Source organism: Podarcis gaigeae (assembly GCF_964106915.1).
Source record: "Podarcis gaigeae genome assembly, chromosome: 1".
NCBI lineage: Eukaryota > Metazoa > Chordata > Lepidosauria > Squamata > Lacertidae > Podarcis > Podarcis gaigeae.
Genome location: NC_139678.1, coordinates 78,887,713 through 79,113,430, shown reverse-complemented (window position 1 = coordinate 79,113,430; position 225,718 = coordinate 78,887,713). Strand labels below are relative to the sequence as shown.

The 225,718-nt window shown below is 42.7% G+C and overlaps 4 protein-coding genes and 2 long non-coding RNA genes across 11 annotated transcripts; 3 read left to right on the top strand and 3 right to left on the bottom strand.

Annotated features, from left to right (window-relative positions):
- Positions 1–8,234: 8,234 nt before the first annotated feature.
- On the top strand, positions 8,235–62,327 carry SYT12 (synaptotagmin 12). Of its 3 annotated transcripts, XM_083698300.1 has the most exons (10): positions 8,235–8,591; positions 9,090–9,208; positions 14,062–14,181; positions 32,543–32,604; positions 34,174–34,367; positions 34,612–35,001; positions 57,376–57,591; positions 57,868–57,988; positions 59,446–59,579; positions 61,817–62,327. In XM_083698300.1, the coding sequence occupies exons 4-10, from the start codon at positions 32,571–32,573 to the stop codon at positions 61,988–61,990; spliced, it is 1,263 nt and encodes a 420-aa protein (XP_083554426.1). In that variant the 5' UTR covers positions 8,235–8,591; positions 9,090–9,208; positions 14,062–14,181; positions 32,543–32,570; the 3' UTR covers positions 61,991–62,327. The 3 variants fall into 3 exon arrangements, with proteins under 3 accessions (XP_083554426.1, XP_083554427.1, XP_083554425.1); XM_083698301.1 differs by having other exon boundaries at positions 8,235–9,208; XM_083698299.1 differs by lacking the exons at positions 8,235–8,591; positions 9,090–9,208 and having other exon boundaries at positions 13,304–14,181.
- Positions 62,328–62,844: 517 nt separating this feature from the next.
- LOC310825387 lies at positions 62,845–73,963 on the bottom strand. Its single transcript, XR_014555251.1, has 4 exons — positions 71,515–73,963; positions 70,205–71,261; positions 69,700–69,869; positions 62,845–63,309 (listed from the first exon to the last, which is right to left on the bottom strand). It is a non-coding gene; the product is annotated as an uncharacterized lncRNA (long non-coding RNA).
- Positions 73,964–84,067: 10,104 nt separating this feature from the next.
- On the bottom strand, positions 84,068–152,857 carry IGHMBP2 (immunoglobulin mu DNA binding protein 2). The gene is made up of 15 exons (XM_083756142.1): positions 152,723–152,857; positions 149,064–149,233; positions 145,636–145,828; positions 145,026–145,123; positions 140,716–140,879; positions 139,736–139,936; positions 133,551–133,698; positions 131,729–131,903; positions 109,708–109,890; positions 103,296–103,414; positions 99,339–99,433; positions 99,082–99,205; positions 94,255–95,145; positions 92,550–92,734; positions 84,068–87,865 (listed from the first exon to the last, which is right to left on the bottom strand). The coding sequence occupies exons 1-15, from the start codon at positions 152,806–152,808 to the stop codon at positions 87,674–87,676; spliced, it is 3,024 nt and encodes a 1,007-aa protein (XP_083612268.1). The 5' UTR covers positions 152,809–152,857; the 3' UTR covers positions 84,068–87,673.
- A 105-nt stretch (positions 152,858–152,962) lies between these two features.
- MRPL21 (mitochondrial ribosomal protein L21) lies at positions 152,963–176,871 on the top strand. Of its 3 annotated transcripts, none has more exons than XM_083698486.1 (7): positions 152,963–153,075; positions 157,696–157,756; positions 171,921–172,006; positions 173,242–173,405; positions 175,537–175,589; positions 176,134–176,237; positions 176,706–176,871. In XM_083698486.1, exons 1-7 carry the CDS (start codon positions 153,015–153,017, stop codon positions 176,768–176,770), a joined length of 594 nt encoding a protein of 197 aa, XP_083554612.1. In that variant the 5' UTR covers positions 152,963–153,014; the 3' UTR covers positions 176,771–176,871. The 3 variants fall into 3 exon arrangements, with proteins under 3 accessions (XP_083554612.1, XP_083554613.1, XP_083554611.1); XM_083698487.1 differs by having other exon boundaries at positions 153,002–153,135; XM_083698485.1 differs by lacking the exons at positions 152,963–153,075; positions 171,921–172,006; positions 173,242–173,405; ... (1 more) ...; positions 176,134–176,237; positions 176,706–176,871 and adding exons at positions 155,077–155,767; positions 159,134–160,822.
- Positions 176,872–179,000: 2,129 nt separating this feature from the next.
- On the bottom strand, positions 179,001–187,579 carry LOC310825394. Of its 2 annotated transcripts, none has more exons than XR_014555265.1 (3): positions 187,494–187,579; positions 180,779–186,442; positions 179,001–179,064 (listed from the first exon to the last, which is right to left on the bottom strand). It is a non-coding gene; the product is annotated as an uncharacterized lncRNA (long non-coding RNA). The 2 variants fall into 2 exon arrangements; XR_014555266.1 differs by lacking the exon at positions 179,001–179,064 and having other exon boundaries at positions 179,551–182,464; positions 186,338–186,442.
- A 91-nt stretch (positions 187,580–187,670) lies between these two features.
- LOC310825285 (ras-related and estrogen-regulated growth inhibitor-like) lies at positions 187,671–214,899 on the top strand. Its single transcript, XM_083698616.1, has 4 exons — positions 187,671–188,133; positions 205,071–205,127; positions 207,919–207,992; positions 210,302–214,899. Exons 1-4 carry the CDS (start codon positions 188,037–188,039, stop codon positions 210,785–210,787), a joined length of 714 nt encoding a protein of 237 aa, XP_083554742.1. The 5' UTR covers positions 187,671–188,036; the 3' UTR covers positions 210,788–214,899.
- Positions 214,900–225,718: the final 10,819 nt, after the last annotated feature.

The following is a 225,718-nucleotide window of genomic DNA, read 5'->3' as shown; positions in this document are numbered from 1 at the left end:
CAGTGCTAAAACCATTTTGCCTCAGTGAGCAACCTGGCCGCCAAATTCTGTACCAGCTGAACTTTCTGAATTATCTTCAGAGGCAGGCAGAGGGGAGACAGGCAGTAGTTTAATGGTAACAAGCAGCTTGAACTGGGCAAATGCTCTCATAAGAGCCAGGTTTTAGTTGCTCCCAAAAAGCAAGGAGCAAGAGAGACAAATAAACCCACTTGGGGAGCTCTTTCCACAGTCTAGTTGGAAAAGTCATGTCATGGGACCCACCCATGAAATGTCAGGCATTAGGAGGACCATTAAGCAGCTTTGGCTGTTGAGTACCTGGGCAGACTCACATGGAAGGAGTGGATATTTCCCCCTAGATACTGAGGTGTTAACAGTATTTTAGACTCACAGAACTGTCAGGTTCATAGTTCAGTCTGTCAACCGCTATGTGTCACCAGTAAGCCACTTAAATAAATGTTAATTCTGCAAAATGTCTTTTGATTGCGGTGTCCTGCTCCCATGCCCCCAGTCCTTTTTAACTGAAGAATACAAGTCTTGGTCATGTTGCATTTAGAGGCAAAACTAATTCAGACTACTACACTGGAGACGGGGAAATCTGTGCAACTAATTTTCCTACAGTTCACTAAGCAGCAGTTGGACAGCAAGTTGCATCAACTGACAGTTTGTTTTCCGGATGACCTAGAAACACAGCTGCAATTCTGTTTCCAACTGATTTGGGATTTTTTTTCTTTGTAACTAACAGTCTGAAGATGAGCATAGTTAATGTTTTGTTTGAACAAAATGCCAGTTGCAAAAGCAACAGCATGCGCCAAAATCTGCTCTGCTCTCTGGCCGCAATGTAATTTATCCCAAAGGGAAAACAAATATTGTAGACCCTTTTTGAGCTTATGAGTTGTATTTTATTTATTGGATTTATATACCGCCCTATACCTGGAGGTCTCAGGGCAGTTCACAGAACAAAATCAAAATATAAAACCACAATATATATAATAATAATAATAAACCTAATGACACCCCTCCCCCAAAAAGAAACATATTTTGAAAGGGCCTAGGATGTCAATTAAATCAACTCAACCAAAGGCCTAGTTAAAAAGGAACATTTTTGCCTAGCGCCTAATGGCGTATAATGAAGGAGCCAGGTGAACTTCCCTGGGAAGAGCGTTCCACAGATGGGGAGCCACTGCAGAGAAGGCCTGTTCTCGTGTTGCTACCCTCTGGACCTCTTGAGGAGGAGGCAAACGAAGGAGGGCCTCAGAAGATGATCTCTGGGTCCAGGTAGGCTCATATGGAAAGAGGCGGTCCTTGAGGTATTGCGGGGAGTTTTGGACAAGGGTTAAGGTTCTGTTTTCAAAATGTTCGGATTTGAAAGGTCAACAAGTAATCCATTTTGCTAAAGCACACTTGGCATAGTCTAGGCTCAACAGTCACCAGCTTTCAAGAACTGGCTTCTAAATCCAGATTTCAGATCTGAACGTTTATATTGTATCTGAAAGGTGCCTTTTTATCTGTTTTGCCTTGTTCATCTTAACATTTATAGCCTGCCTTTCCATGATGCATACAGTCCAATTATATGTGTGTAAGAGAAAAAGTTTTCTTCTGGCTGTTTTTAAATTTTACAGGGTCAACAAGTAAAATCAACTCTGTTCCGAAGTATTCTTTGATAGCCACGTTTTAAGCTGCTTGTCAAAAGGTAGCCGTGTTGGCCTTCCTTCGAGTTGATAAGATCCATCTTCTGTTACTACCCACTTAATTTAAGAAGAGGACCTTGGTTCCTCTAAGTAGGATTGTGTAGAAGGAGACAGTCCTTAAAATACAAAGGTGGTCTCAGTCCCAAGTCCAGGCCAGAAACCAAACTGATAAGAATCCAGTCCAAATAATCTATATTGTCCAGGAAGATCAGGGGTGCAGCATGACGAAGCTGCCCTTCAAATTAGTTAATTGTTAGCAAACTGACCAGAATTAGTCCTAGCTTTGAGGTAGGGTGAAGGTCTCTTTGCCGTCCTACCCTTGTGCTAAGCAACTGAACCATCAACCCTGCACTGTGCTACAGCTGCTGATGAAACACATTGTCTCTTGGGGGAAAGGTGTACTGTATTTGACCAGTAGGTGCAGCACTAGTGGGAGGAGCTTTGTATTGGTCAGGCTGAAAAAAGATCGCAAATCCCCAGTGTGTGTGATTTTGATACTTTATTATGTCCACAAATGTCAAAAAAAGGAAAGAATTAGTTGCTGGAAGAGCAACGCTTTTTTTGGTGTGTGTGTGTGTGTGTGTGTTTTAAAAAACTTTTGCTCTCCATATGCAGTAGGGAAGGAAGAGGGCATTTTGAAATCTCATGATAGATGAAGAATATTAAAGTTCGTACAAAAGCAAATGTATCTATCTTCCACAAGGTGGCACTAGTGTACAAGGATTCAAGAAGCATGAAATAACTTGAGACATCAGAACCTGATCCTACTGGCCAAATTTAGCATCAGCCATGGCAGCCAATGCACAATTCTAGTAAAGGATCCAGTTCTTCCTTGCTTTTCAGGCAGCCCTGTACCCCACTGTGCTTGGCTTACCACTCCCCTGTCCTCAAAGACCAATAAGGTGGCACTGAATAGTGCCTGGGTAGAGATGTACCATCCCTGCAGCAGGATCCTGCTGCACATGGGAGCCAAATTCAGAGCTTGATCCGACCCAGAATTTTTCATAGCACCTGCTCTCTGGAATGTATGATGCCATAGCATCTTTGACCATATGTGAAGCATGTGCACGGCACCTCTAATCTCACCTTTGCATCTCTGGGGTGTACTTACTTACTTGCCAGTGTGGTGTAGTGGTTAAGAGTGGTGGACTCGTAATCTGGGGAACCAGGTTCGCGTCTTCGCTCCTCCACATGCAGCTGCTGGGTGACTTTGGGCCAGTCACACTTCTTTGAAGTCTCTCAGCCCCACTCACCTCACAGAGTGTTTGTTGTGGGGGAGGAAGGGAAAGGAGAATGTTAGCCGCTTTGAGACTCCTTCGGGTAGTGATAAAGCGGAATATCAAATCCAGACTCTTCTTCTTCTTCTTCTTCAGGGAAGGGACATAGCTCAGTGGCAGAGCCTTTGCATGTGGAAGGTCCCAGATTCCCTCCCCAGCATCTCCAGGTAGGGCTAGGAGAGAAGCCAAGGAATGCAGGGCAGCATATCACTGGTGAGCAGGGATGGAGAAATTCAACTCAGTTCATATTTAAAATCAAATTTGCACTTTCCAAAACAACACATGAACCGGAACGCGAGAACCAGACATCAATTGAAATTCACAATAGTCTGATTTTTTGCAATGTACCGAACCCGTGCTTACAAAATATGCAAATATCAGGGTAAAGTATACATTAAAATGCATGTATTTGTGGACATAAACATACAGAAATGCAACGTACTGGAGAAAATTGCTTGCAAAAATGTGTATACTAGTCAAAGTATGTGTATACAAAAATGTGTTTATTCCTAGAAAGTCGCACTAAAATGCTGCTGGATTATTTTTTTTAAGTAAATTGCTGCAGAAATCTGGAGAACCGAATTTAAGATTGCAATAATGAGAATCTGAGAGAACTGAAAGTGGCAGATCCTTCCATCCCTACTTGTGAAGCAGCTTAGGTATAGAGAGTGACTTGTTTAAGAACCACCCACCTCACACACAAACACAGATCTCTGCCCAACCTAGAGAGTATTAAGCAGGCATAAGCTTCATGTCCCCACCCCCCTTTCAGTAACTAAACAAGGGTTATATGTGGTTCATGGTTTCTGCAGTAGTAGGCTGTTCAGATCTCAGTGTTTGCACCAAGGCATCAGGTGTGCTCTTGTATATAAACAGGGCTTGCATGTTGTGGTATTTTTACCCTCCTAACAGAAGTGTTTTTGCTTGGCGTTCCAGCCAAACATTCCCTCCATAGTTTGGAGTCCCCTCACCCCACTTGTTTTGTTTTCCTTTTCCTTATGACACTCAGTCCACAGTGGGCTTGTTCTGGAATTTTTAGAACAGGAGTGATCTGCTGCTTCAATACAGCAGCTCATAGACTCTCCTACTAAATACTAGTTTATTATGACAAGCTTCTGCAGACATCAGGCTACAGATGCACTGAAGGAAGTGATAAGAGGGTTTATGTTTTTTCTATTTCAGAAACTAGATTTAAAATGCAGGCTAGATGTAATGTTTCGGATATTATAACCTAGCAAACTGAATCATTATTTTATTACAGGTAGACCGAATGATGTAATGAAAGTGCAGGTTCTGCCAAGAAAAATATGAAATAGGCAGGCACTAATATGAAGTGCTAGACGTCTCCTGTAACCTAGGAATGTAACGCATTATTGCAGTTTATGCATTCTGATTATAAACTCTGGAATCCCTTCCTATACTTTTTAAATAAAAGTAATTTCTAATTCACATGCTGGGGAAAAAACCAAACTTCCATTTAGCCCAGCATTCCATTTCCAACATAAGTCAACCAGAATATTTCCTTATTACTTGCCCCCTGCATTTAGTATGTAGAAATATATTACTGCCTATGTACATGGAGGTTCTATTTGACAAATCTAAAAATATGGCTTTAAACCGTGGAATGGTCAGGCGGCTTTGAAAACCTTGTAGCTCATGACTCTTGCCCACTGCAGATCACACTGCTGCCCAGATCCTCTTCAATCTTTTTAGATAGGTGATGATGATTCACTGGCTCTGTTGCTACTCTTATACACATGTTCCAGCCTTGCAGGAAAAGTGAGAGCAGGAGGTCCGTCTCTGCACAGCAGGTGCACTGTTAGGTACTTGAGAACATAGGTTGACTCTATGCCACAAATTTGCCTATTCTAATTAATGTTTATGGGCAAATTAAGATGGCAGATGCCTGGGGACTCACCAGTGGTGTGCTTTGCAACATGCCCACTTAGCCTGCAAAGAAAGTTTAGGAAGTTTTTTAAGAGGAGGAGAAAAACAGGCAGGGCACCCAGAGCCCAGCACAAAAGACCCAAGGCTCTGGCCTCTTGGCTATCCAGTGTTGTTGTGCTGTTGGCCCCAAATAGGAGAGCAAGATGTCTCTCTCACCCTCACCCCCGCTCCATATTGTGAATTTATACTTGTATTTCTGGCTTCACTCAACTCAGCCTGCAGTTTCATCTGCCAAAGGCGCAATCTCTCTGTAGGGATTTTGTCTCTACTTCGCCTAACACTTGTGTGGCTTGCATAGGCCTTTGTGGGATGCAGAACTGTTCGGAACAAATAACAGCCAAGCAGCATTTCTGCAAGAAATGGGCAGAAAACGATCCTTTCCTCCTGACCACATCAATCAATAATCTTTATTTTGAAAAACCTAAACAGACATTTCTGTTTAATGGCTTTCCATTTTCTATTAAAACTTGCATTAGTCACATTTTCCATTACAATGTTTTGATTGAATATCACCGTATTTCATTGTAATTCTGTAGGAAAGCTCCTCTAGGCAACCTGATCATTCACCAATCACCCTGATCCGCTTGCACAAAACTTATACAGTGCTCCCATTAAGCATTTGTTTTGGTTTGTTTATGGGGTGTTAACACACTTTAGCATTGATCATCCGCTCACCCCACACTTCTCAGTGCATTTCTCCATCACTTTTCTAATCACTAAAAGTCATTTGGGGGGGGGAGTTTTTGTTGTACTGGGGTGATAAGGCACCTTGATTTGTTTGAGTTGAGCAAACCTAAATTCCCAGTATGTGCCTCAATCCCTCCTGCAAAATAGTGACTGTATGGAGGCACCTAAAGTTGCTCAGTGTTGGGTGTGCAGCAGTCCTTCAGATAACTGGATTTAGGTGAATGGCTTTCAGATAAAAGATTTGGGGTGTGGCATCAGGTGTGCTGAGTCAGTGAATCTCATGCCCACAAACTGGCAGGGGGGTTGTGTAAGCACCCACTGGCCTGAAACAAAGATTAACAGAATCAGCACAGGTAGCAGCACACCCCAAAGAGAGAGATTGCTTGGGTACTGTTGTACAAAACACTACAGAACTTTTAAGGGAGAAATCCTATATACATTTACATGGGAATATGCCCCATTTAACTCAAGGGCACTTACTTCTGAGTAGAGACATGTAAGATTGTGCAGTTAGTCATCCTCGAGAGGGGAACAGCTTTCCAGACTCCCTGAATTACTTAGCCAGTAATATCCTGCTAAATTTCCTATCTTCCCTCACTGGCTCAGACAGGGCTCTTCCACATACAACTCCATATTATTAGAGATCAGGAAGGACTTTGCCTAGTCAGTGTGAGATGATGAAGATGATAATGCCCCCTGCCATGAACAGCACTCAAATATTCTCATGGCTAAAACATGGCATTTTACAGGGCTGGTCTTGGAATGTTGCCATTTACAAATATGAAGTGAAAGCACATGAAAATAAGGCGACATTGACTCCGGTACTCTCTTTCAGAACTTTTACTATTAGCGACTTATTGAACTTTCTCCTTGTAAGAGCTTTATTGGCCGAGAAGAGTCTTTGCAACTTTCAGCAGTGTTGCTGTACCATGGTGCTCAGGAACACACTTCCCATGGCAGGGGACTATATTCCTCTGTGACCAATATAGGCCTGATTTTGTGCTGGAATGACCCTGCCTCTACTGCAGACCAGCTCAAGGACTAAACAAAAAATTTTTTTTTTTTTTTTACTATGGCAGACCAACACAGCTACCTATCTATAACTGGAACTATGGAAGGCACCACATTGAGCCGCATGAAATGGAAGTCCATCAACCTCACCAAGATATCTGAAGAAGTGTGCATGCACACGAAAGCTCATACCAAGAACTGACTTAGTTGGTCTTTAAGGTGCTACTGGAAGGAATTTTTTTTGTTTTGACTATGGCAGACCAACACGGCTACCTATCTATATCAAGGACTAAAGTTAACCATTTCTGAATTATGCTGCTCCTGCAGCTATCCCTTTAAAAGCAGTTTGATCTGCAGCAATTAGCAGATGGTTGTGTTCAGTTCCACACCATGAAAAGCTTCACCTGCTGATTCTGGTATATTTCAGATAGTTCCTGTTCCTTAGCAAGCTAAGAGACTTTTTTCTGGTCAGTTGGCATCACCATCTGCCCCACTGCATCCTCCCAAACTGGACTCTGCTCCCAGGCATCTCACAACTACCAGCAATTTTTATTTCAAGACTGGGCAACCCGAGGCAAGAAAGTTACGGTAGTTTCCTTTAGCGTCAGACCCTGTGGGAGCCATTACTTTAAAGAATGCTTACAGACAGAAAAATCAGTGCTCAGGGTTAAGCTTTCAGTCAAGCTGAGCTCTCTCTTTTTAAAAGAAGTCAGATTTCGAATGTGTGGAACGGTACCGAATAAGTGCCTTCACGGTGAATATAGTCAGATGATCAGAACTGTTTGCTAAGTGACAGCTACAGTTTCTCAAAAATCAAATGCCAAGTGCCATGGAAATCTAATTTAGAGAAACGGCTTGGCAAACCAACCTTTCATTTAAACAATTGTGACCATTCAAGCAGCTTTACGTTCTTGAATTTAATAAGTTAGCAACATTAGATTTTTTTTTATGGAGCTAATTGAAACCGCTAATTTATTGACGTCCAGATGGTGAGGAAAGATGATGACTGTGTTATAAAGACAGAGGCAAGATAATAGGAGAAAGTGGGAAGCATTAACTGCCCAATCCTGTTCAAGATTAGTCAGAGGTAATTCGAATTTTATACAATGGGGTTTCCTTCCAAGTAAGGGTACACAAGGGTAGTCTAAGATCCTTGGCAAATTTTATTACCTCTTTATAAAAGATAGTCCTTCTATTAAGCCTAGATCCAAAGTTCATTATATTTAATTCCTATTCCTTTCAGTGTGAACTAAAATAAGTCATGACCAATTTGTTCTATTTATTTCAATGGGACCTCAGCTCAGCTAACAGTCTGGATCCAACCCGTTTTCTTTTTTACCCTCCTCATACCTTGGAGGCGGCCAGAATATCATTGTTCCTAAACTGAGCTCCATAGTTTATGGTAGACTATTATTATTATTTGATATAGATATTGTTTAAAACAAAGCAGATGGATCTGAAGTATATCAGAAATAGCTGGTTCTTCAGTACAAAAACTTCCTTTAAGGAAACTAGCCAACACAAATATGCTCTGGCCTGCACCACAACTGTAAACAACTGCTGGTAAGAAACACAGAACAGCTGCACCATATTAGTAGAAGAAAGATCAGGAACAGTAAACTAGCAATTCAAAGCCCTCACATTTTATTGCTGGACAAAAGTTTAAAGATGTCACAAATCAGACTAGCCTAGAGGTTCTGGGCCAATGTATCGGCCTGCTGTTTGCTGAGTTATTATGACATCAAGTGTCCTGCTTTACCGGAAAAAAGGCAATGGCAGTCTTTACTGCTAAGTAGTGCTTATAGATGGTTAGTTCTTTTCCCTTCTCTTGCTTTGGGTGCATGAAGTTCTGTGGCTCAGAAAGAGCAGGGATCTAAAGAGGGAGGACGGACCTATTGAGGAAGGTAAAGAAGCAGCAGGGAACAAGAGATCTCGTGGTAGGAGGTGGACAAGGAATCCACTTTCCCCTTCAGGTTCCCAGGTGAGTGCTGCAGTAGTTCATCACAGCCCGGAGCTGGCATCAGAGGTTGGTTGTGGATGGGCCTCACACCTGCACCAAGAACCCACAGCCCATGCAGGTTCATCACAATTGTCACTTGCTCACACCCACCCCTACTATTTCCTTCTACCCGCACCCCCAAAAGGCGAGCAAGTAAATGATGACAGTGAGGAGGAGGAACAGCTTCCCAATCCAGTTCTTCCCAGCAACATTTCTAAAGGGGAGATGTCCGGCAGCATTGGTAATAACAAGAAGCCCCTGATTCACTGTTGCCACCACACAGAGTGTGTCTTCTTGCCCAAGGGCTTTTCAAGCCCATGAGCTGGCACTGCAGGAGAGGATGCCAAGGCTGTGGGTGTGACAAGTCAGCTGGTCTTGTGGCTAAGGGAAGAGAGCCTATCAGTCCTTGAACTCCTGGGTCAGGTACATGGTGAAGTTCACTGTTTTACCTAGAGCAATCTTTCTTTTTTCCTGTTGAAGGTCACATTCTCTCAGGTGTTATCTGTTGGAGGGGCCCTTTCACCAGTGGTGGGCCAAGCCAGAGCTGATGATGAGCAAAACTAGAGGTGCCGTATGGGGTTTGATGGGCTTACTCACAAGTAAGTATACAGAGCACTTTTTGGGCTACCAATACAGCCACTGTTCTTGAAAGCAAGTGATTGTCATTCCTTCTGACTGATGTCCTCTCTATCTTATTTTAGAGAGAGATATAGATATTGATGCACACATCTGACAAGAGCCTACCAATTTCTCTCAGCATGGGCTGCGAGGGGGAATTTATTTTCCCTAAGCCATACAATCAAGAAACAATTAAGACCAAAAAAAACCAACCACAAACCCTTCCATTAAATTATTTTTACCAGATAAATACTACCCCTTTGAAATGTCCCAAAAATACATATAAAAAGGGTGGGACTAAAATTCCTGGAAAAATAAGGAGATAGAAGAATGGAGCAGCTGTGACCAGTGGTGTCAAAAGTGCCTGGATACAATTCAGGTCAGGATTAAAAATGATTCATCCACACTCAGTTTGAAGGGTACAATGGACTAGGATCAATGATGGAGTTACTATAGTCACCAAATAGCTAAGCTGTAAACAAAAACTGGACTGTGGGGCTTATAGGCAAGAGAATGCCAACACTTGTTGGGAGGCCTCTCTTCCAGTCCAAGTGCTTCCCCTAAAGTTACCTTGCTCAGAAGCAATTGGAAGGGACAGTTTAAAGTCATAACAACTAACTTCACATTTCCTTTTATCAAAAAGAAAGGAAAGAGCCAGTAAATAACAATACAGTGGTACCTCAGGTTAAACACGCTTCAGGTTACATATGCTTCAGGTTACAGACTCCGCTAACCCAGAAATAGTACCTCGGGTGAAGAACTTTGCTTCAGGATGAGAACAGAAATTGTGCAGCGGCAGGAAACCCCATTAGCTAAAGTGGTACCTCAGGTTAAGAACAGTTTCAGGTTAAGAACGGACCTCCAGAACGAATTAAGTACATAATCAGAGGTACCATTGTATATATGCTTGTGGGGACAAAGTGGAAAAAGTTATTTAAGTCAGGCATTGATGGCCTCTCAGTAGCAGGCTTTATGTGTTAGAATGTTGGACATTCACACTCGGTCTCCCTTGGACTGCAAAAAAAAAAAATCCATTACAGAATGTCTGAGTGAAACCTCCTCACAACCCACCTTTTCCATCAAGCCTTTGGTTGGTTCCTGTGCCCAACTGTAACCTACCCTGTAACTAAACCTAAGCACCCTCCCTCCTCTTCTCCAGTGCTGGATTTTAGATTTGTAAGGTCCTCAGAGAAGGCACTGTCCTCTTATACTATAAGCTTCACAGAAATCTCACACTCTCTCACAGAAATCTTAAGATAAATATATGCCAACAACTGAAGTACAGTACTAAGATGCATGACATAACAATGGGGTCATCCTTATTGGGGAATGATAGCTATGTTGCCACAGAAACAATGCCACATACCATACCCAGACTTGGCCTTTGTTGAGAAGACACTAGTTTCTAACAGTATGTTAGAAACCACCACAACTACAAGCAACACCATATGACTGTGCTGCTGTTAGTTACCCAGTTAAACTGGGGGAGGGGTGTCCCCCAACTTGCTTTTCCCAGACCTGCCTTCATGGATGAGTGAGTCACACCGAGTTTTCCTCCATGCTCAAAGGCATGGCTCACATCCACCAGGAGTTGTGCAGTCTGTATTGTAGGACAGATTCTGTGGAACTCCCTCCCTGCTTGGTGCAGCCCCCTTCCCTGTTGAACCTCTTGCTGCTTGGTGAATACTTTTTATTTCAGCAGACATTTTAATTGTGTTTTTCTTATCTTATGGTTAAGTATGCTGTATCCCTATTTTACACCACTTAGAAACTCAATATTAAGTAGCATTTTTAAACAAACAAACAAACAAATAAATAAATGCATAAATCTGCCTCATGCAATGGCAATGTCCATATGGACAAAAGAGATGGAAGAATGAGAGAAAGAGGATGGTTTTTCTAGATGCAGTATTCAACACACCTCCTAAGGAGCAGAGTCTTCTGCATTAAAGTCATATTCCCCTCCTATGCTTAGGCATTCCTCTACTTCTCTGCATTTAGGTGTAGTTATTTCTCCCTCTAGAGATTAACGTCCTATTCAGGCACTAGGCTAAGTAGAACATGTGACAGGGAAGAGATCAGCAAACCAGCTCTGCTCCATGTTGCTCTTGAGTTGGAATATGGCATTCTGCACCAGGGAGCTTCCTGTACTGATGTAAAAGCTCTCTGTGCAATGTAAAACCTTGATTTTCATGTGGAGTATCTACACAAGCAAAGCAGGCTTCTTGCCACAGATGAAGGATGATGGGGATGGAGACAGCACACTCATTTCCACTCTCCCCACTTGTGTGTTATACTTACTTGTAAATATAATGCCTAAAGAGGGCTGGAGTAGTTTATCTATTGCAATGAACTTGTAATAGATTACAATAGGAGGAAAAAATAAAAAACCTGCAGCTGTATTCTGCGAATAAGAGATGAGAAGACGAATGCTAGTAGACTCCACTACCACAGTGAATGCTTCCCCATGCGGAGGAAACTACTGCACACAGAAAAACAGCAGGTCATGATAAAGGCTAGGCTGAACTATGCTACTTTTTCCCCTACATACATGAAACTTCTACATACAAGGGAGAACATTCAAGCTCCTCACCTCTCCCTGCAATCTGAAGTAGTATAGGACCCCTTTAGACTGTCTACTGTTTTTTGGTGTGCTTTTTTGCAGTTGTATTCTATAACATGTCATTGACACGATAATAGTGTGTCAGTGGTGGATTTCCACTAAGCCTGTCCACACATCATTCCTCTTTATTGGCTTTTTTGCAATGTTTCCCTCAGTATTACACATTATTGCCACCTGAAACAGCACTCTTGCCCTACGGCACAACAAAAGCAAAAGGCGGCTACAGGACACGCAACAACTGGAAATGAAGCAGTATGCCCACCCCAACAACTTATGCAATCGCAAACAGTATTGAAAATAGGATTGTGTATAACCACCCCAATTCCATCGTGAGCACAAATCATTATGAATGCACAATAAAAAGGACACCTGGAGGGGCTGCAAGTCATGCAGTAAAACGATTATGGTAATTGCATAAACTGGCATTAAGTGAATCCCAGAAGAGGAAAGGACAAGCAGGAAAGCACCTTCATATCTCTCCTGTTTGTCCTGTAGAGCATCCCTCAAATGTAGGGAAGGGCTTAGAAATATTTCTCTTTAGTGCCTCCCTTGCCCCACACTTGCAGTGTTCTAGTGTCACTCAGAGCCTTCCCTGCAATCAACAGGGGAGCCATTATTTGCTGCACATATGAACTGGGAAGTAGGGTGTTCCTCACAGCACAAGGCCTGTTGTCAGATGTGGGCCTCAGTACAGAAGCACCATTTGCTTGCAGGTAGGAAATACATTACAGATAAGGTGTCTCTTGAGGTATGTTGGGGTAAATGCTTAGGGTGGGTCTCAATCCTGGCCCCACACTGACTAGCCAAGAGTGCCTCAAATTGGTCTGTTAGTATTATGTAGCAAGAGCAAGCAACAAACCTTTTCCCTAAAAGCTCAATATCCAAGCCCAGAATCTTGTTCTCACCTTCAGACAAGGGATTCCTTTCCCTGTAATTGTGTGCTAGAATCAGAGCAGCTGTGGGTCGTTTGGGGAGGCTTTCAGCCATATGAGAAGTTGCCATTAGGAAGCAGCCTTATTGTTGCATTTATAGTGAGGTTGGTATTGCTTCATGTACATCACCTCAGTCATCCTTACCACAACCTTTTAAGAAAGGTTAGTGTCATCGATTCCAATATTGCATAAGAGGTTTTGTATGAGGTTGGACTTAATGAGACCAGGGGTCTGCCAACATTTGAACTGGGGACCTCCCAGCTTACAAACCATAAATTGTTTGGAAAGTCTGAAATTTGGTCCAGTCAGTATAGAAAAAAAATGTGTTCTGGGTCTGGGTCTCCAACCACAGGTGTGAGAAAAAATGGGAATGGACTGGGCAGGCACATCTCTTTGGCAGATAGTTTCCTCAGCCAACCTCGCCTCTTTTGAAGTAAAGGAAACACAGCCCTACTTCAGTGGTGCAATTTGGTAACGGGCTTAGGAGGGCCTCCTGGGCTTTGCGAGTTCCTGCCTCTTTTTAGGCGGGAAAGTGGTAAGGCGGGCCTGCTGCTGCTGCTGCTACTGCATTTTGGGGCCGCCCTGCTCATTCTGCTGCGTGAGGCCCAGCCCAGGACTTCGGGCCCCCGAGACCTGCCCCTCTTCGCCCGCCTTCCAGAAGTGACCTTGGAACTGAGCACTCCCCGGCTGGGGCAAGGGGCAAGAAAGGCCCTCCCCGTCGCCCACTTCGCAGCCTCTGCAGCTAAGCCTCGGAGGAGGCACATGTGCTTTGGCGCGGCGCCAGCCAGAGCATCCCCGGCGTGCCCTTGCTGGGGGCCGCCTCCGCCTGGGCCAAGCCCTTCTCTACCGGGGCTGGGGTGGGGCTCTTTGCTGCGGGAGGGCCAGCCAACGCCGGCGTTTCCTTGGGTTGCTCGTCCCCGTTCTCTTCCCTTCCCTCTCTGACCCCGTGGATCTGCCTCCCGAAGGAGAGGGCGCGAGAGGGGTGTGTGCGCGCGCGCTGAGCGACCTCTCCAGGCATTGCAGGGGTGCTTGGCGCTCCTGCAGTCAGGCGGTGAATCCTGCCGCCGCTCGCTTAGCTCCCGCCTTGCGGGAGGGAGCTCTCCCGCCCAAATTCCAACCCTCGGCTCAATCTCTTTTGGAAAGAAGCCACAGGCTTCTTTTTTTTCCAGCTGGAGAAGGAGAGGGGAGGGCGGGGGTGACTCAGGCTGCTGGCGCCGCCGCCGCTCCTCCATGAAAGAAGCTCAGCAAGAAGAATTGATTCCTTTGCCTCTCATCTCAGGCCGCCGGGGCAGAAAGAGAGAAAGGAGCGAGAGCATGCTGATGATGCGCTGCTGCTGAGGAGCCCGAGCCGAGCTGCAGAGTTTGCAGGTCATTAGTGCTGCACCAAACTCCGGGCGAGGTAAGTGGCGCCGCCGCTGCTGCTGCTGCACACAAAGCGCTCGGTAGCGTTTGGGAAGTAAGCCCGGGCGGGAACTGTGGTTTGTCAGGAGAGAATGGCAAACGCAGCAGGCAGTTTTATCGGCAGGAGGCTCAGTTTTGTGTCTCTGTGCGGGCACAATGCAACGTGGCATGCTGTTTTTCTGCACCGAACGGAGCACTTTAGTTTGATCCCTAGCAAAGCTCGCTCGCTCAGTGCGATCAGCGGGGCTGTGCTGCAGACTGGCATCGTGGCGGCCTTGATCCGTGGTCCGATCCCGGAGAACGAGAGGGACGAAAGTCACCAGGCATCTTTGCAAAGTTTGCGCCTCGGTTGCCTTTGCGTAGCCCCGGGGCTGCTTGGTTGAGCGTGCCTTCATGCGGCGTGAAGACGTCCTGGTTTTCAAGAAGGGAGAACTGTCCGGGAAACTCCAGTTTACTGTATCCTAGGAAGATGCTTTTCGGCCGTCCATTAAGTCTAGGGTTACGGGGAGCTGCTGGATGGAAAGGGATGGGATTGGGAAATCGAAATAATGGCAGTGGAAACAATGAGCGCAAAAACTGAGGCTGGGCTGCCAAAGTGTATTCAGGAGGAGCAGAGCTGCCTAGAAAGAGTCTAGGCGTGGGAGGGAAATGCATCAAGGGTAAGACGAGACCTAGTCTAAAAAAGAACACGCACATCTCTATTAAAAGAATGGCTGGGGGCAGGAGGGGAGACCCCCACAAAACCAGATCTCAATATTGTGACCTGAATTAGTTGCGTTCCTTACAAATGAATCTCCAGTTCAGTTTCTAAGTGGGTGGCTTTGTGTTTCACATCCGATGCTTCAGTCTATTCAAGCACTCTGAACCCAGGAAAGCTTTCTGTTATTGCATTTCATTTATTTGTGTGTGTGTAGATGTTCCTGGAAGTTTTCACCTCCTGGCTGCGACCACTGTTGAGAGCTTGCAAAGCTTTGTGATCTAGTTCAGGGTGACCTGCCAGTGATTCTCTCTTAATGTATGTTCGTTTCTTTCTTCACATGGTCGGTGGCAAGAGCAAAAAATGTAGTGCTCACTTGCAAGCCTCCACGGATTCCTTTGACATGGGGATGATTGAAGAGAGGATGACTGACAGGCTGTGATGACTGTAACCAAACTATCTTGCCTCCACTTGGCCTTTGAAGAACGGAGCTACAAGATTGCTTTATTAAGAGAGTTAGGGTTTAGATGCTTTCACCACTGTTGTCCCTATTTTCTGATTAAAGCTGTCATTTCATACATCTGTCTCTCATTTGTGTGTGCATGCACGTGCACACACACCGTAGGGACATCTGGAGTGCTTTAGTTTTATTTCTTACCTTCCCAAGAAAAGTGCATGTGTCATAGAAGATAGGCTGTGTGATATGGCATGAATAATGGATTGCTTTGTACGAGGAATGCTTTCTCACGTGTAAATAAAGAGCCTTCGGTGATGACAATTTCAGAAAAGCTGTTGGGTAGAAGGTGACACAGTCACTTAAAAAAAGAAATTCTACAAAATATGTTTAAACAGGAGAAAGGGGATTCCCTTCCATAAGCCCCGTTACAATTTTATGTTGGGATAGGATTTATTTTAGAGCCCTCCTTTTTGGCAAGCCTTCAGTGTAGCTTGCAATTTATCCATAACAGTGCAATATTTAATTCCCGCCCCCCAACTGGTATTCCATACTTCTTGCTAGGTTATTAGGGCAAGTAGCAGGCACAAAGTTTTCTCTTCTCACCCTGCTAATAAGCCTGTGGAAGTGAGAAATACCGCTTAGCCCAAACAAAAAAATTTTTTTCCAGTAGCACCTTAAAGACCAACTAAGTCAGTTCTTGGTATGAGCTTTCGTGTGCATGCACACTTCTTCAGATACACTGAAACAGAAGTTTCCAGACCCTTCTATATAGTGAGAAGGTGGGGAGGGGTATTACTCAGAAGGGTGGTGGGAATGGGTGATTGGCAGATAGCTGTGATGAGCCTGTTGACGACTCTTAACGACTGCAATAGGTCTTACAGGAGGAAGCGAGGGGTGAAAAGGTGAAAAATGGCTTTGTCATGTATAATATAACCAATCACCTTTTCACCCTTGCATGCACACGAAAGCTCATACCAAGAACTGACTTAGTTGGTCTTTAAGGTGCTACTGGAAAAAAAATAAAATGTTTTGACTATGACAGACCAACACGGCTACCTATCTGTAACTGGAACACTTAGCCCAAGGTCACCAGAGAACTGCATTGCTGAACAGTGGTTTCTTAACTAGGTTCTTCCTGGTCCAAGTAAAAAACTTTGTCCATTGCTGTAATATTGGCTTTATAATAATTCATGCACTAGTGTTAAATAATACATCACACAGTCAGAATCGGGTACGGTCACCAAGGTAGCGTCATGCTAATTTTCCCGCTTCACTGAAAGATGCCAGAAATTAAAATTTATTGCAGTGTAACATACCTTTGATGAGAATGGTAATGACACACTCAACCTTTCCATAGAAAACCAACCTTCTCAGACAAATGTTGGACAACATACTACCCCAGTGCAGAATTCACACAACAGTAGTCCTTGTTACACATAGTCCTTTAGGTCCACTATTGTTGACCAGCAAACTGTGGTGCTCCATATTGTTGTTGAACTCCACTCGTGTCATCCCCAGCCAACATAGCTAATAGTCAGGGATGGTGGGAGATGTTGTTACCCCATCTACATCCCATGACTTGCCACACCCACAGTAGTTAATAATGGCCCCAAATGCTAGTAGCTGCTGGAAATTTAGCATTTGCACTTGTCATTCTGTAATCAAAATGCTCCTGGGACATAAGTCCCCCCCAAAAAAAACCCTCAAAAGTTGCAGTGGGGGTGCCCATCTAATGTAGAGAATTAGAGCTAAAAAAAATTCAAATAAAAACAAATGTCTGGAATAAGGAACGGTATTGAGTTTTCTTTCTGAAAACAAGTCAACCCAGGGCATTAAATATCCTAAAGAAAGCAATTGTTTAGTCGTTTAGTTGTGTCCGAATTTTCATGACCCCATGGACCAGAGCATGCCAGGCACTCCTGTCTTCCACTGCCTCCCGCAGTTTGGTCAAACTCATGTTTGTAGCTTCGAGAACACTGTCCAACCATCTCATCCTCTGTCGTCCCCTTCTCTTTGTGCCCTCCATCTTTCCCAACATCAGCGACTTTTCCAGGGAGTCTTCTCTTCTCATGAGGTGGTCAAAGTATTGGAGCCTCAGCTTCAGGATCTGCCCTTCCCGTGAGCACTCGGGGCTGATTCCCTTAAGAATGGATAGGTCTGATCTTCTTGCAGTCCATGGGACTCTCAAGAGTCTCCTCCAGCATCATAATTCAGAAGCATCAATTCTTCAGTGATCAGCCTTCTTTACAGTCCAGCTCTCACTTCCATACATCACTACTGGGAAAACCATCACTGTAACTATACGGACCTTTGTCGGCAAGGTGATGTCTCTGTTTTTTAAGATGCTGTCTTGGTTTGTCATCAATTTTCTCCCAAGAAGCAGGTGCCTTTTAATTTCGTGACTGCTGTCACCATCTGCAGTGATCATGGAGCCCAAGAAAGTAAAATCTCTCACTGCCTCCATTTCTTCCCCTTCTATTTGCCAGGAGGTGATGGGACCAGTGGCCATGATCTTAGTTTTTTTGAAGTTGAGCAATTACATTTTGCATTTAGGGGTGCTGTTTTATCCCAGTAAAGGGAAAATGGGGTAAAAATGTATTAAATGGTTTATTCAAACCAAAAAGGATCTAGGAATGCAGATTTAAGTGCCCTTTTAAAAATCACACACATTGATTTTGCGTTGGGACATTTTACTACCCCGAGGCACCCCAACAATGGAATTTGATTTGGGTTAGTAAAATGCCTTTGTTCCTGTTTAGGAGTTTCAATCCAGTGCAAACTTGCCTGGGTGTATTTTATTTATTTATTAAATTTCTTTACCACCCTTCATCCAAGGATCATAGGGCAGTTTACAATAGAAAAACACAAAAATACATACCATAATAACAAACACAACACTCCCCAGTTATTTATTTATTTATTTAATAAATACTGTAAAAAATGTAAACCCCATTGAACACTGTGGGGCTTATTTTGAGTAAACATAAGATCGTACTTCATACAAGCGAAAAACATTTAAGAACTGACTTCCTAAGAAATACATTGCAATGCTTAACACCCTATTTGATGCTATATAGCATCCAAAAAAATATCCTCAAAAGCTACTAGACCACGCTCCTGCTTAAAGTCATTTTTCCCCAGTTCAGTTTTTCTGAAAGAAAAAACTACCAACTATTTTCCAGTTTCTCAACTATACCTTACTTGCCATCAGCAGCAAGTGATAATCTGCTATATAGATTATAACTACAACAATGGTAATAATCGCAATTGTCCTTAGCTGCGGAAGAGAGGACATGCTTCTAGTGAGTATCTGCATTTCTCAGGGAAGCCCCCTTTGGGGTTGCATTCAGTTGTTCCCTCCCACCTACAGAGCCTCACATGGAATCTACATTTCACCTCACTTGCCATAAATAAGACTGCAACTTCCATAGCCAACTATTTTCTATAGCTTTCACTGTCAGTTGATCATATTGGATTAAAACACACCAATATTTCAAGTTATCAAAGGGTAAAGGAAAGACGGTACTGATTGCATTTGGGTCTGAAATCTCATGCCGTCCTGTATAATTGAGAATCCATTTTTGCAAAGACAACTTCTGTTCGGGACATTAGTTCAGAAAATGTCTTTTTGTTCAGATTCCTGCCACTGGAAGAGGTTGTATGTGAGTATATTATAAGTGGACGTATATGCATGCAAGGGTATGCGAGAGAAAGATTTCCACCATTGGAACTCAGTTGGATTTTCGTACACTAATGCATGAAGGTCATCTCCTTTTAGATTTGTTGCTTTATAAAGCAGTAGGAGCTGGGAACTAAGTTGTTGTGTGTTTTTTTTTAAAAAAACTTTAATCAGAGAGACTAGCCTTCAGTATATTAGGCCAATAATTCTTCTGTGTTGCTGATTTAAGATGTGGGTTTCCACTAGGTTTGGCTTTTCTTAGCCATGTAGGAAAACTTACCTTGAAGTGGCTTTTGAGGAATTGCAGCTTTCTCCGCCACAATTTTGCTGCTTGTTACATAGCAGGTTTGTGTTCTCTGCACCAGTGGTAGGATGAAAGTATGCTGCCATATCTGGAAGCTCTCCTCCCCAAAACCCAATGTCTGTGACAGGAACTTGTGGCCCTCCAGATGTTGGATTCCATTTCCCATAATCCCTAGCCAGCATGGCAAATAGTTTCAGATGCTGGTCGTTGTAGCCCACCAAAATCTGGAAGGCTATAGATTCCCTGCAATGAGTTAGCGTGGTTTCCCTCATGGTGAGAGAACTTTCCATTGTACATGCTTCAGAGAACGCTTTCATTTTCACAATGTGTTAAAGTTGAATTTTGACATTCAAAACAGGTTGCTCAAAGCACCTTGGGCTAAACAGGAGTGGGGAACTTCAGAGTGGGGAACTTAATGCGGCCCTTCATGCCTCTTCTCCTGGCCCTTGGAACCTTCCAGAGGCTGCACCCTCCACTGGCTATTGCTTCACATCACCTATGTTTTTGCCTAGCTGGCATGTGCCTTTGAACTCTTATGTTTCTTGCTCTTCTGAGTGGAGGAGAGAAGGGTGTGTGATTGTGTGTAGAAACTAGCCCACTGTATAAAGGTAAGGATTATGTTTGTTGCTCTTCTCACCTTTGCCTTTGGCCGGCAGGCATGTGGCCCTCAGAAGGTTGCCCAGAAGAGAAAGCGACCCTCAAGCTGAAATAGTTTCCCCGTCCCATGACTGATATGAAACCCCTGAGGGGTCAACTAGTCTAGCTCTTCACATTGAGTAGAATACCCCTGTTCTATAAAATACTCAATTGCCTCCAAATCATGGGTGGCTAACGTCAGGTGGCACCAAGCACATGGACATGATTTGATCCACATCCATTTTCCTTGCAACATACTTGTGCAATGTTTGTTTGTTTTTTGATGGGTTAGGTGAGCATGTTTGAGGGAAATGGCCTCATGGGTCATATTGCACCCCTGCCTTTCCGGCCACGATTGGGCTGGATGTCTCACCCCCTTGATTTAGAATGTGCATAAGAGGCTCTGAGCAGAGGGGAGGATGTCAGAGAAGCACATCTGCCCTCACTTGAGCTGGTCAGAAGCTGAGGTACTTCCACCCACATATTCCTCCTTCTCTCTGCTCAAAGTATTGCACAAACTCTGCAGTAGTTCCAGCTTTGGGGCAGCAGCCAGGTGAAGGACTTGCTTTTACTGGCTAAGGAGGATGCCTGTCATTAAGTCAGACTGTCCACTGCTACAAGGAAAGAGGAAGGAATAAGAAGATGGCCATGCCGGAGGGCAAAGGAAACCCTTAGCATCTTCCTTTAGTAAAACAACAATTTCCAGTCCTCTTTCACTGTAGATCATGAGTTAACAGTTGCAAAGTCAATGAAGCTACAGGCCAATATAAGTGAGTAAAGAGTCTCCCTCTAACAAGTTTATAGCCACTGTAAAATGTTTTCCTGGATGACTCTAAAAAGATAAACCTATATTACAGCTGGGTTTCAACATCCAGTAAGAGGCAGAGCACTCAATCCTGCTGCGTGTTGCTTCACCAGCATGTTCCCTGCAGAGAACACGTTGGCAAAGCAAATCCTAGCAGAGAGCTGATTGAAACCTCTGCTCAGCTGAGGGTTTAGTGGTATCACACATGCCCAGTCACCAAGCCTTAGTTGGCAGCAGGGCATGGAAAAAAACTTTCAGTATTGGGAGTAGGAGGTATATTAGTCCATAAGGTGCCATGGTGTTAGGCCTTTTTTCTATTTAAAATGTGGAAGATTCCTTCCATAGATCAGTCCTCAGTACAGGGATTTTCTTTTTTAGGGGGGAGGATATTGAATAATATGTCTTGAATTAAGTTAACAATTTAATTAACCAAAGTGAACAGATATTGCTAGAAGGAAATGCTGTTCAGTTTTCTTTTCATTTCTTGTTATAACAACATAGCACAGTCAGAACACCTTAAAAATATGATCCAGCACTGGCCTTCCATCTCAGCCCGCCAATTAAGATTTACCTCCATTGATTTGTTCCTGTTGAGAAGTTGATTAATCTGCTGATTAATGTATGTTTTGATCAAGGCTGTCCTTCTCATTTCCTCAGCTGCTCCTTTGTTCCAGGAAGTCTTTGTTCTTCCTATGATTGTTTATTCTTGCCATCCCATTTTGCAATATTATTTCTTTTGTGCAAACGGAATGTGATTTCCTTGGCTTCGTTTAGCCCTGCCTGTCACCACTCTCCCGTCTGTAGCAGCTCATAAAGAAAACTAATGAGAATCTGTCTCCAATCACCTTTGTCTTCATTAGATTTTCATCAGCCTTCTGTGACTCCACCGGTGCCTTGGTGAAACTACTGGTGACACACATTGGAAGTATTAAATAATCTTGCTCCAGGTTATGTACTTCTGTGGCAACTCCATGATCTCCTCAGGGGAGCTAGGAGTGAAAGTCCTCTGGCAGGAATAATAATAATAATAATAATAATAATAACAACAACAATTTATTATTTATACCCTGCCCATCTGGCTGGGTTTCCCCAGCCACTCTGGGCGGCTCCAACAAAATATTAAAATACAGTAAACTGTCAAACATTAAAAGCTTCCCTAAATAGGGCTGCCTTCAGGTGTCTTCTAAAAGTCTGGTAGTTGTTGTTCTCTTTGACATCTGGTGGGATGGCGTTCCACAGGGCAGGTGCTACTACCAAGGAGGCCCTCTTAATGGTTCCCTGTCACTTCGCTTCTCGCAGTGAGGGAGGCACAAGAAGGCCCTCGGAGCTGAACCTCAGTGTCAGGGCAGAACGATGGGGGTGGAGATGCTCCTTCAGGTATACTGGACCAAGGCTGTTTAGGGGTTTAAAGATCAGCACTAACACTTTGACTTGTGCTCTGAAATCTACTGGGAACCAATGTAGGTCTCTCAGGACCGATGTTATATGGTCTTGGCGGCTGCTCCCAGTCACCAGTCTAGCTTCCGCATTCTCGATTAGTTGTAGTTTCCAGGTCACCTTCAAAGGTAGCCCCACATAGAGCGCATTGCAGTAGTCCAAGCAAGAGATAACCAGAGCATGCATCACTCTTGCAAGACAGTCTGCGGGCAGATAGGGTCTCAGCCTACGTACCAGATGAAGCTGGTAAACAGCTGTCCTGGACACAGAATTGACCTGCGCCTCCATGGACAGCTGTGAGTCCAAAATGACTCCCAGGCTGCACACCTGGTCCTTCAGGGGCACAGTTACCCCATTCATGACCAGGGAGTCCTCCACACCTGCCTGCCTCCTGTCCCCCAAAAACAGTACTTCTGTCTCGTCAGGATTCAACCTCAATCTGTTAGCTGCCATCCATCCTCCAACCGCCTCCAGACACTCACAGAGGACCTTCACGGCCTTCACTGGTTATGATTTGAAAGAGAGGTAGAGCTGGGTATCATCCGCATATCGATTAACTGGGAAACATGTCTTCTTTGATACACAAGCATATGAATCATCCTTACAATGATTCAGATCACTGGCCAGTCTAACTCAGGACTGTCAGCTCTGGCTGACCCATCTCCTGCTCAGAGTAGAACCTAAGTTAGTTGTCCCATTAATTTCAGTGGGTCTACTCTGAGTAAGATTTAGTTGGATACAGTGCTAAACCTTGTTCACAGCAAAGGGCTGTGAACAACCTTGAGATCTTGAAGATCCCTTTAACTTGAAATGCTTGGCGTTGAAACTAGAGTGTCCAGCATGCAACGCCTGTGCTCTCCTTCTTAACTGTTGAGTGGGATGGGCTGCTCATGGCCCCAAACATAATTATGTGCAGCCATTGGCCTAATTTTAAAAGCTCTCCACGTAAGTGATCACGTCATACCTCTGGCAAGAGGGATCTGTCCTCCCCCAGAGAAGTAGAGAGGGGTTGTAGAAAGAGAGAGAGAGGGACGGCTGTGCCTATTTTTGACTCTGATCCCACCCACACTCAGCATTCCCACCCTCCCAGAGATTACCCCCAAGTGAATGCAGAAAAAAGTTAGCTTAGCCGACGTAGCCCACTAGAAATGTGGATTTGAGGTATGCAGCAGAGATGTAGACAACCTTTAAAATGTTCAAGGAGCTATGCTAGCCTTTTCCTCACTCAATGAAAATCTGTCCTCCAAACTTTAGTCCTTTTGAAAAGTCAGACCCCCTTTGCATCTGTTTCAAAGAATAGGGCTGCAAAGGTAAACTTGGAAATGCAAGCAGCTGTTCAGTGGAAACGAAAGCATAGAAGGTTGAAATTTCCTCCAGGTCCCTCTCTGTCCTTTCCACATCGTAATGTGAATTTATGCTAATCTTTTTCAGTTTTGTTTTCATCCCGGGTACTCTGAATAGAGACTTGAAGGCTTTTGTCCTCATAGCAGGCTAGTAGCACTAGAATGGGAATAATTTTCCTAAGCATTTTGGGCATGTTGCATAGATCTGAATTACTGCACTGACACCTTAAGGGTCATTGCACCACACACACACAGTAAATCCCATCAACACAGGGACTTCAAGAGTTGCATAGCTTGGCTGCCCTGTGTCTTCTGTCAATGTTGTGACCAGAGAAAAGGTTTTTTGACAGTCCTTGGATACACCCACCTTGTCTTGCTTTCTTACTAGACCTCTGTATGTCTCAAATGATGGGGCTGTTGGATTTGGGAAATCTGCATTTCTTCTCAGCCTCATTTGAGGAAATTTCTTTAGGAATGTTTCCTATCTGTTTTCCAGAAGTATGGTTGTGACCTTATGCATTTTTTGGCTTTTTTTTTAGGATGAAAGAGAACAAAAGCACTTATCTTTTGAGCCTGGCCAGGCTATAAATCTAATTAAGTGCAACATTTTTTAAATTGCCTGTTGTCTTGCATTGAAGTGTAGCTGAAAACCCTCCCAGATGCCAACCCTACTCAGGTTACAAATGACAAGAATGTGTTTGGGTCATTCTCTTGCTGGTGTTTACTCACTGCCTTTATTTATTTTGCTGAATTAATCATGTCTCAGGCTCATCTTGTAACCATTCTGTGGCAGTGCAGAGTTGTCAGGCCATTTGGGACTGGAATCTCAAAGTACACAATCTTGCGGTTGGGGGAATAGTTTGCATAATTACATTTATAAACTCGATTCTTGCCTTTTGCTTACCATTGTGGTTGAAGCGCAATGTTGCATTTTGCTAAGTAAAATTAGCAAAAGACAGATCCCTGTCTCAAGGAGCTTCCGATACTAGAAAAGAGAAAAGTATGGATGACAAGCCAATAGAGAAAGGGGAGGAATGGGTCAGAGTAACCAAAGATGAATGTAAGCAGATGGCTGTTACATCCAGCCAGGCATGCAGTGCAATCGTATGCATATTTACCTGGAACATATGGGACTTACTCCCAGGAAAGCCTGTACAACATTTCAGGCTTTGTATAATAGAGCTTCAGGCTTAGTTTCAGTTTGGGGTGATAAATAATGGATTGGCCTAAAGACTTCTTGGAAAGGCCAGTACCTAATTATTTCATCAAGTAAGTGGATCAGAATAAGTCAAATTCTTCATTATCCCTCTTTAGTATTTTTGGACAGCTCAAGCTCAGGCTGGAACACTGTTCAGTACCAAGGACAGTTCTAGTGATTGCTCATGATTTGCCTGGAAGGCTGGCACTAGTCTGCATATTATACCTACTGTGTTACGTATAACAAATGTATTAAATTAAGCTTACCCCCAGAACATGTCAAAGAATGCCTCCATCCCCCCCCCATGTTACTCTTATGCATCAAAATTAAATATCCACCATATGTTTGGGGAGTGTTTAGTGCCCAGTGATTAAAAGGTTTGTTTCTGAATCTACAAACGACTCCAAAATCAAAAAAGCATCCTAAAGAAGATACAGAATAAGTCAGAATACCAAATACAATAAATGGCCCAGGTATTGTCCTCCCTTGAAAGCCCTCATCTCTGAAGATTATGGACTCCCGTACAGTTAGATTTTTGTGCAGGGTGCTGAGATTACACAAAGTGAACTTTTCAGCTAGTTGGGCTCACAAAGAGCACTCTCTAAAATTGTGAATGGTAAATCTCATGGCAGGTGAGTAGTTTTCCCTGCTGCTGAGAGTGACAAAGGCTTTCAACGGAAGATATCACCCAGTGCCTTGGACTCTCAAAATCTTTGTTACTTGACTTCTTATGTACCGTAGTTTCTTTAGGATTATGTCTCTTACCTTCAGGTTTTGCCTTTATTAAGAATGTCCCACTTCCTGGGTAGGTTTTTTTTTTTTAAGGTTTCAAATCAGTGCAGATATATATCAGTTGATGCCTTGCGTGTGTGAATGCATTATCACAAATCAAAGAGCTGAGACGCAACTTCCATGTCACTTCACCTCACTTCAGACACAATTGGTTGCAGTCCTAACGCCATTTACCTGAAAGTAAGCGCCAATGAATTCAATAGGACTTACTTTTGAATAGGCATGGTTAGGATTGCATTATAAGTTAGTTGCATATAGGCCCCATTAAAATCAATGGGACAAGTTAGTCATGACTGAAGTCTCATTGATTTCATTGGTAACTAAGTGCAAAATTGATTTCATTGGTAACTAAGTGCAACTAGTGTGGTATAGATCTAGCCCAATGCTTTTCAGTTGAATAAAGTTACAATATATGTATGCATGTGTGAACCAGTCCATAAATGACACTTTTCTATGAAAAACGAAGTCTGGGTTTGATGAAAATAGTATTGTTTAATATTTCATTTAGGCAACAGGAATGGCAATGGTTATTCTGGTTTTGTTTTCTGTTTACTCTTCAAAATATATGGGTGCCTTACTGTTCACAAGCAAAATGAACTGTGAACTGCTTGACTGATCTTTGGGTTGCTTTGTTTTTTGCTTTTATATGATTAGGAATTCTGTTCCATCGATTTTGCTTCTCCACCTCAGTCTGCTAGTTTCGACATCTCACTGCATGCTTGCGACCAGGCAAGTTCTGTGGTCCCTGCTGTGTGAAGATGGCTTTGCAGAGGATTCTGGGATATGGGTATTTTTATTAGACAGGAAGATGCTGGTTCAAATGCTCTTTATTTTACCTACTGTCTCTAGCCTTTTTTAAAAAACAAAACAAAACAAAAAGCAGTACAGTGGCATGAGCAACACACACAGAACCTGCTCCAGTTGCTGACCCTTCCAACATTCAACAGTTGATTTAAAAATGTGTCTTTCCAGTTAGCTCATTAACTGTATTGTAAGCCACCTTGGACATGAAAATCATGACTGAGAGTCAGGGGTGCAAATATTCTAAATATTCATTAGGCCACCTGTGGGGTGCATTGAGTGGAAGAGTCTTTTCAAAGCCTTACAATAAACAAACAAACAGGAGGAGCAACATTATTCCCCACCCCACCCCCAAATGCTTATGGAGGTGGGTAAGAGAGGGTCTTTTTAAATGACCAGGAAAATACTTGAGGGGTTGAAATTCCCCTTGTGTCTCCCTCTACCCCCTCCCTCCCCCAAAAAACTAACCAACCACCTTTGCCACCACTTTTCTGTTTGCCCCTGGTGAATAACCTTGACAGAAGAGAGTAGTGCCCAAGATCTTCTGAGTAGGAATGGAGACTGAATAGTGTTGACTGAGGGAAGTGAGGTGCTCAGTCAACAGACATGGGCTGCAGTCACTTTCCCTGCATAGGTTGATTCACTGAAGGTGCCTGAGCCTTCCTTTCTCCAGTGTATTATTTCTTATTTCACCTTTGATCCCAAAGGGTGAAATTGGGCTCAGAGAGTCCCCTTTGGCATGCACTCTCTGGGCTTCAGTACTTTCCTTTTGTAAGCAAAGTGTGGCTGGGGGTGTTTGTCTCTCTTCTCCCCTGAAAGTGGACACTGAGAAGAGGGATTTCCCGCACAGTTCATCTTTACCCTTTGCAAATTTCATGGGGCGCCAATTTTTTTTTATTGTTATTTATTGCATGGAAATGAATTCCTGGCTAAACATAGCAATACAATGCCCATGTACCTTGGGAGACTGTTCCTGTAGGCTCTGAGCAGTAGCGATAATAAACAGTTGGATGAGTCCTTTTCTCAGCTCTGGCATCATCTATTTATTTTGCAGTGACCTCTCAATAAGGCCAGCTCCATATTAAATTATTTGCCCATGTATTATCCAACACAGGATCATTTGTACACAGAAAATGAGGGGAGTGATGGGGAAATTACAAGTACAAACTGAACAGCAAGACTGTTAGTAAGATTGTTGTTGAATTTGAACAAGGCAGGGAAGGGAGAAATGGCTAAACTGAACTTAAAATCCTAATTGGGGGTGGGGAGGGGCCAGAGAGCTGATCTGCCAGAACTGTAGAAGGATAACTCTGAAATAATAAAAATGCTGGTATTTATTTGTATTTTTTATTTCAAAGGTTCCAATTATTGCTTATTAAAGCTAGGAGCATAAAAACAAAGTCTAAACATGTTTGAAACTTAGAAAACATAGGCTTATATCACCAGTGCAAATTAGATTATCCAGTTCCCCAATAGGTTGTAACCAGTTGACAGGCAAATGTCCTGGTGATAAGATGTTAGCATGGCAGAAGTCCTGCAGAAGCCAAAGGCTCCATTGAATGAGCTATAAGACCACATTGCTAAGGGCCAAAATAGATGGGACAGAGATACAGTGATCATATATTTTATCCCTTAATTAAGGGAGGAGAGCTGTGGGCAGGAACCCAAGTCAGGTTGGGACTGAAAGAATGGAGGAGGGTTTTTAAAAAATCCATCCCATTTCCCTACAGTACATTGCTGCTTGCTCCATTAAGAAAAATGTAGTTACTGTCCTAAAAATGTACAACCTAAGCAGCCAGGGAGTCTTAAAAACAGAATATACCCTCTCTCTTTAACTGTGTGAAAGGAGAAGTACCTGCTTTCTCGCTGTGTTGTGAAGGTTGCTGTTGTGTGCTTAATCTGGCTTTTGCTTGTTAGCCCATTGTAATCCATTTGACTAGTACAGTACTTCTATATTATTCTGTAGCAGAATCAATGTAATGTACCATATTTTTCCGTCTATAAGACACCCTCATGTATAAGATGCCCCCTACTTTGGGGGACACAGGTTTAAGGAAATGGGGGGAGGTGTATCCGTGTATAAAACGCCCCCTAATTTTAGACATTATTTTTTAGGGGGAAAACTTAATCTTATACACAGAAAAATACGTTAATTTGAATTATGACAACTCTGAGGATGAAAAGTTTTGTGGCAAAAAATGTAGGTGATTATGGCTTCTAAATGTGGCCCAATGCTTTTTGGGTTGTAAGCACATGCACATTTTGAGTTTGATTACTTTTTTAAAAAATTGAGTGAGGACTAACATAAACTGCCCCAAAGTATCTTCACTTCCTTCCTTTCTTACTATATAACTCCACTGTTCTGTGTTAAACCATTGTGCCTTTTTCCTTTTGGTACGGGTTTTGTACATTAAGTATCCTTTATTCAACCTGCTGTCAATTTTCTTAGCTCTACAACTTGATATCATGATCCAAACCTCAAGCAAAATGACCAAATCACAGACCAATCAGTGACAAATATGATAAATAGGTGATAAAACAAAAATACAACAGTGGGCTCTAACCTGTGATATGATATGATATGATATCATATCATATCATATCATATCATATCATATCATACAATATGATATGAGTTACAGCCAATAAGCCACAAAAGACCCATGCATTAATGAAAATACAACACATCACAAAACTAAGCCTCAACAAATTTAAACAACCAACATGAAGCTTGTCTATAACAGAAATAATAAACAATCCATGAAAACGGTATGTGACGGAAATAATAAATAGTCCAATATAATGTAAATGAGTTCCATCTGTGAATGGAATGCATCAAATAAAACTGATGTACAAATTGCATGCAATGTAAAGTTAATATGATGAAAACTTTGGAATATATTTTTGCTTAAGTACGTCCTCAGAATCTACTGTGATGGATTGCATCCAAGCCTGATTCTTCCCAAGATATCATTGGGCACATAGCAATTCAGTAAATCCATAAGTAACAAAAAGCAGAGAGCTACAGACAGACGGTAGACAATGTTGTAAACTTTTTCAATAGCCTTCCAAATCTCAAACAACCACCAGGACTCTAACCCAAAGACAGAGGAGCCAGCCAGTTCAAGAGGCCTAATGGAGCAAGCCATGGAAGTACTGGACCCCCATACCCAAGGCCTGACATGAAGCCAGGAACCCCTGAACTGAGACCCCTCACACAGTACCCCTTGAGCCAGATTGCCCTTGTAGGACTCCCTTCTCCCATACGAGGGGCTTCATATTCCACAGTGCCCTTTCACCACTGCAGTGCAGCAGGCAGGCAAGAAGAGAGAGGAAGTTGCCAGAGCGCTGTGCTCTAAGCCAGAAAGTTGCCTCTTTAATAATACTGTCTGCTCTTCAGGAAGCGTGAAGAGCCTGGAAGAGATAATATGGCCCATGCAGAATATAAGTGAAACAGAAGCACTGCAGCCTAGGGGTCCCAGCAACCTTTCTCTGCAGGTCTTGCCCTGATGAGGCAGGTGTGAGGACTAAAGGTCCCCACCTTCCCAGTGCCCACTAAGGCTACTTCTCTGCTGGGTCTTTCCCAAGCAGTCTCAAACTCTGCCTGCACAAAACTGATTTCTGTTCAACCTGCTTAATTTCCCTGCATGCCCTAGGAGACCAAGGAGGAGGAGAGCTGGGTGTTGGGATGCAGCCAAGGAATTGGGGCAATTGGCAGGCCCCCAGCTGGCCCCAGCCCACCGGCCGGTGTGCCGAGCGATCTCCAGTCCTTGGATCAGCATGAAACTGCGACCCGAGCTTCAGAAGCCTTCAGAAGCTGGAGCATGCAACTCAGCAGAGTAAATAACCCTTCGCAACAGAAGTGGTAGGGAGACGGCTATGTGAGCATATTTACAAGCAGTTTATTCAGCATACATCAGGACAAAAGGAAAACATGTCTTCTCTCCTTCGTGTCCAAGCAAACAGCACATAAGCAAAAGCTATACACAAACGGAAGTTCCCAGCAAGCTGTGCTGGAGTTTAAACAGGCATGTGACACACAACAGTCATGCCTGTTCCTTAAGGTGGAACGGAATATCCTAACACTGGGTGCAGCTGGAGGGGGAGACTACCCAGCTTCATCATCCTGCCTCTCTTGTCTCCTGGCTCCACACCTCTCCAGCCTCCTCTTCTGCCTCAGAGTCTGAAACAGACTCTTCCTGCTCACTAAACCCTGTTACCTCCCCTGCATATTACCCATCCTCCTCCCTGTCTGTTCTTCCTCACTCTTGTCCCTCCGACCACTCACTGTCATCCCACCACCAATCCCCTGGCTCTTAGCAGTCTTCCTTTGGGGGCTTACCCAGCTGGTGCCTCCCACCAATCCTGTGCATCCAGCCACTCCATGACATAGGCTTTAAAATTAAGGTATTCATCAGTATCTGGGGATTCGCAATACAACTAAACATGAATCCACCTTTTCTGCATTGCGAGGTCTTTTTCAAAAGACCATGAGATGCTGAGTTAGGGGAGACTTTGTAGGGAAACCTGCTCCTCATACATCTGAATATTCAGCTTACCCACTAAGAGTTGTAATGAAAAATATTGATGGAGGTTCTCGATGAAAACATGGGGTCACTCCCTGCTCAGATGGATAGAGGGTAAGCAGGAAATTCTCAAGCAAACCCTTACAGAGCCATTCATCAGCTGGACACGGAATGGAACAATGCAGTAATTCCTCCCCGGCAAGCAAAGAAAGAGCCTTCAGGAATGAAAGATAAATCAGACCTCCTCCACTGGCAGGTTGTAGTGTAGTAATTTTGCAAGGTTCCAGCAATCAGTGACCTCTAATCCGGGGTGATGTACTTGAGAAGCAGGTTTTAATAACACATTTCCACAAAACACCATGCACTGGTGACTCATGCAGTGCCAAAAGACAGAGAAGAATCTCTTCTTGCATAAGTGTACACTGAGCACACTGGCTGAGACTGTAAACTTGTTTTCTCTTGCAGACCGTTGGGACACTGCTGGTTATTGGAAGAGTTTACAATGCAAACTCCAAGGCCTAATTCATATGCCATTGGGAACTCAGCCGGATGGATGCTGCCTTGGTGTTATTGGCTGCCTGTGGCAGCTAGTCTCTCTCCCCCCCCCCCCCAATTAAAATCTGGGTGGGTGATCAAAACTATGTCCCTGCTTCATCCACCAAAGTAACCTGGTATCTGTATAAAAAAAAAATAAACTAAAACAACATACATGGTGGTTTTTCTCTTCTTATTAGGTTGTTGGCTGCTAATTTTGCTTACAGCAGCCCAGCAGAAAGAGACTGTATTGTTATCCCCATATTTTAGATAAAATTCTACCCATGCTAATATATGATTTGGTTACCATCAGCCTTAGCTGCATGGAGCTGGTTAACATGAGGCTACCTGTGTAAAGGGAGGCCTTTGGGGAAGAGAAGCTCTCAGGAACAACTGTGCCACAATGGTGATATATTGCAGCAGGCCTAAACGGAGGATTTCTCCCTCCCCATCGTCCAGCCAAGACACTGAGCTCCTCTTCCGAGGGTCTTCTGCTGGTTCCCTCATTGCAAGAAACGAAGTTACAGGGAAGCAGGCAGAAGGCCTTCTCAGTAGTAGCGCCCTCCCTGTGGAATGCCCTCCCTTCAAATGTCAAAGAGATAGAGAATTACACAAATTTTAGAAGACATCTGAAGGCAGCCCTGTATCAGGAGGTTTTTAATGCTTGATATTTTTATTTTGTTTTTAAATATGCTGTAAGCCACCCAGAGTGGCTGGGGAAACCCACCCAAATGGGTGGGGAATAAATAATATTTTTTTTATTATTTCAAGATGCAGATTAACCAAAAAGAAAATTAACCAACAGGGTTCTCTGCTTTTTGCTTTCCATATGCATATAACAACTGCAGGACAGATTATTAGATGCTGTACACCAAAGTTTCTAGACTGCATACAATAAAAGTAATTAAAGCACCCAATACAACCCAGTAAAACTAAAATAAATGCAAGAGGGCAGACTAAAGAACAAAAAATGACTAAAAACAGCAGGATCCCTTCCCAATTGTTGTGCCAGTCATTGTGGAAACAGAAGAAAGAGGTTGTATTAGCTCTTCATTAATTAGTTATAGAATAAATCTGGTCTTGAGGTACTCTCAGTGTCATACAGCATTGTCTTGATTTCCTCACTGTTTTTGTTTGTGTTTTCTTCTAGGTAACTGCCCTTACTCAGGATAGTCACCATGGATAATAACGTTGTTGAGCACCAACTCAGTGGTGAGTATCTTGAATGCTGAACAAACTGTGCTAGGGTTTTGTTTGGAGATATCAGTCTTGGTAAAAGTCTCCCTGCTCAAACAATAATAATGTGATCTCCCTCCCATTTAGACATTTTCTGGACAGAACATCCAGAAAACTCTTACAGCCCCAGAGACAGGAGGGTATCCAGACAAATACTGAGGGCTGCATCTCACATATATCTTTTGATGAAGCCCTTACCTTCAATCCAGTAGCTTTCTAACGTAAGAACTTATTCTAAGGGCCAAGCTAGGTGAGATGGTGAGAGATTTATGAGAAGCTCAATACTACCAGGTGCACACAGAGTAAGTTCTCTAGTTAAGGTCTGTGGAAAGAAGATGCTTGAAGAGAATATTTGGTGGCCTACCCCCAGTCTAATGTCCTACAGATGTTTTGGACTACAACAGCCCCATCCAGCATAGTCAAGGATGATGGGTGTTGTAGTTGAAATTTGGAAGGCACCAGGCTAGGGAATGTAGACGTGTTGTTGCTCAGTATTAACGTCTGACCATTGATTCATCTGTTTCCAAGCAAAGATCCATATATTATTGTCTCAGCTGGTTACTAGAGGTTTTTCAAATGAATTTCTCTGTTGGGAAGTAGCTGGTGAAAATATATGGGCCTTCAGGTCTCTTGGAAGCAGTTGTGTGAATCTAGAAACACAACAATACTTGGTATGTGAAGAAGTTGTGCATTAAGTTGGTTCAAGTGTGTATCTTATTGCCACTTCTTGTAGATCACTGCAAACTGTAGAATGTGTGTTTGCTTGAAAGCTGTTCCCATTTATCATAATCAGGTGGGAGCAATTTTCTGTGCCAGTATGAAATTCATAGCATGGTTGAACAGTGGGCCATCTATCTACATTGAAAAGATTATTGCAGTCCAAGTCTGGTGAGGAGACTGTTTGGATACATATAGAAACAGAATATTTGAAAGCTAAAAGTCAAAATGTAGGGGGAAAATGTTTTCCGAAACCATGAAGAAATAAACACATTTTTATTCTCACTGGTAAGAGGAAAAATAGATCAATTTTGAAAAGCTGAAAGAAAGAAAATGCTTCTTTATAAACTAGTAATGGGTAGTATTCACAGATAAGCCATCAAAAATATTGAACAAGAACTGAATAATATGAAATCATTTAATGAAAGATTTTTCTTATGAATAGAAACATAGTGATGATAAAAACAAAGTGTTGTAATTTTCCTAAATTTGGGAAGTTACTTCAATGGCTGTAAACAAAAAATCCTGTTATGTTAAGCAATCACATATTTTCTTAGATAGTTCACTGTACAGAGAGACTATAGTTTAGATTTGAAAAGAAAGATGTGTTCCGTTGTGTCAAGCCATTGTGGTGCAGTTTTGTGTGAAATGTTGTGTACTGTTGGTGTGGGGTTGGTGGTGGTTATGAATTAAGAACGGTTAGAACCTTAATTTGCACCTTCATCCTAGCATCACAGAAGATACCACACAGAAGGCCACTTACTTAATATTCCTATAATGCTTCTGTAAGATTTCAATGTGCCATGATAACTCTCTCTCTTCTTCCAGTCATAAAAAGTCCACCTGGATGGGAAATAGGTATCTATATTACTGGAGCACTTGTTTTGCTGGGAATAGCTGGAGTAAACCTGTGGAAGCTATGGAGGTCTGGCAGCTATCCTGCACCATCTCCATTTCCAAACTACGACTACAGATACCTAGAACAAAAATATGGGACCACATATTCTCAGATCAAGCAAAAGGTAAAGGGCATTGAGAAATCCATCAGTTACCACAATCATCCATTCCCCCCTGTGCACCATCATAATAGCAGATTTGATTAAGAGCTCCCACTTGAGTCCAGAATTTTATTCAGTGGTGGGACTACGAGGGCATGCGGGGAAATTAAACTCTGGGGCCTGCAAAAGGTTGATGTTTTACAGTAGTAAATAGTTTGAAGTTAATCTTGAGCTCTGACTAGCTTTCTGTTCTGCTTACTGTCTGTAGAGAGCTGCGAGCAACTTCCGAAAGGCAGGAGAAAGGACCTCTCCTGTTCGCAAGCCCAGCCTGAAAATGGATGACACCTTCGAAAACATTAATGAGTTGGGCACTTTGGAGCTGATGCACAAAGACCTTGAGTTGGCTCCCTATGGGCCACTGAAAAAGTCCATCTCCACCGATTCTCTCAGTTCCATCTCCTCAATTGGAAATAACTTTGGCCATGAGTTCACAGTGGGACAGGTGGAAGTCAATATGGAATACAATGTGAACTCCAACACCTTGCATGTTACACTGCTACAGGGCAAAGATCTCATGGAGAAGGAGGATGTCAACTTTGAATCATGCTTTGTGCGCATCAGTTTGCTTCCGGATGAGCAAATAGTTGGCATTTCAAGGGTAAGTTTCCCCACCATTTTTACTTGTATACAGTGGTGCATGACATAATAGCAGATGCTCAGAATGTTTTTCACCATGTCTTCCAATCAAATGAACATGTGTTTCTTTTTGGAGTTTTTATGCTGGATTGATGTTAGCTTAGTTGTTCAAGTGGTGAGATCTAGGCACTTTTTGGGTCTTCACTTATAGTTGATTTCAGATTCCTGAGGGAATGTTGAAGTTTCTCAATCATGCAAAAATGTGTTGTGTGTGATCTACATCTGCATTCTAGGAACTGTGTAATGAATTAACTGGCCATGAGCATGAGTATGGCATACTGTGAGTATCAAACAATCTTGTTCTTCCTGTTCTTCAGTTCAATAGCACAGTGTTGACTTCCTTAGAATAGGGGTGAAAGAATGTTTGCTGTAATTAAGTGCCCATCCACACTTACTCCATCGGATTGTTTTCTCAGACACAGGTTTTTAGACAATTCTTTAAGCAGAGTAAACCAATACCTTTCCACACCATTTTATGTGGAATGTTTGGGGTTTGGAATCTAGTTAAAGTATAAATGGCCTCTCAAGGGACTGTCCTGATTTGATTGTGCTTTTACTGGTGTAGACTGTTTGAGCTTTTTAGAATTGGATTTGCTAGAGTTATGTGTTATCTGTCTTTAAGAGAGCTATTGTTAGAATGTATGGATTTTTAAAAATAGTACATTGCTTTATTTGTTCTTTAATTACAAACATAATGTTTTATAAATAAAAATAAATATTTAAAGCCAATAAGATCAGCTGTTTCAGCCCTCCAGGTTTAATCTTTGTTAGAAATTACCTGACTTGAGATGAATTTAGCTGCCTTGATGTTGCAATCTCTGATGGCCCATAGAGTCATGTGTCACACCTTTGCCTGCTTTGATGCAATGAGACAACCTGCATTTCTAGGGTCTATGAGCAGCTATTGCTGAATGAAGCAGCAGCAATTATATAATTAAACCCATGGTTTATGAAAGTATATTGTGGGTGTAGGTTGACTGGGTGCTCTGGTAGCTTTTGCCAAAAAGGGAAACATCTTCCCTAGCTATTTATGAGTTAAGGGAAGGAAAGCAACACTGCACCACTGATTTATCCTTTTCAAGACTCCAGAGATTTCCCATAGTTCAAGAGAGGGATAATGCAAGGCCTCTTCATACAGCATGATTATCTTGCTGAATAGGAATCGGTTGTCAGAAGCAGTGTGATCACAGGGTCGCTGAACTGTAAAACTGGCAGTGACTTGAGGCCTCTTTAGTCAATGTTCCCCTCACCCATTTCCTAGGCAGAATACATCACACTGTGTGGCCACATATTTATCCACCCTGTTGCTTACAGTTACATTCAAACACTATGTAAAAGCGGTACTTATGGTGAAGCTAAATTGTTATAACAATTTGTAGAAAGGGGCCCTCTTGAGTCTGTTTCAGCAAAAACAACTAAGGCATTTATTATGACATAAGCTTTCATGGACTTGAGTCTACCTTATCACGAGAGAGATCTGGAAGAAACAATATGCATCATGTCAACTGAAGATGAACAACTGAAGCAGCAGGAAATTTATCAAGAGATGATAGATTGGAGAAAGTGTGGAGGGATAACATTCTTAGGAGGAGGACTGATTTCTTTCTGATATTTTAGTTTTGATGCCTGCCTTGGAAATTACTGTTGTAGTTTAGTTGGTGTTATGGTTTGGGCTAGGAATGGGTGCTGAGATGTATTTTAATACTGAGTGATGTTTGAATTTGTTAGCTGCCTTGAATTTCTTTTGAAAATTAGGCAGGATTATGTTGAGCAATTAGTAAGCGGTTTTCTTTAAGGCATTAACATTTAAATCAATTACTTAATTCAAGGTGCTTTCTTTTCTTGGTGATTTAAATTGTCTTTACTTAAATTACTTCACATAGCATAGTATTGAGGACTTTGAAGTCTCTTTTTTTACAAAGATGGATGCAGCAACTCAGGATTCAGTAGCTTGCCAGCCCCTGTTTTGTTTTCTGTGAATTAGTCTAATCTAAATCTCAACTCTCAGGTGTGAATTCCTGCCATTTGAAAACAAAGTTTTCTTAAAGCCTCCATCTCTGATGTCTTATTCATCTTACAGAATAGATTTACTTGCTACTGTAAAAGTTAGAAAATTGACAGATGGTTTTCCAAACAACCTCCACAGAGGAAACTTTGACTGTATCGCAAGGCTTATACCCCAAAATTGTTAATCCTTCAGGAAAGGCTCCTGTTGTGAATAAGATTTCCAGAACAGGAAGGCAACCACATATATTGATTTTGCAGGTTCATCTAGGCTGAGGGCCTTGAAGAACTTGTACAAAAACAATCAATATAGTTGTCTTTCTTCTCTTGGGGTACAGATTCATTTAACAGACAGTGTCGGTGCTTTTTCACCTTGCTCTTCGTCTACATTGCAGTCACTAGGCGACAATGTAATGCTAGCAGCACCGCTAACTGCATTCTCTTAGGCTTGGGGTCCACCTTTAGCCCAAACCTGCATTTGGGAACCCACTTTTTCATTCTTTTTACCTTATGTTTGTGTGATGGTACTGCTCCTCTTGGAAGACTAATGCTTAAAGAAAGGCAAAGTAACTCCCAAAAAGTCATCAGTAGAATTGTCACCTTCTGAACCAGCCATTTGATGATATGCTGATGCCATCATATGAGAAGATTCTTCTTTTAATTCCTGCATTTGAGGTTGCTATTAAAGAAACAAGAGCAGACCTGACTGTCTTTCCACCCAGGTAATTTGGCAACCCTACATCGACCATGTTTTCCAAACAGATGCCTCAATATAATTTCCATTCAAGGACTGATTCAATTCCACCTTCTCCACCCCCGGCAGTCTTGCTTAAGAGAATGGTTGTGGAATGTTGTGGCAGAAGTTCAACATAATTGCTGTGGGTTGGCATCACATTCTTCTTCATGAAAATCATATGGTAATTATTTTAGCTACAGGTCTGCAGATTAGTTTCCAGCAAGAGTTCCATGAGACATTAAATTGCTCCTGTGGGTAGATTGCTTGCAACACAGACTTTTACACACACGAGCAGGCAAAAAAGGGCTAATCTGAAGAGGCTGAGCAGTTGGAGGCCATTGGGCCAAATCGGATAGATGTGACAGAAGCATCCCACAAGTTGCCAGCTCAGAGGTAAAAAGAGGCCTGTGGAAGGGACAACATATGTGGCAAGAAGCCTAGTCAGTAGGCCACTTGTGGCTTTGGCCCAACATCTCTTACTCCCTTTTCACAATGGCCTCTCTGGCAAAACAAATGACTGATCTGGGGCCTTGGTGGTTTATAGACTGCTTACTCAGCTTTTGTATGTGTGGGTTTGTAGAATTTATTTGCTAATAGTTAGGTCACCGTGGCAAATCTGGAAAACGTCCCATTTCCCTACAAACCATTGCTTCCTCGTGGCCTTCAATATCTGTAAGCTCCATGATGTTGTAGCTCATTGAGGGAAGAAAGACTCGTATTGGTGCTGACCACAATCTGCTCTGTTCTTTTACTACTGCTTTGTCTCCCGGATGAAATCAGCAGTTAACTTCAACTGCAAGTAGACTGGAGAATTACAGGCAGGGCAATTTGTATAAATGGCATTTCTGGACAAGCTGATATAAGCTTAGCAAAAGAGGAGAGCAGTTGGGAGCTTGGATGTGGAAAACATAAGGACAATTACTAGGCTTGGAAAATGTGTGTGTGATTGTTTTTAAAAGGATTGTTTCCCCTGCTTCTCATCCTACCAGGGCCGCAGGAGGCCACTTGCTTCTCTCTGCAAAGCCATTTTGCAAAATCAAGGCCATGAGCCTTAATACATATTGCTATTTCTTTGGCTGTGGCAACAAACTGGTTTGCCTCTCAATCAATGAGCAAGTGATAGAAAACAACTTTTCTAGTTGGATTAAAATGGCTATTTCCAGGCTGCAATCCTAAATAAGTGTATTAGGAAATAACCCCCACCCACCCCCACCCACAGTAGCATTTACTTCCAAGTAAACATGCATGTTGAATCATTGACGGCATTTGGCTATAACACTGACCATTAACCACGGTATTCAAATCAGCGCTCGTGGCTTGTTTCTCCCAAACATATCATAGGGTTGCCATACATCTGGAATTTCCCAGACATATATGGAATACTGCAGCCACAAGTAGTGTCCGGGTGGAAATCAGCAAAGTGTCTGCGAAATTTGGCAAAACCCTTACATATCACCATTGGGAAGCAAGCTTTGGGTTCCTTGCAATAACTTCGTCTGATACATACATACAGTTCCTCCTGGGATTTGTTTATTCAGTAGTTGTGTGTGTGTGTGTGTGTGTGTGTGTGTGTGAGAGAGAGAGAGAGAGAGAGAGAGAGAGAGAGAGAGAAACAAAAATAGAGAGACAAGCTGCTCACTACCCAATTGGATTTTCCAAGAGTACAAAATATTGTCTGACAAATACCTTGGCACTGGCTTTGGTTAAAAGAAAATCTCATCAAATAAAGACCATTCTCTCTATATTTATGCTTTAGTGATATTTATTATTTATCACCTCTTATCTATAATTCACTGACCTTATTGTCTCCTCAGTGTCCTGTGACAAGTAATAAAGACACATTAGTTCCCCCCCTTTTAATGCTCTCCAGTATTTTAAGAAAATAAGTAACATTGGTAGATCACCTTTCATCTAATGACTATTCAAATTTGCGCAGAGATCAGTCCTTCCCCACTGTTGCTAAAAGCCACAAGAAGAGATGCTTAGTAGTGAGAGCATCACATTCTCTCCTGCATTAAGAACAGCGCATGTAAAGCAGTGATGGGAATCAGATAATTTTTCTGCTTTGTACCTAACCCAAGGCATGCCTGACCCTTAACCTACTCAATCATTTCCTGGCTGAGCCAAACTCTTCCGTTTTAAATCACTCTCCCACACAGTAGCTAGCAAGCATCTTTTCAGTGTCACGTTACACCTGTGTCAATCAGCGTTGCCCACATTTCATCTCTTGCATTCCTGCCAAGAGTGGGATATTTGTTCAGCATTACAAGTGCCATCAGAGTGTTTTCCATCACATACTCAAAATATACCTGTGCAGGCATGCTGTCCAGAAGGCTACATTTGTGAAAATGAAGATTGAGATTGCCTGGATTTTAATAAATGCACAAGCTGCAGTGGCACATAGGAGGCTAGTGGCTGCATGTTGCCTTTCTCTTGAATGCAGTGCAGTGCACTCAGTTATGAAAGTCTGCCCATCTTTGAGTCTCTGTCCACCTTCTTTTCCTGAGCTCTTTTACTGGTGTGTGTGGGAGAGGTACAGTCAGAAAGTTGAAAATATGAGAAAGATAATGGAGGAAGGTGTTTGGGCAACCTGGTGGGAGGAAGCCCTTGCTATGCCTCTTCCTTCTCGTAGTGGGTGGTGATTTGTAGACATTTTGCTAGGTTTTCTTCAGCTACTTCCCCATGACTTGTTTACACTTCTTCATCTGCGTTCTGCAGATGTAATGAAAACCTGCTATACTACTTTTAAAATCATTTCCCATGAGCAAAACACACCCAGTCCCTTACATACTTTTTCTTCATCTGAGCTACCTTTTGAGACATTTTATCTACCCCATACCATTCCCACTAAATCTCTCCAGTTTGTTAGCATCTTCTTTAATGTTGGCACCTTGAAGTGAATGCAGTATTCTAGATGAAGTCTCAGAATGGTGGAGCAGAATAGCCCCTTTCAGATTTGGGATCTTATGCTTATGTTGAAACCGAAACTTCTCAAGGTCATGGTTCCTTATGAGCAGTTTGCTTTCAGGAAGCTCCCTTGTGCAGAACAATTCACCCATCTGCCTCAGTATTGTCTGCATTGACTGGCAGCAGCTCTCCATGCTTTCAGTCACAAGTCTCTTCCGGACCAACCTAGAGATGTCAGGAATTGACCCTGGGATCTTCATGCAAGGCAGATGCTCTGCCAGTGAGCTACAGCCCTCCCCTCTCTGTTCCTCCAAAACCTTGCTTAACCTCGTCATATCTTTAATCAGTTACTCTCCAAGTTGTACTTTTTAATGGCAGAAGGTTTGGTTCAGGGATGGGAAACATGTGGTCTCTCAGACGTTGCTGGGCTATAGCTCCAGTCATCCATGAAGATTGGCCATATTGACTGGGACTGATGGGATTTGGAGTCCCTACAACATCTTTGGTGTCCACAGGTTCCCTATCCCTAGTTCAGCATGTTGTTTTTCATAACTAGGCTTCAGCTGAACCACTTCCATCAATGAGCTCTCAGGTAACAGAGCACACAGAGCCTAATGGGAGCTTCACCCTCAAAGTGCAAGGTTGGCACACTGGCTTCTTTGATTGTGTCAATACGCAACAAACGACAAATCACAATAAGGTTTGAAGAGCATACTATAGACATGAATAATGACATATTTGCCTTTCACCTAGAAGATTGTAGGCTCTGAAGAATTATTCGACCTTAGAGTAGAATTTAATCCAGTTCCATTGAGTAGATACATGCCATGGCATTTCACTGGCACCCAGCACTCCTAATGCCACGCCACATTGTTTCCGTCATCTTGCATGCCTTTGGTAGCACGTCCAGGTCCCCTGCTGCAATGCAGCCTGTTTCTTTGGCAGCCTACAGAATATGTGATATCTTGGGAAACCTATCAGAGATTTCAGAAGGGACAAAAGTTGTGTGACTTACAACACATTTGTGTTATCACCGCAGCTGAGAAATGCTGACGTTAATCTACAGGCAAAACAGTCGATCCCAGCTCTGTATCATATATCAAGCAGAAATATGTTTTATTTACACACATTCCAGTTTCTTGAATACTAGAGGTTTTAAATTCCTGAACTATATGCATGCAAGGATTGATGTGTAATCTTGGTCTTGTAACCCCAAGGCATTAGTTATATTAATAAAGTTAGTGCATCTTGTTTATTAATCTATCAAGATTCAATCCCTTTGGGAGTCTAACAATGACATTGTAAGGGAGGCAAGGGAGAGAAGGTGCCTGTAGGAAGATAGTGGAAGGCACATTTTTCTCTTTACAATTCGCCAGAAAGTAACTGCACATTATGATGTACAATCGCTTCCTGGGAGCATTTCAAAACATTAAAAAAACAAACCTGTGCAGCCATTGTGGAGGTATTAGCTGGCCTGAGCAGTTGTACAATGTTAAAGGAAAGAAGACAGACCTTGAACCACCTCGTATATATACTACATGCCTTTGTGTATATTATTTGTTTGTTGATTATAAGGCTTAATCCACAGATCTATGTTCCGATCTCTGCGTAGGTGCGAAAAGCATTTTTAGTTTCTTCTAATTTCTTTCTCTCTCTTTTAAAAATTATGTTGTCAGCCAGTTTGGGTATTTTACCTTAAATGAAAATATGTGATGAAATAAACATTTTAATAAATCACAATTTTTTCCTTACATGCAAAGTGAAATTTATATAAAAAGGGGGGATGAGATGAATATTGTGCCCACACCTCTGCAGTTCTAAAAATGAATCTTCCTTTCATCACCTTAAATCTCCTTTTCCTGCCTAGCGTGTCACAACATGGTTCAGGTGGGGCGTTCCCTGTATAGTTCCAATTTTAGTAAATGTGCTGCAGAAGCCAGTACTCTGCTGGGGTCTTCCACTAGGCTAAGAAATATTTTGCTAATGCATCCACTTCATGTTTTAATCATGTCAGAAGCTTTCTAATATGTATGTGGCAGAAGCAACTGGATTTACCTAGAATCCCTAAGAAATCTAAGCAGTGTGTTTAGCCAGCTGGAGAGACTTCTCCTCCACTCCAAAGAAAAGAGATGGAAAGCGAACAAGATTAGAACAATGTTAAGCCAACTATAACCCAGGCTTCGTTCAGAATGCTGCAAGAGCATTTTAAAAGTTCACTTGTTTACTACAACTGTAACCTGTCCTACTCATAACATGTCCAGAGCGGCATTTTAGGCTTACAGCAGCCCTGCAGATAAATCAGGCTGAGAACAAGTGTCTGCTAGCCCACCATTTTTGTGTAATGTTGGATGCAAAGGTTCTGTGCAAATCCATTTTCAGTATTCATATACTTTGTATATAAGACATATAAAGCCACATATGTGAAACTTGAATACAGTGGAACCTCAGGTTACGTACCATCCTCCTTACGAACACTTCGGGTAATGAGCTCCGCTAACCCGGAAGTAGATGCTCCTGGTTGCAAACTTTGCCCTGGGATGCAAGTGGAAGTCGCATGGCAGCAGTGGAAGGCCCCATTAGTGAAAGCGAGCCTCATGTTAAGTACGGTTTCCAGTTAATAATGGACCTCCACAACGAATTAAGTTCATAACCGGAGGTACCACTGTAAAAGTTAATTTGTAGAAAGCCTGTTCTGGACTGCATTTGTCCAGCAGTGAAAATTCAGATGAAGGAGCTATCAGTTTTCCGACATTTGTACACACTGCCATGCAACAGATTGTTGCTAGGAGCAAAGTGATATATAGTTTAGTTATTAACTTCACTGTTGAAAAATGAGGGGACTTCAGTTCCCTCTCCCGCAACTCTCCAGCTTCTTTTATTAAGATGCTGAAATACTTTCTCTGCCCCAAAGCTATTAGAAAAGGATGCTTGGGCTTAACTATTTAAGTGAGGCATTGTTGATTACAGGACAAATCCTTGTGAGCTGCTATGGGAGCTTCTTCTGCATGGCCAGGTCCCATGAAACACCAGTGATACCTGTACAGGAAGCAAGAGGTCAGGAGGCTCCCAGGAAAGGGCAGCAGGGGCTTGGCATGGAAAACAGCCACGGCACCTATGCACCCCACATGGTTCTTGCATACAAACATTGCTTCTGCAACAGAAGACCTTTAACCACTTGGAAGCATCCCCCATGCAAGAACAGAAACATGAACTAGCCTCAAGATATTTAAAATGCCAGGAGACCGTATCCTGTTTGTTGATTGTGAAACCTCTGAACTCTCGCTGCGCTTCATATGTTTGCAAACATTCATCTCAAATGGCCTTTAAAAATGAGTGAAAATGAGTTATATCCCCAGAGCACAGACTTGGCAGACAAACTATAAACACTGCTGCTGGGCTGGCTATGAATTGAGCTCATAAGTAGTCTGTGCTAAAGCTGTCTCTTTGCTTTTATACCCTCATCCTTCCTTTTTCTTTTTGCCCCTTTGTTTGTGTCATTCGTAGCTGAGGATTCTCTACTCATCCGCATATGCAGGCTTTACTGCAAGGAGATGCTTGTATACTGGGGATAAAAATCCTATTGGCCATTTCCCTTGAGTCCTAGTCACTGAAGCAGCAGTGTACATGGGAGACAGCTCAGTGGTAGAACACACATGTGATTTGTGCGCAGAAGATGCTGGGTTCAATGCCTGACTTCTCCAGGTAGGGCCGAGAAACATGCCTATCTAAAATCCCAGTGAGCGCCTACTAGGCTAGACAATGCTGACCTAGATGGAAAATGGTCTGAGCCTGTGGAAGGCAGCTTTGTGTGTTTGGTATTAAGCCTCTGAGCCAAATTTTGCACCTTCGTGGGCTGTAGAAGAGGAGCGCTCACAAGCATGCTATCAGGTGGATTAATGGATTGATCAACCCTTAAAACCTTTTCAGGAGTTCTTGAGTGTCAAGGATAAGGAACTTATGGCTCTCCAGATGTTTCTGGAATACAACATTGCTATCCCCTGTCTGTTGGTCATGCTTACTGAGTAGATCAGTAATATACGAGGAGGCTACTTAAAAGGTGGCTTGCTGACCACTGTAATAATCCTTTGTTAATATGCTGCTGCAGGAATGTGTTGGGTATATTTTAGGACATGCTCCCACTTTATGTTGAGTGATGGCAAGGCTCAAGATGCCTGACCCTGGTCCCATCAATTCCAGGGCAAGGACACATCTGTGAGCTGTTTCCAGGCAAGAGCATGGGCTACATGGAGCTATAGTCTGACTCCTTGTAAGGCAGTTGCATCTGCTTCCTGTGAGTGAACCTAAAGTATGGAGCCTAGCGTTGCCCCCAGAAGCCTTTGCAAAGTTCAAGCATTCATCATTGGATGCCCGTATGCAAAATCTTCCCTTCAAGTAGAAAGGTTGAAAGCGATCAAGGTAGATAATTATTTTATTTATTAAATTTTTATGTTGTAAATTTTTATGTTGTGTTGCACAAAATACAAAATACATAATAAAACAAAAACCCTCCTCCCAACAAACACAAAGGCCATAGAATGTTAATCAGCCAGATGCGGTATGAATCCATGGGTTGGTGGCTTAGGAAAATAAAAAATGTTTTGAGACTATGAATCAGTTTGAACACCCACCACTTTGCACAATTCATTTTATCTTATAATGATTAGGACTTGAATCTATCAAATAACAAGTCTTTGTGGAGGACATTTGCACAGTCTTAAAGCATAGATGGGAAAATCATCCAGATGTTGCTGGACTACAACTCTAATTATGCCTGACCTTGCTGGCTGGAACTGAAGTAAGTTGGAATCCAGCACATCTGGATTCACTGTGATGTCCACGGGTTCCTCACCCCTGGCAGAAATGGTCACCCAGATGATGAAATATTGCAAGTACGCATTACGGTTACCATTTTCAACAGCAGCATCTGTCATATGAAGCCATAGTTCACTCCAGGAGGTATATTGATTGTGCAGTGGAGATGATCAGATCCTGGTGTTTCTAATGCCATGGTTTTTCTTCTCTGTATCCACATAGCTAGTAAATGGGAACATTTCGTTCACAAACCACACTATAGATGCCTTAGAAATGTAGCTAGATATCTACCTGTGGGAGCAATGATTCCTAAATTGTGCCAAGACACACTACCTTGATTGAAAAGTTAACCCAGAGCTTTCCAAACTGTGTATTGCGCGACATGTTAGTGGGTCGGCTGCAGTGTGTAGTTGTGTCACACAAACACAATCTGCTCCCAGGGGGTTAGTTTAACCTCCGGTTTGCTAGTAAAACTGAATTACTGTGTCACAAAATGAAGCACGTCACCAACATGTAAAGTTTGGAAAACTCTGAGTTAACCCATCGTGGTGGAGGTACCCATTACTCTGTGTCCGTTGCATTGGGGAAGCTCTGTGCAGCATTGATCTCCTACCTCCTTACAATATATGGGTGGCAATATCCTTCCAAGGAAGAAGAGAAGACTCCCTGGAAAAGATTCCCTGGAAAAGACCCTGATGTTGGGAAAGATGGAGGGCACAAGGAGAAGGGGACGACAGAGGACGAGATGGTTGGACAGTGTTCTCGAAGCTACAAACATGAGTCTGACCGAACTGTGGGAGGCAGTGGAAGACAGAAGTGCCTGGCGTGCTCTGGTCCATGGGGTGACGAAGAGTCGGAAACGACTAAACAAATCCTTCCAAGGAAAGGAGTAAATGCACCCCTGGATTCCTTGATATGATCCATTCTATAACTGAAAGGCCTGAGGGAATCCTAGAAGGATCATTGTTGACCAGAAAGCACAGTCCCACCCTGAGCCTTGATTGACTGGGCAAAGGGTGCCATTGGTGTGAGAGCTGATTAAGATATGTTAGAGAGCGGTACAACCCCAGATTTAATCTGTGTGTTGAAGGTGGTAGTGATTTCCTAACAACTGTTTGGGAAACACCAAGTTGTACTAGCTACGTGCCAGTTTCCAGTTGCCTGCTTGAGAGTGCCTTCTTCACAGAAGTTATGTTACATTATTCAGGTAATTAACTGCCCAGGGCTGCTTGAGACTCTGCCAAAAAGCTCCAACATTAAGATGCTGCTGAGAGAGTTTCTTGAGTATAAAGTGCCCTAATGGAGGAAACAAAACAATGTTATAGAGAAGAAGGGTGCTTAATTTATTAGGAATTGGAGAAGGGGGGATGTGTATTAGAATGAAGGAGGGAATAAAACAAGACCAGAAGGCGTTACCATTGAGAACATCAAAAGTATGATTGAAGAGCATTTATTTTAGAAATATTCACATAAAGTGATAGGTGTGAAAAGGGTCGAGACATTTCTTAGGAATGAATTGGCACTTTCAGGTTCCAGAAGCCTACAAAGATAGATGAGAGAAGGTAGGCTGTATGCACACTAACCCATTTGTAACACAAAATATGTAGTTTTTCTCAACTCTGAATCATTCATACTTGTCTTCAGCCTGCTGTTTTCAATTTAGATTGATTCTAGATCATGCTGCCCACAAGGGTAGTGTGGTTACTTGATACATCTTTGAAAACCATGCATATACCTCAATGAATGAAGAAGGGTGATGCAATCTTAGTATACACTCAACCAAGTGGGACATTGTGGAGGCTTGGTGGACACACTACCCTTTGAAGTTAGGGTCTTCTTGAACAACCCATTTGGAGCTGTTAGGGTTGGGTTACAGATGCTTCAGGTTACAGACGCTTCAGGTTACAGACTCCGCTAACCCAGAAATAAGTACCTTGAGTTAAGAACTTTGCTTCAGGATGAGAACAGAAATCGTGCTCCAGCGGTGTGGCGGCAGCAGCAGCAGGCCCCCATTAGTTAAAGTGGTGCTTCAGGTTAAGAACAGTTTCAGGTTAAGAACAGACCTCCGGAACTAATTAAGTACTTAACCCGAGGTACCACTGTATGTTGGTTCCATTTGGAGGCTGCCATTTCTGATTAGGGCGGTAGAAAAGGAGGCTTCTCTTCCTTTTATAGTTGTATAGAAGAGGGAAAGTCTGCAAGGGTAACCTGCCAGGCAAGCTTTTTCTTATGTAAAGAAAAACAAGTCTGCTCATCCCCTACCAGAACTGAAGGGATTATTAATTTATTGTGTCATCTTCCAGGGGCTAATTTGCGAGGGATTCTGGGCATGTTTATAGCACTGCACTGTCTCGTTGCAGATGGATGGTGCAGACATGCAGTTATACGAGTCTGTAGCTAGTGACCCAGCTCTAAACATATTTACTTTGAAGCAAGTGCCATTGATTTTCAATAGAATTTGCTCTCAGATGAGGTGTTGTTTTTCCCATGAGGAGCAGAACCTGTGTAGTTATTTTGTTCTTGCCCTTTGCAAAGCTTCTGGCTCAGTTTGGGGAGCCGAGAGCGAGTTTGCTCTTCCTGCCCTGGTGCCTTGTGACAGCTAAGCTGGGCACACACAGCAAACATCCTCCCTCCTCAACCTGCCCTACTACTGAGAAACGATGAAAATTTAATGCTTGCTTCGCTTGCTGTGTTCTCTGGGCTAATTCTGTCTTTTCCAAGCACCAGAGGGGCTTGTGCCAGGCAGCCAGAGATGCTGGAGGGAGGAGGATGGAAGAAACTCAGCAGCGTATCAGGCAGAGCAGCTCAAGCCCCAAAGGCTTCATTAGGGAGGTGCTCCTTGGCAGAAAGGGGCCTGGGAAACAGCAAGAAGACAATTTATCGATCACACAGTGTCCAAGCAAAAATTAGGTGGGAGAGAGAATGCCAAAGTGGTCAGGAGCTGTTCCCAGACAGAGTGGCAGACAGTCTGCCCTCACTCAGCCAGCAAATGTCAGAAGTGTGTGAAGAAGTACTATCAAGAGGCAGGAGAGTGGCAAACTTGAAACAAGCCCACAAACGCCTGTCTGCTTACATGTAGTTTTAGAGAAAAGTACCACGTTTTGTCAAGCTTTCCTGCTTGGTTTCCTGGAGGACATTCGTGCTTGCCACAGGAGACCAGGTATGTGGCTGTTTACAAGCCTGAAGACTGGTTTCCCTTTATCCGGCGGCACCAGTACATTCATTTATCTTGCATTCTTGAGTTCTTGGCATAAGCCAGCCTTGTAAATCTGTGAACTGAAGTTACCAGCCTGCAGAACTGTTTACTAGTCATCGGGGGCTAGCAGAAGAGGGATAGAGAGTTCCAGCCCTCTTTCAATAGCCTTCTCCGTTTGTATGCTGGGCACACTTTGTCCCCTGTCTCCCCCCCCCCCCCATTCTGCTTACTCATCTGTATACCATTGTCTCTTATGAGTACCAGGTGAGTGCTTAAATACAGGGCTGTCATAAACCTCTCACTGTTTCTTTGTGGGCAACATGGTGGCTGTGCTTAACTTCACAAGAGTCTGCAAATGACAGATTCTGCACATTCATTGTGATAGTTGTCAATGTCTCTGAGCGTTGGGATCCTTAGAAAATATCAGGCACTGAGGATTTGATGAATGTCTGTCTAGTCCTCTACATGCAGCCAATCTTCCTTGTTGTGCAGAGATGCAAGAAGAAGGGTTTTCCCTGAGTTCAGTCCAGGAGAGAAGACCGCATGTCTGTCTAAAACATGGTGGGGATGCTTCTACAGTAGGTTCACTCTTAACGTTATGTAGATCTGGATTGCACCCTTAGGCTTCTCTGGAATCCTAGCCACGATCAGTGAATTACTCCATGATAAGCAGTGTACCAGCCTTATATAAATCAGGATCTTCTTGACGATTGCATTATTAACACTTATGCAAAGATGCAACATCTTGAGATATCCAATAAGAAAACTAGCATGTATGATGAGATATTGACAGAAAGTGTCCTTTGTTGTGACTGGTGGAACTGGGTGGAACATTTCTTATTGTGCTCCCCCTATTTCAGCCAACAAACAGGTTCAGTTTCTTTGAAGTCAAGCTGCAGACCCCCATGCAACATGGTAATTAAGAGGATATAGGTTATATTATATTATCCCACACATGGAAACCTGTCTCTTGCCTTTTCATGTTGCTGAGCTTGTTCATCTATTTGCTGCTGACCAGAGCAGACTCAGCAGTGAAGTGATATAAGGACAACACCGCTGATGAAAAACTCTTCCATTTGCCTAATTAGCTGAGAAAATTAGAAACCAGCCAGGGAAATCTGATGTAACTGCAGGGAGTGACAGTGCTAGGCCCAGACAGGGAGCTGAGAATGCCATTTTCTGGTGCTGCTGCACTTGGCAATGCTTTTAGAGAGCATCATGCTCCACAGACCCAGGAAGGTATAACATAAAGAATGGTGTTCCAGTGCGACATAACACCAGTCACTAAAACCCATAGAGATTTCAGGATGGGAACTGTCAGTACTTTGTCTGCAGTGATTTTAAAACTCTTACACCAGGCTGCGCAAGTAGAAAGATTTTCTAATGATTTTCAGCCTTAGAAGGGATCGCTCATATGCCATATCACAGGGGTGGCCAACTTCCAAGAGATTGTGATCTACTCAGAGTTAAAAACTGACAGTGATCTACCCCTTTTGGGGGTTTCAGGTCAAAGGGTCAGAGTTGTTGGGCTTTTTTTTTAGGAAGGAAAGCCCTGTTGGACATGCCTGCCATATCAGAACTCTTGGCTGGTAAAGTAAATGTCCTCCTATCCATGTCCTTTCTTCTACAGAAGACACACAAGCTGCATTCATGCGTAAGGCTGGCTTGCTGTGATTTATTGTGAACAAGCAGTGATGTCTGACCACTCCCAATTTGGTCCTCGGTTGGATCGAGCAGGATAAACAAACCTGGAAGCCACAATGAAGCTTGGCTTCCCATTACAATCCCAACCAGGGTTTGTGGTTTCTTGCTCCCTGATGAGCCGTGAGCACAAGCCAACAACCAAAGTCATGGCTTGTTGCTGGCTTACTGAGGAACAACAAACCACTAATCCCTGGTTTAATATAATGGGAAGCCAGCCTTAGTTGCAGCTCCTTTCTACCAGTTATACCAGGGGAGGAATGATTGGGCAATGTGCATGAACTCGTTCACAGCAAACAACACTAAGCCAGAAATCTGGCTTATTACATCGAGTCCTGATTCCACATATTTTGTAAGTGGTTCAAACTTGTTTTTTTCTTGTCCAGCTTGGTCCGGGGGTATAATGCAATTTCTGTGCTTCTCTGTAATCCAGTTGGAATAATCCACCTTCCCCAACCCAAAGTTCCTTTTTCAACGGACCATTTTCACTTTTCAAAAACTGCTCGCTCTCTCTATTTAAAAGACATTTTGTGGGTATTGAGTTCTACTGCAGTGTCACTGGACCACTCATTTATTCTTTCTGGACCACCTCAACCAGTCCTCATATGATCTCAGTTCTTCTGCCTGGTTGGCTTTTTCAATACTTCATTTTCTTCTCATTTCCACATTGTTACACACCCTCCAGGACTCCTGTTTGCTTGCCAGATCTGCTTTTACTTCTTTTTGTTCAAGGGACTCTTTGTTCTTCTGCCTTATCCTTCTCTTCTTCTTTACTTGTATTCTTGTCGTCTTAATTGTGCCCATCAGTCTATGGATTGGATTAATTATTTTGTTTTCCACCTCCTTCCTTCCCTTCTCTCTTGCTGTCCCCTTTCCCTGGAACTCATTGCACCAGGCTATCTGTACCTCTCCCTCTGTTTTAGCATTTGGAAAGCCATGAAAACTTATCCTGAGCTGATATCATCAGAACTCTGCATACTTTTTCACTTTCTTGAAAAGTTTCTCTATTCCTAATTGACTGGGGGGAGTTTCCGTGTTGTAAGGGTGTTTTGTTTTGTTTTGTTATCTGTGGGATTTTGTTTCTTGTTTTTTAGCAGGTGGGAGGAGAATTGGTTAGATTTTAAGCCTGCGGCAAAATTTGTGCTTTTTAATACAAATATGATGGCAATATTGATGACTGAAAGACCCGTAAGTGAAGTGACTCTGCTTCTAAAAGCTAACAGCAGCTAGCTTCTCTGTGGCAATAGCTGACTCCACAAATGTGTTGCAATGCTTTCCCAAGCAGCAGGTTTGCCCAGAAAGGTGACTAGTAATGTACTACTGAGCAAGGTGAAGAATCGAATAAGATCTAGAAAGGATGGAGAATGAGGGCAACCTGATGTGCAAATCCTGGTCCTTCGGGTGTTCTTAAGGATGAGAAAAAGCACCAGGGAGGGCAAAATGTCACGAGTGTGCAGGAACAATGGCATCTGAGGAGAATTGAAGGCAAAGACAGGAAATTGGTGACTGCTTTGCCATTCCCAAGGTTTGAAGAGGCTGTAGGTGAGCACCTATTTTGCATGGAGGGGCACATGCTTCATGTAGGAAGCTTTGAAGGTTCTTCGTCGAATCACGACACCTTTTTCCTGCTTCTGACATTCATGATTGTGCACTAAATGTAGGGTGAAAGTAGAGCATGGAAAGTAGGGTGACCCAAGAAGTAGAAGAAGAAGACAGCACACCCATATCTTTCTTAGTTATCAAAGAGAGTTTGAGCAGCATATTTAAGAGCAGCGTGGAATATTCTTATTTTGCAGTACATAAGGATGAAATGCAGGGACTTCCAAGGAACAGGATGGTAGAGTGTGGTCACAATAGCCTGAGGACAGGGTTCAGCCAGCTGGCCCTACTCGTGGAAGCCCATGCAATGACTTCTACTAGTGCAACAGGGCCTTTCCCCTCTCTTCTCCATGCCCACCCCCAAATTAGCTCTGGTGGCGGGTCAAGTGAACCCTCAGAACAGACCCTGGAAGGGAGGAAAGTGGTGTAGGTTCCATATCTTGCACTGGTGGAGCAATGGCCACATATTTGTAGACCAGACTTCCTGAGCTTGGTGCCCTCCAATTTTTTTGAACTGCAGTCCCCATCATCTTTGACCGTTGGCCATGCTGGCTGGGTCTGATGAGGGGCCATAGTCCAACAACACCTGGAGGGAGGTGAACTTGGGGAGGAAGATTTTGTTCATGATTTCTTCCAAATCACAAAGCTTGGAGCATGGCAGTACAAAAGGGGGCGCTGTTTCTAGTATGCATTCTTGTCACGCTGGTGGCCCTACTGTAGAAAATAGCTACAGAAAATGTCTTTCCCCCCTGTAGATTTTTGACTGAAATTGCAGCTCTTGCTTCAGTGAGGTGGAAGCTGATGCAATGAGCATCCCAGCATTGATAAGTTCATCAGTGGGGGGTGGGAGAAAATGGGGGAAGGGGTAGGTGGGTGGTTGGGAAGGAAGATTCTCTTATGAATGGACATTGTTTACAGTATTTCCTTTCAAATACCAAAGCGTCTGCCTCTTTGACTTTGTGCTGCATGGTTGATCATTTATTTAGCAAACCTCCCACGCACCCTCAGAATGGGAGACAGAAGCGGGTGAGGAGGAGGAGGTGGTTCACTTTGTAAATTTACATTCTCAGAGGCAGGCCAAGGGGGGGGGGGGTCTTCTAATTTGTATCTGAAATCTTCCCTCAGTATGATGTGTCTCCTTTGTTAATTGCAGTGTGAAGTGAGGATTAGGAGTTAAATGTTCTATTCTTACTGGTGATCAAAATATAAGCCTGAGGGGGCGGGTGGGTGGGTGTGATTTGCTCAGCGTCCAGTGCTTGGTCCTGATTCAGATTAAAGCGCTTACTTTGCAACATTTAATTCCCATCTTCCCTCCCATGAGCTGATCTTCACAACTCCTCTCTGAGACAGTAATTGGCCCTAGATCACCCAGCAGACTTCATGCCTGAGCACAGATTTGAATCCACAGCCTTAGTCTTGACACTCTGAGCTCTATTCCATGCTGGCTCTGAGCCAGGGTTAAGCACCAGAACAGAAAAACTAATAACAAAGGGTGCCTTTAGGCATGTGCATAGTCCCTTACCAAATTATGTGAGGGGGTGGTGGTATCCCGGATGAAAAATGGGCTCGGCTGTCAAGTGACCTTGAGCTATGTTCCCCAGGCCTTTTAATATATGCAGTGGTTAAGTCTTAACACTAGTGGAATGCAAATAGGCATCATTCGCTTGTTAGGTTTAATCTGTCACATTTATGTCCCTGTCTTTCCCTTCTCCGCAGCAGCTGGAAAGGGGTGATTCAAATAGGGGAAATGGTGCAGGGGGGAAGGGATTACCCCCTTCCCTAGAGCTGTGGACGCAATCCAAGTCAGCATCTTCCCATAGCTTTTTCTTTAAGCAAAGGAAAAGAAGTGAGGGATCTGATCACAGATCTCTCTCTCTCTCTCTCTCACACACACACACACAGATTTTTCTTACTTTATTTTAAAATGCGTATATCCTGTCTTTCCTTTTTGGAAGCAAAATGATATTCAAGGCAGCTGACAGTATTTAAACACAAAATACCTATTAATACAAACTGAAGCACAAGGAGCAGCCAACCAGCAACTAATTAATCAATTAGGCAGTGGCAGTAAACAAAAACCAAAAGCCATAAGAAAGAAAAGAGAGCAGTTAGGAAGGGGGATCCCTTTAAACTCAAGAGGATTTTGAATGCCCGTGGGAACAGCACAGCCTTTTTCCTGGAAGGCTGACAGATGGGGTGGAATAGCTTTCCCCTGGGAGGGAGTTCCAACCCTCAGTGCAAATATGGAGGAGGCACCGTTCTGAATGTGTGAAGCAGTGGGGATGTCTGTGTTCCTGCCCTTTGTCCTGCATCCATATAGCTACTAATCAGTTCATCTGGCACAGCTCTTCTCACACTTGCCAAGCTCCCAGAGATTGTAAGTGGCGCCCACAGAAACTCCCCTTCGGCAGAAATATTTAAGATGGAAGGTAGCTCTTGTTCCTGGCCAGCCTAGAGAGGGGCTTCTGCTTCTCCTTGCACCTTCCTTCCTCTGTCCTAAGACACATGAAAACATGATGTAGTCATTTCCCAGGGGAAAAAATGTGCTTATAGGGCAAGCCCCCCCCCCACACCCTTAAGCCAGCTCAAAGCTTCCATGTCTTCTCCCAGGCATGCAGATTATCCTTTCATTGCTCGTTTCCTGTTCTCTGCCCATGTGCACTAAAAAGTCATTTGGGATGCAGCCTGGAAAATGAAAGTCCAAGAGCCCAAATAAATCCCTGGGCAAGATGAAATCCAGAGATCCTGCCTTTATGTATCTTTAACAGCTGGCTCACACAAGCAAGTGCTGCCTGCCTTTTTATGCCAATGCTATTCTCTTTGGGGGCATGACTGTGTGGAGAAACTTACATGAGCTGGCTGCTTGGGATGGTGGTGGGGAGAGGGCAACAGCCATTTTCATTCCCCCAAGACCACAAAATGTGCCGCCTCTTTGTCTGTGTAAGCAGCAAATGCCTTCTTACTGCTTTGTCTCTGAGTCTGAAGTCTGAAGGGCTATCGGTTACTACAAACGGGGTGCAAGATTTCTTTATAGGAAGGTTTTCTATAGGGTCCTCCTCTCCCTGTACATACCATGCCTTTAAAGGGTTGCTGGGAATTGTAATTTTGTGGGGGGGGGCAAATTGCCCATAATTCTTTGAGGGAAATATTGTGCTTCAAATGTACTTTAAAGGTCTTTAAAGCAGTATCGTTTTTGTTTGGCTTGTTCTGTTTCCAACTAATCATAACTCTTTTGGTGGCAATTCATACCAGGAAAATCTGGCACTGCCGACAGAGAACTCTCCCTTTCTGTATAGGGTCCTTCAACCTCAAATGGCAGATTTCAAGTGGAAACAGGAAGTGAGGGTTGTGTTACTTTTACCCACTATCTAAGGCATCCCTCCCTGCCGTCCACCATTTTGGGGACAGTATAACTAGCATCTTGTGAGGGGGAGAGGGTCAGATCATGGAGAAGCACTCTGAACATGAGAAAGCCTGACCCATTCCTATTTTGCATTGGACGTCTTCAAGTTGCAAGGCCCCCGTGAGAAAGGGGGCAAGGCTCCTGCACTCTTAACCGTTGTGTTGAAGAGGGGATTTCTGCATGAAGAAGGTGTCATCTTACCATCTCCTGACTTTGCCACATCCAGGAACAACAACAGGGTTTAGCTGGGGAGGCCCAGCCGGATGGGCGGGGTACAAATAATAAAATATTATTATAAATTATTAGCTTTTCATGGGCTCTGAACAGGTTTGTGGTTTGTTTGAGGAGAAACAAAATGTGTGCCTCAGTTCAGACAGTACAGCCAAACCTTGCTGTTTGTTGCTCCCAGGGTGGCAGCTAAGAGCGAAGTGGGGACTTTAAAGCAGCAGGGACCAGCTGTCTGTTTATTCACATTTAAACCACGCAAACATGGCCAATGTGGCTGAGAGGTTTGAGGCCATCCCTCAGAAGTAAGTTAACCCAGCCAGCATCTCCTGGCCAGTGTCTACGTTATGACAATGTGTGTCCGCCTGCATGTAATGATTGGCTGTGCCTTAGGGAACCATTCTGGGCACAAGATTCCGTATTTCAGAAACTGTATTATTGCTTAAGCAGCTAAATCATGAATCGTTCAGTGCAAATACTCTGGAAAGTGGGCACAGGGAAAATGCTCTCATCAGCAAAGTGCATGAAACACATTATTCAGAGAGGAATCACCGACAGAAGCCAATGTTACGGATTTTGCACATAGAATGAGCCGGTTGCTTGGGAGTTCCCTTCTACCTGAGAGTGTGGAAGGTGTCCCTGAGAGAACAGGACAGCAGCGGTGCTGCTGGCAGCAGCAGGTGATATGTATAAAAGGAGACCTGACAGCATGCAACCTGAAGAAGATCAATATGTAGTTGGAAAGTCATCAGTGCAGATCAAGAGCACGTGGGGCATCCCAAGAAGCAGAAGCAGAGGAAGTGTATCCTAGGCAAATAGTTGAAGGGCACAGGTTCTTAGGTAGCAGAGATTGACACTGGCACCCAAATAACTGCTTGTTTGTCTTCTCGTATAAGATACATTAATGCCTGTATTTCTAGAACAGAGCTGGGGGAAGATCAAAATCTTGCAACTAGAATAAATTAAGCACATTTGCACATAGAGATCATGTGGTCTAGTGGTTAGAGGAGACCCAAGGGAAACCTGAGTTTAAATATTTGCTAAACCATAAATCTCACTGCATTTGCCAAGTCCAAGGTCCAAGTCGTGAGGTTATTGTGAGGATAAAATGAGGACGGAAGTGGAAGAAAAAGAAAACAGTTGCTTTTATTTTGTACATTCATTCTGCTTCACCTAGATGTGGAGTGGAGTGGAAATCCTACTCAGCTACCCTCTCGCTTTAGAAATTTCACTGCCATAAAGGTGAAAAATGAGGGGGAAGGGAAAAGAAAACTGAAAAACTTGATTGTTGATTCTGCACCAGTTACCAAATCTGTCCATTTGTGATATGATATATGTGTGGTGTTTGAATGTGTCGTTCCAGTGTTCCTTTCCATTTGCTGGGCTTTGAAACGGTAATCTTCAGAGATACTGATCTGTTGAAAGTGTGTTAGGCTATGTACACACTACACCTTTAAAGCACGTTCTTTCCCTCAAAGAATTCTAGTCACTCTAGTTTACCCCCCACAGAGTTACAATTCCCAGTAGTTCTTAATAGAATTGTTGGAGGGAAAGAATGTGCTTTGAATATCCTTTGAAGGTATAGTGTGTTTCCAGGAGCCGAAGTTTTCTCAAGAATGTATTTTGCTGACCTTCTGTCAACTGATATCCCTGTGCCATTCACGTCTGCACATATAGCAGCTTCCTATGTTCCTGTGTTTTTTCCTCACCTGGCATTTCAACCCTCTCCTGTGCTTCCTTTTTATCTGTGCAGATCCAAAGGACTGCCTACTCAGTCTTCTTCGATGAGAGGTTTTCAATCCCCTTGGATCCTTCTGCACTGGAAGAAAACAGCTTGAGGTTTTCCATCTTTGGCATAGATGAAGACGAAAGGAACATCAGCACTGGAGTCGCTGAGCTGAAGTTGTCAGACTTGGATCTCTCCATCAGGCCCTTCAATGCATGGCTGTATCTACAGGACATGAACAAGGTAGCTTATTGTAACACAGGGCAGAGGGCAATAGGGGTCTGGAGAATGGGTGGGGCAAGGATATGGGGCAAGGGAGAATCTTCAGCCCCTTAAGATAGCAGGGCCCTTGGCACCCGCCGAAGTTGACTGAATTGGCCCTCAAATGCTACCTTTTTATATAGCTCAGTTGCTTTCTAATGTTCCTCACTGCCTTGAGCTAGAGTAGTAATCTCTACCATTCATTTTGTTACAAGGCCATTTAATGAGCAGTCACCTGTCTCCTTCTTATCCCTGCAGGCAACTGATTCAGTGGGTGAAATTCTGCTTTCTCTTAGCTATCTCCCAACGGCAGAGCGGTTGACAGTAGTTGTGGTTAAGGCCAAGAATCTTGTGTGGACCAATGGGAAAATGACTGCAGGTAAGTAAACAGTCTTGCAAAATTCCTCCGCCCTGCCCTGCAGCTGTGACTTGATAGAGTGTGAAGATGTTGCCTTACTCCACAGTGGGTAAATTAGTCGTGCCCGTGATCACAATTTTTATTGTGAAAATAGTGGGGGGATAAATGGTTAGCCCACCCTGTGGTCACAGTCCCAATTGTTCCTTACAGTTGGGCCAATTGAAAGAAACGTAGAGAGACATAAATGCATTCATTATGCATTGTCTCCCCCATGGCATTTAGTTTGGACCTCAGTGTCTTCTTTAGTGCTCTTTTAGAGACTGCTGTCAAGCTCTGGGCATTCCTTGTTCTTAGTGGTTAGCTGTTAGGAGGAGACGAGCTGGGAATCAAATCTGTCTTGGTGCCAATCTGCGATTCTAGGGGGCCTGCCGTATAGTTTCAGCTGCATGTGGTGAGGTTATGCCACTCAGGGGAAAGTAAGGCACCTTAAGGTGCAGAGACTCAGACATACTCACCTTTAAGCTGGCTTCATCATAGCATCCAGGGCACACCCGCAGAAAATGAATTTCATCTAATATTTTAAAACTTCTGAGTTGCCACAGCAGGGCAGTAATCAACTGTTCCACAATGTCTCCTTCTTAGGCATCCTGTTTGGGCTTCTTCAATAACCATCAGCAGAAGCTGAATATCTGTAGGGGGTGATTCTCTTTGAAGAGCCTCAGAAGTGATCAATTAGCTTCCAGTTTTAATTAAGTGGATTTCTCTTGGTTATCAAAAGTGAAGAGCACATGGCCAGTCCTTCTAACTTGTATGTTTTTTCCTGTGGGTGTTATCTCGCTCTCCAAAATGTTGTGAGTGGATTATAGCCCTTTAAAACTAAACTAAGCTAAGTCTCTGGGTGGTGCTGTGGGTTAAACCACGGAGCCTAGGACTTGCCGATCAGAAGGTCGGCAGTTCGAATCCCCGCGACAGGGTGAGCTCCCGTTGCTCGGTCCTTGCTCCTGCCAACCTAGCAGTTTGAAAGCTCATCAAAGTGCAAGTAGATAAATAGGTACCACTCCGGCGAGAAGGTAAACGGCGTTTCGTTGCGCTGCTCTGGTTCGCCAGAAGTGGCTTAGTCATCCTGGCCACATGACCCGGAAGCTGTACGCCGGCTCCCTCAGCCAATAAAGCGAGATAAGCGCCGCAACCCCAGAGTCGGTCACAACTGGACCGAATGGTCAGGGGCCCCTTTACCTTTACCTTAAGTTAAAAAAAAGTTAAGTCTCATATATGAAGGTCTTGCCTGTACACACACCTGCTTATATGTTCCAGTTTGACAAGGTCTAGCCCCGCTAGTTAAATAATATAGTGGTGCATTTTACTGAAAGTAGCACCAGCTTCAGATACTACATCTTTTCAGAGGTTAAGTCTGCATACAAGAAACAATTTCCCCCAGGGACCCAGTAAAAACCATCCTCTTCTTACCATCCTATCAGATCCTTTTGTCAAAGTGTACTTGCTGCAAGACGGGAGAAAGATCAGTAAGAAAAAGACTGCGACAAAGAGAGATGACACAAACCCAGTGTTTAATGAAGCCATGATTTTCTCAGTGCCAGCAATTGTTCTACAGGTAAGAGCCTCCAGGTTCACAGGGACGATTACAGCACCATCCATTGAGCTACTGCATTGCTAAGAGCACAGTTTATAGCATCAGGCATACAGTTCACACCAAGACCACGCAGGGGAAACTTACCCTCTCCTACCAGTTCATAGGATCAGACTACCCGGCTATGAAATGCACCAAAAAATGTTAAAGGGCTCATAAAATTCAGTCCAATTATTCCTTGGTTAATCATAGAATCTTACTGTGAAGGTCTGCCTACTGGAAAAGGCTAGAAGCAATTTCATCTCAAGCCCAGTTCACACAGTCATTTTGGTGTGTGACAGCTGTGCCTGTAATGACTCCATCTGCTTTGTCTCATGCCGGTCCACTTGTGTGCACACATGTCACTGGTCGAATCCAGATTTTTTGCCAGCCATTAAAAGTGGACAGACAAAGAAGGTGCTTCTTCACACAACACGTAGTTACACTGTGGAATTCCTTCCCACAATAGGCAAACATGGCCACCCACTCCAATGACTTGCTTCCACTACGCTCCACTTATAAATAAAGCAAACTTTTGAAGTCTCCAGGGTGCTCTCATCCAAAAGAATCTAAACCTGGCAGTTTTGCTCCTGGAACCTCTCACTGCTCACAGTCATAGGAATCCTCTGTGAATAGCAGGCATGGTGGGGGAGAGGGCAATTCCAACTGGGCCCATGGCTGGGGCAAAGTGTTAAAGCTCCTTCCCTTCACAAGCCATGCTCCTGAAAATACAAACCTGCTTCAAATGGTACAATTCACAAATGTTAATGACAAAGCCTTAGGTGATGCAGATACTTCTTTTCGGAATGAAGTTCTAGGAAAACAGTACAGAGAGAGATTCTCTTCATTGTCAATTTATGTTAGCTCTGTTCATCTTAGAAACTCACCTAAGTGATGGAGGGCTGGCTGTGGCTGAGGACATCCTAATGAGCATGAAATTAAATGGGATATAAACTGGCATGCCCAGGGCAAGAGGCTTCTTCGAGGGTTAGACATTGCCCTTTTGCCAACACTGGTGATCTAAATGGTGAGAGTTAATTTGTTTGTTTAGTCCAGAGGAAACAAACCAAACATGTATTGGTGATGGGGAAATCTCTGAACTAACCATGTCATGTATCGTCCTGCATTTTCTTTGTTCTTGTTAACATGCTATGTTGTCTTTTACTGAGCAGCGAAGGTGGCCTTCAGATTAACCCAGACAAAATCATTAGTAGACAACAGCGTCCAGCTAAGTCATAATAAGAACATAGCACTCATTTCTTCCTTACTGCTGCTGACAGCTATAATTTTAATGAATCTTTCTCCATTCAGAAGCTTTTCTTGATTGGTGATAGATTTCCGCCCACAAGGTTTTTGGCATTCAAGGCAGAGACTTTCAAATTAAACCCAGGGAAAGAAAAACCAGTACGGGAGATGTAAACACAATCATTGCATCACCTGCAAGGCCGAATATATAATTTCATTTGCTTTTCAGTCATTCAGAAGCTTCGGTGCTGGGAGCTAATATAACATATCTAACAAAATCATCTTCAAAGGAGAGATAACAAGGAGGAAGCTTTCTTCAGCAATGGCATGGAGACAAGAAAAAGGATGGGTTACCATAACGACCAAGCAAAGGCCAACTGCTGTGGCTTCTCCTGTCCCTTCTTGAGGATGATGCAAATTCATGGGGGTTAGGGCAAAGGTTCTCAAAAGTTGTACTAATATGTAAGGGAAAGAGAAGTAATGTTTCATTGCACACAAATTTTACAGGCGCCTGAAAGGCCCTTGGGGCTTACTTGTCAAGCAGGAAAGAAACTAGCTGTTGCTGATGGCTAGTGAAATGTTGCATTCCTTAATAACTCATAGTGGAGGGCTACGAGGCTAAGCATTCCCATATGGTGGTTCTCATATTGAAAGGAGCATTTTGGAGTCCTCCTAAGTGACGCTGCACCAGAAATCAAGGTGTTGTCTTTCCCCCTCAAGTTTTTCAGGCCCAGCATACTTCCAGCCCCTGGGCTGATTTTGAGATCAAGTTGGGCAAGTCTGCATTGTTGCCAGATTTCATTGTGCTGCATTGTTACTTTTCTGAATGGAATGAGAACATGAATTCTATATATAATCAGTAGTGGAAAATTAAGAGTGCTTTTCAAGGGTACCTACAGCCACTTCTCAAACTACATCTCATGGTGGTAAAAATTGGGTCAATGGAATTTTGCTAATATCAGCTTGTGTCCTTGCAGGAACTGTCTCTTCGGGTGACTGTCGCAGAGTGTTGTGAAGACGGGAGAGCTGAAAACATTGGCCATGTTGTCATAGGCCCAGCTGCAGGTGGGATGGGCATCACACATTGGAACCAGATGTTGGCCACCTTGAGGAAGCCTGTGTCCATGTGGCACCCACTTCGGCGAAGCTAAGGCATGCTTGCACCTTGCTGTGAATAATCCAACTTGGTGCCTAAACTCTTATCAGTAGGCAGATACTGTTGGCAAATGGAGTTCATTATAGCTAGGAACGAAAACTTATTTTTGCTCCAAATATTCTTCACAAAATGGAGTTGCAGCAACAGGAAAGGGGGGAAAATGTTCAGTTGCCAAATGGGACCACACAAGCCTTGGAAAAGCTTCAAACAACTGAAACCTGTAAGAGAGGAAGCCATTCAAGTACAAAGGACTGCCCTGAAGTAGCTTGCTGACAAATAGGGTGGCCTTCTGCCTCCATCACTCTAAAATCACCAGCTTGGAGAACCAGTCATTTAGTAAATTTGTGTTTTTTTACCAGGAATTAAGAGTCCCATGTGGTTTTCCTCCAGCCCCGAGGGTCAAGGGGGAAAGCTTTGTGTACATATATGTGTGTGTGTGTGTGTGTGTGTGTGTGTGTGTGTGTGTGTGTGTGTATCCATTTGACTCCACTTAGATCTTAAATGCATCTACTTGGAGGTTAGAGCCACTGAATTTAATAGATCTTGCTTTGAAATAGGCATGATTGAGATCACAGTTTTATACTTGTCACATTTTTTTGGCAGGAAAATCCCATTTGATTCAGAGAAACAACTGAATTTCTGGAAAATTACTTCCAGGGTAAATGAGCTTAAGATCATAACCTTATGGAACCATCGTCAAATGCATCTCCATCCATGGTTCCAATTCTAGAAGAGTAGTCATGTTTGCCTATTGCCACAAAGAGCAGCAGGAGACCAACTATTGTAGCCTATTACAGGAATAGGGAAGCTGTGGCCCTCCAGACGTCACTGGGACTCCAACTCCCAGCAGCATTTGGAGGGCACCAGGTTCCCTGTGCCTGGCCTCTTTTGTCAGGTGCCTAAAGCAAACCTACTTCTTGCACCTCGTGCTATCATAACTTAGACCTTAGAGTAACATAGGCTACCCTGGTTGGTTTGTTTTTTGCCCTGGTGGCGTCATTTATTTATTTAAACTTGTCTGTTGCTTGTTACAGAAAAGATCTCCAAGCAACTTACAATAGGCTTGATAGCATTAACCACAAAGTGTCCAGCACAATCAGAGACTGCACATGACCATCAAAGCATGATCTAGACTACCATGTAATGCTGTTTAATCCTGATGCCCCCCCCTCAGTGATAGCAGCAGCATCACTTAGATGCTTTCTCACCAGAGCAGCTGTTCCATTGCCGTTTTGAGCACATGGATCACGTGTCAATCCAAGCGGTCCATAGATAGCAGGCCCTTTAATTGGCATTCAGGGGGATGCAGGGTCGCTGGGAAAGGGAAAAATCAAGAAAAAGAACAAAACCGTTTTGTTTTTAATGACAAAGTATCATGAAAATTGGTCATTGAGCTGGCTTAAAGTAAGCGAATATGTGATTTCAGTAAAATTTTGAGGAAAGGAATATTAGTAAAATGGGTACCCTAACACTACCCCATTCTCCCAAGCCATTCTGCCACCCAATTTAAAGGCATGTGGCTTTGTATCTAGAGCTCTTTCGCTGTTGAAGAACTTGCTGCTTGGCTTAGCTATACACACTTCATAAAGCAAAATGGAAAACACAAGCCCTAATGATCTGAAAAGCATTAGAGGTCACTCAAGCTTTAACTCTTTTTCTTTCTTTTTTTAAGCAATTCTCTGAGGGTGTCAGGCCTGCTCAACTTTAACCATGAAAGAGCAGAAATGCTGATATTAAAAGGGTAACTTTATGTTGAACATAAGCCCATTTGACATTTGGAGTTTATCAAGAAAGCACTTTCCTTTTCTGCCTCCTGAACCTTGGCAAACTCCATCAAGAGTGAGCATTTATCGCTTTGTTAAGGCCTGAGCAATTCTGTTGTTAATAGGTTTTACATAGATTGGAAGGGAGATTATTCTCCACCCCATTTGATAAAGCTAGACAGCTGCTTAATTTGCCTTCTGTGCAACCAAATACCACAGTAGGGCTGGCTTTAGCAACTGGACAGAACCATCAAAAAGAGACATCTGGATTCATTGAGCTCAGGGGTCCCAAGGACTCTTTTAAGAAAAGTGTGACAAGTTCCTTTCAAGTGGAAGCTCTGCTATGTGCAAAGGAGAACTGTGATGGTAGGAAGGTAATCCTATGTCCATATGAATCCCATGATGCTTTGCTTATTAAAATGATATTGTCAGAATGAAACAATCAGAAATCAATTAAGAAAGCTGCAGAAATGATCCAGCATGAGCATCACAACAGTTGAAAGCAATAGCAGATTAAAACCAAATGCAACTGATGTCTGAAAGAATCTTAAGAAAATAAATAGGCCATCCCAGAATTTAAAAATGCCCTTGCCTCTTTAATCCTAACTTAAAAGCCAGTCCACATATTATGTCTATCCCTGAAAAATATTCAAGCTTGGAATTGCTAGGAAAAGAGAAGAGAGAATTTTAAGGTGACCCTCCATAATTACCTCTCTTAATGCTCTTATTGCATAAACTTTGCTACGGAAATTATAACCAGCTGATCTCAAAGATTAGGGTGGCATTTAAAATATGATATCAAGGTACATGGGAAGGATAAACAGGAAGGCACCAATTTCAAGGAGGAAGGGAGGGAATCTCTGGTTGCCCCAGGGGGGAAAAGGTTTTTTTAAAAAATGGGGTCAAATGATTTGAACAGGGTTCTTTCTCAGGGACACTCTTCAACAAATTTTCAAACTGGAATTCAGATTAGGTGCCAGGGGATGTACATATGGTCTAATTCATGTGGGGGCAGGGAGTAGGTCAAAACCAGCATGTTGAAATGCATTTATTCATCTTTAACATTTTTCTCCTCCCATCCTGGCCCTGGGCCTCCATGGCAGCTTACAATAGTTGTGCTTGTGAAACACAGAGATGCTGTGTGGATGGTAAAGACCTGGTGTAATGTGCTCCTGGCAACCCCTGACTCTCAGAAAGTAGACTGCAAAGCTTGAGCAGTCACTAAAGGTGTCCCCCTTTGCATCTTCCATTTCCAATAACCAACCCTTGAGATGACAAAGGGAAACCTGAACAGGACAAAAATGAAGACATCCTTCTTGCAAGGAGAAGCAGTGGCAAAGCACTCCTGACCATCTCCATAGAATCATAGAGTTGGAAGAGACCACAAGGGCCATCGAGTCCAACCCCCTGCCAAGCAGGAAACACCATCAGAGCACTCCTGACATATGGTTGTCAAGCCTCTGCTTAAAGACCTCCAAAGAAGGAGACTCCACCACACTCCTTGGCAGCAAATTCCACTGTCGAACAGCTCTTACTGTCAGGAAGTTCTTCCTAATGCTTAGGTGGAATCTTCTTTCTTGTAGTTTGGATCCATTGCTCCGTGTCCGCTTCTCTGGAGCAGCAGAAAACAACCTTTCTCCCTCCTCTATGTGACATCCTTTTATATATTTGAACATGGCTATCATATCACCCCTTAACCTCCTCTTCTCCAGGCTAAACATGCCCAGCTCCCTTAGCCGTTCCTCATAAGGCAGGCCTTTGACCATTTTGGTTGCCCTCCTCTGGACACGTTCCAGTTTGTCAGTGTCCTTCTTGAACTGTGGTGCCCAGAACTGGACACAGTACTCCAGGTGAGGTCTGACCACAGCAGAATACAGTGGCACTATTACTTCCCTTCCAACCATTAAGCAATTGGCTGAAGAGCACCCCAAGGTGTCAGCAGTGAAGAACAGGTGTTCCTGCTCATTCTAGCTCCAGGCCACACTACCTGCACTGTCCATTACCATCTTGATCTTGTATAGGTTTGGCCTGCCTCACCCAGCCGCTCTACCATGGCCAGACGTGATGTATTTCAAGACTTGGATAGGATGAAATTCCAATTTATCTGCCATCAGCATACTACGATCATGCTGGCCATAAAACAAACTTGTCTTTCCTGTGACTTTTCTCTGAGGATACACTTCTTGTTGTAGGATACATTCACTTTTGGGATAAATAAAGACTGGTCTTTAAAAGCTGCTCACACTGAAGGACTGAGAGAGATACTGCTATGATGATTGTAATTACATTTGTACCTCGAATGTTTGATATTCTCACCTGTTCCCTCCTACCCATCCTTCAATTCTAGAAGAGTGGCAGACTTTTGGGAAGGGCTGGGGATTGTCGGTGATTTTGTAATGTAAAGTGTATCATCACACCATTCCTGTATTATGTGCATCATTTCTGCTGTGTCAAAGCAGCAGCTGTGCTTGTGTAATGTATTTTCGTAAGCTTTGTACATAATCTTTTCCCCACTGCACATGCACATTGTTGACAGCACCTTATATATTTGACTCCTCCTGCCCCATTGCAGTTACCTAGGCTCTAGCTTTCATGTGAGGGAGGAATTCTTTTCTTGTTCTTAAAGCCCAGATAGTGCACACAGCTGATTCAGATTCTCTTGCCAAGGTGTACAGAATCTAACCAGACACTTTGGTAGTCATGGATGGGGTTAATCTTGAAAACATTTCTGAATTGGCTGTCTAACATAGGCAGCCATGTTCAAAGCCAGCGTAGGGCACTGCCAAGATACAGTTCCGTAATGTTAAACTTTGGATTTAATGGTCTTCTGGAGGTGGGTATTTCCTCCCCCCTTCACTTGATGGTAATGTGTGCAATGTGTATGTACCTCGGGTTACATACGCTTCAGGTTACAGACTCTGCTAACCCAGAAATAGTACCTCGGGTTAAGAACTTTGCTTCAGGATGAGAACAGAAATTGTGCTCTGGCGGCGTGGCGGCAGCAGGAGGCCCCATTAGCTAAAGTGGTACTTCAGGTTAAGAACCTCCAGGACGAATTAAGTTATTAACCCGAGGTACCACTGTATGTGCTAAGTCAACACTACAGCTATTGAGGGTTGAGTAGAGATTCTGGATGTCTGCCTCATAGTCCTGCTCTGACAGCACTGCTACTCAGATATTCTTCTGGACAGACACCCTATGATAAGAAGTCCATGTATGTTTTTGACTGTAAAAATGGCTACATGGGAAATTTCTTACGTTCAATAACCTCTCATTTTCTTTGGCAATTTTAAATGATACACACACATGAGAAAAGATGCCAAAGTTACAAAAGGAGCTTTAGCATCTTTTTCAGGTGTATTTTCAAGGCAACTCCCCTCCCATTTTTGTATCTTTGATCTTTTGCAAAGAGCTGTGATCAGGCGGGTTCCTGTCCTCAGGTCAACAACAACAAATTACCGTATTTTTTGCTCTATAAGGCTCACTTTTCCCCTCCTAAAAAGTAAGGGGAAATGTGTGCGCGTCTTATGAAGCGAATGCAGGCTGCGCAGCTATCCCAGAAGCCAGAACAGCAAGAGGGATTGCTGCTTTCATTGCGTGGCGATCCCTCTTGCTGTTCTGGCATCTGAGATTCAGAATATTTTTTTCCTTGTTTTCCTCCTCCAAAAACTAGGTGTGTCTTGTGGTCTGATGCATCTTATGGAGCGAAAAATACGGTAAATCCTGAGAATGGTGTGCCGGGGGAGGGGGAGGGGGAGAATGTCCCATTAAAGTAATACGTATTTCCGTTGATCCAAAGATGTGCTTTACACACAATTTAAGCTACATATTGTTGTAGCAATAGGATCTCACAAAGACAATATTAGTGTAGCGCTACAGTAACATGCACTGAATAGCACCAAATATCTACTACACACCTAACACTATCTCCATTTCAACACACGAGAAAGGATGCTGTGCAGCTGAAGCTGTCTCCCCTGCCTGTTTATTCTGCATATCCCACTTCCAAAGAGCCAAGCCTTCCCATAACAGCAGCTAGTCTCGGGCTGTGGGCACTGCTGTAAAAAAAAAAAAAAAACCAGAACAAATGCGCCAGGTGCATAATCACTCCAACTGACTTATTGGGATCACAAACAAAAATAGTGCTTCTAATATCACACATAGCACCGAAACCAGACTGGAACGTTAGGTGTGCATCGCAGAATCTTTTAGTTTTGCTGGATCATAGTGTGGAAAAAGGAGCTGCTGTGGACATACACTTGAAGCATTCTGTTGTCACTTTCAAGGCTATCATTTGCTGTACATTGCGTCAGAGCAAAAACCCAGTTGTTCATACTGGGACATATTTGAAAAGCTAATAAATAATTTGAGGTAATTGGGCAGCTTGACTTTTTTTTTCCACCTCCCTCCAAAGGAATGGATCCAAATCGGTGTCTATGAGTGCATACTTGTAATGTCTGAACCCATGGCACACTGCTTCAGTATATCTAGATATCTTGCTGCTGCTGGGATTTAGTCATGGTTGCTTAGTTCTCAATTGTATCTGATATTTTTGTCACACAAATGGCCTCACTACAAAATTATCGCGCCATTTCTAGAAGACTAACATTGTTCAATCACTTGACAAAACAAGCAGAATTATGGTATCTAAAGACTAACCAATATCTCCTCAAATGAGTCTCTTGGCAACAGCATATTTTTTTCCATTGCAGGTGATAAGGCAGTCTGCTTATACCAAAAACTCATACTGTAGTAATTGTGTGTTAGTCCTTAAGATGTCACAGAGCTCTTTGCTGCAATTGCAAAACAAACACACTAACATTTGAACATGGTCTAATGTGAGCTGGTGGGACATCACCATGGAAACATGGGAAATTGAAAAGGTAATTGAACCGACTTGTGCAAAGTGCCCAGGGAATGGCTCCTATCAGTGCTGTGCCTCAAATGTGAGAAGGTACTGACAGCTCAAAGATTATCTCAAGGATTAGCTTTGGCAATGTGGATAATGAATCTCTTGGGTTATGGATGTTAAGCATCGCCTGATTCGTTTTCTGATTCAAGATACAATCAGTCTCTCATTAAAACAGAAAACACCAATATTTCACTACTAAGGGCCTTGGTCCCATGAAAGAGATCACTGCTGTAAGCAGCAACCTGCAACATCACTCTATGGACATCACTGAGAGAGTCTAGCCTGAGTCTGCTCTGTGCTGGGGAGTTTTGATATTGGGGGGGGGGCGTTCAGTCATGCAGCCTTATCACCTGTGCTCTGAATAGGTCATGTTCTAACAGGGTTGTGTCATTCTTACTCTCATTGTGCAAAATGGCTCTAAACCTGTGCATGAAGTGCATATGATTCCATTGACTCAACGCAGACAAATGAAATTCAACCAGTAGCTCAGGTTAATACTTAGGAAGAAAATATGAGCTGGATTCCACTACTGAAGTTTTAAAAGTATACTTGCGTATACATTTCGTTCACTGCATTTTAGTGTATCACAGCCTTTCCCAAAATTGGGTTCCCAAATGTTTGACTACATTCCCATCAGCCTCAGCCAACATGGCCTGGTGATAATGATGGATTTAAATTTCTATACCACCCTTCATCCAAAGGTCATGGGGTGGTTCACAACATAAAAATACAAAATGAGAACACAAAATACATAATAAAAAACCAAACAAACCAATAACTTCCCTCTCACATGTAACACATTGCAGTAATCCAACCAAGAGATTACCAGAGCATAGATGACAGACGTTAGGCTATCCCTTGCCTGTATAGGAGCACAGCTGGGCCACTGCCACTGAGGCCATGTGAGCCTCAAGTGACAGCAAAAGATCTAAGAGTATGTCCAAGCTATGTACTTGCTCCTTTAAAGTGTAAACCACCTCAAGAGCAGGCCACCTAGAGAACGGCCCACTAACAGTGCTTCAGTCTTACCTGGATTGAGCTTCAGTTTGTTGGCTGTCGTCATCTACAATGAGATCATGGATGAGGGACATCTTGCATCCACCTGGCATTCAGCAACAGCAGCCGCAGACCTAAGGGCTGGCTGATAGGACAACCACAATTCCCCGGGTTGGAGTAGGCGCTGGGACATGGCACAGTCACTAACTTTATTTGAAAACCAAAAAAAAGTTAAAAGCATACAAGTTAGAAAGCAGTTTAAACAACATAAAACTTTTTAAACAATTAGGACAAGGTCATCCCCAGAGCAAATGTCATGGGGGTGGCCCCTGTCCTTGCCTCTCTCGAAGCTGCTCTTTCCAAAGGGGCAACCCACACCCCCGGTCGGCGTGATGTAGCCTCCACTCCCCTGGTAGATTGACTCTCAATCTGCCAGTCGGTGGGGTGGGGCAGGCTTCACTCTGCCAGCCACAGGTACAGAAAGACCAACTTCCTCAAGAGGAGGAGGCATTCCAGTAGCTGTGGAAGTTCAGCTTACCTTCACTGATGGTCTCCAGCTGCTGCTCCCACCTCTGAGAGCAAAGCATCAGTTCTCCAGTGGTCAGGGATGATGGGGATTGTAGTACACCACTACCTGGGGGCTCACAGTTAGGAAAGGCTGGTCTCCCAGAAAACCCTAGAATGGGTAGGAACAGAAACAGGATACTGCCTTACAAGGTCTGTCCATTTCTCCATCTAATCCAGTATTGTCTATTCGGACCAGTAGGGGCTCACCAGGATCTCAGGCAGATATATTTCACATCACTTGCTGCCTGGTTCTCATTTAATTTGTCAGGGACTGGGATCTTCTGTATGCAAATAAAAGTGCACTATCACTGACCTATGATCCCGCTCCAATATTAGTAGCAGTTCTCCACTCCAATATTTTCCTCTCTATTACATCCTCATAAATCATACAAAGGGCTTGGAGGGAGGAAACAAAGTATGCTGAACAAAATATATATTATTAGATGAGCAGTGATCCAATCCTACGCATGTTTACTTAACAGTTGGTCCCTCCACACCCATTACATGCATAGGATTGCACCAGTAGCCCAATTCATTTCCACCTCCCTCACATACTGCCACACAGAGGCTCTTACCTTGCTACTCATTCTTTTTGCCTTCTCTCATCTTATTAAAAAGTTGTACCAGGCCAAGGCACATCTAGTTCAGTATCCTGTTCTCACAGTGGCTAAGCCTGATTATGAATTAGCAACATCTGTGGATATCATTTGCACCATTTAGTTAAGGCAGGAATTGCCTTTCCTTGGCGCTGTTAGTCATCGTGACATCCCTGCAGCTGGTGTTGTCATAACTTGCTTTCTGAGCCACCCACTTGTCACTTTGAAGAGCTCCCTCTGGTGACCACCACCCACCCACATCCGATTCTGAGCTGCCATGGCGTGGTATTTCAGGGTCCATCCCACTCAGTCACTCCATGAATGTAACATGACATTTCCTCTGTTTCATTCGCTCTCTTTGCACAGATGGCCATGAATAATAAGGGATGTTTTCTGAGAGCTGTTGTCAGTTGTGGATGGGGGCTCCCTTGCCTTTGTATGGAAAAAATAAGAATGCCTTTGTTGAGTCAGCTGTTCTTATTTCAATCTGGAAGGTAATGGTCTCCAAAAGAACAAAACAAAACTCAATGCATCCTTCAGTTGCCAGGGTGCAACTAGCCTCGAGGTAGGGGAGAAAATTGGTTCCGCTTACATGCTAATGTGAGACTACCTAATCTCCCCACCTCACCCCACCAAAAAACCAAACATGAACCAACATTTTATTTATTATTAATTTATATCCCACCTTTGCTTCAAGGAGCTCAAGGTCACGCACACTGTTCTTCCCCTTCCTCATCTCATCCAACAGCCTTGTGAGGTAGGTTAGGCTGAGAGACTGCGACTGGCCCAAGGTCACCTGAGGGGTTACAGCAATCCTTCAAAATGTGCACTTCTCTGAATCTTGCAGTGGAAGTCTCCAACCAAAAACTATATATTAGGGGAATGTTTGCATTGAATATATAGATGAGTGAAAATAAGATACAAAAGTGCATTATATTTGGTAATGTTGCTTGCAAAACATGTTTTAGGAGAATGCAGACAGATTCTCATGGCGATTATTATTATTATTATTATTATTATTATTATTATTATTATTGCATTGCAAACCGATTCAGAAATGTGGCAAATTGAATTTGAGGTTAGAAAAACAATAAACATTTAGTCCCACATTCAGACAGGAGTTCTCCGATGGCATGGAGTCTGGAAGGAAACATGGTCTTACCAATGTCAGTTTTGCACTGTAGTCCGCAGAATGGTTCCTCCAAAGCAATCACATCTGCCCCAGTAAGTGACTCAAGGGTTGCCATCTTCATTATCATCAGGGCAGATAGTATCACAGGTCATAAAAATTGTGCTTATGCCACAACTTGCATGTTAAACAAGATGAATTTGTGCCCATCTTTTTCACTGTAAACATTTTGAACACAAATTGGTTTTTCAAAACATGAGGAGAATCTGTTGGCCGTGTCTTATTGTGATTAAACATAACAAGCTGCACTTTAATGGACTGTGTATCTTAATGCAGATTTAGATTATTATTTACAAGAGGAGCCACAGAACATAACAGTTTGCCACGGTCAACATCATGGAGCCCACAGGAATTAGTGTGCCCAAGAGAGTAACCCCCATCGTGAAAGTTCTTCGTAATTCACAATGTGTGAGATACTTTGCACTGGCTCAGCCTCTCCTACACTGAACATGCCCCTTAAACCTGCCCACATTTTATTGAAAGCCATTGATTGGACATCCTCCTTCCCTGACATTCTGAACAGAGGAGAGGTACAAAGAGCTTATCTCTATGCTACCATGACAATGGTTGATGTAGTTGCCCTTTCCCATTGATGGAGGGCATGCCCACATGTTTTTGTGGTCCTCTCTCTCTTTTTTAGCTCTTTTAGATTTGGCAGCCATTTTGTGTTAGGACATACCCCCCATAGTAGCCATTTTGTGCCTAGCACCCACAACACTGCCTCAAAATTCCGCTCGTGCTCACGAGCCAAAAAAAGGTTGCAACCTCTAGTTTGCATTTCTCCCTTTTGGGTAAAAATTCTAGAAGAACATACATTTAGGAAATAGAACTCCAATGACACAACTTTTGAAATTGGACAACTTGCCGTTGTTGTACTCTGCCCCGAGGAATAGGTTTTGTCAAAATGTGTGAGGCGGGCTTCTTGATCCAGGAAATTCTACTTCGGGCAGCCATCTGATATTTGCCTCTCTTTTTGATTCTTAATAAATTCTGTACTAAGGAGACCCAAATTCTCCAACAAGCAAACAGTTTTTATGCCCAGAAGGAATTATGCAAATTGATTCAATATACGCCAAAGTGCTTATTTTGCATAAATGTTCTGCATGCTTTACAGCTCAGTCCTAAACATATTAACTCAGAAATAAGTCCCACTGGTTTCATTTGGACTTCTTTGATAATAAGAATGTTTAGGATTGCAAATTTTGATACATATTTTTAAAATATACAGATTTATTTTACAAAGAGTGATGCGGATTGCAACCTTCATTATAATCAGGATTTATAAGTATTATTCACCATATTCTGTACCAAACAAATTGTCCTGGCAGGAGGAGGGGTACATAAAAGTAATGAACAATGGGAAGGTGTATAGTTAGGGGAAAGGAGCCAGAGAATAAAGGGCATGTAACCATGTAGGGTAGAGAGACATAATCTCTTGAATGCTTCCATAGAACTGCATCGTTTCAATAGGAAACTTGGTGAACCAGTCAGACCAGTTCCTTTGTTAAGGTAATGGCCTTGGGCAGCCTCATCCACATCTTAAACAATTAGCTCCATCCTATGTTCTGGTTGTATATATGTGTAAATAAAAACATATCACCTAAAGACATGTTTTGTCACATCATAAAACTTTAAATAGGCCACTACTATGTGCATTTGCTTGGGAGTAAGTCTGTTCCATTTAATGGACTTTCCAAGTAAACATGGCTGGCACCAGTCTGTACACCATGAAACTAAAACATGACCAGTTCCGGCCCAGGTTCTACTCATTTGGTCAAATCTTTTACCTAGGTTAGATACAAAGCCTCATGTCAGCAATGATGCAGGCAGGCAAGCACAGTATCTGTCCCCCGAGTGCAAAAGCTGCTCAGCCATTATCAATTACTCATTTGAGGATTGTTGACTTGCAGGAAATTTCCAGGGACGGCATGTTTCTAGTATTAGCTGCTATTGAAGGAAGGTGAGGACAGGTGACCTCACCTAGGCCTGAAGTCACCCCCCACCAAAGCAGGCTCAAAGCTTCTCAAAATCATTTTCTCAGCAGCTAAGCATCAGAAACATTACGCTTGCTGTAACTAAAAAGATTGTAACAGTCCATTGTTTCTCAGGCCTTTCTCATGCCCTCTGGCCTTGCTAAAGAACCACATTGCAACTTACTTTCTGTCCGGGAACCCTGCCAGAACAAGAGATTGAAACATATCTGAACACTCTGAAACCCCTTTCCTGGGAAGAGTGCCAAGAGTCCCAATAGTCCCAAGACAGCTTTCTGTTCATGCTCAGAGGACTCCTGAGGGAGGAGAAAGGAGGAGGGAACTGGAAAGGGGTATATATGCTTGTGCACATGATTGTGAACTCGTGCATGCTTTTGTGGACTATCACATGTGCTCCTTCTACCAGCTCATGGATGGTAGAAATAAAAGCCTTTTCTCCGAAACTATTCCTTGAGTGTCTGTTGACTCCCACTTCCCTTTCCCAGGCGCAATATTTTTCCCACCCGAGGGCAAAGCCTCAGAAGGCTACATTTCTTGGTGCATTGGCCGGGAAAAACAGATTCCCTGAGGATAAGGGATGTGGGTTCAAGGCGTCCCTGCGGTGAACAGCTCGGTTCGTGTCAGCAGTTCCAGTAAACATCCTGCCAAGTTTGTGGGAGGAATTGCCACCCATTCCTGAGTGGACACACTGCAAGGACCGGAGAAAAAGCAACAGCCGTGAAGGAAGGTACCTCAAGGAACAAGGTAGGCTCCACAGGGTATAGGTGGGAGCAAGCTCCACAGGGTTAGGTGGGAGCAAAGAGAGTTTGATCAGCTCCGCCAGGAGGGTAGAAGAAGTGCCACTGGTTTTGGTTTTGCCCAGAAGAAGCAGTAAAAGGTGCTGCTGGCGGACTATATGGAATTGGCTGAGATGACTGGCAGAATTCGGGACCAAGGAGAAGAGTCAGTGGAAGAAGATTGGAAAAAATTTAAAGTATATCTTCAAAAATATTGTAAAATTAAGGACTGTTAGAAAGATGTTGGAAAAAGAAAATTAGGTGGTTTTGGCAGAAATGATATAAAGGATTAAGTAAAAATGAGTTGATGAAATTGACGAAAGAGAGGATGTTAAATTATAATATATTAAATTAAATTACTTAAATGAAAATAAGGTTGGAAGGATTTGCTGAAAAAACGATTTGAACTAGAATACAAAATTGCGAGGTGTGAGGAGGTCAAGGAAACAAGTAAAGGAAGAAAGTTATGTAAAGGTTTAATCTGTTCTTTTTCTTTTTTAAGCGAATGTATTTTTATACCTTTTTTCTTTTTCTGTTGCTGTTGTATTCTTTTTTTGTATTTTGTATTGTTCTTTTTTCTTTTTGTAACTTTAAACTCTGAATAAATATTATTTTTTTAAAAAAGTAAAAGGTGCTGCTGGGCCCTGGTCAAAGTCTAAGCGCTGCCGGTTGGTTGTTGGTTTTGCGCCCAGAAAAAGCAGCAAAAAGTGCGCTGCTGGGCCCTGGTTGAAGTCTAAGCACTGCCGGTTGTGGTTGGTTGTTGGTTTTGCCCAGAAAAGCAGCAAAAAGGGTCTCTTGGGCCCCGGTCAAAGTCTAAGCGCTACCGGTTGTGGTTTTGGTAAAAAAGGGGATTGGAGGAGGTGCATGGGTTTGTGCGTGTGGGGACACTCCAGTTAATGTTTTGAGTGTGTTTTGAGTGTGTGAGACGTTGAAAGCAACGTCTGGTCTGTGACTGAGTGAGAGAAATGATGTTAGGAGGACGGGGTGTCCCAGTGTTCCAGGGTCCCAGGGTCATGGAGAAAAAGCAGTAAAACAACTCCCACAACCCCCCTGCGATGTTTCCTGAACAAACTGGAAAGATGCCACAAAGGGAGAAGATTGGGGATTTTAAAAACCTGATGAAAAAATAGACTCCAACACTTATGTGAAGTTCCTGACCGTCCCCCATGGCTTAGGAAAAATAGAACTGTGATTAGCCCAAGCCAAAACTGTGCCCAGTATGGCAGCAAGTACAAGTTAAAAAACAACAACAACCCAGCAGTCTTACCAGACCCAGAAGAGGGAGGAGGAATACCGGTAATTAGCCCCCCTCCACCCTATGCAGCAACTGCACCAGGGCTAAATGAGGTTCCCCCTACCCAACCCCCAAGAAAAGAGACTGAGGAAGAAAGACAAGAGGAAGTTCAGAATGGTGAGATTCAGGAGGAATCAGGTGAAATGGACAGACAGTCCAAAAGAGTATTTCAGTATGTGAATTGGCAGAAAGAAAAGAACAGAAGATTTTAAAGAGCCGTGTGAGATAGAGCCAGTAAGCAATCCAAAAGAGTGAGCTGTATCTCCCTAAGTGCCAGCAAGTAAGATGTGAATGGGTTATTTTGTTTGTTTGTTTGTTTGTTTGTTTGTTTGTTTGTTTGTTTGCTTGCTTGCTTGCTTGCTTGCTTGCTTGGTGGTGTTTTCTCTGCTCAAAGATTCTGGGGAGAACGTCAGGCAATTGTGTGGGTGGATTTAGTACATTTACTTGGAAGCAGGCGACGCTTTGGAAGTTGGATGATTTATTTAATGGCTTTAGCATTGAAAGCTTGGGATAAATTGAAACAAAGGGAGCACAAATGATCAATTTGTCATCAATTAGTGATAATGTCCAAGCAATACTTGGCAAAGAGTACGTAGAGGCTGTCTTTTTCCATTCCGGTTCAGCCTGCTTCCTTCGAATGCACTTCTTCACTAAAGATTCAAAAATTATTTTAATATTTAAACTTTTTCTACCCATGAAGAAGCCTATATTATTAGAGGCTTTATCATTAATATACCCAGAAAGGGGAAAATAGTAAATATTTTTGGAGGCTTGATGCTTGCAGCTCCTTTTCAATTAAATCATGGAGGTGGCTTCATGGAGGTGACTTCCAGCCACATTTTCACCTCATTTTGAGGAACTGGAGTGCAAGGTTCAGACTACATGTGACATACAGTGCTTATGCATTGAAGGGTTCTGCAGTCCCTAGTCTGGTTTTATAGAGCTATAAGAAGGAAGAGTGCAGCATGGGGTTCAAATTGCCCAGGAACTGTACAGACACACATAGGTGACCTGGTCACAGTTGTCCTCATTATGGAGAAATGTATTGACTCTCTATTTAAATTATAGTAATTATTCCTAAATTTACATATTTCCATACAAATTCACACAGAGGAGTTTCATACATATCTGTGCCTCCTTTTTAGGGATTAGGTATTTCTTCTCCTTTTTAAGCAATGCATAAGTGGCCACTCTGCCCAACCACTCCACGCCTGGTATGGCAGGCTAATAAGCAAAAATCTGTTCTCATTTATCGGTCTCACTTGCTAAACTAGGAGCACCGATGAATTGGCTTATATATGCATATTCACATTAATTGGTGACTCACCTCTTTGAATGAGTCATCACAGATCAAGAGATCACCGAGATCACCATGGAAATAATTATGATGTGCCCTTATGCCCATTCAGAGGCAAAACTTTGTGGTTCAGACCAGTTGCGCTTATTTGTCTGCAACACCTAGATGTGGCAGCGAGTTCACAGTCTCTACTTATGGACTGACTCTTAGTTCAAAGTTTAAGCATTTTATATATTAGCTGTGCATGCTAAAGGCAGAAATCCTTTTGCCAAAGCAATAAAGACTATTAGCCATGTGGTTACATTGCAACAGAGCATTAACGCTACAGAATTTGGGATGGATTCATTTTGCAAGGCTACTCTTGTGACTGTTATTTAGCTCTGAAATAGTGGCTTGCTGTCAATGGTTTCCACAGCAGCAGCTGCTAAACAGCTCCTGTAGTTTGTATGAACATGGCGAGAACTGTTGCTATAATGCAAGGCTGATAGTACAGCTTGGTGACTGGTGCTTTCCCTGTGTGGTTTCAAGAAGGTGGTTAGGATGCAAAGTCACAACTGATGGGAAAGCTGGCAGAGGCTAGAGGCTGTACTAACCTGTTACCAGTGCAAATAGAGGGAAAACTGCAGCCATTTTAGGTGGCCTTTGGTACTAGACAGCCCAATGGTTGTATGTATCTTGTGGAGATCTAATGGTTAAACCTTTTGTTTATACTGCCCATATCTACTTTCTGTCCTTGTAAAGTGCTTTGAATTAAAAAAGTTGTTGCATAAATCACTGCTCAGCTTAATGTGTAGTCGAATTTAGGTTTAACATTATTTGTACCTGTTAATTCTATTTCTTTCTATCTCAATGGCTGTGGCTATCTGTTGAGCATTGATCATGGTGAATTGTGGGACAGAAGTACAACACTTTTCTTGCTAGACCTAAATCTTGATAGCACTCTCCAAATCACACAGTGTTACAGGGTGAAACTATTCTGACCAGTCTCTACTACTAATAAGCATACCATCACATCAATTGATATATTTCCAGTTATTCAAAGACTGGTAGACTTCTCCCCCTTGTTGTTGTTTAGTCGTTTAGTCGTGTCCGACTCTTCGTGACCCCATGGACCAGAGCACGCCAGGCACTTCTGTCTTCCACTGTCTCCCGCAGTTTGGTCAGACTCATGTTTGTAGCTTCGAGAACACTGTCCAACTATCTCATCCTTTGTCGTCCCCTTCTTCTTGTGTCCTCAATCTTTCCCAACATCAGGGTCTTTTCCAGGGAGTCTTCTCTTCTCATGAGGTGGCCTAAGTATTGGAGCCTCAGCTTCACGATCTGTCCTTCCAGTGAGCACTCAGGGCTAATTTCCTTAAGAATGGATGCGTTTGATCTTCTTGCAGTCCATGGGACTCTCAAGAGTCTCCTCCAGCACCATAATTCAAAAGCATCAATTCTTCGGCGATCAGCCTTCTTGATGGTCCAGCTCTCACTTCCATTCTCCCCCTTATTCAATCACTATTGCCTTATAGCCAGCTGAGACTAATCTTTCCATGCCAGCATGAGGATTCTTAGTCCAGCCAGGAAGAAGGACACTGAAAAATTCATATGGGCAATTGCCAGGCTGCCATCCACATCATGGGTAAGCAAACTAAGGCCTGGGGGCTGGATCCAACCCAATCGCCTTCTAAATCCGGCCCACGGACGGTCTGGGAATCAGTGTGTTTTTACATGAGTAGAATGTGCGCTTTACAGTAATTTAAAATGCATCTCTGGGCTATTTGTGGGGGATAGGAATTCGTTCATTTTTCCCCCTTCAAAATATAGTCCGCCCCCCACAAGGTCTGAGGGACAGCGGACAGGACCGCTGCTGAAAAAGTTTGCAGGCCCCTGATCCACATGGTTTCTCCACTAGCTCTAATGCCAGCTATTCATCCATTAGCAACTTCAAAGTGGTGAAAAGATGGGATTAGAGGCCAGACTGAGTGTAGGAAAAAAGAGCAATTTAGCTTAACATTTTCCACAGTCATATCTTGTAACCATGTGTGCTCGAAAACTCGGCTGTTTTGACAAGCACTTCCCGGATCTGCTGACTGAACCTCCTGCTTTAACTCTTTAACAGTTATACTGTATTGCAGGCCTTATTTATTGTACATTTTAATTACAGACATTTATTTTAATATTTTGATGTTTTGAACTTGTCTTATTGTGTATTTTAACTAAGTGTGGCCATATTTTCCTTAGTTTGTGTTCAATGGGGCTTACTCCTAACTAAGTGGCATCAGGCTTAGTAAATGGATTAGAGAGCTGTCCACTTCGTGACTACTGAGTGTGCCCTGCAAACATCACATTCTTGATGTGGGGCAGGGGAAACAGTCTTGACCTATATATCTTCTGTGCTTTGACGACAAGCACTCTGGAGCGTGAGAAAATCACCTTTAATGAACTTACCTCTTTCTTTACCCAGCAGAACTCAGTTATTTTTCAGCTGATCTGAAGTGTAACTCTGGTTTGCATTTTAATGCAACTCCAGCTCTTCTTTTTCTGGCCAAAGCACTGATTCTATTCCATGGACTCCAAATAGCTCACTTGAGCAATGTGGCTTTGCCCTGGAGCTGACATAGCTTAATGAAACAGATTTATCACTGGGGCACAAATTAAGATCTTCTTTTGCGATCACTCATAGCCGAGTAAGATTGTCTTCCATGAACACGGTATTAACAGTGAGTCTGTAAGTGACTGCGGAGGCCAATTCTGGATGCACATGTGCTTCCACAGTGGGGACATAGATTTCCGGGCGGGAGTTGATCGTGGTGAGGGTTTGTCAAGGGTGCCTTCCTCTTAGCACATTTCTCCCTTTTGTCCTGAGTTTGAGCGTCTCCTAAGTCCATGACACCTTTGGTAAAGGCTGTTCTCCAATTGGAGCGCTCACAGGCCAGTGTTTCCCAGTTGTCGGTGTTTATACTATATTTTTTTAGATTTGCCTTGAGAGCATCTTTAAATCTCTTTTGTTGACCACCAGCATTACACTTTCCATTTTAAAGTTCAGAATAGAGTAGTTGCTTTGGAAGACGATAATCAGGCATCTGAAGAACATGACCATTCCAATGAAGATGATGTTGAAGAATCATTTCTTTGACACGGGTGATCTTTGCTTCTTCCAGTACACTGACATTAGTTTGCCGGTCTTCCCAAGTGACATGTAAAAATTTTTGGAGACTCCACTGATGGAATCTTTCAAGGAGTTGGAGATGGTGTTTATAAGTGGTCCATGTTTCACAAGCCTACAGTAAAGTTGGTAGTACAATAGCTTTGTAAACAAGCATTTGGTTGGCCTGCAAATGTCCCAGTTCTCAAACACGCTGCTTTAATTGGGAGAAAGCCGCACTTCCTAGAGCTCAGGCGATGCTGGATTTCAGCATCAATTGTGGAAATATAACTGCCTAGGTAGGAGAAGGGATTGACACTTTCCAACATTACACCATTGAGTTTGATTTGTAGCCCTGCAGAGGGGCTACTTTGTGCTTGTTGGCGCAACACTTTGGTTTTTTGGTTGTTGAGTGATAGGCCAAGCTTTTTGTAAGCTTATGTGAAGCTATTTAGGATGGTTTCGAGGTCATCCTCTGAGTGTGCACACACAACGCTATCATCAGTATACTGAAGCTCTATGACAGAAGTTTGGGTAACCTTACTCTTTGCTTTCAGCCTATTCAGATTAAATAGCTTTCCATATGTTTGATATATGATTTCTAGGATCACAGCAATGAAACAATAAATAGTGTTGGGGCAGTAACACAACCCTGTTTTACACCTGATACCACTGTAAGTGGTTCACTTTGATAATCTGCCACTGATGGGGCAGAGTGAGGCCTGTAATAAACCACCCTTTAAAGATGCTTAGGAAAACAGAAGCCCAAAATGCTCAGTCATGTATTGCCCTTTGGACTTTGTCCAATCAGTAAAATAAAAAGTAAGTGGCTTGTGTTGTTTTTGATCTTGTGACTGAACAAAGGAGATAATGTCTAGAAAAGCATTTCGGGTTGTTATTATTAGTCATGAAAACATTTTTAAATTGCCTTAACCATCCAGCTTCAAGGTAGCATACAATAAAATGACATTTCTAAACATAAAACATTATGGCACAGATAAAATGCAGCTAACAACCCGGGGCAGGGTTAAATCACAACCAACCCACTGGAATTAAACACCCACAAAAGCCTGGGCACATTTATAGCACAAAGTGGTGCATTTAGAGTGGCTTTAGAATACAGTGCCAATATAAAGCATTTATAGTGTCTGCTTTACAGTACAAACTGTGAATGTTTATTTTAAAATTTAGTTCTTGGGGAGGGAAGGGGATGGGGAATCCTCATGGTTGTATAAAGAGCAATGCAAGCACAAAAGCCTGAAAAGATGCAAGTGCCACTCAATGAATATGTTCAAAAAACATCTTAAGTTAGTGATCCCCAGTCTAACCTGTCCTGAATCTACTATGCACCAATTCCATAGGTTGGCTCCATGTTCTAGCTTTATTTATTTAGAACACTTGTAGCTTGCCCAACGAAGTTCTCTGGGCAGTTCATTGGAGTGTAGTTAGGGGCCTCATCCCTGTAGGAGTTACCACCCTTTTGTGTGTGTGTGGTGCTACTTTGGATCCTTATAGAATGACTCTCACAGTGGAATTTTCAGTGTTCCAACCAATGTGAAGTAGTTTTTCCAGGACAAACCACTCCATTTCCCCTCCTGCCCAGTTTTCTATACTTCCTCCAACAGTTAGCATCACACAAGGCATGCTCCATTTACATTGGGCTGTTTTTTTGTGATGGGGGTCCTCACTGGGTCTTTGGGGGGGGGGATGCTTCGTACCGCTGTAATTCCAAGCCTCCAAGCCTCCAGATATCCCATCTTGTGCTTGGATGGTGCTGTTTTGGTTACCTAAGGACTGGTACTCAGAGAAGTGAGACTGCAATTAGTATATACAGGCTTATCAGTGACTCAGACAACTCCTTCTGAGGCTGATGGATTCTGCACAGCTGACGCCTCTCAGAAAACACTATTGTCTTAAAGATGCCTGTGAATGGGCTGAAATGAAAGGCAGCAAGTCCCTGTCTTTTTATACAACACATGGAATTGTTTGTTTCTAAACACAAATGCAGAACTGTTCCTTGGATCTAAGACGCAGTGAGGCAACAAACCCTTCCTGCTAAGCAACAAAATGAAATTATTGCTACCTCTAGTCCTGACAGCATAACAGAGCTATCACAGATAAAGAGGCTGCAGATTTGGATTCTACAGCCACATAGATCCAGGAAGGAAGGAACAGAATCACAGAAGTGTAGTGGGCTGTGTAATCCATTCAGTCTAACCCTTTTTGATGTAGGGAATTTAGAGCATCTAGCTTCTGCTTGAAGACATCCAGTGAGGAAGAGCCAACCACTGACAAATCACATTCACTGTTGAGAACCTTTCCGTAATTCTCAACTGAAATATACTCTTCCAAAACTTAAACCCATCCAATGTAGTCCTGCCCCTTGGGACAGGATACTAAGTCCTTAGGGACAGCCTATTCCACAAAGCAAAAACGTGTCAGTCCTGGATAGCACAACTATGCTGTGGTGTTTCTATCTCTAGAATCTATAAAACTCTGAAAGCCCTCTCCCACCTTTGCTGAATGACGATTGATCTTCCCCTCACACTTGCAGTGCATGAGCCTCTGTCATCACCACAAACTTTACTGCACTAACCAAAGGCCATGGCATCTTCCAGCAACATCAACAATCACTACATATACAATATAACCACCATCAAATCCACTAAATCTATTAAAATGAGCCTCTGTCAATAGCCAGATTCTCTAGCAAACCATCTCTAACAACTCTTTACCACAATATTTCTTCTCTTAGATTAACATGGTCTGAAGGACCCTCGTGACATCATTCGGATTTTTATGAGTGACTGGGTATTTGAGTAACTGACTATGGGGGTTCCATTCTACAGCTACATTTTGAAACACATTAACACTGATTACATTTACTCCACTGTTTTCAGGGCTTTGTTACAACAGGATATGATTAATTTCTCAGCTAGAATAAATTACAGGCCTGCTTTCGACAAGAGCTGAGGTTTTTCAGTACCCTGGACAGCTCAGTTTGCAAGCTGTTCCTATTCTTCTCTGCAGGGAATATATATATAATGTCATGCTCTTGCAGGGTCATCTGCATTCCTGGAGCACAAAGCATCTAAACTTTAAAGCCATCCAACCTTCCTTCAGCCAGTAATAGCCACCCTGAGATATGCTAACTTTTGCACAAGGAACGTGCACATTGACAATCAATATACAGAGTGAAACATAGAGGGTTTCTTCTTAAGCCAGGTGCTCATACACACCACTATGATATAACATCACTAGCGGCATCTGACCACATTCTCATGTTTATTATAGTGATTATTTATGTTGACATAGAATGAAGCAATGAAAGTGAACTGGAACTAGTTAAGATACAGTAACTTTCAGTCCATTGACTAATTGCTGGTGTCTTTCCAGCTCCCAAACATACACCAGTGGTTAATTTCAAAAAAAATCTTGTGGAATTGGAGCTCAACTCTGCTTGGATATATGTGGGAACAGACTATAGATACTCAGTGGTGAGAAGGTTCTATGAACATGCTCATTATTGCCCAGGTGATTAGGGGATTAAGCTCTGATATCAAAAGCAATGAGCTAAGCTTATTTCATTTTTATGCCACTTTCCCAAGGTCAAAAGTAGCTCATAACAGCAATTTTTAAAATAAATATACAAACATAAAATGTTACAAAACATACCACTAAATTCAAACAAAGAAAAACCAAAAGGATAAATGCAATAAATTACAATGAAATCATCTAGATGATGCATAACAAGTACAGAGCAAAATAAATATTAAGAGGCCAATAAATAAATTAGAAAGCTTATCAATGCTACAAGTTCAAACCTTGCTGCACTCCAGGGAGCCACAGCAGTCCAGCTTAAATACAGTTCAGGGGTGAGATGTCTTCTCCACAGCCTAAATGGATCACAACTCCCTTCCTCAATCTCTCCTCCAAAAGTGCCAGCAAAGGCAATGATGGTAAGACACAGGAGAAGGTGCTAGGTTCAAATTAAGCCCTGATAAACAATTATGGAAATCGGTAACGGCAGAAGCAGATGTGAAGATAGAGGTACAAGCAGAACAGATGAGATTTATACTCTGTTCCATTCTGCGGTGATTTTAAATAATTCAGCCTTGACTTGCCAGCTGGTGACTTTCCTTGTGCTGGTTTCATTGTACATTTTTAAGGAAAATTTAAATGACAGAACTAATATCAACTGGTTTCTGGGCAAGAAGCCCAAGGGAAATTTTAACTGCTTGGCAGCAAGTCTGTCCATTTTTTACTTTTTTAATGTTAGCTCAGAAATATTTTATCAGCATGGAATAACTAACTATTGAGGGAATTGTCCTCCTCAGATTTATTATAATTACACTGTAACCTTGTGTCACACTTCTGTTCTTTTACATTTCAGAGAACGGACTCTGTTAATAAGGCATTATTCGTCATCTTTGAAGTATTCCAGAAGGTGATACTAAAGGAAGGAGTTGCTCATTAAGCCAGCAGCACTCCAAACTAGAAGGTGCTAAGCAACCCAAACACAGTCAAGTGTAAAGAGACCTTAATAATGGAGCTACTGCTCACCCCACACTTCTTTTTAAAAATTATAATAACAAAAATATTATTATGTCACCATATTGTTATTGTTATGTCTTCAAATAGCTAATATTATACATTACAAACACAGACACAAAACCCAAGGGACAATTGCCGGTGTCTGCATTTAGGGGAGGAAATACACTTCTAAAACTTCCCAGATTCCTTGCCTCTGCCCACAGACACCCACACTAATGAGTGTAATAATATGCACTGGAGTCCTACCTCAATCAATCTATCACAATTAGGACCAACGTACCTCCAAATCCTCTTCTGGATCTTGCATACTGATCTGCATTTAGCATTCTGCTCTGGTAAAATTTCATCTGGTCACACTGAGCTTTCCTAAACAGAGTACATTAATTTTATGCAGAATATAATGATTGTGGGTTTTTAAAAAATGAATTCAATTTCATTTTATTATTGCCGGCTCACATTATAAGTTATGGGTTCAGAATCCAAGAGCAATCAAGGTTGTAGCTGCATCATTATTAGAATCTCAGAGATGATGTGACACCAATTGTTAGGATCAGATGATAAAACACAAACACCTCTTGTGTTTTCAAGGCTGACAGGAGAAAGTGAACACATTAATTTAAAGTAAAGGAGAAGAGAGACTGGAAGGGTAACAAACCCAAGGTTAATACTGGCAGATGGTAGAACTGCAGGGCATTTGTAGACCCTTAGAGACACCATGCATGGCAAGAGAATGACGTCCCATTGCTTTTGAGCCCAAGGCTGAACAATTCCTGCCAAGAACATCTAGGACATTTGCGGCTAAAGGAACTTGGGACTTGTAATCATTCTAGATCAGTGGTTCCCAAACTACCCCCCCCCCCACAGACCACTTGAAAATTGCTGATGGCCTTGGCAAACCACTTAATGGTTTTTCTGCCTGTTGTAGAATGCATTGTGCTAGATACTGTACAATTTGCATTCCACAGAATTCAAATTGTAATGCAATAAAATATCACTGTGAGAATAGTAGGCTGGACTAGATGGGCCACTGGCTTGATCCAGCAGGCTCTTGTTCTGTTCTTAATATAAGAAATAAAAGAACCAACAAAAATACAATTAACTTGTATTTACAAGTATGTACAATTAACCCATTTTGCGTAGTTCATAGGATGAGGTGAAAAGGACACTGCCTGAAAAGAACAGGAGAGGAATGTACTCTTTTTCTTTCTTAAAATACTTGAACCTCTGAACAAAATCATGAGGCCACATCCATAGTAACATGACACTGAGAGCCCTCCCCTGAAAATGGGACCATTATTTCCCTGCTTCTTGGTTGCATATAGTTCTGCACAATGAAAACTCTACTGGGTAATTATTTGTGGGACTACACTGTTTTGTAAACAGCTCCACACACTCCCCAAAAAAGAAATGTGTCTATTTTTATTGGAACTTGAATGAATTTGAGAAAAAAATTATACCTTACAAATTCTGTGATTCTAAGACAAAGGATGGCAAATGCTTTTCAGCTGCAGGGACACATTCCCTCATGGACAACCTTCAAAGAGCTGCATGTCGGTGGCTGGAAGGGTCAGAGGAAAACAAACAAGTGGAGCAACAGATCGGGCCCAACCTTAGCACAGTAGACCACACTGCAGCCATGTGCAAGTCAGAGGATCCCCTGACAGGAACCCCTCAGCACCACGGTTCAGATACACATTCAAGAGAGGCTAAAGCACTTGATGTGGGCCTAGTGCAGGATGTGGCACTGGGAAAAGTCTCAGGGATGAAACAGAGAGACTTGCAAGGACTTCATTTGGACCCTGGCCCTGAGGTTTCCCTACTGTAAGTTAAGGTCCATAGCACACAGTGGTGGCATAGGGGTAGAACACATCTTTGTATGCAGAAGACCTGCGCGCAATCCCAGCATATTCCAGTAAAAGTGTATGTGCTGGGCCAGTGAACCCAGGTTATTTTTCTAGATTTTTCTTCACTTTGTCCCCTCACAATTTTAACACATCTTTTTTAGAATCTTTTCTTTCAACATACAAGTTTCTGAGCTTGAGAAATGGAAAAAGCTATTTGTATTTCCTTAATTTTGTGGACCACCTGGAGAGGTTTTTATTGCTCCCACACATTGGGGGGGGGGGGACAGGAGTCCCACGGGCAACGATTATTACATTACCATGCAATGTCAAACGGACAGTTCATTGCTCAAGGCATACGCTATCACTGTTTTATTGTAAAACCTGCTCTGCGCCCACTCAGAGTACATTTATTACCTCGCCAATAAAGATAATTACTACAAACAAAAGCTGCCCACCTTTCTCCTTAACCAGTGGGGCTTTATAGTTCTGACATGACTGAGGAAAAACACATTTTACAGTGCAAGACGCAACTTGAGAATTGTTTGAAACCTGCAGACAGTGGGAACCTTTCTTCAGTCAGTCTCTGGCTCTCTGAGGACCATGAAGCTGAAGGACATATTCTTGATTTTGGAGGTGTGGGGTGGGGGAAAGAAGCCAAAAGGTTTAAGAGAGTGATGAGCTTTTTTCCTCTGGAGCCTGAGCATGCTGCTTTACGAAGGTGCCTCAAGGACAGGCGGGCGAGCATCTTGCCTTGACATAGCTAATCCTCTCATTTCTCTTTCTTTTTGCTCTTTCTTTGGCTTGTGAGCTCACTGAGTTTTTTGTCCAGGCGCCTCTGGAGATGAGCTCTCTTGGCAGGATCCAAGGGCTTGTCCTTTAACCCACTCCCGGCACATAGAGAAGCTTCTTTGCTGATTCTCTGCCGGGCATATGCTTTGGCTTTCTCCCCACAGCCATGAATCTGTGGGAGATAAAGCCATAATATCAGCCTCAAGATGTTCCAGCACAAAATTACGACCTTAGTGAAAACTGCTTATCATAAACTTGATCATTCTTCACAGTCCATAAAAATAAACTACTTCACTTACCGGTGGGTCTTTTAACAACAAAACAAAACAATTTAAAAAATGTGAAGGTCATTTTTCCCCAAGGAGCAATTAAATAATCATTTTGGACAGATTAAGTATTTCTTCTCAAACTCTAAAAATGTAAGGAAAAACTCTACTCCATCATCCAGTCACCTTTGTCACCCTTGTTGATAAATACTAACATTTATCTCTTATCTCCAGTCTGGAAAGAATCAGATGAAAGGAGGGAAACCAAGAACAATCAAGCCCTTGAATCATAACAACATCATATCTATTGCTAATAAACTGGCAATACCACCACCTCACCTAAGCAGCTTGAATGTCCACAGTGCTGGGTGCAAACGGTGCCTGACTGGGAAAGAAACTGCATGGAAATAGCCATATAAGCTGAAGAACAGAGTATTAGAAATAAGTAAAACAACGCATCACATTTCCTTGTTTCTTTTGTGTTGTTGGGCCCCCTGCAGACTGGCTGTCACAAGTAATGTTTGTAAAGTTCGTAATTACCTAGCCCAGAATAGGAATTTGCCCAGTATAGCTGTGTTATGAAACTGAGTGAAACTTCTCCAATAATTTATTCTCTGGCTTTGAATGGAAAATAAAATTATTCTAAGGAATATGATCAGTTATGTCAGCTGCCCCTCCAAATTTCACTCAAGCCAAGCTACGGGAAAGCCTCCCAAGGCTGGTTTGTTTGTTTTTCAACAGTTTCTACAGAACTTTGTAGTCTTTGCATTCTAACTCACAATATTTTAGATTCATGACAAAACTATTTATTAATAAACCTGTTGGATTCTTGTAGGTAGTGATTTTCACTCATCTCCAGGCCACCAATATCCCCCCCCCCCCACTCTTAGGAAGCAGGTTATACTGACTGGTGAATAATCTCCCAACCTTGAGTCATCAGCAAGGCCTGCTTCTTGGCCTAACTGCTGGAGCTAAATACACATTGTATAAAAGAAGGCGCCAGAAAGCAAATTGAGGATGACAAGTGGCAGTAGGCAACATGCAAGTCATCCATGAGATAAATTCTACAAGGCACAAAGATATAAAGGGGCATTGTGGAAGAAAATTAAGTGCAAGGAGGATTAAGAAAGTATTATGGACTTACAAAGGGCTGCCAAAATACCAGATTTAAAAGAACACATACTACATGTATGAAAGAGAAGGGAATAGAGACATGCAATATCTCTGCATTTTAGGATTTCTAGAGACAAAGCTACCACAAGTTGAATGACTTGTAAGCACATCAGGAGAAAAGATAACTAGAGAGACAAGTATGCACATTAATGATATAAACAGGAAGGATAAACTAATGGCTGAAAAACAGCTCTGAAGGAAACTCGTTTTATTGCAGATGAGTGACAAAGTGCAAGCCTGCTGGGTTGCTGGAAAGCAAGATTTATTAAGGTGGGAAAGCACTGAAGCTATTGCTTAGAAGAATTCATTTTAACAAGGAGCTAAAACAGCTGGATTTAGTCCAAAGCTGAAAGAAAATGACAAAACACTCTCAAGCAGTATAAAATGGCAAGCAATTTTCAGTCAGTAAAAAGGTAGGGACTTGATGCGACTATATGGGATCAAACCCTGCAGTCCCTCTAAAATGAGTTCTATCTCATTAACTGGTCCAAAATTCAGGCTAGGATAGATTAAACCTTCAACTCTACATGAATTATACTATGACAGCTGGATAACAGTTGAACTGATTTAACCATTTTTTTTTAAATGAAAAATCTCACTTTTAAGTTGACCTAACAAAATACTTTTGTGATTGCATACCAAAGGGGAATACATTCTTCTGCAATACCTTACTGATAGCTGCTCAGTCAGCAGAACATGAGATTCTTAATCTCAGGGTTGTGGGTTTGAGCCCCACATTGGGCAAAAAGATTCCTGCATTGCAGGGGGTTGGACTGGATGACCCTTGTGGTCCCTTCCAGCTCTACGATTCTATGAATTTATTAATCCAGCCCCGCAGGGGCCTGTTCACACAATCAGATTTCCTTTTATGCATGCAGCTGCTCCACAGTGACTAAGAGGGAAAAGAAACTGGCAATCATTTCTGCATTTGCAAGTTGTGCCCTTTCTATGCATTGGAACCAAAGGAACAGATGTGACTGTGTTCCTGTATAGCAAGGGTGGGGAATCTGTTGCCCTCCAGATGCTGCTGGGCTACAACTCCCATCATTGGCTGGTGTCTCACAGCATCCAGACGGCCACAGCTTAGCCACCTCTGCTTCACACTCTTGTTCAGAACCCTGTTCTCTTAATGGGACCACCAGCATGGCAGTGGGGAGGGGGATCCTCCTGCACAGAGGGCGCTGAAATCTGCCTTTGGTTTTTCAGGATCACATCTCCTTTGTGTAGCTCTCTACCAATACAACTCTGAAATCAGCAAACCCTGAAATCAAAACTACAGAATACCAGAACATTTGGAGTATTTTCCTACATGTTTTTTGTACTCTTATTTCCTTCATTCACAAATCCTTCGAATAAGATTTTTCTTGATTCAAGCTTGCCTTGAAACACCAGCAAGTGTCACATGATAATTATATCTATTTAAGACCACCACTGTTTTGCTGATTTTTTCCTTGCTGCAGCATGTGCCACAGAAAATATTGCCATATATACTTTTATTTTACGGTTAGAAAGAAACCCAACTCAAACTGTGGAGCAGAATGCCAGTAAATCCATAATCCAGTAAATCTATTTCAGGCACTATAGATCAACATGTCTTCAGCTAGCTACAACACTTTCTCCATGGGATTAAAACCACGTATGATCTACTGCTTCAAATAAATCAGAGGGGCATAAAGAGGACATCTGAAAGCTCGTTGGAAGTCAGTATTATTTTTCCTGGCACACAGGTCTTTTTTTGTGCTACATAGAGACAGCCATTGGGCAGCTCTAACAGAATTGCAGAGTGAGACATTCCCACCTTTTGTGAGTCCTGGACTGCAATTCGAGTGCAACTCACTCCAATCTTTGCTACAGCTGCAGTGATGGGCAAAGGATGGCGTTTTGCTTTGACCAACACCTAGAAGGAAAGAGGCTTCTGAGGATAAAGCCTGCTGCACCCAGGTGGGCTGCTGTGCTTTCGGTATCTCTTGTACCAGTGTGACAACAGCAGCTAGGGCAAGAGAGTGAGAAAGGGCTTTGCACAACTTCTCTTACTTAAAGCTGCTCTTGGTGCATGGTATCCAATCAATCTACAGTGTGATGAAGGAGAGAGGGAGAGAAGAGAGATAAAAGGCTTATAGTTGAGCAGAACACATGGCGTGGCTGGTGTCATATGAAGATGCCTTTTAAAATCATTTGCAAGTCACTTTGAGCATCTCCTTTTTTGGAGGGAAAAGCAGAGCACAAGTCTACCTAGTTCAGTATGGACTGACTCTCCATGGAGCAGGCTTAAGGCCTGGGCACTGCCTAGCAAGGCTACCCAAGACCTTTTAGCTGGAGATGCCAGAGATTGAACCTGGGACCTTATGCATGCAAGGGTATGTGCTGTATGCCACAGAACAGTGGCCCTCTCTAGGCTAGCACCATCAGCACCTCAGATACACACATTTTCTAGAGCATCATCCTCCCACAAGCATCTGAACAGGGGGTGAATGTTAAAAGAAGAGAGGTGAATTGAGGTACATTGTGCCAAGAGGAAATGACTCAGACACTCCGGGGGAAGAAAAAAGACTCTGAAGAATCACATTATTTCAGCAGTGACACATTGTTAAACACAGGTCCTCTGCCCTGCAGTGCTAAGTGCCTGCGTTAAAAGCCTCGCCTTGTTATTCCAATCAAGGAGATCCATCCTTTCTATCCTCCACACCACGAAGAACAGAGACAGGGAAGAAATGGGGGGCGTATTTTTGTTTGTCTTGAGTGGGTGGGTGAGTGAGGGGAAATACAAGTACACTGTGAACCACACAGGAAAGAAAGTCATTCTCATATTAGAGCTTGGTGAAAGATTGGAGTGAGACTTCACAGACACACAGAGGCTCATAATAACTAAATCCATACAAAGTACCAAAGGAAGAAGAAAATGCTTCATATTCCCCCTACAACTGTAGGCCAAAAAAAAGCAACTCTGAATGAGTTTCTTTTTTCACTTATAGCCCAGCAGGAGAGAACTTCCCCATTATTAGGATATATTAAGCTGGAGGCAACTCCCCCCTCCCCCCCACTCATGGTTCCCTTGTGAACTGAACTGCATGTGCACATTATGCTATATGGCTTTCATAAACCTTGCTCCCCCTCATACCCTAAAAGCAGATTTTCATGTTATCTTTTTAAATTAAAAAATAAAGTAAAGAGGAATGGGAGCAATCCACCCACCAGCGGATTTGCACATGTTCAACTGGCCTTGCGAATGGTTCAAAAGCTCACCTTCCTGTGCCTGGAAGCCTCCTGGAAAAATGGGAGTCTGTGAAATACTTTAAAAAACACACACAGCCATTTCACACTGAATGAAATTCAAGTCCTGAAGGACTGGGGGTCAAGAAACTGAGCAGATGGTGGCAACGTTTAGCTTACCTGAACCAGGCAAGGACAAAAACATACCTCTGGGATGTGGTGGCTGAGACAGTAGCGTTTATTGCAATGCAGGCAGAGCTGCCCCAGGGTTGTCACACTTGCTTTGCATTTGGGGAAACCACACGTGTTGTCAGCTTTGATTGCAGCAGAAATCAGAGCATCAAAATCTTCCCCTGCTGAACCTTCCACTTTGGTTTTAACAGAAGCCTTCCCTAAAAGCACATGGGTGGGGAGGAGAATCATCAGCATGCAATAAAAGGAGCTTACAGATGAGCTGAGAGTTAAGATGAGCTGAGAGTTAAGGGCTGTTCAGCAGTGGAACAGACTCCTACGAGGGGTGGTGGATTCGCCTTCCTTGGGGGTTTTTAAACAGAGGTTGGATGTCCAACTGTCATGGATGCTTTAGCTTAGATTCCTGCATTGCAGGGAGTTGGACTAGATGACCCTGGGGTACCTTCCAACTTTTAAGATTCTATGATTTCAACACAGTGTTTTTTCATGGGAATAAAAGGGGCGCAGGTGTGTTCATCCAGTCCCCTAGTAAAGCCTGCAAAACAAGTTGATCAGCAAAAACAGAAACCCAGGGAGCAATCGCAACCTCAGATGTATGGAATGGCAGAAGGCTGTCTTCATATGCACACACATGAGAACAGATGGCTTTGTAAACCATGCAGAAGCAAGTAGTATCACTTGGCAAGATGAAATCCCTACCCAGAATGTTCAAGCAAGATAAACTGGGCAAAGAAGAAAATATGCTGTGTTACACAGCACTGAGATTGATACACTAGGTGCTGATTTGCTGCTTCTAAACAGATCCAAGAGCAAGTGAATTCTCTCTGTGTGTGGAGGTTTCCACTTCTCTTCAAAGTTAGCCGTAAGAGAAAAGGAGTGTGTGCACATGTATGCATATGAAGCATACACGAACGAACGCACGAACCCACACACCCCATTCTCCTAAACTGGCAGATGGAGATTCTCCCTTCTACGGATCTATTTTTGAGCTGAGAAGTTCTTCCTCCTCACTGACATACTGCCTCTACAAACATGCAGATCCAGGCAATATTATCATTTCACAGTTGATTATACAGCATGGGCCAGATAAAACCCTGCCTTGGGGGAGGGGGTGGAATGGCTGCCAGCTTCACATCTTTTCTTCCTACCTGCACAACACTCAAAGCAACTGTTCCACGGAGCAAGCTAATCTGAGCCCTGGGTCATTTTTGTCTGCAAATCTCAGTTATTGCTTTCAAGGGTTGGGGTGGGCAGAGGCACATGTCATATTTCCAAAACCAAAGCCTGGCATTCTTCTGATCCCTTCAAAGGAAACCTATTGGATGAATAATCTCTGTGTCTCAGAACAACTAACTTCAACTGCATTCCTGGTTGTTGTCAAAAGTAGTTGCTTTCAGAAGAAAAGCCTGTCACAGGCAGAGCAGAAGGGGAGAAATGGATTGTAGGCACAACATAGCAGCGGCAATCAATTTTTAAAGCCATTCTGGGAGCAGAGGACTCCCATCGCCTGCTGCTCTGGCCTGGAATTTCCCAAAGGATGCCCGAGGGATACATACCCTGGAATGCCTCTGCAAAGGAATTTCAATTAAATATGGGACAAAAGAAAGGGCAGCAGTGAAGTATCATCACTTTTTCCTTTTAAAAATGCAAATAGAAAAGCTCTGCAGAGGAAGGGAATTTGCTACAGAATGGCAAATCCCAAGATGGTATAATAATGTACCTTTGGCTTCACTTCCATGTTTATTCCCAGTGATTTCCTGAAGGTTTACATTTGGCTCACTTCTTTGTTTGGCCCTCTCCTCTCTCTTGGCCTTCTCCCTTTGCATCCGCTCCATGTGCAGGGTTTTCAGATCCACCTTCTTCTTGCTAATATGGCTTCCACTCTCCTCACAGGAGGCATGGGTGTCTTTCGAGGGGCTTGGGGGTCTGCAGGTTAACTCATGTTCAGAGGCCTGGGATTCTTTGGGGGTGCCTGCAGGTCTGCAGGACAACTCTTGTTCACAGGCCTTAGCATCTTCCAGAGAAAAGTCTGTCGCAGTGCCTCTCTTACGGACACTGATGTATCTCTCTCTACCTTCTCCTGTGCTCACATGCTGCAGCCCATGTTCCTCTGCCAGATGGTGGACAATCAACCTGTCATGAGCATTTAATGACGAAGGGAAATCCAGTTGGGTCTCACTGCTCTCCAGAAACTCCAGTATCCTGGCTTCATGCTTACATGAATTTCCCTTCACTACAGTATCCACTGTTGCCCCCCAGGCTGGGCTTTGAACAGAACCCTCTATGGGCCTCTGCCCAGTCCGTTTGGCTGGTTTTCCTCTTGGCTTCTCTCCATCAGCCTTTGGGGCAAGTGGAGTGTTGCACTTAAGTCTCTTTTCTTGGTCACCCAGACCCTGAGAGCTCTTGGGAGCAGCATAGTTATCTGGCACGATGTCATCCAGGTATTCAAAAGCAGTGCGCACCTCCCCATGCTGGTTCATATAGTCCACCAGGCGTTTAAGGAAAATGTGGTTGCCAATGGTCCGAGAGTCACAGATCACAGCCACGTGGCGACGGGCACGAGTAATTGCAACATTTAGTCTCCGGTCTTCAGCAAGGAATCCTACTTCACCTGTATTTCATAAAGACAATAATACAGGCCTCAAAAAAAGCATATGGAAAAATTAAGCAGCAGTAGCAATAACAATAGTAACAACCACCACAACAAAATGTATACCGTTTCCTCCTAAATTTTCCAGTTTAATATGTTGACCTAAGGATTTCTCATGTTCACAAAATGCCAGGACATGACATCTGTTATGAGACACACCTTTAAGGCCAAATGGATATGTCATAGGATCCTATGCTATGGTTTGTTCAAGCTTCCCTGCTATCTTGGTGCCAGATGGCTGTCAGTGGCAGAGGGGTGGACCTAAATCCCAGATTTATCTGTTCACTGGAATAGACACCTGGAGTCTTTGCAACTGAACCTCTCCTGCAATTGAAGTTACCATTCCACATTACAGTATTCAATGAGCAACCAATACCAATGCATCCATCGTTGTGTAGAAAAATAATTCATTCATACATACATAAACCTCAATGTGTTTTGGGTCACAAGGGCCCCTTCTGCAATTAGCAGAGAGTTATACAGCAACTACATTGATCAATACATAATTAACAAGTATATTACCACAATCTTATTCTTATTATCACACAAAAGCTAGATGAACTCTGAGGTTTCTTAGGGTGTTGCAGCCTATGCCCAATATATAATCCTATACCTACAGAGGTATAGGAACTGCAAAATAAAATAGCTAAACTTCATTACCACAACAAACTACAAGATCAAATGCACTTCAGGTTGATCATTACGAACACGGACACCATTTTTGCACAGTGAAATCTTGCTTTAGTTTTCTGAACTCAGGTCCTGCTATCAAGAGCCTAGCAAGGTCTTCTGCTAGTGAAGCGGGGCTTCCCCCCTTCTCCTGCCCCCACAATGGCTCAGCATTTGGGTGGCAGAACCGTTAGAACAGTGTGGAGGGAAGAGGGGGGAGATTGTTCCATCAGGCAAGCAGAAATACTTATGTTGACAAAACCATCTCCCAAGGTCATATCGCTGCTTAAGCTGGTCAAATGAATATGAAAGTGAAAATGTATGTATTTCATACATTTATAGCCCAACTTTCTTTCAATGAGTTAAAGGCTATGGGGAAACAGGTGGAAAGTATTGTTAAAGATGAAATAACCAAGCATACAGGAGAACAAGCCCTGCTGAAGAGTTCTTTCAGAGGGTCAATAAGGCTATAGATAGAGGTGATCCAACTTAGACTTTCAAAAAGGCTTTTGGCAAACTACCGCACCAAGGACTCATAAGCATGTTTAGCAGTCATGGAATAAGAGGTAAGGTCCTTTTGTGGATCAGGAACTGGTGAAGTAACAGAAAACAGTGAGTGTGAATAAATGTTCTCCCAATGGAGGAGTGTAGATAGTAGAGTCTCCCAAGGATCAATATTGGGACCTCAGTTCACCAATTAATGAGTTTCATTAACTGATTTACCACTTGCAGCTTCATAACATCATTTTATGCATGATTCAGTTGCAGTTGCACTGTATCTAGTGGGGTTTGCTCTCATGTAAACTAATTAGTGATGGGAAACTGTAGTCACTGGGACTGAGATCTGATGGCACACTGGTTTATTTTTTGAGGCTATATTAGTTCTGGTGTGTTACTGTAAAAGGGACAAAAATAATTCCATTTAAACAGTGATTGGAGGAGCTTTAGATTATTATATTTAAGTTACGTTACACTTTCTTAAATATCTAAAAAGGTACATTTACTATGATTTAGTTAACAGATAAACATGTCAGACTTCAGCTGATGACTTAATTGTTTTGTGAAAATACAAGTAATTAGTCAACTATCTCTTTTAACAAAACCATTTATTTAAAGCTCTACTTATTTTGTGACTTTTTTGTCACAATATTGCTTCGGTTTCATTTGAGAAATCAAGCTGAAAATACAGCTTCATCCCATTTAATTTTTAAGTAGGGGAAGTAAAGTCCACTAAATGGCCAAGAACCAGAAAATTTAAGTTTCTGCGGCTTAATGTGGCACACAAGCCACAGTTACCCATTACTGATTCACATCACTGTGATTTGAAGTGTCAGAAGCAGAACAGCAGTAATATTCATACAGATGGTCCAAGCTGATTAACTAAACCTATCTAAAGTTCATGTCTGCAATGGAATTGGCCTTAAGCTATAGGTCAGGATCACATTGTTTCAGCAGAAATTAGGAAGAGAAAGCTCCCACAGAGCCTTGCAGTTACACTTTCCTTTTTCCTAGTTATTGACACAAGTCTAACTTTCATAAAGGTCAGAAGGAAAGATAGTGAATGCTATTTTTTAAAGGCAATTAACTAGCACACATGTGTGAGCCAATGGATAAAAATGACAGACACATATGAGACTTTTCCAGAAGCTATTTCTGATCTCCAATTATTTTCTCAAGGATCTGTAACAACAGAAAGCAAATGCCAAGTTGAGTCAGCTCAGCTGCCTAGCTTGGGTGGTGTAGCTGAGTCCCCTGCTCCTGCAGCTAAGCAGAAGACAAGCAGAAAAACAAACATTAAAACCAAATGAGGGGGGCAGGCTTTTGTTGCTACCATCTGAAGACATAGAACATTTCAGAACAGAGCCTGTAGGTAAATTAAAGTGTATTAGGTTGCCAATGTGTGCTTAACAAGCATTACCTGGAAAATAATAACAAATCATAATAGAAGAACATGCTACTATTTGCTAACTTCACTTAAGAACATAGAAGAAAAGCAGAAAGGAAAAGTTTTACTGCTTTGACTTCAGCAACCTAGTGCCATGAAAGCAGAAAGAGTATGTGCTCTGAGCAGAGCCTACCATGCTCCACTCCCCAATTTTGTTGGGCAGGATGCTGCCAGCTGTAGCGAGATATCTGTTGTATTTCCAAAAGGAATACACCTGGGAAACAAGCTAGCTTTTCACCCGCACCCAACAAGTTTGTAGTCAGTTCAGGTTTGATACAGTGTGGAAATTTTAGAGCTGTGGACAACTGTGTTGTACTCACTACAATAGAGCTGACAGATGACAAGTATCCAGCAGTTACCACTGGCTTACCTGAAGGACTGCCTGTCTTCTCCAAAGGTGCCTAAATTAACAGTCTGCTCTTTCTTAATTAATTTCTAAGACATAATACAGGGTGATTCATAATGAAGTATACAGTAATGGAAACTGTATACTTCATTATGAATCACCCTGTATATTAAGAAGTGATAGTAGTAGCGTGAATAGCCATGACAATAATAGCCACAGGTTTGGTTTGGTTTGAAAAATCAACCCCCGTAGATCACTCTGCCTGTTAGAACAGACCTGGTCCTACTATTGGGCAGAGAGAGGCAGCTGCCGCAGGTTGCAAAGGCTGGTGTGTGGCGATGTGGAATGGAGAATCTTGTCCTTTGCCTCAGGCAGCAAAATGTATTGGACTGGCCCTGCACTAGAATATGTGGCTAGCCACCAGAGTCTCCAGCCTGTGCTTGGAAACACCCATTCCCAGGCTCTCTGGACAAAAAGGAGAGTGTTTTGCTATATAAATTGCTTTTCCATTGCACAGTTAATTATTGAGAATCTTCCGCTCTGGGAAAAGTGACAGTGGTTCCCTGCATATGGGCTCCCAGCAGTGTGGAAGCCACTTCCATGTGATGTGATACATGCTGCAGGAGTAACACAATCATGTTGGCTAAAACAACTGGGTGATGCCAATGCATTAGGACATGAACCAGGAGGTAAGGTGCCAATGATTCATCCAACTGGTACTGTCCTCATAGTCATGCTACTCCCAAGTACTCCCCTGTAGGATGTGATTACACCACGTGGAAGCACCTCCTTTGATTCCGAGAGCATGTGTAGAAGAGGTCAGCACCTTGTTCCAAAGAAGGAGCTAGTTGAAACCACACAATTTTAACAGTTTCCCCGATTCTGGCAAATTAAGTTTCTTTTTGTTCTATATGGTTCCAGGTTATAACCTATGTACCTTTTCTGTTGGACCTTACAAAAGAGAGGACAACAGCTTCCTTCTCTCTTCCTTGGAAGCCATCCACCGATTTAATCTCCAGGTCTGGGTACTTATGACACAAAAGCTCCCTTAGCATGTCCACCTGAAAAACAAAGACGTTGCTAGGACAACAAACGTTATTACTACAATTGCCCACTCTTCATCCTAAAGTCCCAGGGCTTTAAATTTTTTACTTTGCAATGTTGTGCTTTTGAGAGCATGGCAGACACACTCACCTGGAGGTTGTAAGGAGCAATGACGGCAACGTCTCTTGCTTTAACACCGGCTTCCACTAAAGCCTGAACGTGCAAGCTGGCAAGACGCACTTCGCCTGGAAGGGGAGAAATAAAACTTAGCTGTGAATGAGTGATTTAACCCTAGAACAAGTTGACAGATTCCACTTAAAAAGCATCCAATTCAGACAATGATAGTGAAAGGCTGCTTTTCACTTGCCACTTTAAGAACAAGTCTTTATAGTCAGTAAAGTGCTTTGCCATGGTTTAGTGCTATGTGCGCAAATTAGAAAGAAACTAAGCAAACACTTGAGATTGTGTGCTTCCTTTTTCCCACGTGGATACCAGAAACACTTTTGCAGCATTTAGTTTCACTTTCAAAGATTCCTGATTTAGCATTATGTACAAGCCAGAGACTGTGATTTAGAACAAACTAGTTAGTTATGGATTTTTTTAATAGCTGGGCAAATGGTTATGAGTTCCATACAACACAGTCAGATACAAGCAACACATCACAGTTCACATTCTCAAGGGTAGCAAGATCAGTGTTGAAAATGCCAAGATAACCCCACCCCAATTCCAAGAAGTGAAATCTGCCTTTGAACTAATCCCGCATAGGTTAGGAAATTCATATATTAGACCATAGCTCTTGCAGCTATTTGCCTTTGGAAGCTGGTGCCCATTTCACTATGTTTCTAAATTAGACCTGCTGGTACTGGCAACAAAAGCTGCTTCAAACATTACGCAATTCCTACATAGACAGCACTTCCATTTCTTAGTATGGATAAAGGGTTGTCAATGCTGATTGCCCTTGAGAAGCTGTAGGACTACAACTCTCATCATACCCAACCAAGGGCTAGGCTAGTTGAGGCTGATGGCAGTTACAACATGGCAACATTTGGATGACACCACATCAGATACCCCTGGTGGAGATCATAATGTGCATGCAGCATATGCAAAGATGGGTACTGCATGTATTCACAGTGAAACCCTGCATGGAATAGGACTGTGGCAGGGTGCTAACCTGCACATGGGTGTAATATTTAATTCCTGCATGAAATAGCCTGTCTAAGAATTAGCCATGCCATGGGCATACAATATGCAAAATATCCCAGAGTTAATGCATGCTTGAGCTTCCCTGCTCCCAAGCCTTTCCCCCCCAGTTGAGAGACAGCCATGCAAGCAACCCTCTCCCTCAATCATCTCTAGAAGATTCCCACTTTCTAGATTTGACCTCCCTCCCTGCTCTCTGGGCTCAAGCCCTGTCCCATGAGCACACCAATTTCCCACTCCTAAATGCAGTCTAGAATTCCCGAATGAATACTGCTACTGGAGCTCAGTGAGACTGGAAACCTTCCTATTTATTCAGCAACAGAGACAGAGCTTCACAACAGTTGCTAGGCTGATTTATAACTCCAGAACTCTCTGTACTCAGAGAACTGGCCTTTCTCTCTGTTAGCAGAATTGCTGTATATGCCACCAACATGGTCAGGCACTTTCTGACCCATTAACTGTGAAGGTCTGTGCCTTGTTCACTGAGAGATCTGACAAAGTGCTATGCGGCAAGGCAATTAGAACTGAAAGCTCTCTCAGCTAAGCTGTACCAACAAACCATATGGGAACCAGGAGAGTCCAGCACTTCAAGCTGACAACATATGACTTTGCCCATCGCTTCAGAGCTTGTGTTGCAATTCAAGAGTGCTATTTAAACCACAGATGTCTGATCCAACAATCATCACAGGCGCCCTTCCTCCTCAGCTCCAGGACTGGCCCTACTTTTAGGCAAAGTGAGATGACTGTCTCAGGCAGCACATGCCGAGTGTGTGTGTGTGTGTGTGTGTGTTAGAGAGAGCAATGGCAGCCCCCTGTCTACTCCTCCTAAGCAGTTCCCAGATAGAAGCGAAGGATGCTATCCTGTCACCAGTGTTGAAATAGAATTCAGCTGTTGGCCCAGTCAGCCTTTGTTCAGGGCAAGGGCACCATCTTGCTTTTTGCCTCAGGGAGTAAAATGTCTTGGTCCAGCCCTGTTAAGCTCTGTCAACTTTCATTAAGGTACTTTATTATCTTACCCTAGACCATGAGGCTGAACTAGATAATCTGTCGTTCTCCTGCTTTTGCTTTTGAGAATTCAAGGTCTTTGGGGAAGGATGTATTTTGATAGGTGGCTCTATAAACCTTGTCTAGTGCAGTGATGTTGAATCCAAATGGAAATTTTCATCATACATGGTTAGTTATCTACAATCCATTTTCCTCTCCAGCTGCATGTTTTTCCACCTGCTGTTTGGCTACAGTACACTGTGGTCTTGATACTTTGGCTGGACCTCTGCTACAGCCATGGTAATGAGGTTTTCATCCAGTGTGTCATGGCGCTCTGGGGTGCCTTGAATGATGGTCAGGGGTGCCGCGGGCAACACTGGCCTCTGTCCCTCTTTCCTTCCCTCTCTCCTCTAATGAACTCTCGTGTCTCTACCTCCCAAAGGCTTGCATAGCTGTTTGTTGCAGCAGCCCTGGCTACAAGCTTTGCAGGTGAATGGTGCCTCAGGAGCTGGTCAAGGAGTGCTGGTTGCCAGGAGCTGAGGTGGCCTTGGAGTAAGCAAGCGGGTGAAGGAGCCCAGCCAGCCAGCCCACCAGCCCTTGCTGTTGGGAATTGGCAGACAAGTATGAGGCCAGCTAGACAGGTGCCACGCTGGCCTCTTTTGTCCTTGCTTTGTGCAAGGCCTGCCTGGGAGCTGAGGGCCTGGTGCTGAAGGGGAGCCTTTCCATCCTGCAGGCCCAGCAGCACCCACTGCTGCCTCCCAAGGTAAGGTGCTGGCCTCACATTCACCTTTAGCCAGTCTCTGTTGGGCCACTAAGGCTGGGGGCATCCTCTTCCCAGACTCCTATGGGACAGTGTGAGGAGGCACCTCTTTGCAGTGTGGTGGGGCAGCTCAGAGACCAGGAGCAGCAGCAATGGCTGCTGAAAGGACTCCTAAGGAGAGGGGAGAGGAAAGGAAAGGAAAGGAGGCTGAGGGAACACTCCCCAAGAGAGGGTGTTTGAAAAAGGGTAAGAGGCTGTCAGCTCTGCAGGCAAGGGGTGACACAACTGGGCTCCTGAGTCCCATAGGGGTGCCTCAGAAAGAATGTAGTTGGTCAAGGGAGCTGTGGACTCAAAATGTCCTCTGCACTTATTGGTACTGTGAAAGCCTCTGCACTTATTGGTACTTTGTAGCAAATGTACAGCCCATGTAAATTGCACTGCTCTACTACTGAAGGAGGGATGCAGGTGGCGCTGTGGGTAAAACCTCAGCGCCTAGGACTTGCCGATCGCATGGTCGACGGTTCTAATCCCCGCGGTGGGGCGCGCTCCCGTCGTTCGGTCCCAGCGCCTGCCAACCTAGCAGTTCGAAAGCACCCCCGGGTGCAAGTAGATAAATAGGGACCGCTTACCAGCGGGAAGGTAAATGGCGTTCCGTGTGCTGCGCTGGCTCGCCAGATGCAGCTTGTCATGCTGGCCACATGACCTGGAAGTGTCTGTGGACAGCGCTGGCTCCCGGCCTCTAGAGTGAGATGAGCGCACAACCCTAGAGTCTGGCAAGACCGGCCTGTACGGGCAGGGGTACCTTTACCTTTTACTACTGAAGGAGTTTTGAAAGGTACTGGATGCCTTACACAGGCTATCCATCCATCTTAGGACCACAAGAAGCATGTCTAAACCTTGACATCCCAAGATTTTTCCATGGATGTATTCATATTCATTTCCATGTGTGGTTGCCAAGATCCTAATAGCATAACTAAATTCTTCAGTAACTCCCCAGGGCTACCACTTTCAACATCACAGGCACAAGGCAACATTTTTAATGTAGTAGCAGCTGAAATTACAGCACATGCATGGATAATGTAACTTGAAATGTGGAGGCTGGGGGGGGTGTGCTGATTCCAGGGTGGGAGTGTGGAGAACCATAGCAGGTAAAACAACAATACCTTCATTTCCTTTAGACTGTTCATCTTCCAGCTCAAGCTCAAATAAGCCACAGCCAGCTGTATCAATAAGCAACAACGGAATGCAAGTTTCTTCTGTGGAAGCCACCCCTGGCAGGTCCCTGACAAGTTATTAGAAAGTACAATAAGTTAATGACCCTTAACTAGCATGAGTATAAACAGCAGCACATTCATTCTGTTTTAGAATCCTAACACAAATTGACCTAGACTATTCCACAGAACCTCCATAGGTCAGGCCGCAGAGCAGAAGTATCCTCCCTTCTGTGGGACTGCAGGTCCCACCATCCGAACGTTTGTCATCTGAAATGTCAGTTATCGAAACACAAAGAATTATACCCAAACCTGGTAACACAAACAGCTGGTTCAGATATCCGAGCAGCCAGAGTTTACCCACTTCCTTACTTGTTTGTGTTTTGCTGGTCAGTGGCAGCCATTATGGGTGGAAACCATGAAGAAAGGAACGGAGGATACAAGGTGAAAACAACTGTGCCTTTAAACCTATCTCCTGCTCTCCCTTCAAAATTCTAAACAAAGAATTCTTCAAAACTCCTGTCTGTAATGGCAACGCAACTTTCAATAGCATCAACGAAAATACAGAAAGTAGAAGATAAAAGCACATGTCAACAGTGTCAAAGAGCCAAATTACAGATGCAAGATTCTACAGTGCAGATGCTTGTACATTTTAGTACCTGGAGCCAAAAGGAAGTGCCCTTTGATGTATTACAAGAGACAATGTTCTGACAGCTGCAATATTAGAAAAAGGCACAAAGCACAGTCTTGATAACCTCAAATACAACATTGACTTAACATAAGTTTTGTACTTCAAGAAGCCATATTAATAATCCACATTTGAAAATGAAAGTTGTTTACTTGCATTCATAACCACTGAACGCTAAACACTTTTAAGGGTTCCAGTGTAAATTCATGGAGCCAAGATTTGCCATTGTGGAAAATTAACAATTCAATTTTTTACTTGGGTTGTATCAGAGTAAGAACAAAACCCAGAATTACAGTTCAAGGTCAATACTTTTGGGTTTCCCCAAATTATTTGCACTTGTTTTGTTAACTTTGCATTCCGCTTGGAGAAAATGTGCTCCAAAAGCCCAATTCGAATAATTTTCCTTGAAAACAGAGTCAACATACCTCCAATGCAACATGTTTAGGATTGCAACCCAAGCTTCCTTTGAGATGAAAGTCTTCAACAAGTGCTCATTATCATTATTATTATTATTGAGATACCAGTAGGGTTTGGAATAGTTTCTAATTTACACAGTAGAATAAAGGGAATCTATTTTCACAATGTTTTATTTAAATTTCAATTTATCTAGTGCTCAATAAGGAACATCTAGTAACTGATTCTCATTTCTCCCTTGTTTCAGAGCTCCCATCTTCTTTTCAAGGTGGTCCATTTTATTTAAATCATCAAAATGTGCTGCAACATTACATGATTACCACGTCAGGCAGTGCATAATTAAATCATGTCCTTATCATATGAAAATGATCATTATTCCTAATGTTTGTTTCGGAGAAAGTCAAGAGTCTTCAGTTGCTCAGATTTTCTATTTTTACTTTCCTAGGTCTCCTCTTAGTGCACACCTGCTAAGCAAACTGTCTCCTTCAAGGGCACCATTAAGGATACTTCTTTTGTGGTTCAGGATGACAGCAGGTTACTTTCATTTCTCAATAATAGTCTTGATTTGAGTGATTTTGTGAATGCCACTTCTAAAGATAATCTGCTGCATAAGTACAGTATTCCAATGGAGAGAAAAATCACATTTCCTTCTGAGAAAAGCTGGGGGCTGGAAGAACAGGCTTGGAAATCTATATATAAATGCAAAAGCCTGAAAATAGAGTAATCCCTCCAACTGCTACTTATTTTAGTTTAAACTAGAAGTGCATCAGGACTCTTGTACTTGCTTGGAGGTTATGTTGTCAGTCCTAATCATCCAACCCCCAGTTCCAGACATCTGGAAGATGGCTTTGGCTGCCTGGGAGGAAGGACACTCTGCATGTGCTACAAGATGCTCTTGTTCAGAAGATTACTTTGGAAAGGCCTGGAAAGTCAGTGGAAGAGCATCTGCTTTGCATCTGGAAGGTCCCAGATTCAATTCCTTACATCTTTAGATAGAGCTGGGAAAGAATCCTGACCTAAACTCTGGAGATCTGCTGCCAAACAGGGTCAACAATACTGAGCCCGATGGACCAATGGTCTGACTCTATATAAGTCAGCTTCCTATGTTTCTAGTTTCAAATTAAAATCCTCTGGAAGCCTCTCCCTTGCATTTTTCCTGCAGGCCCCAGGTGACCTATCCTTTGTTCCATGTTTAAAGTACTAAGCAATTGCTGATTAGTTCAGCATAAATATTTCAGCATTCCCCTACTTTTCTTGTGCTGCAATGCCTCAGCTGCAGAACAGCCCACACACATTGGCCGAAAGACAGAGCCATCACAATGCTGAGACTTTTAATGTTTGCCAATTATGGGCTGCTTTCAGATCCATCTTATATACTGAAAATGGTTTCGGCCACAGAAAATCATACTGATACATGCACCAGTTTTCTTCTTCTGCAAGTAAATTTAAACAAAGCTTGCAAGGCGTTAACGGAACTGTTATGATGGCAAAGTGGTTTTCATGACATCAGCAGCAAGAACTGAGGGGTGGAAGGGAGAACTGAGGGAATACTTGCTAATTTTGGGTCCAAGCACATCCTAAAGACAGGAGTTTGGGTTACTAATCCAGATGCTGCTGTGAGAAAATTTAAGACATGTATTACCATTGACAGAAGCATTTTCTTGGTTTTGCACTCCCTTGGTCTTGGTGTTTAGCATATCCCAAACAACATATTCCTTAAATCTTAAAATAAGATATATGATAAGCATAAAAGCTGTTTGACAAGGAAGTTCTTTCAGTCTTATGTGCTGGAACTAGCAGTGCCTTACAAGGTGTAGAGCCAAATATTCTTCTCAGATTCATTAATAACATGTATATACAATGAAGGCTGAATTCTCAATATGCCTGAAATCCACCAAGATACGAGCCTTTCAAATTACTATGAGCCTTCATATCTCAGCACTCAGAGGAAGCCAGGGAAGAATCAGCAAAACAAGGCCACATGATAATTCGAAATGCTGCGGTGTTGACTGCACTGGTGAATGGCGTGTTGCTCCCTCAGAAATTAGTAGGGGAGAAGCTTTCAGAAAGCTCTCACCCTTGTTGTCAGGAAGAAACCCTCATTACCGCCCTCTGGCCAAGAGCAGAGGCAGATTCTTTTCTTTTAGCCACCAACATATCAAGTACAGATTTCATGCACAAATGTGAATTTGTGACAGCAGCCCAAAGCTGCCCATGTGCCAAATGAATTTTGCATGATTTGCCCTTGGTTAATCATGCAGTCCTGCCTTGCTGTGATTTGATGTCCATTAATCTTTTTTTGACCAATAAAAGGAGTACAACAGAAGAGGTACTTTCCTTATTAGCTTAGCAAGAGTTTCCTTAATGCTATGAATAATTATTCCTTTAAATTCCAGCCATACCTCACATAGGCACATACACCTGCTATAATTAGGGTCCAGGTCAAATCATTTATTGCCTATGGGCAAAGGTGATTGCTCAAAAGGTACACAACAAATCACATTTGCAAATTCAAATCCTAAAAATACTACTTATACAAAACCACCAAAAGTAAAAGGCAGAATGAAGAATAAAAAAGGAATTAAACAAGGGATAAGGAAAACAATAAAATGAATAATTAAACAATCTTCAAATCAGGGCATCACCATGACAATTTATAGTTATCTCTGAAAGCACCCAGAGCAAGAAACACTCAAAGTCCCCCCCCAAAATCTGACTAAAGATAGCATGCAGTCTGACTCTATATAAGTGTTCCAAAAACAAAGGACAAAATAAGGTAGAATATCTTTAAACATTACATCTCAGCAATTCCACTAAGAGTATGAGGCATAGGGGTAAGAGAGGAAAGAGAGGAAAAGAGCCACTACATTCATTACATCTGACCTACAGAGCAACCCAAAGGAAACCACTCCATTATTAATTCCTTCCTTGCTAATACCACATAATGTGTATTTTTTCTATATACAGTGAGCAGCCTCTTCAGTTATCTGTCTTAAAAACTCAAGCCCATTTTGTTTAAAAATTTTAAAAGAACATTATCAGCACTTTTAACCAGTGTCAAGCAAAGCAGCGTTGTTAATTTGCCTGTGCTGTTCTTTCCAATCATGCTTACCCAAGGTAGTTCACAATAAGCAGAATAAAAATTATGAAGCAAGGTGGGCTCCTTCTACTTTCATTAACTGACAACAGGGAGACACCTTGCTGCGGCTACCAAGACTAAAATGACGCCAAATGCAAACAGCATCCTCCCCCAAGCTCAGGAAAATAATTTCCGCCTGGAAAAACTGAAAACCAAGTGCGAGATCCTGTAAAAGTTAAGCCTTCTCTGTACACTTACCTAGAAGCAGGTTCACTGAATGTAGAAACATAAACTTCTGTGCAAATATGTACAGAATCAGGTTGTATGGTATCACTTAATTCAACTGGAGATACATAAACTCATCTGTAACTCTCTCAATGAAATAACTAAGACTTTAGAATGCTGGGGGCAGGAGGAGAATATTGATTAGCACAAGGGCAGGGAACCGATGACCCTTCACATGTTGCTGGACTACAGCTCCCATCATCCCTGACCATTGACTATGCTGGTTGGGGATGATGAGAGATGGAGTTCAGCAACATCTGGAGGTAACCCCTTTAGCTAACCTAGGATTATCACCATTTGGTACCCGAGCTTTACAGCTTGGTTTGTGTGGGAATCTTAGAACTCTAGAAGACTGGTCTCCCCTTTTCTTAGCCTACAGCATGGGGAAAGGGAGAATATTTCAGGTTAAGAGGTTGCTCTGGAACTCAATGAAGTCAGTGAGAATTTATGCAGCCTTCAATTTGCTGCAGCATTAAACCCTAACTGAAGAGTGTAACATCTTCCTTCATTCAAAACAATAATTCATTTTTTATTGTTGATCATTTCTTTCAGCCCTTAGAAAGTATTTCACTGCAATTGCGATCAATATTGCATACTGAAATTATCTTCTTGGTGATTTAAATCCATAATGTGAGTTTCTTTATATATAAAAAAAATCCATATTATCCTGATGTAAGTGTTCCCTGAATACTAACTACTCTATTTTCTTTTACACAAAGATAAGGCTCTGTTTGAAGTCCTGCTATGTTTTGCATTTTAGTGGTTGCAAAGATAAAAATTCAAGTACTCCATTCTGAGCACTGCTGACAGCAATTTCCAGTTGCTACCAGTGGATATAACAGATTATGGCCAATATGAGTCCAACTCACAGTGAAGTTTCATATTAGCAGCCTTTTAAAAACTGGATCTTTCAATATACTGCATACGCTTTGGGTTTGTTTGTTTGTTTGTTTGTTTCATATAGTTTTATAAGTTTAAAAAATTATGTATTACGTTTGGAACAACTGCCTGGTTCCCATGCCCTGCCATCACCCAGCTTGCACCTAACCCTAACCTCATAACTAAAACAATCAGATATTGTTCCCTGTTTAGCCCTGTCCCTTTTCTCCTCCCCTTGACATGTACTCCGTGAAGTGCTATGCACACTGATGATGCTGCATATAAAGATCATCTAAAAAAGACTTATTCATTTGTTGAACAAACAACATCACACCCAACAGTGAAAGATTAGAGTGACATTCCATAGAGGGATATTCCTCATTCCATAGATGAGTGTGCACGACATGCTCCCAATTTTTTAAAGCAGTCGGTAATATTATTATGCCAACACTGGGCATTGGAATCAAAGGCTAAGACTCAAAGAGACATGGAATAGGCTCCAAGTACCCAAGAGGGCTCTAAACTTGTTTTCCACTACTTCTTAACCCCACCCACCAAAAACAAAATAAAAATACCCAGATAGCAAACTGCCCTTGAATCTTAGTTTCAAAAATCGTTGTGGTACGAGGGCCAGCTATTTCAGCCCCAAAGACTTCGGCTGGGTATGTGCAAGCCATTGGGCCCACAGTGACTGCAAAATCAGGCCCACAAGATATAACTGGTTGCTATATAACTTTGCTTTACTTAAATTAAAAAAACAAACAAACAGAACTGCACATAAATCTATTCTGCAACCAGTGCAGGGAAAACCAAGATCAATATTTGCTAAATGAAAGACAATAAAAAAACACCCACCCTGGTTTGCTAAAATAGAGGCAAAAAGAAAAAGAAAAAAGGATAATTGCAGATAGCAGAAAACCCTGCATATTCTCCATCAATATTAATTGACAATGTCAATCCGCACTGAAAATGTTTAGAGTCAGGAGAAACAGCAAGCAAGCAGGCACAGTGTCACTTACCTCAGTAAATGTTGCGCAACAGAGCAGTGAGCCGAGAGGCGGCCGCCGTACATCTCAGTGGAAGCCCACTGCATGATGGTCTGGTGCATTCGGTACTGCACCGTGAGCATCTTCACAACATGGTCATCATATTTCTGAATCAGCCGTTCCATTAAACTGAGAGAAAGACCCTCTGTGGCAGCCCTGCACCGACAGAAAGAAAGCAATTAGCAAGGTCCTCCAAACAAAGAGAAAGAGCAAATTTATTAAGAAAATTGCAAAGAGAGCCACTGCCACCTTTATCACGTGTGTGTGTCTCAGATATGTATAGAAAAATGTTATGATGGCTATTATAAATAACGGCTGTATTCCAATAAGTGAATACTTAAAGCGCAGTTGGAGATTTCCCAGTGTTTGCTTGCACCTGCAGTTTTTTTGCCTCCACTACTCACAAAAAGCTGCATGTACAGCTGTCTGAATCTCAGCCAATTTGCTCCAAAATGCTCCAGATTCCCACACTTAAGACATGCTAAAGTCCTATTTAGAGATGTGTTAACCTAGGAATAATGGGAGGACTTCTTCCCCTAGCTCATAATGCCTTATTATAGTCAATGGTACATAAGACCCCAAATATCAGTAAACAGCAGTAAGGCAGGGCACTGCCATGCACCTGACCTGTGGTCTGTCACACTGCTGCTGCTTTGAGGGGATGGGTGAGGTGCAAATCATGGGCTGAGTCAATTCAGCCCTCCTGCTGGTGAGTTTGCACTACACGGGTCTTGTGGCTGCCTCCCCCTGCTGGTAAGCAGGAGTGATGTAACTGACTAGAGGTCAAATGAGAGGTGCTGCCCCACCAATACTGCCAAATACTATTCTGGAGTATAGCCTTATACTGTAAGCACTCTAGACAGAAACTTTGCCACTTTTATCCTGGGCAATTTACATCCTGAAGCTCAGCAGATCTGGACTTGGCCAGTATTTAAATGGAAAGTGTTCCATGGAGAAAAGACAGGACACAAATGTAAATAAATATATTAAGTTGGTCAAATAAGACAAGACACCTATTTATTGCTGTATGATCTATTCGACAACAAGAGTTGATGGATTAGCCAGATTTCAAGAGCCCCAATCCAGTAGGTCTACTGGAAAAGCCTGTGAACACCAGAGTTTTCAATTCATTTTTAAACACAGAAGCTCCTCTTCCACTTTCTCCTGCCTAGGTCCCCAAACTGCTTTTAAACGCTCTAGAATTTTAAAAAAGAACAGCTTGCCATTCAGCAAGTGAAATGGTATGAAAATGGTGTTGATCCTGTGTGACAAAAATGGATGGGAAAAACCATTGGTGTCTGCATGGATCTGGTGCATGCAGCACCCTGGCAACTGCAGCCCCTGGGGTTTCTCCACACCTATATTAGAAAATGCCTTCCTAATCAGGTCCAAGAAATAAGAAGCAAGCCTATAGTCATCTCGCACAGTTAAAAACCCTTTGTTTTAAGTCAGGCAGTAAATGCTCAGTCTAAAGTATCTTTTTTTAATGGACTCTCATAAAATGTCGGAGTGGCAATAAAGCTCACCATGGGTCTCCAATAAAACTCCTGTGTACACTAACACGGCCATTTCCAGTATATTGTGCAACCCACTACAGAGGCCAATAACAGGCTATATGGTGAATAAATAGAGAGATATTTCACCTTTTAATAAAATGTGGCATTATTTCACCACTAGTTATTGTCAATAACTGCTGATTTTGCAAAGATTAAGCAAGAAACAATTCTTTGATCTCCTCAAATGTCCGATGTCTGCAAGAGCAGAATAAACAATGGCTATGGACCAATGCACCCACATAGTCTCTCTAAGGAAGTTTGTCTGCCTAAGGAATGTCTGTCTAAGGAAGTGTGTCTAGCAAATGAGGCATTTTAAAGTGGTCCACAACGCCCTTGAAATTCAAAGCCAAGATTGTTCTCAACAATTATTTCTAATGTAGATTTTTTAAAAAGCAATTTCTCAATGAGCTGGTAACAACAACATATCAAGGTTTTATCTAATTATGAAAGATAATCACAGACTGAGAGACAGGGGCAGGAGAGAATCTCCTGGGAAAATAACAAGGTTTCTTGTGTTTTCTCCAAGAGTGGTCCTGAATGATTATCCTGAAATGGTGCAAAAGTGTGTGGGTGGTGGAAAACAGACAAACAACCTTCAATACAACATTATCACAAACGGATGTAGCAAGGCCAACTGATGAGATCAATTCTCAATTTTCAGCACCACTGAAGCAATGAATATATGCTTTGGAAACAAACGTGTCTCTTGGGTTGCAAGCAGTATTGCAACTAGCAATCAAAGCACTATTTTGACGGCATGAATTGCACACCACAATACTTCCATTGTGTTCTGCATGGTGGCTCTAGACATGGCCAAGTTAAGTCTAGGATGGACAGCTCCATGCAGAGTTCAAAGTGAAGCTAGGTTAGAATGTTGTTTAGGCAATAGATAAACCCGGGCTAAGCATTAAATAAAGCCACAGCTCCATCTGGGTGCATGTGTGTCCCTCACCACACCTACTCACCCAATGGGTGAAACTCTTCTGGTTATAGTAGCTTTGTCTGTTCCAGCAGCAATAAGACTCCAATGACGTGGGGCAGGAAAATGGGTTGTAGCCAACTAAGTTATACTCTGAGTAAGCCCACTGAAATTAATAGACCTAAGTGAGTCATGCCCATTATTTTCAGTGGGTGTACTTTGAGGAGGACTAGCATTGGATACAACACAGTGGTTTTGTTGGAGCTTCTGGACTGGAGTCTTCATAGCTGGAGGGTGTCAGTGCTACTTCCTCAGGCCAGAGAGGTGTTGGCAGAATGGCCTTTTCCTTAGCTAGATTTACTGGAGCAGTAGAGAGCACACAGTTCCTTCTGACCCTCTGGTTCTTCCTCCAAGTCCATGGCGCCATCCCTTGAAGACGGGAGTCAGGCTCTGAGGTCATAGCACATTTTTTGCTGGTATGCTCAAGCCATGTTTGTAATGCTGAACTTCCAGGCCAACTTCTGAGCCCCAGAGAAACCTCTCCAAAGCAGTTTCCTCTAGCTTTGGGAGCTTCCAAATTTTGATTAGAGACACTCACAGTGAGCTCCCATGAAAAGAACAGGCTATAAACAACAACGAGTAACTTGTTTTGTGAAAGGAGGCCTAAAATATTGCCAGTGTCCCAGCAGAGGAAACAGAAAACCACAAAAACACCAGTGCCTCTGCTGCTCTAGCGCCAGCCCCCTTGGAAGTTGAGAGAGCATCAAGAAAGGCCTGGGATGTAAAGTGAGGGGTTGCAGTGGGAGTGGGAAGCTGAGCAGAGGCAGCTTATGAAAGCTTCTCTTTTCCCCCAGCCCACATCTCAGGAGATCTCTGTGGATCCCCTGGGGGTTGCAGTGGGGAAGAAAAGAGAGAATTCACTTTTCGCAAACACCCATGTGCAAGAAGAGCACAGATCGTGCAACCCGGTGACTGGACTGATCAATTACAAACTATACATCTTTAATGATGCCGGCAATGTCAATCAATAAAAGAGAAGCAAATGTATAGCTGTGTTTTAAAACATTACGATCAACTTTGTACTGTTTAATAGGTTGAATTAATAAAACTACCAGCATTATCCAACATGTAGGAGGTTATAAAAACCCTCTATACATCCAAAAACCACTACCCAAGAGATACTGAAGACTCTTGGATCTACAGGAAGCATGAAGAAGGTAGAAATAGTGAGTGCAAAGGCACAGGGGGAAATGACAAACAACCCACACCACTTTTAAAACATTTTATAAATTAATTTTTAAGTTTAAAATAAACTTTATGAATAACACATTAAGGCAACTAAATAGCCAATATGCAAAATTAGCGGTATACAGGGCATTCTGCATTAAATCTTCCTCCCACTCTGCTCCCAGTCATCCAAAGACCACTTCCCACACGGCATTTGCAAGTTTCATGTAAAAAATACACATTTGCCATTATATCTGAAGTGCAAAGAAATAAACTTTAAAGCTACTTCAGATACTATGGGAGATGTATGTTTCCTCTGTGCAGGAAAATTACAATATATGAAGCAGGCCTAAAGCAGATGACAGCATGCTGTAAACCACAGCATTAAGTGACCATAAAACTCAGAGCCATTAAACACAACAAAACCAGAATGTTTCCTCAACCAAAAGTTTTCTGCCCACTATCCAGAGTTTCTTAGTTGCCTCTATGAAATAAGAGAAATTAAGATTAGAATGTCAGAGTCTTGATCACCAGCCTGGATAGTTCAGTGGATTAGAGTGTGGCGCTGATGATGCCAAGGTTGCAGGTTCGATCCTTGTATGGGACAGCTGCGTGTTCCAGCAGCTGGCCATTGCAGGGGGTTGGACTAGATGAATCTCAGGATGCCTTCCAGCTCTGCAAGTCAAATGACTCCCCCATATAAAAGTACAGCAGTGAGTAACTTCCCAGCATACAAATAGGGGAGAGAAGAGCGTATGAAAAGCTGCCAGCATGGAAGTGGACATCATGGTGCACATCTTACATGCATTCATCTTCATCCAGTGAAACCCCTGTTTGTAAGATACATTTGGACTAACTGCCTGGTTAGCTTGGAGATTTCAAGGGCCGCATTTGAACATCTGATACTTGCTCAACAAGCCCACATATGCTCAGCTTTGCACGCTCATAGAAATTGGGTCAGTACAGTTGAAGCACCAATGTAAGGGGTTTATAAAAAAAGTATTAGCTCTTGTGCCATCCCACTGATGGTAACAATGAGGTTGCAGAAGCAGATACAATCTGCCAGCCAGCCATGCTGAGGCCCAGGAGGGCAGTTGACCATGACCTCACTCATATATTCTGTCCTGGAATCCTTGCCTAGGCAATGAGCGGTTGTGGAAAGGGAGGGGGGTGTCTGTCTATGCTGAGTACAGCAGGAAAAGAAATGCATAAGAGACCCTAGAGTTCAGAAAATCATTAAATACAAGTCTGACTTGTCTTTTTCAAATTGGAGAAGGAATCTGGTGGCCTTATGCTAAAGGAAGAGAGACAGGAATCAATAAAAATCAAGAGCGTGCAGGAAATTGCATGCCACAAAGGAAGAGTTGGGTACCTTTTTGGTGAGGAGGGGAGAAAAGATCACTAGTTTCTGACCTGAAGAGAAATTATTTCTTGATCCCGCATGTTATGATGAGTTATCTTATAAGTTACCCTGTAAGAAGCCAACAAACCACATCTTCCCACCAAGGGAGATTATTTGGTCAGAAGTTAACACTATTAATATAGAGAATTCTAGAAGGTGCACAGATTTCCTGAACTGAGTATGTGATATTCTCACTGTATTTCAGGTAGAAAAGCCCTTCTTCAGGATAAAATAGTTTGCAAACTAAATGAATAGTCATGAGGTATAGCTGCCTTAAGCTGAAACTGCTAAAGCACACAGGAAATCAACCAACCCACAATGACAAAGGAAAATAAATTAATACAATGAAAATGTGACATGGTTCTCCAGTATGAAGATGGTGCATGATCATTATCAGCAATATTTAAATAGCAGAGTATAATCAGCATGATACTGAATTAATGTAGATGATCTAGGAGTATAAAGTCTGAGGGGGAAAGATGAATGAAAATGAGAAGATTATAAGCATAGCTAGGACTAAATCATGTTGTAATAACAATATGCAATCCAGACTTCATTATCAATCTCCTACAAGAGAGCCCAATGTTTTGGACATTCCAAATTGAATTGCACCCATTTGCACAACCTTTTGTCACTAGCATACCACTAGTTTAGTACTTGGAAAAGCTGGTTAGCTCTGCCACCTATCATGTTCTGCACCTTACTGTAGTTCTCAAGGAATATACATCAGCAGGCAATAACTGCTCCCAATGATAGTTCAGCTTTGCTTACTGGCAAATTAAGGAAAGAAAAGCTATGTTTGCTTTCTTATGTCCAATGGCTACTCAACTGGTTACACATGCTTGAAGCCAATTTTGTGCAAGGGTGACGCAAAGCCCAAGTCAATGGCTCAGTGCAGATAATCACTGTCCTAAATCAGAGTTCAGGTGATTGGGGGGAAAGGGCAATCCTAGGGCTCCCACACTCCCCCTCCTTTGCTTGAAAGGTAGAAAGTAACAGCTTCCACTTTCAAACAAACCACAATTTCCACTTTGCAATTTGTTCTTGTCCAAGTTAAAACAAATCAGGATCAAGCTGCAGTGTGATTCCCTCTAATGACCACCTGCCCCAACTGAGATGGTAGCGAACACTGGGGAGTGGCCTCTACAGTGGAATGGAGAATGTACACAGATTTCCTTGGAATGTGCCTAATCATCATAAAACACCTCTTCTCCATGTTTTGCAAGGGATTTGGAGCTCAGATGATGAGGGGACGGTGAGACACATTTGCTGCTGCTGTTGTCATTCCCCCCTGCCATCACCCAGCTGCACCACCCTCCATGCATGTGAGGGAAAAGGTCTGTAGCAGGAAGCGTTCTGTATTTTTGCAAACTCCCAGCATGATTTAGAACACATTTAGAACATGCAGGATTCTAAGCTATACCATGAGTGGTGGGACTGGGTGACAGGGATAACATCTGAATATGGCATTTGTTTCTCTCCAGTTCTGCCCAGTGTTGGGTTTTCTTTATATCAAACCTATATACACTTTCTTCTCCAGCACCATTTCAAAAATTTGCATTCCCATTTTATTATGTTATTATCCACATAAATAGCATGAAGATTTAAAGGTGACAACCAACAGTGACAATCTGCTAGAGAAACAGAGTTCCACACACACAAAACAGGAATTCCCCCTCCTCTCCTGTTCCTTGCAATCCCCTGCACACATGCCAAAATTTGCTCCAGAAGATTGGAAGATCTTGTCAATTTCTACATGCAAGTTTTTTAAAAATGCCAGTGTTAAAATTCATCCAGTCAGCATATAAACATGTCTGCTTCACTATGTCTATTCCATTTCTAATTTCTGTTCCAGTCATTTAACTCTGTTGTCTTGCTCAGTTCATCTCTCTCTCTCTCTCTCTCTCTCTCTCTCTCTCTCTCACACACACACACACACACACACACACAGATAATCCATTCTCATCTTTTGAGGACACTTTTTATTATTTCTTTTTTATTAAAGCTTCATTTTATTCTAATTTGTTTTTAAGATCATAAAACTGAAAAACAAATGTATTTAATATTTTAATTCTCATTTTCAGACAGATTTTGAAAACTTTTTATTGCATCAGGGTTTTACGATTAATTTTATTATTCTTGCTGTCTCATCAGATTTTTGCTTACGTACCAGTTTGATACTGCGTATATTGTTTGATATTGGGTAATTTTTTCATGACTACTTCATTCTCTCCTTTGCTTTTGATAAACCTTAAAAACAACAACATTCAAATTCTATGTTCTCATGCTTCTCTTCTACATCTGGCACCACAGGTATGCAAGATGCAAAGCAAGCCAAGTTACTTTCTGTCTATATATTTTAAATATCCAAATTTATCTCGTTTGTTCTTTGCAATCTCAAACATGTTGGACGGTATAGGAAACAGTGAGCTTCCCTGACAGAGACTAATTTTTAGCTATTTAAGAACATCTACTTTAATTATAACTTGTCTTTACATAGATTGAAAGTTATTATTTTGTTCAGACAACCAAAAATATCCAGATGAAGAATGTATGAAGTGGTGCTTTTCTACAACTTACGTATGTAGGGAGATGGGAGAGGTTGTGGTCTGTGAGGAAACTGAGGCAGGAGAGTTGTCCTGGAAAGGAAAATTCGATGGAAGGGAGATTGAGGCAGGGATATGGGAGTTGGCAAATGGAGTGAACAAAGGGACACGCCTAATATTTATTTGTCCAGGATGGTGTGGGTGGTAGCTGATTGCTGACATCAGAAGTTGACAGGGATCCACCTTGAATCTGCTCAGGCTCTTGAGCGCTAGTTTTGAGTGTGAGAAATTGAGGTTAAAATTCCCACTCAATGATGAAGCTCACTACATAATCCAAGCAAAACAAATCCTCTCATCTACGCAAACTCATGCAACCCCTTCAGATACTTCTTATACTTCACAAATGTTTTATCTGTGAGAACACACTGAATATTATTTTTATACTTGAAGTGTGTTTTATATCTAGATAGATCATGCTTTGCTAACATTAAAATTTCTGTTCACTTTTTAACTAACCTTATACTGGAGATTGTGTTTTTCCAAAATTATGGAATCGGTCCCCAGCTCCCCACCTTTGATCCCATCCCCAGTTCTCTAAACTCCACACACCTTCTAGCAGGCCACAAACTTCAGATAAAGCATTTCAAGGGCATGCTGATGGGCCACATGTTTAAAGAAGCTACTTACTTTTTCCAGTAGTTTATTTTGATTTTTTAAAATCCCTGACATTTTAGAACAGTGTTTCTTCTTTAAGTTTAAAAAAGGTGCTCCCAATTTATTGGCTTTTGCATTTAATTAGAAGAGTCATCTATCCAAGCTGTGTGTCAGCTAATCCAATAGAAACACCAGTCAACAGACATTGTTGTCCTTTGCAAACAAAACTTGATTAAAGCAGCTTTTAAGAGTACTTTTCTGTTAATAGCAAGGAGAACAAATAATTCCAATAATTTAAAACAGCAGCCATTAAATTTTCAAGACAAAACATTTTTTTTTTTGAAAATCGTTTTCCACCCCATTATACAATTATAATTTTATTCATTCTGGTAACAAAATGAACTGACAACTTTACAAGCTCACAGGTTCAAATGCTTCATTTCTAAATGTGAAAAGGGTACTTGCTGTCCAAAATGGCTTGCATGAACATATCTTGGGCCCTGAAGAACTCTGCAGCTGTCTGTACACCCTCCCTACTCCTATGAATGTGGGGCTTTTCTCACCTCGGGCCAGCAGAGAAGCCTGCCACACCCAGGCTTACCAACTGGGAGCTCTGCCTGGGCTTAACTACCAGGGTGGCTGGGACTGTATCTTTTCTGGATATGCTACAGCTGAAGGTTTGGCATTTGCTCTCAGAGGTGGCAGCTGATGTGTGCCTGGCACAAGATCAGCTGGGAAGACTGGGAGGGGGGTCCCCAATTGCAGATGTGGGGGGATATTCCAGTGAGGGGATATATGACATAGGCAACTGGTGGCTGTGCTGCATGCCGGCCCCCTCTCTACCAAGAGGAATTGGAGTCATGCTATCAGCCAGAACTCAGGCCTGCGGATGCTGCTATTTGAAGAGCAGGTTGGTTTTAATTAAGATCCCCCTCACCTATAATTAGATGGAGGTTGAGGAGGCCCACCTGGTTTGTATTACTAAGACCCGGACGGACGAGCAGGGTGAACTTTGTCCCAGTTGGCTGTGCCCACTTTAGGTACTTGGTGCAGCATCAAAGCAGGCTCAAGGGCAAGGGAGGGGCAGATGCTGCAGTCTATGGGAATTCTCTGTCCATATCCCCACACAAGAAGACAAAGAATGGAGAGAGTGACTTGGAGGGCTGCATTCTTCTTCTGGGACCTGAGATTCCCCATGCTCCTCCAAGGAAAACATGTGTCAGGCTGCCAGAACAGCCTTGCCGTAAAATCTGTAAATCGGGAACAGGCATGCGACTTGAAGGCAAATAACTTTATTGCTTCACAATCAGAGATACCAGACGCTCTCAGGCTATGAAAGTTGCAGAAGCTAGAAACCTCTCCCCACCTTCCCTTAATTAAGCATTTCTCTCTGTACATTCTTCTGGCATGATTCAACTTTTCTTATCTGCTCTTTCTGTTTTTCAGCTCTCCTTTCTTGCACTGAGAAAGGGGTGGGGGGAGAAGAGGCTGGAATAGGACTGTCCTGCAACGCAGATCCCTATCAGGGTCTGTGTCCACACTGTGCCTCTCCCCTTTGCCCCCACTCTCTGGCTCCAGAACTTCTCTGATGGTTCCCTCTGTGGATTGCTCTTCCGTGTCCCACCAGTCTGAGTCAGACTCAAAATCTCCCTCCTCCGGACTTCCGGAGGCGGTGCAAAACGGCAATGGCGGTCCTCTTTACTCTGTGAAGAGGGGCTCCGCGAAAAAGGGTCGTCCGCTGCGGCAAAGCGGAGACCCATTAAGAAAAACCACAGGCAGAGCGAGCCTGTGGCCGTGGGACTCGGCGGGCGCCAAAAGCCCCCCCAGAAACGAAGAAGGAACCTCGTAAGGGGCTCCGGAACGTGAAAGGGGGAGCGGCGCTGTGAGTTCATCGCTCTTTTCGTGGAAGCAAAGCCGCGCTGCTGCTGCTGATGAGCGCTGACCTTTCTTCTTGAAAACATCGAAATTGGCTGCAACATACCCGTGAGTAAGGGGAACTAAATATTGGACTAAAATCGTGGAATTTGGCTGAAAACGGGAGGCGAGTAACAGGAAATCCGTCTCCCGATCTTGCTAACTAGATCAAAGCAACGGCTCAGAAGTGCGCTGAAGCGTTCAAAAGGGATCGTAAAAGCAAAACAAGGGTGCATTGATAGACTTTGTATTGAAAAGACAAGTGGGAAATCTTTGTAAAATTTGTGGACTTTATTCTTGGAACTTTCTTCCTAATTTTGAGCTATGCGGAGTTAAAAGGGACAACCCAGTTGTCGGACTGTCAGTGCGCAAAAGAGAACTGTCAAACTGCTGATACTGTTATTGGAGTTTAAACTGTTACATAGACTGAGATATTAACGCTTAAACATTGTTGCTGGGACCCTTCTTGACACCTTGTGGCCTTTTTTCAAGAAATAGAAAGCCCGGGGAACCTTCCTTTTGTGCTCTGGAACTACTAAGATTTAATATAGGGAATATAAGAACTTCAATGGCGGAAAAGAGTTCTCTCCTTCCTTGAAACTTTGAAACACCCCCCCTAGAGGATTGTGGAGACATAGAGGCCTGGGAACTGTACTTTATTGTGACTTTCTGTGGTTTAATTGTTTACACTCTGGACTTGTCTGACTCATGGAATAAAAGATAATTTGACCTTGAACAGAGGCAGGTGTGGAATGAGTGGCTCAGGGAGAACAAGAGTAGCCAAAGCTAAAGAAAAAGAAAAGAAACCGGTGCAACTTGTTCAAACAACCCTAACTCATCAACGTAGATCATCTGTCCCAACTGTGCTGACAGCACAGGAGGTGGAAGTTGAAGAGCCTGCTGCAGAAGACATGGCAACTGGAGGATCTGAAACAGTCCTGAAACAAATTTTGGAACAACTGGCAATTTTAAATCAAAAAGTGGACAATCAATCATCAAAAATTGACCAAGCTACATCCTCTATTAGTAAATTATCTGATCAGGTTTCCCAGCACACTCAGGCAATTGAGAAACTGCAAGGAGCCACGGCTGAAAATTATAAACTAGCTGTGGAAGCCAGTCAAAAAGCAGAACAGGCGAACAAAAAGGTTGATGAGATTAAGGGGGAAATAAGGCTTCTGAAAAGACAGGTAGGGGAACAACAAGCCTACCTGTCATTGGTTGAACTGAAAAGTAAGGAAAATAATCTCAGGTTAAGGGCCATCCCAGAACTGGAGGAAGGAAATTTAGAGGGATTTTTGACACTTTTGTTCTCCAAATTCTGGGGGATTGAGGAAGACAAGGATTTCAAAATTGTGACGGCTTTTAGACTGGGAAAATCGATAAAGAAAGATAAGTCCAGAGACTGTTTGGTTATTTTGAGATCAAGAGAGGAAAGAGACAAGATACTAGGCCTACATTTTAAAAAATCTTTGGAGATAGAAGGTAAAAAGGCTGAAATCTATAGAGATATACCCAAACATCTTTTGGATCTTAGGACCACTTACACAGATCTGACCAAATTGCTGAGATATAACGCAATCCCTTATAGGTGGGAGTTTCCGCAAGGACTATCATTTACTTACAAAGGAAGGAAAGTAAGAATTAAAACACCTGAGGACCAGCAGAAGTTCCTACACGACCACGAGGAGGACCTCCAGAAAGGAGCTGCAGCTTCTTGGCCACCACCACCACCGGGACCATCTCCAAAACCTACACCGTCTGGATCTGGACCAGCACTACCACCTCCGGGATCGGAGGGAAACCTAGACACCCCATTGTAGGACCCACCAATTAGACCAGGATGTCTTTGCAGCTTCTTAGTTGGAATATAAATGGCGGAAATTCTCCGGAAAAAAGAAGAAAAGTATTTCATATTTTGAAAAAAGAACAATTGGACATTATTTGCCTGCAAGAAACACATGTGACAAGGCTCCACAGAAAAGTGCTAATTAACAGAAGATTAGGCCAAGAATTTATTTCTTCGGATAAAGTCAAGAAAAGAGGAGTGGTGATATATGCAAAGGAGAGCCTGTCACCGAAATTTTTATTTAAAGATGAACACGGCAGAATTTTGGCGATTGAAATCCAGACACAAGGAGAAAAATTTTTGATATTAGGAATATATGCCCCAAATGAAGGAAAATCGGAATTTTTCAGGAAGCTGCATGAGATTATGCTGGACTACTTAGATTACAACAACATCATTATGTTGGGCGACATGAATGGGGTTGTGTCTGTAAATATGGATAAGTCGCAAAGCGCTAACATAACGAAAGATGGCAGACTACCTAAAACTTTTTTTGAAATGACTGACAATATGGACTTAATTGACATATGGAGGGTTAAGAACCCCCTAGGAAAAGAAGGAACTTTCTTTTCTGAAGCTCATCTGACATGGACACGAATCGACCAAATATGGATAACTAGAGGACTGGCACCCAAGACTAGAAAGGTGGAAATCTGCCCAAAAACCTGCTCCGACCATAACGCTTTGAAAATGGAACTGAGACTAAATACAACCGGATCCTTTAGATGGAAAATGAATGACACCTTACTAAGGGACGAGAAGATTGTTAAGAAAGCCCAAAAAACTTTAAAGGACTATTTTGAGATAAATTTAAATACCACTGTGGAAAAAAGAACAATCTGGGACGCAAGTAAAGCAGTCATGAGAGGGTTTCTAATACAACAAAACAAGAAAAAAGCTCTGGAATGAAAGGAAGGAGAAGATATTGGAAAAAATAAGAGATGGAGAGAAAAAATTAAGATCCAGGCCCAAGTCGAAGGAAGTGCTGAGAGAAGTGAAATTTTTCCAAGCACAATATTTGAAATTGATAAATCAAGAGGTGGAATGGAAAATTAAACAAATGAAACAAAGATCTTTTGAATCAGCAAATAAGTGTGGGAAACTGCTAGCATGGCAGTTGAAAAAGAGACAAAAACTTAATACAGTTACAAATCTAGAGATTGAAAGGAGAATGGTTCAGAAACCCGAGGAAATTAGAAAGTGCTTCCAGAGATATTTCAAAGAACTTTATTCACAAGGGCCGCAGAAAGATTCGGAGGTGGACCAATTTCTTAAAACTAACGGATTACAGAAAATACCTCAGGAAATGAGAACAACCCTGAATAGTAATATCACACAGCAAGAAATTGAAAGTGCCATTCAGAACCTTCAATTAGGCAAATCTCCAGGCCCCGATGGACTTACCTCCAAATATTATAAGGTTTTGAAGGACTATTTGACACAACCTTTGTTGGAGGTCTGTAACCAGATTATGGAGGGGAGGAAGGCACCGGAAACGTGGAAAGAAGCTTTCATCACATTGATACCCAAACTAGAAACTGAAAAGACCCAGCTTAAGAACTACAGCCCCATCTCACTCCTAAATGTGGATTACAAAATTTTTGCGGACATTTTGGCAAGTAGGTTTAAAAAAGTGCTTAATGAAGTGATCCATAAGGACCAGGCTGGCTTTCTCCCTGGTAGGCATTTGTTTGATAACACAAGAAACATTATCGACATTTTGGAACTTCTACAAACAAATCTTAACACTAGAGCAGTTTTAATTTTTATTGATGCGGAGAAAGCCTTTGACAATATCTCTTGGATGTTTATGAAGAAAAACTTGGAAGGGATGGGAGTGGGGCGGGGGTTTGAAAATGGAATAGAAGCAATATATTCAGAACAAAAAGCCAAATTGATAGTAAACAATGTGGTGACAGAGGAGTTTAAAATTGAAAAAGGGACACGGCAGGGGTGCCCTCTATCCCCCCTATTGTTTATTTCAGTTCTGGAGGTGCTATTGAACATGATTAGAAAGGACCGGTTGGTACAGGGAATTGAGGTCGGAGTGAAACAATATAAATTGAAAGCATTTGCAGATGACCTGGTATTAACATTACAGGAGCCAGTCTCTAGTACTAAAAGAGTGTTAGAATTAATTTCTGACTTTGGTCGGGTGGCGGGATTTAAGCTGAACAAGCAAAAAACTAAGGTTCTAGCAAAAAAATTGACAACTACAGAAACAGATGAGTTCATGAAAGAAACAGAACTAAATGTGGTTAAAAAAGTAAAATACCTAGGGGTGTATCTGACCTCCAAAAATTTGAATTTGTTTAAAGATAACTACGAGAAATGTTGGTCAGAAATCAAAAGAGATTTGGAAACATGGTCAAGATTGAAACTTTCCTTGTTGGGCCGAATAGCAGCTATAAAGATGAATGTATTGCCGAAAATGTTATTTTTGTTTCAGGCCCTACAGATCGTGGACAAGGTGGAATGTTTTGGAAAGTGGCAGAAGGATATTTCCAAGTTTGTTTGGCAGGGCAAAAAGCCCCGAATAAAGTTTAAAATATTAACTGATGCGAAAGAAAGAGGGGGATTTGCCCTGCCAGACCTGAGGTTATATTACGAATCTGCAGCCTTCTGCTGGTTGAAAGATTGGATCTTACTGGAAAACACTGATGTCCTAGATCTGGAAGGGTTTGACAATGCTTTTGGGTGGCATGCATATTTGTGGTATGACAAGGTTAAAGTGCACAAATTGTTTAAAAACCACATTGTCAGAAGAGCAATTTTGATGGTCTGGACAAAATATAAAGACTTATTGGAGAGTAAGACTCCGAGGTGGCTCTCACCGGTGGAGGCCAAGGCACGTAAGAGACTTAACATGGAGGCCAATTGGCCTAAATATGGGGAAATAATTGAAAAAATTGGAGACAATTGGAGGTTGCAGAGCTTGGAAAAACTAAAAAACAAGGTGCGAGATTGGTTGCACTATGCACAAATTCAAGAGGTTTTTAAAGTGGACAAGAAGGTTGGATTCCAGGTGGAAAAATCGAAACTAGAGACAGAACTGTTAGAGCCAAAAAATAAACTACTTTCGAGAATGTATAACCTGCTGTTTATTGGAATACTCAGGATGAGACAGTCAAATCCGCCATGATAAAATGGGCGCAGGATTTGGGGCATAACATTATGTTTGAAGACTGGGAAAGGTTATGGAACACCGGAATGAAATTTACGGCATGTAGTGCCTTGAAGGAAAACATTATGAAAATGATATACCGGTGGTACATGACCCCAGTCAAGCTTGCTAAGATATATCACCTGTCTGACAATAAATGTTGGAAATGTAAAGAGGCGGAAGGGACATTCTTTCACCTCTGGTGGACCTGCCCGAAAGTGAAGGCCTTTTGGGAGATGATTCATAATGAACTAAAAAAGGTACTTAGATTTACCTTACCTAAGAAACCGGAGGCCTTTCTCCTGGGCATGGTGGACCAGAGAGTGCTCAAGAAAGATAGAACTTTTTTTATGTACGCCACTACAGCAGCAAGGATCCTGATTGCAAAGCATTGGAAGACACAAGATCTACCCACGCTGGAGGAATGGCATACGCAGTTGATGGACTATATGGAACTGGCCGAAATGACTGGCAGAATCCGAGACTTGGGAGAAGAAACAATTGAGGAGGACTGGAAAAAATTTAAGGACTATTTGAAAAAACATTATAAGCTGTACGAATGTTAAAAGATGCACCTTCTAGGAAATTCTAGCTTCAGCAATGATAAATTAATGAAATGGAAATTAAGGCACAAGAAGTCAGAGGTAGAATAATGAAATAACTTTATTGTGTTTAAATGAAAATGTACATGATTTGGGTTATAATATATTTGAAATTAGGTAACATGATAAAATAAAGGATACAATAAGTATTGAAACAAGGTAACAAATTGCTGATGTTCCGTACTACAGAGAATGCAGGGTTGGGAGGATGTGGGGAAGTCCATTAGACTTGATGGAAAAAAGAACATGGAAATTTGTAACTTTTCTATTTTATTCCTATAATCTGTTTTCTATTCTTTCTTCTGTATTTCATAAACTCAATAAAAAATATTATAAAAAAAACAAAATCTCCCTCCTCCCCAGTGTCACTCCCTGGTGCTTCTCGGGCAACTGGCAGCCAACACTCCTCCTCGTCTAGCCAGTCCCTGACAACATGTCAATGATCCACCACCTCTTCACTGAACGCTGTGTAAATGAGAGAATCTGCTTAGAATTTAAGAATGGCAGGGCTTTAATTTGACATGCTACTTATGGACAGAAGAGCAAGAATCAAGATGCTCAGTGCAGACTTTTATTCCAGGCATAACCATCTGCAATGCATCCTGTCAGAAGAGCAATTGGGTTACAGATCTAGGGTACCGCTGATGCCTTGAACATTCATTGTGTTTAATACATTGAGCTCCTTGGGCATCATTTATTGTTAACTCTGCTTTGGAGATGTAAATCTGTAAACACTATTGATTAGAGCCATGTCCTCTCAAGCTCTGCTTTGGTTTAAATCTATTAAACCAAAAGGAAGAACAGGAAGCCCACTATCTCTAAATATTGCTGTGAAATGGTCCCAACTCAGATATTAGTTTGTAAGAAAGCAGAATCTGAACCAGACAAATTATTTTACTGCCATGTTGTTTACAAGGAAATTTTACAAAACTCAAGTATCAAGAAATCTGTTTTCACTTCTAACCACACTTTGAACAGCATAAATTAAAAAAAAAATAGATTGAAGGGGAAATGTATAAAGATGTCCATCAACTTCACTGCTATTTTCTTTTTCTATGCTCTTGTCAATATTTCAGAACAGAGATATTTCTGCAAGAACTCAACAGCAGAACAGCTTGTAAAAACCTCATGACATGCATCTGAAAACAAATCCAGGCCCTCAGGATAAGGACAGGAACACTAAAGCTCAAAGCTAAAATTATTTACCTAAAAAATACATAGCATACAGGGTGGAAATCTTATTATGTGCTCATAATAAGATATGCAAAACTTGCTTACATCTGAATAACCTGTATACTTTATTGTAATAACAATCAGGAGTACAGACATTTCAATTGGGGTTTAGGCCTGGTTTTGGCACAGAAACTATTTTAGTATGATTACCTCTGTTGGGAGAGAGACAAGGGAAATGTGTCCCTGTTAATTCTCCTCAACCTCTCAGCGGCTTTTGATACTCTTGGCAATGGTATTCTTCCTGGTGTTTAGTAGAAACCAAAGAAGCACCACTCCCCACTGTATCATACACCCTTTACTTTCTGAGATTTCAACATGGCACACAATTGTCAAGCCCTTCTTCCCAACGCATGAGGGCTAGAATCTTTCTTACCTGTTAATCTCATTCTTAAACTGAGACACTGTCTTACATATTAGTTATAGCTAGGCTAAAATATTTGAACTCAGATTGTTTCATTAATCCACTGCACCTGACACTTTTTGTTACAGTGGTGCCTCGCAAGACGAAAATAATCCATTCCGCGAGTCTCTTCGTCTAGCGGTTTTTTCGTCTTGCGAACCAACCCTATTAGCGGCTTAGCGGATTGGTGCTATTAGTGGTTTAGCGGCTATTAAAGGCTTAGTGGCTTAGCGGCTAAAAGGCTATTAGCGGCTTAGAAAAAGGGGGGGAGCGAAAAAAATCGCAAGACTCGCAAGACGTTTTCGTCTTGCGAAGCAAACCCATAGGGAAATTCGTCTTGCGAAACGCATCGAAAAACGGAAAACCCTTTCATCTAGCGGGTTTTTCATCTTGCGAGGCATTCATCTTGCGGGGCACCACTGTACTTTCACCAGCTAAGCGTCTGGAAATTTATTCGGAATTGCCAACATTGGAACCTGCCTTATACAGAGACAGACCATTAGGCTCATCTATTCCAGGCTAGGAGGAGGGAGGTATTAGCATGGTTGGGGAAATCCCAAGATTCATAGAAGTATAACAAATCATAATGGGAAAAACAGCCCAGTGAAGACCAAGAATGCTCAACAGACACTAAATGCTGAATTTTTTTTTGGGGGGGGGGGATAGAAAAACTGAGATGCAATGGAGTAGAATCCTGACAGCAGCACTCCACACTGCTTTTTGTGGCAGTTTCCACATTGCATTTAAAAACATTTCCTTTTCAAAGCATGTGACTGTTGCTCCAGGGTAGGGGTAGCCAACATGGTGCCCTCCAGATGTTTCAGACTACAACCCCCATCAACCCGTCAACTTGGTCAGGGATGATAGGAATTATAGTTCAGAACACTATGCTGGCTAGCCTCTTCTCCAGAGACACAATTTTAAAAAATGGTCCGTCTACTCCTGTGTTCTGTTCCCCATAGTTGCCAGCTGTATTCTTCCAGAAAACTCACAACCAGGATAGATAAGTGATACCTCTTCCCTGTTTTTGCCCTCTCCCCACACCCAAAGCAACTTGGGAGGTTCACTAAACTAACAGCTATTGGAAGACCCTGTTCCTCAATTAATTTGCCCCATTCTCCTTTAAAACCATTTGTGAGACTGGCCACACCACATTTGTCAGAGTGAATTCCATTAAGGTAATTATGCTTTACATGAAGAAGTACTTTTGTCTAGGATGTTAATCAGCAAGTTCGTTTTTAGCAAGCATACACATGTTGTAAGGTCCCTGTCCATTTCTCATATAGAAACTCTGTATCAACACTAGGCTTGAGAGAAATAAATTCTAAGCAAACCCAATGGGAATGTCTGAGCGACTATACCTTGCACATGCAGTGCACATATGAGTACACACAGATTCCTGGGGTGCCAATTGCAAACTAGACATTTTAGACATCAGTTGTGGCAGCTGCACACTCTGGAATTAACTCTTGAGTTTGCAATCCACAACAATTTGCACAAATGACATGTATACTGTGGTTTCATAATTGCTACCACAGGGACTCCTGGCTTTTTCATTTCTGTCCAAATATTTTAAATAAACAGGATCTGTGACAATACCTCCACAGGAAGAATAAAAAGGAAAAGAATGAAAAGATGGAAGAAAAAAGCTCCTCACTACAGAGCCCCCCATTCTGGAGAGCTGTTCTCCTCAGAACTGAGAGAAGCCTTCCTTCTGGTCAGAGACCATTGTGCAACTGTCACACGTTGACAGCATGCACACAGCAAAAACCACTGATACCATGTCCCATTTCCTGGAAACACTGTCAACCAGGACTCAGAGGCGGAGGTGCCCTCTACAGACAGAAGACAGCAAAACTGCCTCTGCCTCTTCCAAATAAATAGTTGGCCCAGTTCAAGGAAAAGCACCCTGCAGGCCACAGAGAAGAACAGAAGCCTGACTCTGAGGCCAGGGATTTGATTCCTGGTTCAAGGAACCAGAATCTGACATTCCATATCATACCAGATGTCCAAGGATCTTCATTCCCCCTCCAAGTTCTTAGCAGAGAAGGCAGTGTGTGCATCTGGAGCACACAGTGTGTGGCTCCTAGCCAGTGCTCTAAAATTCCTATGAGCATTCAGCTACAGGGCATGGCTTGGGTCCTCAACATGCATGCCTGGTCATTTAGGTGCTCAAATGTACATACCAGGCCACTGTCACCAACTTCTGTTTTACTCTCCCAGGTACTGCAGAACACACTTCCTTTCTGCTACCTTGATCTCCCTTCTTTTGCCACTGCAGAATTACTTTGCTACACCCAAATAACGCAAATTGGTAGGGGACTGGTCAAAAAGTCAGCATGATAAAACAGCCCCAGGAGGGAACCAACTGGATCGAATCCAAGCAATCTGGAGAAGTGGCTGAAGGAAGGTTTCAGGGGAAGAAAGGCCTATTAGGATTCAAGGTTTCAAGGTTCAACAAAGATGACAAGGTTCCCATTGGAGACGGAGCTCATTTCTTCAAAAGGATTGCTTACATTTTCCCCACTATGAGCACTGGTTTCTCCCTAATCCTGATATGTTTTTGTTTTGTTTCAGTCTACACCATTATTTATTTGACATAATGTGTGTGTAAAGGTAAAGGTAAAGGTACCCCTGCCCGTACGGGCCAGTCTTGACAGACTCTAGGGTTGTGCGCTCATCTCACTCTAGAGGCCGGGAGCCAGCGCTGTCCGCAGACACTTCTGGGTCACGTGGTCAGCGTGACGAAGCTGCTCTGGCGAACCGGCACCAGAGCAGCACACGGAAACGCCGTTTACCTTCCCACTATAAAGCGGTACCTATTTATCTACTTGCACTTAAGGGTGCTTTCGAACTGTTAGGTGGGCAGGAGCTGGGACCGAACGACGGGAGCTCACCCCGCCGCGGGGATTCGAACCGCCAACCATGCGATCGGCAAGTCCTAGGTGCTGAGGTTTTACCCACAGCGCCACCCGCGTCCCGGTAATGTGTGTGTACATTCAGTCAAAAGGCCCCAACAATTCCTGGGTGTCAAAGTTCTGATCTCTCCATTCTACCACTGAACATCTTTCCTATAATTCAATGGACTGCTCAGGTTCTACACAGGTGTTATGTTGATTTTGCAGTGAAATCACTACATAAGTGATGGGGTAGGGAAAGGTAAGGGGCTCCTCAAAATGATGCTCTGCAAGGAACGATCTTCAGACATATGTCTCCAGTATTAGTCTCTACAGAAAAAGATCATTTAGTCAATAACACAGCATCTTTCAACTTGTCAGAAGACATAGTATTTTTTTGTCTAATCCAAGCCCTTCTAAGTGCACAAGAGAACCCTGGTTTCATTTGGGGCAGCTGCTCACAGATACAAAAAAATGCTTTTAAACTACCATCACTGCAAAGGTTTTCTATACATACCAGGATATCATAATTAATGCCTGTACCTAAAAGATTGAAATATATTACAGATATGAGATCCATAAAATTCATGTGTATAAAAAAACTGACTAAAGATTTACATAGTAAGAGCAGCACACACAACAATGCACAATTTATAGGCTTCTTGCGTGCTAATTTCCTACTGGGAGTAGAAAGTAAAAAGCAGAGGAGAAATACATTCCTGTTAGTGGCTTAATGCCTCTCAGGGAGCAGGTCCATAAATAAGATGTAATTTTTTCTAGCACAGCAGTAATTCCTAACAGAAAAACTCAAGCAAACCAGGCACGCACACACAGAGCCCTATATGAAAACTCAAAACCCAAAATTTTGATATATATGAATAATATATGAAGAGGATCTCAAAAAATGTAGTGATCTGTCAATACTGTATCTTCCTGCTACAGTGCATGGAAACTAGCAGCTCACCATTTGGGTGATGGTGCCAGCTTATTCGGAATCCTGGCCAGTTCACTCTTTCTCAAAACAGGTTTTATGCAAGCTACTTCCCTAGGCCCTCCCTGCCTAAGCTTCCAGTGCTCTTGGTCATTCCTCTACACCCGTAATTTTCAAATTTTGAGGAGGGAGAAATTAATTAATTCAACAGTTAACGGTTCCTGTGAGCCCAAAGCATTCATCCTCAGCAGTCAACCTTCTCTGAGATGTGGGAATTCTGCTAAATCTCTGTATTGGGTATTATCACGCTGCAGAATTACACACCCACAGAGAAGGCTACCAGATACTTGCCTCCTTCTAATCAGAAGGAGCAGCTATCAATGAGGACAAATTATTGTTATCCTTTCAGGTGTAACAGCAAAGTATGTCTATTATGACTGATAGGAAAAAATCTACCTTTGTGATCAGAGTCCATGGTTCTAACCACTCCTGCTTAAAAATGTTTTTCTGTTGATCTATTGTTACCAATGTCCTTAAATAACGACCGGGTAGGTTGGCCCAGCTATTAACAGCCCTACCTGCTGCACAGATAAACACAGGTAATGATGTCCAAACTGAAACACTTCCCCTCAACCCCCAGGTGAACGTTTTCCCCAATGCTCCAAATAATTAATGGCCCCATTTTGGGAAATGTTCCTTACTTGTGAGAGATGATTGTGGGAGGCAGCTGCTTGTGATCTCCAGCCAGGACACACTTCCTGGCCTTCAGCAGAGGTATCCAGCAGCTTGCTTCAAATGCCTGGGCACATTCATCAATTACCACCAGATCAAAGTGGTTCTCAGGAAGTAGCTTCAGAGGACCATCAGAAGAGGCTCCTAGTTAACAAGAGAAAATGTTAAAGTTATGCACCATAGCAAAAAGTGGAGGAAAGGCGTGTTGGCCTTGACATGCTGGATACCTGCATCTTTTCAAAGTATCACAAGCCTTCACATTATGTTGTCCTCAGCAGTGTGCTGTGACAGGCAACAGAGGATCCATCTGACAGTCCAATTTCCTGTTTACCAAAACACTTCTCCTAATGAACAAGCACTATTGGCTATTTCTGTGGAAAGGTTCACCCATCCCTGCAGGTGAGGCAGAAGGAATGTTTGCCAGGTGCTTGTATGTCTGTCTGTGTGAGTGGGTGTAGTGGGAGAAGTTTTGGAAACACTAGGTGGCTTTTAAAAGGAACAGGCTGATTCATCTCTGAAAGAAGGGATGTTGTGCTCAAATATGCGTAAATGTTAGTACCTCTGACTGCAGGGAGCCCTGAGCCCAAATATGCCCCTTTGATAAGCTTGGCATGATCCCAACACCCTTGGCTACTGCTTCTGCTGTGTAGGCAATGTGCCCTCTCCTTGGCCACAAAAAACCTGAGCAGTACACTTGCCAAGCCCTGAGTGTGACGCCATTCATCCTTGCCCTGATAAATGTCTCAAGTTTAGCTGACAACTCTTGCTCTTGAAGCAACAGCCTCCAAGGGATCACATTTGTAGTATCTTCTTTCAAATAGTAAATTGGAAAAAAATTGCCAAAGTCCAATACACCCTAAGATGGCCAATATTAGGAGACCTAACTCACCCAAAGAGTAGATGGCAATGCAGATCTATTCCTAGATTATGCCACTTGGATTTCAGAAGGGATAATCAAATGACTAAACACTCCTGCATTTAGAAATGAACAAACCCACACACCTTCCTGGCACAACTAGACGTCAGTTCTTCTTCCAGACGTCACACCTTCTTCCAGGTGTGCTAGGTTTGAATACACTCTAGTATTCTGCTTGTCTAGAACACTCAGTGGTGAGAGATTTAAAGTACTATTTCAGCCTTCCAATCAAAAGGGAAACATTATTTTAAACAACAAATTGATTTTAATATGGCACTTGTGTTGTACTCATAAATAATCTTTGCACATGTTTGTAACATTTAATATGCAATCTTTTTCACTCGGGTTATTTGCAAGCTTCCCTGGTAAATATACCATGGGGATCGCCAACAGGAGCAATTTGTCTGGTCCCTGATCCAAGAAGCCACATTAAGTACATACTTTAAAACACAATTCACGGCTTTCTCAGCTCCAAAGGCTTGATTAGTTATATAAATAATGCATGTTCCCTTCCCTCATTAGCCGGCATTAAGTAAAAGATGTTCTGCAAAACATGAATGGCAGAGTTGTGTGTGCGGTACATGTGCGCACAGCATTGATTAGTTATACAAACCATCCAACTGCAAAGCAGAACTGCACAGAAGAAAAAGGCAAATCATCTAGCAAGACACAATTCTGTATACTGAACATACCTTTACACATATTGGGTTGAGAATCAATTCAAAGATGCACTGGGCAATCTGTGGAGTTCATGATAAAGCACAAGAATGCAGTGGAGTGTAGAGCAGCCTAAATCTGTAGCTGCCAATAATCTGATTTAGCTATTCTTCAAGGCAAAAAAACCCACCCAATTAAACCAGGAAAGTTCCTCTAACCTGTGTTTGTTGCCAGAATAACATTAGCTTTCGTCAGTATTTCAGTCATAGCAGCTTCCTCTCGCTCTTTCAGTTCTTTTCTCAGTGTTTTAATCTCATTTAGAAAATGGCTCCTTTCTCCTTTGTCTTGGGCTTTTCTGCTTTTCACCTGTATAAAGGGGAAGAAGAAGAGGAGGAAAACAATTTCCCCATACTACAATGTAGCTTATGGCCCAGTGTATCACTGTACGCAACGTTTAGCAGCTAAGATAATAGTTAATGAAACAAAATCTTCCTCATTAAAATGCAGCATACTACAATTCAACATCAAGCTGCTCTCTTTTCAGCCCTTATGCCTATACTGACAAAATGTAAATCATCATGAGAAAGGGAAATATAGTTTGTTGATAGTATATTGGGGTGGTGAATTCAATATGGATTATTTAATGGAGGTACTGTTGATGAATGGTGCTTTTTTTCCTGGTAGTAGCATCAATAATTCCCCTTCCCCAACACAACAAAGCTTTTCATCTATGTGAGGATCCAGCTGGGATTCATTAATCCCTGAAAATATGCAGACAAGCCCTAGGGTTTATTTAATTGGTTAGTGATAACTACTATTCTAACAGAAGTCTCAAACACCCCTTTGCTCCAGATTTTGCAAGCTGAGGACATACTAATTAAAATACACTGCAACTTTCAGCACCTGCAACACTTTCTAATTGTGCATGTCTTTTAAAACAAAACATTACACACAATGTGACCAGTAGGTAGCATTATTTTGTTGTTACCCATGTGGTCACCCTAATGTGGTTTGTCACATCTAAGCAGCATATTGTACAATACAAGACTTCCCAACACCAATAAATCTCTCACAATATAAATAATCTCGTGATTTGGCTCAGCTGCATATTCAAAGTCACAGGTGTAAATTGGCAGCAAAGAAAGATGGAGGCAAAGTTTCTATATTTCTCCTCATCTTAGCTTTGTTTGGCACGCCTTCATCTCAAGGCAACCCCATTATGCCGTCTAGCTTGTATTGGATGAAAACCTCAGTTCGAAGAGGGACACCTTTCTAACTCTGAGCAGGCACCAAATGTATGAGGTGAACTAGGCAACCTACCTAAAGTCCTGTTGATATAAATAACCATGAGGTAACCCCTACAGCATTTGTCTGGGAGATGAGATATATAATTTTCAGCATAGATGGGCACAATCAATTCATTTTCAGAGGCGCATGAGAGACTTACCATTTATAAGAGACGGCAGCAGTAGGTTCTCTGCTTTCTTTTCTTCAACAACACCACCACTTAGTCTCAACTACCACCCGCATCCTGGTGGCGTTCCAATGTCTTGCAGAAATGGCCCAATGATGTCACGATGTAATGTCACCACTTCCCAAGGCATGGCTGGGGCACAGGTAGCTGCTCCCCGCAGTGGCCAGTTGGGGAACAATCTTCTTCCCCCCCCCCCACCAGCAATGCCACTGGGGACAATGCTGCCATGATGTGGCAGTGCTCCCATTGGGCCACTCTGTGGGACATGGGAATGTCGCCAGGTTGCCAATGAAGTTCTGCCACTGAAGCAAAGCCATTTTGGTTGAAAGAAAAGAAGGTGAAAACCCTCTGCCGACTACTCTTATAAATGGCAAGTCACCCTTGGCCTCCTCTGAAAATTAATTTATTTTGCCCTCCCTTCCTGCATTATTTGCTGAACATCCTATACCCCCTTTTCTGGGGACTGGATGGCCCCGTGAAAGTTGGGGGTGGTGGTACTGCTCATGGAGAAATTAGGCTCCAAACCAAGAAACCTTGTGCTCACCACCAGCCAGCGACCAGAGTTCTCCAGGGGCATGGTGTGAACTAATAATCAACTTCATGCTTAGTGCAGGAATTCACAACATGCACTCTGCAGCCAAGTTATTCTTGGCCAAGAGATTGCTGTCAAAATGGCCTGAATCACATCCTTTATTAAACACAAAGTTTCTAGTCCTGGAAAGGATAAAAGGGGGTAAATAAAACATAAACAAATATCTAGAAACAACTTAATTTTTTTGTAGTATTAAACTGCAAATATATATATATATATTTATATTATGGCCTTACAATTAAAATCATATACATACCAACTCAGAAGCTTCATTCAGCTGAATGAAACTTGCTCCCAGCTAATTTAATTTAGGATTGCAGCATTAATATCAGTTCTTGTTCAAAAGGGGCAACTATGGGTGCAGGATCTTTAAAACTACAAGATATTCCAGACTTAAGTATGTAAGAATATGAAATCTTCTGAATTAATACAAGTTGCCCCTTCCCCACTGGCTTTGTCTCAAGTCCTCACAAATAATCTTGTGACATAATAATAAAATTGCTAGCCTTGTGATACTGCTACCCTTCTGGGCCAGCGCAATAAAGTGGCTAGAAAGTTGGGGCTGGATATAGAAGGCCCAGGTTCACTCTCCTGCCCAGCCACGGAGGTCACTGGGTGGTGTTAAATGAGTCTTTCAGCCTGTGCTATTGCCTGCGTGTCTCATTTGTTGCCTCCTTCAAAATGCTATATCAAACATGCCTAAAAAGTCTTAAGGCACCAAACCCGGGGGGGGGGGGCATGTTTAGAAATCAAGAAATATCCCATATAATAGAAAGTCTTTCATACTCCTGTGCTAGGAGATGATCCAAAAAATAATAATAATCTTAGCTATTCTGGATATTTTATTTTCTTGGGACACAACAAAATAAAATAAGAAATAATGAAATAAAGAAAGAAAGTAAAAAGTGAAGCAACTGCAATATACAAAACCTATAAAGCTGCTGAACCCTTTCCATGATTGCTGGCTGTGGAGACACAGGAGAGATAGGCAAGCTACTTTCCATTGCAATTTGCTTTGGGAGGGGACTAATTTCTCAAAACAATTACACTCTCCTGGATTCCTCCAAATAGGGAACAACTTCTGAGCTGTTTCATTGCTCCGGCAATTAAAGCTTATTATAAAGAGAAATCTGAAAATGCTGAAAGAGGCAAACTTTAGCTTTCACTAAAGGAGAACATTTAGCTCCCAGCATATTACTACAGTACAAGTAGAAACTGCAACGAGATGTTGCAGTATATATTCATCTCCTAACAGGGGTGTTCTTGTCCAATGTACCTTCCTCCAGGATATCATAAGATGTTAGGGACTAAAAAAGCTAATTTATTCTACTGCTTTAGTTTTCTCTTCCAACTGACACAACATTCTGCAATGGCTGGTGTCCACTGAACATACTGAGCCCTCATTAGGATTTTGGTGGTTGCAGTAGTTTTAATTGTACTTCTCCAAAACTTGGGATTTCCCCTCCCACAAGCATGCTGATACCTCCCTCTTGTCTCTCAGTGGGTCCATTTTGGTTCTGTTCTGATCGGCATGAGGGCACTGAGACTTCATTATTGAGAGAGGTTGATGACTATTATACCCTAACCTTCCCATGAGAGGTGCTTAAGGTGATGTACAGCCACCAGACCACAATTATATCCTCACAACAGCTGTGTGAAATAGGCACAGTCAAGAGTGAATAACTCAAGGTCACCAGTGACCTTCATGGATGCTGGTGTCTTCCTCCTCCTAGTATACCACTCTGGCTCTCAGTGCAGTGTGGGGTATTACACAAATAAACTGCAGTTAACAGCTGAGTTGTCTGTTATCCTCTAGTTTAAATAGTCTGCTGCTGTAGTTTAAGGGAAGATTGTACATCAGAACACCACTGCTCCAGAGAACACAATGGATAGCTCTCATCTCTGAACACGCCAGAAAACATTCTCATCTCAGTTTGCCTGTTAGGTGTTTTTTTTAGTTTCGACAAGGCAAACATAATTCACAAACAGGCAACTCTCCTACAGAGCAGTGGAGAAAGTGAAGGCAGCATTTATGTACCTAGACACTGGTGGCCAAGAGGCTACTTTTTGTAACACCAACCTCCCCCCATACCCACCCAGTAAATAACCTTGCGGTATGTAAACTTCTAAACCTCTTGCGGCCATGGACTATTGGAGAATGTAGTGTGACCAGCAGCCTGCATTTGGTTTGGTAAGTCAAAACTGAGCATATGTTCCTTGCCTTATTTCTTGATATACAAAAGAAAAAGAGAGGGGGGAGATTTGACTTCACAGGATGGACTCTGTCTAGTTAGTATTCACACATGCATTTGATTCAATTAATCTATGCATCCAGTCAGTGTGTTGTTGTTTTTTGCTACCCATGGCAAACATTTTGTTCTGGCCCCCACCGCACTTCTATCAATTCCAAATAAAAACAAGCACTGCATTCATTTCATCCCCTGCTCCAACTTCATCCCTCTGCAATGCCAACACTCATTTCATTTTATCCCCTGCTCCAACTTCATCCCTCTGCAATGCCAACACCACGCAGGAAATCCCCCCACCCAACCAAACTCTGTTCTAGATTGCCACTGTCAGGTCTGTAAATATATCTTTAAAGGATAATAGTGACAGAGGAACATGTAGAGCAAACAGCATCTCAGGCCTGGGACCTTCCATCCCAATACTCTGAGTGGCTCTCCAGCAAAGTCAGCTGCTAACCAGGGATTGGATGGAAAGAGATCTAGAAGGTATCACTAAGAAAGCTTATTTACAGTGAAATGAAAGCCAGATTAGCCAGTGTATATGAATCTGGTTGACCTGGGTTAAACTTCCAGTTCCAACGCTTGCCTGGGGCAAGTCACTATCTCTCAGCCGCAGCCTGTCATTCGTAATATGAGAAACAGCCACCTACCTATGTGTGCGTGTTGTGATAATTTGCACAATAAAGGTTATAAAGCACTGTGTAAATAAATGAGAATAATACTAATTATAACTAGTAAAAATGCTTTTAGGGAAGCTTTTAATCTTTAGTAGACCACCGTATTTTAATGCTTTATTGGAAGCAGCCCAGAGCGGCTGGGGAAGCCCAGCCAGATGGGCGAGGTATAAATAATATTATTATTATTATTATTATTATTATTATTATTATTATTATTATTATTATTATTATTTTGAGGGTGCTAAAGAAGCAAAGGTATTAAGGAGCAAACAAGACAAATAAAGATCATTACTGCATCATTTCCCAGAGACTGAAGGGGCTTAAAGGGGACAGGCAAAAGTGTGTGCCAAGTCCTGAAAACCATTTAAGGTATGCCTCTATGTGACAGTGGACAAATTCCCAGCATAGTGCATTTAATTTAATTATGAAGCCATTTTGTACAATGTCACTGGGAAAGAAATTCAATAATTTGTAATAATAAATAATATCCCAATTAAATTAGTGCCACATTTTAAATTAAGTTTAAAGCAGGAAATTAAATAAAGAGGATGACAGAGAACTCTAAAACTAGGCTGCGATGAGTGGAACATGTAACAAATTGAGCTACCAAGACTTTTAATGAATTTTCTTCCAATACTTTTAAGTGGTAATGCTATGGGTGGGCTGCATTCTCTACTTGGGTGGTGATCAGGAAAAAGAAATATGGAAAATTCAGAAATTACTACCCCATTCAGTCCCAATGAGCTTCAATGGGGGGGGGGGGTCCCTGAAAGATGTCATTTATTCTGTTCATCCAATGACTCAGCCTTGACCTAAAAGCAAAGGCCAGAGCTAAAAGGGGGCAGTGCTAACACTTACTAAGCTCCAGTAAGGAAGAGGTTATGCTTTTTAATCTCTCCTTAAGTATTTCACTGTTCTACTGAGTCCAGCAGTCATATATACACTTGTCATGAAAAACTGAGATAGGTCTGATTATATACAGCTACTTCACAGATCACATAGACCTAAGACATAGACTCATATCTTCTGAATCAGTGCCTGGGTGAGATAATAGGCCAAATGAGGGCCAATAAATGTGCATTTTCCTAAGTTTGGAGAGTGGGCCTTGGTTAAATCTGCTTTGGTGTTTCAGGGCTATGTGTATTATGCTATTATTCCTGTTTGTAGGAATAATAACTCCAGATGTTTTGGGACTGCAATTCCCATCATCCCTGACCACTGGTCCTGCTAGCTAGGGATGATGGGAGTTGCAGTCCCAAAACATCTGGAGGACCAAGTTTGGCCATGCCTGCATTACACTGTATTGCACTTATACCTTCTCAAAAGTATACATTCTGCACTTTTTAGAAACATATTCTGAAGAATACTTATCCATTAAAAAAAAAGACTGTGGAAAATAGAATACAAAACTCACAAATGCTTGATCAATATCTTTCCTGATATCTGCTACAATCTGGGCATTATCCCCACGTGCCAAGACTGCATCAAGTGAATGGCACTGTATGGACTCCAAGAGACGAGCTGGGTGACCAAGGCGCAGGATCCGCTCTTTACAGCCAGCGAGTCTTTCTACCAAGTTGTCAACTGCAATGTTAGATGGAGCACAGCACAAGACCTAGGAGAGGAGCACATTTTAAAAAAACATTACAGTAATTTGTTTCACTAAAATGGCCAAAAAAGATATGCAAAAAATGAGATTAGGAAAGTTTGAAGAAGCAGCTTCAAAATAGAAGGGAAAGGAGATCCTTTTATAAGTGCCAGAGGAAGAGCCGCATTTAAAAATAATAATGATGATGATGTTTCTCATTATTCCAGAGTCAAACACAGGCCTCAAGAGCTGACATGTAATTTTACTACCTTCTTGGGATCTCTCCCAGTTTTGCTTCAGGAAAAAATACAAGGTCAGTAGGGAGGATGGAGAACCTCAAATTAATGGTTAGAGGTGCTTCAGTAGTATGGACAAATGGGTTCAAACAACGGCTTCACCCCAGCCAATACCATCTATTGTAATCTTGGAGGAGTCTTGCAACCTATCCCATGTCACTCCCCAACCTATAACTAGGGCACAAGAGGGCCACACTGTCATGGGGACAAATACAAGATGTAAAAGATGTAAAGATTCTTACATACTCTGCGAATCAAGTGATGCTCCCTCTTCCTGCTATCAACCCAGTTCCCATAGCATTCAAAGAGACACAGAAATATGTCTTAAAATGCAGAATGCCTGGGATGAAGTAATGGAAATGGTGAGACTCAGCTATGTTTCCCAACCTTTGGGGACATGAAACCCCTGGACAGCTGCTGCCAGATCATACAAAATTGTCCAGGATTAGGCGGCCATCACTATGTTCTGCCATCAAGCAGCTCCCTTAGAATCCATACCCACTCACTCACTTTCAAGCCTTGCTGAACAGCTTGGAGTATTATCTCCACCACCGTAGTCGTTTTGCCTGTTCCAGGTGGTCCATGGATGATGGCAAGCTCTTTCTGTGCCAGCGAGAAGCAAACAGCCTCCTTCTGAGAGGCATCCAGTGATTCATTGTAGTACTTCAACAGCTCTGCAAGAAGCAGCAGGAGGAGCATTTGTTCAGTTCTCAGTCCCGCAAAGAACATTTGCAAAAGAAAGCAAGCGCAACAATGCAAATAAGAGGCTGCTCCTGGAAGCAGATTTGATAGCAAGAATAACCTTTGCAACAAAGGAAACATCCAAGTTAATACTCAGAGGAGTCAGGATCCCTAGTGTGAGCCCATACTGAGTCCTGGCTGCCTTTAAGACAGGCTATGTTTAGCTGCAAATATTCCCAGTCTTCAAACTCTATTTCAGAGATATTCTGCATCATTATCTAAATCTGTGTTGGAATAGAAAGTCAGTGTATTGTGCCAGGATGTATTTTAAAGAAGCAGTACATTTACAAAAATCCCACCATCATAATCTCACTAAGTAGTTCTTGGTTTTTTGCTTTTGTTAAAAAAATAACACATTCCTTGCTAGAAGGCCAAACACCAGCACTGCTTAAGTAGGTATGACAGGGCTTCTTAGAATGATTAATAGCATTAATAGCATCCTACAAAAGTGGGAAGAGCAATATGCACCATGGCAATGATTGCAAAGGAGCTTGTAAGTGCAAGAGGCATGTTCAAATTCCTGCTTAGACAGAAACCCTTTTTCTATGGCCGTAAGCAAGTCATACAATCTATCAGCCTCATTTTCTCATCTGCAAAACAGGGTTACTAAATAATATCCTATCCAGCCGTGCAAAGATAAATGAGATCAAGATTTCAAAAGTAGAGGTACATTTGTCTTGAACACAGTGAGAACACTTTCAGAGCAGACTTGAGACGCTAAAAATGTTCTGCACAGCAAATGGTACAGTTCATATAATTAATATCTAAACTTTACCCTTTCAACTACAAAAGATAAAAGAAGATGGCTTTGACCTCTATCCTGCTGCTTGTTTGATGTCAGAGTGCTACAGTAATCAGCAGAAGAACATTTGGTCTCCGAGGTCCAGAGGAAATCAAGTAAAATATAAAGGAGGGTGTTTTGGATTTCTTTTTTATGAAAGAGGAACAGTTGGCAAGTAGGAGTTCTCATTGTTAGTTTGGCAAATGCTACATGGAACAGGCATTTGTAATTTCAGGCTGGCAAAAGACACAGAACTAACAATTTAATTCCTCTGTATCTGCAAGAAGCTGGCACATCAGAAGGGGCAGTGAGCATCAACTTTGCTAAACCAGGTTGCCAAGAAGTTTCTCATTCTAAATAGCAGGAAAGGGAAGTACCCCAATTCATTCAGTTTTTAGCATTTCCACCTGGATGACCCATCAGGTTGCACCTTTCAGTTTTACAGAAGGCACACTTTACACTGACCATTCAAAGACTGTCTTAAGGTCACATTTCTTCCAGCCTTCTTTTGATTTGTTTTACAGTTTTATTAGTAACTGTAACTGCTTTATTTGTTTTACCATTGGAAGCACTTCTGAAGGAAATGGTTTTCCCCTCTTCAGAGGGGAAATCGGCAAGGCTAGGCTAATGCTTGTAGCTGATTCTGTGGTTTTGTTTTTAAAAATTGGATTTTTAAAAAAAAATACCATACATTCCATGTGAATTCACAGGTTACTGAACTCTGGAAAACATCCCACAACAGTAAGGTTGAATCTTTTATTATAATGTTGCCCTGACCCTATAAGAATTGCCCAGTCCCCATCCAGCATTCTGAACCGCATAACAACCAGCCAGCTGCCTCTGAAAGCTCACAACCCATTGCATGTTGTTACATCTAGCATTCAGTGTTATACAACCTGCTTAAGCTTGCCTACAGCAGCTGCCAGGTACTCTGACTAACCACAGCTGCTGCTACCTTAGAATGAACTAGTTAGATCACTGGCATCTCAGGTGGTCCTTCTGGGTCTGCAGCAATGCCACTGGTGCAGGTTGGACTTACTTAGTGAGTAGTAGTGGCTGGCCATGCTCCTGTATGCTGCTACTTCTAGGTGATATGAGACTGACTGGCTGGTCACAGCAGCAGGGAGCAATGTATGCTGAACAATGTTGCTGAAATAAAAGGAAGTACAGTGTGTGCACACTATATGTACATAAGCATTCTGGGAAACCCACTAAGCAGCAGCTCAGAAAAATGGGCAGGTGCCATGACTCAAGCCCAGCCAGGCCTGACCAAAGAGAAAGCCACTTTGAAGCAGCACAGCAATGCAGACCTAACAAGCTTCTCGCATCCTCCTTAGCAGCGCCAGAATGTTCACACAGCTGCACAAAGACATCCTTCATACAGATTCCTTAAAAAATGGAATAAGTACTTTTCAAGAGAAGATGAGAAGAAAAGTAAGAGCAGTTGCAAGGTGGCTTAAGCATATGCTGCTCATAGGAGAATGCTGACCTCTGGTGGTTACCAGCTATCATTATTCCTTTTCCAAAAAGCCTTTTACGTGGAGTTCTTTCCCAGCCTGTATCTGCATTGAAATGGTTCAAGATGCTTTTTATTGTTTTGTTGTCTGCCACCCTGGGCTCCTTTGGAAGAGGATATACATTTAATTAATTAATACAGGATTCACAGGTGCTAGCCTAGGCCTAGCTGTCCCCCTGCTGAGCTAGTCTTGAGTGTGAAGATAGCTTTTTATGGAAAGGAGAATGCAAATGTGTGCTACCACCTGCTTTGGAAATGGGATAATTGAGCTCTATGATATGATTCTTCCAAGCATGCAGATTGGCCCTCACACACTGACTAATCTTCTGGCAAACATCTGCATCAGAAAGTATGTGCCACCTTTCTCCAGTAGTTGAATTAGATAAGCAGTCGTGTACTGCATTGTTCACTAGAAACAGGATATTATAGGACTGTGACCTTTTCGTCCCACATATTATTCTTGAGAACAACTAGATTGTTCAGTTCACACAATAAGTAAAAGTACCTGTAACATGCAGCTGAAACTTAAGACCTGTTATATTGTGTAAGTCATGGTGTTTTTCTTGGCACCAGAACTGTTGGCCCAGGTGACTCCTGGGTGACAGAGAACAGGGATAAGTAACTGAAACTGGAATGTTTAAGACTAGCTGGTGGGGGACACTACTGTGAATACTGGCACGGTGCCCATTAAAATGAATGAAGGATGCAGAGCATGAATGCTGGTGGGTTGCATCTCATGACAGGATCTTGCAACCATTCTGACAAATTGCCATTGTCTGTTTGTCCTCTATTAATTTCTGGCCCCACCACGTTCTAAAGATGCCCTTTTGAAAAACATCTAATACCCCTGTTGAGTTTCTGGGTTCATTATGGACTCCTCAAAACTCCAAGGGTAAACTATACCTCAGAACTCCGGGGAATAATGTTTGGTAGCCTTGCTCACCAACAGAAATTGTGCATCAACCAAATGTAGTTGGTACCCCCACAGCCTTCAGTCTACAGGAAGGTGATAGCTGCGGGTGCTCCTAGCACTGTTCCTGCTTTCACCAACACTTTACATTAAGGAATCATAGCTGTGTAACCTCCCAGCTGTACTCAGTAAGGGTTAAACTGGAAACAAGAAAAAGGGGAAACCACGCATATGACGGTTAGACAGCCACACAAACATTCCCTATTGAATATTGGTTAATAGGAATCACTGCACTATTCTTCTGTTGCTGCTGAACAACCACACAAGCAAGTTCCTCTACTGTCAAGTGTAATACTTACCAGCCTAGCCAGCAAGAACTGAGCTCCTGCCACTGCACCTTAATCTAAAATGGTGACAACAACCCGCCCTGCCCCCCACCTCATGAGTAACCTCAGTGGTGCTGCCTCATACTGGGAAAGACATGTGGAACAAGAGTGGCCTCTCCACTTGGTGTCTGGCTCCACTGACTGCTGAGGACATCAGGATTCTAAATCTATGAAGACACTCCACAACAATATTTTGTCCTGATGCAAGCTCCTTGCACAACAAATGTTTATGCTACTGTGATGCACGTGTAAGGGAGTGCCAATGCCAGAGAGCAGTGGTGCCAGATGCACTTAGTACTGCATTAGATGTTCCAGTGATACTGTTCCTCAACTGACAATAGATCGGCGAGGCAGTACTCTCGGAGTTGCTAACAAAATATATTTGTACATCATAGTTGGAACAGTATGTGCTACAGTGACTTCGCCAGTCTTCAGAATTTTTCAGCATGGTATCCACATTCTATATAGAGAAGGAAAAGTTCTTACTTATATTGTTGGCATCACTAGGTTCAGAAGAACCGAAGAGGACATCGATAAGACCAGATGCAGGCCCGGAGCGATATTGACTAAGTGTGTTTAAGGCCCTGCCACAGAAAATAATACAAAGGGAGTGAGTCTTAAAAACAATTCCTTTAAAACTCAGACAATATTCTCAAACATGAATAAACTTCTGATGTAAACTTCAAGAGCTGGGTGTTGTTCATCTCTGCAGTCTTTGGATTGAAGAGGGGTTTTTTGGTGGGGGAGGGGAGAAAAAGCTGAACATCCTCTCTCTCTTGCATTGTAGTGGGTTGGACTAGATGACACTCTGGATCTCTTCCGTTCCAACTCTATAATTCTATGAACCCATAGTACTAAACTGGGTAAGGAAGCCCACTACTTTGCTTATAATTAGCGAGTACCTACATCACCAAATCTGGCATCTGGAGCCCTTGTACAAAGTTTGTTGTCCTGTGATAATATGGAAAAGGGAGAGGGTGGGAGAACAACATACCTTCTCCCCATTATTTTTTACAACTTTTGAAAAGAAAGGCATGCTTACTATCCGTTTCAGGTACACAATAAAACAAGACCTGTCCTATATTAGTAGCTTTACCTTTTAAGCCTCTTGTATGTGACATCGTTGGTAAGTTTCAGCAGACGATAGGAGTTCCCCTGGTCCAAGCTCACAAGGTTACTTTGAGGCTCATCAATTGCAATCGTGATTGATTTGGGGGCTATACGGGTGACAAGTCCTGTGGAGAGCTGATCACCTTGGCCTGCTGTTTCATAAAGTCCAACAATGTCACCTGCAGATGAAACAGAGAAGAACATTCAAGATACAGAATAGCAGGCAACATGGCCCTATACCAGGTTTGGTTATTTGCCCATCAAACCCACCATTGTCTACAGTGACTTGCAGTAGCTCTTTCCTAGCAGTCTCTCCCATTGTCTGACACAGCTTTATTTAACCTGGGGGGTTAAACCTGGGACATAAGAAGTATTCCACTGAGTGATGGCTATATGGAGCTCTCTACTAATAAACATTCCAGTCCTCAGGAATGACTGCAGGAGCCCTCTGCAATCCACCCATCCAGCTCCACACAACTGGCTGCCTGTACCCCCCAGGATCGATTTCCACCTCCCACATGTCCACCAAGATCCTGACTAATCAGCTGTGAAGCTTCACCTTGAAGCCAGAGTAGAAAAAGCACAGAACTTGCCACTGAGTTGAAAATTCAACACCCAGATATTTCATTTCAGCAGGTTCATCCCACACTGGCTGGTTGTTGTCTGTAATAGGGACTGGATGGGAAAACACAGACTAGGAGGAATCCTATTACAGATCCACCAATGGTACCCGCTTTTTTAAGGTACCAACTTTGTTCACTTCTGTCTTAATAACACAGGAAATGACTGTTTCAATACATTCTTAAAAGATAAATAGCCATATTGCATTAATAAGCAGAAGTTGTGCAATCCGATATGCTCAGTATGAAGACAGGCATTGTAGTTGACCTGGCAGCAACATCACTGAGAAGATTGGGTCTTTAGTTGAACACTGAAACCTGGCATGCCATCAGACTTTTGTACATCTCAAGGAAGCCAGGATCTTTGAGTGGCTTGATCCAGTTCTCATCTTGGCCCACACAGAATTTAGATCAGCATACCAGGATGCCCTTAGTTAATAGTAAGTCTCCAGAATCACACAGTATATATAGAGCCCCCAGGACAGACATAATCAGTTTTAAAACACACTCACAGATTTATATTTCTAAAATATAGCAAGTCTTAGCCATGCAAGCACCACTTAGTTCCAAAAACCAATCAACAAACCCCTATTGATTGTATCCAGCAATGAGAATACATTCTGCTTCAGTAAGTAATTCAAGTACCAATGAAACTCATTTTATACCAATGAATTAAATAAAGATTGTTATGCATCTTAAATTGTTATAGGAATTGCCAGTTAAATTGCCAGAATAAAATCAATCCACTGTGCTTGTACCTGAGGAGCAGGGCAGAAAGTCACCTTCTCTTATATTCTCATCACTCAATTACAACTACACGAAACCACATTTTCATCTGTCTTTTTCCACTCTCCTGTCTGCCTCCCTCATCTTTCTGAAATATTTATTCATTAAGAGAGAAACGCAGCTTTGCATAATTGAAAATGATCACTCACTAGCAATTGTGAACCCAACGGACAATTTCTGTAGCCCATGCTGGCATTTCAGAAATGAAGTGCTCTTTCAGAAACAATGCAGAGGGAGATTATGTGCTTCTCAAAGTCTGGGGCGGGGGGGGGGGCGCTTTCCAAAGTTCATGTTTCTCTAGCTTCATGCAATGCACTTCCAAATAGTCTTTTGTTTTAAAATAACCAAGGATGCAATGCCATGCTGCTCCCTGATTACTATTATCATGCACAACTGAGGGGTTTATTCTGGTATACAATTAACCATTTGCTTGATTGCTTGTGGCAAGAAAGAATTGGCCCCAGGTGAGTCTCCAATCTCCCTCCTAGCCTTAAAGAGCTAGAGACTTCCGGAGGCGGCGCAAAATAGCAATGGCGGTCCTCTTTACCTGGTGAAGAGGGGCTCCGCGAAAAAGGGTCGTCCGCTACGGCAAAGCGGAGACCCGTCAAGAAAAACCGCAGGCAGAGCGAGCCTGCGGCCGTGGGACTCGGCGGGCGCCCAAAGCTAACCTGCCTATCCTCCCCCCTTTTCTCCTCCTCAAAAGAAACAGCCCCAAAGGATTCCCTTGGGATGCTGTTCAACACAGGTTCAGATTTGAAACATGTGCCCAGTATATCTGGGCTATCTGTCGCTCTCTCCTTCACATATCTGAAGAAGTGTGCATGCACACAAAAGCTCATACCAAGAACAAACCTAGTTGGTCTCTAAGGCATAGCTGTCAACTTACAGATTTGAAAATAAGGGACCAACAGCCTTGAAAATAAGGGATCAGCAGCCAAAATAAGGGATTTTAGTCAACCAGCAGTCAAATGAAGCCTCAAGCGGTGGTTCCCACAGTGCAACAACCTGGCAAAGAGGATGCAGCAAGGAAAACCACTGTCACCTCTCCGCTGGGAAGCGCTGAGCAAAGGTGAGTCCACAGGCAACGCGGCCGATTTGATCGGCACAAGGCATGCAAGCTCCACCCCTCAGTCGTTCTTAGACTCCTTATTGGGTGAGCAACGCAGCCAAGCAACATAGTTGGAGCCTCCCTCCTCCCTGGCCAGCAGGGAGGGAGGGAGAGGAGCTGCTTCCTTGGAAACCCGGGAAATTTACAGGACATCATCAATCCGGGACAGCAGCGGGAAACGGCGCTGGGATAAGGGAGTTTCGCACCAAATAAGGGACAGTTGACAGCTATGCTCTAAGGTGCTACTGGACAATTTTTAAAATCTTTTTTATATATTTCTACTGTGTCAGACCAACATGGCTACTTACTTGTCTCTCTCCTTTGAGGGTTGGGGTGAAAGAGAGAAAAAGAATGCTCCCCATGTGCTGCGGCGTTCTATTTGACTCTTCCCTCACCTGTACATACTGGAATGGAAGCTTGGAGCCACCAGAACACAAGTTTGTGCCAAACAGCCTAAACAAGGCTGCATTTGGGAAGATGAAAGAAGAGCTATCTTCCTTTCCAGCCTTAGATTTAGGTTATCTAAAACTGCAAAGCAAGTCATACCCAGTCCTGTTTTAATACAGGAAAACAGAGGGTGCATGCAAGGAAGAGCCACCATTACTGCAGCAAAGTGCAGAAACAACAATCTCAGAGGTGTCTGCCCACTGCTTCCCTGTCATCTTGGCTTCAAGGGGAGAAGAGCAACACAGTGGGAGGAGGAAAGAGCTAATAAAGTGCATAGAGCTAATAAAGTGCATAGGAAGGAGAAAATAAGGTTTCATCAGTAAGGTTTCATCAGTAAGTTTCATAAGTAAGGATGGTTCTCCTGCCGCTGGAACAGACAGAGCTTGTGATGTCATGCACCGAGGCTTAGCTTTTCTGTCTGCTTTCTATTGAAGTCAACAACGGATTACTCACCAGGACCAAAATTATTGCAGGGCAGCTCCGTCTCTGAGCTATGCTTTCTAGGTTGTAAAGTTACAAGCAGACGGCCATACAACCCCGTTCTTTGACTGGCTACTTCAAGTTTCAGCAAGCAGACACCTTTACGCTGCAGCTCTTTGAGGGAGAAACTTTCCTTCCATGCCCTGGAAAAACACATAAAATTGTTATAGATTCAGAAGTTTGAGAATGGTATGAATTAAGATCTGTTCTGGTCCTCTTCCACTCTCCCTCTGCCCATGAAGAATGTGAAGAGAAATGCTGGTAGACAACAAAGAAACATCCCCTAGATTGAGTGGCCATGTGTCCTATTTTCAGAGGTCCGTCCTCTATGTAAAGGGCTGTCACAGGACAGTCCTTTATTGGAAAGAGTCCCCTCTACTTGAAGGGCTGTCCAAGTCTACTTTAAAGATACAGAACTGTAAGAAAGAAAAGCAGGGTCTTGCAGGAGCCCATCAACCATTAGCACCAGAGAAACAGACCGAGAAAGTCCACAGTTCATTACCTTCCCTACTATTGTTTCATGAACTGTAGTATATTTCTATTTAAATTTGCAAATATATACCGTATTTTTCGCCCTATAGGGCGCACTTTTTCCCCTCCAAAAACGAAGGGGAAATCTGTGTGCGTCCTATGGGGGAATACAGGCTTTCGCTGAAGCTTGGAGAGCGAGAGGGGTCGGTGCGCACCGACCCCTCTCGCTCTCCAGGCTTCAGGAAGCTACCCGCAAGCCTGGGGAGCGACGGGCGCTCTGAAGCAGTTCCCGCAGGGCTCCCGACGCTGCGGATAGCAGCCTGCCGCCCGGCATGAAGGGCTCTCTGAAGCAGACATCGGCCAGCCCCACAAGCTCGGGGGACAGTGGGGAGGCGCAGCACCGCCATACCGCTGTTCCCCGACCAGGTTTTGGGGGGAAAATAAAGGAAAAAATGTTTTCCTTTATTTCCCCCCCAAAAAAACTAGGTGCTTCCTATGGGACGGAGCATCCTATGGGACAAATAATACGGTAATAGTGTATGCAAAGCTTATTCAAGTCTCTTTCCTCTTTTTTGCAGCACAATTCTTCTCTTTTGGCACCCTTCCAAAGAAGGATAATAATATAAAACTATGAGACAATGTAGGTGTGCATTCATATCTGCTGGGGCATTGAGATTACAGATTACCGTAATGCTTTGACCTGTACCTGGAGGAACCTAGTACCACCACTTTCTAAGCTACCTCAGGTTGATGTGTGTCTACACAAGGGCCTTACTGTGTATTCAGGGATGTGGAAAGTGTCAAGACTACCCAGACCGCCCCCCTTGTCACAAAGTGTCCATGTATGCTAGGCCTGGGTAAATTAAGATTCTTGCTTGGGTAGTTTTACAGCAATCCGAACCGTTTGGCATCTCTCAACCCACCTTTTTTTCTTTTAGTTTAGCCTCAATACTAGGAAACGGACACTTGGTAATTTGCATAATATAAATTAACATTTGCAAAGGAAAAAGAGGTGCCAAATTTTAGGAACACAGAAGTTACAAGCTTTACAAAGATTAACAGAGTCTATGCACTTGTAGAATGAAAGAATGACTTCAGAAATAATAGATACCACATTTACATTTATCCAGAAGTAATTTACTGAACAACCGTGCACTAACTGATGTACCATCATACACTGGCTGCGTGACAGGCCATTGGCAACTATGCGTAGCCTCAAAGGGGGAAAATATTCAATTATCAACAGGAAGCATTGAGATATCAGGGGCTATTGACAGGTAGCAGAGTCTTTAATATATCTCAGGGCTATTCTGCTCTATATGAACTTTCTTTGAAAGTTCACTTCAGAGCAATAAACAGAGGTGTGCAAGCTTCCTTTCCCCTTGGCCCTGGAGGGAATGTAGGGAATGAGACTTTCAACTAATAATTTGCTTCTGGCTGCTGTTTGTGAAACAAATCTAGAGTTCCCTTGGGTGTGAGGAACCGAGTGCATGGTTCTTTGGATACAGGCCTTAGCCTGAAAGTCTGATTATTTCGATACTTTTTCAGGTAATTTTGGAAAATCTTCCAACAAGTGCTACAAGGATTACTCACCTAAATAAGTGTTAAGACATTTAACTCATCTTTATGGAGGAGAGCCCATTTTACTTTATAACAATAAAATAATATTTAGCATCTAAGCCCATGGTTGCACAAGTTTGAAAACTTCAGTTTCTTTTACTATGATGGGACACGGGTGGTGCTGTGGGTTAAACCACAGAGCCTAGGACTTGCCGAACAGAAGGTTGGCGGTTCGAATCCCCACAATGGGGTGAGCTCCCGTTGCTCGGTCCCTGCTTCCTTAAGGCCATCAGGAGAAAAATCAGGAATAGCTGTTTGATGGTAAAACCTGTTTGACAGATGAACAGACTCCTTTGGAAGGTGGTGGGGGACTCTCTTTCCTTGGAGGTTTCTAACCAGAGATTGGATGGCCACCTGTCATGGATACTTTGAGATTCCTGCACTGTAGGGGGTTGGACTAGATGACCCTTGGGGTCCCTTGCAACTCTGCAATTCTATGATTCTATAGTTAATTCATGGCAGAGACATGACTAGAACAGTGGACTTGCTGATTAACAGCTCAATCTCTTAGCCATGTACGCTACCCCGGTTCTCTTGACAGGCACTATATTTTGGGGGATGCAAGCTCCAGGATCAATTAAGTAGCCCATGTGGGTTCTTTTGTACTCCTATACAGTGGTACCTCGGGTTAAGAACTTAATTCGTTCTGGAGGTCTATTCTTAACCTGAAACTGTTCTTAACCTGAAGCACCACTTTAGCTAACGGGGCCTCCTGCTGCCACTGCGCCGCTGCTGCATGATTTCTATTCTCATCCTGAAGCAAAGTTCTTAACCCAAAGTAATATATCTGGGTTAGCAGAGTCTGTAACCTGAAGCGTATGTAACCCGAGCTACCACTGTATTATGCTCTTCGAGCTCCTGAGATCTTCAATGCATTTAACTTTTCAAACTACAGGTCACTGCTAGCCAAACAGCATAGTTATTACTTTCTACCTCATGAAGAAATGCTACTTGTATTTGGCTCTATGCTTTACTCCCCCCACCACTTCTCTAAAGTCCTGGACACCCATCACCAAGCAATCCTACCCAGGTTTATTCAGAAGCAAATCCTAAATTGGTCAGTGTGCGAGAGCTTCTTCGAAATGCATAAGTGCAGGACTGCAACCTTTGCAGTCGTGCTTAGTTAGGGTCAATGGATGTGTGCAGAGTTAGGCAAACAAAACTGCATCTTGTGTGTCGGGAGAGATTAATTCAGAAGTGCCAAAGGGAAGCCGACTGCATGGCGGAAAAAACTTTGGACGGACTGTGTGCATAAAGGCCCCACGGGCAGCGCAATTCCCTATAAACATATTTCCTCAGAAAGTTCCACAGTATTCAGCGGGGCTTGCTCCTCAGCAAGTCTCCTCAGGATTTTTTGTAAACCAATATATAGTATGCCAAATCAGAGGTAACTGGGAAACCTTTTTAATATAAATTTCAAATTCCGTACTTCGCTTTAAATAGTTTTATTTCCCCTTCGGGAATATAAGTCACACTGCTTCGTTTGTGAGGGGACCTTAGGAACCCTACGAAAGCAACTGTCCACTAGCCGCCGGCGATACCTGGCTTCCGAAATCTCGGCCTCCCTTTCCTCCTTTAGCATCTCCAGCTGCCGAGAGACAAAATCCTGAACCGCCGCCGTCGCCATCGCGGAAACCTCCGTGGGAGTGAGGGGTGGGAAGACTTCACGGCGAAGGATTCCGCGCGGCAATAGGCAACGGACGCTCCCTGGACTCCTGGGCTTCTGTTTCCCGACGGCCCCGCTGCGTCGCTGCTCCGGTCCCCCGTCCCCCACACGGCACTGTATTTCCGGTTCCGCTGGGGCGGCAAAGAAAAAGGGAAGGAGCGGAGGGAATGGCCGCAGCGTGTGCACTTGCGTACCGGCGCCTTGTCAGCCGGGCGGGAACGCGGGCAGGTGAGGTCGCCTTCCATGCAGGTTCTTTCCAGCTGCTACTCCGGGACTGCAGTCTCCGTTGTAAGAAGGGGAGGAGGCTCTTCTTCCTGCTTGCAACCCCTTCCTAGTTCTTTCCCTGCCTTGCTTCTAAAGTGCCATTTACCGCCTTCCCTAAATTGCCTGAGTCCCTTTCTGTTGTTAAGTTTTCCCCATGAGCTCATCCAGTTGCTTCCGTTGATAATTTTTAAGAGAGAACCAGCCCTAACCTTCACCGTTCCTTACTAAAACAGTTCCGTTCTCAGTCCTCGCATCTTTCTGACCCTACTGGGTGTCTGTAGGCGTTTTCCAACGTGTGCGTTCCATTGTCTCTCTTAGTTGGGCTTGAGGGTTGTATTATTATTATGACTTCATCATTGCTCACAACGACGGTGTAATTCCTGTTCTGTAAGGCAGATACAATAGGGCATCTGGCTATTAAGGAGCTAGGTAAGGTCATTTATCCATCCTGTTATAGTAGTAATTCAAACAGTTATTGGTTTTGTTTTTCTGTTTCACTCCAACCTGGATGTTTTAAAACTTTCCACTCTCAGCTTAATTGAAAATGTATTGTGTATAATTCTTATTGCGTATTGAAGAATAAGAGGCCTTGAGTAGTTAAACTAAAAATCATTGGAAAAAGTGTGTTTTTATTTTTAAGATACTTAATAATTTTCTTAAAAACCTGAGGAATCAACCTTTGCAAACAAAAGTACCCTACTAACACAAACTACAGGAGAAGAATAAAAATATTAATAGTGATGTTATAATTGAAGATCTTTTGTGTTACTTCAAAAAAAATTCATTAGTGTTTGAGGGAACACCTAGTGAATTAAAGTGTTAAGCATGCTGACTGATAGAAACAAATGATTCTAGGATTTATATAATTGTATAAATTGTATAATTTATACAATGTATTTATACAATATAAACAATATAAAGAAGGTTCTAGCAGACCAGCTGCAGGTGTTTCTAGAGTTCAATGATTATCTGAATCCATTTCAGTAAGGTTTCAGGCCTGGTTTGTGCACTTGGTTACCTTTATTAAGAGAGGAGCAGGTGGAATACAACCCTGTTACTCCAGCTTGCCCTTCAAGTGGCTTTTGTCGCTGTTGACTATGCACCAATTACTCAGGGTGATTATTGGAGACACTGTATTACAGTGGTTTCATCCCTACCAGCATGGTGGAGTCCAGAGAGTAGCATGGGGGAAGGCTTTCTAGCTCACTATTACTTGTGCTACGGAGTTCTGTAGGGTGTTATTTTGAGAACCGTCATTGGGCATTTGGGAGCGTGATGCCAGCAATATACCCAAGTGACTTTTGTGGCTAGGAGTGTCTTTTACCAGCTTGATCTGGTATGCCAGTTAAAGATTTCAATATTTTTGTCCTTTCCTCAGTCACCCCAGAAGTAATGCAATCATAAATTACAAGTATTTTTATACTGCCATTGAATCATATTGCCAGGATAGATTGCAAGAATGAAATAATGAAAAAGTCAATCCAAATGAAACCTAATAAACCAAAATGTCACAAGATCATAAAAGCAGCTTAAAACAGTCCTCAAGTTAAACCATTGTGCCCAGTTTATTTCTCAGGTCATAATGATTAGGTGAAAGTCACTGTTCTAGAAAATACCACTGGTTTAAACTGGTTCTGTTATCTCTGTCAAGGTCATAATAGTGAGGCCAGAAGTAGCCTGCGTTTCATTCTCTCTCATTCTGTCTCTTTTTACAACTGATGTGGTGTTCTGTATATAGTGTTAAGGTTTAGTCTTTTGATAAAGTATTGTCAGTTTAAGTTAAGTCTGCTGCAACTGGATTTCTTACGGACAGTGCCAATCCTGAATGTATTGGATTTGTGACCATTCTGCTCATTTGCCTTCAGTAGCAGTAAAGCTCTGCTGGATGAAGTGCCTCTGGTCTATTTTTTGGGAATCCTGCAAAACATTGGAATCTACTCTGGATCAATATTGAGTAGAATTTCAATGACATCATCTGTTCAGCTTCCCTGTTCTCCTACATCTGATGGTGGAATCCCACTCCAAATCCAATTCATGCCTGCCGGTTTGCACTATCATATGCATCTCCATAATGTTACTTAATACCTTATACAGGAGGAGACCTAGCATGGCAGGCATGTGGGAGAAAGAAGGAGGAGGCCCATGTCCGCTTGAGAGCCCACCATTGCTGATTCCAGCCTCTCTTCTTAGTTCCATCCCCTCCCCTTTTGGTAGCCTGGCGCAATAGGCTGGGTACCACTACCCATCCCTCCTGCTGCTCATTGTGACACTGCACACATTCCCCCCGAGCCCCCTGTTTAGCTTGCAAAGCAGACAGCCAAGTGGTGTATGTGGACCCAGATGACCCCTCAAATCCTGGTGTTGGCCCAAGCTCTATAAAGGAGCAAAATATTACAGCATGCTGTTGAACAAGGCTTAAATCTAAGCAGATGTAGCAGGGGGCATCACACACATATTGCACTTAAAACATGCATGCTTATGAACTCAGACAGTTAGAGGAGGATGGTAAAATTAAAATTTGAACCAGCCCAGCATTTTCCACATAATAATTTGTGAACCCTCTCTATGTCTCTAAACTAACTACAATTCTCATGCACCAGAGGACTGTCTGAATAACCAAGGAAACTTATAGCCTGGAAGGTCTACTGGAATCAGAGTAAGTTATAGAGTAAGAAAGATTAGGATTGTGCTTTTTAAGTCTGTAATCTGTTCACCTAATTCTTAACGTGGTTCCAAGCGTAAGATCAGCAAGAGCTTCTTGGATTCTCCTGTGTGCTCAAAGTGTAGTGACAAAATTATAGGAATTTTTGTGCTACTACAAAAAGCCAAGAACCCACTGGCTATGAAATTTATTGCGTGTATAAGAGTTTGGTAAGTATGCCATCAAATAAGCAGCCAGAATTCCATAAATAAGGTCACCACTGGTAACCAGAGATTTAATTCTGGCAAATAGCAGGGGAATTCTGCTGTATATTGCACTGCAGGAATGATGTATCTTTTGAAAGCTGCTGCTAACACAGGGAAGTGGAGAGTAGCTTCTTCAAAATGCTGCAATGAACCATTAATGCCATGGGTTTAAACAGAGGGGCTGCTTTGTGCATGTATGCATTCAGACACACACAACTGCTTGTCCCCTTTGGAAAAAAATCTCCTTCACCAAGTAGCAGGTTCAAAAGGGATCCACTCAAATGCAGTGAAAGCACTGAACCTCACTGATTAATTAGGAGCAGTGGTGGGATCTGGAAACCTGTGTAAGCTGATTTCTTCCAGTTGCATCCCCACCTCCACATTGGACCCTCTAGGGCAGCGTGCAGTGCAATCAACCCTCAGGAGCAGCTTGTCAGAGAGTAAAAGGGGCTGCAGTAGGAATGAGGAGCCATTATAGTATGAGTGCAACCATTTGTGTGTTTCACAATCCAAACCACTGCTTGGCTGCCAAGCAGATTGAAAATTTCTGGAGCCTTATCCCCAGGTGACAGGATTTTAGATCATTAGGAAGGAAAGGACTCTGGTAATAACTGCAAATTTGGGTTTTACCGCTTGTAATCAAATGTAAAATGTGCTGATTAGGCTATGGATACTTCATGGACTCTTAAAGCCTAATCCTGTGCAGAGTTAGAAGTGCCCAACTCCTTTTGACTTCAGTGATATTAGGCATGCCAAGTTTTCATTGGATTGAGCCCCCAAGACTAGAACCAGAAGGAAAAGGGGTCTCCAAGGTTTCACTCAAGGCAGCTGCTTAAAGGAACTGCTGAAAGTAACTTCCCTCATTAAATAGTCCACATTTTCATGTTCAACCCCTGTAAATAATTACTTAGCACAGGTTGTTTTTTCCTTGCAAGGAAAGTAAGTCAAGTGCTATGACTTCAAAATGTGATTAAACTAATAAGCTGTTAGGAATAGCTGCTTCCAAGAATGGATTTTGACTAATCTTGCCATTAATTTGGTCAGGTTAATGGTCATCATTTTTACTCTGCTCTCATTATTTCTGAGGTTTGCTGTCTGCAGTAGAAGGAGTTATGTTTAAACTATTTTTAATTTGATATTTTCCAGCTCACTTAATCTAGAAAAGCTAGCATTGGAGTGCTGGAGCCGAACTCACGAGGTAGTGGCCTCATATGCCTTCAGGCCAAGTCTCAGGATATTGCCTCATGAAGGCACATGAGGCTGCTACTTTGCTAAAGCTGATCAGGCCTGTGTCTGGTCAGGGCTTGAATGGGAGAGCAGCTGGGAACAACCTGTACACCACCTTGACTTCCATTTTGGAAGAAAGGTGAAATATAAGTGTAATCAGATAAATAAATCTCTGCAAGATTTCCTTGAGCCCACTTCTGTTTCACCAGGTCTTTAATATTGAAGGACTACAGGGACCTTTTGAGGCTGAATCTTGGTGCCTATTAATATTTTTGCTGTTAAGAAAAAAATACCCCATTAAAGATCTTAAAGAAAGGGAACATTCGCATCCCAACTTTCTTTGACACAACAGCCATTCCCACTAATTATGGAAATGGCACAGCTTCATTGCTTATTAAAAGCAGGTTCAGGTGTGATTCCTTTGTTTCTAATTCCGTCTTTCTCTTTCAGCCTCTCTGCTATGGTCTGCAGCTCGGAATCAAAGTTCACAAAACACCTCATCACAGCAAAGGTAAGATCTGTTTGTGGCAGAACATGCGTCATCTTTCACCTCTAGGATCCTGACCTTCCTCTGTCAGAATTATTTTTATAGCATTTTTTACTCTGCTCTTCATCTGAAAAGGCTCCTCAGGCTGCTTACAGATATTAATAAGGCAATCCCTGCTCTCAGGCTTACAGTGTAAAAGATCATAGAATTGTAGAGTTGGAAGGAAACCCAAAGGTCCTCTAGTCCAACCTCCTGCAATGCAGGAATCTCAACTAGATCATATGTATCCAATGGCCATCCAACCTCTGCTTAAAAACCTCCAAGGAAGGAAAGTCCACAACCTCCCTAGGGAGACAGTTCCTCTGTCAGACAGCTCTTACAACACGAAAGGAAAAGGGATAATGAGGGGAAGAGGGAGGGAAAGCAAACACTGGCATTAGATCTTAGTTACAGAGTTATTGTAATGATCAGCTGGAATGGAAATAGTTCAAGGAGAAGGCAAGGCAAGCATTGTTCTCTCAGCTGAATGCATAGAGTGGCTCTCTTTCTCTTCTCTCCCTCTGCTGTGGCATGATGGAATGTTGATGCAAGGTGGGGGAATGTTGAGGGGAAAGGGAAGGCCTGATGGAGCTGGCTTCTCTGAAGAATTGATAGTTGGAGATTTCAGCTGAGACTCACCCCCCCCCCCAATCTATCCTTCTGCTTTAAAAACAGAGTTACCATGTTAGACCTAGGACCTACTAGAAAAACGCTGCACCATAAGGGTGCAGTTTCAGGAATCTCATGTGCATGCATGTTAGTGCCACACTGGAACTTTAGGAATAAGTTCCCCCAAACCTCCTTTTGGGGGAGAGAGCTACACAAAACAAGATAAGTGTTAAAGGAGAACTGTGACGCATGCGGAAACTCCATGCTGCTATGCCTCTTCTTGGGTGGCATAGGCCATGCTGTTCCTTGGCCTGTCATGAGGACAATCAAAAAAACAAAACTGTGGATTCACCACCAGCAATGCATAGTTTGCAAGATTTGTATGTGCATTTTCAAGGCTTGGGTGTACACACTGAATGTGTCATACCTGAAAAACACCTCTTGCGAGAGCAGCCCTAGGAAGTGCGCTCTAGTAGAGGCAACACAAAGGAATTTCATTTAATATTTCCCATCATCCTCAGCTTGGCTTTGTGCCCTGGTTCTTCTTGAGCAAGAGGCCTTCATCAGTTTTCCACGAATTCTTCCCTTCTCCTTATCAGACTCTTGTATAAAGAGAACTGTCAAGGTAGGGAAAGATACTCCACCTCGTAATAATCCTAATTGTTTTAGCTAACCTCTTGGCTGAAAGATAGAAAATTAATATTGGTGTCCTTGCTTCTTAGCCTAATCATGTTTCTTCCTACTTTAATGCAGTTCTAAAGAGTAACAGGAAATACACCCTAACTCCTCGAGATTTTGAACTTGCTCGCAGCTTCGGAGTACCTGGTATAAAAGAGACAACTCCAAAAAAAGTTACAGTGCTCCAAAGCATCACCAGTTGCATAAAGCTGCTTTAGAGAGAGCATTCATGATCATCATTATCACATTACAAAATTGGTTGGCAGCTAAGCGGTGAACAGCACACGGAGATAAGGGGGAAAGCAAGTACTCTGCAGCCTGTGCCTCTCCCACCCCTGTGCATCATGAGTTCAACTAGTACAGAATGTAATGCAACCAAGGACAGGAAAAGCAAGAGGGGCAGTCGCTACACCTCAGCAAGACCTCGTAATGCTCTGGACAAGATGATGGGGGGAACTGCTTCTGAACCCTGTATCCCCTCTTCCTCCTCCTCCTCTTTGCCTTCTACTTCCTCCCTAGCCTTACCTTTACAAACTGCCCTTGCTGGCTCCCCTCCTAATGCAGGCCCGAGTTTTATGGAACAAACTACTCCTTTAAGTGATAGCAAAGGAACTGAGCATCAGGACATTCAGAGAAAGTACTGTGGAGGCAAGACTCACTCTATGCAAACTCGTAATCAAAGGAAAATAGCTGCTGCAGCTGCACAAGTAGAGCCACTCAGACTTGATGATAGAAGTGTTGATGAGGAAGTAGTTGACCTCACTTGCGAAACTTCAGAACCTATAGTTGTTGATCTTACACATAACGATTCTGTTGTGGTTGTTGGAGAGAGTGGACAGCAGCCCAATAGAGAGTTCAGACGTCAACCATTGTCGGACAGTCTTATATTAAGTAGTGATGATGATGATGATGATGATAGCGGGCACACAGAGAGTGATGCTCTTGCCACTAGAGAGCTGCCCAGAGAAGTGGGAAGGAATGAATCTGCAAGTTCAAGATCCTCAGGCACTGTGTGTTGTCCAATTTGCATAGAGAGCTATGCAGAGATTGTGCAAAGCGGACGGCTTATAGTGTCAACAAAATGTGGCCACATCTTCTGTAATCTGTGCCTCAGCAATGCTCTTGGGCATTCAAACTTTTGCCCAACTTGTAGAAGGGAACTCGCTCAAAAGGAGTATCATCCAATTTATATATGAAGACCTGGGTGTTTCTGAACACAGTCTAATGCGGCCTTCATAAACATGAGTGAACTCCAAAGAACACACAAAGTATATATGACTTATATATGACAGTTAGCAATTTCACTTTTTTGCAGTTGACCTCCTTATGGTCCAGTTGTACTGTTTAAGCTTCATTTTGCTTTAAGGTTTATGCAGCTCACATTTTTTGAGGTCTGTAGAAGTTTGAAGAACAGCTTGAAGGATATGTCTGCTGTTGCCACGTTGCTTTGTGCAGATATCTCATTTCAGTTCTTCTAGTTCTGTTGCTGCTTTGAGAAAAGATTGTTATCTAGTGAACTCATTTATTCAAGACTAGGCCATTCATAGTCATCTATGATAATACAACCTGCAGCTTCTTTTTGCAATTTGCCTTGTAAAAAACTAAAGCCAGTCTGTTCCATATCTACTTGTTTTCTAGTGGCAAACATCTCTTTCTGTTGATGTCGCCCCAATAAAGTTCCATGATCTCATAAACAGATCAAGATTTATAAAACACTGTTGCTCATTTCTAACACTGCATGCATAAATGATTTATTACAAATAACTTTTGGTGGTCTGAGTCTTCTCTTTAATAGAATACAGCCGTAATGTTAGATCTGAACAGCTTTTCCTGTCCAGGCATATGCTTATGGAGGAATTCATAATGGAGTCCGTACCAATGTTGCCACTTGGGGCAGAATCAAATCGATATGAACTAAACCATTTATGTGAAACACTCCTCAAATGGTTGGAAGAGGATAAAGTAATGATCTGCTTCTCATAAATGGTTTGCCGTGGGAAATCTACATCCATAGGGACATGTTTCAAGCAGCAAGCATGTAAGACTTAAATAGCACATGATAAAATTAACTTGAGTTGCGGTAACTCACTTTCTTAGCCCTGTTATGTATTCATAGTAGAACTATGAATGGCTTGACATGTTGAACTTTTAGTTGCTGCTGTACTAATAGGTCAAATTGCTTTAAAATGTTTTATGTTGCTAACTCTTAAATTAAAGGCTTTCTCTTCAATGTATGCCACCCAATCTTCAGTTGGTAGAAAACATGGGATGTCCAGAATCTCATCAGGCCTTAATCTGCAAGGTATATGGGCTGCTGTGAGTCTCATAATATTTTTTTCCATGTTTCTTCTTTATTAGATTTTAAAGGAGTCTCATAACATAATGAAACTTCACCCATTACATCTTGGAGAGCCAGTGTTATGCTTCCAGTTCAGCATTAGATTGAACACCTTTTTAAAAGGGGATGTTTCCTTAGTCTCCCTGCAGCCTACTGTAGGGGCCCAGCTGCACCCACCCCATATTAGACTTGCACATAGCCTGTCAATCATGTGGAATTGTTAGGACTTCCACAGATGGAATTGTCTCCCTGAACATGGGCTATGGGGATCAAATACTCTTTGCAAATGCACCTGATGTTACCAAAACCTAGATGCAGCCACCAGCTTTTGAATGGAGGTTAAGTAGAGTGCTAAGTGGACTGTCACTTGCATTCATCCCTACCATCACAGCTTCTGTTCTGTTTGCACGGGCACTCTTATTAAAGAACAAATTACACTTTGCCCAGGGACAGACCTTGGTAATCTGGTGCCTTGGGGGGGGGTGTCAAAAATTTGACACACACCCTTCCCTCGTGGTGCCTTCTGAAAGCCAGGTAAGGGAGGCATCAGGCTTTGGGAAGGATGCACAAAGCTCTGGCAGGCTCCTAGAGCTCTCCCATCTCATTTCCAAAGCTGGGAAAGTGCTAACTAGGCTTTGGGAAGGAGGCAGGGAGACTCCCTTTTGGCCCCCACATCCTGTGCAGGGGAACTGGTTCACTGCCCTAAATCCAACTCTGCCTCACCAATAAGGCATTTTACCCATTGGAGTAAGTTGCAGGATGTATTTTTGAGGTCACTTATTTGAGTCGTGATGGGAAAAACTGAATTCCTGTGCAGAATCCTTAATGTGCACCAAACTGGAGGGGTACAGCAATCACTACTGTTGGCCGATGCTGTATGGAACCTAACACTTCACCAATCTAGTCTTTGCATAAAAGTTTTAGCAAAATTATGTGTTAGGGTGCCTCAACCCCTTACACAGTTTCCCGAATCCTTGCAATGAAAGGGTGTGGGGGTTTTTTTTTGGGGGGGAGTGTTATCTAGTGGCAGTTGAAAAACTGCACCCAAGTTAGCAAAATGCAGTAACAAAAACTACATCTCCATAATGGACTGTTCTTGATGGTAGGCCGCAATTGCCATGTGACACCATGACAAGGATAGAAGAATATTTAGCAAGTGAGTCAGAACTTAAAACTATCATATTCAGATGGGTTCTTACATGCTGGACAACTCCCCCACAGGACACTACACTATTACTTTTGTGGCATATAAATAAAGCCATAGGCTATGCTAATAACGGATGGAATAATTGACAGAATTTTCTGCTAGGTTTTGTGACCTCTGCCATTTCTCAAGGACAAGGTCACAGACATCTGAATACAATTTACCCGCATTTAAAAATAAATGAGTTCTTAAAGGACTGTCAGTTTTTATGTGTGGTTTTCATTTGGTGATATATATATAACTAATGTTTGTGAGGTGCCCCCCCCTTCGGTATTCATAAAAGAATTTTATTTTTGCAGCAAAAAAGTAATTTGAGTACTCCAGTAGTCTTTTAAGGGCATGGCAATTAAATTATGCTACTCTAATTTCTTTCAAATACTAATTCTTTAGCATTCCTAATATTAATTAACCCCCTCTTTTTATTGTATTGCTCATTTTTCATTTTTGCCCACTGGAGGTACCTTAGCAGAAGCAGCTCAAGACCCATAAGCGGTTCATGCATAGGGGAAAATATTCTGTTTCCTGCTTAGGCTTATTAATAGCAGGTGAAATCTTTAGACCAGATTTCTTAACTGGCATTGTTCTCTGCCATCTTTAGCAATATGTGTTCTTGGGTTCTTGCTCCTCATGAGTTCTGAAGCTTTTGATCTACAGAACCAAGCAATACAGTTCCAAAGTTTTGAAGGTAGTACTTATTTATATGGAGTTGCTGATTTCCAGAGTTTGTGTGAACCTGCAGGAATTCACGCCATCTGACAGAATACTGATGGATAGAAAAGGGAATGCATATTTGAGTTGTCATTCGTCAGTTTTATGCCAGCAGCCTAGGGTCTCTTGCCAGGCAATGCATCTCCAGAAAATGTGTGCTGTCAAAAGCTGTCACTATACTAGAATTTTTAGGTAAGCTAAAGTGCAGCTAGTTTCTGGGAAAGCCAATTCAGCTTGGAAACTGACAGCCAGTTGCCTAGGTAGTTTGAGCAGTTGTTATTTATTTGACACCTGCCCTTCCAACATGAGGTTACAATAATTTAAAATACAATATTAAACACCATTAAAACACATCATGATCAAAAGAATATGGAAGATGCTATGAAATTTCCTTATTATGAGTGAGCACCCTTGTGGAAATTTATTGTACTGACATAGGGACGCAGCATTCTTTCTGGATGTGTGTGACGACTCTTCACAGGAGTACAGCTTACAGTGTTAAGGGGGAAGCCATATAGAGAAAGGAGGAGGTATATGCAAATATGTGACAGGTGTCTAACCTCTAGATTTCACTGCATGAACTGTATAATGTCTTAGGTAAATCAAGAGATGGCTTAATCCTGTCTTCCAAAAACCAGTACTGTACATGACTGCCTGCAGAGCCTTCCTCAGCCAGCTCCATAGATGGGTTTACAGTCAGTGGCTGTTCAAGATAATGCTGGCCTCCCTTTTTACTTGCTCCTAGCCAAGTAACCAGTTAATATTCTATTATTCACACAAAAATCTTCAGCATCACAGGGCAGGTGTATCTGGTGCTGAACACTTCTTGCCTTAACAGATTAAAAAACAACACAACAGCTCTTTGTATTCAATGTTCCCTGTTTCGTTACTCTACCCTAAATTCCCTTGCTTAGTTAATCTAGTTCACTTTTCTGCATAAACAAAAAAAACACTTTGCATCTTAAACAAAACTCCCATCAGGATCCCAATAGTAACCAGTTTTGAAAGGGGTGACCCAAACCCAGTGAATCTATTTTTGCTGGTGCTAGAAAGCATTACTGAACTCCCTTAATCATGGTGAATGCAAGGGTGTGCATAAATTATGTTGTAATCCATGCATTCACAAATCAGCATTGACTTTCTGACTTATGGTTATAAGATGCATGTGGCCATTGCTTCATTTCTCCCACTTAGCCAGTGTGGTGTAGTGGTTAAGTGCGGTAGTCACGTAATCTGGGGAACCGGGTTCGCGTCTCCACTCCTCCACATGCAGCTGCTGGGTGACCTTGGGCCAGTCCCACTTCTTTGAAATCTCTCAGCCCCACTCACCTCACAGAGTGTTTGTTGTGGGGGAGGAAGGGAAAGGAGATTGTTAGCCGCTTTGAGACTCCTGAAGGGGAGTGAAAGGCGGGATATCAAATCCAAACTCCTCTTCTTCTTGGCTCCACTCCTGGCACAAGTAGGATAAACAAACCTGGAAGCTTTGTTTTCCCCATTACATCTGAACTAGGGCTCATGCTTTGTTGCTCCCTAAAAAGCCACAGTCAGCAGGCCAACCATAAGCAGTGACTTAAGATTGGCAGGCAATTGTTGCTTATTAGAAAGAGTCCCCCAGGGATTCAGGGTAAAGTTAATCGGCGCTCCTCCTCTGGAATCTCAGGGATTACCTGGGAACCACCATCCCTCGATATTTTCTTTTGTTTTTCTTAAGACCAGGGGTTCGGGGAGGGGGGAGAAGTCTGTGAAACCCGTGAATCAGCTGAGGGAGAGAGTTAGTAAGGATGTGGAAGGACGGGAAAGAAGTGAAAAGAGGGGGTGGCACCCCAGGGGATAGGAAATCATCTCGCCAGGAAGAAATTAAAGATTTAGATAACTTATGGGCAAGAATAAAGGAGGAATTTAAGCAAAATGAGTTATATATGGAAAACAAACTGGGAGAAGTACAGGAGATGATTGATAAGAAGATCGAAGGTGCGGTTGGAGAACTCTCAACTAAGATTCAAGAGTTATCTGCTAAGTCCAAAATAATTGAGGAATCTAATAAAAGATTGCAGAAAGAGATGAGAGAACAGAAAAAGGAATCAGTTAGGATGAAAGAGGAGTTAAGAGAAATAAATATTTCACAAGATAAGATTTGGGACAATTTGGCCATGGCAGAAATGCGACAAAAACAGCTTCACCTCAAATTTAGGGGGGTAGCCGAGGAAAGAAACGAGGATATTAAAGGGAAAATGATTAAGGAACTTTCCAGGTGGTTGGGTTTAAAAGAGGAAGAGGTGGCCTTGGCGGTAGAGAATATATTTAGACTGACAAAACCCCCACATTTAAAAGTCAATAGATTCCTGGGGGACTGCTTAGTGATCCTTAATTCATTGGAGATGAAAAATCTGATCTTAAGAACGAGCTACCATAATAAATTAAGAATTGACGGCAGGCCTATTGTCATTTACAAAGAAATACCAGTTAGGCTGTTACGTAAAAGAGAAGGGTATAAACATCTGGTGGCAGTCTTGAAGAGGAATGGTATCCAATTTAGATGGGAATTCCCAGAGGGGATCACCTTTTTCTATAAAGATAAAAAATTTAGATTGATGGACTTACAGGAGGTGGAGAAGTTTATGAGCAGGTACGAGAAAGATCTTGGGAAGGTAGAGAACAGAATGAGGGCCAGAGAGGTGGGAGAGGAGGAAGAGAGAGAGGGGGGGCAGGAGAGAGGGCAGGGGAAAGAGGAGAAGGGGGAGGAATCAGGAGATGAAGAAGATGAGGCCGTGGTGGGAGAAGAGGCGGCAGAAGAGGAGGAGTCTTCAGGAAACAAAGGCGCCAGTTTATAATTTGAGAGCTTGATTAGAGAGTTTTTAATAGTTAAAGGTAAATAATAGCTGACACATTAAAATTTTTGTCTTGGAATGTGAATGGGTTGAATGAAAGGGTTAAGAGGAATAAAATTGAGAAAGCTTTGAAAAATAAGAAATATGATGTGATTTGCTTTCAGGAAACCCATATTGCTAAGAAGCATAAGCATATTCTGGTGAATAAAAGACTGGGAGTAGAATTTGTTAACTCGGAGATAAATAAGAAAAAAGGGGTGGTGATATATGTTAAAGAAAAGTGGGCCCCAGTATTAATTTGTAAAGATGACGAAGGAAGAATACTGGGAATTCAATTAAATTACCGGGGGGGGGGGGAATCAATGTTGTAACGGTTTATGCACCGAACACAAACAGAATGGAGTTTTTTGAGAAATTAGAACGTATTTTACTAGAACTGGAAGATCATAAATTAATTCTGTTGGGGGACATGAATGGGGTACCGGTACCAGAAATGGATAGAAGCGAAAAGAAGGGGAGGTCAGACCGAGGGAAACTTCCGAAATCCTTCAATGACATGGTAGAGAACTTAGCATTAATTGATATATGGAGGTATAAAAACCCGAATAGAAAGCAGTTCACCCATTACTCTGAGCCCCACCAGAGCTGGGGCAGAATTGACCAGATCTGGGTATCAACCGCAGTTTCGTTGAGTGCAATAAAATGTGAAATTCAACCTAGGACCCTCTCAGATCACTGTCCTTTGGCCTTGGAAATAAAAAATGTAGTAAAAGGACAGTATAGGTGGAGGATGAATGATTACTTACTTGAAATTGACGAGGTAACGGAAAAGGCTAAAAGTACCCTGAAAGATTATTTTGACTTAAATTTGAACGGAGACACCCCTATAGACATAGCTTGGGACGCTGGGAAGGCGGTCCTAAGGGGTTTTTTTAATACAACAAAATAGTTACAGAAGGAAACTTAGGGAACAAAAGAAAGAACAAATCCTCACCCAACTAAGAGATTGCGAGAGGAAATTAATTACAAATCCGGGAGATGAAGAGAGTATTCAAGTGTCTAAAGTACTACAGTCTCAATATTCGGCTTTATTAAATCAGGAGGTAGAATGGAAAATTAAATTTATGAGGCAGAAATATTTTGAGTCGGCAAATAAAATGGGAAAGTTACTAGCGTGGCAGTTAAGAAAAAGGAATAAACAAAATGTGATTAATAAACTTACAATGGAGGATAATACGACCGAAGATCCAGATGAGATAGAAAGAAGGTTCATCCAATACTTTGAGAAGCTGTACGAAAAAGGAGAGGAAGCCAGTACTGAAATAAGAAATTATTTGGACCAAGGTGGGGGGAGATACCTAACAGAAGATGATAGTCTGCAACTTAATAAGAATATTACAATAGAGGAGGTGAAGGAGGCTATTAATAGGATGAAGCCCGGTAAGGCTCCTGGGCCGGATGGTTTGTCATCGAAGTATTATAAAACGTTAGGGGAATATCTAGCGCCGGTGCTTACGGACGTCATTAATAACATCCTTCAAGGAGGAAGGGCCCCCGATTCTTGGAAGGAGGCATTTATTACTTTAATACCAAAAACGGAAAAGGAAAAAACAGATATAAGAAATTATAGGCCAATTTCATTGCTCAATAGTGACTATAAGATCTTCGCTGATATCATGGCTAACAGATTAAAGAAACATCTAAAGAAATACATTCATAAAGATCAAGCGGGATTCTTACCAAATAGGCAGCAGAAAGATAATGTCCGCCACATATTGAATATTATTGAATACCTAGATATGAGGACAGACATCCCTGCAGCCTTGATGTTTATTGATGCCGAGAAGGCCTTCGATAACGTTTCGTGGGAATTTCTATTACAATGTATGAAAATAGCGGGAATAGAAGGTCCTTATATGGAAGGCATCAAGGCCATATATTCAGGGCAACGGGCCAGGTTGATCATTAACAATAATCTATCTAAGCCCTTCCCGATTATGAATGGGACAAGACAGGGTTGTCCCCTGTCACCCCTGTTATTTATTATGGTCTTGGAGGTTATAGCAAATAAATTGAGGGAAACGTTAAATGTAAGAGGGATAAAAATTGGGCAAAAGAAATTTAAGTTAAAGGCGTACGCCGACGATCTGGTCTTGTCGATAGAGAATCCCCTGGACAGTGCTAGCTGTGCAATAGATCTGTTAGAGGATTTTGGCAAGTTGTCTGGATTTAAACTTAATAGGAAAAAAACTAAAATTTTAACAAAAAAATCGGATGCACAGGCAAAAATTAGGTTGGAGCAAAAGACTGGAATCCAGGTCGTGAATAGGGTAAAATACCTGGGAATCTGGTTATCACTGAAAAACATAAACCTAGTGGAAGATAATTATAATAAGATATGGCAGGAAATTAAGAAGGATTTAGATACCTGGCACAGGCTGAAATTATCATGGACAGGAAGGATGGCTGCGATAAAGATGTGTGTCCTCCCGAAGTTATTGTTCCTATTTCAGAATATTCCAGTAATCAAAGGTACCACCTGCTTTAAGAGTTGGCAAAAAATCTTGGCTAAGTTTATATGGCAGGGAAAAAGAGCCAGAGTGAAGTTTAAATACCTTACGGACTCGAGAGATAGAGGTGGCTTTGCAGTCCCGAATATAAAGCTCTATTATGAGGCAGTCTGCCTTTGTTGGATAAAGGAATGGGCTATTTTAAAGAATGCAGATATGCTGGATTTAGAGGGCTTCGATATAAGATTTGGTTGGCATGCCTACTTGTGGCAGGAGAAAGGGAAGGTACACAGGGGCTTTTCCAATCATATCATCAGAGGTCCGTTACTTGAAGTCTGGAATAGATATAAGAACGTGATTGAAAAGGGTACACCCTGGTGGCTCTCCCCGATTGACATTGTTAAAATTAAAAAACTAAATATGACAGGTGAAAGGTGGACATATGAAGATTTATTAGTCAAAACGGAAGAGGGATGGAAAATTAAGCCTTATGAGGAGTTGAAGGATAAAATTAAGGAGTGGTTACACTTTCACCAAATTAATGCACTGTGGGGAGATCACAAAAAACTAGGGATGAGTGAAAAAAAATCGAAATACCAAGTGGAAATCCTGGAAAGCAATAATAAACTCCTCTCTAAAATGTACAAACAATTATTGGAATGGGACACTAAAGGGGATGTGGTGAAAGGTGCGATGGTAAAATGGGATAGGGATCTTGGGCACAAGGTGGATTATAATAAATGGCAGACACTGTGGAAAAAGGGTGTGAAGTTCACGGCCTGTGCAATCCTTCGAGAAAATTTAGAAAAAATGATACATCGCTGGTATTTGACTCCGGCAAAGTTAGGTAAGATGTACAGGAATGCCGATAATCTATGTTGGAGATGTAGGGACAAGGTGGGAACTTTTTTTCATGTCTGGTGGACCTGTGATGTGGTTAAGAGATTCTGGGGGCAAATCTATGAGGAGTTGAAAAAGATTTTGAAATATAATTTCCCTAAAACCCCTGAGGTGTTCTTGTTGGGTATGATTGAGGAGGAAATAAAAAACGCAGACCAAACCTTCTTTCAATATGCCACCACAGCGGCAAGGATTTTAATTGCACAGAAGTGGAAATCTCCTGAAATACCTTCGGTCAGAGACTGGCAAGTGAAACTGTTCCAATATATAGAACTAGCAAATTTAACACAAAGAATTAGGCACCATAATATGGCTAAAGTTAAAAATGATTGGAACAAATTTCTAAATTATATTAAAATTAATCTGGGAATTAACAATATAACAGTAGATAATAGTTAACACTTACGGCATTTTGAGTAATTACTATAACAACTGCAGAAACTGTACATGATTATGTAACCCTAAGCTGAGGTGGATGGAGGTCTAATTTCTATGTACTCTTTATATTTTATGTTATGTATCTTATATATTCTGATACTCTGTATTTGTATCTGTACGTTTATTTTTAGGGACATCTGTTCTTTTTAAAGTTTTTTTTTTTTAAAAAAAATGTGCTCAATAAAGATTTATTTTAAAATTAAAAAAAAAAAATAGAAAGTATAAGGCCACAGTCCCTGGTTCAGACATGGTGTGGTGCCACGGTCGTCTGCTTTGTTTCTCCTGCTTGCTCCAATAGAGAACAGAATGAGGAGCAGTTGGGCAGCATGTACTACATAATACATTATGAAATTACCCATAATGAATGACCACTGTATGGTTACAGTGTCTAGGAAGCTGCTTTGTATGCAGTCAATCACAGTCTTAACTTAGACTAATCAGCATAATAACAAATCGCCATTTAGTAGGGAATGCATGTTTTAATGCTCCCTAATGGCAAATTCCTTGCTTGTAGAAATACTTTTTAAAAGGGAGGTACCAGGGTGTAGCCTGAGATAATCCTATCTGAATGGCATGTACTGTGGTCCTACCCTGTTAATTCTTCTGGTTCTACTTCTCCCAACAATCTTGTTTCCTTCATAATCAGAAATTTTATTTATCCCTCTCTTTCATCATAAATAGATTTACCATTGGCTAGGTGAGGCCTTTCCAAATTGAGGTGGGGTTATAGCAGGTATGGGGAACTGTTGCTGAACAACAAGTCCCATCAGCCCTTGCAAACATGGCCAGTAGCAAGGAATGATGGGGGTTGTAGTTCAGTAACACCTGAGTGGAAGGGGCAAAGCTTCCCCAGACCTGCTCTATAGCACATGTTCTTGTTCCAAGTAGTGATAGCTGGTCCCCATTGGGGCTGGACACAGAGACCAACCGTATGTGGAGCCAGAGCCAATGACAGGCAGAGCCAACTAATTCTAGTGTTGTCCCCATCCTCCTCTCTGCTGAGTTTTTCAAGGGCACAACTGAGACTAAGGAGAAGGAAGCTGACAGGCAGTGCTACCCTCTGGACTTTTTGTAAGTAAGAAAGCAGGTAGGGTGAGGGCTGGCTGTGAGTAGAACCAAGTAAGTGAGGCAGCTCCCCAGTTGTCCTAATAGACCAACCTCTGCTGGTTCCAAGTTTCCAGTGGAACTGTAGTACTTATGCATTGATTTCTGATAATTTGCAAAATAACTGGCTTACACCTGCATGTTTCCAAATTCCAATTCCATGGACACATGCCTCAGGTAAGAAGATCTCCCTGCTGGGTAAGACCAAAGGCCTACCTACCCCAGCATGCTTTTCTCACAGGGGTCAATTGAAGCAAAGCCTATGGGAAGTCCCCAAGCAAGACATGAGTTCATTAGCACTCTCCTGTTTCATGATCCTCATTCACTTGTTCTGCACAGCCAACATTTTGCCATCAGGGGCATTTGCACCACCAGTTTTTTTGAAAAGGAAAATGCCTCTGGTTTCACACCAACACAAGCTTTGGATCTCCATACCTCAGGTCTCACTTCGTCATTGCTTCTTATAACCAACTTCCCCATCACGTTCTGAATCTTTTTGGCTGAACTCCTCTTACTGATTCCTGACTTTTGGGAGCAGCCGTGAAATTGGCTGGATGGACATAAAACTGACGTCTATTTCATATAAAGATTCCGTAACGGGACAGAACCTATCTCTAGTTGTGGTACTCACTGTTAAAAGATATGAGGGAAATAGTTTTGGAAAACAAGATGACAAGGACTCTTGGGCTAAGTTTGTTTTTGTTTTCTCTGTACGGTATTTGTTTCCAAGAGAAAGCCATTTTCTTTCTTATTTAGGGACGATATTTGAAATACCCTTATAGGCTCAAGTGCTTGGCTATTACATTCATAAAAGTATATTCTTATTTCGCAGACTCCTTCCAAAAACATCCTTAACTTCTCCCCCATATCCTGAAATCAAACTCCCTGATCCTCTAGAAGAGGCAGAAGACCACAGAGGTAAATACACGTAGCTGTTCAAAGGCAAAGGGTATGGCTGTACCTATTTGCTGTCTTCATTTTTTTCTGTTTTGCATCTTTACAGTTTGCATGCCTAAAGAGCATTGGCTTTAAGAAAAATTGAAGCAAAGCGATGCAGTGTCAGGGACTGGCAAGGGTCCGAGGAGTGTGTGGCAGAGGCCGTGGGGCCAGAGTCAGATCCAGTGGAAGAGGGCAGTGATTTATGAGAGTTGGTGCCTCTTGCAAGGCAGGAGCTGGAAGAATGGGGAGAGTCCGAGCAGTCAGAGATAGGGAGGAGGTGCAGGATGTGGGGAAAGAGCCTGGGATTGAGGAAGGGCAGAATCCCCTCTGTCTTCTTCTCCGTTGTTCTCCAGCACCAGGAGGGGCTTGAAGAGGGAGGCAAAGCAACAACTTCCATGTAGGAGAAGCCACAGGTTGCTTGCATGCATCACATCAGGTGAGAGTACTTAAGTTTGGGTGAAGGCATGGTCACACTGCTGCTCCAACAGTCCTGCTCTGAGCACAAGTCTAGGGAGGGATGCCAGCTACTTAGTCGCCAGAAGGGTGTGTGCATGCTTTGCGCACCTTAGGAGCTACTGCAAGTGTGTGTTTTGTCAAGAAAGAATTAAACTCCCAGCCACCTGTCCTCTTTGGGCTGGGTTGTGCTCAGGACATGCAGTAAGAGATAAAAGAGCATGGGGACTTCCTTACACAAAGTAAGACCATAGGTCCATCTAGCTCAGTTTTGTTTACAGCAGAGTTTCCCAAACTTGGGTTGCCAGCTGTTTGCACTACAATGTCCATCATCCCTGACCACTGGTCCTGCTAGCTAGGGATGATGGGAGTTGTAGTAAGCAATTGGGGCAGAAGGAATGGAAGTATAGAGAACATGACAATGAAGTTCATAACATGTGGGTGGCAATGGCTATTATAAAGCATGCTTATCGATGAAATGGACAGCAAAATAAATGTTCAGCCCTGGAACTGCTCATTGCAGACCAGAGTAGCCACTGAGTATACAAAAGCTTTAACTTCAGTGGATCTTAAGAACCGCTCACTGCAACTTAGGCCTTAGAACCAGTTTTTGTATTTATTGGACAATGAGGACTGTGACGTGGATTATGACGTTATTGTGAAAGAACTATTTGCTTTATCAACAGCTAGTATCACACACACACACATACACACACAAAATTCCCACCTCATTTATTCACTAACTTACCATTTTTATCCAGAGATTGTTCAAAAAGTTAATGAACTAATTGCCACGGGACAATATGGAAGACTGTTTGCAGTTGTTCACTTTGCCAGCAGACAGTGGAAAGTAACCAGCGAAGACTTGATTTTACTTAATAATGATATACCAGCTGAATGTGGAGACAGAATCCGAATGGAAAAGGTAAGCTTTATATTAGCAATTGCTTAATCCTCCTATATCAGACACATTTCATTGGTGTCCTCCTTTTTTAAAGTGATTGGATTCCCTATGTTATTAGATGGGTGTCAAATAGGATGTTAAATATCACTAAGAATGTTTGGGCTGATTCAGACAAGCAATGCTAATTCTCTCCATCTTTTGCCTGTAAACTTGGGCATGAAGAAAATTTAGTGGGAGCCAGCTGCTTATATGGGGACAAGGTCAGTAATGCCCCTGACTGTAGTAGCTTGAACGAAAGGACAGCTGTGATCCCAGAAATGGCTGCACCTGTCCCCATGTAAGCAAATGATTAACAATAAAATTTCTCCATGCACACACAACACTAGTTTGTATGCCCAGCCCATGCTTTGTCTTCACAAGGATGAAATGTCTAGACATATTAAAGTGGTTAATATTTTGGGTGAACACCCTTGTCTTGTTAGTGCTTTGATTCTTACTTTCATCTCTTCTTGTACAAGCTGGTTGACCTTCATAGGCTCCTTAAACCTGTTGCTATGGAGGGAAGGGTGTTGTATTTAACTAATTAGTGCTTCACAGGCATTGGCATCTTGGAAATTATATGGAAAGCCAAATTTCAGATTCAGGGTTTCCAATCCCCAGAATTAAATTTACGATGGTACTAGAAAATCACACACACACCATTTGTATTTTGGGAATTAGTATCATCTTGCTCTTCTCTTTCCATATTAGCACTTTACAAACATTAATACTACGTAGTAAACTTTATGAGTCTCTCCTATGCTCACTGAAAAGAGATGCTAGAATTCTTATTACTAGGAAATGACCTAGTATAGAATAGAATTCTAGCCACAGGTATCAGCTGATCTTTGATTTTACTTTCATTATTTTTTGGAGGAGGGGTAAACCAAATATATTGTGAACTTTCATGCAGACCAGAGGGGTTCATTTGCCTAATTCAAACCAAACCAGTCCAATGTCATTCTCTTAGATACTGCTCATAAGCATGCTACCCATGATCATGTTTTGAGACTGCTAACACTGGCCTGATTTGTTGCTGTCCAGATATGGCACACTTACATGTTGACAAATGCACCTGCTCTGATTTGTAAGCAGAACTGGCATTCACATGGAAATTATGGGGGGTGGGGGTGGAGTATCCTTCAGTATCTAACCTAATCCACTTTTAACACTAACACAGCCTGTTTAATCAAAATACCCCAAGTTGTCATGAAATGAAGTTGTGTTTAGTTCATCAGCATGTATATTCTAGTCAGGTGCCCTGTTATGGAATAACTTAGCAAGAGAAAAATACTTCCCACAAACCTAGTTCTCTGGTTTCATTTCAGAGAGGCCTCCCTGGGGATTGTGCTTCTTTCAACCACATGCCACATCCATATGTGAAACGGATCAGGTGTTTGCAGAAAGCTGACAGCTGGGAGTGCTAAAATTTAGATCAGGGTGAAAAAGTCAGGCTTTCATGTTTAAGCCTCCAGTAACTCCTGACCCCAATCCTGTCAGGATATAGCACCGAACTAGAACTTGAGAAGTTCCCAATTATCAGCTGTGTGCAGCATCACAGTGCTTCACTGGCTTGTTAGAGATGTGGGCAAATGTTTTTAAAAGGCAGTTAACACACGATATTGAAGTTCCCTGCATCGGGGTGCTTTCTTGAGGTTACCAGCTCTGAACCCCAATAGCTGCTGCAGATCTGTGAGTTTTCAGTGGTGGAGCAACCACTGGAAAACTTTACCCTCTCCTTTTGCAATGTGTGGCTCTTCCTACAGCAGCTAAAGAAATCACTTCATGTGCGAAAACAGCTATTCTGTTACTTTCCCCTCCTGTCTCACCACTTCACAAAAGCTAATGATGTTGTCTTTTGTTCGAAGTGAAGAGGGATCTTAGTGTATACCCTGGGTTGGGCCCCAAAACACAGTTCTCACCAAAGACAGTATTCATTGGTTAGGCTAGGGCCTGCTTCTCCTCTGTGTTAACCTTCCTTAGTCGGCTATAAGCTGTGGCTAGAAAACTTCATTGCAAATGTAAAGCTCCTTTCCCCCCAAGTATGTTGACAACATTCTGACTGTTATGACAGTCTTGTGGTGACAGATGTGAATTATTTAATCTTGTCCAGGTATTGCTGGTTGGTGCAGATGACTTCACCCTGCTGGGAAAGCCACTGCTGGGGTAAGGCATACTTTAGAATAATTCTCTCTTGAGGTCAGCTGCCACCTTTATTAAAATGTTTTCAGACAGGTGCAATTAGGGCAATAATAATAAAAACAGAACCCCACAATAAAAACCCCTAAACAATACCCCAACCAAGAGTTCAGCTGCTTCAGCTTTTGTAGTTGGAGTCAGTCAGGGCTCCGCTCTCCCAGGCTGGGTGGAAAAGGCCTGCAAGGCATAGAGCAGGTCTTCCAGGACTCACAGCCAAGATGGTCTTGTAATGGTGAGGGAGGCAATTGTTAAATGTTTGGGGCCACTGTGACACATGTTATTCTCCCCATCCTGATTTTGGGTTCTTTTGCATGTGACAAAAGGAACCGTAAACAGCTCCAGACATAATTATGCCTGGGACCCATTCTGTGATCTGAAAAAAACTAGAGATGTAGCCCAAAATGGACCCATAGCCTTCATGTCTGCTTTTTTATTTTATTTTCTCTTTCTACTTTACCATTCTCCGTTTGATTAGAATAAAATGTACAATGTTTTCCTCTTTACTATAAAGGAAGGATCTAGTCCGTGTGGAGGCAACCGTCATTGAGAAGACAGAGTCTTGGCCAAAAATATGTATGATAATCCGTCGAAAGTCTAATTACAAGAAAAAAACGAGTAAGATGAAAAATATACATAAGCCCTTCTCTATCAAGCTGCAGAATGCTGTGATGGCACCTAAGCTGGTGTTATGTCTAGAATAAAAGAATGCAGTGTCCTATGTGTCCATAGAATAGCTGGGATGGTGTTCCATCAGTTAGAATCCCTTTCTTTTTGCTGGTCAGTTATTCCTGGTTTGGCTTTCACTCTCCAAATCTTGCCTATGAAGCCAAAGATGTTAACAAGCTGAAACAACATCTTTAGGCTAATCTTAATCAGCATGCTTAGTAAGGAACAAATGACAGCTTATTCCTCAGTGCCTCTGGCAGAAACCTTTAAGGTGTATGCAATGAGTAGAAACTGAAACCTAAATAGATTTGAAAGTGCTTCTCTTTGTTTGGGATTATTTGACTCTTTTTGTTAACATACTTAGGTAACTGAACTCCAAGGCTGTTCTCTGATCTGTGTTTTTCCATTCTCTTTCAGTTTTAATTCAGCCACAAACTGTTCTCCGGATAAACAGCATTGAAATTGCTCCTGTTCTGTCATGACGAATTGTTGGGCTTGCTGTTTCAGGGCAATATGAAAACTGAAAAATATTTCAGTTGCATTTTTGTTGTTGTTGTCAATAAAGAAAACTATTATGAAATAACTTTTGTTCAAATATGATTTCTAACTTGATATTGGTTGTTGTGAAACTACTGTCTTGTGAAATTGGTGGTTAAGGAATGATTGACAAGATTCACCCTGCCCCGTCTGAGCTTGGTGTAGAATAACGTAGAAAAGACTATGCAGCTTATAACCCCACCAGCTTCACACACACACACACACAGAGAGAGAGAGAGAGAGAGAGAGAGAGAGAGAGAGAGACCGACCGAGACCCTGCAGCAGCCCAACAGCCATGTGTGGTGGGGTTGACTGATTTGCCTCATGTTGGCTGCCTGAGACTGGTGATGGTTTGATTTTTCCACATGACCCATTTCATGCTAAAACCTCTACCTGTAGTTTAAATATCAGAATGTGTTCCCATAATCATCACATATCAGTGAACTGAAGCAAATGTCTCATTTAAAACAAGCAAACATATTCTTAACTTGTTAACATGGTTGATATTGTTTTCTGTGCTGCAACAGTGCAGCCTAATCACCTCTGATTCAGCTCATTGCCTCTTGTGCTGCAAAGCAATCTGCGACTCTCCCAGTGTTGTTGCAGCTTCAGCCATCCTGGGCAATGGTCAGAGATTACTGCAACTGGGGTTTAACATCTGGAGGGTCCCAGATTCTCCATCCCAGCTCTGAAGCTAATGCTGTTGTTAAAAGTAAGTAGTTTTAAAATGTGCCACAGCATATTTTGTCTTGAGATGAAAATTGCTTTTTACTCACTTTGCTAATGCCATAATTGAGACCTCTACTTCAATCCTTCAGTACTCAAGTTTAATGAGCTGGATTAGCAATAGTGTTAGTTTCTTCCATTTCCTGATTCCTGCTGATGAAGAGAACCATTTCCCTCCTTCTGTCCTCTTTAGAGAACTGCAGAAAAACCACTTAGCCAAATACTAATGAACTGTAAGGAGCAGCCAGCCTTGTTCCATGGGAGATTAATTCATTGTTTGTCCGATGAGATATCTGTTGCCATCGATTTTGCAAGAGCACTACATAGTGTCCACCTACTGATCTATTTATTCCTCAGAATGCTTGCATAGCGCAGAACAAAGGCTGGCAAATTAGGTAACATTGCACTTTTAACTGGAGCAATTTTCATTGGTTTGTGTACTGGCTTTCACCTTTCACAAAGCCATTCGTCTGTTAGATTGGTTAGTCAGAATCTATCAATTAAGTTAAACTAGCACACTTTAATGGAGCTGATTTAGTCATGCTGAAGTCAATTTATGCATCTGGTATAATCTAGAACCTAGATGTTTGAATCTAAGGGCTGGTTCACAGAGACCAGCATCACTGATTAAACACAACAGACTGAACTTTTAACAATGCCGGTTATGCGATGCTTATCAATTTACAGTAGTCAGATCATATGTTGCCAATCAAGTGCATAGAAATAGGTGATGTTTTTGCATGTGTGAATCAGCCCTTACTCCTGCTGTTCAAATGTTTAAAGATCTCAGAGGCAAATAATAAAACAATGCACACGCAAATGGAATCACCTGCTGTCATGGAGGCTGCAGAAGATCTCTGTGACTCATTCAGTCCAAGGGTAGTTGGAGAGAGGTATGACTTCTGGTAGGGACGCGGGTGGCGCTGTGGTCTAAACCAACAGAGCCTAGGGCTTGCTGATCAGAAGGTCGGTGGTTTGAATTCCCGCAACGGGGTGAGCTCCCATTGCTCCCATTGCTCCTGCCCACCTAGCAGTTTGAAAGCACATCAAGTGCAAGTAGATAAATAGGTACCGCTCCAGTGGGAAGGTAAACGACGTTTCCGTGCGCTGCTCTGGTTCGCCAGAAGCGGCTTAGTCATGCTGGCCACATGACCCGGAAGCTGTATGCCGGCTCCCTCGGCCAATAAAGTGAGATGAGCACTGCAACCCCAGAGTCGTCCGCGACTGGACCTAATGGTCAGGGGTACCTTTACCTTTACCTATGACTTATGGTTAAAATGCTGAGGATTGTGCTCCACCCTTAAAGCCCATGAGAGAATGAATACAATGTTTTCCAGCTACAAGAAACTATAGCTTAATAGGTGTTTAAAATTCAGAGTCCGAGACTAAGCAGTGCTAGAGGTATACTCTTGGCATGATTTTATTTTTATTTTATTTTTTTGTACAACAGGGTATCTTAGAACTCTTTCTTCTGTCTGATTTATTTTCTCAGCATGACATGAATTCATTCTGGCTGCAAACAGAAAACATATTTTAACGGCTCAGTTCAGTGATGCTATATAAATGAAAAGAAGCCTGTTTCTGTTGGGGTAAGCGGGGGGCATATGGAGCTGAAATCTTTACTGGGAGGAAAGACTGGTAGTAATCTATTGCCCTAGCAAACATCTAGTTGGGGTTCAAGAAGCTAATGCTTAGTTACTGAATGCTAAGAAAAGAATGGGCTTTGGGCTATACAGACCCAAGCCCAAAAGCTAAGAACATACTGCCCATTGTAATTTCATAAAAGTCAGTGGTAGTGGGCATTACTAATTATTTCCATGTATATAGTGTTCAGGGTGTTTTAGGTAACATTATCTCAGTCATCCTGATATTATTTTTGTAGGTAGACCAGTATCCTCCCATGGTATAGATGGGCTTCTGAGACTAAGAGAGAGTTAAGACTGTAAGAGAGAGTTAAGACTGTGCACACTTATTGGGGAGTAACCCCCCTGAGCTTTTTCTGGGAATTCTCCAAAAAGGCTAACAAAAGACTCAGAAACAGTTTAATTAAGATGAAGATGTTTTGCCCAACACTGCATCTCAGCTACTGTCTACATTAAATGAGAATTAAAAGGGGTTGGGGAGGCAGAGTTGAGCTCAGGTTTGACTGGATAATCAAACTGGGATAACTCTGTGTGACCCTAAAGCCTTTAATGAACTGTATCACACACACACACACACACACACACACACATATCACTTGCTTAATATTGTCCTGTTTCTGGTTTTGTTAATGGCCTTTAAAAAGCATGGCCAGTGGCTACTAACAGAGCAGAACGGCATAAACCGCCAGAGAATGCTCTCAAGAATCACACGCAGTCTAATATCATTGACCTTAGCGACTTAGAAGAAGGCCAGAACATTCAGATAATTAGAAGTCAAAATGAATGAGGGTACAGCTTAATTAAGAGTTATTCTGACACAGGGAATCTCACAAGAAAATCTGGCTAATCAGGAACTGCAGATAATCATAGTTCAGGTTGGGAGAAACTGCTGCATTAGAATAATTACAAAGATTTATGAGATACATGCTGTGCTGCAATAACAGATAATGGCATTAATAAGATATTTCATTATACCTCCTGTACATCATTTAATTACATGGTGACAGTTTGTCTCGAGGAACTCCCCCCGGCCACTGCATCTTAAAAGCTAGTAATAATAAAATCAATCTCTGTCCTGAAAAAAGCATTATTGACTAGGATTTGGAATAGTATTATGACTACTGGTGCATCACGGTTCTAGCCTGAATACAATTTCTTTGACTCATCTGCTTTGTGATGAGTGGTTCTCTCTCTATCTACAGGATAGATATCTATCTACAGGCCTTTTTAGGGGGGGGTGTATAGAACCACTTTGTTGAGGATCATGGTTTCTGAGGCGAGTCCCTATTTCAGGAATTTTTACTGTTTGGAACAGACATAATTTTCTTGTTACTTTTCTGTAGACCTCAGAAACTTTCCATGTTAGTTTCTGCAAACAAACAAACCACCTCAGATAATTATTCAATCAGGTTAAATTTAATCGTACAAAATGGATGTGACCTTATTCGGAGACATGAAGGCAGCTCCACGCCTGGAGCCAAGACATTGCTGCAAATCATTTACCACTTTCCACTTCTTAGACCTCACCTCCCAGCTCCCTCCAAATCATATTTCTCAGTTTACCAACCCCTTTCCCCAAATAACCTGGATTTGCCATTTTCTTTATGGTATGAGTCAGCCTCTAAGATGGGGTTTGGAAATATGCAGTTCACAGACACATGACTTATTTGTACAGCACCAGCCTCTTGGTAAAATCCTATTGCTTTCTAAGCAACAGGAAATATAAAATGAAAAAAACAATTAAACCATGACGGTGATATGTCTGGATACAGTTTTCAAGCTGCTTTTTCCCCCAAATCTGAAGATTTCTATGCATGTCCCATTATTTTGAGAGCTACTATTAATTTTTCTAAGATGCATTTATTTGCTTATTGATTGATTGCTGTAAATTTATAAGCTGACCTTTGGCATAATGCTTCTAGACTGACAAACATTTAAAATGATAAAAACACACGTAAAGACCAGGCACAAAGCAAATCAATAAAGCTGCAGCCACCATCAGCCAATAAGGTAAAATCCATCAAAACCCATCAGACACAACTAAAAGCAACTACACAACATGCTGGAATGCTGGGGGAGAAGAAGGCATTTGTTTGGCATTTAAAGAATATCAAACACCCCATCAGCACTATACATTTAAACTCGTATTATAACATTGTAAGTCATGGCTTCCCCCAAGGAATTTGCTTCTCCACCCTGCCACCCCCACAGCATGCTCTCCAAATCTCCAATCCTTCAGAGCACATTTGGGAGAAGGAACACAGAAGAGAAGTTCTGTTGCACAAACAGAAACCCTTGCATTAAGCTACCTCTCCAGTTGCAAACGGTCCATGATATATTAACTCCATCTTGTTTTCAGCAAGTTGTTTTGTCCCATGTGAACCAATCTTCTATTACCACTAATTTTTAAGCATAATAATATAGTAGTTTAAAAACCAGTAATCCAATCCCGCCATGGCATTTAGAAATGAACAAAGCTTTTTCAGTCAGTCTTGGTTCTCCATTCCAAATTTTCCAAATGGTTTTCTGCCACCACTCTAAAATTATTCAGTCAGGCCTCTACAATCATGTCTATTCATACAGAGAAACAATATTTTTTGGTATACATCCATATTGGTCAAAACAAATTTTCCCCCAACCATGATAATTGAAGATTTGCCCAATTATCTTTCATAGCACTTCCTAGTAATTTCTGGTGTTTATCGCAAGAGCTGAGTCATCAGCATAATGTTGCATTTTCAAGCCTTGTTTTCTGTAAGTTGGGGTGGGCAACTTTTTGGCTCAGTGGGCCAGATCCTTATCAGGATCAGTCTTGTGGGCCAAATGTAACAGGTGGGTGGAAAGGCCTGACATCTTGTGCAAGGTGCTTTGAAGTCCCTAAGCTGGTACTTCAAAGCACCTTCTAAGGCTAAATGCAAACTCCTTGGTAACAGCATACCCTCACAGTCTTCCCTTCTTCGCCCCACAGAAATGCCCTTTCATTTGACCTTTTTAAAGTATTTTTATTAAATTTTATCCCCATAACCCAAATAACAAAATAGAACTTCATGATATAAAAACCAAACCAAGGATGGCATGGGATGTTACATTAATAAGAAAAATTAATAATTAAGAACTACCTTGAATTGAGCATAAAGTCACTTGAATACTGGCTCTGTCTCCAGCAATCCACCCGCTCTCAGGACAAAACCTCTACTCCAAACCATCGCCAGTTGGCACTACAGTAGTCTAGCCTTCAGGTTATGAATCCATGAGTGATGGTCGCTATATCTGAACATGAAAGAAAATATGTCAGCACTTCCGGGCATTTTTCTCTCTGTAGATAAGAAACTGGAGTTGGTAACCTGATAGATTGCATGCAAGTTTCGCATACCGAAGAGATGAGGTTCTTTGCTCAAACCTGTAAATTAAGATCTGCAGTGATATACAGCTGCTTTGAGTTGTTCCCAATGACAGTACAAGGAAAACAGCTGGGAAGTATGTAAACTACAAGTGGTTCGAAATGACTTGCAAGTTGTTTGGGGTCATCGTTATTTATAATACTCAAAATATAACCAGTCTTCATATTGCGTTTGGGAAAACAGTCATCTGATGGAATACAAGGAAATAACAGTTATATGAATGTGTTAGACAAAATGTTAATAAAAATGCATCAATAGCCATAGCTACCTCACTGGGAGTGGAATTCAGGACTCTCTTGACTTTTCTGGTTCTGAAAATGAACAGGATAAATTTATGAGTTCTAACAGGCTGCCTTTGTTGTAACCTCTTGGGGCTAGCAAGGATATTTCCCACTCCTACAAATGCTGGTGGGATTCTTCCCCCTTTTATTGGCAGCATCAGAACAAGCTGCATATGGAGATAGGACGGAGCCAGTTATAGATGGAAGAATACCTGATATAAGGCATTATAAAGCATTATGTGCTAGAATACAGGCAACGACCAATTTACATGGGTTCAATATGTGTGTGGCCATGGACGTGCACATTGTGGCGACCCAGAAGTGGCTGGAAAATGGGGGACAATGGGCTTATGTGTGCTCTGCTGTCGCATGTGATGACCTCGAGATTGAAGAGGCCAGTCCCCTGTGTTACTGGAGGAATCACAAATCTGGATACATTCCCTCATTGGAAAGAGGGAAGTCCAGAGCAGTGACTATCTCATTGACACAACGGACAGCCCTCACAGGGGTGGTCAAAAGCAGATCATCAATTTTCTCAGCAAAAGAGAGCAAATGCTCCAATCAGTCCTGATGAAGCAGATGTACCTCCCGCAGCAGATACTGACTGGGTGGTGGCAAGACCAGAATGGTAAAGCATGCAGAGGTGCCGCAGGCAGCCTCCCTTGTGGGTAGACATGTTGGGCTCCCAGGAGATGTTAATGATGCAGTTTAAGCTAGTTTGTTGTCACAGTCAGAGTGCAACACTAAGGGCAGGGAGATCCAGCTTCAAATTCCCACTCCCCCATGAAGATCACCTGGGCCAGTCAGCATCTCTTACCACAACCTAGCTTACAGGATTTTTATGAGGAAAAAATGGAGGAGGTGGGGACTATGTACACCACTCTGGGGTCATTGGAAAAGTCATAAAGAAAGAAACGCGTTTTCACAATGCACAGGGATGAGGAACCTGTGGCGCTTCAGTTGTTGGTGGACTACAAATCCATTCATCTCTGGCCATTGACCATGCTAGCTGGTGCTGATGGGAGCCGAAGTCCAACAACATCTGGAGGGCCACAGCATCCCCACCCCTGTATGACTAGTTCCCTCTTGGTATACAACCTGAAAATGACTATACTTGCCCCACCAATTCTGACATTCTCTGCTCTAACCCTCCTCTAACTCTACTGCCTCCATAGAACTATACAGGCTATGATGTCAGCAAAGGAAGCAATTGTCTGAATTCTAAACCCAGGATTTTTAGTCCATTTGTGTGTGCGCATGGCACATCCTTGGCTGCCAGAATCTGAAGATGAATTGAACTCTGCTTTGGCTTCCTGCTGCCTTTTAGGGGGATAGTAAAAACAAACGTGTGCATATTATTAAACACCCGATTGAATATTTGCAAAGTTGGAGAGGGTGTGTGTGTGTGTGTGTGTGTGTGTGTGTGTGTGGAGCAAGGGAAGGAAAATGTTACAGTCAGTTTCTGGAGCAAGGTTGCTAAAAGAAATAAGCAGTGCTGCTTTGTAAACAGAATCCATGTTGCACCGTGACAGCCATGCTGTGCTTCATAACCTTACATGGCAAAAGAAAGGCTGCATTACAGAAAAGAAAAGAAAAAAACCCTTGGAGGTAGAATTATGAAACTCTGGGAGTCAGTTTCATTTCTAAATGTCATGCTGTTGTGGTTCTCAGCCCAGTCTGTTCAGTGTCTGCACTATTCACATTGTCCTTTGTATGGCAAAAGGATCCGCTGCCCACAAGAAATGTAATACCTCCCCTATGTATCGGAATGATTGGAGGGCACCTGAAATGTTTAGATAAATCCTAAGGTTGCCTAAACAAGAGTGCTGCTTGAATAGGGTTACAGAGACGGGAGGAATGCAAGCTCAATGCAGATAACTGGGATCAAAAGTAAAATAAATAAATAAATTCAGGAGCCCTGGGAGGCAGTCTCTTGGATACCAGTGGCACAAAAGGGATCTTTGTAGGGGGAGTCCTTTTCAGTTACAATAGACCAGGCTAGGCGGGCAACAATCTTTTTGTTTTAAAAAAAGAGAGTCTAGCAGCTCAATTTACAATGTGTTTAAGATGGAGTCTTGAAGGCTGCCATCCCAAGTGAAGCAAAACTCTTGCTAAAGACTCACTTCTGAGTAAATGTGCCCAGGGTTGGTGTCACATGTCTTGTGCCTCACTTGCCCAAGATCTGAATGCCTGCCCCCAGCTTGACACATCACTCCTCAGAAAATAACAAAGTTCTTGATTTTATTTATAAAGGTCTGTAGAGGTACTGCAGCTTAAGGAACCAGACCGGGAAAGGGGAAGGATTGAGGGCGGTGGGGGAAATGGCAGGAGTAGGGAAGAAAGTGTGATGAACATTCATTTGTAATGTTTTTGAATCCGGAGTTCTAGAGAGCAGGGCTGGGGAGCCTTTTGGGTACAGCATTAATCTAATATTGGCCAGCTGGCTACAAATAAAAATGCACCTGTGATTTCTTTCATAGGCACACTCTCTCCAACAAAGAATTTGCTGAGAGGCTACATATATGGTTAACCAAGCAGGTGGTGCCTGGCTGTGGGATGATTTCTTGAGGAAGTAGAAGTTGGCACTTCCTGCTCTCAGGTTTTTCTCCTGAAGTGTGATGCCTTATGCAAGGCTGGGGGGGGGGGGGGTCTGTTGCCTTCCAGATGTTGCTGGGCCACAAAACTCCCATAATCCCTGAGCACTGGCCATGCTGACCAGAGCAGGTGGGAGTTGGAGTCCAGCAAATATCTGGAGCATCAGATTTCCCACCCTGCTTTAAAAAATGGCACTACTGGACTGAACCAAGACAAGCTTAAGAGAAAAAATGCAAGATCGAAATGTGGCTGATGGGCTTTGTTTAACTTGGTGGTTCACAAATCGTGCAAGTTTGCCCTGAAATGTATTTAGGAACTCACAGATCTGATCACTGGTGAGATCTCTGTGTTATGCTCCTTATGAGTATGCAGAAGCATGAAACAGGCTTGCATCTCACATCACCAGGGGAAAAAACACCCAAATAAGTCTTGCCAGTTCTTTACAAATCCTCAGTGGAGAAAATATGTTCAGACTTTGGATGCAAATGTATTGTAGTCCCCTTTCTCTTTCTTAGGAAGTTCTGTTGGAAACAGACTGCTGGAAACATTTATTCAGGTTCTACTTGGGAAAAAAGCCTTGCATTTCCTCCCTAGGCTTTGTGATTTATCTCCTGCATTTCAAGGCAAATTTGCATAACACTCACTAAACTCCCTTCTTCAGAGATGCTGGTTTCCCTCTAGGTCCAAGGAAGGCAAAGCAGCATTTGATGTTTTCTTCTTCACAAGTTGGGAGGATCAGCAGTATTGGACTGAGGGGGTAAGCTCTCTGAACTAATTTTAAATTCATCAGTCAGCAAGAAGCAAGCTTGTTCTGTTTCAGCCTACCAGGGCCCAGCCTATAGGATGCAGGGAAAGTTTTGAGTTACCTTAAATCTTAGTCAAGTAAGGACACTTTGGATTATACTGCAGATATATGCAGCACTTTCCATCTCTTCCAGGTAAAGATGTCAAATTTTCCTCCAGCAAACCACCTGCAAAGAAAAGCAGAAATTCGACATCTGAAGTTTTCCTGCATCTGCATGCTGGAACAGCTTCACCTGATTTAATTTCTGTTTGTCATATAGCCATTAAAGGAACAAGAGTACAACAAGGGGGAAAGCTTCACAGGTTCTTTGAAAGACCATTTTGCCATTTGCTGGCCATGGGAAATCTGGCAACATACAACTTCTAACCTATGGTCTTCTGGTCAGCCCATGTACTGTCACATACAGGGCTCAGGTTTGGGCATTCCACTGCAAACTCTCAATATTGATGTTAGTTATGACATTCCAGATGCTAAATCCTGGATCTGCCTGTGCAAATGCACCATTGCCTAGAAGTTAGCATAGTTTTGGGTGTCTCCTAGGGAGAGGTAGCATCCATCAGTGGTAGAATGTTTGCTGTGGGATGCCCTCCTAAGAGAGGTTTGTCAATTTTTGCTCTCTTTTTTTGGCACCAGGTGAACTCTCTCTCCAGCTCTCTCTTTAATTATCCTAGGCTTTCAAGATGTGCTTCCAGGGCTAATGGAATGTGTGCGAGTGACCATGTGAAAAAGGCTGTTTGTTGGACACTGAAACATACCTGAGGAACATGTATTTGGGAAAGAGAAATGTGCAAACCTTTACAATGGGTGTCTCCAAGACCCTCAGAAGAAAGCCAACAATATGGATTCCAAAGCCCAGTCTGCACTTTTTGTATTCAGATTCTCTCAAACCTCCTATTATTCTTCTGTCTGTGCCTATCTGCCAATTTAGGATAAATAACACTTCATACATCTGATGGTATGCTTATACACCACAGAGATCATCAACTTTTTCAGACATTTGCAAATGGGAAAAACTGTACTGGGCGCTACACACACAGCACGACCTATTATATTAGCTACAATATAATTCTTCAAGCCTAATCAAAGTGAGGAGAAGGGAACGCTGCGGGCATCACGGAAAGCTTCTGTGGGCACTTGTGTGCCCATGGGCGCCGCACACGGACCAGTCTCTAAGGGGCCACAATACTCTTTTATTGCTTTGGCTGCAATTGACCTACCACCACCCATCTGGAAACCATTCAGTCAAATAAGCAAGAGCGAGGCGCGCTGGCAGCTACTGCTGCTGCTGCCCAGAGATGGGCTGTGAGAGCAGAGCAGCTCCCTTCGCCGATGATGATGATGTTGATGTCACGGCGGGAGTCGTTCCTCAGCTGCCCTGCCTGTGACCCTGGAGGGAGCAGGAGAGATCCGGCCGGCAGCCCCTCCGTTTCCTCCTGCCCGAGGCGGGAGTGCGGCCAGGGCCTCTGGGGCTCTCTGAGGCTTGCGGCTTGTCTGCGGGTTCAACCTCGTGGTCTTGCTGGGACCGCGGGGACTCCCCCCCCCCCGTCTCCCTCTCTCGCACTTGGCGCTTGTGCGACCCCGGGAGGAGCGAGCTGCGCGCACCCCAGCCCCCTCCTGGGCGGAGCTCGCCGCTGCGCTCTTCCGAGAGTCGCCGCCGGGACTGCTGCGCGCTCGCCCGGGCAGTGGCGCGGCGGAGCTGGAGCCGACAAGGCGCGCGGAGATCGCGGCGGCTGATCCGCGGAAATCGCGCCGGCTTCGCAATGAGCTTCCCTCGGCCCTTGCGCCGATCCGTCAGCCTGAGCTCTGCGCGGACCCTGAGGCTCGTGGTGCTGGGACAGGGCGCCGTGGGCAAAACAGGTACCGTCCTGTCCACTCCCGGGGGTGCGGGTGTCCTTAAGCCCAGGGGCAGGGGGGACGTTTCGCCACTCCTTCCCTCTCGGGGTGGGTAACCCACGTCCCTTCCTTCTCCACGTGGAGGGCCGGCCGGCAGCGCTCTCTTTCCAATCTGTAGAAATTGTCCCCTGCAGGCTGCGCTCCCGCCATTAGCGCCAAGAAGAAACTTTCCGGCTCGGCTAAGATCTTCTTCCTGGGTCTCGGATCTACAAAAGGCGCTGGCTCTGAGACAAGCCCTCCTTTCGCCCCAAAACACCTTAAAAATAATCTCTTTAACAATCGCCAAACTGAGCCGCAAAAAGCAGGGAGGGTCCCGCTGCCGCTCTCTCATCCTTCTCCTCTAGAAGTTAAACTCCCCGCTTGCAAACCGAATTTGCTGCTGGAAAAGAGGGTTCATTGTGTGTCCCCCCCCGGCCCGGTCCGCTACCCTTCCTCACTTCTAACGCCTCGACGGGGCAGCCCCACCCATTACACAGACGTGGGGGTTCCGCGGACGTTTCCCCGCAAAGTGTGGCCCCTTGAACCCCTGTGGACCTGCCGGAGCCAGTCGGGTAGAGAGAGTAGAAGACATGGCCGCTCGCCCTTCTTTCCACTTTCCCCTTCTCCAAGTCTCATCTCGGTACCTGGTGAAGGACCACCTGGAGGGCACCATGTTGGCAAAGGCTGATTTGGAGGGTTGCAGACTCCCCGGGTGTCTGTTGATGTATATGTTTAACTTGCAAAGCAAAATTCCCTACTCAACATCTGTTTTAACAGTCAAGGAGTGATTGGTTTGTGCAGTGGCTTAGCGTGGGGGTGCAGGGGGGGCCGGCCGCACCGGGCACAACATCTGGGGGTTAGGGTTAGGGGGTGCAAATCCACGGGTTAGGGGGCGCAAATCCAGGGGTTAGGGGGCGCAAATCCAGGGGTTAGGGGGCGCAAATCCAGGGGTTAGGGGGCGCAAATTACTTGCCTTGCCCCGGGTGCTGACAACCCACGCTACGCCACTGGGTTTGTGTCCAGTGATCCCAAGGACTGCCACTGCGCTCCTCACCTCATCCAGCCATCTTTACCAGGCTCCCAGTGACAGGGAAACCTCAGATAGCCCACCAGAAATTGGCTAGTAGTGGGCTACGGTTTGGCTTAGTGTACATATTGCCTTGTATTTCTTGCTTTAATTACTTTTGTCATTTAATCCCACTCATCCTCAGGGGAGTGCAGGGCGGTGGTGCAGCTGTGTTGCTTTAGACTCCGGACTTAATGGTTTCATGTACCACAACCTCTTTAGACAATGATGTGCATTACTTCAAAATGTGACAAGCCAGTGCTGCTGCATTCGGGGTGGGAGGCTTCTGCTCATTGTGCTGCGTAGGGTCCTGGACGTCTGTCTGTCTCAAAGCCATGCCTTGATAGCACCCTTGGTTCAGGGAAGCATATATGCCGTCTCTTCCTAAACAACAACCCTATTGGGTAGGATGGCCCAAAGCCATGTGTGCTTCATGATGAGACAGGGATTGGGCAAAGTCAGACACTCTTATCTGCTGCGCTGCTCTGGTTCTCCATGAAGTTAGGCTAAGAGACCTATGGCATGCTTAAGCCCACCCGTTGAGTTTTATAACCAAGGAGGGAATTGAAATGGGACATTCTGACTTAACTTAATTGTTCTCAGGGTACTTCCTACAAAATGTGCCCCCCACCCCTTGTTGACATCGAGAAAGTTGTAAAATGATGTTTGAAAGAAGTAGAGGAAAATGCCTCCTTCAGCTTCTTTCATGTGTTCAAACATGGGAGGAGATCAAAAGGAAGGGCATTTACAAAGCAGCTTTTTCATCCAGAGGATCAAACGGCTCAGGACCGCAATATCGCAATACTGTCCCTCTGTGTTCATCATCTGAGGCTCTTCTTCGTGTGCCTCCTCCATGTGAGGGTGGCAACACGAAAACAGGCTTTTTCTGTAGTGGGTCCCCATTTGTGGAATGCTCTTTTTAGGTTTTTTTTAGGTGCCAAGTGAAAATTTTAGGTGCCAAGTGAAAATATTCTTCTTCAACCAGGCCTTTGGCTGATTAATATTCTACAGCCTTTTAAATGTGTCTGTGGGAAGCAAGGGTTATTGTTTTGTTGTTTCTGTTTTAACTATTCATTTGTGTTTTTACCTTGTATTTTATTCTGTGAACTGCCTTGAGATCTTGTGATGAAAGGGCGGTATATAAATTTAATAAATAAAATAAATAAAAAATCAAGATCCTTTGCAGGTTGAAAGGACATAGATGGTTGTTTCAACAGACCCATATAGGCATGTTGCACATTTCCCTGTGCAATGGGATGTTCTGGGGTGTAATTTCTTTGGATAAAAGAGCACTGGAGACATATGATGCCTTTGCAATATATGCTTTATTTACAAATGTACAACTAGAGTATAGTTGAAAGCAAGCAGACTCCTGAAAACAAATAGCAGATTCCCAGAGGCATAGCAGATTCTCAGAGATCTGTGCACTTCCAGTTTTTCAGATAACTAGGAAAAGCTACATAAGACTTCAGTGCTTTCATTTTGGAGGAAAAAGAAACCGCAATGCCTCCATCCTGAGCGTGCTCTTAGTTTAGATGAAGACCCTGCACTTGTGTTCTCCTGGAAATTGCTCCCTCCTGGCTGCTTTTTGTCATTGAATGTGATGTTTACTGCAAACAAAACCAGTGGGCAAATAGCAGCCAAGTAGGTGATGGGATCTGGATCAGGAGCACCTCTTTAGATAAGGATTCCCAGCTGCTGTAACTCCAAAATAACAGCAGCTAGGGTAACCAAGCTTATGTTAAACTACTAATATCCTATGTAGTTTGGCCCTAACTCTAGCTAGAAACTCTCAGTGGCTCTTTTCCTCTTTTCCTTCATCCTTCTGTGTCTGTCCATTGTTGGCATCCAGTCAGAATCCATAAACTGGCTGGTTCCTGTTCAGGAAAATAACCCACAAGCAATTGAAAAAAAAGTCTTCTTCCTGAGTACTCATGCACAGGGCTCAATCCAGCCAAACTCACAATACCCCTCCCCTATCAAGAGATGAGTTAAATGTTTGTGGCTGCCAGCGTTGCTCAGTAAAAGACAACATAGCATGTTAAGAAGAACAAAGAAAATGCAAGACGATACATGACATCATCAATACATGTTTGGTTTGTTTCCTCTGGACTAAAACAAATTAACTCTCACCATTCAGATCACCAGTATTGGCAAAAGGGCAATGTCTAACCCTTGAAGAAGGCTCTTGCCCTGGGCATACCAGTTTATATCCTATTTAATTTCATGTTCATTAGGATGTCCTCAGCCACAGCCAGCCCCTCTCCTAGTCCTCCATCACTTGGGTGAGTTTCTAAGATGAACAAAGCTAACATAACATGACGATGCAGAGAATCTCTCTGTACTGTTTTCCTAGAACTTCATTCCAAAAAGAAGTATCACCTAAGGCTTTGTCATTAGCATTTGCTATTTTGTAGCAGGTTTGTATTTTTCCCAGGCACCCACTAACCCCCTCCACCTTGTACTATGTATGTAATCAAAACACTTATTTCTGAAAATGCCATCCCACAGTTTCCCCTGGTGAGGATAGTATTTCTCTTCATCCAGAGGCTGCACAAGAGGACTCCACTTCTGTTGCTTTTCATGCTGCTTGGCAAAGGATCCAGACACAATGGATGTGTGTGTTGCACAGTTTGACTGCAACATAGCTGATTTCTGTTTCACAAATAGCTGGCACGGGGGAAATTGTGGGGGCTGAGTCAGCTCGAGAGCATGGTGAAGTTATTTGAGCACTCAAAGTATTATTAAAATGATACATATATTGTTATTCTGAGATTCCCATTGTGGACATTTGTTGCGGGCTAAAAAGTGAGGTTCAAGTACAGGTTGTCTCTTTAATCTTTAACAGGGCCTTTTCTCTTTCCAACTGCTACCTCAAAGGAGTCACTTATAATGGCAGGCTTAGATTTCCACTAGTTGTGAAAGCAATGATGTTAAATTAAGCAGCCCTATAGGAATGTGCCCACACCAAAGGGTGGAATTCAGCTAGCGAGTCCCATCAGCGCAAGACATGTGTGATGGGGCTTCTCCTTCAGTGCCTACTCGCTGCAATGCCCTGTGAAATTAGCTCTGGGTGTTGGTAGCCAAATTAGATTTGGCTAATCCTAGAGATTTGGCTAATACTTTCTTGGGCTCAATGATCACTGCAGATGGTGACAGCAGCCACGAAATTAAAAGACGCCTGCTTCTTGGGAGAAGGGAAATGACAGGCCTAGACAGCATCTTGAGAAGTAGAGACATCACCTTGCCAACAAAGGTTCGTATAGTTAAAGCTATGGTTTTCCCAGTAGTGATGTATGGAAGTGAGAGCTGGACCATAAAGAAGGCTGATCGCCGAAGAATTGATGCTTTTGAATTATGGTGCTGAAGGAGACTCTTGAGAGTCCCATGGACTGCAAGAAGGTCAAACCTCTCCATACTGAAGGAAATCAACCCTGAGTGCTCACTGGAAGGACAGATTGTGAAGCTGAGGCTCCAGTACTTTGGCCACCTCATGAGAAGAGAAGACTCCCTGGAGAAGACCCTGATGTTGGGAAAGATGGAGGGCACAAGGAGAAGGGGACGGCAGAGGATGAGATGGTTGGATAGTGTTTTCGAGGTTACCAGCATGAGTTTGACCAAACTGCGGGAGGCAGTGGAGGACAGAGGTGCCTGGCGTTCTCTGGTCCATGGGGTCACGAAGAGTCGGGCACGACTAAACGACTAAACAACAACAACAACAATCCTAGAGGGGCCCCAGCAAAGCAACTTTAGTCCGCACTGCTTAAAACATTTGGGTCTAGCAGACCCAATTTGAGTGGCATGACTCAAATTGATTATATATATATATATAAAATCAATATATAAAGTTTGAGAGTCAGTTGCACAGATGTTGTAAAGGTGTGGTGATCTGTCATGGAACAACCCCAGATGTTGAAGAAGATAGCAGTGGTTAGCCAGACCTTGTTGCTGGTTGTGAAGGGGGCCCCATGACAGTTCGGGTTTCAGGACCCCCAAAATGTGGGTTTGCTACTGCCTGCCTCCTCAGCTTTATTTGTTTTGCTACCCCCTTGGTTTCCTGGCCTACAGTGTCTAGGTCTCCAAAGCCCCCTGAAAAGTTCATTCTTTCCCTTCCCAACAGCAAGTAGCCCCTTGTGTTCCTCGTCCTGTGTGAAGATTTGATCAGCTGAAGGGACCTTTCACATCTGTCCTAAGGATGGCCCAGTTTGCCAACATTTTATTGTTGACAGCTCTCCCTATCCTTGAGCAGCAGATAACCCCTGAGTGTGGCACGGAAGATACAGGCATCATGAAGTTTTAAACTAGTATATATAAGATTTCCTGATGAAACTGGGAAAACATGCTGAGGCTGAAAATACAACCAGGTTTCCAGTGTTAAGTTTCAAAGAGTGCTCCTTTCCGATTAATTTCCCTTGCTTCAGGAAGAAAGGAAACTTCACAATTCACTGCAGATGCAATGTGGTTTCCCTAATCATAGCCAATGCAGGTTTCAGTGCTTCGGCTGAAGATGCCCTAATAAAATTGTCCGCTTCCCCATAGAGTGCCAGAAGTTGAATAGCAGGTTACTTTCTTTGATGTAAATGAAAATGTGCCACTTTAATTTGGAACTTTCAGAGGGGTGGTAATGTTAGTCTGTTGCAACAGAAATAACTTCTGGCAACCTGGAGATCAACATATTTATTAAGCTTAAGATTTTGTGGATTAGAGTCAATTTCATCAGATGCAATCCTCAGTGGATAGGTGCTTATACATTGGTGTAAAGGGTGCCGGGGGGGGGGCGGAGAGCAGGTGTTGGAATCAAATAACAATGCAACGCAAAATCTGTTGTCTGTGACAGTTACTTGGAGCATACATGCATGTAAAACAAGTACAGTGAGCCCACACAGCAACAGTAATTGTTGGCTTTAATTAGGAAAGCGTGAAAAAAAGTTGAACAATTAAAGTTAACCTTTTTGGTGGTGTAATTTTTTTATTACATTTTTCAAACATTTTCGCAATAGTAAAGGTAAAGGGACCCCTGACCATTAGGTCCAGTCGTGGCCAACTCTGGGGTTGCGGCGCTCATCTTGCTTTATTGGCCGAGGGAGCCGGCGTACAGCTTCCGGGTCATGTGGCCGGCATGACTAAGCCGCTTCTGGCGAACCAGAGCAGCGCACAGAAACGCCTTTTACCTTCCCGCCAGAGCGGTACCTATTTATCTACTTGCACTTTGACGTGCTTTCGAACTGCTAGGTTGGCAGGAGCAGGGACCGAGCAACGGGAGCTCACCCCATTATGGGGATTCGAACTGCCGACCTTCTGATCAGCAAGTCCTAGGATCTGTGGTTTAGACCAGAGCGCCACCCACGTCCCGTGGTGAATAATCTTCATCAAATAGTTACATGGTTTCATAAACCCTTCTGCAGGGTTTATACTCACACCTTTTCAACTGCATTTTATCTTTATCAATTAAAGTTAACATTTTAGCTGAGCTCTGTATTTTGATATCAGTATATAAATATGGGAAGAAGGCTCATTTTAATCAGTCAGCCAGTCGTTTGATTTGTATGCCTGTTAAAACTATGGTCAAAGCAGCTTACAATATTTGAAGGATTACACAATTACAAACAACAAAACAAAAATAAACATCAAAAAGTAAACAACCAAACTGAACACTTTCTATGTAAATCATAAGCAAAGATACATAAAATTAATAACAGCAACAACCCCCCTACCTACAAATCCCCCTTCAGTGGCCTCAGCTTTTGTAGCTGGCCCTCCCAGTCCACATGGAAAATGCCAGCAAGGCAGGGAGCAGGTCTTCCTGGACTCACAGCCAATATGGGTTTCAGTAATGGGAGTGATCAGTAATTTTGTTTTAAAAGGCAATCCAAACAGATAATTTGGCAACAGCAGCGTGCGCTGCTCACCACTAAGGGAGGCAATCCACAGCACTGATGTATTTATTCACCTTTGCAAATCCCCATATAGCATATACTGTACACAAGTGTTGAAGCATGTCTCCCTAGGAGTTGCAGTCGTTGAATTTTTAGACTAGGAGAGTCAAAAGGAATTTCACAGAAAGAAGCTAGACATTGCATTGCACCCATAAACCATATTGAATGTCATAAAGTCCTGAATCAGCAAGAGGTTCCTCGTGGGTAGAGCCACTGTGTGTATTCTCACCCCTGCCCAGCTGCTTGCTTGCAGCATTGAACAGACTCATCTGTATAAAAGTTCTTACCATTGAGTAATTGCAAGTGAGATCTTTCAAAAAATAAATAGCAGATGGCAAGTGCAGTTGCTACTATTGTCACCTGAACACATAGCTCATTCAATTACTTCCCCCAGAGAATCCCAAGAATGGTAGTTTGTTAAGGGAACTTGGAATTGTATGGAGGGGAAATTACAGTTCCAAGATTCTCTGGGGGCAAGCCTTGTGCTTTATATGTGCATTAGATTCACTTTAAATGTATGGGGTGGATCTACAGATACTTTAGTCAAGGGGGAAATGTAGAATGTTTGAAAGATTAAAAAAATTAAAAAGTAGAAAATCCCAAAGAATTTAGTAAGCAGGAAAGTGTGGTTGATCTGGACATTCTCACCAGTCAATTTTAGCAGTGTAAAGCAGTTACTCTTTATGACTTCAACCCAGGAATGGGGAACTTATTGATTCCAACTCCCACTTGCCCCTTGGCATGGGCGTAGCCAGGATTTTTGTTGGGGAGGGCAGAACCGATGGGATTGGTCAAGTTAAGTATTTCTACTGTTTTACTTGATCTAGGGGGGCAGCTGCCCCTCCACCCCCCTTGGCTATGGCCATGCCCCTTGGGGATCATTACCGAACCATAGGTGGATCCATAAGGTGGATCACAACATCTGCAGCACTACCATACAAATACATGCCCCTCCCTCAATAATAATCAGGAAGTGGTTTCCAAAATGCATGTTTGGACTAAAGGTGAAGGTCTGAAAAGGTGTTTGACTGATGATCTTGCCCAATATGATCTATTGTGTTTGGCAGTATCTTTCCAGGGTCTCAGCTAGAGATCCTTCTTTGCCTTGCCATCACAGATAAATTTAACTGAGATGCCAAGGATTGAGTGTAGGACCTTTTGCATGCCAAGCACGTACGCTTTCACTCAGCTACGCCCCTGTCCTGACATTTGTTTGAGTTGTAGCTTGTAGTGGTAGAGAGAGAAAAATACTAAGACTTTCTAAAACCAGTGCTGGTTGTGGCAATTTACACTTAGACAGGCTGTCTAGAAATGTGGAATAAGCCTTTCTCATGGCTGGAGCATAGAATTGGATTGTCTAGGAGCCGTGGGGAGAGTGCGAGTCTCTGCTCATACCTTATTTTACTGAGATGGAGGCCTTATTCATGTGGTCATTTATGATGTAGGAAAGAGGTGCGATGCAATTCCCCCCCCCCCCCAATCACTTTTGCATGATGAACATTTACAGAAACTCCAGGATAAAAGCAACCTGCTGCTTAACACCACTTGATTTTATAGATGTTTATTGTCTGTTTTGTAATTGCAAGCCACCTGGAGACCTTGTTTACAGACAAGATCAAGGGATACAAAATTTCAAGCAAAAATAAAGACTAGATTATGAACTGTAAATCTAAAGCTGTCAGAGTAACTCAAGTGGAAAAGGATTTGCTCTTACTTCAAAATCTTGACCCAATTACAACTTTCCCACTTAAAAACTTTTTTCTCAATCTCATTGCTTACAGGCAGAACTGAGGTTCTCTCTATATGAATTTCACCAGCATGCAGGATGCTTTGATCTGTGGAGCGGAGACATCAGTCGGATCAGCTGTTCCCTATAAAAATGCTAGTGTAGGGGTGGGTAACCTTTTTGGCTCCACAAGTGAAATTTGATAGGTGCGCAGGGCTACCCAGTTGTCAGTCAAATGGCATCACTGCATTGTCTAGCCCAGGCTTCCTCAACCTCGGCCATCCAGATGTTTTTGGCCTACAACTCCCATGATCCCTAGCTAGCAGGACCAGTGGTCAGGGATGATTTGAATTGTAGTCTCAAAACATCTGGAGGGCCAAGGCTGAGGAAGGTTTGCTCTAGCTGAAAAGGTTTAGTCATACATAAAGACTGGAATTGTAAGTAGCTTTTAAATGGCATGTTATCTTGTAACAAATTTCTTTCTAACAGTTTGTAATAACTATTACAGTGGTACCTCGGGTTAAGTACTTAATTCATTCCGGAGGTCCGTTCTTAATCTGAAACTGTTCTTAACCTGAAGCACCACTTTAGCTAATGGGACCTCCTGCTGCCGCCGCGCCGCCAGAGCACGATTTCTGTTCTCATCCTGAATCAAAGTTCTTAAACTGAAGCACTGTTTCTGGGTTAGCGGAGTCTGTAACCTGAAGCGTATGTAACCTGAAGCGTATTTAACCTGAGGTACCACTGTACTGCATTTGACTCCTAGTAAAAAATATGCTTTCAGTCTTCAAAGCTGTCTTCTAAAGACACACTGCCATGTGTGGGTGGGGGCAGGGTGGGGCAAACTTTGCAAGGGCTGGTGTGTGGGTAGCTTCAGGGTGCTCACTGGGCCTCTTCCATTTCTGCCACCTGAGGCAGCTGCTTCACCCTGCCTCATGGGTGGGCCTGCCTTGGCCCTACCTGTCTTGGCAAGCAAGGTTCAAGGAGCCCTGCCAGTGTGGGCCTTTGAATCTTCTCCATTAGTTCCAGAAGCAGGACTTATTTTGCTGCAGAAACCCTCTCTCACTGGGCAGTTTTCCCAGAATCATTGGATTTGCTTAACCGTGTGCATAAGAGTCTGACATGACCAGACCTTTGTTTGGAGAAGTACAAGGATGGGGTGCAGGTGGGGATGGTGAGCAGAAGAAGCTCCAAGTTGCAACTTGGCAACCCTAAGGGCACTTAGTTTGATCTAACCACAGGATCTCTTTCAACAGGCTTTCGTTTATTATGAGGCTCTTGGTAATAGGATATAACTTAGATAGTTGGATTTATTATATTTTTAAGGTGTGTTTTTTTTCACCTGCCTGGAGCTCTTGAGAGTAGGATGAAGGGAACAGAAGTAAGTCACCAGAGCTAATCTATTCTGTAAAGGCTTCTTGGTTTATAAAGGCACCCCAGCTTGATCTGCCTCTAAAACCATTAAGTGTTTGGTTTATCCATCAGCGCCCACATCACACTTTCTTTAAATGTTACCTACAGCAAATTCTGCTCATGTTCAAGATGAATAGTTGGGCCTGGTCTCCTTTTCAACCTCCGCCTCTCTGGCCTTGACTCCTTCCTTGTAATAGGACCTTCTGTTGTGTGTTTTTCCCCCTTGACATTTTTAATCTGTTTAATTGGGTTCTTAATATAGACCCATGCACTTTAGCTTTGGGAGTCTGCCCAGTTCCTGCTATTGATGCAGGCACTTCCCAGAACTCTAGATTGATTTGTTCCACTGTCTTTCCCTTTGCCAGTGCAATCCTTAAAAGATGCAAGTAATTACAGGCTGCTGCATTTTGTTGCTTTACTCACCTGTAATATGGCACTCCATGGGTTGTCATTTCATAGCTATTTCTAGAAATTGCTCTCGAACTAAGCCCGACCCTCCTCACCCTGATGTTTTCCTTTGAGTCCTCTTTTTGCTCTGCCATGCCGTCAAGACTGAATATATACCTTTCTATAGGGCAGAATATTGTGGTGATGCAATTCTGGGGAATGAGGGGTTTGGGGGCTCCCCTTTATCTAGTCTCCACCACCAGCTAAATATCTGCATCCTCCCTTGCTTCCAAATTGACTTCTTAGAGCACGCAGCTTGCCACTGGGGCTGTCTCTTGATCCAGAACTTCCCCCAGGGCCCAGCCTTACCGTTAGGCAGAATGAAGCAGCTGCCTCAGGCAGCTGTCATGAAAGCGCAGCAAATCTATTCAATTTCTTGTAATGTCACATTGTGTTCGATATTTTTATTCACCGCGTAGTTTATTTGCACATTTTTAATGTATGTTTTATTGTTAGTCTCCATGGGCCTTCCCGTTGGAGGGCAAAACAGAGTAAGCATAAATAAATTACTTTTCTTGCAAATGCTAAAAACAAATACCAAGTTTGGGCTGTCTGGTTTCAAGGGGTGTTCTTGTTGCTGCTGCATGAATCATATTTCTCACTTATAACTTTGGAATTTGTGAGGAGAAACATAAATTCAAAATCTCTGTTCAAATGTTACCCATGAAATCCCACTTCCACCACTAAAGCCGGGGGAAAAGCATATTACCTTCAGTAAGCATATAAAGTGAGAAGGGCAGAAACACAATTGATGATACAGTGGGACCTCGGGTTAAGTACTTAATTCGTTCTGGAGGTCCGTTCTTAACCTGAAACTGTTCTTAACCTGAAGCACCACTTTAGCTAATGGGGGCTACTGCTGCCGCCGCGCCGCCAGAGCACGGTTTCTGTTCTTATCCTGAAGCAAAGTTCTTAACCCGAGGTAATATTTGGTGGTGGATAAGTTCTTTAGGGCAGTGGGTCCCAAACTTTCCACCTCCCCAGGGACTGCTTGAAAATTGCTGAGGGTCTTTACTTAATAACATTTCTGTCTGTTGTAGCAATCGTAATGTGCTTTGCTGTTTGGTTTTTATTTTCATTTGATTGCTTCGTTTGCTTCTTACACATTGCATTTCCATAGAATTCTAATTTTAAAACAATAAAAGACAATATGAGAAATAAAAGGAGCTCAGAGAAGCTCCCCTGGCTGGGAAGGCGCTGCCTGCAGCCTCCTTATGTCAGCAGACTGCCTGAGCAGATGCTTAACTATTAGTCACTTTAGCTGCCACTCTGCTGGGCATGTCCTGGACCTTGTTTAGTGGTCAACCAATCCGCTGCTTGATAGACTCCAGGTTGCTCCTGGGTCCTAGTGCTCATCCTGTCACTGTTTATGTGTGCAAGGTCTACCAAGTGCTCTGTAGCATCTTGAATTGATCCAAATCTGCCGCCCCTCCCATCCTGTTGCTGAGGCACCTGCCTTACCTTGGCTCATTATTAAGCCGGCCCTGATATTATACATTCGTTTCACCATGTATTTTTGTATATATTAGAAATTAAATGTTTAGAAAATGAAAAATCCAGTGCTTTAAGCCAGCACTGTCTGATTTCGGTCAGTGCCCACTGTGCCACATCACTCTGTTTAAAATGGCAGCTTGCAGACTCAGCTGCCTGATGCTGATTGGACTGCTACCACTGGCTACTAGAGCTTCTGCCAGAGCCCAGCCTTACAGGTGAAGGCTTATTAGAGGGTACGTCACCAAGATCCCCTCAAACCCAAAGTCCTGAAGGGAAAGCTCCTGCAGGTATTCCTGGGCAAGGCAAGATGTTTGTTCCTGCCCATTGGCTCCCCATACCTGTAGCTGCTTCATAGATGAGTGCAATCACGGATACAGATTTATGTCTCATTCTTAATAAGAAATCTTGCTTAAGCCAACATCTATTACGGTGTTTTTTTTTTACAAACAAACAAACAAACCCAGTGATATGTGTGAATTGGTAACGGTGATGTATGCCCCTTGCTGTCCTGATTTTTAATGTATCTTTTCACATGATGTGTTAGAACCAATTTCTCTGGTAATGAATTCGTGACTGCACATTTCTTATCTGTGGAGAGGATCATGTTAAATATTGAGCTATATATGCAGATGTATGACACGGTGTTCTGGATGGAAGAAAGATTAATCTGGTGATGAGTCACTTCCCTCCAGCCATTTTTATATTTACTTTTAAAAACAACAACAAATTTATACTGCCTGTTTTCCCTTTTGGATTTTAGGGTGCTGTAGAATCCACTAATCATAACAAATGCAGTAATAAAACAATAAGTAAAACCCATTACAGTACATTATGCATTCTTGGGTTCAGAAAAAGAACCTTTGGCAACTTTTGTGAGGAATTGTTGCTGGTGTTGCTCTGTGCTACCTAGAAAGGACAGCAGATTGACACGTCCTGACATTTCCTGAGGCTGCTGTGTTCCTTTTTCTTTTCTTTTTGTGGAGAAAATGTCAATCTGCTGAGTCCATCCAGTACATACCCTTAATATCTCTACCTGTGGTAGTCCGTGGTATTGTGACAAATTGTGTCCTGTTCATCCACCCTAGGTACGATGTGTGGTATCCAAGGCCAGCTGGGTTATTTTGGCACTTGAGGCAGAAAGTCCCACAAGTGACTGTCCCACAAGCACCTCTCCCCCTCCCTGGCAGCACAGTTTTGAGGAATAACAAGAATAATAGCCAATGCTTTGTTAACAATTTTCTGCCCTTCCCTGACACTCAAAAGTCACCTCCCTGGGGCAGCTGCTTCCCTCTACCTAAGGGCAGGGCCAGCTGCATGAGGAGAGCGTAATAACCATCACCACCTTTCTTTTGATGTGCTTTTGGACATTTGGGATAGAACCAGTGATATTTCTACCTCTTACTACCTGCAGAAAAGTTTTGAAATTGAACAAGACACGAGCCCTAAAAACATTAAGAGTTGCCCTGCTGAATATAATTCACCATCCTGTTTTCATAGTGGCCAGCCTAATGCTAATGGGATGCACAAAAGCAGGACATGAGCACAATGGCACTCTCCCTTCTTGTGCCTCCAACGCTTGACATCCCGGCTTAAAAAAATTGTCTAAACTCATTTTAAAGCTATGCAAGGTGGTGGCTATTGCTACATCTTGTGGGGCTTTTTAAATATATACTGTATGTGTGTGTGTGTGTGTATAATTAGTGAAACATCTTTATACCACTTTTTCAAAAACACCAAAGCAGTTTACAAAAAAATCCTCTGAAAGACAAAAGCATTAATAACAAAGTTAAAACATATAATAAACATGTATGGCCTTTTCAGATGCACTGTATAACATTTCTGGCTCCCTAAACCATGGTTTTGTAAGCCAGGAACAGCTGTCTGGTCTGTACACTTCTCCTTTGCATCCTGACCTCCTCCACTGACTTGGATGCTGTGATCCTAGTTTCGTCATGTCTTAAATGGAGGGACTGTGTTTTAATATTGACTTACCAACTAGGATCCAAAGCCACAGCTTTATCCTGGAGGATGATTATGAGGAGTGGGGGGAGGCATACAGCCCCAGCGCTTTCTCCTAGCTTAATGAACAAGGGTTTATTGAGCAGGAAATGTTGCACCTCAACTGGCCAAAAAAACATGACGAAACAAGAAGTCTTACAACCTTTCCAAAAGGATATCAATGCAAGAAGTTGCATAACCTCTGTGGGACGGAGGATGCAAAGGTTTGGGACTGCTACTGGAAAAGCTCCATCCCAAGCTATTACTGTCCAAACTTGATGTGTGAATGAAGCAGATTGTATGCCATCTAAGTAGACCTCTGCTGGCAACTGGTCTTGTGTGTGTATAGATGGTCCTTAAAATACGAGGACGTGCAAGATCTTAACATGCTTGTGGGTCCTATTAGCATTTTCTCAATTGAATTTCCAGGCTCTGTTGTCCTTGGCTCAGAAACAAACACCGTGCAGCTACCGTAGCTCTTTCATTATGGGAACCTTATTTCTAAAGTTACTCCCTAAATGATGGGGACCCACAGAGTTTGTGCTTCGTCTGGGCCATAACCACATCTCCCTTTCACAAACAGGAGCCCACCCATCTCTTTTTCTGCCTCTCTCAGCCTCTGCCAAAACCACCTACATTCTTTAACCTCCCAACCCTGTGTGTTATCTTTGTCTGCAACTCTTCCCTCCGGCTGGCTGGCTGTTCTGTACAGAGTTCTCTGAATGTGTTCTTGGAAGGATAACCAGTGCTTGGATAATCCAGTCCTTTGTGTTCTCTCTGGCTGTAAGTGATAGTTTGGTCTGTGGTGTGTGTTTACTTTTTCCCTTACCCCTAAACTTAGAAGAATGAGCTATATGGAATATGAAAGGACTCCTGATTACTAAAGCTGCCCACACAAGGCAAATTATGTTCAAATTATGGTGTCCTTTTTCCCCCTTCTTTAAAAAAAGAGTGTATGGAAACTGTTATTCTGATGGGTCCAGTGCTTATTTCCTTTGTGAGTTACTTACATTTTATACTTTTACTTAGATTTTATAGCTTTGAATCTCTTATATGCTGGGAGATAAGACAATAGCAGAAAGACTAGAGAACCACAATGTTTTAAGGACCCTATTGGGCCAAATTACTGCTTCAGCAGATGCCTTTTGCACCAAATTAATCCAGCACAAAAAGGATTTGAAATTTAGGGGCAAGCAAGGTATCCCAGATGAAAGGTTTTCCATTACCCTGGTCTATAAGATGATCCCACATTACACTCTTTTTAGACAGACCAGAGAGTGGGTGCACATGAGAAAATAAAAATTATCTCCAAATGGTTTTATTTTTGCTCCCTCTGCCTACCCAGCTATAATGATGGAAAGAAGACCTTAAGTTTTCATGACTCACTCTTCTATTGTGTAGTAGGAAACAAGGCAAACTCCCTCGGGGATGAGCAAAGGGTCATACCAAAATATCTCCTCCTGTTCTCCCCAGAGTGATGGGTACAGATTCCCAGGCATAAAGGCTGTGGGGGGTGTGTGTGTGTGTGTGTGTGTGTGTGTCACGAATGTGGCATGTTCGCTGTCAAAGGCATCTGGTTAGCTTGCAGAGCAGGGAAGAGAAGGGCTGCAGGCTACGTGCAGTCAAGGCGGTTTCCTGCACTGACAACTTTGCCTTGTCCATTCTCGCCCTCATTCGAAATACTCTTCCCACCCTCATTTTGAGAGGGTATGCTGTATCTTCACTGCAGGCTTCAACTTGTACCCCCTTCCCCACCCTGATGTTATTTGTCTCGGCTTGACGTTTTGCTGCTTCTGAGGCCACGCTTCCATATTTTAATTTTAGGTGTTGGGTGGGTTACAGAGAAGGCTTTTGCTAGCTTTTTGAGAAGAGGCATGGCTCATTCTTGCATATTATTGTCTCTGTGAGAGAGACAATATTGTCTCTGAGAGAGAGAATGATGGCTACTTCCCTTCATGTGCTTTAAGAAACACTGGTTGGCAGATCCAATGTCAGAATTAACCTGTACGTGGTGTTCGTGGAAGAGCTCCAGATTAAAGCATGTGGGAGCGCTGGATTGAACTGTGCAGTGAGCCTCCACATGGCTCCCCTGGTAGCATTCACACATTCCTTTCTGCCCACCGCATTCCACCCCTGACTGTTCCTGAGTTTTGGAGAATGAGCCACCATTGTACTTCTTGTGCTCATTCCAAGCTGCTCAAAAGTAAGTTTGGAGCCCAGGAAATCTGGCACTTACAGGTCCTTTGCTGCCTTTTCTATCCACCACCTTGCCGCCTCTATCTGTTTACTTCCAAAGTAAATGCTCATTGAAATGCTCATTGTGACGTTATGTGTGTTTTGGAGTTGTATAAGCTCACAGGACTTTGTTCAAAAGTAAATTCCACTTCAGTTTTCATGTGGGAAGCTTCTAAGAAAGTGCATCTGTGTGTGTGTGTGTGTGTGTGAGAGAGAGAGAGAGAGAGAGAGAGAGAGAGAGAGAGAGAGAGAGAGAGAGAGAGGATGCATTTGTTTATTCCAGCCCATTACCTGGAAGTGCACCCCTTTCATTATCTTCATTTGTTGTCCCCAAAACCTCCTGCCAACAGTCATATGTCTTGTCCTTAAGACTCACCCACTGATCGGTTCCTTGGTCATGTGTGCTTTGATATTCTGTAGGTGAAGCTTTCCCAACTGGATGTCCTCTAGATGTCATCCCTGACAACAACGAATGATGCTGGTTGAGGGGGATGGTAGTCCAAAACATTTGGAGGTCATCAGGTTGTGGGAGGCTGCTGTAGACTATTGTTATTTCTGTATTGGTTTATTCCATTAATCATGTTTCCTTTTCCTTTTTCCAATGAAGCTTTGACAGTGAGATTCATCACTAAGCGATTTATTGGTGATTATGACCCAACTCTAGGTAAGTCTCACTTCTGGCTTATGTGTCTCGTACACATTCAGAGTGGTAGTTAGTTAGTTAGTTAGTTAGTTAGTTAGTCAGTTTTGTGTGTGCGCGTGCGTGTGTGTGTGTGTGTGTGTGTGTGTGGAGAGTTGGCTCCAGCACCAAGAGCAATTGCCATTTAGCTCTCAAATACAAACTGTTTGAAGGAAGTGGTGAGGGTGATAGTTTAATGATAGTGCACATGCTTTGCATCCAACAGGTTACAGGTCCAATCTCTAGGTATGGTTGGGAAAGACATTTGTCTGAGAACCTGAAAATTTGGTAGCAGTCAGTGTTAGATAATACTGCGCTAGATGGTCTGGCTCATTATAAGGCAGCAGCCTATATTCTTATGATGGAATTGGGGAGGCTAACTAGTGCTACTACTTTCATACAGCATCAATGGACTCTCTACTTGGTGAAAATAATGTCAACGATTGGACAAGATGCTATGGTGGTGAGCTGAAGGTTTAGTGCAAAGAGTACCTAGCACTTTGTTCATTTTTCCATTGCCATCTTGCTCCATTTACCAAGCAATTACATTCTAGAAAATGCCTTGATATTGGACCAATCAAGCTGAATCTCCACTGGGCTGAGTGTCTGTTCTTTGAATATAATAATAGAGCAAAGCACCATCTGAAAATCCTTTCATAGTTCCCCAGAAAGCCTACTTTGCCTCCAATTCACTAGTCATTTTGAAAATTTAGGTCATTATGTACCTGTTGTCATTTAGCCTAGAGAGGCTGACAGTCTCCCATCTGCAAGGGATCCCACCCCCACCACACACCAATTGTCAATTTGGGAGAAACTCGTGGAAAATTAGATTAATACCTGTTCAGTCCTACATTTCCTCATTTTTGTTTTCTTTGATGGCGGAGGTATTCTGCACAAAAGCAAGAGCCATCCCTCCCCCAACCTCCAGACTCTTCAGATCAGGTACCTAGATAACATGCATGTGTCCTGAAATTACTGCATTTTCAACAAGGCAAAGAAACCTGCCTTGGACAGAGCTGGAAGCTGATAAGAGATGGAGTAATTTGTGAAGTGTTGGGCTTGAAGAACTAACAGGAACTAGTTTGGGATACTGGAGCCCTCAGTAAGGCTTCCTGCTGTGTTGTTGTAATAGCAACATAAACACCTCCATTTGGAGTTACATATTTAGAGGTTATGCTGTTAGTCCATCTGGCCTTTTGAGGATGGTGTGGGAATAACATTGTGTGGGTTGCAGCTTCCTGAATGGTTACTAAAAAGGTTTGTTGATGTTTTCTTCTTTTTCTTCAGAATTTTCCGCCCCTCACAGCCTAAAAGCAACTTGCCATTTCTGTCTTGTCTTTTCAGCATTTTTTATTCTTGGGCTGGGTTGAAATCCTATGCACACACTTTTTTTTTTTAAAGGAAATAAGCCCTTATTGAACACAGTGAGGATTACTTGCAAGCAAGCATACATAGGATTGCACGGCATGTCACAGAATTCACTGTGCACAAAATAGAGTAATTTGGCTGCTCTGTGGAAGTCAGAGAGGGCTGTGGTTGGGGAGGGTAAGCAAAGGGAAAGACAGAATCACCTTTATTCTTTTCCTTTTGACAGAGAGGCATAATTGCCTGCCTTTGGGTATATTATTCTCCTCACAATGTGACTAGACAATATATGGCACGTCCCCACCCTTTAATCCACAGTGCATATGGACAGGCTCCTTTATCAACACATAGATCTTGAGCAGGAGAAGAATAGCCCTCGAGGCCAAGATGACTTAATAAGGCTTGTGGGAGCCTGGACATTTCATAGTTAGAGGGCATGTGAGGTTTCAAGGTGAGAACAAGGTGTTTGGGAAGAAATATGTTGCTGTGCACAGCTCCCATTCAGGGCATCTTTTGTTCACTAGGTGGCCTTTTCTGCCTTCCTTGGGCTGAGTTTTGCCCGAACAACTGGTGCGCTTCATTTTAAGTCACTGGCAAAGTTCCCTTTACCGTCATGGTCCTTCCCCCACCCCACCAAGACTAGTCCCAGAATCTCTTCATTTTGAAGCTTTAGCTCACACTGCAAACAGGAGGCTGGGCTCATAATGAACTTTCAGTGATGATGGGCTATATTTCTATCCACAGTCACAGTGTGGCCAGCTGCCATTGCAGGTAACAGCCTGCATACTACAAACCTCTCTGTCCTTTTGCACACACACACACACACACACACACACACACACACACAATCTACTTTTCATCTCTCCTTCTGGATCCTCGCACTTTTAGTTCCTCTCTCCTTCTACACCCCACCCTTCTCTGAGAGCCCTTGTTGTGTCTGAGGTGAGGCAGGGGGCATTTGGGAAGGGGCTCTTCTGTTTTGGCACCCCACTTGTGGAGCTGCCTCCTTTGGAAGGCTCACCTGATGCCCACCAAAATCCTTTAAAAATAAATAAATTATTGGGTTTGAAGAGTTTTGCCATCTGACTTTACCTGTTCAATAGCAGGCTATGGTGTTTTCTTGAGTTTTATATTCTGATTGTAAACTGCACTGGAAGTTCTCGAATAGAAAGGTGGTATATAAAAATTAATGATGAGGTTAATAAAAAAAATACAGGTGCATAAGATTTCTCAGCAGTGCAAGACGTGTAGGGGGACTTTCATGCTGGGCTGTGTACTTGTTTGTGAGCAGAACCAGGAGGGCAGACAAAGGAAGAGAGCACTCTCCACTCAGCATACTTTTAGCTTTTATTTTTAATTCTGCTTTGCGCATGTGCCAAGGGATTTCTCATACATGTTTTATGTTCCACAGAGATGATTTATAGGCACACAGCTGTCATCGATGGAGAGATGGTGCATTTTGAAATTCTTGATACAGCAGGACAGGTAAGGTTCTGGTCACTATATCTCAAAACGAGGGGGACTGGGAAGGGGCCAGAAAAAACCATCAAAATTTCCCAGAGGGCTTGGGCTATAAAATTTGGGGCCATAAAATTTGAGGCTGTTTATCTTGGAGAGAGGAAAGACAAGTAAAGGGGGGACATGATAGAGATGCATATAATTATGGCTGTTGTGGACAGTCAGTAGAGGCATTTTGTCTCTCTTTCTGATAATATCAGAACCTGGGGCCATCGAGTAAAGCGGAATGGCGAGAGATTCGGGAAAAACTAAAGGAAGCACTTCTTTCCCCAGTGCAGAGATAACTTAAGGAATTCACAGGCACAATATGTTTTGACAGCCACCAACCTAGATGGCTTTAAAGGGGATTAGATAAATTCACAAAGAATGAGACTTAACAATGGCTATTATTCATAAAGGCTATATTCTGCTTCTAGAGGCACCATGCCTCTGAATACCAGTTACTGGGGGAAAAGTAGCAGGAAAGGGCTCTTACCTTCAAGTCTTACTTTGCTGTTGTCTTTTTAATCAGTATTTTTAGGTTTCTTTTCTGTCCAAAGGCCTTCAGCATTGCTTAGACAAGATAGACAAATCCAAAATCAATAGAATCAAACTATATAAAAAGACAGACGCAAAGCAACAGCAAACATTTCCAGTCATTAAAAACCTCAGAGGCATCTGGTTGGTTGCTGTGCTGAGCAGGATGCAGTGCTAAGATGAACCATTGGTCTCAAGCAGAAACATAAACTAATAAGAAAGCGGTGGAGGTGGAAGCTGGATGTCCCCTTACGTTCATTCTGTAAATGAAGTGGGCAGTTAAATTGCGTTAAAGGGTAAGTAATCCCACCTGGCTGGGTTTCCCCAGCCCTAAGAAAGAGAGTGTCCCAAGAAAAATGTTTCTGAGATGTAAACAGTGTAGTGGCTAAAAGGGTGAGCAATGAGCCTGGAAATCCCCGGACCAAATTTGTGTTAGTTGTGAACTTACTGTCCAGCCAATGTCTCTTAGCCTTGACCCCTCTACTGGAATTATACTGACTGATCTCACATAGTTGCTGTAACTTTTATTCCGATAAAAAGAAGCCAATGTGCTGGTTACATGGTTAGAGTGTTGGACTATGACCAGGAAGATCTAGATTCAAATCTCTACTTTGGCAAAGTCTCAACATGTTACTGGAAAAAGGACATTATCTATCTATCTATCATCTATCTATCTATCTATCTATCTAATCATCTATCTACTATCTATCTATCTATCTAATCTATCATCTATCTATCATCTATCTATATCTATCATCTATCTATCTATTTATCTCTATTTATTTATTTATGCATACATACATACATACCCTGCCCATCTGGGCAGCTTCCAACACAAATAAAAACGTAATAAAACATCAAACTTTAATAGAAACAATCTGATCCAATATAAAAAAATCAGAATAACTTTAAAATAAACAACTTATATCAAATAAAGCAACATTCAATAATCCATTAGACTCTAATAGTAAACAGTAAAATTAAACATCAGCAAATAATAATCAAACAGTTTACACTTACCAATTACAATAAAGAATTACTAATCTATAATCAATAAAAATAACAGCAAATCACAATGCCATTATAAAATGGTAGTATGTCCTCATACAATAAATAAATGCCTACATTATTTCACCAATAATGTCTGTTTCCAAGTAAGTTACTTTTAGACACAACTGTACTGCTCTCCCTTCCTGAGCAACATCTAATTTGTCCCATTTTAAAGACACAGACAGAATGTAGCATGGACTGTTAGGGAAGGGTGGGAGCTCAGTTACAGAGCATCTGCTTTGCATGTAGGGAGAGGTGTTGGCAAGCGCAGGGGAACTCTGAGGCTTGCAGAAGCACAACAAACTTTAGGGGAAAACACCCAACAGCCCATGATGGCTGAGGATGCCTATTGGGCATAGAAAGGTGATTGATTGTTGTTGGGGCCGTGGAATGGAATAGCTGGAGACTTGAACAGAAGTTCTTCACATTACAACCTTTGGTTGCAGGTCCCACTTGTGAGTTTATAATTTCATTCTCTCTCTCTCTATTGGCCAAAGTAGATGAATTGTGGCTGACCAAATCTGGGACCTGAATGACCCCCGAACAACTGTCAAGTGGGCTGGGTGGGGAATGGTGCAATCTGCAGAGGAGAACCAGTGACTGGAAAGGGGGTACATAACCACCATTGGTCATTGTGTACAGATGTTGTGAGCTCTTTGCAAAGAAGGTGCCGTGCTTATACAGATTTGCGATTGGTCTCTCTGTCCTAGGAGGAGGACTCTCTACAAATTGAAGAGAAGATAAAGTGGGGAGATGGCTTTGCTGTCGTTTACTCTGTCACTGACAGGTGCAGCTTCGACGAAGTCATGAGGCTCTGCTTCCTCATCAACCACATCCATTCCAGCCCAAAGCGGAGCAGCGCGAGTGGAGAGCCGCCCGTCGTGATTGTCGGAAACAAGAAGGACCTGCAGTTTGACCGCATGGTGTCCTCTGAGGATGGGGAGAACCTCTCCAAGGCCCTGAAGCATCCTTTCTACGAGATCTCTACCAGGGACAGCTATGAGGAGACGGTAGTGGTTTTCAACACTTTATACAATGAGCTGATGAAGCAAGGTCATTTTTCCCCAGGGTCCTTCAAGAGGCGAGCAGTGTCTAAACTAATGGAAAAGATCCCAAAGATTCATGCCAACTCGACTCTGGCCTCGGGTGGCAGGAGCCTGAGCTTCAATTCCTTCAGGGACTACATCCCGGAATGAACTTCTGCACAGGCCATTGTGAAATGATGGGCAGTTTTCGCAGGGACCAGCTGGAGTTGGCAATGGAGAGTGTGCAGAGCTGGTGAACTGGCAAGTCCAGAGACCTGTGCATTGTTAGGAAAGGTGTTGTTTTCCCCTAACTACCTTTAAAGGCAGGAAGGTCATAGGGTGACCCTAGACCAGCTTTGTGGTACAGCAGTACATAAGACCAACCCGACTTGGTCAGACCAAAGGTCCACCTAGTCCAGTATCCTGCTCTGAACAGGAGCCACACAGATGCTTCTGGGAGGCTCACCAGCAGAATATGAAGGCAATAATCTGCCCCCTTCCCTGTTTCCAGCTGTGGCAATTTGTATACAGAAGTATACTATCTCTATAGCTGGAAGTTCCATTTAGCCATTATGACCAATAGCCATTGATAGACCTACCCCCTGTGAATTTAAAAGCCTTCTTTGCTGGTTGCCATCACCACATCTTGTGGCAGCAAATTCCATAGCTAAGGCTGATACACCACATTTTCTCCTTGTAGAGATTAGTCTTCTAAATCCTGGTGGAAAGGCAGCTGTGAATGTTCCTTTGGTTGCATGGTCTGATTATTCTTTTTGGGCACCCAAGAAAGCAAGGAAAAGTGGATGCCCTTGCCAAGGCTGGACTCTTGATGCGGAGCTCTGCACCAGCGCAGTCTTGTTGAGTCAGCCTTGTTGGAAGGAGGGGTGGTGGGATCTACAACAAGTTTTGCAAAAGGCTGATTAAGATGTGTTCTCATCTTCCCGGCTCTTGCTAGTATATTATTGCTCATTCCTGTCCATCAGCATAATGGTTTAGGCACCTGACCTTTTTCCATAATGGACCAAGGTCAGTGGCCCCACCAGTTTTCTATACAGTACAGTCAGGATCAATAGAAGAACATGTTGCAAGTGGCTGATTAAAGGTTTGGTTAGAAGAGAGTTCTGTTTACATTGAGCAGCAGTGCCATGTGACTTCATGGCAGGAACCACTGAGGTCGCAGAATAGGGAAGTTCATGGAATCGTGGAGCTTCAGGCTGCAAAACAATGCACACTTTCCTAGAAGTGAGGCCCACTGAGGACTGTAGGACTTACTTTTGAGTAAACGTGCATAGGATTGCACTGTTAGTGACCAGAAGCCCATCGAGGGTGCCATAAGACAGCTTCTTCCACCACCAATCTTCCTGTGTAGTTAGTACCATCAGTATTCAGATAACTGACTTTTTATTGGTGTGTAGATGTCATAGCAGGGAGCACTTTCAAATCTTTCCTCCTTTCCGGCAGATTTTTTTTTCTTGAAGTAGGAACATAAGAAGCTGCTTTAGGGCAATGGTCGAACCAGCCAAGTACTATTTGTCTTAACCAGCAGCCAACTCTCCAGTATCTCAGCTTGGTCCATTGTGTTCATTTCCTGCTCTTTATTTAACTGGAGAAACCAGGGATCGAACCTGGAACCTTCTGCCCTGACCCAAATTAGTTATTTCTTCCTCTTTTAAGGCTGCATCCATTGTCATGCTAATATACTTGTAGGCACTTGCTGTTCTGGAAGGAAAGATGACCAACTTGTTCCACAAAGGCTTCCATTCTACCCTTCAACACTGGAAAATAGCATTCTGTTTGCCTCCTGCTTCCTTCACTGACTTCTGTGTAGGCAACTCAGAGAAGCTCTGTGCATTGCAAACACAGATATTTTAGATGCAGCTTGAGGGGTTCTCCATAGATCTGAAAATAATAAGCATATCTGCCTGCTCTTCAGCAAAACCCCAAGGCCATCTTTTGCTTATTTCTGACAACAAAAGGAACTGCCTTCACCCAACAAGTCTGAGAACATAGCTCCCTCTTGAAACCTATTTGACTCTTAGACCCAAACTAAGCATTTTTAAAGTCAGCTTGTGTGGCTTTATAATTACATTCTGTATTGTAAAATGGTATGGTACTCTGCTGTTGACTAATAGCTGTGTACAAGCAGGAAATGGAATCAGAGTATATGAGGTGGGCATAGAGGAGTACAGCTACAGGGAGAAATACAATGAAGCTGGAACTAGATGATACTGGAGGTTTCCAAGATCTGGAAGCCGCTAGAAATTGTGGACTACAACTCCCATCAGTTCTATAGCCAGAGCTTGAAAGTTGTAGTCCAGAACATCAGAAGGGCACCAATTGGGCTATCCCTGCCCTAGGCCTTTTGCGGTGGTACAAATCTATTCCTGTGTTTTATTTCAAAAGTGGGCATTGCCACCATGAATCTACTTAAAATGGAACAGAACTCTTTCGTTTTTATCCAAGGTTACTAAAATAAACACTTTCTTAGATTTGTGGCATTGTTGGCTCAATAGCTGCCACCTGGGTTAGGAGCTTGACTCTCCCTCTCCCTGCAGTTTCTAAATCCTAAATCAACACTGTTCCATGGGGCACCCTGCAGTGATCTCAAGAGAATGAGTAAGTGTGAAATAAAAATCTCTTCAAAGCCCCAATCACAAATCCAGGCATATGTTCAAAACAAAGGCTTAAAATTCTCTCAGGATGCTTGACTTTTTAAAGGAGCCAGGACTAAAAATTTCCTTTTCCTCTTTTAAGTGGCCTAGCAGAACTATTGTTGGATTGACTGCTAAAGTGGTTTGCTTTCACAGTCAAAAGCTATTCTGGTTTGTCTCATGGGCGTGGGGGGCGGTTATACCTATCTCAATTGAAATTTCTAAGAAGCAAATTCTAAATTAGAGTCTATATCTGTTTCCACAGGTGAAGGCTGTTAGCTGGAAGATTTTTTATTTGCTAGCCATAGTGTATGTTCAAAAAAGATTTTAATTTAAAGGATGATTTGCATGTGTCTTCAGTAAATTTTCCTGTTGAAGAGGTCAGGAAAGCTAATCCTCATGAGAGCAGCTTTATATATCTGCATTGTTTTATACAACTGTATTCCAGCCACTCGAAAGTGCATAGCATCCTTTCTGATACCTTCTGTTATTAAAAGATTCTGCTGAACCTGTCATGGGAACTGTAAAATGTACTTGCAGTGGTATATAGATTGGATTTTCTAGGAAAGGGGGTGAAGATTCACATACATTGTTATAAAAATTAAACTTGTGCAGCTCTTTACAGCCACTTACACCACTTTCATCCAGGTTTCCAACCTCTCACAGCCACAAAAATCTCACACCCCCACCAGTCACTGAAAATGGCGGCTCTGTAGTTTTCACAAAATACACAGTATTTATCATGCTGCGACTTGATTGGCAGTACATAGTTACTTGCCTAGCTGCCCTTTGCGACAGAAGTAAAATTATCCCCCCTCAAAAAAGCAGTTTATGTGCTTCTTCATCAAACGGAAACTTTGATTTGCCAAAATAAAATTTCACCTCCTAAAATGACATGTCGTACTAGAACATAAAAAGCCCTTTTCCTTTTCCGCTGAGGAATCCGTGTGTGTGCTTCCTGTTCTGTTAAGCAACTTTCCACCAGCCATGGAGGTACTGCAAGGAACTGCTGCTTGTTTTGTATACACGTTCATACACATAAGAGAACTGAAACAATCCTGCCTCCTCCCCAAAAGTACAAACCTTGTACAATATTTGCTCCGCAGTTTGGGGTTCCTTGGGCAAGACATTTAAGGTAGGACACAAACACAGGCCAGGGCTGGAGGTTGGCGAGCAAAGGAACTGGCTGGGTGAAAGAGGAGGAACAGTATTCATTGCCACTTTTGGGAGAGGGCAGTTAGTGAGTGGTAATAGCTGCTGCTGTTCCTTGGCTCAATGTCACTTGCCCAACTGGATGGCTGAGTGAGCAAATGGATAGCAGCGAGGTGCAGCCACAGGGGACTTGGGGGAGTGGACCCTTGTAAGACACTGGGACCCTCAGCATCTGCCCACGAATACTGGGCAATGGATGGAAATTTCTCTCAAAATGTAAATGCCATTATTTTTAAATACTTCATAATGTATTTTACATGTATATATATTTTTTTCTTGTAACTTCCGTTGCATTTTGTAGACCTGGTGCCAGAAATCTTAATGGTTTGCTGAGGGTGAAGAAAAGCTGCCATCTTCAGCAACTGTTTGTATATAGAGTGGTGATGATTATTCTGTGAATTAAAAAAATAATAATTCTCAGGTTTGTTTCTTCAAGCCATTTCATTTTAGACGTTCAGATGTAACCAGTGTTCAGCGGCAACTGAGAATTCACATGAAAAGAAAAGGGGAGGAACTCAAGGTTGTGTTAAGATGATTGTTCCATCAGGAATGCATTTCAGCTTGCCCAATGGAACGATGCCCCCCTCTCCTCCCCCTGTATTTGTCCTGATCCACACAGAGCCATTTTTTTTGGGGGGGGGAGAGAAGAGGAAGCCTGGTTACTCCAGTGGAAGGCTGTGTCCATGCATAGATCTCTCTTAGTGGAGATTCCAATATTTTTCCGTCTCATGCAACTTAGTAGAGATGACAAAGTTGGGCATATTTTCTTCCAGAGGCAGTCAGCTGTTTTATTTACTTATTTGCAAAACTTTCTATAGCACCGACATTAAGAAAGAAAATATGGCAGTGCACAACATAAGACTAACAATAAATCTGCAATCATTAAACAAGTACAAAAACATGTTGCAGCTGGATGAGGAGCTGTCCCAGGTCACAACTGATGCACTGAGAAGTGTTGGGGGGAGGTACATCCTGTGCAGCTGCCATGTACTTAAAATGGGAATATTCTCTTCAAATAGGTGGTTTATGTTCGCTCTTTGTGCGGGAGAGGAATGATTCCAAACATCTATGGGAATTCACGGTCACATGCTTGGTGTCCCCATGCCAGGGTGGGGGGGTGAGAATCAGATGTGGCTAGTGAACAAAAGTTGGTATGGCCTTGACTGCTCATGCAGTTGAAAGCCAGCTTCTGTCAGCAACAGTAGGATAACCCCTTTATTACCCCCACTGCTGTGGAACCACGTGATACAACCCCTGCAGCTCCCGTTGCTGCCACTGTTCGTCTCTCCAATGGAGGAGGGTGTGAAGCCCAATCATGGATGGTTTTCAGCAGTGGTCCACACTTGCCTTGAGCTGCCCTGTTAGGGTGTTGAAATGAGACAGATTGCTAGTCCAGCTGCAGAATGGCTCCTTTTAGTCTTCTATCACTTAATCTTTCTGAAATCAGCCTCAGCTTCAAGTGGGATAGAAATTGGATAGCACAAAGATTTTCCATTGCTGCCCATGGCAGCAGCCTTACGTTTATGTATATATCTCTCAGGAAACAATGACTTTGCTTTTCAAACTTTTCAAGGACAGGAACACGCTCCTGGGAATGTTTGTGTGTGTGTGTGTGTGTGTTCCTCTTCTAGTCTGAAGAAAGGTATCAGGACAGCCAAGCCACAGATTTTACTCCAACCAAAACCTTCCATTCCCATAAACATGCACATAATTGTGCTGGATCTCCCCCGGCAGCACTTTTTATGAACATTCACAGCCCTGATAGATTGACACAGATGATGGGCATTACCATTCAAATACTGTGTGCATGCTGCATCTTGTGATCAATTATGTGTGGTGGGGCTTACCGACCCCTCCAATATTTTATTAAAGTTGGCACCCCTGCTTCCATGGAAGTTGATCTCCCCACCTCCACCTACCTATACACAGGCACGCATGCACATACATACATACATACATACATGAACACTACCACCAATACCATGCTTTTTGCCTGGTAGCAGTCCTGTAACTCGGAAACTGTCCTTGTTTACACATCACAACAATCCACACTTGGGCTTACTGGGATGATGTGAATATTTTCTCAGAGAGGAACTCACAGCTTGCTTTGCTGCTCTGGGCTTGGTTACAGTTTGTGATCAGTGAGGTAGAGAGAACTCTGAGCCCAGGTTCTGGCAATACACTAAGACATACTTTGGCTTAGCTCTACATGGTGTAGGAGAAAAGAGGACAGGGAGGAGTTAAGCAGCTGTGGGCTCCTCTGCACGCGCCTGCACACTCACAGCGTCCTGGGAAGCCATGCCATGGTTTGGCTTATGATGCCTTGCCAACTAGGCCTATATGGAATTGTCACTTTTTGTCTTTCTGTCGTTTTCTTTTGTGGCCTCTCTTTTTCAGCTGTATTCTGCATGTGTATATATTTTCAAGTAAAAGGCCTTTTAATCAAAAGCCCACTTCAACCCCCTCCTTCTTCCAAATGTCAGAAGATTATTTGTCCTGTTCTTGGCTATGAAGAAGCTATGACTCGAGCAAACTCATGGTATTCGAATTGTCAATCTGCATTTGCTAAACAGGCATTTCCTGTTAATATTTTAAGTGCATTACTGCTGAGCACAGGATTTTCTGCAGCCAAAGAATCAATTTTTTTTTATACCAACTGGATCAGCCACCTCCTGTGTCAATTATTTTTTGTTGCCATGTGATTGTAAACTGGATGGTCTATAGGCAAAACTGAATCAATCAGGGCTTATTCAGGTATCACAGCACCAGACAACCATCAGCCTTCTCACAGTTAGACTAAGAATCCAGAGAATGGAGAAAATTCTTAAAGAAGACAAATGTTAACTTCCCAAGTTTTATATATACAGTGTATATAAAAGAGAAAGAGCTGACTGAAAAACTTCTGTTCCCTTTTGTTATGTGAAATGGCTTATTCATATAAGAAAGAGTAGTTTGGGTTTTTGCAGAAAATGTTGTTTCATAATCTATACAGTGGAAACAGTGGAAGGCTTGCTTGTCAGTTCCCCCTTCAAGTATATACAAGTTTTTGACTATCAAAACACTCATAAATCTGCTTTGCTGAGACTTCAGCATCGGCGAGTCTTTCCTGCTGCTCTGCAGTTACTGTGGGAATGAGGGAGAGCCAGAGGCTGCCTGAGGACACAGCACTCCCTCAGGGAGGGACAGTCAACAAAAGAGTAGAGTCTGAGGTGAGGAGGAAAGCTGTGCTCCCACAATACAATACAACCAGCCCTAAAACGAGCAGGGGCTGTACCCTGGAAGAAGGCAGAGACCGGCTAATAATACTATAGAATGATGCCAGCCCTGTAAGCTCTGCCTCTGACCACCCTTTGTTGCCTCTGACCACCCTAAAGAGGATACTGAAGGAATTGTGTTATGATAGGAAATACAGAAAGGGAAAGGATGCCCACACACTATCAGTCTGTTACCAACCATGTAATAAGAAGGTTGTATCTAAGTCTAGTCGAAGGGCAATATATAATGAGCCAAAATCCACAGTTGGCAGGCAACTGATTTCCTGTAATTTAGGTGGAGGACATGTGGTTCCAAATGAAGCTGGAAAAAGCACCATTTGTGACTGGTGTTAATGGAAATTCGCTGAAGTGGGAGAAGATTCATGAGTGATCATTTAAACATTTGAAAACGCTTATTTGATTTTGGGTGAGGTAGGTAAAAGTTGGAAGAGGGTTTTTCACAGCAACATGCCCAGCTCAATACCTTTTCCATTTAGCACTGTGGGGACTCTACTCTTCCTCACACAATGCTCTGTCTCAGTGAGCCAGCCACCACAATATGTTTGCACGGGTCTAGGTTAAGAAACCACAGGTTTATTAATAGCATATAATATCACATAAGAAGAGCCCTGCTGGGTCAAACCAAATATTCATCCATTCCAGTATCTCGTTTGCCAGAGTAGCCCTCCAAATGCTTCTAAGAAGCTCATGGCGCATAAATGCTGTTTCTCCTCCAGGTACTGGTATTCAGAAGACTAACAGCTGTGAAACCAGATGTTCATTCATTTATCTATCATGGCAAATATGTGTTTGCCAGGTGAATTTTTTTTAAAAAACACACACACATCACTTTTGAGTTTTAATAGCTGCGTAGAAGAAAGGATTTCAACGGGTGTACTTTGCATGACAAGCTACGCCTCTTTTTTAATTCTGCCTAAGCCTGGGGCCATCGTCACCTCTTGTGTGACTGAATTCCATAAAGTAATTACAGGTTGTGTGTAGAACAATGTCATGAGAAAATTAATAAGTGTGCTTGGAAAAAAACAAACAAAGGAGCAGCCCTATTTGAATCCTCTTAAGGAGATGTGAGCCAAGCATGGCCTGCTCAGCTTACACATTGAGAACCCACCTCTGAGCCCATTTGCACTATCCATTTAAAGCAGTATTATACTACTTTAAACAGTCACAGCTTCTACTGTACTTAAGGAATCCTGAGAACTGTAGTTAATGGTGTTTCGAGTTGTCAGGAGACCCCTATTCCCCTCGCAGAGCTATAGTTCTCAGAGTTGTTTAACAATCAATCCCTTTTCCTGGAGAACTTTAGAAACTAGCTATTTCTGAGGGAAATACAGGGTCTCCCAACAACTCTCAACAAATGACAGCTCCCAGGATGCTTTGCTGGAAGCCATGACTGTTTAAAGTAGAATGATATAACTTTAAATGTACCCAATCTGGGTACGTAGCCCTGAGTTCTATTATTATGTGATGGTGAAATTTCTCTTTCTCCACAGCATGCATAATTCTGTAACCCTCTATCATAATCCAGTACACACACACACACACACACACACACACACAATGTTTAAGGCTTAATCTAAGCAGCCCAAAAAACCCTTTATGGGTCCCAGGGTCTGTTCTCCTTCCAAACACAGAAAAACTAAATGATGTAAGAAAAAGGAGCAGCTGGGTTTCTGCAGGAAGCAATTGGTGGGGTGAGCTGACAGTCTCCACCCACTCACTGGTGAATCAGCTGAGTGGGGCATAATACGAATTTCTCCCAGATTCTTTGGCTGGTTCCAGGCGCAATGGCTTGGTAAACATAAAAAACCAGGAATTTTTTACATTTCAATGTGTGGGATGGTTAGAGAGAAAAATGTGTTTCTCAGTCTTCTTACTGTTTAAGGCTCTGCTTTGGCTGACAGCTGCTACAGTCTTTGCCCTCTACATGGAAAAAAGCTCAGTGTACCAAGCTGCACATGGACCTTAATAGCATGATAAAGTGTCACATGTTGTTTGCCTGACAACAGCCAACAGAAAATCAGATTTGTGTATCAGCTCTCCATGTAGGAAACTGAATAATATATGGCTCAGACTGCCTACCGTGACAAAACACAATTACACTATTTTCTTTTAGATACTAACCTACTAGTTCTGGGAAATTTATTCCAATGTCTAGGCACAGTCAGAAGAAACTGTTGGGTTTTTTTTGTACAATAGAGTACCTGGGATCAGCTGCCACCAGATACCCAGTGCCTTTTCTTTTTCAGTAAGCAGACCCTGAGAACATTGCCCTGGTGTGACTATAGTTGGTATTGCATCGCCTGAGCTCTACGAGTGCGGCTTTCTCCCAACTGAAGTGCACGGTGTTATAGGACTAGGACATTTGCAGGGAAACCAAAATGCTTGTTTACAAAGCTATTGTACTAGAAATAGAATAGAAATAGAAATATTTATTGTCACTGTACCACTTGTTTACAGTGAGATTAAACAAGCCTTACTGTATGCTTGTGAAACATGGACCACTTATAAACGCCATCTCCAACTCCTCGAAAGATTCCATGAAAGGTGTCTCTGAAAATTTTAACACATCACTTGAGAAGAAAGGCAAACTAATACCAGTGTACTGGAAGAAGCAAAGATCATCAGTGTTGAAGCAATGATTCTTCAACATCAACTTCGTTGGACTGGTCATGTTGTGCGGATGCCTGATTATTGTCTTCCAAAGCAACTACAGTGGTACCTCGGGTTACATATGCTTTGGGTTACATATGCTTCAGGTTACAGACTCCAGAAATCGTTTTCCGGCAGCACGGCAGCAGCAGGAGGCCCCATTAGCTAAAGTGGTGCTTGAGGTTAAGAACAGTTTCATAGTAAGTACGGACCTCCGGAATGAATTAAGTACTTAACCCGAGGTACCACTGTACTCTATTCCGAACTTTAAAAAGGAAAGTGTAATGCTGGTGGTCAGTAAAAGAAGTTTAAAAACTGTCTCAAGGCAAATCTTTAAAAAGGTAGTATAAACACCAACAATTGGTAAATATTTGCCTGCGAGCACTCCAGTTGGAGAACAGCCTTTACCAAAGGTGTCATGGGCTTTGAAGACACTCAAATTCAGAACGCAAGAGAGAAACATGCTAAGAGGAAGGTATGCTTGGGAAATCCACACTGTGATCAACTCCCGCCCTAAAACCTATGTCCTCACTGTGGAAGAACATGTGGATCCAGAATTGGCCTCCACAGTTACTTACGGACTCATTGTTAAAACCATGTTTATGGAAGACAATCTTACTCGGCTACGAATGATCGCCAAAGAAGGAGAAGAGGTATTGCAAACACACGCCTAACTTTTGAAGGACTTCAGCTGCGTACCCATTTGTAAAAGAAAAATGCAGTTTTTCTCTCAGTCCAGAATCTTTCATGCTCATACTCAACAAGCTGCTTCTAAAGTAGATTGATTAGAGATCCTGCCATCTACAAGGGTGGGTGTGGTGACTTGATACTTACTGTATTTGAAAACCTTCCCTTGGACTAGGTTATCCAAACCTCTTCCTTCCTGCACATGCACCAGGAGTACAAAAATGGTGGTTGCAATCCTTGGGCAGATGTGAACGCATATACCCCAATTCTGGCACCGCCTACATCTGTATTCATCGGTTTTCAAATGGACACACTGCAGGGTAATGAAGAATCAATCTGCAATGGTCTTTTATTTTTGGAATGAAATCTGTTTCTTAATAATTTTTTTAAAAGAAGTTTTAATTAGTTTTCAAAAATAATTATAATCTGAAATACTGAGTACAGTATTTCTTTCTCAGAATGGGAGACTCATCAATGTACCCCCAAATTGCTAAGCTGTTCTCACCCTAGTGAAAAAGCAGAAATCTGATTAAACTGCCCCAAAGGAGGAACTTGTTTGTTTAAAATATTTTTATCCAGCCTTTTAATCAAAATACTTTCACAGGCATGTCATAAACTAAAAACAATAAGAATTAAATCCCCTAATCACAAAAACAAAATAAACGATAGCATTTCTTAAAAGAGCAAAGTTTTCTAAAAGCAGTAGAATAAGCAATAACAATCCAATAAAACTCTAAAAATAACCAGCAGAGGAAAAGGTGACATAGCTCTTTTATACAGAGTTATGACCATTAGTCAGCCTGTCACAGTCTTGCCTACTCTGACTGACAGCTGCTCTCCAGGGTCTCAGGCAGCCACAGAGGCCTTTCTTATCACCTGCTGCCTGACCATTTGACTGGAGTTGGATATCACCCACAGGCAAATAAAACTGTATCTTCCTGGTGTTTATAATTATTAACAGCAGGCACTCATTACTGGGGATGGCAGGTGAGAGCTATTTCAAAGCCTGGGCACCACAAATCATAGGAACATAGGAAGTTGCTTTATACTACATCAGACTAGTAATCTAGCTTGTTGGCTGGCAGTGGCTCTCTTGGGGTTTCAGGTTCTTTCTCAACCCTACTTGGAGTTGCTGGGGGTTGAATCTGGGATGTGGATGCTCTACCACTGAGCTATGACCCTTACCAGGTGATCAACCCACCTCATTAGACAGGTCAATTGAAAAGTGTCTGTCCACAGTGAATGGGCAGGTTTGTTTACTGTATATGGAATAGGCAGACCTTGAAACTTTGGCCCCAAGCATACCGGGCATTACTAAGGCCAGGACTAGAGATGTGAATATATCTACCCCCCCTTTTTTATATACAAATTGGGAGGAAAACATCCCCCTTCCAATTTTTCTGGGCATTGTAAATTGTGGGGGCAGAACACTGGGCCTTCACATTTCTAAACAACACTTTGTACAGCTGTCTCTCAATGTCTCTCACAGGCCCTGCTTGTAACTTGCCATCAATAGTTGTTTGAGTCATGGGCACCAGAAACATGGTCTCTTCAGTGGTGGCTCCGTAATTGTGTCGTTTCCTCTCTAAAGAGGTGCATATGGCCCCCACTGCACTGGCTTTTTAATGGACCTTAAAGATTTTTAAATTACACCCAACTGCTTTTAATTAAGATGCGTGCTCTTCAGTATTGTTTTAACTGCTATGGTTTAATTTTTCTGTTTTTTGGATGAAAACCAAGGAACACCCTTTCTCTGAGCAAAAGTAACAAATATTTGGGCACAAATAATCCAGATTGATTAATGGAAAGGAAAATATACAAATGTGGGACATTTGTACCTCATTCCCTCAAACCCAGAAACATTAATTTTGTCAGAACAAAGGGCATAGAGGGAGCAAAATCATATTCTTTGGCAGGCTTTATCAACCTGGTGTTCTTCAGATGCTTTGAACTACAACTCCCATCATCCCTGACCATTGGCAATGCTGGCTAGGGCTGATGGGAGTTGGAGTCAAATAACATCTGGAGGGCACCAGGTTGGGTGCTCTTGACATAGACTGTAGACATTTCATGTAATCTTCACACATTTGAAACAAACGGGGAGATGTCTAGCAGCAGACAATAGTTCTCAATGAAACTAGAATTGCTTGCAGAATGCCATCTTGATTTATTAGTATTTGCACTAAAAGCTTTGCTTTGACATTGTTGCTTAGATGCGTGAATTGGGAACAGCCAGATCTGGTTCCAGAGTCTATGAATGGGGTACAGTCGCTGGCTGAAAGAAGAGAACCCCGTGACATTTTCAACATGCCTCTTCTGACATAAGGGTTACAGTTCTAACATAAGGGTTACAGACAAATATATTTGGGGAGTCAAAGCTTCCAAAGGTGTACCACACAATTCCTGCATTGCAGGGGGGTTGGACTAGACGACCCTCAGGGTCTCTTCCAACTCAACAATTCTATGATTCTCCACTGCTACAAATGAACACACAGTGCCTTCCAAGATAAGCAAAACTTTCCCTAGCGCACACATAGAAGAAAAGGATTTAAAGGTCCCTCAGGGTTCATTCAAAGCTTCACCAATTAAAGCATAAGAAAAATCAAGTATTTTTAAACATCTTTTTTGCAATGTGTTGCAAATCCTTTAATGAAAAAAATAAAGTCACAGCCTTTGAAAACTGCATTCACACTAATCCCTCACAAGCAAGCTCTGCTCACAGTGCTCTAATAAGCCTTCATGATACCAACTCCAGTAAAGGTGGTGAAAGCTCACTGAACCGGCTTAAGTCTGCGAATTCCAGGGCTTGGTAGGAACCCAAGACGGAAGACTCCTGGGCCTCTTTATTTCCACTGATATCCACAAGCAAATCTAAGCTGCCTGCAAGTGCTTGAGAATCCAAAACAGGAAGAGGTTTTGCACTCAAAGAGCTTTGCCCACAGTAAACTACGGTGTTTGTGTGTTGGGATGATGATGATGCTTAGAAGGCCACGTCTTTCTCAGTGACGGTGTCCTTTTAAAGGAATCTTCCCCCACCCACCAGAAGTTTGGTCATCCCACACGTCAGAGGCTGTGTCACACACTACCAGCTTAAAATGCATCCAAGTCATTTTTTTTCCAATTTGGATCACAGATGGCTTGCAGGGAACTGCATCAAAACACAGTATTTCATAAGCAATGACAGGATAGATAACAGGATAGATATGGATCCCTGTTTAGGGAAGCTTTTAATGGTTGATCTTTTACGGTGTTTTTAATATTTTGTTGGGAGCTGCGCAGAGTGTCCAAGGCAACCCAGTCAAATGAACAGCATATAAATGATAAAAATATTATTATTAAAACGCTAGATGCAAAATAAATGGGAGCATGTTCACAGTCACTGTCCAGTCCACTGAAGACACTTTTGTTCACCCAGGCTCATAGCATGTTCTTGGAAACTGGAGACCTAGGTGCTGTGTTAGGTGCTTGTTTTAGTTTAGATATGCAGCTTTAACTATTTTAATTATTGCTTTCTTAAAATTTGTATTTCATGACGTTGAAAACAGCCCTAGGCTCCAGTGAGAGGAAGGCCAGTATAGAAACACAACAATAATAAACAAGACTAAAAGGGAAATCAATCGCAACCAACTGTAGATAGGATGGGAAAAAATGGGATACAATACTAATCGAGTGGTATAGTGTGCACAATATAGGAAAAGTATTTTAATAAAAACCAATACCAATGAAAAACAACATCTGTCTCTAATAATGTCCGAAACAAAAAAAAGTGCCAAATTAAAATAATGTGGAACTAGCAAGTATCCACAAAATAGTTAGCATAGCTCATAAACTGTCACAAAGTACACAAGAATGAAAAGAAATGAACCAATAAAGTTAACAAACATAACCAAATGCGTTTTGACCAACGTCTTCCTCAGTGGTCAGAATAAAATAACTATAGTTCAGCAGATAGTAAATTAAATATTGTAGATGCAAATCACCAAATAGTACCACAATCACCAGTTAGAGGGTTTTGTTTTTTAAAAAATGATAATGCTTATATAGCCTCAGTGCCACTTACAAATGTAATCTGATAAGCATGCAAGAAATAATTTGTTTTCCTCCAAATGGGGCCTCAGAACAAAGTATTCAAATGCTATCTGGCTTGTAAGCCTTCAAGGCCCTGAGCTATTATCTCTATTCTTAGGACTTAATTGATAACACTGTTCTTTTAACTATTTCAAAATCTCACACAGGGATTGCCACTTATAAAGAAACTTCACATTTGCAAATTCCTCACTTGGAGGAATATCCCCAGTATTTGTGCAAACATTAAATAAATCCAATGCACATATACAGCGCATGTACAGATAGATAACATAATGGCCAATCAGGAATTAAGGTGAATTACACATTCTACCTTGTCTGTAGCATTATCACCATCCAGCCAATCTCCTCACTGAGGTCAGTTGGTGTTTTAGTCTTAAAGTTGTAGATCCAAAACAATTCCCTCTGCAGTCGCCTTTGATGTAGCTGGGTGTCTTGAATCTTAAATCCTGAACATTATGCCCATAATCAACAAAAAGTTGGATTAAAGGAGCTTGCAACCTTTGTGTTCTAATACAACTTTTATGCTTACAGAGTCTGAC

Excerpts from the sequence above, each read along its gene's own strand:
- SYT12 (XM_083698300.1), top strand. The coding sequence starts at position 32,571 with ATGGATAATAACGTTGTTGAGCACCAACTCAGTG. Across the intron at positions 32,605-34,173 it reads TGTTGAGCACCAACTCAGTG|TCATAAAAAGTCCACCTGGA; the intron begins GTGAGTATCTTG and ends CTCTTCTTCCAG. Across the intron at positions 59,580-61,816 it reads TGCCAGCAATTGTTCTACAG|GAACTGTCTCTTCGGGTGAC; the intron begins GTAAGAGCCTCC and ends GTGTCCTTGCAG.
- IGHMBP2 (XM_083756142.1), bottom strand. The coding sequence starts at position 152,808 with ATGGCGACGGCGGCGGTTCAGGATTTTGTCTCTCGGCAGCTGGAGATG. Across the intron at positions 145,124-145,635 it reads ACATACAAGAGGCTTAAAAG|GGCCTTAAACACACTTAGTC; the intron begins GTAAAGCTACTA and ends TTTCTGTGGCAG. Across the intron at positions 99,206-99,338 it reads TTGCTCCTTACAACCTCCAG|GTGGACATGCTAAGGGAGCT; the intron begins GTGAGTGTGTCT and ends TTTGTTTTTCAG.
- MRPL21 (XM_083698485.1), top strand. The coding sequence starts at position 159,403 with ATGAGTTCAACTAGTACAGAATGTAATGCAACCAAGGACAGGAAAAGC.
- LOC310825285 (XM_083698616.1), top strand. The coding sequence starts at position 188,037 with ATGAGCTTCCCTCGGCCCTTGCGCCGATCCGTCAGCCTGAGCTCTGCG. Across the intron at positions 188,134-205,070 it reads GGGCGCCGTGGGCAAAACAG|CTTTGACAGTGAGATTCATC; the intron begins GTACCGTCCTGT and ends TTTCCAATGAAG. Across the intron at positions 207,993-210,301 it reads TTCTTGATACAGCAGGACAG|GAGGAGGACTCTCTACAAAT; the intron begins GTAAGGTTCTGG and ends TCTCTGTCCTAG.